Consider the following 259,792-nt stretch of genomic DNA (forward strand, 5'->3'; position numbering starts at 1 on the left):
GGCCCCTCATGGACTCCCTCTTCTCTGGCCTCTCGTCTGGGACAGCAGGGGTCGGGGTGGGCCTCCACCTACGTCAACACCTAGGCCCCAGCCACATCCACAGACTAGAACACCTGAAGAAGGAGAAACTGAAGACGGTGAGGGACTCCTGCCAGTGGGCCAATCATCATCCATCTCCTCCAGTCCAGAACACCAAGCTACCGCCCATACCAGCAAACGGTGAGTGAGCATAAAAAGAAAGAAGTAACCAGTGTTTTCATAATTATCCTTTTTGAGTATTCAGTACATTCAGAAAACTACTCAGACTATATTTCTCCTGTGTGAAATCCATGTCTTCAGGGTCCCTTCTGGAGAGAGGAAACATGGGTGGTGGGCCTGGATCGTTCCTCAGCCTCAGTGAGCTGTGTTCCAGTAAGGTGACTGTCCTGAACCAGCTGGACCATCTGATGGAGCGCAGGGACAGCACCACCAGCACCGTCTCCTCTGCCTACATCAGCCGGCGCTCCTCTGGCATCTCCCCCTGCCACTACAGCCGCCGCTCCAGCGACGCCTCCACGTTCAGTGGCCACCGCCACAACAACATCAGCTCCACCGGCTCCTACGACCCCATCTCTACAGACCTGTCCCGGAGGTCCAGCGACGCTAGCCAGTGTGGAGGTGGTGGAGGAGGGGGAGGGCTGCCCAGTCACCTCAGCCTCACCCCCGCCCAGCACTACCACCTCAAGGCTAAATATGCGGCGGCTACAGGTGGAGCCCCACCCACACCTCTACCCAACATGGAGAGGATGAGTCTCAAGACCTGCATGGCCCTCTACAGGGATGCTTCCCAGGGAGACTCGTCGTCTGGTTACTCCTCCTTCAACCCCATTGCCCCCAGTGGTGTTCCCAGGCGCTGCAGCGGCGATATGGGAGGCTATAACGGCCACAGCATGATGCCCCACGAAGCTCCGTCCAACATTCCCCGTCGGGCTAGCGACCCCGTCCCCCGACCGCCGTCCCTGGACCCGCTGTCCCATCAGCCTCAGGTGCAGCGCTACAACAGCATGGGTAACATGCAGAACCTCCACCCACACGCCTCCCAGCCCAACCAGGCCCTGTCTGCAGCCGAACGGCGCCACCAGCCGCGCTCCGACGGCAGTCTGCAGCGATACCCTTACTGCCCCCGGCCGCCCAGCATCTCTGAGAACGTGGCCATGGAGACCATGGCCGGCGACATGAGCGGTAGTCGCAACAACAGTGAGGAGGAGATGATGGTACTTCCTGATGACGTCGTTCACTACATCGCCTCTCAGGGCGGAGCTGGAGAGTCAGACTGTGCCAACGGGTACAACCGACAAGCACAATGTGGTTTCCATGGAAACACAATAAACCCTAACCCCCAGCAGCAACAGCAGTTTTACCACCAGCAAAGGATGGCTGTGATGGACACCAATATGAATATGAACCCCTCGTCTGCACCACAAACCATGCGCCTCTCCTGTGCCCTAAGCCCAGGCCATCCGCCGCAGTCTTTCCCCACCTTACCCAGTAAGACGAGCACCATGCCGGTGCAGTGGAACGAGGTCAGCTCAGGTACTGTGGAAGCTCTTCACAACCCAACCCAACAGCTGCCGTTCGGTCGAAGCAACCCAAACCTCGCCATGGTCCAACAGAAACAGAACTTTGTCTCGTTCCAGAATCAGAATCTTAACTCCAACCAACACATTGCACAGATTATCCACAACCTGGCTCACGCAGCCCAGCAGGGGAGATACATAGAGCAGCATAAGGATGACTTGAGGCTGAGCTGTGTCCAGCAACAGAGCCTACAGCAACAGCAGCCCGCTAATGCTAACCTCAATGAACCAGTGAGTCTCGGGTATGGGTTTAACCAGGGTCTTGGTCCTAGCGATGCTAACGCTAACCAGCGGTCCTCCTGTAGTAGTATGGTAGTTGGTGGCACTCTGGGTATGTTGAGCCAAAACGGTAAACAACAACAGACAGTGCACACTGTAGACACGCAGAACAGCCGGCTGGGGGCGCAGCCAGGGGGGAGTCAATCGTCTCAAGTCACATTTAAGGATAGCGGTGTGAATTCTTCACGGATGATCTCACAGAACTATAATATAGCGTCCCAGGTTCAGCATCCCATCCAAAATGGAGGTCAAATACTCCTCCAGCCAAGACCGCCCACAGAACCTAAGTCTCTAAGCAGACAGCATTCAGGGTCAATGACAATGCAGCGACAAAACTCAATTGGCAATCACTGCAGCAATGGCAACAACACAGACAGCAATGTTATGTTCTACACAGGACAGATACACGTGTTTGAGCCAAACGGAAACGTCAATATGCAGATGATGACATCATCAGTAGTGGACGTTCTTCAATGTCCCTCAGACAGCACTGAGACCGCCATGACCTCACCGGGAGTAAGCAACCAGGTCTCCAGTACGGTGGACTCGTCCAATGGGACAGGGGCAGAGGAGCCCCAGATTGACTTTGACACCATGCTGGATGACGGGGACCACTCCAGCCTGATGTCAGGCACCATCAGCCCCAGTATCCTCCAGAGTCTGTCCCAGACCTCCTCCAGACTCACCACCCCCCAGAACTCTGTCACCCTGCCCTCCCTGCCCCTCCCTGCAGGGGGCAGCAACATGGCCATCGGCGATATGAGCTCCCTGCTCACCGCGCTTGCAGAAGAGAACAAGTTCCTCAACATGATGTCATAAGGACGATCCCAAATACACTGAAGGCAGACACAGGTAAAACCAGGGTACCTACCTTGGTGTATTTGGCCCAGGACGTGTGTTAAAAGAAATTACCTATTGTAACCCAAGCTCTATGAACGATAGTATATCTACCACCAAGAGTTTAAACTGACTGTGTGAATGACAAGAGGGGAACCTACTAGTTAACATTGTTGCAGAGGTCCTCCTGACCATGTGATTGAACACTAAGCACCTCATTGGAGAACTTTGATGACCACTAGAGACTAAGGAATGTATGAGATTCTGAAGACTTCATGCTAAAACACCACTATGTTTGTGCTACTTATTGTATTATCCTGTACAGTATCATTATGGAGCTAATATGGCGATTTCATATCTATTGAGAAGCCATATTTTGCCTTAGATGAGTAAGTAAGTATAATGTAATCCACAGCACAATTCTGTTAATGTTGTACATGAGATAGTGTACAGTTCTGCAGTAAAACAAGTTTACCAAGTGCCTGGCTATGCCGCAGAATATGCAAGACAAGCATATGACACAGTTCACGTTGAAACGCAACCAGGTCCTTCTGTATGATATGGATTTGGGATTTTTCGATCTTAAAGACACACGTATATATAAATAGTGTAAATGACTTGATCTAAAATGATTTGATTCTTTCTTTCAGATCTTATTTGAAACTCATTTTTTAAAATTCTGTCAGTGAAATTGCTAAAAAAAATAAAAAATATGGGAGAAAAATGATTAAATAATTCAATAGAGTCAGAAGAAATCTTTTTCTAATCTATTTAGTCATGTCAGGTCTATTTCCATACAGTGTCTTCGATATGAGCCATTGTCTTATTTGTCTGTTTGGTTGAGTTGGACTATTGAGATGAACAGTGACGTCTCAGTGTCGGGGACAAGTTGTGACTGGAATTAAGCAACAATTTCAAAAGAATATGCAAATACTTGATATGATACATATTCTGAGGGTGATAACATTGCCATTAACGATTGGTGATGAATTAGGAAAAATCGAAAAGGGAAAAAGGATCCTCCTTTTCAGTGTCAAATTACTTTTTCTCCAGTGCAGCCCTTGATGATGACGAGGATACTAAGATATCATAGAGTATTAGGAATCAGCGTTTTTTTGTATACTTCCATGCAACTCTGTTGTGTTGGATATGTATATATATTTTGTACATTTTTCTGAAATACAATATTGTTTTTTTGTTTTTTTACAGAATTGCTGTCTGGTGAGTTATTTCAAACCATGGGTGTTTTTTCTCATGGAATATGACATGTTTGAAATTAGGTTGCGTTGTTTTAGGTCTCTAATATACAGTACCAGGCCGATTGAATTCAAATTGGCCTGTAAATTCATATTACACTTTACTAGAAAAGAAAAGTACAGAAATCCCCCCACAATATAAATGGTACGTTGTTCTATTTCCCACTCCTAGTCGACACAATATACAGTAGCCACTACATCAGAGAGTTGAACTGTTCTTGGTTAACCTCTCCTTTAATCTCCTTTAATCTTAGAAGTATATGAGTGTATATGAGAGAAAAACTTTCTTCTTTGAAGCCACACAAGTTTTCTCTCTCCTTGCTGACAACAAAGCAGTTGCCCTCCACACCGTATCCTATCATATCAGACATTTCTAAGACACCGGCTATCTTTCAAGGTGATTATGGAGGCTTTGAAATAGGTTCTTCTGACCCTGTCTTGCCCCTGCTTGTAATGTTGACATGGACACAATACTCGTTTCACTCCAGAAACAGATGAGAAAGGACACACTCGTAAAAGCGCAGAGTGCATACAGAGCGGTTTAAAAAGTTAGCCTGCGTGTAGTCCAACATTAGCATTGTCAGATTGGCCCAAAGGAAATGCCTGTTGAAACCACATAAAACACACACCAGTTGAGTGAGAGAGAAAGAGCGAGAGTGAGGTCCAGGGAGGGACAAAGCGTCAAGCAGAGTGTTAGCGCTGAGGAACAAATTATTTTATTCTGACAGCTAATTCAGCCGAGAATACGTTTGATCTGAGGTTTTTGAGAGCTTTTGCCACTGGAATTCCTTATTCTCTCAGAAATGAAAGCGAGAAAATAGCCTGAGGATATGAAATCGTATCAGTAAAGGGGTTAGTGAGACTTGAGTCATAAATTAGCAACACCTCAATGTATTGGTAGATCTAATAGGATGATAATAGGGAGATGTACTGACTTGTGCAGTATGTATAGACTACAAACACATCATCTATATTAGGCAGACATTGAGGGGGAAAAAACTTTGGTCCTTAGAAATCTGGAGATGTTTTAAAAGAACCCAGGTTTATTACAGGAGGCACCAGCCTTAACCTCAATCCTAGCAACCCTAACCCTAGCTTCATGTCCACATCCCGGTTCAACCCTAAGCCTCAACCTTAACCCCCCTAACCCTAACACTAGCTCCATGTCCACAAGTACCAGTTCGGTTTTCAGTCAACCAACCAACGGTGCAGTAAGTCCTCAGTCCTCAGTAAGTCCTCAGTCCTCTGTGATATTATTAGCCGAGGTCATTTTCAACCCTTTCTCATCACAGGGCCCTCAAAGGAAAGCATGTCCCTCTAAACCCTGCAGTAAAGCAGACACGTCTGTTGTGAATTAAAAGGGCTTTCGAAGTATGCATTTTACAGCATTTCCTGCATTCTTCAGTCTCCAAGGGGAGAGGAATGTGATTTACAGGGTCTCCTTGTGAGTGTTCAGGTATTCAGAACACACACACACGACTCTCCATACAGCTGCCCACAGACATCAGCCACAGACAGTCTGGCACACGGCACAGCGGGGCAGCTACATGCTGACTAACACTGCCACTGGTCTGGACTGGTCTCCACCGCTGCTAACCACGGGACCTGGAACAACTCAAATGATACACTGGCAGCATCCACAGGCTGATGAAAGACAACCGAGATACACCATCTCCATCCAGTCAAGCCTGTGGGACATGGGACTAGAGCTAGAGCAGTGTACTGAGCCACAGGCCCAGGAGAGGAACACAGTACTAATGATGCTTTAATATAGCGCTGCTGTCCTCTGGAACAGGCCCTTGACTGATTGGATGAGCAATGAGAGCAGGGCAAAGAGCTGCAAGCGCCATGCTGGAAAATCAATCAATTAACCAAGCAGGCAGATCCAGGCTGGCTCGTTTACAGGCAGCGGGCAGGCAGGCCCCCCTAATTACCACACAGGATTAAGTCCTTACATCGCTCAGCATGGGGTCTAAAACAACCATCTTTGGGTCATTGAATAGAACAACAATTGCATTTGATTATTCAACAAATGAAGCATTGCAAAAGATGATGTATGTAATGACTTGTCATTTTAACCTCAGTAAAATGGTGCTGTGAAAGTTTCCTAAACCAGCCCTGCCTGATAAAAATTCTGAACACCTAGTTTGTCTTCTGCAGCACCCCAGACCTTCGTCAGAGAAGGCTTTCATCCTGTGTCCCCTAGTCAGAACATCACCATCCACGGTGGTTCATCAGATCAGCCTCAACACACACACACACTTCCCCCTGCGGAGGGGCCTACACATGTCTGTTAGTGATCTGCCGGAGATCTGAGGGTCTCTTCGTTCTCACCAGGCCCCCGTGAGAGCTTCCAAGAGGGGCAGCCAGCCCCCCCCTCTCGCTCCACTCTGCTGGTGCTCGCTCTCATTTAACTTCCAGAGTGAAGAGCATTTGCTGCATGAGACACACCCGGGCCAACACACTTGAAGTGCCTCTCCTACATCTCCTGGATGTTGTTAATTAGATATAGCACAATACCAAAGCTCTCCTCTCCCAAAGTGGTGTCAGGGGCTTCTGTCAGAAAGAGAGAGAGAGAGAGCGAGAGAGAGAGAGAGCGAGCAACCACAAAGTTGTCAGCACAAGCACCCCCGATGAGGAGGAGAGGGGGAGGAGAGGGGGGAGATGATGGTTTTCCCTGCATATAGGATGTAGCAGTGCCTGGGCTGGTCCATATTAGGGAAATTATTGTGTTTGAAATGTGATTGTCCCATGCCTGCTCAGATGGAACAGCACATTTTATATATGGGCAGCCAGTCTACACGACGACAGTGTTGCTCACTGTTTGACCGGCCGCATGGGAACTCAAATTGATTCATAAATGAACGTTGTCTTTCAGTGGCAAAGAGGCCCGGCTTGATATTTTTTTAATAAAAATGAATGCCCTATCAGGGATTTTCATGCATGATCCATCAAGGATGACATCACAAGCAGGAACTAGGCTGCGGGGCTACTTGTAGGGAAGATTCGGCCTTGTTAGCATGTAATATGTAATAATATGTGTGATAATGGATGGCTGGGGCTTGAATGGTGTAATGTGGTGTTTGATAAGCAGCACAAGGGAGTGTAAGGGGGGGGGGGGGGTTAGAGGACATGCAGTCTCCTTCACCATCTCCTTTGTGACAAAGTAGATTTTCTTTGACTGACAGGGTGGATCCGGTGCTCATTGGACCAGCAACATTGCAATCATTCATTTAATCAGAATTCTCCATTGGTCAGAGACACCATTCAACCCAACAACTAGCATTGGCTTTGAGTGCCACCATGTCTCCTTGATATCCCTGGTCATTATATGATCTCAACGATGGTTAAACAACCACATTACAGGAATAGTCAAAACAGCACATGAATATATATTTTAGTGCTAAGTTTTATTGTCAAATGCACAGTTAACGTGAAATGCTTAACTTGTATGCTCTAGCTAACAGCGCAGGAATCAACATAAATGTTTAATTAATAAAAACAATATATATATATATATAATAAAGAAAACATGAGAACTAAGAAATTAAATAGGAAGCTATGGTGGTTCAATGTTAAGTGAGCATTGTCTTGGAGTCAAACACTAGATACAAGTGTTTTAGAGCAGGGTTCCCCAACTGGCCAAATGTTTTCTGAGCAATAACTGTAACGGGTGTCCTCCTCCTCTTCGGAAGAAGAGGAGGAGTAGGGATTGGACCAAAGCGCAGCGTGATAATTGGACATAATGAAGTTTATTAAAGAAAAGACGAAACCCTAAAACACTTCAACAAACTACAAAATAACAAACGAACGTAGACTGACCTAAAACATGAGAACTTACATATAACACGAAGAACGCACGAACAGGTACAGACTACAACAAACGAACAAACCGAAACAGTCCCGTATGGTGCAACATACACAGACACGGAAGACAATCACCCACAAACAAACAGTGTGAACAGCCTACCTTTATATGGTTCTCAATCAGAGGAAACGTCAAACACCTGTCCCTGATTGAGAACCATATAAGGCTAATTACACCTGACCTAAACATAGAAACACAAAACATAGAATGCCCACCCCAACTCACGCCCTGACCAACTAAACACATACAAAATTAACAGAAAACAGGTCAGGAACGTGACAATAACAAAAGTTTATATGTTTTATTGTTGGACATAAGACTGTAAAAACACCAGCAAATCCACTCCAAGTGATTTCAATTTTGGAAATATGTTCCAAAGTATTCCCAAGCATAATAGAGACATACAGTTGAAGTCAGAAGTTTACATACACCGTGGCCAAATACATTTAAACTCAGTTTTTCACAATTCCTGACATTTAATCCTAGTAAAAATTCCCTGTCTTAGGTCAGTTAGGATCACCACTTTATTTTAAGAATGTGAAATGTCAGAATAATAGTTGACAGAATGATTTATTTCAGCTTTTATTTCTTTCATCACATTCCCAGTGGGTCAGAAGTTTACATACACTCAATTAGTATTTGGTAGCATTGCCTTTAAATTGTGTAACTTGGGTCAAATGTTTTGGGTAGCCTTCCACAAGCTTCCCACAATAATTTGGGATAATTTTTGGGAATTCTGGCCCCCTGACCCTCCCCTCAAGAAAGAAATTGGCCCGTGGCTGAATCTAGTTGATTATCCATGTTTTAGAAGGTCCAAAGAGAGAGAAAGATCTCCTTGAATAGTATTCTCCTGCAGCACCGAGGTGAGCGGTGCAGCAACCTGGGAGTCAGAAACCCTTCTGAGGTGGTTTATAAGGAGAATGAATAATATATGAATAACTCATGGTGATGTCCTACTGACTTCCTGACTTCTGATCCGCTCATTACAATAGGACCACCACACAGCCAATAGGAGGAGAAGGGCTAGGAAGAGTAGGACGTCAAGGGCCATGTCTCTGTACCTGGTGAATATTAACAACGCTCCCTGCATAATCTACCTCTGCTGAAAGGTCAGAGTGGAGTGGGAAAGAAAGACACCCACTGGCTGAGTTAGTGAGGGAGAGGGAGTCACTCACTTCAAAAGCTGGTGTCTTACTCATGATAAAGTCTTATAAAATGGCCAAGTTAATGGATTTAAATAGCTGCAAACTTGTATTTTATACGTGTTTGAATGTGTGTATCTACCAATACTGTACGGCCGCGTGTGTGTGTTTGTGCGTGGGTGTGTGTGTGTGTGTGTGTGTGTGTGTGTGTGTGTGTGTGTGTGTGTGTGTGTGTGTGTGTGTGTGAGTTCGATCTTATGTGTACTGTGAGCACCAGTAATGTAAAGTACTTAAGTAAAAATACTTTACAGTACTACATAAGTAGTTTTTTTAGGTATCTGTACTTTATATTTAGGACTACTTTTACTCCACTATATTCCTTAAAAAATTATGTACTTTTTACTCCATACATTTTCCCTGACACCCAAAAGTACTCGTTACATTTTCAATGCTTAGCAGGACAAGAAAATGGTCCAATTCACTCACTTATCAAGAGAACATCCCTGGTCATCCCTACTGCCTCTGATCTGGAGGACTCACTAAACACATATTTTAGCAATTACATTTACTTTTGATACTTAAGTATACTTAAAACCAAATACTTTTAAATAGTATTTCTCTGGATGACTTTCACTTTTACTTGAGTCATTTTCTATGAAGATATCGTTACTTTTACTCAAGTATAACAATTGGGTACTTTTCCCCACCACTGGTGAGCACCTCTGTCACGCAGTCATGTTGTAAAGCTTTGTGGGGAATGTCAAATCAGATGGCGTGGTTTAAAGTTGAAAGATTTACTGAAAATTGATTCCAGATGCAGGTTCAACAACACCAAGTCCCAGTTGTGATGCTCTGAGCAGCTCAGCAGAACTCTGGTGGCAGACAGCCCCTATCCAAGCAGAGGAGCCTAAGCAGTAGACACCCTCATACAGAACGTCCACCTCCTCCTCAACACACAGAAACACCAGCCCTGCGTCCCAATAAAAGTACATTTCTCCTGCAGGGTGTACTTTTTAAACTCACTTCATGGATTTGAAAGAAAATGACTGGTAGAAGAAATAGGCTTTTAAAATGGTGGTGAGTAGTTCACGAATGCAAGAAAGGACAGGTTATTAGAGGGTAAAATTGTCTTTGCGTTAAGCAGAGGCCTGACAGTGTCCAGCTTGGTCCCACATCAACAGCCCAAAAACAGGCTCTTTCACCTGGGACCTACCTACTTACACAACAGTCTGTCAAGAAGGAGTGGAGGCTTTCTCTTCTCTCTGCTCTACAGCTTAAATGCAGTGGTTTTGGGGACCTATTCGTCATAAATCCCAGACAATAGGGGTGGGGAGAAAGTGTTAAAGTACGCAGGGGGCAAGTCAAGTGAAGTTGTTGTCCGTGTTAATCACGTGATGGAAATGAGAACATACAATGGAAAGGAAATATTTTAATTTTGAACATTTTTAAACCAAGAAATATTCATTGATTCTTATAAATCAAATGTGATGGAAAAGTGTATTGTCATATTCTAACAAAAGCAGTGTTGGGTTTAATTTTGACAAAGAAAAAACATCACAGCAAATTGTGAACAAAATATTGCAGCACAAACATCACAGCACAATTTTAAATAATGTATATCAGTACAATCCCGGATATGTATCCTAGTATTTCAAAAACAGTTGAGAAGGCTTATCCAATCGGTTGCGAGGCCATCAGTGTCATTAACTAATATAACATACATATTCATGATGTGTTGCTATGCAAAATAGCATCTGTCTTTCAATAGCCTACCATCTGTTTAAGGGACTTTGTAATATTTATTGTTTATGAGAGAAATACCACACAATAAGGTGTTTGGAAAACAATTGTGATGCTCATTACCTTGAAAGTTTATACACAAAAATAGGTATCAGTGGTATTTTGATGCGTAGTAATTTATTGATGTGGATGATGGAATGTCCAATTTAGTATTCGTTCAAAATCGAGAGGAGAGGATGAGGGGGCAGTGGGGTGAACCTGAAGCCAGGCTAGGTTTCTTTTAATGAGTGCTTCCTGAAGCCCCAGAGAGGGGAGACCTGGAAGTCCTGTGAACAGCAAGGTGGCATTCCTGACCCCCCTCTGCTGCTGTCACTACCCTGGCTTCCTGACTCTCATAGACCCCGCTATCTGCAGAGTTTTAACACGCTCCATCAATCCCATCCCTCCCTCGCTGTCTCAGCCTGGAACTTTCCTGAAATGCAACTAAGGGCCTGGATATTAGAGTCCAACAGCTGATCACTACTGAGCATCACTGCAGTGGGACTGGGCTAGAGACGCTAAAGGTGCTTTGACCGTGGCCCTACTCTCCCTCCCTCTCTCGCCCTGCACTACCCAGGATGTCAAGTGAGGCCTCATGCCGGAGATGTTTTCCCACCTAAAATGATGAACACCTTTCAAGAGCTAAAAGCGGAGGTTTTGCTGTTACTGTCAGGTTCAGCATTCAACTAAAAGGGTATCCAGTGTTTTACCACCCTCTCTGGGACAGACTGACAGTGGATGGTGATGTTTATAGGGCCAGGATGGTGGTAGTGTTGTATCACGAGCAGGGAAGGGCCAGGGCTAATGCCCTTGATGGTGTGATTGTCCCTGGACTGTGATGAGCAAGGACACAGTAGTAACAAGGCCCTGAGACGCTTAATATGGAACTATTTCAATGAGCAGAACTGATACAAAATCTATTTAATTTGAGATACTTCCAATCAAGATAGAGGATTTCACTTCTGTGTACTTGGGCACCTTTTGCATGTATTAGTTTGAATGTTTCTTACTTTGTCATGAACTAATCTATACTGAAAGGGATGAAACATCCCATAAGGCCTCAATGGAATAAGTTTCATAAAACCTACATCTGCCATACAATATAAGTCTGTGGTGAATTTTTTTTTCTACATCTAGTGCTGGCTTGAGAAGGTGAAATAACAAATGTTTGACTGGAAATGCAGTTGAGACACAGAATATCTTATCCATGAAGCTGTCAAGACAATCTCTCCCAGAACATACCCACTTACCCCATAGCGGCGCAAACCTCCCCAAAACTCTGACGTGTTCACTCAGAGAGCAAAGACCCAAACAGGAACCATCCCTCTTTGATCCGCATGGCACACAAGGTCAACAATGTAACGGTGGTTTGGTTCAAACATGAATAATATATTTCTACATCTTCACAAAGAAAAGCTGGTTTGAAGATTGCATTCCGTTGCGGTCTGAGAAGACAGGTTCTCCTGAAGGGAAGTTCATTTCAACCCAGAATTTCAAAACAAAAGTGTACTGTAGCTAAGGCCCAAAATAACAAAGGAGCCCGGTGTTGGCTACATAGGGTGAAAGTACATGTCCCTGTCTACGATGGGATTGTGTTCTTCCAGTGGCAAAGACGATACTGTTTAAAGTAGAGTTAAAACTATTGTAGCCATTGAAAATAGATACAGTTTATGTCTCCATGAAGAAAATCTTATCTTATTTGTGAAAAGGATTTAACAGTGACTAAGCTACTGATATCATGGATTTACAGACTGATGCAATAACTCCACAGTAACACATGCTAATGGTTTTCCTAGCGAGAAAATAATTCACGCCTGCCAAAATCTACCAAGTAAAAAGGCTCCAGAACATTATTATTTTCCTCTTTTTTTTGAAGAAAACCTGCAGTCATTCTCAGTTTATAAGTCACTGTGGCTATTAACACGCCTTTTCAATAAGCAGGAAAATGCAACATCATTTTCCCCAGCAATTAGACAGCCTGATGTAAAGTAACTTGGCTGAGGCATCAGGCATGTTGAATGGCTCCTTCTAGCCTTGCTGGAAGGACTTAACAGGGCTACAGCGGCTGAGCAGCGCATGCTTTGGCTGGGAAAGCAGGACTGGAGTTGGGCAAGAGTACATGGTGATGTAATGCTGCTACAGAGAGCGAGCTGGTCTCCTCTCCCCCTCTCCTCTTCGTTCCTCTCTTAACCCCTTTCCTTTCCTCTTCTCTCCTATCCTCTCACCACATCTTCTCTCTCGCCAAAGAAAACCCATTCCCTTTTTCTTCTGTCTGATTATCAGCACAGTAATAACCTCACATAAAGCCTCTGCAGACAGACTATATCTAAAATCGTGGATATGAAAAATAGTCCTTCTTTCGCTCTCTCCACCCCTCGCCCCTCGTCCGGACTGCCCGGCGTTAGAACCCAGTTATGCAAAGCAGCCAGAGCCCGATGCCTGTCACCGGCTAATCACCACAAGGATGATCGATGATGTTTATTTTGTGATGATGGAACGCAGCCCCCCGACTGATGATAATTGTAATAAAAAGGACAGATCAAGCCTCTAAAGTTAAATAATCAGGCCATAATTTGCATTAATGTCTGGTTGGGGTGTTGGGGGACTTGACAGCTATCTAGGGCCCCCGCGCCTCTCTGGTTTGTTAGGACGAGTCCACCTTCAAGAGCACCCGTTGTCCTTGGCCTCCAGAGAGTGATTGTCTTACATCCCATATGATGATGGTCACTATAATAAGGACTCATCACTAACCTTGAGAAAGATAGCCTGAACTTTGCTTCAATCCCACTGGGCACAGCCGTCAATTCAACGTATATTCCATGTTGGTTCAACGTTATTTCATTGAAATGACGTGGAAACAATGTTGATTCAACCATGTGCACAGTGGGACGTATTCAACGTAGTATTCTCAACAGCATAAAGCGTCCTGATATCTGTACTCCATTGGTTTGTTGATGTTAGTCCATTGACTCCATTCCAGCAATTATTATGAACCATCCACCTCAGAAGCCTCTGCTGCTGTACTCATTTTATACCGATTTAGTATGTACAGTTGAATTCGGAAGTTTACATACACTTAGGTTGGAGTCATTAAAACTCATTTTTCAACCACTCCACAAATGTCTTGTTAACAAACTATAGTTTTGGCAAGTCGGTTAGGACATCTACTTGAAGTAATTTTTCCAACAATTGTTAACAGACAGATTATTTCACTGTATCACAATTCTAGTGGGTCAGAAGTTCTTACACTAAGTTGACTGTGCCTTTAAACCGCTTGGAAAATTTCAGAAAATTATGTCATGGCTTTAGAAGCTTCTGATAGGCTAATTGACATCATTTGAGTCAATTGGAGGTGTACCTGTAGATGTATTTCAAGGCCTACCTTCAAACTCATTGCCTCTTTGCTTGACATCATGGGAAAATCAAAAGAAATCATCCAAGACCTCGGAAAAAAATTGTAGACCTCCACAAGTCGGGTTCATCCTTGGGAGCAATTTCCAAATGCCTGAAGGTACCACATTCATCTGTACAAACAATAGTACGCAAGTATAAACACCATGGGACCAGGCAGCTGTCATACCGCTCAGGAAGGAGACGCGTTCTGTCTCCAAAAGATGAACGTACTTTGGTGCGAAAAGTGCAAATCAATCCCAGAACAACGGCAAAGGACCTTGTGAAGATGCTGGAGGAAACAGGTACAAAAGTATCTATATCCACAGTAAAATGAGTCCTATACCGACTTAACCTAAAAGGCCGCTCAGCAAGGAAGAAGCCACTGCTCCAAAACCGCCATAAAAAAAGCCAGACTACGGTTTGCAACTGCACATGGGGACAAAGATCGTACTTTTTGGAGAAATGTCATCTGGTCTGATGAAACAAAAATAGAACTGTTTGGCCATAATGACCATCGTTATGTTTTGAGGAAAAAGGGGGAGGCTTGCAAGCCGAAGAACACCATCCCAACCGTGAAGCATGGGGGTGGCAGCATCATGTTGTGGGGGGGCTTTGCTGCAGGAGGGACTGGTGCACTTCACAAAATAGATGGCATCATGAGGCAGGAAAATTATGTGGGTATATTGAAGCAACATCTCAAGACATTAGTCAGGAAGTTAAAGCTTGGTCACAAATGGGTCTTCCAAATGGGTCTTCCAAATGGACACTGACCCCAAGCATACTTCCAAAGTTGTGGAAAAATGGCGTAAGGACCACAAAGTCAAGGTATTGGAGTGGTCATCACAAAGCCCTGACCTCAATACTATTGAAAATGTGTGGGCAGAACTGAAAAAGCGTGTGTGAGCAAGGAGTCCTACAAACTTGACTCAGTTACACCAGCTCTGTCAGGAGGAATGGGCCAAAATTCACCCAATTTATTGTGGGAAGCTTGTGGAAGGCTACCCAAAACGTTTGACCCAAGTTAAACAATTTAAAGGCAATGCTACCAAATACTAATTGAGTGTATATAAACTTCTGACCCACTAGGAATGTGATGAAAAAAATAAAAGCTGAAATAAATCATTTTCTCTACTATTATTCTGACATTTCACATTCTTAAAATAAAGTGGTTATCCTAACTGACCAAAGACAGGGAATTTTTACTCGGATTAAATGTCAGGAATTGTGAAAAACGGAGTTTAAATGTATTTGGCTAAGGTGTATGTAAACTTACGACTTCAACTGTATTTACAATATGCACAATTCTCTGTAAGCACATACTTTTCTACGGCTGTTTCTTTCGATAAATATATACAGCAGTATCATCATACCAAAGCTAGACACTGACAATTCATCTGACCCTCCATCTGTCCAATATCACCGACTAGAGTGACCTGAACCACAGACGTTCCACTGGAACAAGTCTTTAAACCCCTTGAGCAGAGCAATGTTCATTAGACGGCCAAGCAGCCAAGGACTTGGAAACATTTGCCTCAGTCAGTTCAGTTGTCCTGTTTTTACTAAGTGTTTGAACCGAGGGGTCTCCAAGGGAAACGGAGCCTCTGATGGAGAGCCAGCTGGACTAAAAAGAAGAAGCCAAAAAAAAGGAGTAGAAAAATAAGAGAAGAGGCTAATGGGGCTCCACTTTTAAGTGTGATGTACCAGAGGAATAGATGAATGTGGAGAATTCCCCACATGCACCAATTCACACTAAGGAGGAACACTGTTTTTTTCTCCTTTTCGGTCTTTTGGCTGAGGAACTTTCACAACTATATTTAAATAGGACTGAGGCTGAAGTTAAACAATATCTGAAATGAATACAGTGTTGACATCCATCAACTAACGAAGATACTGTATTGAGACAAAATAATATTGTTGTTTTTTGGGGGGGTGTATCGATGTGCTTCTTTTACGATATTCTCTTGAAGATAAGAATAGTATGTGTTGTACTCTATGTATAATACATGAGAATTTAGACTTTAACTAGCATCAAGTCATACACATCACCTTAGAGAGGTAAGAAATTCTACAAACTAAATGAAACAAAATGGCCCTTTCTGTCCTTTCTATTTTTACCACAAATGTCGATGTCAACGGGAGGAGTTGTGTTTGCATTCATTCAGAGGATTGTTGAAACAAAATGTGATTCTCCTTCCCCTCATATCACCTTCATGAATATTCAGTAGCCTCAGCACTGAGGGGAAAAACAAACAAAAAACAAACACAATTATCACAAGTGGCAATTTCAACCAGATGTCTGTAGGATTTGCCGGGCTGCGGCTATGGTAACTACAGTGTTTGATGGAGAACAAGCGTTCCAGAATCCTCCGTCCAGCCAATCGGAGAGACTCTGGGGGTTCTAATGACCCCTAGGTCAGAGGGGTCACCAGAGTAAAAAGCAGATCTGAGAAATGGCGGGCCCACTGCCAAGACAGGCCCATAAATCCCCTCTCTCAGAGGAAGCCATCTTGTATTATGCTGTTAAATCAAACCATAATCACAGCCTTGCATTGTGCTGCTGGCCCCGACCCATGGCGCAGAGAGGAGGCTATAATACGAAGGGAGATCAATTAGCCTGTGAGCTGAGGAGGAAAATAATGTGCTGCCTCTGAGAGAGAGAGAGCGAGAGAGCGAGAGAGCGAGAGAGCTTGTTCTGCTGCTTCGCAAAAATACATTTTTGGCAGCTTTACCAATTTCATTTGATAAAATAATATTTTCTACATGAAAAATACTAAACAAATTATTTTTATATGAATATATACATCCTAAATGATAACATATATCTACTTTGAAGTGCTTACTGTAAGTTGAGAGAACATTATACAGACAGAATAACAAAAACATATTATATAGCCTACATATGAAATGGTGTTGATCCATTGTAGAATGCATGTTCAACAGGTTGAAGTGTCTAGCTCAATTTAGCAGCCCTTAAGCTCCCTCTAGTGGACACACATGGAACAGTTTTAACTCAACCAATTTGACAGAACACCTTTAAGATCTTTACCATACTGTACATACAGTGTGTAGACTGATTATAGTTTAATTACAGTGTAATTTAATTACTTCTTTAAAAACATATACAGTACCAGTCAAAAGTTTGGACACACCGACTCATTCAAGAGTTTCTCTTTCTTTTTTTCTCTCTTTTTTTTTTTTTTTTTTTTTTTACAAGAGTGTGCAAAGATGTCATCAAGGCAAAGGGTGGCTACTTTGAAGAATCTCAACTATAAAATATATTTTGATTTGTTTAACACTTTTTTGGTTACTACATGATTCCATATGTGTCATTTCATAGTTTTGATATCTTCACTATTATTCTACAATGTAGAAAATTGTAAAAATAAAGAAAAACCCTTGAATGAGTAGGTGTGTCCAAACTTTTGACTGGTACTGTATATTTCAAATCAGACATCTTCAGAAGGGATACAAATCATAACAGGCGTTGAAGTAGACTGTTTGTAAGGTGTTCTATTTTTAATTTTTTATAATGTCAGATTGAATTATTTTCTGCGGAACATCCTTTTAACTAGAAGTGGCTCTCTGCTGGCTTGAAAGGACATGAAATGTGGTGTGTTCAGACTGCTTAAAACACTGAATATCACATCAATCCCTGAATCCTACTTTGTTCCAGTTTCTGTATAATAAAACAGAGAAATTCACCTCCTGGATCCCCAGATCAGCAGACATCTAGGTGTCAGTTTGACACTGGTGCTGCTCTGCTCTCTACAGCTGGGGGACTAAGCCAGGGGCCTGATGAGGGCCCTTCCATATTAAACAGGCAGATTAGACACCTTAAACGGAGGGCAGCCTGGAGAGGTGCTGTTACCGAGACCTCCGGGGTCCTGCTGCCTCTCATCAGGCAGGTACGGAAGTGGTCACACACACACACACACACAACATGGGCCACAAGAAGAAAACCTCTCCTCTCTCCCCCACTGCCTGCTCTGCCTCACTGTCTTCCTCTCCTCACTGACCTCTTAGTCTGCCAGCGTCTGCTGCCGCGGTAATGCTACCACCATTCCCATCATGCACAGGGGCATACGAGCTCCCATGAGTCCCCACACCGCTCCCTGCCATCTGCCGTGATTTATAGAAAATGGCCGATGATTTATGGCCTAGTCATCTCACAATGAAGTTGTTTTCTTTCATTATGGCGACCTCCCGACCCAGCCGCCACTCCCCTGCCTGCTTGGGGAAATGTGTGCTAATCATACACCATAAAGATCTTTAAACAGAAGGGGGTTGGCCGGGGCAGTGGAAATGGAGGGGGCTTTAGTGAAATACATTTTCAACAGCGTGTGAATACTAATAGAGCTGAGTTGAGCGGACCTTGGTGGTGGCGTGTCGGAGATGAGACACGGCCACCGCAGAGAGATACCTGCCTTAATGAGACTGTTTTAGGGTATTAAGGACGGTGGAGACTAGGTAGCTGCCTGACAGGCCACGCACTGCAGCTACTGCACTGTTTCTCCTCCAGCTTTGATCTCTAAATGAAAAGGACCTTTTTGGAGTCTTGGGTGATCCAGAAGAGTTCAAAGATTAATGCCTAGTTAAAGCTTGTAAACCTGGATGTCTCAGCGGTCACACATTTGCCCCAATGTTAATTTAATCATATGTTGCTGATTGTATTGTTTGTTACAGGGAATCCACTTCAAAGCTGGCCCGCCTACTAACACTTTCTTTTTGATCACTAATGAAGCAGGTGGTGATAGTGTTTTTCCACTCTTTATTGGTGAGCCTTCAGATGACTGGAGAACGCACACAAACCAAGGATGCTGCAGTGACAAATGAGAGTCTGCGGTCTTATTGCTGATTCACCACATCCTAAGCGTAATGGCCTGTGCCCTCTATCCTACCCCTGATTAGGGAAGGCTACAGTGCAGCTGTGAGCCCATAAGAGCAGCAGGACAACTAATAACTGTTCAATTCCACTTTCAGTTTGCCTCCTCTAAATGCCCCGTGTACACTAGCACGCGGTGCCGCGCGGTGAAACACCGCCTCCCATTCATTTTCAATGGAAGGAAAGCGGTGAGAAGCGGAGAGGGCGGGGGAACGTGGTAGCCTACTTTTGCTGCCAAAATTATTTCAAAACAATTTATTAAAGTAATACACAGAGGATGCTTTTCCTCTCAAGAAAATGCAAAGAGCGCCATCTGCTGCTATTCCCATGTCCTGCAGGATATTTTTTCTCCCACATTCTTGAGAAGATACTGTATATCTGCTCTCAATTTATACTTCAAATATACAACATATGTGATTACATGCTTCGGACAGGGACTGAAGTTGGTTTATTTCAAGTTTAAATTTCAACAAATTCTATCACGGGAGAAAGAAGTGAACAAAACATGAAATATGTACAGTTGTCATAATACACAGAAAATATAACAGACGGCATATAAATATAGGTACGGGAGGGATAAAACAATGACTGAAGCTAAACAAAAGAAGCATGCATTGTAAGTGGTTCACAAGGAATAGAACAGCCAAGCCAATATTACATCTGTGGAAAATACTGCCATTAAACTATTGGCTTTATTTACAGCAGCCTTGGGATGCATCCCAAATGGAACCTATTGCCCTATATAGGGCACTACTTTTGACCGGGTCCCATAAGGCTCTGGTCAAACGTAGGGCACTGGGTAGGGAATAGGGTGCCACTTGGGACATAACCTTGGTCTTCAACGCAACACATTTCCTGTATAATTCATGACATATAATACAGTATTTCAAAATGGGGGCAAAAAGAACAATTCAAAAGCAGTATTCAGAAGCTATTGGTATGGATTAATATTGCCAGGTGTACTGTAAAAAAACAAGGCACAAGCAAATACACGCTCAAGATACATGGCTTGAAGATAATAGGGTTTGGTTTTTGATACAGGCCAATGTGTGCACACAGCATACAGTTACAGTATAGTATACAATGTTTGGTCTGTTAAATCAGCCCTAGCTTGGTAGCTGTGATGGATATCAATAGTGTGTGTGTGTGTGTGTGTGTGTGTGTGTGTGTGTGTGTGTGTGTGTGTGTGTGTGTGTGTGTGTGTGTGTTATATAATACAAGCTGACCAGACATTCATAGATTAGAAGCAACGTTTCTTCAACATAAAGTCAGAGTTGGCAATGTTAGTTAATCATTGAGGTTGCTGGGTATAATATTGCAAGTTCCCTCGCATGCAAATGAGGTCTCTCTCTGACTCTCTTTTTATAACAAGTTTGTGAATCAATGATTAAAAGTACTGTACAAAACACTAATTTTGAGTTTCATTTTTGATTCAATTGCAACAGGCAGGTCTAACAAAAGAAATACTGTGTTTGTACTTGACAACATTTTGGACTTGGTCATAGCCAATGTTCCATCCAGTCCATAGCTGATAAAATTGCTAAGAGTTCTCACATTTGAGAAAAAAAGAATTATTGTGCACTGTTACAGTACATTTTAAGAGTCAATGTAGTGAAACTGTACTACAGAAACAGTAAGGCCCGATAGTGTTCTCAGTAACACGCCACACTTATCTTGACTTTTAATTAACAGGGTTGGGCTCAATTCACTTCAATCAAATCAGGAAGTAAACTGAAATTCCAATTTCATTTTTATCCCCATAGACAAGCATTGAGGAAAATTGGGAAATGGAATTTCTGAATGGGTTGAATTGAAATGGAATTGACCCAAACTCTGAATTGTAGTTCTAACCGAAACTGTACCTTTAACATTCATAATAAGGAGAGTAAAATACATTAGGTTTAACGCCATGATTATTATTTCTAAAGCAGCAGTAACATTTCATAGGAGCGCTAAAAAATGGCATCTATACATTTCAAACAAGGACGGTTAACTTACAATGGTCATTTACAGTGCTTTGACAAAAAAGTTCATCCAAGTAGTTGGATTTTTTGTTACTAATTCATTATTGCTGGATTCAATTAAAAAGGAAAAAAACTTCTTATCTCTTTATTTTGTTGCCTCTTATGTCTTTAAAATGGTAAAGTTTTTTGTTGAGCACTGGCACTTACAATGTCCTTAGATTATCGACTAATATGTCAGATTGTCAAGGTCTTCATACTATATGACAAATAGGTATTGCCCATATTTTATTTTTAGACAAAATAGTTCACATTTGAAAATTCTAGGACTCTTCATTGGGGTTTTACATTGCAAGAATACTTCAGATCCCAGTAGTTTTGACTCATTACAACGTGCCCGAATGTTAAAGCACAAAAAACAGCAGACTCAAACCTCTACCAACTCAACCAATAACTCCCCTTTCATAATAACATATGAAGGGTGATAATGTAATCCTTGCGAAAATTGAAAATATTCCTTCACCAGTTGTTGGGGCCCAAACCACACAGTCGAAACACAGGTGTTACACACATAGGCAGTTAACAGAGGCTTATTCAACACAGCTTTTCACTGCATGTACTAATCATTGGCCAGCCAAATGATCTTCTCCCACTAATGGAAATGAACATTTTTAGATTCTCACTAACTGAGAAATTCTACAAGGAATATTCTTTAAATACAGGCTTAAAAACATAGCGTCACCACCAAGAACAAATTCTTCAGACGCCAAATACTATGGAACAATTACTATCGAAATCGAAATTTTTAAACTGCCCCTTTACAAATAACCAAACACGTTTCCAAATAAGCCTATCTATCCATTGCGAGAAGGAACACTAGAGGCAATGAGGCGGTCGTGTACAGAGCGACACTCTGCTTCCATCAACATTAAAACCTTTCAGACGGTTTATAAAGGACTCAGGTTTCCTTCAAAGCTCTTTACATTCATTTGACTAGGTATGAAGTAGTGTTGCATTCAAATCTTAATAAAATGTGGAATTAAAGTATTTACAAGACGACAAAACAGAAGGAAATAAAATGTTGATTGCGACAGGCATAGGGTTTCCCAACAAGGAACAGCCTACAGCCTTTATTATAATACATTAAAACTACAAGGAGGTCTGGAAAGAAAGATTGAGGCACAACTGTTTCCCTATCTGGGTCGCGTTCATTAGGGCACGCCATGGAAAATATTTCAAAACGGTAAAAATATAATACAATTAGTGTTTCTGATTGGACCAGTAGTCCACGTAGTCCATTCCTGTTTCAGTCTGTTTTGCACCGTTTGGTGCCCTATGAACACAACCCTGTACTGTATGTACCTGCACACACACGGATGGAGCCGGAGGGCCATGTTCATTAGTATGAGGAGATGTCTGAGGAGCTGCTGCTGTTGCTGGTGGACGTCTGGGCTCTCTTTATGTACAGGTTCAGCAGCTTCATCTGGTGGGATAGTAAAGACGCTGAATGAAACCAACCCACCCTAACACGACGTTTCAAGATATTGAAAAACATTCTGCAACCTGTAGATCTTGAAAAAAACAGAAGGGAATTAAAGACATTGCCTGCATCCCAAATTGCGCCCTATTTCCTAGTGCACCACGTAGGGAATAGGGTGCCATTTGAGAGCGACCCAGACAGGGTGCTGAGATGAGACGGTAGTGTACCTTGCTTCCTGTGAGCTGGGCCAGGTAGGGCTTCAACTCTTCACCGATGACAGAGTAGACAGCCACCAGACAGAACACACTGGCCTTCCTCACACTGCTCTCTGTGTTGTCATACCCCTGTACACAGAGAGACATCAGAACAATATTAGACATACTCTGAGTACACCAAACATTAGGAACACCTTCCTAATATTGAGTTTCAGCCCCCCCCCCCTTTTGCCCTCAGAACAGCCTCAATTCATCGGGGCATGGACTCTACAAGGTGTCGAAAGCCTTCCACAGGGATGCTGGCCCATGTTGACTCCAATGCTTCCCACAGTCGTGTAAAGTTGGCTGGATGTCCTTTAGGATGTGGACAATTCTTGATACACACGGGAAACTGTTGAGTGTGAAAAACCCAGCAGCGTTGCAGTTCTTGACACAAACCGGTACGCCTGGCACCTACTACCATACCCCGTTCAAAGGCACTTAAATATTTTGACTTGCCCATTCACCCTCTGAATGGCACACATACACAATCCATGTCTCAAGGCTTAAAATTCCTTCCTTAACCTTTCTCCTCCTCTTCTTCTACACTGATTGAAGTGGATTTAACAAGTGACATCAATAAGGGATAATAGCTTTCACCTGGGTTCACCTGGTCAGTCTATATCATGGAAATAGCAGGCTTTCTTAATGTTTTGCATACTCAGTGTATAGACAGTGTGGCATAATCCCAAGGTCAGAGAGCAATTATCTTATGTAACTAAACCACAACCATCAACACTGTACTGGAAGTAGACACATTCCAAGTGTTTCTATTGGAAGTAGACACATTCCAAGTGTTTCTATTGGAAGTAGACACATTCCAAGTGATTCTATTGGAAGTAGACACATTCCAAGTGATTCTATTGGAAGTAGACACATTCCAAGTGTTTCTATTGGAAGTAGACACATTCCAAGTGTTTCTATTGGAAGTAGACACATTCCAAGTGTTTCTATTGGAAGTAGACACATTCCAAGTGTTTCTATTGGAAGTAGATACATTCCAAGTGTTTCTATTGGAAGTAGACACATTCCAAGTGTTTCTATTGGAAGTAGACACATTCCAAGTGATTCTATTGGAAGTAGACACATTCCAAGTGATTCTATTGGAAGTAGACACATTCCAAGTGATTCTATTGGAAGTAGACACATTCCAAGTGATTCTATTGGAAGTAGACACATTCCAAGTGTTTCTATTGGAAGTAGACACATTCCAAGTGTTTCTATTGGAAGTAGACACATTCCTAGTGTTTCTATTGGAAGTAGACACATTCCAAGTGTTTCTATTGGAAGTAGACACATTCCAAGTGATTCCACGTCAACCAGTCAGTAAGTACATCAATAAATCAACCAATGGAATAACCAATCAGTCAACTTGATCTATAAAGCCCTTTATACCTGCAGTAGTCCTGGTATGATGTCAGGCAGCAGCTGGTGGAGGGACTCCTTGGTGATGCGTTCTATCACCTTGGTCTGCATCTTGATGGAAGCCAGGTTGATGGGGTAGTCAGCCGTCTGCACGATGGGACACAGCACCTTGATACACTGTTCTGGGTGGATGGAGCCGGCCAGGGTGGAGGCTGACTCCTCTGCTGCCCGCACAACCTGGGTAGTGAGGGAAGGGTGGAGTGAGGAGGGTGAAATGGTTGATCATGGAATGGGTTCATTTTGATTTATTGACAGAGAAGGGTACATGTACAGTATCAGTCAAAAGTTTGGACACGGCTACTCATTCAAGGGTTTTTCTTTATTTTTACTATTTTCTACATTGTAGAATAATACTGAAGACATCAAAACTATGAAATAACACATATGGAATCATGTAGTAACCAAGAAAGTGTTAAACAAATAAAAATATGTTTTATGTTTGAGATTCTTCAAAGTAGCCGCCTTTTGCCTTGATGACAGCTTTGTGGACGGTTGGCATTCTCTCAACCAGCTTCATGAGGTAGTCACCTGGAATGCATTTCAATTAACAGGTGTACCTTGTTAAAAGTTATTTTGTAGAATTTCTTTCCTTCTTAATGCGTTTGAGCCAATCAGCTGTGTTGTGACAAGGTACGGGTGGTATACAGAAGATAGCCCTATTTGGTAAAAGACAAAATAGGGCAGTTGCAAAAACCATCAAAGCGCCTTGATGAAACTAGCTCTCATGAGGACCGCCACAGGAAAGGAAGACCCATAGTTACCTCTGCTGCAGAGGATAAATTCATTAGAGTTAACTGCACCTCAGATTGCAGCCCAAATAAATGCTTCACAGAGTTCAAGTAACAGACACATCTCAACATCAACTGTTCAGAGGAGACTGTGTGAATCAGGCCTTCATGGTTGAATTGCTGCAAATAAACCACTATTTAAGGACACCAATAAGAAGAAGAGACTTGCTTGGGTCAAGAAACACGAGCAATGGACATTAGACCGGTGGAAATATGTCCTTTGGTCTGAGTCCAAATTTGAGATTTTTGGTTCCAACCGCCATGTCTTTGTGAGACGCAGAGTAGGTGAACGAATGATCTCCGCATGTGTGGTTCCCACCGTCAAGCATGGAGGAGGTGTGATGGTGTAGGTGTGCTTTGCTGGTGACACTGTCTGTGATTTATTTAGAATTCAAGGCACACTTAACCAGCATGGCTACCACAGCATTCTGCAGCGATACGCCATCTGGTTTGCACTTATTCGGACAATCATTTGTTTTTCAATAGGACAATGACCCAAAACACACCTCCAGGCTGTGTAGGGCTATTTGACCAAGAAGGAGAGTGATGGAGTGCTGCATCAGATAACCTGGCATCCACAATCATCCGACCTTAACCCAATTGAGATGGTTTGGGATGAGTTGGACCGCAGAGTGAAGGAAAAGCAGTCAACGAATGCTCAGCATATGTGGGAACACCTTCAAGACTGTTGGAAAAGCATTCCTCGTGATGCTGGTTGAGAGAATGACAAGTGTGTGCAAAGCTGTCATCACGGCAAAGGGTGGCTACTTTGAAGAATCTCAAACATAAAAAATATTTTGATTTGTTTAACACTTTCTTGGTTACTACATGATTCCATATGTGTTATTTCATAAGTTTTGATGTCTTTACTATTATTCTACAATGTAGAAAATAGTAAAAATAAAGAAAAACCCTTAAATGAGTAGGTGTCCAAACTTTTGACTGGTACTGTACATCAACAGGCAAGACTACACTTCATCCCGACAGTCTTTCCATAATTATATTTTAAGTGCTGTTAACTCCATAAAAAACTAACACATCATCACAGAGTTGAAAGCTATTAATTCAAGAAGTGTAGCATGACCTCTAAAGCAGAGCCTCATAGACGGAGAGAGCCAGTGAGAGCTACCTCTTTATGGGAGTCTTTGTGTAGCTCCAGGGTCTTCATGATGGTGAGTTCTGCGTAGTTCTTGAAGCGGGCCGGCTGGTTGCGTAAGATCTCCTTCAGCACTCGTAGCGCCAGTGCCCGGATGGTGTGCTGCAGGTTGGGGGAAAAGGACACGACATGCTCAGAGACAGCAGAAGGAAGAACAGTGGATTCAAGCATCAGATTGTGGCATTGCTCCTAAAACAGAGTTAACTTTGTTGATTGTTTGTTGATCTCTCTCTCCATCCATTTATCCATTCATCCAGAGTCCTTACATCTTGGTCTGACAGAGTCTCCAGCAGCAGGAGCAGCATGGTTTTGAAGTGTTCCTCCCACACGGCCAGGCTGTCCTCCCGGGCTATCTTCAGCAGCTCCACCAGGGCTCCCCTCCTCTCCTCTGGCCTCTCACTGGGGCTAGACAGCTCCTTCAGCAGCTCAGCCACCTTTCAACGACCACAATATATAGTAGTCAGTGACCATAGAATTACATATAGATCACTAAATGGAATTTAATAAGACCTCCATATCCGTGACTTCAAAGTGTTATTACGTAGCTATAGTAAAACATAGAAATTGTTGTCAAATGAATTCAGTCAATCACCAATCCCAGCTGCTCCGCAGGGGAACTGTTCTTGGTGTGCAGCATCTTGTTTTCTCCACCACACTCTTGGCGGCCTGCGAGGAAGAGGGTTGGGGGGGGGGGGGGTCTCCCTTACAGTTAATATATAGCTTATTGGCTGACAACCGTATACCACGGGTATGACAAAACATGTATTTTTACAGCTCTAATTACATTGGTAACCAGTTTATAACAGAAATAAGGCACCTCAGGTGTTTATGTTATATACCACACCTGGGCCTTATTGCTTAAATGTATTATGTCAATCCAAAATGGCACCCTATTCCCTATATAGCTCACTACTTTTGACCAGAGCTATGAAAGGAATAGGGTGGTCAAAAGTAGTGCACTATATAGGGAATAGGGTGCCATTTCAGAAAAGTAGCAGAGGGAACAGGGTGCCATTTCAGACCCTTGAGACAGCCTCACCATCTCGAAGCTGCTCCACGTCGTCCTCGTACACCGTCTCTCTCAGGGCAGCCTTGTCGTAGGCGCTGATGGTGTCAGAGTAGTTGTAGGGGTTGTAGTCGCGGCCCCGGGGGCCGGAGAAGGAACGGGGGGAGGGGGTGTTGAGTAGGGAGGTCTTGTTGTCCAGGGCCGTGCGACCCCCGGGCCCCTCCACCACATCAACACCAGAGTGTGATGCTGTTCCAACACCCGGCTGAGGAGAAACAAAACTATTGATAAAACGTAACATAACAACCATACAGTTTTATAAAAAATAACTAAATGTATGTTCATGTCCATTCTAGAGAAAATGTAAATATTGACCAGAGAACAGTTGCCAAACAAGTCCACTTATTCAATCCCCCCTCTGGATTTAAAAGGAATGGGCTGTTGGAAGTCACTCCCTCTAGTCCATTCTAACAATCCAAATCTTTAAATCAATGAGGGGGGGTGAGTGGAGAATAGTAGGGAATTGCCCAAGCCCCTCACCGTGTCCTCTCTCTTGCCTCTGCCTGGCTCCATGAGGTCCTCCTGACTGCGGAAGCTGAAGTTCTGGATGGCCTCAGTGACGCCTCGCAGGGAGCTATAGATCTGATCGGTGTTCAGGTTCTCTGTGTCGTACTCCAACATGCTTCAGGTCACACCGCAAGGGGAGGGTTATTATTCAAGTACGACACTAACATACAACACCACCACAGGAAGAAGACGTCTGCTCAGTGGGCAAAAGCGAGGAAAAAAACTGGTTGAAACGACGCCATTTTATTTACCTAGTACGTAAAGATGTCATTTCAAGCAGTTTATCCCGCTTTTCGACCATCCTTTTCATATAAAAGATCAACCGTGCATAAGAGTACGTGTTGACAGAGTGGAACAGACTGGTGAGTCAAGGTGTTAATGTGGTGAATTGCTGCTGCGGAATGAAGGTAAAAAAAGGAAGTGAAAGGAAAAACAAACTAGACCGTGGGGTAGGGACAAATCAAGGGTGACACAGCTGTGACACTGTACCTGGGAGAGTAAGCACTTCGTAGGGTCTTGAGGGAGGGTGCAGCAGGGGTGGAGGAGAGAGGAGAAGGGAAGGGAGGAGGGTACTTTGACAGGCCATCAGCACTCCAACCCCATAGCCGGCTGTAACGTGCCCAGAGCACGGCAAGGGAGGGAATGAGAGAGGGAGGGAGGGAAAGAAAAGGGGGAATAGAGTCGCAAGGGAGAAAAAGAGAGACGTGAGGAAGGAACAGTGCGGAGAGGGGGGACTACTTGTTGTTCGTTGTTAGTTAAGTTAGTAGCGATGTAACTAACTTCTATGGTGTGTTGGGGACCAGGTATTAAAGGTCACACCTACCTGGGAGAGAGCCCCCCCCCATGGGAGCAGTTGGTGGGAGAGGTGAGGGGGCTGCTGCGACTGCTGGGGTGGCGAGGTGGGGGAGGAGTCCGTCCCATGGTGCTACTGGGAGAAGCCTGCGGATCACACAGAAATCGGAAACGGTACAGTACATTATAAACTGGGTGGTTCGAGCCCTGAATGGTGATTGCCTGACAGCTGTAGTACATCAGACCGTATACCACGGGTAAGACAAAACATGTCTTTTTACTGCTCTAATTACGTTGGTAACCAGTTTATAATAGCAATAAGGCACCTCAAGGGTTTGTGATATATGGCCAATATACCACGGCTAAGGGCTGTATCCAGGCACTCTAAGAACAGCCCTTAACCGTGGTATATTGGCCATATAACACACATGTCTTTATTGCTTAATTATATAACACTATCCCAGTATATTTAGATTACAATACAACTATTGTCCATGTTACAGCAAATAAAGTTTAGGTTGTTGGCTAACTCTGCCAGTGAGAAGATATTCAGCGTATTCGAGGACCTTCCTGAGCAAATTCACTATTCTAGTTGCGCTGTGGAAATTCACTACTCATCTTCTTGTGGCGAGTAGATATTTGGGATACAGCGACTTTAGCCCTGCTCAGTCTCATCCTCTCGAAGACGTTGACTAGACGTGAACGTCAGAGTCAGGTCTTACCTCTCTGGTGTTGCTGGAGTTCCGCAGGTGGCTATGCAGCAGTTTAGTGGCTCCGTCCTGGAAGGTCTTGGGCAGGGCCCCCAGCAGCATGGTGAACTCTGGGGTGTTCAGCTCAAACAAGGCGATCAGAACCACCTGAGCCGCCTGGGGATTAAAGGGTCACAGAGAGGTCAATGGTTAGAGGTCGTCAAAGAGGGCGTTCACTTTTTCCATTAACATCGACATATGATATCACGCAATAATGTGCATTTCAAGGTCATATCCGACGCTTAGAGAAGAGACGGGACATTCGACAAGCCCATTCTGCTCTTACGGAACCATGAGTCACATCAGCCAATGGATTTACAAATACACGAGCCATAAACATTGCACAGAAATGCGGTAGCACATATTTGTTTAGGTTCAGTTAGCATTCAGTTAGTCAGGCGAGTTAAAACCATTGTCCGTTCTTGTAAAACAATTAAAAACCCAGTATCAATGTTTCTCTCGTGTGAATTCCATGCATGTCGGTCAACCAAACCTGGTCACTGCAGATAAACAAGAACCATGAGGAACAAGTAACAGCAGCACAGGCTACTATCAAAACGCAATATTACCGCACATTCAGAGCCATTATGTTGCCCATTCCCACCCCGTCGCTTAAAGGTGCAATCTGCAGTTGCTAGATAAATGTTTTGACTTCTACGTGAATTATATATGCACCCATTGATTCTTGAACTTAGAAATGCCTCATGAGCTCAGCTCAACTGTCGCACCGCATCAGAATCCTAAACGTAAGCTTGTTTAACACCATCGTTTGTAAACAAAGTCAATGTAAACAAACCCGGTATAGCCTCAAAACAGAGTTAAGACTACCATTTTGATATCATGCATGGTCAGTCCTTGCATCCCTAGCTCTGTCTATGAATTTGAGAGTGGTTGCATTTCTCCAGCCCAATTGCTCAGTTTTTTAGCGAAACAGTGGTGGGGTCAACATCTTGTTATCATTTCAACTGCTGATTGCCACTTCAACATTCGCTCATTATGAAGAAACCTTTGAAAGTAGAAACAACTGTTATGGCTCATTCAGAGCCAATTCAGTCCCCAATCCCACCCCTGCACTGTCCTTTACATTCAGTTATAAAGCAGAAACATCTCTGAGTGCCAGCAAGGCGAAGTTGGGTTAGCGACAGAGAGCCCAGGCTTGAGGAAGTTATGTGAGGCAGACTGCAGACCGTGCAGCTGACTGATGGGTCGGGGGCTCTACTACCTGCTTGCACCTCTCCTCCACGTTCCCCTCTCCAGGTAGAGAGGCTATGGTGGTGCTGGGCCTGCCTGACAACTCCTCACCTGCCCAGCTATGGTGGAAGCTCTGGGGTTGGGGGTTGACCGACAGGTAGGTTGGGGAAATTATGTTTAAAAAACAAAAATAAAAACAACCAAAAATGGATGAAGCCAGCAAACAATAGTTATTTTAGAGCTTTGGCTGATCAGTTGAAAATTGGCCGGCTGGTTAAATCTGGGACATTTACAGAAATGCTGATTAATGTGCATTATCCCTGTGAAACACAAAGTCAATTAAAAGAAAGTGCCTGACGCTGTTGCTATGGAAACAAACCCAACTCTGCCCACCTTCCGGACGTCGGAGCTCTTTGGTTCCGTGGTCCAGGTGATGATGCGGGAGACGGCCAGGCGTGTCTCGCTGGAGTTGACAAAGTCTGCGGGGTCCATTTGACGGGCCAGGCCCTCAATGTACCTCAGGATGGCCACCTTGACCTTCAGGTTGGGGGTCTGGGTCTGGTCGACGATGAAACGCATCAGGATGTTAAACTGCTGGTCCAACGGGAACGAGTCCCTGGGAAAGAGAGAGGAAAACGAAGAGAAAAAGGCATGAGATGAGAGGGATTGATCCACTAGAACAAGGATCATCATCTAGATTCAGGCACAGGACGATTTTCTTTTGCTGAGTGGATTTTCGGGGGGCCGGTACATAATTACAAATCATTTGTAGACTGCAAATCGACCGCAAGAAGACCAAACAGATATAATATTTGACTAAAACATAATCATTTCAAACCTTGCTTACATTTGTATACCATCATGTGTCTCTCTATTATGCGTGGAAATACTTGGGAACAGATTTACAAAATTTAAAATCAGCTGGACCTGATTTCCTGGTGTTTAATTTGAACAATGAAAATGCAAAAAAATTATATATTTTTTTTTTATTCTTATTTTTTTGCTCAGAAAACATGGGGGGGGGGCGCCAGTGGGCCGCCAGTTGGGGAACCCTGCACTAGAAACTCCACAAACAGCCAAAAGCAACATCTAAGCGCTTTTCACACTACCAAGCCGAGCCAAACCAAGCTGTACTGAGCTGGCCTGGTTAAACTTCCACCATAGTTGGTGGAATTGTGCTGAAAAGCAAGAAGTGGGGAAAAAGACCTGTGTGAGAACGGGAACAGAGACGGAGCTTTAGTTCTGACCTGGTGACGTCCAGAGCCTTCTGGACCTTGGCCTGTACGGAACCCAGGAGGTCAGCTCCCATCTTCTTCAGCAGCTGGGTGAGCAGGACAAACAGCCAGTCCTGCACGTCCTCTCTGTGCAGGGTGATGAAGTCTACCAGGGTCTCCAGAAACATGCTGAACACCTGAGATCAGACACAGTGACCACCCAGTCAGTCACTCAATAATAGGCTATAGGTATTTACATCACTGTTAATGATTATTACAGTAGGACAACATACAGAACAACAATAATTCATCAATCAACTATCTGAATAGTCGGATTCGATTGCATTACTATTAAAAAGGTGATGGACAAAAACAAAAGCACTTACTCGCTGATGTTACAAGTCCACCGCAAAGACCACCATGCGACATAAAAACAGACAGTTAGTTAGTACAGTAACTACATTAGCTTCACGTCAGAACACAGGTTCTATCAGACATGGGGGGGTTCTATTGTGGGCTCACCTTGCTGTGTGGGTCAGCAAACATCCTTGTGAAGATCTCACACAATCTCTTCAGCTCCACACGACTGCGACACACGAGCGGGGGAAAAAGTAAGGCGATCAATCGTGCAACACCTTTGGGTTTCAGACTGATTTTTATCTAGAGGACAGTTGTCTCGGTGACGGCCTCAAATGCATCACATTACAAAAGTTCAAAAACAAAAAAATAGATGGTCTCTATCCCACCTGAGAATTCTCTGGCTAACGAGCAGGTTCTGTAGTCCCAGCAGCCCCTCCTTCCTCTCAGACCAGTTGGAACTGGCACAGTGGTTCAGCACCTCGGCCACGTCCTCCGTCTGTCTCATGTAGTGGGGCGGGCCGCCGTTCCGCGAGCCATACGAGAGCTCAGAGCAGGCGCTGCTGGCGTCGCTGTTAGCGTCGTCGTCTGAGTAGATCCCCGGGGACTCGTACCGCCGTCTGACTGGCCGCCGCTGGAGGGGTCAAGGGTCAAGAGGTCAAATAGTCGTGCGGGTACATATACAGCGTACTCACTAAGTCATGCCACCGAGTGAAGAGAAATCAATGACGCTTCCTGTTCAACAAGCTGCCATAAGACTACATTCGAGAGGCAAATAAGAGTCAACATAGACGTAAATCCAACAAAATGTCCCCCCAAGAGAAAAGGCCGTCAAAGCTATTATGATCAGCATACGCTATGGTTCAGATGGTAAAGAGGATAGAGAATCTAAGTCGCACGTGACGAGGTAAACATCGACCTTGTTGTTCCTGGCGTCTCCTAGTAACAGGGCGTCGGCTACAGCTGCCTCCACCTCGGTCCCAGTGTTGAGGATCCTCATGGCGTTGACAGAAGCTGAGATACGGGCCTGGTGGGCCAGACCTAGACGCTCTGGAGGAAACACGAGATATAATAATACTTTTAGAATAGTATTGTAGTATTATAGGAGCACAGTAATACAGTACTACAAAGGAAAAGCAGTCGACCTATAAACTAAATGGGGAGTAAAAGTCATACAAATGAAGCAAATTACATCAGCAGGTCATGAGAAGATAGTGTATAGCACAAAATAATAATATGATGAAATTAAGTTTTATTTTACAGCACAGTATAAGGACTAATAAAAACAAACGTGTACTAACAAAAAAAGAGTGAAACAAAATAACACAGATTGACTTGAAAAATAAGACGCATCCAAACTGAAATAAGGAGGATGCTCAGCTCTCCATCGCCCTCTGTGGGTGATTGAGGTGAACTGCACCATGGAACACTGACATGCCATTTGTCTGGTCTAATAGAGACATGCAGGACAGGTCACCTGAGTGGCCCACAGACTCAGCCGAGTGGAGAGCACTGGTGGAGCGGGAGACACGTCTGGACGCTAGAGGAGGAACACGGGAGGGAGTGGGGTGATACTTTATTTGGATAGTCCATCTACTAGCCCTAACCCCTACCCTAACCCCTACCCTAACCTTACACTTATCCTAACCCTAACGCTTATTCTAAATCTAACCGTAACCTTAGCAACCAGTTGCTTATCAATAGATAGTATGACCATCTATAGATCTACAGATGGAAAACCCAGACTATCCAAATAAAGTGTGACCAGGAAGTGAAGTTAGACACACCTTTAAAAAGAGTATCTTCTTCAACTCATACAGTACATGACTGTCAACCTGAGGAGGAGGCATTCTACCATGTGACAACGCTAACTGGCTTCATGCGAACATTAGCGCCAAGAATGTTGAGAGGCATCCCGGCATTGGACACAAAGGCTCTGATCGCAAGTCTATAAGCTGACAGCGGACACAAGTTTAGCGTCAACTCATCCCGTGCCATGTCATCAATGACTCTGGCATGATTAGTTTAAAAAAAATGGTTGTTGAGGAAAATGTTGTTGTCACTCAGGAGTGAAAGGGGAAATTTGAAAGACACAAGTAAAAGGCATGCAGAAGATGGAAGCAGAAGAGGTTCGTTTCGGTTGGTTTTCTTGTGGTTTGATGATGGCCTTTGTGTTCTACTCTAGATAGGGCTAGTCAGGGTTCAGGCCCCCGGCAACCAGGCATTGAGGGGCATGGTGGCTATGGTCTCTGGGCTGGGCACGTTACTATACTGTACTCACCCAGAGGAGAGAATCCCCGAGCGGGGCTGGTGTCTCGGCTGCTCTCCCTAGAGGTGTCCCTGCTGCAGCCCTGACTCATGCTGGGCCGGGGGATACGACTCCTCGCTAGCATAGTGGGGGGGGGGGGGGGGGGGCACACAGCGAGAGAGAGCAGCAGGAGGAAGAAAGAGCTTTATAACACACAGCCAGATAGAGAGTCCACAACACACTCAGAGAGAGAGAGCTCAGTGGAGTAAAGGACGAGTTGAGTTAGCCAGGACAGAGGAGAGGAGGAGACAAGGTTGCATTCAGTGACAGACAGGAGATTAGGTGGTTCAGAGAGCAGAGAGGTTGGAGAGGAGGAGTACAGCTGTAGAGGGCTGTTTTCTGTCTTCCGTGTGTCTGTGTGTGTTGTCCTTCCTGGTCCTTACCCAGGCCTGATCTGTCTGGACTGGTGTCTCGGCTGCAGCCATGGCTGCGGGGGACTTTAGGCCTCCTTTCTGCTGGCGTTGTCCCTCCAGTGGCCCTGGAGATCCTGCCGTATGTATGGCTCAGGAGACGACCAGGGGAGCCAGAACGACTGCCAGCTGCAACACGACATAGCATGGTGTATTTATAAAGGGAGAAGAATGTATACCCAGACAATGTCGAAAAGGTGGTAAAAATGTCAAACAATTGCTCCAAATCAGTGTTTCTTGATCCTGGGGACCCAAAGGCACACATATTTGTTTTTGCCCTGCACTACACACCTGATTAAAAGTTGGATGACTTGATTAGTGGAATCAGGTGTGTAGTGCAGGGCAAAAACAAATATGTGCACCTTTGGGTCCCCAGGATCAAGAAACACTGATCTAGAAACAGTGTGTATTTTTTTCATTCCGGCATGATGCACATATATCGGGGGAAGATACTCACGTTGAGACACTGACACCATTTTGGCTCGACTCCTCCCCCTACTGTCTATGACAGAGGGACTCGCACTCACGCCGCTCCCCGAACTCGTTCTCCTGGTACGCACACGGCCTGGAAGAGAGAGAGAGAGAGACAGTGATAGAGAGAGAGGTCGGGGGAGGGAGAAAACAGACTTAAACTTCACGTGGGCACGGATCCATTCAACCGCAGACACACCCAGCTCGGCGGCACCAGCCCTCATCACCTACAGTCAGAGACTTCATACACAGAAACAGAGACACACTCGCTAAGTCTATACTTGCAGGTTGCTACCAGCCATTACAACAGACACATGCACTCAAATCTCGATGAAGCTGGTTCGAGAAATCTCAAGTCACAAATGTCTCATCCTCTATCAAAATGTTTCATCTCAACATATTCCCTCACAACAACAGATACAAATATAGAAACATGATTCACAACAAGTATACTCCAGTAGTCTGTTCTAGGTAGGACAATGGATCATTCAGGGGAAAAGGAGAGTACAGCACAAAACGACTTCATGAAATTACAGTTAAACAGGCAATGATAAAGGTCAATAACCCGACAGACACTGAGGCTGCCTGTCTTTACAGTCACGTGAGTTGGACAGGTCTATTTGTGGACACAATCAATGTCTCGGTCTCCTCTCTCTGGCTACGAACCCCAGTCCCGATGACCCAGTTCGGCGTAGTTCTACCATGCAGACAGTCCATGCAGAGTTCCACAGATGAGCCCCGTAATTCAATGATGTAGCACACCACAAAGACGACCACTGTAAACATGGTGCAGTACATTACACAGACCAAAAAGGGGACAGAGAAATCTGGATGAAGTCCTCCAGCTCCCACACAAACACACAGTTAGCCATCTCATCTTACCCACTGGTCTAATGTTACCAGGTGTGTTGTCTAAGGGCAAAAAACAAGAGGAGGAAAGTCCAGGAGAAAGGTTAGCAGAAGTTAGCAGGATAATCCCCATATGGAAGACTGAGGGGGGGTTACAAGAATTTGGAAAGGCCTTAAGATGTATTTTAATCATCATATTTAAAAAGTCAAATAGAAATGAGGGTTAAATCTCCATGCTATGGTCCTATATCCCTCGTAGTCAGTAAAAGCGTCTGTGAGGTTATGAGGCTCATAGAAATAGTATTATAAACGGGATGGTTCAAGCCCTGAATGCTGATTGGCTGACAGCCGTGGTACATCAGACCGTATACCACGGGTATGACGAAACATTTATTTTCACTGTTCTAATTACATTGGTAACCAGTTTATAATAGCAATAAGGCACCTCAGGGGTTTGTGATATATGGCCAATATACCACGGCTAAGGGCTGTATCCAGGTTCACATAAGGACAGCCCTTAGCCGTGGTGTATTGGCCATATACCACACCCCCCTCGGACCTTACTGCTTAATTAGAACACACACAGAGACAGAACACATGTTTTTGGCTCACCTAGAGAGGCGTAGGAGCCGGGTGGCAGAGCCGAGGCAGCGCTGAAGGGGGCGGGCGAGCCGGGCACGGGAGTCATCCTGGACTTGGCACTAGTGGTGGCAGCAGCGTTCACGTCCACGTCGCTACGGGAACGCTGGAGAGAGCCCGGGGTGGAGGGACCTCTGGAGGGAGCCGCTTTCGCTTCGGGGAGAGGAGTGAAGGGAAGAGAGGGAGGGAGGAGAGGAAACAGAGAGGGAGAAGAGAGGAACAACGGTTATCAGCCAAACTCTCTACCCAAACGTATTTCATAAAGTCAGAGGGAAGAGAGGGCGAGAAAAGAGGGAAAGTTAACAGTTATTAACCAAACTCACGTTTCAAGTCGTAACGTCACGCGCACAAGTACAGTGAAATGCCTTTCTTGCAAACTCTAAACCCAACAATGCAGTGATCAACATCAATGTAGTACTACAAATATCACAAGGTAGAACCAAAACAAGAAGAACCCCAGAAAGTAAGACACTACATACAGGGTCAGTTCCAATAATATATTTACAATGTGCAGGGACACTGGATAGATTTCAAACAGTGGATGTCACGGACATTGTTGCTGTGCTTGAAAAATCATGCCCGACCATCTATATGAAAAATATGTCTTCTGGTGTCTGATTATATCCAGAGCTGTGGATCATTTAAACGATAGAAGAGATCCGAGATATTTTCTCCAGTGTGCGGTAGTAATGTCTGTGGTAGTAATGTCTGTGGTAGTAATGTCTGTGGTAGTAATGCAAGTCATGTAATGCCAGTGTCCTTACTCCTGGTCACGGTGTTTCCCATGGAGCTCTTCGCAGACTGAGGGCGGCTGTGGAGACAGAGAGAGATAGACAGTGATTCATCTGACTAACTAAGATCAATACTCCTTCAATACTACTACTTCTCATATCACAGACAGACCGAGAGGGAGAGAGAAACTGAGACAGAAAGAGAAACTCTCTACTAGAGAGAGAAAAAAACTGAAAGAAACAGACATAAGGAGACAGAGAGACAGAAAATGAGAGAGAAAGACAGAAAGGGGGCCAAGCAAGAGAGACGTGGCGAGAAAGAAGGAGACAGGAAGACAGAGGGGGAGAAGGATAGAAAGGGTGGAGCGTCTCACTTGAGGCTCTCCTGTGAGGAGGAGGAGGAGCGGTCTGAGGCAGGGAGGGACAGGATGCTGTCAGAACTCTTCATGTGGGACTGGAGAGCCTTCTGATAGGACGACTCTAGAGCCTGGAACAGCTGCTCCGCCTCCCGGCTGAAGTGGCCGTGGAACGTCCAGTAGCACCTGCACAACACAACAGAGAGGGCAAAGGCCCAGAAACAGTGAGACAGCCTGTCGTCAACGCGGCAACGTTTCAGGTTGGCAGACAAAATATCAAACCTGGCGGAAAAGTTGTTACCGTGACAACATGCGATGTTGGCGAACTCGCATTTTCAAACAGAAACATGGTTCACGCACGTCCGACATAGTGCGAGAGTGACTTACTTCCTGGCCACTGATCGGGCCTCGGAGTCTGCATCATGGACTCCTTTCTTGATGGTCTCTGTCAGAACAGCTACATTCCTGTGAGGGATCAAGAAGAGTAGGAACACAAAGCTTCATTCTCCCTGCATGCAGCATCCCAATACCCCCCTCTCCACCAAAACCACCGCAACATAAAAAGCTACGGTTACGTCCCAAATACCAACACTATTCCCTATATAGTGCACTACTTTTGTCCAGAGCCCTATGGCACCCTATTCCCTATATAGTGCACTGCTTTCGACCAGGGCCAACAGGGCTCTGTTGGGTGCCATTTGGGACGCAAGGCAAATCAATGAGAAGGGGACCCGAGAGCTCCCCTGACATCCCGGTCAGAGATTTGGTTTCACATCAATGATGAAGCACAGTGTGCTTTTATGGGATAGATATCCCTCCCTGGCATTGCCATGGAAACTGCTGAGATGAGGAGCCACTCACTGACAACAACGCTGTTTCATATTACCTGGACGGGCTCATCACAAACTCACTGGACAGTAGCTAGAAAAAAAGGTTTACAGTACAGTAGCTATCTACAACACGGCAATACAATATTGAGTTGTTGAGGAGGGGGGACAACTAAGTATGAGTCTATAGGCCTGTCTAGTAGCAGCCGTTAAAACGTACCTCTCTAGAGAGTTGGTCTGCCACTCCTGCAGCAAGAGGTCCAAAAACTCAAAACAGCGCCTGGAAATAGAACAAGAAGACTGTCAGGGAAAATAAACAGACGCTCAGCTGGAGTGCGATCAGGGATAAGACTTCCTGAGGCTATTTCTTTGTTTGTTTACCTTCTTACGGCCACAGATTTCGACAGACAGCTGCTGGTCACGATAGGAATGAGACGAGGGTAGTGTGTATGCTGGAAGACAGAGAGAGGACAGAAATATAGGCATCGTCATGTCACAGGTCCAGTTTACACTCCTTACGTTACTAGCTGTTCTAGTATAGAAGTGTGAGGAACACACAAGGCATCTTTGGAGAACAAATCGCAAGCAACCACCAACAAGGAACGCCCACATAGGAATGCAGTGGAATGTCATTCGCAGCCCTCGGGAAGGAAAAATGTGTGTTAGCGTTCCAAACAAAGAAAGGCTAGCCTCATGACCATTTTGTCTGACTGACACTCATCTGAACCACCCAGCTCAACTCAACTTCATTCAAAATGTGAATAACTTTATGGCTCACTCACCCTGATGATGAGTCGTATGACAGCGATGCCGGATGTGGCCATGACCTTGGCCGAGTTAGAGACCAGGGTTAGGAGAGTGGGCATGATGGACTCTGCACAGTGGTCAAACCTGTTCCCCAGGATGTAGGACAGGTGGCTGCAGGATAGAGGGACCATACGGACACAAGTTATTATGATATCAACACCATCTTATTTTATACTGATGGGGCTGTACAATAAAGAGGGGGGGGGGAATATTCCTAAAATTCTTTTAAGTTTCAGTTGTTTTTTTTTATTGCATAACGTAATTATAGTATGGCTTCGGTAACATTAAATAAAGCTTGTTTGATTTTGAATTGATACCGTGAGGAAGAGAATAGGACGAGAGGTCTCCTTACCCCAGAGTGATACAGGCCTCTCTGACCACCTGAGAGCGCAGGTCTTTAGCGGACATCTTGAAGGCTGCCTCCGTGAGACGCAGCTGCTGGGAGAAACCGTCAAAGTCCACCGCTCCCGCCAGGAGCAGAGAACGCATCTTCTTCAACTAGAGAAGAAGAAGACCGTCAATCAATGTCACACTTCCAATCAAATGATAGACGTGGCCGCTTAATAGAACAGCCACTTAATGGTCACTGGCTACAATCCAAAAATCCACACTTGGAATGCATGGCCAATACATTGCGTCAAGTTGTACGCTAGCGTGGATACTGGAATGTAGCCAGTGTGATGAAGTCATCTGGAGGTGAGGGCCGATTGGATGGTCGTCTCTTACCGCAGTGACTCTGTGCTCCCAGTCTCGTTTGTCGTCGGCCAGCACCTCTCTGATCTTGGTCATGGCGTCCTCCATTTCCCTGTTAGAGAAAAGCTGAGAGGAGGAGAAGAAGAAGAACCACTTAAGAGAAAGCACATTGCTAATGTGTTTAATATACTACTTGTAACATAGGGCCTGTTTCTCGTGCCCAAGCGAGAATAGCGCAGAATGATTTTGATATTGTGATGAAAGTGAACACATACTTCCATAGTGGACACTTCCTCGAAGGCACGGATGAAGTCCTCCTCATCCACAGCCCCTGCAGCAGCCGCACTAGGACCATCTCTCCCTGATATAAGCAGAGGGACACCAGGTCGAATTGTTAACTTTACCAGGAAGCTATTCTAGTAGGCAATTATTCACACAAATGTTAAACTTGGATTGGCTGCAGCCTTATGGAGTTCATGCAGGGTATATCACGCTCAATTCTCATTATCCCATGTTTCTATCAATCTGTATTCTGTTTCTCTCGGTGTTCTGGTTCCATTACATAATCCTCACCATCTGCACTGTCCCAAGGGTACAGATAGACACTAGACAGCTCCGCAGTGACTGGGTTATAGAGACACTATCTCTGTTATAGACACTAGACAACTCCACAGTGACTGGGTTATAGAGACACTATCTCTGTTATAGACACTAGACAACTCCACAGTGACTGGGTTACAGAGACACTATCTCTGTTATAGACACTAGACAGCTCCACAGTGACTGGGTTATAGAGACACTATCTCTGTTATAGACACTAGACAACTCCACAGTGACTGGGTTATAGAGACACTATCTCTGTTATAGACACTAGACAGCTCCACAGTGACTGGGTTATAGAGACACTATCTCTGTTATAGACACTAGACAACTCCACAGTGACTGGGTTATAGAGACACTATCTCTGTTATAGACACTAGACAGCTCCACAGTGACTGGGTTATAGAGACACTATCTCTGTTATAGACACTAGACAACTCCACAGTGACTGGGTTATAGACACTATCTCTGTTATAGATAGCAGACAGCTCCACAGTGACTGGGTTATAGAGACACTATCTCTGTTATAGATAGCAGACAGCTCCACAGTGACTGGGTTATAGAGACACTATCTCTGTTATAGACACTAGACAACTCCACAGTGACTGGGTTATAGAGACACCATCTCTGTTATAGACACTAGACAGCTCCACAGTGACTGGGTTATAGAGACACTATCTCTGTTATAGACACTAGACAGCTCCACAGTGACTGGGTTATAGAGACACTATCTCTGTTATAGACACTAGACAGCTCCACAGTGACTGGGTTATAGAGACACTATCTCTGTTATAGACACTAGACAGCTCCACAGTGACTGGGTTATAGAGACACTATCTCTGTTATAGACACTAGACAGCTCCACAGTGACTGGGTTACAGAGACACCATCTCTGTTATAGATAGCAGACAGCTCCACAGTGACTGGGTTATAGAGACACTATCTCTGTTATAGACACTAGACAACTCCACAGTGACTGGGTTATAGAGACACCATCTCTGTTATAGACAATAGACAACTCCACAGTGACTGGGTTACAGAGACACCATCTCTGTTATAGACACTAGACAGCTCCACAGTGACTGGGTTATAGAGACACTATCTCTGTTATAGACACTAGACAGCTCCACAGTGACTGGGTTATAGAGACACTATCTCTGTTATAGACACTAGACAGCTCCACAGTGACTGGGTTATAGAGACACTATCTCTGTTATAGACACTAGACAACTCCACAGTGACTGGGTTATAGAGACACCATCTCTGTTATAGATAGCAGACAGCTCCACAGTGACTGGGTTATAGAGACACTATCTCTGTTATAGACACTAGACAGCTCCACAGTGACTGGGTTATAGAGACACCATCTCTGTTATAGACACTAGACAGCTCCACAGTGACTGGGTTACAGAGACACCATCTCTGTTATAGATAGCAGACAGCTCCACAGTGACTGGGTTATAGAGACACCATCTCTGTTATAGACACTAGACAGCTCCACAGTGACTGGGTTATAGAGACACTATCTCTGTTATAGACACTAGACAGCTCCACAGTGACTGGGTTATAGAGACACTATCTCTGTTATAGATAGCAGACAGCTCCACAGTGACTGGGTTATAGAGACACTATCTCTGTTATAGACACTAGACAGCTCCACAGTGACTGGGTTATAGAGACACTATCTCTGTTATAGACACTAGACAACTCCACAGTGACTGGGTTATAGAGACACTATCTCTGTTATAGACACTAGACAACTCCACAGTGACTGGGTTACAGAGACACTATCTCTGTTATAGACACTAGACAACTCCACAGTGACTGGGTTATAGAGACACTATCTCTGTTGTAGACACTAGACAGCTCCACAGTGACTGGGTTATAGAGACACTATCTCTGTTATAGATAGCAGACAGCTCCACAGTGACTGGGTTATAGAGACACTATCTCTGTTATAGACACTAGACAGCTCCACAGTGACTGGGTTACAGAGACTCTATCTGTGTTAGACACTAGACAACTCCACAGTGACTGGGTTATAGAGACACTATCTCTGTTATAGACACTAGACAGCTCCACAGTGACTGGGTTATAGAGACACTATCTCTGTTATAGACACTAGACAACTCCACAGTGACTGGGTTATAGAGACACTATCTCTGTTATAGACACTAGACAACTCCACAGTGACTGGGTTACAGAGACACTATCTCTGTTATAGACAATAGACAACTCCACAGTGACTGGGTTATAGAGACACTATCTCTGTTATAGACACTAGACAACTCCACAGTGACTGGGTTACAGAGACACTATCTCTGTTATAGACACTAGACAACTCCACAGTGACTGGGTTACAGAGACACTATCTCTGTTATAGACACTAGACAACTCCACAGTGACTGGGTTACAGAGACACTATCTCTGTTATAGACACTAGACAGCTCCACAGTGACTGGGTTATAGAGACACTATCTCTGTTATAGATAGCAGACAGCTCCACAGTGAATTATCTTCCATACAAATCCTGGACAGAGGTCATTATTCAAGGCTCTACGCTGACCTTTTTTACAAAAAGTTGGAAGAAAATTGCGCACACAAACAAATTTAGGAGCACAATGAAAAGTACTTGAGATATTAAAGCTAGAATCATTCATTTTTCTAGGCGCACTGGGGCTCCTAAATGAAAATTCCATGTGCATACGTGAGTAAAATGGTTGCACCGCAGAGCCCTGTTATTACCCATTGCCAAATAAAGGCTTATCTAGATAATCCAGTCATCATGTCTAAAAAACATAAACAATGCACGCACACAGACAGACGCACGCACACAGACAGACGCACGCACACAGACACAAGGATTCTCGAGGAAGCAAATGAAAGGAATACTGTGGTAGAAGAAAGAACAAATGACATTTGACAATGTTAAAATACACATGGCTCGACGTAACATCACTTATACACTCTCTGCTGGTGCGAACAGGAAGGGACGTCTCACCTGTTGATTTGGTGCTGGAAGCAGAGCTGGGCCTACGGAACGACCCCATGCTCACTGCCTTCTTCCCTGACGAGGGGCCCTTAGAAGAGGAGGACCGCCCCCCGTCCACCGAATCATCATCATCATAGTTCTTATCTGGGAGGGAAGGCAAAACAGAGGATTCAAGTTATTTACAGTCTGGCACAATTTGAATGCTGACTGTACTAAACAAACTAAGAACGTTTTATATCAGCACCATGTGCTCAATCCCATCCTCTCCTACAACAACACAGCAGCCTGCATAACCTTGTGTCATTTACACAAACACACGTTGGGGGGAGGGGTCATCAGAGTTCATTCTGTAGGTAATTGTCTCGGTCTGATTCCGGTAACCGGTGGTTGCGCCCTCATGCTGTGGAAGTGAAGTGACTACCCCCCCAAACGGTAGTGTACTGAACACGTCAGTCCCGGTCAGTCGGCCCGGAGGGAGCAGAGTAGTCTGCCAGACCAGCGATCAATGAAACACAACCCCGTGCATTATTCAGAGGTCCACGCAACACAGGGGCAGCACACCAACACATCACATCGGTTATGTGCCATCTACCTCACATTGTTTCTCTCCCCCATTGCAATATTAAAACGAGGCACGCTGTCAATATCACAACAAGGTGAGCCTCGAATAAACCAGCCTCCTATAAAACCCAGCTCTGAGCACACCGCTGTCATCAATACCAGTTGTGATGAGGGTAGCTCATACAATCCAGACATTGTTACTGATAGCCTTCAGATTATCTGAGCTTTCAGTCTTTATAGTGCGTACTCTGTACCCAGCAGTCCTCTCCGGTCTGTCACTCCTCAGCTGAAAATGTCTTCATCTTAGTGGCAGGTGACTCCCTCCCACACTTTTGACCTGACCCACATTCCTCCACGGCGCTCATTAATATTAATACAATGGGTCTCTCCTCCACCCCCACCCCCCACCACGTGTCAAGAAGAAAGAGAAGCAGAGCTTACAGGCACAGATCTTCCTGCAGACGAGTTTCCTCAGCATGTCGACAGACAGTCCAGTCCAGACCCCCTCCTCATAGTCTCCCGTCTCCACAGGTCTCCCAGCTAGCTCCCTCGCTGCAGGCAGCTAGCAGTACCAGCTACACTCTCCCCTCGCTGGTGCGTGAGCACCCGTGGCTCAGGCTATGGCTGCCCTCCTGCTGCACAGTTCACACTCTCTCCCAGTAACACACAAGCGCTTGCTGTGCTGTGATGCTAGGTGCCCCTCCCTACTGAGCACAGTGAGCCCGTAGAGCAGGGACGACAGAGAAAGCAGATGGACAGCTCCACCTCCCACAGGGGGGAGAGGAGGCAAGGACACACCCTCTCTATCACCATGATATGACACCCAGTCTGGGAGTGGGAGGAGTCAGACAGAAAGTGATGAGCGGTGAATTCAATCTTAACAGGTCAGTGAGCCTAGCGCCATCACTGGTGAGTGATGAGAGACATGGGGGAATATCACACTCCATCTACAGGCGGTTATTCTCTGTCCTTCAAGATCATTTATCTTAACAGATGTGCAATTTGTCAGCACAGACAGCAGAGCAAAAATGGAAGGAAATTCACGGGTGCAGGATGAGCTGCATGCAAATGCAGGCTTCGAAGCCAGCAGAGAGGGTATAGTTTAGGTTCAGGATACAGTGTTTGCATTGTAAATAAAGACTGCGTTTTTTCTGGATAAAAAAAGGGGGGGGGAAAGGGCCTTAGTTGGTGGGTGTGGCCATGGGAGTGGCCATGGGAGTGGCCAATGGTGCAGTCACAGTCCAAAAACTTCAGAAGCTGTTTTACAGCAAATTTCCTGCAATTATTTTGTCATGGCTTATGCTATCAGAGTGACTCAAACGTTATAACAAAATCAATGGGGGCCCCATGCCATGACAAAAATACTCAATTTTTTACATTTTGGATTTTCCCTGACTCTCTAGCTTTTATTTACGTGATTGTTAGTTTTACTTCCTTTAAGTTTACACTGAAAACGTTCTTCAATCCGAAAAAAAAAAACACTTAGGCGCCCTGCCCAATACTTTTCTATGCAGAAAAACCCTGGCCTCTGTGTGAGCAAAGAGCAACTGGTCTGAATACAAAACATCCTGTGTCTTTAAAGAACATAGACAACAGTGTTTGGATAGACAATTTTAGACACAGAACCTATGGTTCCAGGTCAATATGCATGAGTGCATCCTAAAAGAATACAACAAAAATCAGCAATGAATCATAAGCACATGAGACCTACTTTATAATGCAGTAATGTCACGCAAACCAGACGTTCACTAATTCCTCCACTAGATGGCAGTGCCCCCTGATAAATGCACCAGTTGTTTGAGAAGAGAGCAACAACAGCTTCAACCTGAAAGTGATACTGTGGATTTCAACCTACAGTACCTCTGAGGAAAAGGCTCCATTATTCTCCACGGTACCGGAGGACACCGACTATCAACACACAGCTAGCTCTTCCTCTTCACCATCCGATACCTTGAACACAAACCAGCCATTCCTCTCACAGAGAGACTTTCTCACCGGGGAACGAGCTACTCAAGCACCGGACAACACAGGAGCAGCATAATTCAACAGCCCCATTCGTTTCAAACATGAATGCAATTTCTGCAAGGAAACACATACATTTCAGGAGTCATTTCTCACAATCAACTAGACAAATAGGAGTGAAACGAAGCCAGCGTCAAAACAATCCATCCGGTGTGGCCTGAATGAATGAATGTTAAATAGGCCTACATGTGCACATAACCAATCCCATGCATACATGGACTCTCTTCACTCTGGTTAGATCTCCATTGTTATGAAAGAAAAGCAACGTAAATTAACATTTAATTTGTTTGTTTTTTTAAATCATAAAGTTAGCGTGGAAGAGGTGAACAAATTGTTGCTGGCCAGTAATGTTAATAATGAGCAACCACCTGGTATTGACAATTTAGATGGAAAGCTACTGAGGATAGAATATGTTGCAGCTCCTATTTCTCATATCTTCAATATGAGCTTGGAGAATCCCCCCCCCCTTCAGACCTCAAAGGAACCATCCTTTTCTGGTTCTAACAGCAGACCAATTTCAGTGCAGCCTTTGATATTATTGACCATAATCTGTTAGCGGAAAAACATATGTGTTATGGCTTTAAACCCTCTGCTTTTGAGCAAGTATATGGCAATCTAATAGAAACAGAAAAACTGCAATTCTGTCTTGGCCCGTTACTGTTTTCTATTTTTACTAATGATTTACCACTAGTTAGTTTCAGAATGAGTGGCCAACAAATAAACTAGTTCTGAATATATCTAAGAGCATAGTATTTCAGTACAAATCATTCCTTAAGCTCTAGATCAGGCGTCTCCACACCTTTTCTAACATGAGAGCTACTTGTAAAAAATGAAACATGTCACGAGCTACACATTTTTTCTAGCTTTCAAATAGGAACATTCTTCTATTTTCCTCTCCCCTGCAACTCTTCGCCGTTCCATACTGTACAAGAGAAAGTTACGCACTGTTTTCTGTCAATATACCTGGTAAAATAATGGTTAATAAACAACTTAAGGGGGAGCTCATAAAATTATATTTTTTATTTGTATTCTCCCTGGTTTTAGATTTTGTTTTGTTTTTCACTCTCAAAAATCTAATTGTTCATAGAGAAACAACGGAATTAGATGTTCTGAGTCTGAATGTCATTGGTTAAATCACATCAGAAGACATTATTTTTTAGGTCTGGATAAAACCAGACCTAAAAGGGCATCTGGCCCTTTAATTGCACATCTAGCGAGTGACGAATGTGCCGGTCTATTGACAATTCTGCACTCCTGCTTCTCATTTCATGGAAAAGTTTGAAAAGAACAAATAATATGATACAAATGATATAATTCTGCCAGGTAAGCCTACTTTGTATATAACATTTAATTGAGATAGTTTTGGGGAAAGTATTTCTGTCAACACACAAGACGGTCATCACATCAACTGGCTACACACAAAGTGATAGACAAACATGTGCACCACAGACAGATGGGCAATATTGCTGGAAATGAATTGTAGCATCTCCCTCGCAAGCACATTTGATGTGTGGGTTCAAGTGAAAGCTAGGATGTGTCCTTGGTCTCAAGATAACAGTGCACGCTCAGAGAAAGCATTTGTAAGCAAAGCCTCAGTACAGTAAGAATGTACTGCTCCAAACGACATGATAGCCTGGTCAGCTTACTGACGTCAGTCAGTAGAGTTTTAAGAGAGCGTATTCTTATTGTGTGTGTGACTGGTGGAACTGGGTGTGAGTGTGGTGCGGGAATGAAAATGGACATGCAAAACAAGTTTATGAGAACAGGAGGAAACTCCATATCAAGGGGACTTTGTTAAATTGATGAATAAGTCCAAAGGCCACGCACTAAACCTTAGTCTACCGCCCGTAAAGGCTTAGCTAACACGGCAAATGGGTTTAGTTCATTTCGATGCACCTGACAAGGCGAATGAGGTAGATGAAGCCCGTCTGACGACTCTGTTCCAATGAATTGAACGGACTGGAGTGATGGATCTCTAAAAAGGTAGGTAAAGTACGTAGCTAAAGTGAAGGATTCCATTGAGACTTCAGCTGGAGAAAACTCCAACACGGTGGCTGAGGTGAAGGATTCAATTGAAGCCTTTAACGGGGAGGAATCTCCATCTGTAGCTCATTTAAGAGCTGAACGGCACAGTTGCTGAGGTGAAGAACTGTGGCCGAAGCCTTAGCTGGAGGAATTGTCGCATTTCCATTGTCGTTTTCGGAGCACTTGCATTCAGGAGAATCTATGAATCACATTATTATAACGAATAGTATTGACTTCAAAAGGGAGGACCAAGGACACGGGTGGCTCCTAATGTGAGATTCTCGTTGGTGTTTGCAGAACAACTGGTTCTGTGAGATTAGGATCAGAACCTGCAATTGTAACAGTAAGAAACAAACGGATGACTGCAGTGTAGCTGTTATAAGGAGTACATGTTGCATGGATTGCTAATTCATAACAATATGAAAGTGTGTAGTCTTACTATAAATGTATGTATGTACTTCATGTCTATTAATGCTATGGATTGTAAATGTATTTTAATTTATTTAGTTCTGTACATGTCTATTAATGTTATGTAATATGTTGTTTAATGTAGTTCTGTAGTTCAGCTGTAATTGTCTGTTAATGTTCTATACTATCAAATGTTTTATGTTTGTGTGGACCCCAGGAAGAGTAGCTGCAGGTTTGCCTGTAGCTAATTGTGGAGCCTAATAAAATACAAAAAAAGACTAAATACTATAAAAGCACTACCTAGCTGTAACTCTACCCAACCGACAGAAGGCACCTCTGCCAGTCATTCAGTGCCCCTAATTCACAATTTGTGCGTCACAAGTGCACTGGGCGGAGGGCTATTCACAGAGCACAGTGGGCACCTTAATTGACTGTCTACTGGCAACAAGGAAGTGATGAGGAAGTAGACAGGAAGTAAGTCAGTCCTCCTCTCTTTCTTCTGACCAAAACATGTGTCCAAGTTCTCCAAAGGGGAGGAATATGAGTTAAAACGAACCAAGCTAACATCATCTTAGTACAATGTCAAACACAGTAACATAAACAGCCCAAACTATTTCCTTTAGAAGAAATGAAAGAGACACATCCTGTATGAAATCTCCTGCACTTCTCACCAACATCGCTTCCTTTCATTTACCTATGGAGGCCACCTGTAAACACCATATTCATAGTCATAACATAGGCTAATAATCCCAATGCAAACACGACTACAGCTAATCTACCTATGCAGTAGCTATAAAAGGCCTTTGTAGAGAGAAAAGAGATCCATACCTTCTCCTGTGGTCATAGCAGAGCTGTTGATTCCACACACTAAACAGAGCTAAGTAACAGTGAGCAACAAGGACAAACACTGCCGTAGGTCTGCCTCTTCTCTATTGTGTCTACCTACCGTACTCCAGGCTACTCCTTCCCCTCCCCTCTAGCTAGGTCTTGTGACTGCACGGATGACAAAATGACACCACTCTCTTCTCCAAAATAAGAGCCTGCAGCAGAGTCCCTGGTGTTGCTACCTCTTCCTAGGCTAATCCTCTCTGTCTCTCCCTTTCCCTTCGCCAGCCCCATAGCCCAGATACAAATCCAGTATTAGGGCTATGCCGTACAAAAAATGAAAACGAGTGTTTCTCATTGGGCAAATTCAGATGTAATACCTCCCTGTTTCAATCGGGTTGGTACCAAATGAATAGGACATAGGATTCCTGGGCAGAGAGAGAGAGAGGTTCTTTCCACTTGCCTGGACAGTTGACATTCATGAGCTGTCAGCTGCACAGGAGAGGGAGCCCTTTGAAGTATCTGGTGTGTTAGAGGCAAGGCCAAGGCATTGCCTTTATGCCTGGTTAACCTTCGAGCCGCACAAGGGGGGAAAAACTGTGTTAACAGCAAAGGGTTTTCCCCTTTCTTTGGCCCACTAGGTGAATAGAAAACTCCAATGAGATGTCGGGCAATGACGTCATTGAGGCATTACCATAAAAGAACTAGCATGACACTTTGCTTTGGCCAATTTGCTCAGGTTTGATATGAAGTCGTTCAGCCTGCTAAATGAAAGCAGAGATTACAGCAGCTCCAGTCTAATCTCTACAGGGTGAACTCTTGTGATGAAAGTGAAGCCTCGCGACCACAGCAATTACACCCTTTATGTCCCAGACTTAACAGGCCTGAGGAGAGGAAAATGAGACGGCCGCAGCAACAAAGACACACAGCTCCGATATCAGTCGGTCCTGCTTCAATACTGCTGCGTCAGCGTAAGGCCCTACTCCGTGTGCAGAATACCAAGAACATGTCCAATAGAGAGCAGCTGAAAGGAGAATCTGACCCCCTGCCTGCAGCCCTGCATTGCTGCAGAGAGACTGCTCAATGCATACTAACTGTTCTCTTCTGAAAGAGCCTGCACACGGAACTGGTTCCTCTGTTGTTGGTTTTCTGTCCAGCTCTGAGTGGTCTGAGCCCAGGTTCTGTATCCACAAAGCGTCTCAGAGTAGGAGTGCTGATCTAGGATCAGGTCCCCGCCTGTACATACATCTCATCTTAATTTGACCAGTTTCACACAGCAGGAAAATAACACTACAGCAACAGGAAATATGAATTACTATGTGCATTATCATTAATAGACATGTTTGTAGGTGTTGATCAATTTTTCCCGTTAGGGCAAATTACAAACTTTAGAAGCCTTTCTAAACCTCAAATACACTATAAGTTGCATTTCATGCTGGGCAGGAACATTCTCTGCAACAACGGTGATCAAATGAAGATAGCAGCTGTGTATAATTTGATGCATTGTGATCTAAAAGCCAAAACTGATCCTAGATCAGCAATCATACTCAGATGCTTTATTGATATGGGATCCCCCATCAACTCCATAAGCATAGTCATAATCCCGGTGCACTGCTTGCACTACACCCGAACGTTTCAATATAACAAAGCTCAATGGAAAGGGATGAATGTTTCCATGTGTTGTTGGACAGAGAGAAAGTACAACAGTGGGAGCAAAGGAAGTACCATGCTTACCTGAGACAGGGGACAGGATCATGTTCCCTGTTCTTTGAACTTCATCAAATTTACTGAAAATGACATTCAACCTGGAAAGACAAAAGACGGTATATTGTTTTAAAGGCATCATCATACAATTATGACGGGGCGCAAGCCTAAAAGCAGACAGTCGGGCTCCCTGGAGATACCAGAGAACTGGGTCGTGGTGATTGCACTTCAACAGAAAGCCTTGGTATCGGATATACAACAGAGGATGAAGGTACCGTGACTGTGGCAGTCCTTTTTTCCCCAGGTCCATCCGCACCCTCTCCCCGACGTGTCTGTAGATTTCAACAAGACAGTTCATGGCCCCGTCTCGCACCTGTGTGTCAGGAAATGAAACAGGGCAGATTAACACGGCTTCACTCATCTGTCTGCCCACTAACCGCTCGACTCTGCGGACATAATCATTTGTCTGGATTGAACATAAAATTAGATGTAAAAAAGACAGAGATCCTCTCTTATTGACTGTAATAGTCAATTTAGTTGTGCATATGAAACTGACAATGACAAAAGATGGCTGGCACTATATCAGTACAGGAAGAGAGGTCCATGGACACAGCTTCCGGTTCCCGACAGGAAGTGGGAAATACTGTTGAAGTGCGTGATGACAGGAGACAGCGCAAAGGTCAACCACCAGAGAGTTCTAAAACACCAATAATACTGTTGTCAAAGTCAAATCCAGTTTAACACCACAATGTACACTGAACAAAAATATAAACGCAAAATGTAAAGTGTTGGTTCCATGTTTCATGAGCTGAAATAAAATATCCCAGAATTTTTCCATATGCACAAAAAGCATATTTCTCTCAAATTTGTTTACATCCCTGTTAATAAAAGGCCACTCTAAAATGTTCACTTTTGTAACACAACACAATGCCACAGGAGCGCGCAATTGACATGCTGACTGTGGGAATGTCCACCAAAGCTGTTGCCAGAGAATTAAATGTGAATTTCTCTACTATAAGCCGCCTCGAATATAATTTTAGAGAATTTGGCAGTATGTCCAACCGGCCTCACAAGCGCAGACCGCATGTTACCACACCAGCCCAGGACCTCCATATACGGGCTTCTTCACCTGCGGGATTGTCTGAGACCAGCCACCCGGACAGCTGATGAAACTGAGGAGTATTTGTCTGTATTAAAGCTGTTTTGTGGGGAAAAACTAATTCTGATTGGCTCCCAAGTGGGTGGGCCATGTCTGAACCTCTGCCCAGTCATGTGAAATCCATAGATTAAAGCCTAATGAACTTATATAAATTGACTGATTTCCTTATATGAACTGTAACTCAGTAAAATCATTAAAATTGTTGCGTTTATATTTTTGTTCAGTATAGTGTAATAGCCTAAAATAATGTAACTATACCTGGCTTGTAGGGTCTCCTAAAAGATTACATATGTGGGGGACAATTTTGCTGAGGGTCAAGCCTTGAGCTCCATATCTGTAAGGAGAAAAAAAAAGTTTTATTTTTTTATTTGAATTTTAAATTACACATTGTAAGACAAAACAGATGAAATAGTAAGTTTAAACCATTACTGGCTATTATGAACTTACACATTTAACGTGGCGATAAGGCAAATGCAGACACTCTCCCTGGTCCTGTTGTTCTTGTGTTTGAATCCTCCTAACATTCGGTCCCATACATACTGCAAATAAATACATTTATTGTAGTCCGTTTTTTTATTATTATAATGAAACGGTTTATTTTCTATACTAACACGTAGGTGAGTCTACAGTACGTGCTGACATTACCTGTGGGTTAGCAGCTTGGTCCATGATCTTTAGCAGAAGAGCTTGGTCCTGGTCTCTGACTTGGTCCTTTGAGTCGCCTAGTCGATCTATCAAACTCGGCAAAACTAACGGGAGGGTGGGAGAAGGCAAGGACAAAGATATTCATTATGTGACAACAACTCAAGGTGAAAAGGACTCAAGAAAACGATGAATCATAAAGATGTGTTGTAATGCATACAATTGCCAGGGATAGCTTACCAGTTCCAATCTGTGTCCTAAACCGTTCCTGTAGTCTTGTTACTAAAGCTGTCAGTATGTCCATTCCCAACAAAGCCACCTAAGAATGAAGATCAAAATAAAATAAAAATTCATACTTACATTTTTATCTTAATAACATAGGCCATTCAACAAAAGCATAAATGTTAGACATTTTGAGAGAGAAGAATGCATAAAATAAAAAAATCATCCTTTGAAATACAAGCTCCGTTGCAAAGGATTGTGGGTAATGTGATAAATCTTGATTTTGTTCCCTTTCTAAAATGTTAAAAGCAAAGGAAGCCCTCAAACACAAATAATACATATTGTAACAACCTACGGATGCTGCTGTAGGACTACAGTAGAAAATAAAATACTAACCATGTCAGAAACCACTTTGAGGTTTGATTAGGTCTTGGCTGGCACTAAACAAGGTAACTTCCCTTGTCTTGGGGTGGCATAGGACACTCAATGAACGTGTAGTGAGAGTATCCCTGCTAACGCCATAATCAACACCTTAGCATCACCTGAGCTTCTTGCTTGGGCTATGGTGCAATTTTTGGAACCCCAGGGTTTATATTTGTAGAAAGAGAACAAGTTCTCAACAGTTTCCTGCAGTTTCCTGCTGTCTCATGTCCCCTAGTAGATAATTTCACAATGCACATACAACTTATTGCTGGTTGTAAATACAAATTCATATAAAAAAATGTGTCTGTGTAAATAGATGTAACTGCTGAAGACTATTCAGAAGTGACAGAACACAAAAACACATCATTTTAGAACAGGTTGTCAAGCGCTGTCTAGAGCTGTGAGCCTGCTGCAGTGCCCCCTCCCTCTGAAAGTCCTGCAGTGTTTGACTAGGCCTGCCTTCCTTCTTCATCAACAGCTTTCAACCTACTCCCATCTGATGCTGAAACAAAAACACAGCACTTCCAGCGCTGATAGTAAAAACAAACTGGTCTTTACTAGTAGGGTAATGACAGAAGCTAGCAAAAAGAGAAAATCAACTAAATCCTGATCATTCTTCACGTAGGGGTTTAGCCTATTCATTGATTCCTAGCCATTCATATGTGGCATTCTCCTCCCCTCTACTTGTGGGGGCCAGCCCAGGTAGATAGACACCAGACAAACTGGGTCTTATCTGGGGTAGCCTAATGATAGTTTGTAAAATAAGCTCACCACTATCGCCGTGGGAGTCCATGTCCCCATTACTGTACTGCTCTCTCTGAGCAATCACTCTGATTGGAGGGGACACCGTTTCTAGAGCAGCACAGGGTGCAGCGTTCTGATTTGCTGCGAGAGGTAAGCTGTTTTCTATGCGTGTGAGTGCGTGTGTGTGTGTGTGGCAGCAGAGTTGTTGCCATGGCTTCTCCCTTCATCACACACAGAGTTCAGAGGTCAGCTCCAGCCTGAAAGCACAGACAAATCAAAGCAGCGAACCCCTCGCTTGAGCTCAGTCGACAGATTACTCAACATCAGAGCTCGACAAAAACAAGCTGTGATACTGTCGACAGTGTCCCGCTCCGCCACCTCAATGGAAGAGGCAGTTAGAGACTCTGACCACTGACAGTCCGGCTGGACATTTGTGGAGTTGGAATAGCTGTCATAAACAGTCTGGGGAATTGTATCAGCTAGGATAATAGCCTAAAGCTTGGGTAGGGGGCCGAATTGTCTGCTCTGCTGATAACATTAGTGTCCCATATTATACTATGGCCTTTCAGCAGTGCAGTGATTGTGTAGTTAGCTAGTGTTTGCAGGACAAGTGTCCCTAGGGTATTACTGTCTCTAGTGGATACAGATCAAACACAAAGGATTCAGGCCACCAAACAGATAACCATCCCCTTGGTGAAGAATGAATTCCTTACTGCTCAGCCTTCATCTTGTGTTTGTGCCTGTACTGAGGCTGAAGACCTAACAGTGAAAGAATGGGTGGGTGATGTAATGTTTTGGGGTGCTGGACATGTAGGCTAACTAGGCTTAGGCTACATCTGATGAATCACAATCACATCTTTTCTAGGACTGGCAAGGTGAGATCTACTCTGGTGGGATCTGGGGGTCGAGAAGACGTTCAAATTAACAGAGTACTAGGATACACAGGGATCAGACACCAAGTGGTTTAGAGTCCATCCACCTCATTCTGCACTGTTCTTTATGACAACCAGCTATTAAAAGCCCCATGGTAGTGAGCAGCCATCAACGGCCGTCAGGAGCTAACCCACTGGTCATTTACAAAATAGCCTCCAACACTCTACTCAGCAAACTGGATGCAGTCTATCACAGTGCCAGCCGTTTTGTCACCAAAGCCCCATATACCACCCACCACTGCGACCAGCATGCTCTCATCGGCTGGCCCTCGCTACATATTCGTCACCAGACCCACTGGCTCCAGGTCATCTCTAAGTCTTTGCTAGGTGAAGCCCCACCTTATCTCAGCTCACTGGTCACTATAACAACACCCACCCGTAGCACGCGCTCCAGCAGGTATATCTCACTGGTCATCCCCAAAGCCAACACCTACTTTGGCCGCCTTTCCTTCCAGTTCTCTGCTGCCAATGACTGGAACGAATTGCAAAAATCGCTGAAGTTGGAAACTTCTATTTCCCTCTAACTTTAAACATCAGCTATCTGAGCAGCTAACCGATCTCTGCAGCTGTAAATAGCCCATCCAATCTACCTACCTCATCCCCATATTGTTTTTTTATTATTTACTTTTCTGCTCTTTTGCACACCAGTATTTCTACTTGCACATAATCATCTGCACATCTATCACTCCAGTGTTAATTTGCTCAATTTCAATTACTTTGCTACTATGGCCTATTTATTGCCTTACCTCCTCACGCCATTTGCACACACTGTATATAGACTTATTTTTTTCTATTGTGTTATTGACTGTACGCTTGTTTATTCCATGTGTAACTCTGTTTTGTTGTTTGTGTCGCACTGCTTTGATTTATCTTGGCCAGGTCGCAGTTGTAAATGAGAACTTGTTCTCAACTGGTCAGCTCATCACTGCAGTACACATGAAGGCCTATAAAGCAATTCACCTAATATTGTGCACAACGAGCCTTTGTGTGAAGTTTGAAGCCACAGGACCTGTAGGTTATAATCTCCCCCCAGGTGACAGTCTCACACACCCTTGCAGAACTATGTCCCAGTGAATGACAGATTCTTTCCTATACTTGTGTTACACCAGTACCTTTCACCTTATGGTTATTGTGGCAAGGTTTTGGCTGCCTGTGACAGTGCCATCCTATGGTATCCCATACCTTGAAATTGCTGGAGTTGACCCAGTTGGTAGCGACACCATCCACCATTCTGTCCAGCATGGTCTGGTCCTGCTCCAGGTCCTGGGACTTGTCCTTGTCCAGGATGGAGTCTATGATGTCTTGGCCCACCTGTAGTCTCCGACCCAGGTCCTTCTGCATAACCTGCTCCATACAGTACTCCATATTCCACTCCATAGTGTCTCACCAAAGGTATAACACCACAATATCACGAGACAAGGAAAAATGTATAGGCCTAGTCTGCTCACAGAGAAGATCTCAACTGTAGTGTAGGCCTATATCCCAGAGATATTACACACTTTCCTATATCCCAGAAAGTGTGTAATGTTTATCCCAAAAAGTTGACCCTTTATTTCAAGGGTATGCTGTGGAGATGAAATCACGGGGAAGGCGAGAATGCAGAGATAACAGCAGTCCAGTCAGGAACTGTCCAGAGGTTTTAGGTCACTCGTGTTCCAGATCAAACTACAAATATGATCAGTCGTGGACAAGAGGACTGAGGATGAAGAAGAGGATTGCTGAAATGATTGTACTTCATTCTTCAGTAATTCTTCGCTTTCTTGTGGACCTAAAATCCCAAGGGGATACAGAATTATTATAACAAGTACTCCAAACAATAGGCCTCATTGTAACACAAACTAAGCAACACAGTGTAATTACAGTCAGTGTAACAATTAGTAGCTAGTTAATAACAATAGTATTTAGCTGGACTACTGAACTGAGAATTACACATTAACGTTACACAGCAATAAAGCCCCATGTTTATTGAAGCATCGATACACAATTTACTTAGTTAACTTTAGTTACCTAGCTAGTTAGCTAGCTACTGCACATGTTGTATAAGTTGCTAGCTAGTGTTATTGGTTTAGCCAAGCTAGCTGGCTAGCTTAGTAAATTAGATAGCTAGCTAGATAGCTTTTGTGCTAAACAAAACGGATAGCTAGCTAACTTGAAATATGACGAATTATTTGCTATAAAGACAAATAACTATCTAGCTAGTGAACACATTACTGTTAAATAGTTAGCTAGCTAACGTTAGATGAAATGCAGCTAACGTTATAAACCAACACTGAATCAAGGAAAGCAAACGTAGCTGACGTTAACTAGCTAGATGAAGCTAACTAGCGACTAGCTAGTTAGCACGCCAAGCTGGTTCACTGTCTCCTCCAGCTAGCCAGCTTCCGTTGTCTAACTGTCTCTAGCAGCTACCAGCAAACACTGAAATTATGCTAACAAATATCAGCGGTCAATTCATTTACACTAGAATTAGGCAATTCTCGTCACTAATTTATCAAGGGATTATTAACTAGCTAGTTAGCCAATTACCAATCATCTGCATCCAGCCGCTCGTCTCAGTTCAGATTCGTTCGGAAAAAATCAAGAGCCAGGACACTGGACTTCCAGCAGTACTACTAGTAAGTTAGCAGACGATGAACCCGCACGTACTGTATGCGTGGAGCCAAGTACAGTACTCACAACAAACGTTATGTAGCCTGCTAGCTAGCTCGATCCAATGTGTGATGACATCATCTAGCTAGCAACAGTTACTTGAAAAAATATTCTGCTAGCTACGTTAGCTATTTGGTTTACAGTAATAGTTTCCAATGAATGTCATACATTTGTAGCTTGTTTGGACGCCAACAGTGCCCTCTGCTGTCTATTACTGAAAGCTCACTCTCACTTTCAAATATTTTATTGCAAAACAGTAAACACTGACAATTAAAGAGTTTGTACAGTGTGTTGTTCGTGTTGTTTTGTATCTCAAATAGTTTGTCTTATTTTATAATAAAACATGTAATAATAAAACACTGTGTAAATAACCCTATTTCACTTTGTAGAACTAGCCTTTGAATTTTAAAACAGTGCAGGTGTCAAACGCAGGCTATTATGGGATGACCTTATCTTAGAACTTGGTCATCCTTTTTAAAATAATGTGATCATAACCTGTTTGTCAGTAGAACCTCAAAATAATATTATAGCAACCCTCAATTATTCCTTTTCCACATGGTTCCTTGTGTTTCAACATCACATATGACAGATATTACTAGCATGTGATGAGTATCATATGCCTCCTGCAATTTAATTATGTCTTAAACTTTGTATCTATGTTATAATACAATTACATAAATATCATCATCAGCATGTAATATCATTTTATTTAATGTCAGAACCGTGTACATTGCAAATAGTATATATTGTGCATCACTTAGACGTTATTTACAAACACCAACAAAAGTGCAAATGTCCGTTTTCTGTACCAGTTCCAAGTTACAGCAATGTTGAACAACAGCTCATATTAGAATAATACATATAAAACGACTACAGTAGTGTTCAATTGCTCGAGATAATGACAATCGATAGTTTCTCAATACAGTAGTAACAATGGATGGATGGATTTGAAAAAAAGATTAATAAATATGGAATTATCTTTCAGTATGAAAAGACAAAGAAGGAGAACCTAGTGTGGCTAAATCCACACAACCACTGTGGCTCTTGTCTGAAGTGATATGTATCAAATGAAACAAAAAAAAACGAAGTGAGGCAGGTTCAATATTTCCACAGTTATTTTCCACAATTACATTCCCTCAGCATATTAAAACAAAACCTATGAAACTGGTGAGGAACAGCATGGAGTGAGAACTATAAAGTAACACGAAAAACATTGGACTTGGTGGCTCTTTCTGATTCAGCTATTTTTCTTCCAAAGTGCATTCTTCATCGCAAAAAAAAAAAGTCTGGATAAATTAAATCAATTGACATTATATGCTGTCTTCTAGCAAATACATACAGTACCAGTGTTAAAACTATGTTATTACAGTTCAATATTCAGAAACATTTGAGAAGCCGCAAATGTCAAAGTAACATCAACATGTGAAATATACCCTGGGAACAATGGGTTCTAAGGGCCACCAACTTAACATTGGCTACTTCGACTGAAGTCAGTTACAGTAGGCGTTGAAGCGGCACTGAAAACAGAAATATGGCGTCAGCGGCACATCAAACTAAAACAACTCATCATCCCAGACATAAGGTGCTTCCCTCCTTGCCATGATTGGCACCTCTCTCCCTTCATCTCTCCCTCCTGGTCCTCACACCCCTATTCCTCCACCCCTCCCTCTTGGTCCTCCTTGCCTGGTCCTCACACCCTCTTCTTTTATCTTCCTTCCTTGTCCTTACACCCCTCTTTAATCATCCTTCCATTCTGGTCCACACACTCTTCATTTATCCATCTTAGTCCTGATCCCCCTCTTTCTTCACCCCTCTTTCTCCATCCCTACATTCTAAACACCGGGGGGCTGTATTTGAGGAGCGACTCTTCTTCATTACAGGTTACAGTAGCGTTTGACTATTTACAATCTGAGGGAGGGGAGGGGCAGAGAGGTCCTTGGGATAATAAAACTTCTTCTTCTTGGGCCACTAGTTAAACATGATGGATTCTGGGTCCTGGTTCATCATCTGGGCCATGTGACGGAGAACATCCTTCTTAGTGATGATGCCCAACAGACGCCTAGAGAGACGGGGGGGGGGGACAAAACAAAACACAAATCATTCCACCATCCAATAAACCTCGGAATGATTCAACATAATCTAGTCTTCATAAATCTAACACCAAAGTAAAATGAGCCTATTTTAGAATACTGGTCCGGTTTCCCGAAAGCATGTTAATGCTAAGTTTATTGTTAGAACCTTCATTAGGAGCATACTTAAATCTCCTGTTTCCCAAAACCGTCGTTACTATAGCTGCACTTGATTAAGAGTATTGTTAAAGAGCAAGCGTTAGAATTAGACGCTTCAATAGTTGTAGCCATAGGTGATAATATCTCATAGGAGCTGATCTGTCGTCACTATCGTGGAATAATTCTAAAGTTAAGGTAAAATTTGAAAGGGAGAACGCTGATCCGAGAGCGGTCTTTCTTTCGATCCTGTTATTATCGCCACATGCATCAACAGCGCATTTAGCGATCGGTCTGTCCGCGTGGTGTTTCGGGAAACGCACGTTACACCTTCGGCCGTCGTAGGAAAGAGCTGTTGTTGAAACAGTAGTTAGCCTAAATTCCATCGCTATCGAAAAACTGTGCCCTGGACTGTATTGGTTAATTGACTGACGACAGACTCACCCGCTTCTGGTGACCAGACACTGTCGGAGGCCCAGCTTTCTGAAGATGTCCACCACGGTCTCCATGGGGGTGTGGTCCGTGACGGTGAAGGGGCTGAGGTTGAGGATGCGCCGCAGCTTCAGGGGCTGGGGGTCGCAGGCCTCGGCCACCTGGGGGTTGTCCTCCGTGAAGTAGACCACGGAGCTGCTCACCACCCCGTCCTGCTTCTGACGGGCAGTCTCTGAGAGGGAGAAATATCAGCTGTGGCTCCTCAGACCCGACAGATAATAATCAACCGACACATTAAATACAGTATTGTTCAACACATGCTGATGGTTTTAATTTCACGGTGAAAACAACCTAATGGTACAGTCCCACTATTTTGTTAAACGGAACCAGGACTTTTAGCACGTCAGATATTGATGTCGTAGAGGGAGACCAGAGAGAGGTCATTTTGGAAGTGGGTTACTCATTTGAAATGAGTAACCCACATTTTGGAAGTGGGTTACTCATTTCATTTTGGAAGTGGGTTACTCATACTCACCTTTGCCAAAAAGCTTCTCAAATACAAGCCCCTCATATCACGCTTGTACAGCCTTGGATATGAGTGCAAGTCGGGTAGCACTGATATTTGGCAGCCTCGGCCATGTTACATAGGCTTACAGTACATGGCCTTCAGATTGCAGGCCCGCCTAAGACTTGAGCAAAGCAATTAGCAAGGTACTGTTCTCTTTCAGCTGTTATGGCATCCTAGCTGTATGAAGAAGGTGCTTTTTGTATCCTTCTATGCATCCAAGACCTTCAAAATATCTGAATCATTCTTGATTGTAATGTGATTTGTGGATTTGAATAAAGTATTTAAAATGTGTGTGTGTGTGTGTGTGTGTGTGTGTGTGTGTGTGTGTGTGTGTGTGTGTGTGTGTGTGTGTGTGTGTGTGTGTGTGTGTGTGTGTGAGAGCCAGGGTTAATGTCTTACTGATGGCCACAGTGAGTTCCCTGCGCTGGACGAAGCCGATGAGGCGCTCTGACTCTCGGGACACGACCACAGGGAAGCCGTTGTAGTCGGTGTCCTTGATGAGCGTCTCCACGTCCTCCACCGTGGTGCTGTCCTGGGTCAACACGGCCAGGGGGGGCTCACTGCGCCTGGGACGCATCACATCCGTGGCCAGGGTCCTGTGTACGGATCACATTGGGAATTCTTAGGGTCTGTTTCCCAGACAACAGATTAATCCAACTTCTGGAAGCAAAAGCATGGTCAATGGAGAATATTTTTAGTTCAGGATGCTTAATTTGTGTAAAACCAGCCCTTAGAGAAGGGGTGACTCCTGACTACTGCAGGGTTGAGACTTGACTAGGGGAGGGGTGAGGTTCCTCCCCTGAGGAGGAATGACAAAGTTCCTAATATGTATCCCATAATACCTGTGTGTGAACTCGTCCCTGACGTCCAGATAGGGGTAGCCGTTGAGTTGGATGTGGGACTCGTAGATACCCTCCTTCCCAAAGGCGTCCGCTACCCACTTACTGGTGACGGCTGCGGCCATGAGGGGGACGATGTACTCCAGACCACCGGTCAGCTCAAACATGATGACCACCAGGGACACGGTCATACGGGTCACGCCTCCTATAACGACAAAACAAAAGGGGTCAACCTGATGACTTGAGTGTTTATTTAATAGTGGGAAGTAATCCCTCCCTGTTTCAGTCTGTTTTCTTCCGTTTGGTGCCTAACGAACACTACCCTAATGACGACTCACCCAGACATGCGGCAGCGCCCACCATAGCGTAGAGACCTGGGGTAACACAGTCGGCTCCGGGACGACACCAGCTCTTAAAGATGATCCAGTCGTGGTGATGGTAGGCCATCTGCTCCACAGCGATGCCCACGATTCTCCCAGCGATGGCCCCCACAGCCATACTGGGGATAAACAGCCCAGACGGGATCTGAAGACAACACAGAGGACATAAAACAACATGGTTGAGAGGTGATCTGAAGACAACGCAGAGGACATAAAACAACATGGTTGAAAGGTGATCTGAACATAACACAGAGGACATAAAACAACATGGTTGAGAGGTGATCTGAACATAACACAGAGGACATAAAACAACATGGTTGAGAGGTGATCTGAACATAACACAGAGGACATAAAACAACATGGTTGAGAGGTGATCTGAACATAACACAGAGGACATAAAACAACATGGTTGAGAGGTGATCTGAACATAACACAGAGGACAAAACAACATGGCTGAGAGGTGATCTGAACACAACAATCACCCAAAGAGCACAGTTATCCTACTCAAAACTTGGTAACATTTTATTTTGAAGGGCACCTACATCAAAGGACCTAATATTTTCATATTTCATAACCCATACATAACGCATTCATAAGCAGTTCAGTAACACTTCATAACTGCTTACGTCAGCGATCATAACCCCATCTAGCCATGTCGTACAGCAAACTGACCTTCATGCCGAAGGTGAAGATCGTTATTACAATCTTAAAGATAAGAGCCAGGGCCAGCTGCCACAGAGCGCTGTAGACCCCGGGTCCAGCAGGGCGGTCTGGGATGTCGTCCACCGGACGGCTCATGTTGGGGTTATTAACGTAGTCACACAGCTGAGAGGACTCCAGGGCACCGCAGTCGTTGAACAGCTCGGAGATGAGCTCGCTGGTGCTGCGCCGCGTGTACGGGTTAGGGAACGCCAGGACCGCGGTAATACCCGTTATCACGATCACCTTAAGTCAATCAAATCAATCAGGTTTATTAATAAAGCCCTTGTTCACACCAGCAGTTCTCACAAAGTGCTTAACAGTAAACCAGCAAAGATCTGAAAAAGCAAGCAAGAAGCAGAACCTGGCATTATGTTTGAGTCATTTAGCAGTTGGCTCTTATCCAATCAGTGCATTCAACTAAGATGGGCCAAATCACAATCATTGCATTAAGACATTCTTCTGAATAGCTACTATCTGCTAAATCAGTTACCTCGAGGACGGGGTACTTCCCCAGCAGAGTGGTCTTCCTCCTCCTACACCAGGCGATGTTCCCCCGGATGAAGAGGGCTCCCCAGAGGCCCCCGAACACCCCCAGCAGGATGAAGGGGACCAGCTCAGCCATGTACCAGGGGGTGTGGTACTCCACGTAGAACAGGACCAGTCTGCTGTTGCCGAACGGGTTGATGGCGCGCAGGGTGAAGGCCGCCACCAACGCAGCGAAGAAGGAGCGCCACAGAGTCTTCAGAGGGAAGTAGTAACTCACCTGAGGAGGACAGAGATTACATAGCGACGGCACTTCTACCGAAATACTTTCGTGTTTCAAAGGTAATGGACGGGAAAAATAACGGCAACATATCTGGAAGTGAGATGACGTTTGATTGAATGGACACAGCAGGTGATTTATAACGGACTTAAGTATACAACACCTCCTCCAGGCTGAAGAGAACTCCTCCAATCGGAGCTCCAAAAGCCACTGACACCCCAGCAGCAGCAGCAGCCGATAACACCTGCACAACAGACAAGCCGAGTTACATACAGACTACACGAAATACTTGGATAAATTGTTTAATTTCCCCAACTTGTATTATTTCCGCAAAAATGGGAGTGTAATGGGCTATAACCGTACCTCTCTGCGCTTGCCCTCATTCTTGCTGTACTTGGAGAACAGGGAGCAGAAGAGGTTACCACAGCAGCAGGCCACGTGGACCAGGGGCCCCTCCTTCCCCAGGCTGAGCCCGGAGGACACAGCCAGGACCAGGGTCACCGTCTTGATCAGCAGGGTCCACTTCCCCAGGTACCCCCGGATGATGAACCCACTCAGGATGGTCTTGATCTACCCAAGACGACACACAGCAGCCCCTCATTGGTATAACCTTTGCAACTGCGCTGTTATCGGAAATGAACGCACACTCTTTTCAGCCAATGAAAACGCAGTATTTAAAATACTATCGTATGGTTATTTTCTATTGGTGAACGGTACCATTTCAAACACTCACCTCAGGAATACCTGACCCACAGGCGTAGGGGGCAAAGACCCTTACTAGAGACACAGCCAGGAAAGAGAATAACAGCGCCCACAACACATACAGGAAGTAATTCAACACATACGCCCCGGGACCCTGGAGAAACAAGAACAGGTGGAATGTATGGGTTTAAGGAACTGATACACAATCATCCCACTCTCTATTACAACAAACACCGAGTTAAACCTCAGAAACTGAGAGAGGTTACATTTCCCCAAGCCACACCCCTATATCTAGCCACGTGACAGCTGCCGTTCGTCGGGCTAAAACACAGGCTCAGCATTGTGGCTTTAAATCAAGAGGATATCTGGTTAGCGATCTGCTGACCTCAGAGTGACCGGTCATCAGCTCGGCCCACTTCTGCCACTGCGGACACTTGTCTCTGTCGTCGAAGGTGGTCTCGTTGGAGGTCCAGCAGCACTGCTCACGGCTATAGTACAAAGCAGACAGACACACCCCTTCTTTCAGATCGGTCATCCAGTCCACAGCCAGGTCGATCACTCCAGCCAGCGTACCTACACGGGAGGACACACAGCACGAGATCACAGATCACACTACGCAAGGGAACGGGCAAGCCTATCAAAAGGATTCAGACCAGACGTGGTATTTCACAACTCTGGCTGTGTGACTTGGGATTGGTTGTGAAGAGAGCCATGTGTCATGTCATGTGCGTGCAGCATGAATCCCGGCACCCAGGGGCAAATCCCACGCGCGCCATACTACAAGAGACTAGCGCAGCACCAAAGGTGTAAGACCTTTGCAGGATGCCTCTGCGGTTCCTACCTGTGAGCATTCCTATGAGCAGCATCACCACCCATCCTGACCAGGCATCCAGAAGACTCTTCATCAGCTCCCAGTAAGACTCCTTACTCTTGGTGGTGATCTAGAACAACCATCAATCAACCATCAGTGGCAGGTTCAGCGGATCATCAGGTTAACATAATCAGGTGGACATCATAGAGTTTTTCTATGATGATTATGAAGAAGAAGAGGATGAAGAAGAAGAATTATATCCTCTGGAGATGAAGAAGAAAATGCTTAGAGTGTAGAGCTGTGTGTGTGTGTGTGTGTGTGTGTGTGTGTGTGTGTGTGTGTGTGTGTGTGTGTGTGTGTGTGTGCGCGCGCTCGCTCCCCTCACCTTCCTATGGCGGTCTGTGTCGCGTGACTTCTCCCGGAGCCAGTCAATGGTGTGGAAGTCTTCGTAGGTGCCGACGTCTGGGAAGGGCTCGTCCAGGAAGTCCATCAGGTTCCCAGTACCATTCATCTCCTCTGAGGGAGTGGCCCCAGTACTGCTGGCCCCTGGACAGAAAGACAAAATACGATTGTCTAATGATGGTCTTCACACATGTCCAACGGCAATAAGCTTCTGCTTTATCCCAACGCCTCGAAAAGACACACACAGACAGAGGTTGAAGAGACCGCGAACCCAGCCAAGTCAGGTCTCCGATTCTCAACACTGTATGAAGCTCAATAATACCCCATGGGATGTATGAAATTGTCATTCTTGGTATTCGGGTGACCAGACAGACCTTGTGATACTGTGTCCAAGTTTTAGCTTCAGTTTGGACATTAGTCCTGGGCAGACAGTGGGCCTATTTTATGTTCTTACAAGCATTTTATTGCTAACTACATTAGCAGCTTACTTGGATACATGGTCGCTATAATTCTGTGATTTTTTTCCCCTCTGAAGGTAGCTACGTCATGCAGAGGTAGTGACAACAGTAACGTTACTGAGCAGTCAAGAATACAAGAGTAGGCTAGCTACTTGCGGGCCATGCATGAATACTGAATTACAAATCATTGATCAGTGATAGATCCCTTCATGTAGCTATTAGACATAGATAGCTATATTAAGTAGATATGGATGTAATGAGACCGATAATGTTAACGTTAATGCTAGTTAAGATTTGGCCAGATATGCTTCTCCCTTTATTAATTATGGCATTACTAGACATGCAATGAAATTTATGCTTACCGTCTCCGTCCATTGTTCACACGATCCCACTCCTTAAAATAAACACATCTATATCTCTTAGCTATATAATCACCAATATAGAACGCATTTTGATGCTGTGTTAGTTCGTCACCAGCCAAACATGTTTAGAAAATACAGAGAAGAGGACGTCATAGGTTTCTGCTTCCCACAATGCATTTGCTCAACCTGTCAACGCATGAAGGTGGAATTGTGAGTAGTGAAATGGCGATGCCTTGTGGCTGAAATAAATAACTTTTTTATCCGTTTATTCATCTGTGCGTAGGCTACTGTTCACTTAGAGAGACCACCAGACCGCTAAACTGCCTCTATAAAGAGTGTTACTTGTGTACTATTGTGTGTTGAAAATGTTTGTTCTTCTCTCCTTGTCATGGCCTGCATATTCAGCCTCCTACTTGGGTCACAAGCTCTGTATGTCAGAGATCTGATACAGGAAAAAGGAATGTATCACCGGATATTGTTCCAAATCAAAGAAATGCACCACTTTGAGTACCTCTGTATACTAAAACAATCACTTGATTTCTTTAAAATAGCACTTAATAGACGGGCTATTTAATGTATTTGATCAATTCAGAGTCTCCTAAATCTATAGATGACATGTCAATGCCCTAGCAGCAGCATAGCTTGTTTTGTCTTTTTAGTTGATATAGCAACCAAAGGATCGGATGTCTTCTCCCATTTCCATCAGCCTTATTTTAAAAGGTAGACACGGTCAGTAATTCCGTAAACTTAAATAGCATTTTCACCCTGTTTGTGTGTGTTCAGTGGCGTCATGCCCATAAAGGGCACATTAACCGCCTCCAACGTTGTTTAAGAAAAATTGTCAGTACGTCCAACCGGCCTCACAAGCGCAGACCACGTGTAACCACGCCAGCCCAGGACCTCCACATCCAGCTTCTTAACCTACGGTATCGTCTGAGACCAGCCACCCGGACAGCTGATGAAACTGATTAGTATTTCTGTCTGTAATAAAGCCCCTTTGTGGGGGAAAACTCATTCTGATCGGCTCGGCTTGGCTCCCCAGTGGGTGGGCCTGGCTTCCAAGCGGATGGGCCCTCCCAGGCCTATCCATGTCTACGCCCCTGCCCAGTCATGTGAAATCCATAGATTAGGGCCTAATGAGTTTATTTGAAGTGACAAATTCCCTTATATGAACTGTTACTTTGTAAAATCAATGAAATTGTTTAAACGCATTACATTTTTGTTCGGCATAATTTGGCAAAGCTATGTAGCCTATTGATTCCTTCTTGATGAATAAATCAAATATTTTTTACATAGAATTAGCCATTATGATTATGGTTCTAGATTGCAGGGGGGAATGTTCTTTCGGGTGTTTGAAAAATGCAAAATTCTTCCAGAGGAGAATCATTATGCCCCCCCATATCCCCCCATCCTCACATACTCACATGACACCCCTTTGTGTGTGTGTGTGTGTATGTTTTATGAAATAAATCAGCATTTTTATAACATCCTGTCTGCATTTTAAAAGCATCCTTCGTAGGCTACAACCTCCTGACTGTGTGTGTGGAAATGGGCATCACCATAGATCTGAATGATGCTGTTGTTCAATGCGTCTGACTCTCACTCAGTCACTCTCTCCTGACCACTGAGCAAAGCAGCGGCGGAAGCGAGCCTCCAAGGGGAGGGCAACATGTCAGCAAGCCGCTACTTTCCTCCTCTCCACTGCAGATGATGTGTGCATGTTTTGAGTGAGCTACTGATCGCTTGAAGAAGTTACTCCCTCCCAGCCCATGCTGGTAGTTGTAAACCCTAATTGGGCGTACGGTCTTTTGAACAAATTGAGCCTCGATAGGAACCTACTGGCCGTAGCTTCCTCTCGCTTCAACTGGCTGTAGTTCAGAAAGACAGGAGTAGAGAGAAGCAGTCGGGAGCCCTGGCTGCAGCTGACTGTGGCACAGAGAGACAGGGGGAGCAGGCAACTCGGGAGCCAGAGCTGAGCTGAGCCGGAGAGTGGCCTCAGAGTGGGCAGCACTATGGATCCGGGGGTGTGCGTTCTGGAACTCCTCGGGATCCTCTTCTCTATTGGTGCCTGGATCTGCTCGCTGGCCACCACCATCATGTCCACCTGGCTGACCCTGTCCACCGACCTGCTGCCCGCGGAGAGCTATGAGCTGGGCCTGTGGGAGACGTGTGTGGTGCAGGACCTTGGAATTCTGGAGTGCAGACCGTATGACAGTCTCCTCGGCCTGCCTCCGGACATTAAACTAGCCCGGATCCTCATGTGTGTAACAGTGGCCACAGGCCTCCTGGGTCTCCTGCTAGCCATTCCTGGAATCTACTGGATCAACAGCTGCAACCAGGGGCCTGAGGGGTTGAGGGTGAAGAGATTGATGAAGATGCTGGGGGGGATATTGTGCTTGGTCGCAGGGATACTGGGTCTCATACCTGTCTCTTACATCGCTCACCTGACGGTCATGCGGTTCTTCGATGAGGCCGTGCCGGCCATCGTGCCGCGCTGGGAGTTTGGGGATGCCCTGTTCTGTGGCTGGACGGCGGGGTTTCTACACCTGGTGGCTGGCTCTCTGCTGGTCACCTCCTGCGTGTGCCTACAAGAGGAGCCCTGCACCTTACAAATGCCTATACCGCTACCGAGAAGACATACATACGTGCACACTACCAATACCCCACATAGGAAGAGGTCCATGGAATATGTTTGATGAGCTATTGAGAAGTGAGAACAGTAATCTCAGTAGCCTCTGCCCTGTCTCTATCAATGGAGAATAAAACACTGCTTATCTAAAGCTTTTTCATGCTTATTTACATTAGCTATAGTTATTGAGTACACTTGCTGGGACAAATCTTTCTCCATATATTGAGACAGAATGCTGGTACTTATTTCAATCACTCGAACAGGGTTTTGTGCATGTCATGTTTGCAAAAATATCCCCTACTGTACATTTATCAAACAGAAATTCTTCATGGAACCAAAGAGACTACAGCTTTAAAAGCTGCCATTTTCTTCCTAATACGTTGCTGTGCCTACTGTTGGCACTGTGGAAGAGATAGTGTGCAATGGTGCCAGAGAATTTGATGACAAGCAGTATATCGTCTGTGAAAGGACTGTAAACTACAATTCTGACCAAGGTTGATTATTCTGTATGTCAATGGTTGCCTTGGATATCATATCTTATCCCAATACCAATAATTTTTTACAGCATCTATCATCCTTATTGTCCAATAACTAAATGAAACCAGTTTGAATAGAGCTGGTTTCTCACTAGCAAGTGCATAAAAAATATATCCCTTCTTGATATTCTACACAGTTACTCAATCAACAAATGCATTACAGGAATAATTAATCAAGTTGTAAATAGAACAAACAGAAAAAGTATAACATTATATTGTAGAAAGCAAATAATAATTAATGTGAGGAATGCACTAAGTATTTGGGAATGTGTGTTTCAAATGGTGAAATATCAGGACTTGCTTGCAACAACTTGACAAGACAATGACTTCATGGATATTTGAGGATCTGATTGTATTTGTTTCATTTCTGCTGAAATTTCCACTATACATTCTCTCTAGTTAGAGGCCAATATTACTGATTTACCACATACATTATATCAGATATATACCAATATACATTATACTGTATATTGCTCTGTAGTGGTTTTCTGACTCTGAATTGATCAGACATTATAGTGCCACAAGGCTACATATCCTACACCAGTTATATCCATACCGTGGAGAAATCTGAATATTAAAAAAAGTTTATATTATCAAATAAAGAAAAAAATGACAAAAACCTGCCCATGATTCATTCCTAAGCATCACAAAACACCTGCTTGTGTTACACAAGCTCAAACTGTTGCTAGACAACGATGAGGAAGTGAGTTTAAGTGAGGTGAGATGACAGACCAAGTCCAGTGGAAACGGAGCTTAAGTCTAATTCCTGCTGATTTGGGTCTTGGTTCCTGGGCTAAGCTGTAGTTAATGAACATCATAATAATGATACGTAATGTGAGGAATGTCAGATTTCCTGGACATCGCCCATTACACACAAGCTTGCTCAGGCAGGTCAGGTTCTTATACTTCTTATACTACATTTTTAAAATTCAATTTCTCCTTTATTTATTTAGCCAGCTGAGTCCCATTGAGATATGAATCTCTTTCTCAAGGGTTCCCTGCACGGCAAAGCGGAAGCAACAGCCGTAAAATACTTCCTGTCTATTTCAATGCTATAATTTCATTTCCAAATGAGACCATATTCCCTATGCAGTGTATTACTTTTGACCAGGACCCATGAGGCGCTGGTCAAAAGTAGTGCACTATTTAGGGAATAGGGTGCCATTTGGGACGCACACTTGCTCCCGAGTGTGCTCTGCTACAGTTCCTCCCAGGTCTTCACATTACGAGACCCCGCCTGGACTTTGAAATGCTCGGACTGCTCCCCACTGCCTCCTGTGTCCATGTTGTCATCTGAAAGATCCCATTGTTGTCCTCTCACAATGGAAGTCATTATAGCTTCCTATGCTAATCGCTTGATCTATCATAGGCAGTGGTTGGTCCTACATCAGAGAAACACATGGAGCCAACCACTATATGTTAAACAGCAAACAGCTCTGTTGTCACATGTCACTTTGAAACACAATGAAAGGGAACATTCGAAACCATTCTATCCTACTTCAATCTCACAGTCACAGAACACCACAACAGCTCTGTTGTACAGTGCTGATACAGTTATGTTCCTTTCTCAGCAGATTGTGAAATGCCTTGTGGGAGATGTCTATCGCTTGGTGGTTAATGATTAGGGTCAGGGTGGTTAGGGTCACTATTAACGGTTAGGGTTAGGGTCAGGGTGGTTAGGGTCACTATTAACGGTTAGGGTTTGGGTTACGGGTTAAGGACAGGTTAGGTTCTGGTTACGGGTTAAGGACAGGTTAGGTTCTGGTTACGGGTTAAGGACAGGTTAGGTTCTGGTTACGGGTTAAGGACAGGTTAGGTTCTGGTTACGGGTTAAGGACAGGTTAGGTTCTAGTTACGGGTTAAGGACAGGTTAGGTTCTGGTTACGGGTTAAGGACAGGTTAGGTTCTGGTTACGGGTTAAGGACAGGTTAGGTTCTGGTTACGGGTTAAGGACAGGTTAGGTTCTAGTTACGGGTTAAGGACAGGTTAGGTTCTGGTTACGGGTTAAGGACAGGTTAGGTTCTGGTTACGGGTTAAGGACAGGTTAGGTTCTGGTTACGGGTTAAGGACAGGTTAGGTTCTAGTTACGGGTTAAGGACAGGTTAGGTTCTAGTTACGGGTTAAGGACAGGTTAGGTTCTGGTTACGGGTTAAGGACAGGTTAGGTTCTGGTTACGGGTTAAGGACAGGTTAGGTTCTGGGTTTGGATCTATGAAGTTCAATGAGATGTATCGATCTATTCCTTCACTATCAACGGAACTGTACCAACTTTAGTGTTGTTACAGAGTCATTTACAAAAAATAGTACTGTATGTTCAGTCTTAGCAAACATCGTAATACCCCCCCCCTAAAACATTATGCTGAAGGCAATAAGGAGGAGGTAAGACAATGAAGTCAATGCTCTGAGGACAATAACTGAGAACTTTAATGCCAGGGCGAGTGATTACACAACGGTGGGGAATCCAGAACATGTTACACAACATCTACAGAACAATAAACCTGTCATCTCCTTTCAACCTTCTATCTTAATGCCTGAGATTTACGTCAGCCACACCACTATACCACGCAGCTATACTGTAGTAACGCTATGCTAAATACAGACTAGTCCAGGCCTCTCCAAGTTAACCCTGTTCCTGGACAGCTACTCTCCTGTAGGTTTTCACGCCAACCTTAATCTAACGCACCGGATTCTAATAATTAGCTGGTTGATTAGATGAATCAGGTTAGTTACAACTGTGGTTGGAGCAAAATCCTACAGGAACAGGGTTGGAGAGCCATGGACTAGAGACTAGACCCACAATCAGGTACTTTAATATCCTTATTCTGCCTATGATGAGGGTGTGTCCTGCCCACTATAAAGGCCTCTGCCTCCTTCAGCCAGACCACAACCAATCGGCTCAATGAGTTCCTCTGCAGACAAAGAAAAGTGTTGGACTCCTGACTGAAAAAGCTATTTTTTCCTTCCCAACACAGTGTGCTGTCCACTGGATCTGACTGTTCTGACTTTCAGCCAGAGTAACAATCCCCACTGTGATGGTCCTTACTCCTGCTTTGAGAGGTCTGGTCAAGGACTCACCTGCCCTGCCACTGCCAGTCTCAGCCTCTTTTCCTGCACTGTTCACATGTACAGGGCCCAAATGACTCAAATAGAGGCTTCACAATACACACCACTTCTTCTTGGCCTCTGGGGTCTTCATTTTTTGAACCATAGTTAAGGAGGACATTATTTTTTTTAACTTGTCAAAGCAAGTAAAACACCTGAATAAAAACCTTTAAAAACCTGAATAAAAACCTTTAAAATCCTCAAGAGAGCAATGAATGAACAAATTTGGAAAAAAATCTAATCCCTTCTTCCTTCCTCTTCCGTAGCACAATCAAATGGATTATGTGATTTTGTGGGGCTGCGACTGTCAAAACACCCACGACTGTTTCTGCCAGAGCCATATTTGACTTTAACACGATAACACCTTACTGCCGCTAACGGAAGCCTCGTTACCAGGAAACAAAGTGGTCTGTGTGTTCTAATAGGGGCAGACAGTGGATGTGTCCCTAATTACACCCTTTTCCCTTTATAGTGCACCACATTTGGTCTCTGGTCCAAAGTAGTGCACTATATAGGGAATAGGGTGCCACTTGGGACATTTTCAGTTAGTAACTACCCAGAGTTCACCAGTCAGTGGGGGAGCTCTACAGACTGCAAGGCACAGTCAGGGATAGAGGATAATTGAGGTCCTTGCCGTACTGTCTAAAACCAGACTGAGGAACAATCCTGTTGTTACTGCACATCAAAACAAATACAGTGTGTGATAAAATTGTATTGATTAAAACATTGTCTCTTTTAATCACATGATTTATCACAACTATTTCTGACTGAATTGTGTATGTGTATAACATTGTACCTGGATGTCAAGAGCCCTTAAAAGTTGAAGAATACATTTTCAATATGATCAAATAAACAGCAACAGTACAAATTTTGCATAATTTACAAAGAAACACATTCAATGGCATCAGCAATACAAGTATGAAATGTAAAACATATTTAATGTAATCCGTTTTCAAACTCCCTTTGGAGTGATTGCAAGGCAATGACTAAAGACAAGTGTGTTGCAAGTACAGCCTCAAAAGAGAGCATGTGTGTGTGTGTGTGTGTGTGTGTGTGTGTGTGTGTGTGTGTGTGTGTGCTCCCAATTACTGCTACTCTAATGTTACGAATCAATTTATGATCAATGTAATGACATATTTTAAAGGTGCAATCTGCAGTTCAAACAATAACAAAGTGACCATCCATCCATGATACCGAAAATATAGTTTTAACCACGATGACGCTATACAGTGTTTGTTTAAAATTACATTGTTTACAAACAATGGAGTAAAACAAGCTTACATTTGGGGTTCTGATGGGGAATGATAGTTAAACTAAGCTCATGATGCATTTATAAATGATATTCTTCAAGAATCAATGGGTGTACACTGAGTATACAAAACATTAAGAACACCTGCTCTTTCCACAACAGACTGACCCAGGTGAAGGCTATTGATGTCACTTGTTCTGAGGTTCTGAGGGGTTCTCATGCTAACCATATAGTTTCATCAAACGTCTATTCCTTTGTTATGTCACATCACTTCAATGCTTCAAATACAACATAGGATATGGTCAACTCACACAAAAATCACAAGTGCTCATCAAAGTGGAAGGCAAGATTGTCCCTGGCCTGAGAGTTACTCGGATTATCCCTACTGTGTCCCACAGACCCAGGGGACAATGTCCCAACACTTGACCCATCAAAGTGTCTTGCCTCTGGACAAGAAGGCTCCACTCTGGGTCCCATCTTGACAGGGAACCTGTAGAGGATGAAGATAACTCCACTGACGATCATCATAAACGACCCTATGATCCCGACCCCGATACCTGCCCCCGGGTTCTGGGTCACAGGTGCAGGGGGCATGTGGAAGTTCGAAGGGAACGCTATTGTTTGATTGGTCACCACTGAGTTCAGGTTCCACAGGAGAGGTATGAGAAAACACACAGCTGACAACAAGCAGAGAGTACCAGCCACCGCGAACGCACAGCGGATAGGCGTCTGCTTCTCCAGTCCGAAATAGACGCTCCTGAGGGCGTAGACGGCGGCGGCGTTCCCACAGAACCCCACGGCCAGCCCTAGCAGAGTGAGCACCTGGGCCGTGGCGACCTCCGGGGGCGTGAAGGAGTCAGACAGCGCCATACTCTGACAATACATGACCCTGAACCCAGAGGTCACGAGTGTATGGCTATAGAAACACACCCTCCAGATCCCGACCCAGGCCTCTCCTGAGGTGATGAAGGTTAAGTCGGACACGTGCCAGACCCTCCACTGGATGAGTCCAAGGGTCACCGCGGAAAGGACCCAACCCACGGCGCTCAACCACAGGCTGACGAACTGAGGGTGAGCCGTGTGAACCAGGTATGTCATATCACAACACACTGAGAGTCTCACCTTAAACGGACAGCCAAGATAATCCACCGACAGTCCTCTTAGTCTGCCTACCGACAAACAACATCTTCTGATCAGATGTACTGAAGCCCCATCATCTCAGACAGAGCTCATCTCAGAGAGGTGCCGTATTGAATGAATGATCTAGTAAATGATCCTCTTTTTCACCCTCAGACTCCGGACTCACACCTCATATTAAGGAGGCTTGGATACGTTGTCGCTTTCCCAGATCCGGTCCTGCTGTCTCTAGGATGGAAAACAAAGCACCTACTTCCCTCTGAGAGGTAAAAAAAGCATGGATGTGGTGAGAGCAGGCAGCTAACAACACACCTGTGAATGTGAAGAGCCTCAACACAATACATACTTGAGGAAAGACAAAAAGTGAGAGAACAATGACTGAGGCAACTGTTGCCATGACACAGTCTACAAACAGGGAAATTACAATGGGGATTAAATGCAGTGGATCGGGACACATTAATTAGATGTTGTCAATAGGCTATATGTCCCCATTTGAACTACCTCAAAGGCTGTAGTATGACCCAGGTTTATTGCATACCATAATGTAACACAATCAACATTTGTAAGAGTATGACGAATGTGGGATAATAACAGGGAATTTATGTCATAACTGAGGTAGGTGTTAAAATGAACAAATTAGACACATGCAGTAAGGGGAAGGGGAATACCTAGCCAGTTATACAACTGAACTCCTTCAACTGAAATGTGTCTTCCGCATTTAACCCAACCCCTCAGAGAGGTGCGGGGGGCTGCCTTAATCAAAATCCACGGCGCCCGGGGAACAGTGGGTTAACTGCCTTGCTCAAGGGCAGAAGAACAGATTTTTACCTTGTCAGATCGGGGGAATCGATCCAGCAACCTTTCAGTTACTGGCCCAACGGTCTAACCACTAGACTACCTAACCAATAATAGTATGTGAAAACATTGATTGAATATAATACAGTGGGTTAAACCATATAGTATACTTTCAGAAAACCTTGACTAATGTCATTAAACAACGTAATCTCCACGTCTACATTGAGCACCCAAGAAAATCTAGCAATTTGTTTGCCTTGTCTAAAAATTGCCCTTATAAATCAACTGTATGACGTAATTGCAGGACAAAGCATGCTAGATCGATAATAAAATACACAGGATGTGCTGATGAATCAAATACAAACTGACATCTGACAAACACATTACCTCTGTTCTGACAGGTTAGTAGTGATGAGAGCTACAGACCAGTAGTCAGTGTGCCGGCCATCAATCGTCCTGGATTCATTTTTATACCACTGTAAACAAGACCGACGCTTCGTCATCTTGTACTACATAAAGTCACAGTCATAACAGCTCTGTTAATGATTAACTCTTCAATTGCTATTCACCAGAAAGAGGAAAGGGAAGGCGGGGCTAATTAACCGATCCTACATCAGGCCACACTTAAAACCCGGCCATTTCTTAACCTAGTCATTGTTGTTATGGCCACTGGCAGGTTGGGTAATAAGCTCACAAATACCAAGACCATCAGTCATACTGTTTATTGTCTTCAAATTGATGTGAGAGTACAATGCATGTATGTATGGTTATACAAAGCATGGACATACAAATCCTTCAGTGTTCACAGTGGCAGACGCCCAGGCACAACGTCAGGTTGAGATAGGCCCCTAAACATGGGAATTATGGGACTATAAAGTGCTATTTCGGTCTTTGATTTGAAGATCAATTTATTGGTAAATTGCACCTTAAGCTTTTAACACAACTCCTCCAAAAGGAAACTGCCTTTGAAAATACACATACATGTTTTGGAGTGGTGCAGGGGTCTGCCACACTGGGCACCCAGGGAGCTGTTGTGGGGGAGGGGCTTAAGTGCCTTTCTCAAGGGAAAAATGGCATGCAATGGCATCTAGGATTTGATTCCAGCAACCCTCCGATGCCAACTCACTTCCCGACAGATTTTTCCTATCAGAAACTGGCAACCTTCTGGTTCCTGGCTCACCTCTATAACCAGGTTACCTGCTGCCCAGAACTGATTTCAAACGTTTAATTACCTTTTTATACTTTTGGAATTAAAAAGACCAGTAACCATTAATCCCAGCACATGAGTAAGAAATAAACATTGTCAAGGAATACCATACTATTGTATGGGAAGTGGGGTCTGAGAACAAGATTGGTTGAAAACATACACATCTGAGCTGTAGCTATTAGTGTTGTGTGTAATATGATGAAAGACAAGTACTGTTTGGGCAAATATGAAAATAACTTTAGACTTCTGAGCCAAACCAGCACTGTCCCATTGAGGAAAAACCCTGTTAATGATCTAATTATAAAACCTATACTTCACAATAAGAATATATATCATTTGTATTGTAATTAACTACAACGTAGGTTTATAGGTGAGTTTACCTGAAATGTCAAGTCATCTGTAAATATTTAAAAGGCTACAATAAATTACTAAATACATCTTTCAAACACGCATTATATAAAACAGAGACGCTTCGCCTCGTCTTGAGAATCATTTGAGAGCATAGGCCTTACCATGAGGCCTCACCAACATCCCTGAATCAAACACATTTAGCGAAGCAAATTCCTCTAAGGAGCTACTTTAAATCCAGAAACGGGGTATTTCTTTCAGCACAGAAAAACAGCTCCTGTCTGTACTGTGGAACTGAAATGTAACAGGCTTCAAGTCAGTCAGTCAACTACAACAAAGCACACAGAAAATCCTCCATCATATCCAAGTCCAACAGCACCTCTCTGAGGCTCTCTAGTGGCCAGTCTGTGTCAGTACACCACATCACCTCTGTGTGGCCATTGTCAGAAGGAATAGACTAAATGAGACCCCTGGGACATCCCAACTCTGATGTCACCCGATTGAAGTTGAAAGGATAGGGTAGGGGTTAAGGTTAGGGTAGGGGTTAAGGTATGGACGTCCCAAGGATCTCGGATTGCACTAACAATCATCAGAACAGCAGCCTCTGCTCCAACAATAAACTATCCAGCAGACATTTCAGCTGCTCCTCTCCCAGTTTGATCTTGTCGTCCAGCTTGCGCTGCTCGATGATGAGGGCTGACTTCATCTTGACAAAGTGCTGGTAGTCTGCCAGGCTCTCGTGGCGGAGGTGAGCAGCCATGATGCTGTAAACCAAGCGCTCCCGCCGGTCAAGGTTCTCCTTGAGCTCTTTGGCGTCTTCGTGTTGTCTGATCAACAGCTTCCTCTTCTCTGACAGGGTGCGCTGAGAGAGGGAGGGCAGACAGAGGGGGCAGATCAGTAGGAGGGATACTTAAAAAATGCAGGCAAGCAACTTCCTGATTAACGTACAGTACACACATCAGTTAATGTTGAACATGAATATTGTAAGTTGGTAAATGCAAACATCCCTTAACTCTGGTTTGTAATACCACTATAGCTTTGAGCTAATGCGGATGAGTGTTAACCAGCTAATCCTGCCTCACGAGTAGCGTGGGGAGTGAGCAATGTCTTGCCTTAACCTCCACCCTACCCCCTGCCCTAGCCCCTACCTTCTCTTCTGGTGTGGTGTCTTCCTCCAGACTGTTGAGAGCGTTCTCCACCCTGGCCAGTCGGCCAGACAGGGAGAGCAGCAAACTGACCACCTTGTCCAGATCTCCCACAAACATCCTGAACTTGTCCAGCTCGTTGGGCTTGCAAACCCTCTGCACCATGGCCTCCACCTCGTCCCCCAGAGAGTTGTTATCGTGAACGTCCTCCTGAAGGCTCCCCCTGGCCTCGCGCAGCACCTGCAGCTTCTTACTCAGGCTGTCAATCAGCTCTTGCTGTGGGGAGAAAGACAGGGACAGACAAGGAGATGACATTCAAGAGAGCCATTTCGCCATGACCTCCCGGGTGGCGCAGTGGTCTAGGGCACTGCATCGCAGTGCTAGCTGCGCCACCAGAGTCTCTGGGTTCGCGCCCAGGCTCTGTCGCAGCCGGCCGCAACCGGGAGGTCCGTGGGGCGACGCACAATTGGCATAGCGTCGTCCGGGTTAGGGAGGGTTTGGCCGGTAGGGATATCCTTGTCTCAGTATGTAAAAATGTAATAAAATGTATGCACTCTACTGTAAGTCGCTCTGGATAAGAGCGTCTGCTAAATGACTAAAATGTAAATGTAAATGTAAATTTCACATACTGGATAGTACTTGAAGCACTATCAGACCTGCCAAACCTGTCCAACTTAGAGTAGCAGAAAATTGGAGATTCAAAGTTGTGCGCATAACACAAGCCAAATTGGGGCCCCCCCATGCTAGTGCGTGGCTGTTTGGGAGTCTGATTGATTTGGAAATTGTACCAAATCAATCAAGTCTAAAAGGTTGAAATACCTTCTTGACAGCATTCCATTTACACATATGGTAAAAGTCACTAACAAGATGTAACTAGAAAGAACACACAACGGGCCTTCTTCTTGGAAATGACATGTACAGTGTAGAATGGAGATAATTATCTATAACGTTTTTCTTAGCACATGCCCCCCAAGTTTAGTCTCTACAGTAGAGGAACTCTGGTCACTTCTCAAACAGCTCACAAGTAGTGGCTTTTTAGACACGGTTCCTAGTCAACACTAAAAAGCAAAATCCTTTTGAATAAACAACAAAAGCAAATGATCACACAGACCGCAAACTGACTACAGGCTGCCGCAAAGGGAATCTGACCGCTGTTCTCTAGAAGAGTCTGGTGTTTCGGTGCCTAATACCAGACACTCATTCATTTTTCATCGCGCAGTCGTCTAAAGTCCCGACTCCATTTAATGCCAAGATGTTAATATTTATTTTTGATTATACTGTAATGAAACAAGGCAGGGAGCAGGTTTCGAACCCTCGACCTTCTAACCCGAAGTCCAGCGCGCTATCGACTGTGCCGCAAAAACATGCTCGTGCGACAGAGTCGATATCCGCGCTTATAAACCCAATCCTTTTGTAATGTAATTTGTGACGTGGATCATAATTACAGTCTATCAGGTTGCGTGATCCTCGTCACGTTACGTGTAAAACACAACTAATGGGACGCAGAATTAAATGTATATCAGACTCCAGTTACTGCGACCAGTTACTTTTCGTATTTGCATTTAATTTCTTTCACTAGCAAATGCGAGTGAACTGCTGGCACTTTAGAGCCCACTGAATGTCCATCTTATGTTCTCTAACGTTAGCTTGAAACAATCAGTGTTAACCTTCCCACAACACACGGAGTGGAAAAGGGATTTGTCAATGTGTTTACGTACAGCTGACAGTCAGGAAACTCAGCATCACAACAAACAGGAGGGGCAGACAGGGTAGCTACGTCCAATAATGATGTATTCATCTCCATGTCCTTTGACACAAACTCTGTACATGTCTGTGTTGCAGCTTGAGAATCTGGATGTTAGATTTACTCAGTGGATTTATTTTTATTCAAAATGTATAATCAGGCCCTCTTCATTTCTGCGTACTTTTAACTTGGCTCTCATACTCGTGTACATGGACAGATAATTGCATAGTTGGTAAGCAAAATGCGTGCATGTTGGCAGGTCTGCACTATTCCTTGATCCTGGTCCTGGAGAGCTGCAGAACGGCAGGTTTTCGTCTTGGCTCAGCAGTGAACCACATTCAACTAACCAAAGTGTTGAAGATCAGTTGAATCGGGTATTACGACGAAAGCTGCAGTCCTGTGACTCTCCAGGAGCTGGATTGATGATCAGTGATTGATATGGCATGAAACAGTCAGTAATAATTTGTTATATTGTCACATACACCAGACAGCTGCAGTGAAATGTGTTGTTTTAGAGCAGGGCTCTTCAATATTGTTCCTGGAGAGCTACTGTCCTGTAGGTTTTCACTCCAATCTTAATCTAGCGGACCTGATTCAATAATTAGCTGGTTGATTAGAATCAGGTTAGTTACAACTGGGGTTGGAGCAAAAAACCTACCAGAGGATAGCTCTCCAGGAACCGGGTTGGAGAAACCGGTTTTACAGGGTCAGTGTACTATGCTGTGTCTCTGTACCTTCTTGCTGGCCAGGTCGATGTCCAGTTCGTCCTCTGAGTCTTGCTCCAGCTCCTCCAGCTCGTCCTCCTGCATGTCCTTCATCTTGTTGAGCAGCTCAGCCTTGGGGGCAGATGTACTGTAGTAGGTGGAGCTGGTCACCAGGGACCCTGTGGCAGCAGACATGCCCCCCTCCTCTCTCCTGGAAGGGATGGAGACAGAAAGCAGAGGGTTAGTTAACCAATAAGGCCCAAGGACGTATGGTATATGGCCAATATACCACGCCTAAGGGCTGTTCTTAAGCACAACACGAAGCGGAGTCCCTGGATACAGCCCTTAGCCGTGGTATATTGGCCATATACTCCAGAGGTGCCTTATTGCTGTTATAAACCGGTTACCAACATAAATATAAAAGTAGTTTTGAGTCATTATTATCTGATACACACGTCTGGAATTCTGTTTTAGCCAATCAGCATCCAGGACCCAAACTACTGTGGCAGACCAGGGGGTTTGGTCAAGACGTTTACTCAGATCAGACACGGACAGAGAAGGATTAGCTCAGTTAAGGGTGTTTATTTAAATAATAAATCAAAAGAAAAGGATAGGTCTCCCCATGAGACCCTCTCCGGGATGCCGTCTTCTGGGCTCCGGGTCTGGCTGTATCCTGTCGGGCACAAAACTGAACTCCCTCGTTACCTCTGCAAGCGTCAGCAATAACATGGGAGTCCTTTCTTCCCCCCACCCTCCCTGTGTGCTGCCCTTCTGGCAGCTTCATGGGCCTCGCACAGCTGGTGAGCAATCCGCCCTTGATTACTCACCAGCTCCCAATCAGCCCCAATTAGTCCTGGCTGGAGAGCCCGTCGAGACCTGGCACGTCCAGCAGATGGAGCCATCGCCTCGTGATGTATACTCCATCTGTTACCAGGCCTCGACGAGTCTCCCCCTGGTGCCTGACCTGCTGTACGCCACACTACCCAGTTTATAACCCAGTTATTAGTACTGTATATTCCCTATGTAGTGCAATACTATTGAGAAGAAAGTAGGCAATAGGATGTCATGTGAAATGCAGGAGGTGACAGCTCAGTATCAATGGGCCAGAGCAACTCCTACCGTTCTAAAATCTCAGAGAGGTCGGTTCAAATTGTAGGTAAAATGGAAGGTTTATGCCCCTCCTCCATTGTATTCAGTTGTAGTCTGTGGTTTAATATAGTGCCAACAGGGGGCATCTGTGTAAAGTGTTTAGAATTGAAATAACGTGTTTTTGTCATGTATACATTTCCCTCTACTCATCCTCTCAATGGAAAGAAATATTAAAACACATGTGTTTTTTTAACTCATCTGAACAAACACCTCTGAAGTGGGAGAGGAAGTCAGTCTGATAAAAACGCAATTACAAAAAAATATGCAGCACCATGTGTGATTATCTAGATGATGTTCTGACTACCAGTAAATGCTCAGTTAATTTGTTCATAAATGTTATATTTCTGGACTGCCAGATCCCATTCCCAGTCAGCTCACCTGTCATCCATGCCCCTGGGCGGCAATCCCTGTTTGGGGGAGACTTTCCTCCTCTGGTGCCCCCCATCCAAGATCTGCTCCCCCTGGGGGAAGATCCCCCCCATCAGATCCATGGTGGTCTTCATCTTACTCTGGTCCAAGATGTCCACCAGGGACTTATCCTTGTCCATGATGTCTCTGGCCAGCTCCTCTCTCTTCACATCCTCCTCCGAGTTACTCTTCTGAGACCGCCCAGGGGACAGGGCCTCTTCTGGGGCTACAGTGAGGGTTGGGTTCCTGGGGGGACTCTGGGGCCCATGGCGTATGTAGGGGGTGTAGGCACGGAACAGGGAGTAGGGCTGCGGCTCAGGGGAGGGCAGGCTGGTCGGTAAGGGCAGGGGAAGGTCAGGCCCCTCTGAAACTCCAGGGGCCCCATTTCTCTCACTGTGCAGCAGGTACTGGCGGCTCTCCCTCTCTGTGGTGCTCTCAGCATGGACGATCTTCACAGGGACCTTCTTCCCTACACTGCTCATCTCCATCACAGTGTTTGTCCTGTTCTCTGGCCTGTAGAGACAATAGTAACTAGTCTTAACTTACAGTTATCCAATGTATTATGAGAAAAATGAGTGACAGATGTTGTCACTTAAAATGACACAAATGATTGTTATGAACACATTCTTTAACCTTGAGTCTACTTTACAGCTCAGTTTACTGAAACAGAAATAGGATTTTATGTCAGGAGCCAGGAGTGACTCACATCTACCATATACAAGCTTACAGTCCATGTTACTGACTGACAGTGGACAGGTTGAGTCAATGGTAATTACAGGGATGGAACAGCACCGTCGACTGAAAGTCATGCAGTCAGTTAATCATTTGGCCAAATAAGAGGACAGCCTTCTGTCGCCAGGCTTAATGTCCTGGCGACTGTAGCAAGAATACTGTGTGTGCCCCAATGCTGAGCAGCTGAAACCAAATCATTGGGAAATGGATGATAGGAAAACTCTAAACCATTGCATTCTGGTCTGTGGCACATCATACCATGTAATTCCAAACAATCTACCATAGCCTCCTCTATCAATGTGCTGCTACTACGACAAAGAGAGACTTCAAATCGAGCTGCCTCACGCTACAGAATCAAGAGATAGGCTCCTGCAGGGGCTGTTCTGGCTCGGACAAGGCTTACTTACGGTAAGTAAAGCAACACAGGTCAACAATCCTCAGTTACGTAAGGCTGTACAGTAGTTTGAGGGGAGCTGAGGAGACGGGCATAAGAATGCCAGTTAAGTTGCTTAATGCTTACCTGTTCTGGGCTTCATCCTGCATAGACACAGAGACAGGGGGCTGGTCCGTCAGCCTCTGTGGAGCAAACTGAGGAGAGGGAAAACTAGTCCCACCTGAGGAGGGAACCGTCAGACTGGCAGGCTGGTAGGAGAATAAAGGAGAGTGGGAAGAGGAGGAGGAGGGTGGCTCTAGTGTTGAATCAGCTGCTCCCTCCTCCGTGTCCAGTCCAGCGGTTCTCCCAGGGGATGGAGAGGGGAGCTGGGTGGAGCCCAAGGAGCAGGCTTGGTTTGGGGCAGGATCCAGCTCTGTGCCATGGGGGGAGCAGCTGCTGCTGGATGATGGATCTACTGGGTCAGCCTGATGGGTGCAAGGGACAAGCAGGAATTCCTGGGAAGACAGTCTGTAGGTGGAGGATGTGGTTGAGGGGGTTTCCAGGCCTAGGAGAGGCCAATGTGGCATGATGAGGCCTGTATTCTGGGGCTTGGGAGCGGGCGTTGGAGGTGGTTGCTCAGACACAGAGTTGAGGGTGTGGTTGGAGGTGTACGCGGTGAGGTTGTGGGCGGGGTCCGCAGAGTCACATTTGTATCTGTGGTCAGAGGGGTGAGGGAGAGGGAGGGGGGTGGCCACGTCTCTGCTGCTGTGTGGCTCTGTGTCGGTCAGTCTTGGAATAGACGGTTGTGGAGGCTGTGGGAAGTGGTCGAGCTGGGCTGGCTGCTCTCGGCTCTCGCTCGGCCCTCTGGCAAACAGAACAGAAGAGGCAAATATAAGACAACATACTCACACTAAGCACATATTCAACTGAAATGAGGAGCAGAGGCCTTTCTGAATTGATTTATTCACAAATTCAGCACTTACTGTCCAATAAAATAAAATAAATTAAAAGATCAACTAATCTCCGTAATAACACCCAGGGAGCAGCGAGTGGGTTTACAACCTGAGAACTGAGTTGACTGTGACAGCCTGAAACAGGTTTACACTTTTACCTGTAGCTTTACCTGGGCAGGGAAGTTCCCTCCCAAACCCTGATCACCTGATAACTACACCTGGGCTGAACTGGCATGCTCCCCACTCGCCCTAACTCAAACTGATATTGTTATTATACTGTAGCACACACTCATGTACATGTGAGTGTACGTTACTGCACCGTCAACAGATAACTATCGCCTTGAAATGTGTTCCAACAATAGGTGGATAGGTTATAACTGATCTGAGAACAGAAACTAGAGGGTCGAGAAGAGAATAATGTGGAATGCTCACCTGGTGGTGTAACTGCCTCCTTGCTGGTCCCGTCTGTGATCCAGATTTTCAACAGAGTCTCTCCATGGCACAGGGATCTTCTGAAAGAAAATTAAGAACACACTGAATTGCCATAATATAGCTGGCCCAATATAACCTTCTGCTAAAACAGCACTCTGGCCAGCTGATTTAATGTTGTAGACAATACAGCGTGGACTTTTATATCTTTAAACAAACTCATGCATGTCTGTGCTAACGTAAAAGGAAGTCACGCAGATCACTTTACTACCACTACACTAAGAATCATTCGATGTAAACGCTTCACCTGTGTGTAGAAGTCTTGTGAGGGAGACGATCTGGACCTCTCATGGACACAGACAGGCGTCTCCTCTGTTCCCTGGTCCAGGATGTTGTCAGCAGAGTGGTACCTCCCCTGGGTCTTTGTGTCTGAAGCCTTCCTCTGCATGTTCCAGGTGACCTGGTACTCAGTGAAGGTCCCCAGCCTCTGCTGCTCCAGTAGGGCCTGTCTGCCTGCGGGGCTGAGGGGGTCTGGGTGGTGGTCACTGGAGGTCTCACTGGCCAGGCCTGACCTCCAGCCCTCCTCAGTTTCTCCTGAGTGGGCTCTCCCTCTGGCCTTGCCCTCTCCGTGCTCCAAAGTGCTGGAGGTGGTGCTGGAGCTCTGCTGGCCTGACTTGTGGATGGTTGAGATGGGTCTGCAGAAGGCAGGTTTATCAGCCATTTCAAAGAACTCCCGCCGGTCTACAAACGACCGTGCTGTTCCAACAGGATGTTCTCCCTCACCCTCCACTCCCAGCTTGTTTATCTTGTCTGGCTCGGAGAACGAGTGGACCCTCTTGTTCAGAGGGAAACGCTTGCGGCCGCCAATGCGGGAAACTATGTGTGAGTTGGGTTTGGTTAACTGAGCCTCCGACCCTGACCCGGGAGGTTCTAGGTCTCTCCTCCTAAAGGACGTGGCCTGGAGGACCCTAGCCTGAGCCTCCTTGAGGTGGTCCTTGTAGGATGAGGAAAAGGAGCTGTCGGAGGAGGTGGACTTCCACCCCCCCGGGTCTGTCTCCTCCTCTGGCTCCTCCGTTTCGCTGGTGCAGGTCAGCGTGGCAGCGCTCCGGCTTTTCTGCAGCTGGGCCCTCTTTAGCTGGATCTCGTTGCGGAGGGTGGTGGCGTATCGGTCGCTGCGTCTCGCCAGTTTGCCCGTTGCCGTGTTGTCCATTAAAGCCTCCTGTATGGCGTGGCTGGCGTCTCCCCCGCCATTGGGTGGTGGTGCCGTAGCAGGGTGAATCTTCTCCACCAGGCTCCTACTCTCCTGAGCCAGACTATGGAGCATGGGTGTCTTTTGAGAAGAGATCTTATGGTTCTCCTGAGAGACCCAAGGGTCTTCTTCTCTCAGCGGTGCCGCCTTGTGGTCCTTGGGCGGACTGGGAGAGTAAGAGCTTCTAAGCTGGGCCTCTGTAGAAGGTCTCTGGCCCTCACTCCTCCTCTCCTCAGTGGTAGGTTTACCAGATGAGGATAAGGAATTAGAGGCTGTGTGCTCGTAAAGCAGAACGTTGGCCGGTTTGACATTTCCGTTCCGCTCCTTGCTGTTGGCGTAAGGCGGCTGAGGATGATACTTGACCTTGTTGGTCTTGTGGGAGGAACTTGTGGAACCCCTGTCGTTGGAGCCCTTAGCTAGCTCCATGTCAGCCATCCAGACCTCTGATTTGCTCTGTCTAACACGAGTCTCTGGCTGGCCTGGCTGCTTGGTTGTGATGCAGTAGTACCTGATGTGTCCTCCGCCGTCATAGTTCTGGTCGATGGTCGAGGTGGACAGGGACGTGGTGGAGGACCTCACGTGGTTCCTGCGGTTGGTAGGGAGCTCCTGGAGGCTGTGGTAGTAGCTACCGACGCTCTGCGGCTTCGGTGGATGTGGGGTGGATCTGGTCTGCAGGTAGAAAGTGCTTTCGTCGCTGTACTGCCGCTGGTGGTTGGGCAGGCAAGCGAAGGGAGACTGACTCTGTCTCACGTCCTGGCTAGACAGCGAGAACAGTTTGTTTGGGTTGCTGAGCTGGTTGTGGTTGTAGTCAGGTGCTCCTGCTGCTATGTTTAGGTGGAGGAAGTCTTTCTTGTGAGGTGGAGGGTTGTAATTGCACCTGGGGTCTGGCCCATTCCCATCGTGAGAGATATGGTTGCCCCGGCCTCTGTAGCTGCTGTTCTCTGGGGCCTCAGCCAGCTTGTCCACCCCTCGTTCCTGGGCCTTCATCTGGCCGTGTGGTGGAGCTCCAGTGCCCTCTGTGTAGGCAGGGTACACCTTGGTGGCAGCAAAGCTGTCACTGCGCAAGGGAGGAGGAGGAGGAGAGGGGGGGGCTGCTACCTTCCTCCTCTCTGGGACGTGCCACACAGGGCCTATGTGTGATCTGCCAGAGACTGAGCTGGAGTAGCGGGAGCCAGGCTGCTCCTCTGGGACTGTCCTGGGGCTCTCTGAGCCTCCGTCCCCCTGGGGCAGCTGGAGGTACCGGCTGTGGCGCTGCTCACCCTGCCTTCCGACCTCACTGGTCTGAGTCTGGACCCCCTTATAGAACACGCCGCCCTCAGTCACCGCAGTGTTGGTGAGGGCCAGAGCAGGCTCCGGGGGAGGGCTGGTAGAGGACAGGCAACTGAAGGCTGATTCGCTCTTCCCACCAGACCCTCCACCACCAGAGAGAGGCTCAGCACTGCGGTGGTACCTGCTGGGGGAGAGGCATCCTGGTGGGTAGGGGTGTGAGGGATGCTCTACTCTCTCCATACTCCCCACGGAGCTGAACTGGCTGGATAACTGGCGTAGATTCGAGTCGTGGTCCCCGCAGCTGGAAAGGTCTTTTGTGGATGCACTAGAAATCAATACAAGGAATTGTGTTAATAATCTGGTTAGCAGTAGCTAAATTAGATATCTATTAGGTATTATTAACCATTTATTATGCCTTTATTCAGTGTTTTCTTGTTCTTTGATAACTGAGCTAGTTTTATATTTTTGTATACAATGAGTGGAGATGAGAACCCCATAAGAATAATGGCTGCCCCTACCTCTGAGGAGATGGAGTAACCATCAACTCTCTGAATGTAGCACAGACACATTCTCTAGGAACTGCGACGACCCTAACGGGCAGTGTCTGAGTAACATTGACACTAGGAGAAGGAGGTCATAGATTCTTCCAGCAGCTCACCTGACTTCATGTTTGACCTGCCACACAGGTGGAGGTGGAGGCTCTATGTGACTCTCTGGGGGTTCGAGGTGGTCCTCTGTGAACTTGGAGGAGTGCCATGAATGGGGCCGGGAGACTGGTTCATTCCTCCTACAGAGAGAAGGTTAAGGAAAGCATGTTATTGAAATGCAACTAATTAAAAATAGAAGGTAAAAGAAAAAAAACTATTCATTCTCATTTCAGTCTCACCCCTTGAAGCGGTTCTTCCTGATATGCATGTTGGAGAGAGGTCACAAAAATATCTAATTCAGTAAAATAATATTTAAAATACATTACAAAAAAACAAATCTGAGGTTAATTTTTTTTTTTACATTCATTGTGTAGTAGATATGATCCAAAATAATGAAATATAGACCTAGACAGATACAATGTGAAGCATTCACTGAACAAATCTGACACATGCACAAGGACCACAGACAACTACATGCCACGTAATGTTGGAAGCAGGATGCAATGTTGTTGATGTCACCCAGAGTGGGATTGGGTTCAAACATTGAAAGTCACAAGGGATCACTGAAGAATCGGTTTGGGATAGCTAGTGTACTAGAGGTTGCTTTTCCACAATACCTCATAGAACTTCGTAATATCTTGGTGAGAAAGTTCCTGGCCACATGTTTGTCAGTTTCTGATTCTGATGGCATGGTGGTCTGTGAGACAATATCCACCATTTTCATTTTCCTGGGCATGCAGCAGAGGAACACATAAAATATTGTAAAAATTCCTGGTCACTATCATTTTAGTCATTTAGCAGACGCTCTCATCCAGAGCGACTTACAATAGTGAGCACATACATACCTACCAATTGAGCTACAAAGGACAGAAGATCCTCAGTATACTGTTAGTGACTGACCAACGACAACAGTGCACCCCCTTCTGGCCAATAAGAGATTTATGCTTGATATTCATTGTATGGTATGTAACACGGGTGACAGACCTTCATAATCAGTAGTTAATTAGGTCAACTCTAAGAGGTCCGATGAATCAGTCCTCAAATGCAAGAGGAAACCACCATTGCAGTAGTAATCTATGAGAAATATCTGTTATTTGGAAGAACAACACAGAGACAGAATAGAAATGACCTTTAACATGGTCTGTCTGGGGGTCATCCACCTGCCTTATGGCTGTACGGCAACAGACAGAGAGATCCCTTGAGTGTAAACAGCATGGTGTAGGCGGGGGCTTCGCCTTTTGAATCAGTTAGAAAAGATGAGATCAGTGGTTTCACACTATGTCCAAGCTGGCGTCTGTTCAATACAAACCTGGGTTCAAATATTATTTGAAATATTTCAAATACATTTAGTGTTTGCTTCAGCCTGCCTGGAGTGCTGGATGGCCCAGATAATGAATGTGAAATTAAATTAAATAGTATTTACCGGGCCTCCCGGGTGGCGCAGTGGTCTAGGGCACTGCATCGCAGTGCTAGCTGCGCCACCAGAGTCTCTGGGTTCGCGCCCAGGCTCTGTCGCAGCCGGCCGCGACCGGGAGGTCCGTGGGGCGACGCACAATTGGCATAGCGTCGTCCGGGTTAGGGAGGGTTTGGCCGGTAGGGATATCCTTGTCTCATCGCGCTCCAGCGACTCCTGTGGCGGGCCGGGCGCAGTGCGCGCTAACCAAGGGGGCCAGGTGCACGGTGTTTCCTCCGACACATTGGTGCGGCTGGCTTCCGGGTTGGAGGAGCGCTGTGTTAAGAAGCAGTGCGGCTTAGTTGGGTTGTGCTTCGGAGGACGCGTGGCTTTCGACCTTCGTCTCTCCCGAGCCCGTACGGGAGTTGTAGCGATGAGACAAGATAGTAATTACTAGCGATTGGATACCACGAAAATTGGGGAGAAAAGGGGATCAAATTTAAAAAAATATATATAGTATTTGAACCCAGGTATGGTCGAGCAGGGCATTTTCTTCCACCTGACAAACACCCAGTTGGCACGACCAGAATGTACTAGACAAGACAAGAGCGACACTTTGTGGACTACAGATACTGTATAAGCATAAGGCTAAGAGCCACCCACTCAAATCCTTAACCTCTCTGATCTACGATACAAGACTCCTACATTCCATCATGGGGCCAAAGGAATGTGAAGATGCATTTTGATTGGCAGTCAGCCCCACAGGAGCTCTGTCTGAAGTGGGACATCAACGTTGGCAATCTTCCAAAAGTTGAGGCACTTAGCTCATGGAGTCAAGCTAATTTATGGGAGGGAGGCTGAGGGCAACCTGAGAAGCTCTCCTCCTCAATAAGAAGAAGCACAAAGACAGAGAGCGTCACGTCACACAAACTAAGACAGACCATGTAGACACACACCCCCTTCCTTCCTCCTCCAGTCAGTCAGTGGTCCTGAGAGTGGTATGCTGCCCTAGCAGACCCCTAACAGCTCACAATAGAAATGCAAATTGATTTCTAGTCAGGAGTCCTTATTGTCAGGGTTACAGCTGAACTGCCACAGCTACCCAGAGGGGAGGAGGAGACGTTGGGGCTAGTTTAAGAAAATCCTCCTCCGGTTTCAGTGAAAACGACATTCGAAAACAAACAGTAGCGAAACTGACCCAATTGGGTGTGAATATCTAGGCTATGCGGGCAGCAAGCGTGAAAAGTGTAACCTAAACTGTAGGCTTAGATAAAAACAGAATAAATCAAAAAGGAAAGCTTTGTAAATACACATGGAGGGAATTAGCATTTCAAACTGAAAGAGATTTATTGAAACCAAATTTTAAGTTGCTCGGCGTGGAGTTGACACAGCATTAGGTAGGGAGACGGATGAGAGATGGAAGTCCAATGAGCTTAATAAGAAGAAATCAAAGAAAACTTACCAAAGAATTATCAATCTTGCTGTAGCATTTCAGATGCACTCTTTTGTTGTCAAGTTCTCTTTCAGCAAATAACAGCGTCTCAGAGAGCACTGATAAGCACTTACGCCAGCAGCATACCACCCTGCATACCACTGCTGGCTTGCTTCTGAAGCTAAGCAGGGTTGGTCCTGGTCAGTCCCTGGATGGGAGACCAGGTGCTGCTGGAAGTGGTGTTGGAGGGCCAGTAGGAGGCACTCTTTCCTCTGGTCTAAACAAAGATCCCAATGCCCCAGGGCAGTGATTGGGGACACTGCTCTGTGTAGGGTGCCGTCTTTCGGATGGGACGTTAAACGGGTGTCCTGACTCTCTGAGGTCATTAAAGATCCCATGGCACTTATCGTAAGAGTAGGGGTGTTAACCCCGGTGTCCTGGCTAAATTCCCAATCTGGCCCTCAACCATCACGGTCACCTAATAATCCCCAGTTTACAATTGGCTCATTCATCCCCCTCCTCTCCCCTGTAACTATTCCCCAGGTCGTTGCTGCAAATGAGAACGTGTTCTCAGTCAACTTACCTGGTAAAATAACGGTAAAATAAAAAATAAAAAAATAAAGCAGGCTGAAAATGACTGCTCCTCTCCTCAGAGCCTTTCTACGCAGTGCATTCCTTTGAGACACTTCAATGATCGACAAGGCACTTCTACAGACCCTGGTCAGATTTTACAGCTTCTTTGGCAAAGGAGCTATCTGTGCAAAGGAATTCTCCACATCCATAACTTCTGTTGCATCAGTCCAATCACAGAGCTCTCAAAACACAGAGATCGAGAGCTCTTCTACCCTGCTCTTCACACACACACACTGACCGACACTTCATCTTGGTGTGGCTACAACAAGTGTGTGTACTCCCAGTGTTGTAGTCAATGGGATATTTCCTAGGGGATTGTGGGGATTTACCTCGGGAGGGGAGGGGCCAGGGCTATTGTCATGCCCAGTGTCCTCGCTGTAGATCAGTCCATGGGGCTTTCTCATTGGCTCATGGCCCATTAACCACTGGAGTGGAGTTTAAAAAGTAAGATTGCTTGCATGGTCAGTCAGCACACACACTCGATTTTAGTCACTCACGGAATCCTGGCATGAGACAATCAACAGCGTTTCACCTAATTGCAGTTAGCTTGGACATGTAGATTAGTTTTAAACAGTTCCAATTCCAGAGGAATCTGTAAAGCTGATTTGACGACAGCATTACAAAAACAGGTCATTGGCAACCAACCAATGCGCACCACACAGTTGGTGTTGGGATGTACGCTATATCGTAGTGACGAGACAGAGATCTCCACTTAATTAACGGAGTCATAGGTCAGCTGACAATGGAGAGAGGAACACAGAAAAACAACTGATCCTAGCCCCTCTTGTTAGTGAACACTGCAATGACCTTGATGGCAGAAAGACAAGGCCAAGATAACTACTTGACTTCTCTATCCGAATGATATCAGTCATGGTGGAAAACACAGCAACTTGATACAGACGTCCAGTGGAGATGATTTCGTCCTGCAGTCGAAGAACAAGCGTCATCGACAGGTACTCCACCATTACATTCCAGAATGGCGAGGGGGGTTGGCGGTGGATGTATGTAAACCAAACACTGCAAGTCCCTAGACACAATCGATCCCCGTTTAAAATAACAGTAAACATTTCTAAGAGAAGAGCTATTTTTCGACTGGTTCAGATAACGAGGGAAGAACCATTGACTATAATAAGGACGTAGAACTGTTGAATCACCACCTTGCTGGACAGAAGAACCAAACCCAAACAGATTCAGGCAGTGTGCCCTGCTATGCCCAGGTCCACTGAGCCCCGCTGCCTGGTGCCTGCTTTTTAAAAATGGGGGCTGAATGAAACAAGCAACACAATAGAAAGTGCCTGCGTAATCACAGCTGGGCTTATCGGCTGGTTACAGAGAGGAGACCTCAGCATCAGGCTCCACACCCACGTTACATGCCGTTCTGTTCCTACAGGGTTCAGATACCAGCCTGTAAAATAGTGGGTATAGCATGTGGCATAGGGACGACGGTCAGTCCACTTTACCATCATTCTACAAAAGACATCTGGAACAATAAACTGATGGCCTAATAAGTCCTAACCCAGATCTGATAAAGTCACCCCCAAAAATGTCAAGTGTCTGTCTCAGAGTAAATGCTTACTCTAGAGTAGAACAGTTTGTCTTGGTGTGGGAGTGGAGGTAGAGGGGAGAGGAGGCCCTCGCTGTCATGTTAACGGTTCAGTGTTAATCCAGGGCTTTGCCTGAGGATGGGAGACTTCCTGCCTGACAAGAGTAAACACTATAGGATCTTCCTCTCCCTCCTCACATGTTTAGGTTGACTATACAATACCCCCTGAAGGATCATTTAACCACACAGCCCAATTCAATTAAAAGTTGAGGAAAAGTTGAAAAGACGTGCCTTGTTTTATTTTGGCTGTCAGCAACCCCGTTTTCAAATCTGATCATGGAAGAAGACAAAACTAGTGTGACATAGCTAGAATAAAACAATACAGACAATTGTCACTGTGCAGCAAGATACACCACCAAAAATGACTATTTTTGAAACACTAAGAGTCCTAAAAGATACGCTTTACAGCAGATAAAGGTTCAGTGCTCTCCTTGTCCTGTGAGTCTCACTTCTAGATAACTCTTTACCACTAAAGTGAATAACAGAGAAAAGCATACCTGAAATGATGTCTTCAGTCAATTCCTACCCTCAATCCAGGCATATCAAGGGAGATACAATTGAAACCACCCCCAGAGCCTGGCTGTCCTCATTTGACTACACTGGCTTCCCAAAGCAGAGCTAATGAAAACAATGAGCTCTAGTGAGACAACCTATCCCAACTAGCAATGTCAACTCACCTAGGCAACATGGAACATTCCACTTTCCAAACCAAGCGGGGGGAGGCTAAATCTACAACACATTAAAAGAGTTAATACAGTAAAAGACGATCTATCCAGATACTCCACAAACTATGGAGTCTACACCAGGAATAAAACATCTACTTTTACACTGGTTCGTATAGGATTTGCATAAGATTCAACCGTTTTTTTTTTTTTTACAGTGTTTACTACTTTGCCCTCTCTCTAAGCTGAGCGAATCCATGCCTGTGGCTTTACAAGTTGTAATAGGATTCAGGCATTAAGATGCTGGAGCCAGTCAGCAGGGACCTCGTATGATGTTATGAGGCACGAGTTACACTAAATTACTGTAAACATATTTAATTGGATTCAGATTCTATATATTTTTTTTAATCAGTTTTATGCAAGTATATGCCTCAAGTGTGGCCTACTATACTACAACACACTTGAACAGAAAATAACATGTTTATAAGAACACAAAAACCAGAGAGAAATTCGACAAAATATATTTTTTAAACATTCCGATTTTCATAGAGCACTGGGAGTTACGTGAATTCACTAGGCTTATATTACATATAAAAAAGCAACTTTGTCCACTAGATGACATGTTGTTGTGCCTCTTCTACTGATCCCATCCTTTCTGCAGTTGTTTGTTCTGGTTAGCAGCAGGGCGTGTGGAAGACCAGAGTCCGGAGAGATGAAATCACATTAACAGAAGAATACAACACAGAGGTGTGAATGTCTGATTGAGGAAATTCAATACTGGATGCCTAAATAAAAATCAGGGTTGATCCATCATTGGCCCCCATTCAATTCACTGTGTGTGAGAGAGAGTTAAAGTCTCAAATCCACAGGGGGTTCACAAAGAATTCACCTAAGAATACTCTGCATGCCTTCTAGACCAGCATATGGTCATTAGCTAGTTACTGGTGGTGCCAAAACGCAGCGGGTTGGCAGTTTGGCCATGGTCTATTCACACAGACAGTGGTCTTTTCACACACAGGGGCCCTGCCTGTTGAGTGGTGACAGTCTCCTACCACCACCAGCTGTCTCGGTCTATCTATGTCAGGGACAGCCAACGACACAGCCACAACCAGGCAGCTAGACCAGCCAGCCAGGACCCTTGAATTCAGACAAAGCCCCTGGGACAGAGTGCTGGTTGGCCCTGGCTCCCCAAACAATGGCCCTAACTGGTCCTCTTTGTGTGATTGACAGGGTGCACTCACATGGGAAATGGTTCCCCTTTTGTTCCGTGGTCCCGTCTCTAATGGTGTCATAGGCTAGCTAGTGTATCACACACACGTTTGTGGCCGACTGATAAACTAGATGACCGCCTCAAATGATGCTATGGTGCTTGAGATGTGCGCAAGTAACATCATTGATTTACATAAACGGAGGTTTGCTTTCAATTGCCAAGTTCTCAGAAAACCTTGGCATTGAAAGGGTAACATTCCTGAGTAATGAATGAGTCATAATGAGGAAGGGTTTGACCTGTAGTGGGGCAGTCGGAGCTGAAAGTCAGAATGATCAAGGGTCTGTCAATGGGATTTAAAAGTGTAAGAAGCATACGGGAAACAGAACCGATGGGTGTCTCTGGACAGAGTGATGTCTGGTGATGACAGAGAGCCGAGGTAAAGTGGGCTAAAGGTCCCCCATGTTTCGAAACTTGGCATACATCTCGCTCTCTCTGCCCCTACCCTCGCCCACTACTCCCCAGATACTCCTCTGTGCCATTTAAGAGTCATTATCTAACCTAAAATAACAGCCGTGACACAGAGAGAGAAGTCTGGACAATGGGTCCATTGTCTTCCTCAGCCAATGAGAAGGGAGGCCCAGTCAGTCTCTGCAGGACATGCAGCCCCCCTGCCTAAGTCATGACATGGGCAGTATATTTCTGCTGTATACAACCTAGTTGCATTCCAAATGGCACCCTATTCCCTATACAGTGCACTACTTTTGACCAGAGCCCTATAGGCCCTCGTGAAATGTATTGCGCTACAGAATAGGTTGCCAGACCCAGCCAGACAGCCAGACAGCATGATAAAAACCACAACACTGAGGCCGTAAAAGTCTGGTGTTTCTAGTGTAAATATACACTATAAGGCACTAGATATTAGTGTTGCACGGTGTACCAAAAGTTCTGTACTTTTTCAATATTAAAACATGAAAAACGGTTTGGTACTAGAATTTGTTATTTTCGGTACTTCTGTCAAATATCAGCGCAGCCAAACCAAACGAGAGTGTGCTCGCATACACCCTTAAGACTAGACAAAAAGCAGCAATAGTACTGTTTCTCCATTTTGAGACGGCGTAGCCAGTAATACACTTCATCAAAATATTCAGTTAATCTAACTCAAGAAATCTGTCATTCATTTGATGGGGGGTCCAAAGAGAGCTTAGTCGTGCAATTTTACATCTAAGTATTTTTCTGTGAAAACATTTGCATGAAAACGAGTCATCTCTCTTTGTTGTTATTCAAAGACATTATTGAAGAATCCCTACAGTTGACCAATCGCCGACGAAGGAGCGTAGACTTCAGCTCCGAACTTCGGCTTGCCTCCAGAAATGTTGTGTGCCCGAACAGCCTTTAAAAAATATATATATATATTTTTTAACTTGCCGAAGTCCAAAACATCATCATAATATATGCACGAACTCTACCGAACGGTTTCGGTTGTGAAGCATGCGACGCCTTTATAGCGCGAGTGTCTGCTCCATGGCCTGCACTGGGATTCTGGGCTGTTAGCTTATGTTAGCTGTTAGCTTATGTTAGCTCCCCACTCATGATGCATAGAAGTTAACACACTTGAATGATGTGACACGGCATGTAGAAATGGTTAATTACTGATTCACAAAACAATCTCCATACAGGCTACAACACTTTACAATGCAAGAAGAAGCCAGTAGCTTCCAGCTTTGTAGGCTAACTTCCCTTTCTAGCTTACAACTTAAGCTAATGTCAATTCACTACTCTCTGGTACTTTGTTTGAGGAACCATAATGCTAAATATGCTGATTTCAAAGCAGATTGCCACCAAAACTTGATTAATTCACTTAAATCAACGTCTCCCAAAGACCTATTCTGTCTCAGTTTATTGACTGTGTGTGTGAGAGAGAAAATAGGGCTCTGGTGGCCGCCCCACTCTTGCCTAATGAATGACGTCATTACTGGTTAGAGAGACTTTTAAAGAGCACTAATAAAATAAGTTACTTCTATGCAAATGTTGTTGATCAGTAGAATAAATAGAAGAGAAACTGTAGCCCGATGAAATCAGCCATAACAAGCTCAATCTTGATTTACCCAGTTTATCAAGAGATTTACCATTCAAATAAGTTGTTATGTAGTCAGACAAAGTCAAATTGATTGTATTAATTAATGCATACATGGCCGTCTCTGAAAAAATGACATACATCATTTTTTATGTGGTATTGTTTTAGAATTGTTTTGGTATCGAGTATCATGATAGTATCGAGTAGGGTTGTGCCGAGTAGTCGGACAAAATTTGTATCGTAACAGATATGGGAAATTTTCCTGATACAATTATGATCCCAGTATTTTTTGTTATTATCCGTGATATATATATACACTGCTCAAAAAAATAAAGGGAACACTAAAATAACACATCCTAGATCTGAATGAATGAAATATTCTTATTAATTACTTTTTTCTTTACTTTTCTTTGCTGACAACAAAATCACAAAAGTGACCAAAACATCACCCAGGAAGCATAGGAACTGAGAAGTGGTCTGTGGTCAACACCTGCAGAACCACTCCTTTATTGGGGGTGTCTTGCTAATTGCCTATAATTTCCACCTGTTGTCTATTCCATTTGCACAACAGCATGTGAAATTTATTGTCAATCAGTGTTGCTTCCTAAGTGGACAGTTTGATTTCACAGAAGTGTGATTGACTTGGAGTTACATTGTGTTGTTTAAGTGTTCCCTTTATTTTTTTGAGCAGTGTATATATATATATATATATATATATATATATATATTTGGGTGGCAGCACGCATCTATCAATCAAGTGCAAGGTGCTATGGGGTCTAAATAACTCAACTGGATAGTTTGCTTGTCTGTGAAAATAAGGACGGGCTGTACGTTAATCCTGTTGCTCTGATTGGATAGAGTGAATCTGTATTTCTCCATCCACTCGCTTCACTTCATAATTTCATCTGATCACTTCTCCTCGCATGTTCCGGTCTGATCATTGAGATTGCTGCTGCCTCCTGTTTGCCTGCTATTATGATAAATCAGATAGTCGAGGACGTTTGCTAGCCAGCAAGCTATCAATGTGCATAATATCTAACAAGCGGCCGAGGGTAGAGAAAAATTATGAACCGCCGATGCGCATTCTCTGACTGAGTGACAGCAAACTTTTCTGCCTGTTGCAAGTTGAGGAAACAGACACACTTGATTGGTCTATAAACGTGCAGGGAGATAAGTAGATGTCAAAATACCTAGGCATATTAAAACACTTCCGTTTTTGCCGATCGGACTCTTAACTGTCAATTTACAGATACGATTAGGAATATGAGTACGGCCATGTTGGCAAACCACTAGTATCAAGTATTGTGATACTAAACCTGGTATGGAAAACAACACTACTAGATGTACACTCTCACAGGCCTAGACAGCTCCACCCATCCTTCCACAGCTTTAAACCGTGTATCTGCTTTTCCTTCTTCACATGTCTTAACAGCGTTTGGAGCTCAGACAATACATTTTACACTTAAGTCATTTAGCAGATGTTCTTATCCAGAGCGACTTACAGTAGTGAGTGCATACATTTTCATATTTTGTTTGTACTTGTCCCCCATGATAATCGAACCCACAACCCTGGCGTTGCAAGTGCCACGCTCTACCAACTGAGCCACACGGGACCATAATGAGATTACGCACAACACATCCCACCCCATGCTCTGAGCCTCCCATTCGCTATTGAGCAGTCTAGTCGTAAATGAACAAAGGAGATATTTGCTGGCATTGACACTTTCACACCTACCAGAGAATGTATGAGAATGTGTTTTATGAACATGCCACGAAGTTCAGAGCATTCCTTCCCCTATAGGGCGGTCTTCAATGTTCTCTACACTGGCTTTCTCTCACTGTTGTGTGAAGAGGTTCGTTTGCTCACATAATTTAAAGGCATGTACTGCATCCCTTCGCTGTTGGGTAGATATCATAGATATCTGTAAAAAAATGAACCTCCACACTTCTTTACTAAGCATAGTAGATATCACGGATGAAAGAGTGTTAAAAAAAAAAAAGTGAAGTTCGTACCTAGTCCTAGTGCAGACATAACAAGCTGTGGCCCTGCCCTTCGTGGTTTAGTAATGATCAGTTAGCATTCCACTCTTCCAGTTCAAACTAAGGTATACTGTACTTTATGACCAAGCAATATTCTATAAATGACATGCGTCTAGTATAATGACAGTCCTGTCTATGCATGTCAGTGGTTAGAGTTGCACCAATATACAGTCCCTGAGGCCATAAACATTGTCTTCACAAATACAGTACCAGCCAAAAGTTGGTTTGGGTTTAGTGGGACTATCGTTTGTTTTTCAACAGGACAATGACCCAAAACACACCTCCAGGCTGAGTACGGGCTATTTGACTAATTAGGATAATGATGGAGTGCTGCATCAGATGACCTGGCCTCCACAATCACCCGATCTCAACCCAATTGAGATGGTTTGGGATGAGTTGGACCACAGAGTGAAGGAAAAGCAGCCAACAAGGAACTCCCTCAAGACTGTTGGAAAAACATTCCAGGTGAAGCTGGTTGAGAGAATGCCAAGAGTGTGCCAAGCTGTCATCAAGGCAAAGGGTGGCTAAGAATCTAAAATATATTGATTTGTTTAACATTTTTTGGTTACTACGTGATTCCATATGTGTTATTTCATAGTTGTGATGTCTACAATGTAGAAAATAGTAAAAATAAAGGAAAACCCTGAAATGAGTAGGTGTGTCTAAACTTTTGACTGGTACTGTACATAAAATATTCCCACCTGTTAACAAACCCCAACAAAGGGCAATGTGTGACTGTAGCACCAATTACAGCTGCAGCCTCATTGCTTTACGTTTCATCCCAGCAGGTCAAAGTGTGTGAACTGATACACCTCCAGCTGGTTCTGAAATTCCCTTTCTGAATGCACCGACTACATTACACAGGACTCCTCGTTTCCCAAGATAGTGTCTTTGTGGGTTAAGGTTAGCTTGTTTGACACTTTGCAGACACTTGAGTCCAGAGTGAAAGTCATTTGTACAAAAAAACAAACATTCTTCCTGATATGCCCAACTCTTGTGTGCTGCATTTGGTATTGTGTGTCAGTTTCGGATAAAACAATATATTAATGTACATCCGTAAGTTTAATGTATACCATTTTAAACACATGGGCACTTCTCAGCACAATGGGAGAGATGGTACGCAGCAATCACTCTATGATAGTACCCATTGAGACATCCTGTATTCAATGTCTGTCATATTCAATTCAATAGAAATGTATTGTGCCTGGGTGTAAGGGTAATTTAGTTGCAGCTCATAGCCCACCTTCTGACGACCAGGGCGAGGGTCTTGTGGGAGCTTTTGACCAGACAGATGGCCTCCTGCCTGGATCCACTGATGGGAACTGTGTTGATGTTGACGATTTCATCTCCCACCTGCAGGCTGACGGTCGCCGCCTTGCTGCCCTCCTCCACCTGAATCACACAACAGGAATGTTTAATTAAAGGTGTTTATAAGTAGTTTATTCATCATTAATAAAACAGCTGTAACATACTGGGGCAAATTGAGATTTCTGAAGTGAAGAGTATAAGAAAACAAATACACACAGATAGTGTTGGCAGGGGGAAAGGGGCCCAGTCAAGGGATGCTGTCTGATAGTTATGTGGATAGAAGAACATGTTACAGACTTAATGTCTCATTAGTGAAGTATATTTTAATAACAGTTCACTTTCCATAGTTCATCAGTTTAGAAGAATATCACATTCCATCCACAGACTGTGTTGACAGGACCCTCTCTTCAACTCTGCCATGCTGGCATTGAGTCAACTTCATTAAAAATGGTTCTATCATATCCACCCTTCCAAATCCCCTCTCTCCAGCCCAGTCTCAACATTCAGAGGGGGACTAGCCCACTACTGACAAGCGAATGGAGCAAGTCACAAAGTTATATGAGATGTATGCTTTGTAAATTATATCAATCTAAAATTAACAGGATGGATTGTTATTTCGTGTAGCTTCTGAAAGTGACGAAGAGCTGGAGAACACAAGCAATAGGGCGTAAACCCAATCCCTGTAAGAGTTGGTGGTCAGTGACCATGGATCAGTGCTGAGTACATTGGGTCCATCCTGCACTGGAAGAATTATACTGTGGCAACCTGAGAGCTCTGATTTAAAAAATGGAACCATAAGCAACTTGAGAACGGTTGGAGCAGACTTGTTGCACATTCCATCCCTTATTCTCTACACATACAGGAGTACAGGAGAGGGGAATGGAAACAGAATGGAGAATGGAGAATAGAAATGGAAATGGATGGAAACAAACTGTTTCCTCATTCTGTTGGAGCAGCATTGACTGAGCCAATCCTGGTCAGCCACTGCCAGCACAGCCAGCCACACATTATCTTCACTTCTGCATTCCTGAATGGTTCCTGGTACTGCTGTGATGAGCATGGAAGGCAGCCCCCCCCCAAACACACATAGAACAAAACTTGTGGTGACTAGTAGAGATGTGCTCAAGACATTGGCCAGGGCAGAAGTTTAAAGGTGAAAACATGCAACATACCAAAGGCATAAAGGCATAGGGACAGCCCCAACTATTTCTGGACTGAGAAAACATGTGAGTGTTGGATGAAACACACACAGTTAACCAATCAGGAAACTACAGTGATGTTCCAGTGTTTAATCTCCACACAGCCTTATTTTCATAACAGGGGAAACAGGAAAGGTGAAACCCATCCATGACAGTGGAGAAATAATTACATTTAAATTGTTTTTATTTGCATGATTGATCTATGGTACATGTTATTGTTGTTAATTTGCACATCTGTTGTTAACTAGTGTGGCTAAAGTTAAGTCAATAAGGGTTCTCTGTATTTATCTTTCTTCATCCTAATCATAGATAGATAGATAGATAGATAGATAGATAGATAGATAGATAGATAGATAGATACCTTGGTTATGAGCAGTGGTTCTCGGTGCTCCAGACCTCCTCTCAGAGTGAACCCCCAAGGCGCCCCACCAAACAGCAGGACATCCACAAATCTATATTCAACATCATCCTGAATCCCGTCCCCGACACCCGTGAATCTGTCCGCGTCTAGGAAGGCTTTGACTTCTCTGGCTGACATCCTGAACTCGCTTCTGTAGTCGACGACGTCCATAGTGTTGAAGAGGGATGGGAACTCTTGACAATCAGAAGTTCCCGATTAGCCCCCCGTTTTATTTCACAATAGAATGATCAACAAACTAGTCACTATAATTTGCTGTCATATGTGAACACCTGCCATACTCCATACACGATAATGCGTTTAGCTGATAAATAACGACTACCCTCAGCTTGTACAGTTGTAGTTTATCCTGGTAAGACGGCGAATCGATATCAATTGTCCTCTTTCTTTCGTTATGTTTTCCATCACCGACATCTTTACCCCGTCACTCATAGTAACCAACGGTGACGGAAAAACATAGGTCTACCCTCCTCTCCAAGTGTGCCTATTCAACAGGCATAATTTGATACCTCACGCATCGTTTTCAACCAGCTGGCTTCTCTTAAGCAGACAACAATCCAAAGTTTTGACACGTCTGAAAAAGACATGGTTAATGTTTTAGAAAGCAAAAAAAATACTAAATCAAATAGTTTAGGCAAGCCTACTTGAGGGGAACAGGAAAAGAATACGAAGTCAAGTGAAAACCCAGTGTTGAAGGTCTGCACTGGACAGGCACCTGCGATGAGACACCTGCATAGACAGAAATAGTAATGGCGTCTTTTTGTAGGCACTATAATCCGCCATGGTTCGTTCGACAAAGCCTATGGAGAAAATTAATGACGTGTTTGGATAAACGCCGAAAAAAAAGTGTGGTAAACACGGGGTTAGGCCATTTTATACGTTTTATTCTATAAAATAATCTTAATCAGCTAACGTCACTTTGTGAGTTATGACGAATTTATGTAAAACAAAAAAAACACAAAGGCTTCATAATTCGCTAAAGTAATGTTAACTGAATGCTATTATATCATAGAAAAAAACGTATAAACTCTCCTGTGTTAACCGCAGACCTTATTTTTGACGTTTATTCCAAAACTGTAATATTTCGTCATACATTTTTCCCATAGGAATGGCTAAACGAAGCAGGGTTTTAAGACCACAAGCTGGCGAGCAGAGGCGCGCGCTCGATCGCCTCGCACTTGACTAACATTATTAATGATTATGATCTCTTGAGTTTCTCTCATGTGCAACATTTAATTAACCATTTTTATTCCATATGATAAATGCCTCTCTGCCACTAAATATATTTTTGAGATTATACTGCCCCCCAGCGGGGAGAAAAAAAACGTCCAGGAACGTTTCTAAAACCGCGTAGGTTCTTGAATGCAGCCTATACGGCTGCAATCACTCATGTGACCCGTTCGGGATGTTTTGTATTTAGCAACGTCATTGTAATCAGACGCCACACGAAGACGTTCCTGCAGAAGGCGATTGTCGCTTGGTCTAACATTTAGATTAAAAAAATGGTGAAAGTAACATTTAATTCGTCCTTTGGACAAAGGGATTTGAAGAAGGCATGCAATGCCGAAGCGCTTATTCCGGAGGAGAGGGTGAGTTGATCTGAGCTAAACCAATGTAGTTAATATTTGTTGCGAAGGCTGTTCGATGCAACTAACGTGGATGACGCAACTTTGTAACAGTTTAAACAATGTAGAAACATAACAAACAAAGTAACGTCGATTAGAAACATGTATAGACTCTTGATAATTCAACCCGTGACCCGAGCGACGTCGGAAAATGTCTGTTAAGCAAATTATTTTCGGTAGGCTTAGTGGTGTTCGCAGTTGCTGGCCTGGGCAGAACCGTGCTAGCGTTCTGTTTCGGTGTTAATTTAGTAGAGGCCTGTAACTGAAATGCGTGAAGATCACTCAGGTCGTCTTTCCTATTTATTCGAATATTTTTTTCCTGTTTGTGTTGGTGTGTGTTTTTGGTTCTGAAGAGTAAAAAGTAAATGCGTTTATATAGACGCCATACACAAAGTATTGATCAAATTAAGTGTATTAGTGTCGAAGGTCGGTGTGAGGTCTTTCCTCCTGATAAAGCAATGAGGGAACTTTTGATAACAAAATGCGTGCTGTGTACAGACATTTTGTTTTTGTTAACCTATCAACTGTCAGTTAGTAGATGCTGTATCCGTAATAAGAAGCCTGTGAGTCAAGACTCATCCTAAGAGCCCGGATTCATGTCTATAAATCTACGGTTGGCGCAGGGTAGTAATAACATGTTATAGGGCCCGGCCTACCAATAAGCGCGCAGTTACACACTAAATAAAAATTCAGTTTAAGTGCCCATAAAGTTAGTGCATTAGAAAGGTATTCAGACCCCTTCACTTTTTCCACATTTTGATACATTACAGCCTTATTCAAAAATCAATTCAATAAAAAAATGTACTCCTCAATCTACACACAATACCCCATAATGACAAAGTGGGAAAAGGTTTTTAGAAATTTTAGCAAGTTCATAAAAAATGAGGCCTCATGAGTGGTGCAGCGTACTAAGGCACTGTATAGAAGTGCTTAAGGCGTCACTACAGACCCGGGTTCGATCCCAGCCTGTGTCATAACCAGCCGTGACCGGGAGTTCCATAGGACGGCGCACAATTGGCCCAGCATCGTCTGGGTTAGGGGAGGGTTTGGCCAGGGGGGCTTTACTTGGCTCATCGTGCTCTAGCGACTCCTTGTGGCGGCCCGGGCGCCTGCAGGCTGACCTCGGTTGTCAGGTGAGCGGTGTTAAAGCCAACACTTTGGTACAGCTGCCTTATGGGTTAAGAGGGCAGGTGTTAAGAAGTGCGGTTTGGTGGGTCATGTTTCGGGGACACATGCCTCAACATTTCCGAGGCGGTTGGGGAGTTGAGAGAAGACAAAATCACAATTGGATATCACGAAATTGGGGAGAAAAGGGGGGTAAAAAAACAGAAATACGTTATTTACATAAGTATTCAGACCCTTTGCTATGAGACATGAAATTGAGCTCGGGTTCATCCTGCTTCCATTGATCATCCTTGAGATGTTTCTACAACTTGATTGGAGTCCACTTGTGGTAAATTCAATTGATTGGACATGATTTGGAAAGGCACATACCTGTCTGTATAAGGTCCCACAGTTGCCAGTGCATGTTGGAGCAAAAAGCAAGCCATGAGGTCGAAGGAATTGTCTCTAGAGCTCCGAGACAGGATTGTGTCGAGGAACAGATCTGGGGATGGGTACCAAAAAATGTCTGCAGCATTGAAGGTCCCCACAGTACCCCCCCCCCCCCATTGTTTGGGACCACCAATACTGTTCCTAGAGCTGGCTACCCAGCCAAACTGAGCAATCGGGAGAGAAGGGCCTTGGTCAGGGGGGTGACCAAGAACCCAATGGTCAGTCTGACAGAGCTCCAGAGTTCCTCTGTGGAGATTGGAGAGCCTTCCAGAAGGACAACCATCTCTACAGCACTCCACCAATCAGGCCTTTTATGGGTGAGTGGCCAGACTGAAGCCACTCCTCAGTAAAAGCACATGACAGCCCGCTTGGAGTTGGCCAAAAGGCACCTAAAGGACTCCGACCCAGAGAAACAAGATTCTCTGGTCTGATGAAACCAAGATTGAACTCTTTGGCCTGAATGCCAAGCGTCACATCTGTAGGAATCCAGGCACCGCTCATGACCTGGCCCATACCATCCCTACGGTGAAGCATGGTGGTAGTGGCAGCACCATGCTGTGGGGATGTTTTTCAGCAGCACAGACTGGAGATCCTTGATGAAAACCTTCTCCCCGGTCTGAGATCCTGAGCACTCTGGAGCAGGTTAACCTTCCAACAGGACAACAACCCTAAGCACACAGCCAAGACAACGCAGGAGTGGCTTCAGGACAAGCCTCTGAATGTCCTTGAGTGGCCCAGCCAGAGCCTGGACTTGAACCAGATTGAGCATCTCTAGAGAGACCTAAAAATAGCTGTGCTGCAACGTTCCCCATCCAACCTGACAGAGCTTGAGAGGATCTGCAGAGAAGAATCAGAGAATTTCCCAAATACATGTGTGCCAAGCTTGTAGCGCCATACCCAAGAAGACTCAAGGCTGTAATCACTGCTTTGTCATTATGGGATATTGTGTGTAGATTGAGGGGGAAAACAACTATTTAATCCATTTTAGAATAAGGCTGTAACCTAACAAAATAGGAACTGGTCTGAATACTTTCCAAATGTACTGTATCTGGGTGGATACATAGTTCCATTGGAAATAGAGTGCATGTGAGATTACAAGTCTATAGAGAATTCATTCACTATAGAGAATTCATTCACTATAGAGAATCTGAGTGAGTTAAGGAATGCAGCAGCCAGGGACAGACCTGGGGAGAAAATGCCACTGCATAGAAAGACCTGGAAATCATGTCTGTTTCACAAGTAGGAGAGCAGTTTGGACAGTCAGACAGGTGATTTAAATGCTAATGTCCTGATAAGGCATCAGAGGCTAGTGAAGGTCTGTGACATGACCAGACGGCATTGTCCACAGAGACCAGCCATGAGCCACCTCCTTATTCCTGACCTTTAGCCATGTTAATAAGCTAACCTGAAATGATTAGTGAGACAAGCTTGGCCATCATTCAATAGCCCCTGTATTTCATGAAATTTTGAATTCATGAAAATATGCACCTTGGTTTACCTCAAGCACGTCTCTCGTTGGGACTATCGACCGTGGACTAATGGGGTGGGGTGGGGGGGGGGGGGGGGGGGGGGGACGACGACAATGTTCTTCCACTAAAGTATGAGCATGAGGATCTCTCAGATCAGATGAGGAAAACGAAGAAAAAAACTGATCTCCAGAGAGCTGTTGACATCCACTCTTTTGTTTCAGTACAAACCCCACCTCTGCATAAACAAACATCAGCGAGTTCAGGAAAAGGGCCTGCCACCAAATTACAACATGTGTCTCTAGACTCCATAATATTAAAGTGAGGGAGCAAAACAACAGATGATGATGATGATGGAGAGGGCGAAAAGATAAGGCAGTAAATGAATAATGGTTAGAAATAATGTCTTGAGGTAGACGAAGGCATGATGGAAAGGTGAAAGGTCACAGAGAAGAGAGGGGGGGTTGGGGAGGGAGGAATGGCTGTGTGTTTGAATTGTACGTTACATAAGCATCTCTATCACTACTACCATACTCCAACTGATGTCAACAGAACACACCACAGCTGTATTGTGACTAAGCAGCACTCTATTTGAATCACACTGTTTGGCTATGTGTTGAAGTGATTATAAATCCTCTTTATTGTTCAAATAAAGAGGTCCGTTTCCTTAATGTTAGCCATGATTCATCTGGGCTGATATACTGTTAATTGAGACAGGTTGATGAACCAATATTATGTAATGAAACAAACAGGCAGACATGCTGGAGACCAGCTGTATTTAGGCCTTACTCTGTATGTTAGAGGACCACAATGGGGGGGGTCTTCAGGCTTTTTTGTGTGTATGTATGTACCGCTGCAATTGTTAATATAGGCCTATGCACTGTATCTGTTGCCTGGTGTAATGTATTTTAAATGATCAAATGTGCATGTAACGTTTTGGCTCTGTTTGTCTTCTCTCTCAGGACCTGGAGGATGGCATGCGGGTGCGTCGGCAGTCCAAGGTGTGGTGCTGGTGCATGTGCCTGGGCCTGGCTCTCATGCTGTCTGGTGTGGTGGTGGGAGGGGCCTACCTCTACAAGTCCTACATACTGCAGGTGAGATGGACTGTTGGTTAGACCCCTGTAATGCCATAGGTTCAACTATATACTGAACAAAAATATAAACGCAAGAATTTCAACAATTTTACTGAGTTACAGTTCATATAAGGAATTGGTCAATTGAAATAAATTCATTAGGCCCTAATCTGTGGATTTCAGGGGCGCAGCCATGGGTGGGCCAGTCAATCAATTTGTTATTACAGACAGAAATACTCCTCGGTTTCATCAACTGTCTGGGTGGCTGGTCTCAGATGGTCCCGCGGATGAAGAAGCCAAATGTGGAGGTCCTGGGCTGATGTGGTTTCATGTGGTCTGCGGTTGTCATGCCAGTTAGACGTACTGCCAAATTCTCTAAAATGACATTGGAGGTGGCTTGTGGTAGAGAAATGAACATTCAATTCTTTGGCAATAGCTGTGGTGGACATTCTTGCAGTCAACATGCCAATTGCACACTCACTCAACTTGAGACATCGGTGGCATTGTGTTGTGTGACAAAACTGTACATTTTAGAGTGGCCTTTTATTGTCCCCAACACTGTGTAATGATAATGCTGTTTAATCAGCTTCTGGATATGCCACACCTGTCAGGTGGATGGAATATTTTGGCAAAGGAGAAACGCTAACAGGGATGTAAACAAATTTGTGCACAATTTGAGAGAAATAAGCTTTTTGTGTGTGTAGAACATTTCTGGGATCGTTTATTTCAGCTCGTTAAACATGGCACCATTACTTTACATGTTGTGTTTTATATTTTTGTTCAGTATAGTTAAAGCTTCCTTTCCTTGGTTAGAGGACACATTTGCACACACTGTAGGCTGGTTTCCCAGACACAGATTAATCCTAGTCTTGGACTAAGAAGCACTTTGAATGAACCCCTAATCGGGGAGATATTTCTGGGAAACAACCCAGAGTGTGCTAGCTAACTATCTACAGTGTTGGTAAGGTAGAGAGAGTCAGGGTGAGAAGTCCTCACTGTCGTTGTCTCATCCTGTCTTCTTCAGGAGGACCCAGTGTATTTCTGCGGGGTGGACTACCGTGAGCGGGACTACATGGTTCCGGACGAGGACGAGGCGGCCCTGCCCTCTGCTCTGAGACACATCCAGGAGAGCATCCGTGTGCTAGAGGAGGTGGAGCTAATCAACGTGCCCGTGCCAGAGTTCTCAGACAGCGACCCGGCCGACATCGTCCATGACTTCAAAAGCGTGAGAGGAGAACACTGCTACACACACACACACACACACACCAGGTTTCCATCCAACCTTTTTATGCGAGTAAAGTGCATGTTGGATAAAAAGTCACGACAGGCCTAAACAGAACATTTGTCGGTAAACTTTCCAAATGCCGACAACACTAAATACGCTAGACATGGTGGGCTCTTTTTGTGTTATGTGAGAATTATGCAAGAAATGTCGGAAATATTGATAACCGCCATATCGAAGCAAACTTGGAGTCACGCGATGACCTGCACCTCCCACTGTGACTTGTTGGGGAAGCATGCAGTTTATTAGGCTACAGATAAAATAAGTTTTGAACTTCAGAGTGGTGAACTTGCACGGTAATGAGCATGGTGCTCCTATCCAATAAATATCCAGGGTCTTATTCTGGTGACATGATGAATGCTTGGCTGTCGTTTGACAAATCAAAATAATCTTTCTCTTTTGGCCATAATCTTATCATGTAGGCTATACTCCCATTATGTATCTGTTAGCTAGAGCGCATGTGGCAATACCGGAGTGGGCACACTCGCTATTTAACGGTCTTTTTTTGGTGTTGTGAGAACCATCAGAGTTGAAAATCCAATGGAAGCCCATTTAACTTATGTTTTTATTTGGTACATTGGAATTGAACTGCAACATTTATTTTTATGTGCACTAAGTCATCAAGCATGGCCTTTTATCCGCAATAAGTCAATTTGATGAAATGCATCTCTGATGGGAAAATGTACACGTGGATTTTGGAATATTCACAAGAAAATCTGTACATTTTTTGGGGGTGGCAGGTAGCCTAGTGGTTAGAGCGTTGGGCCATTAACCGAAAGGTTGCTGGATCAAATCCCTGAACTGACAAGGTAAAAATCTGTCATTCTGCCCCTGAACAAGGCGGTTAACCCACTATTCTTAGGCCGTCATTGAAAATAAGAATTTGTTCTTAACTGACTATCCTAGTTAAATAAATAATTGGATGGAAACTTGATTTGTCAAACTGATTTGTTGTTTAGATGGTCTGAGGTCTGAATGTAAAGTACCTCTGGGTGTTTTTGTAGTGATCTAATTCCTTTCCTCCTCAGAGGCTGACAGCCTACCTGGACCTGAGCCTGAACAAGTGCTACGTCATCCCCCTCAACACCTCTATCGTCATGCCTCCCAAGGACTTGCTGGAGCTGCTCATCAACATCAAGGTACCTGTAACACACACACACATACGACTGGAGCTGTTTATGTATTTCAATAATAAAACCAATCGCATGTTGGAGGAAATAATGTTAATTAAGTGTGTGATTTGCACCCCCCCCCCCCCTAGGCTGGTACCTACCTTCCCCAGTCCTACCTGGTCCACGAGCAGATGATGGTGACTGAGCGTCTGGAGAACGTTGACCAGCTGGGATACTTCATCTACAGCCTCTGCAAGGGCAGAGACACCTACAAGCTGGAACGCAGAGAGACCATACTGGGTTAGTGCTGCTCACACACACACACCATACTGGGTTAGTGCTGCTCACGCACACACACACACCATACTGGGTTAGTGCTGCTCACGCACACACACACACACCATACTGGGTTAGTGCTGCTCACGCACACACACACCATACTGGGTTAGTGCTGCTCACGCACACACACACCATACTGGGTTAGTGCTGCTCACGCACACACACACCATACTGGGTTAGTACTGCTCACACACACACACCATACTGGGTTAGTACTGCTCACACACACACACCATACTGGGTTAGTACTGCTCACACACACACACCATACTGGGTTAGTACTGCTCACACACACACACCATACTGGGTTAGTACTGCTCACACACACACACCATACTGGGTTAGTACTGCTCACACACACACACACCATACTGGGTCAGTACTGCTCACACACACACACCATACTGGGTCAGTACTGCTCACACACACACACCATACTGGGTCAGTACTGCTCACACACACACACCATACTGGGTCAGTACTGCTCACACACACACACCATACTGGGTCAGTACTGCACACCATACTGGGTCAGTACTGCACACCATACTGGGTCAGTACTGCACACCATACTGGGTCAGTACTGCACACCATACTGGGTCAGTACTGCACACCATACTGGGTCAGTACTGCACACCATACTGGGTCAGTACTGCTCACACACTTTAAGATGAATAGTCTATTATGTATTAACCATTTTGTGAAATTCCTTGGTGGACCTGAGAACACACAGCATTATACTCTGGCCAATGAACAGGTGCTATAGCAGATGTTTGTATAGGCCTACATGCCCATTTTTGATACGTCCTCCTTCATCTGTACCTTGCAGGCAGGGAGAAGCGTGAAGCCCTGAACTGCAGGACGATCCGTCACTTTGAGAACAAGTTTGTGGTCGAGACAGTCATCTGTGAGCCTTAGAAGGGAGAGGGGACTGGCTACTTCAGACAACCCATGTATAGTTTCACTGTCTACAGGGAGATTTTTAACCCTTCTCGCTCTCTCCCGTATCACCCCTCATAGATCCTTTACTCTTCTGTACTGCTGGTAGTTTTGAGGAAGAGTTGTCAAGATGATTCCAAGTCAATACTGTTGTATAAGGTGTAAAACTAATGAATTTTCCACTTTGTGTAAAGTAAGTACCATTTCATTTGGGGTCAACTCTTCAAAGAATAAGATGTGTTCAGCTTTTCTATATTTTGTGGGAATTGTTTTCTATCTTTACTCTGGGGTTTATTAATGTTAAAGAAACAAAGTGTTTAAACAGACACTTAAGTCAGTTAATTACACTGTTAAGGTAGATTGATGAAATATAAACTCAATGAGAATATGCTTACTTTAGCATAGAAAATGAATGATTTTTGTATCAGCTGTCACCATTACAGTGCGATGAAACAAGAGGAATCTCACACCACAGGTCCGTCTGAAAACGGACCATGTGGTAACTAACTTGTGTATATAGTCTGTAAAAAGGAAGATTACCACAATAAATCTTAATCGTTTTATTGTTTTTGTTCTCATTGTTTTACAAATATGATATTTCTAAAGTTAAACCTTTTTACTGTGCAATACAATGGCATTATGGACTGTTTTACTTAACTTGACATCCAGAGAGATCTTGGGCTGAGGGAATAGAACACTTGTTCTTACACTAATATTCTCCATTTACACATTAAATGAATGGCTCCTCCTGGAGTAGTCGAATCCCAAAACCCATAACTTTATTGATCTTCAGACAGGATAAAAGTTGACATGGTTTTAGCTTACACGTTAGTCTTTGGATGAGGCTGGTTTAGTAGTACCTGGGGTTGCATTTTGCGTTGCACAGCGTTGTGGAACATTGCAGATAGAAATGTCCTGAATAGAGCTGACATGAATCCTTGTACTACATGTCAGAGGCATGTTTATTCTGCATAACATATCTGAATATTCAATAAAGTTGTGCTCTGCTGACCATGCCCCTAGGGTCCAGTTCTGGGGCTGCTTTGTGAAGGGCCAACTGGGTTTCAGACACCACTACAGTATTAAGAAAAATGGCATGCAAGACTCAAGAACAGACCCACTTAATACAAAATAAAGGAGTTGACTGACAGACAAGCAGAGCCCTCAGACACGGCCAAGCACATTGGAAATAATACTTGTACCTCTAGACTATATAAACACTCAATGCATCAGTTTCAGCATCATGGAGTCATTGAAAGGTTTTGGTGCCGGTTTGTTGGATAATTTCTACAACGGCTGGCTTTAATATTAGTCCTCATCTGAGGCAGTAATACAGCTTATTTTTATTTCAGTAACAATTCACTCTTTCTACAAATGTGCTTTCAATCCCAAACAACTCAAAGATCTACATTTTCAAACCCATCCCACTGGCTTTTTTTATTGCAAATGGAAGTGACACCTACACACGCACACTTCAATATGGCACAAGCTTCCTTTATCACCTCCTATAAATGCGTCATGAAACCCCACCTGTCACTGATGGTAATATGGGTGAATATTTAAAACCAAACCAATAACCACACCATATCTAAAATATTAAGACAGGAATAGTATAGCAGAAAAGGAGACTAGTGAATCTTTTTTTCTCCAAAAGCATGCCGTATGCTACGCTTTGGTGAAGACCCACTACAATAAGAACGAATAAGCATCAAATATTGAAATCATTGATGCAAATGAGTGGCCAGAGTATTTATGTACCTAAAAGAGGCTCCCAGACAGTCCCTCTACCAAGTCAATCTATTCTCTGTCTTGATTACAAGGTAAGGCAGAGACTTTAGACTCACTCATTTTGCAATTTGAGTTCTCTTTCTACTTTGGGCCAGATGGCTGTGTTTCTCAAACTTGTTTTGTGCCATGGAAGCCAACGTCTTCAATTAAAACTAAAACTGACCAAAAGGTTGAGAAACACTGCTCTACCCATCTATCCTGATACTAGACCTGGCCTGTGTAGTGAGGCAAGTGAAGTAGTGACTGAGCATGCTCTAAGCTGCCCTAGCTAGCCTTGGGCCAGAACCAATTCATTAACTACTCAATCCAAACTGAAAAGTTTCAAAATGGGTGTTCAGGTGAGCTGAAAACAAATCAGTTTCAGTTTTTTCTTACCCGCCACTGTAATATGTAGACATACAGTATGTGCTTGTCTTGTCAGCGACTGTCATGTTACCAAACGTGACATTATATAAAGTTCAAGCGCAACAGTCCATCTCCTAATCCCACTAACCAATAGGAGCTCCTTCTGGTTTTAAATAAAATAAAATATGAGTCTAGAAAAGCTCGGAGTGTCAGGAGAGAAACTATTGGAAAAAGCATTCTCATCTAGCGTCTTCTCTTGGGTTGAGAGTAGAGAACTTCATCAGGATTATCTGACATCTATTTCTATCCTTAATCAGCAGCCCTTGCCACTATCCCTCCCTATATAATACATGGTCCAAATAAATAAAACTTTAAAATAAGGGCAAAAGGAAATGAGAAAAATATATATTTTTTAAATCACAATAATCCTTGTGGCCTTCCTTATAATAATAGTAAAGACAAAATGAAGCCCTAATAGTACATACAAAAACCCTCCACCATACAGTCTCATATCATTCAAAAACACAGGGAATATCTACAAGTGGCCGTTGTACAATGTACTTCATCTGGTAGACCGGTTGAGGATAGTTGTATACTCTTCATGAACGCTTGTCTCTTCCTCGTTGACTTCCTCAACGTGATCATGCTCTGCCTAACAAAGTCTTTGACCTTCCTATAACCTCTTCCTCAGTCGACATAGTGCATGATGGACTCGACGTAGTTCCCGGGGAAGAGGCCGGTGGTGCCACTCATTGTTCCTTCGTACCAGCCGTCATCGTTCTTCTTGATGACGTAGATGATGGCGCCCTCGTTGAAGGACAGCTCGTCCTCCTTGTCCGCCGCGTAGTCGTAGATCGCCACCACTGTCCACCAATCAGAGAGGAGGATGTTAGAGGAGCGAAGAGGACAGGAGATGGGTAGAGCACAAGGGAGGGCGAATGAAAGAGAACAGGAGAAGTGGACAGGGCATGTTTAGATCAGGGTGGAAGAGAGAAACATTCGCTACCTTTCTCCATGTAGGTGCGTGGGGCCCACGGGGGGTCCTCCTCTGCGTAGGGATCACTGTACTCCACCACAGCTGACTCTTCCTCCTCCTCATCATCCTCATAGTCCTCTGGAGGTGGAGGGGGCGGGGTGGGTTCCTCAAACACAGCTTCTTCTACAGGGGGCGGGGGAGGGGGCACGTCTGAGACTGGGGGGGGGGGGGGGGGGGACAACACACAGTCAAGAACCTTGTCTACATTCCACTGGTTGGTTAGTTACATGTGGATTGACACTGGCATTCCCATGCATGTGGCGGAGGGCTGGAGTGGTTGTTTTGGTATCCATGCTGAAAGTGTATGAAGACAAACTGAGAATTCTGGGGGAAAAGGAGAACACATTTCCAATGCGCACAGGTGGGAAGTTTATTTCAGACAGGTAAATCGAAGTCGATGGATAGTTCAGCTTTGAAGTAAAGACAAAAATAGACTCACGCCATGAGTAACATAAACACATGCACGACGGAGCCGCTGCGAAGACCAGGCAACAAGGCGGAGGAGCTAAAAGCCACTTACTGGTCTCCTGTACCCGAGCCACAAAGCCCATCAGAGGGAGCTGGGGAGTGATCTGCATGGAGGGGGGAGGGGGGGCAACAAGAGGACCTGCTATACACACACACACACACACACCACAGGAAAAGCAGAGAGAGAGCGAGAGGATAAAGAGGGAAGAAAAAGAGGAGCAGATTGTAATTAGGCAAGAAAGGAGAGGAAGGAAAGCAGAAAGAGAGATGTGGTGGAATTAGAATTTAGAACATGATAGAAGCCAGTTAGATCAGTAGGCAGACTAGGCATTAAAATGGCTAAATCAAGAGCAGGTATCATTTCACACACAAAAAAGACAGCGAGCTGCCGAGACCTAGGCGCTTTGTGCCTACTCATAGGTTCGCCTGTCTGCCGAAATCAAATGGGAGTTTATATGTATGAATTCAATACTCAAGTGAGGTTCTGGGAACTCACAAAATGACAGTTTTCTTTCACAAGAACTGAACATTTTTGTCAGCTTGTATTTAAAATGTTTTTTTTTTTACCAAAACGCTAAGCCAAGTAACAGAAATAATTTGGGCCGGTATACATTTTGTTTCTACAAATGAGTTACAGGATGGACCAGAAGCCCAAACGCTTCAGGATCCAAACCAGACAGTAGTATATGAAAGAAGGCTTTAAAGAGGCAGACTCAATCTAAATGAGAAAGATCTCTAAACACAAAATCCCATTTGCGTTCTGGTAGGAGTGATGTGTTGCTGCTCCAGGCTGTTACCTGGGACCTGGTTGAAGTGGGGTCCTCCGTTGGGCTGGGGCTGGTTTAGGGCCAGGGGCATGTTGGAGTTGGGCTGGCCCGTCAATGACGCGGGCCGGCGGTACGGCAGAGACCCCCCCACCGCAGGAGGGTTCTGTGGTTGCACCGGTCGGTTCATGCTGAAGAACTGGGGGGCACCTGGGGTACAGACAGCAAGGGGAACCAGAGAGATTTTGGTATGGTGTAGCTATGTCACTGAACTTATCACTTCTGTTTCCCATCACATGATGCACTTCATTCAAGGGATCGATGTAAGCACTTTGCCGTTTTTGGTATTCAGATGTCTTATCATCATGGCATATTTCAAGTCAAAGACCCTTTTCAACATCACTTACTGTAAAAACACAAGGACAATTTAACTCATGCACAAGGTGTGATGATGGCATGCAGGTGGTGACTGGGGGCGATGGGAGAGTTGCCCTAAGGGAATGAGAAAGACGCCCAGAGGAAAAAGGAAAAGACAGAGTGACAGATCAAACAGTGAGAGGGAGGGTGATGGAGAAACTCTGATGATGCATGGGTGGGGAACGACCAGCCCACGTGACAATATCCCCGCTGGTACACAGACAGATACAGGTCCTGGGATGATGGGAGAGATGGACGTGATGCAGGGGTGAGGGTGGTGGTGGGGGGGCACTCACCTTGTGCGGGAGTGCTGAAAGCAGCAGGGCCGGTGCTAGTGACGGAAGTGGGGAGCTGGGGCGGGGGAGGGGGCACGGGTGGACCCTCAGGTGGGGGGGGTGGGGGAGGGGTTAGGAGCTAGAGAGAGTACAGGGAGGCCATCAGGTGGGACGGGAGTAGTAGTGGGAGGTGGCTTAGCAGGGTTGGGAAGGGCAGGGGCAGTACCTGCACCATCAGCAGGTGGGAAAGTGAGGAAAGCAGTGGAAAAAAAGAGGAAAGGAAAGGAGAAGTAAAGACAGGAGAGGGAGATAAAGACAGCTGCTCAGACACTATCAAGGGGGAAGGAAGGAGAGTTTAAAGCAGTCTGACAGACATTATTGCTCTTTAGAGAGCTAGTAGGTGGAGCTTAGACAGTGGACAGGGCATGTGGCCAGACCTTACCTGGGAATGCTGTGGGGGGCGGGGCAGGCGTTGGCACGGCGATAGGCAAGCCCACGGAGCCGCTGCCGCTATTCTCTCTGCTGCTGCTGCGGCTGCTGCTGCTGGGGTGGCTGCCTCCACTGCTGCCACTGCTAATGATGTCACACAGCCCATCACAAAACCCAATCAACACCCGCTGGCATTAAGTCATTTACTGTCTAGATTAGAGGTTATATACTTTGTAGGGCCAGTTCCCCAGATACAGATTAAGCCTACTACTGGAATAAAAAGTACTGTGATTTTTTTGTCCAGCGCTAGGTTTAATCTGTGGAGCAGGAAACAGGCCCTTAGAGCCCTATTGGTATCAGAGGACCTGCAAGCACAACCTACCAAACCAGGGTCTCTCCTGGCCCAAAATCCTGCCCCACACCTACCTAGCACTGAACAGATTTAAATGAACAGCTCTGCTTTGAGATGACATGTACAGCAATAAAGAAATTAATAAAACGTCACAAATTACAACATGACATTTAGCGGTGGTTGACTAGTGAGACATGACGTGACAAAGACGCGACAAAGCTGGAGGCATCTGAAGAAAATCAAGGCGAGAAGAAAAGAGGAAGGAGACTGGAGACAGGGAATGAGTGAGAAACTGGATGGATGGAAGAAAGGACCAACGCATAGATAGGTTGAGCAGAAAGGACTGTCTGTTTAATTTAAGCCAAGGTCAACCATTGCTACTATTAGTTTTAACGTCAGTTTCAAACGTAATAATGTGCTCAGAAGGAAATAGAGAAGGGACTGACGGAGAAAAGGGATCAGCTGTATTCCAATGGCCAAGCTTCAATTCTCTGGTGGCAGATACTCTGTCATCCTAAAGATCTTGTTCTCACTGCCTGGTAGGAGCCTCAGTGACACCCAGAGCTGCTCGTGCTTCTCTGAATTTCCTCTGCTGTTACGCAGGTGATAAAAATACATTACTTGGAAACAAGAAACATATTTGAATACATGCCTATCTAAGCTGTACGTTCGTTCTGTGTGCTTGGTGTAGTGCCTATTCAAAGTGTTTCAGACCAGTTTTTCTAGTGATATTATATTAAGTCCTGTGGGTAGGGCTGGGGAAAAAAGTAGTTTAGTAGCATGTAGCTACAGTGTCTGTAATCTATTGCAGCAGATCTTTACTACAGGGCAGTTGAATCTAAGCGGTTCTGTTCAGTGAGTCCAGGGCCGCTCGAAGTGTGTTCTAGACGTGTTTTTAACTAGCGGTGTGCTGGGAGCATGCGGGGCGGGGTACCTGTACGTGCGGTTCCTCTGATTAACAGACGCAGTGCGTGCAGGGCTCTGCTGTGGGGGCGCCATGTTGCCATGGCGCGTCGGGCTCGAGACGTAGTCGTTAGGGACAACGGGAGGACGCACCGGCTCGAGTGTCCTATAGGGGGAGTGGCGCCTGCGAGGGGAGGGTTATGAGAGGAGTTTAACATCCACAAGTGAGGGGTGGAGGAGGACAAGAAAAGGAGGACAAACATGGGAACCAAAATAAATAAAAAAGAGAACCAGTGCAAACTCAAAATGGGGTGTAGGTGGGAAAAGGCATTAAATGCATCAGTCGTATCCACAGCTGCTGCTGCTTCAGTTCTTACACAGCCCAACATCAACCGAGGACAGTGATGTCTATTGATGTGCTTCAGTTGAATAAAAAGCCTCAAAAGTATGGATGAGCAGCCAAGTATACTCTCCCCCTGTGATTGTGTAAGGGATGGAACTTTGAGCGCTGTTGCCATGGAGAGCATGAACAGCCTGAATTAGAGTTGAGGGGGGAGGAGTCACATGACATCACACATATGGGGGTGGGGGGGGACAAAAGCAACCAAAACACCACAGACAGAGATGCCTCCTCTACACCAGAGACTGGACTCGGGCAGTGTGTCATGGACGACCGACATGCGTCTCGTTTCAGGGGGGACATGTTTGAAGGTCACACACACACAGCGCTTAAACATTAGAAGAGACATAAAAACAACGTTATAAACCATTACATACATTACTGTTATGGACAGGTCTGTAGAGGGGGATACAAACTGGACAGGGACACATAACAGGACAGTGCAACAATAACAGTAGCCCATAACGTCAATAAACAGATTTGAAGATATCCATTCACTGGAACGACCACACACCTGAAGAAATTAGGTATGCACATTCATTATATCATCAAACAGCATATCATGTGCCACAGGCTAGCTTTGACCTTTTCACAAAGAGGTCTGCTACGGACCCTTAAATGTCACTGAAGGTCGCTGCTGGGTGTTGAGGGGGTAGCCTGGTCCCTAGCCCACCATACGGGGCTTAGGAGGAGCAGAGGGACACTAAAGCAATCTGTAGCACAAAGGGACACCTGGTGCCTGCATGATCAGATCTTGTCCATTGACAAACATGTTTTAGATGTCTGATCGTGGTTGGCTGAGACTGAAAGCATGTTTTTCTCAAGGACATGAGCAGCATGGACAGGAGTTGTGGCACCTGCCACGTTTACATACCCAATGGTTCCCTTCCCTGACATGGGTGGGCTGGGCGGCTTCTGTGTGGGTGGGTTGGTGCGAGGGAGACCTGCGGCTCCGGCCTTCATGTTCTGAGCACTGGCCTGTAGGACACGGTGAGAGAGGATACAAAAACAACAACAGGGAAGTACTAGTCAACAGAGCAACACAACATAACCTGGGATCAGACAAAACACACTCTGGTCTTACACGCATAACAACGTTGTTTTTAGGGTTTACATTTCGTTAGAAATCCTTACCTTAAACCTTAGCAACCACTAGGTTCATTTTAAAAAGTCAAATAAGTGATGCAAAGAGAGAGAAAGAGAAAGGAGGATTAGTGACTAATAGTGAGAAAATGCACAGAAACACATTTAGCAATGTTATAGGCCTACAGTCCACAGATGTTGTTAGGGAAGCAGCGAACAAGTCACACACAGTCAAAGTGACTCACACCGTTACCACCACGCCCTCGTGCTTTTCCCAAGGGCCTACTACTGTCTTTGTACCAAACAGGGGGGAGTTCCCCAAAACGGTTGTCGCACTAAGATCAGTGTTTGTCCATGATCTTAGTGCTACAAAATTTTTATGAAAACTCACTCCAGTACAAAAATGTAAATGTACTACTATCATCAGGAATCCAGTCGGTAAACGTCAATGCCCCACTGCTCCCTACCTTGACTCCGTGGCCCATGTCATCCAGCAGGCTGTAGTCAATTGGCTTGCGGATGTAGCGCACCGGCCTCTCTGGATTGGCTGGAGCAATGATCTTATGTGTGCGAGAGGTGTTCTTATTGGTGGTCAGGATGCCAATCTCCCGCCTGGCCACTTTCTCTTTGTGGATGTCCACTGTCTGGGGCCGCACAAGGGGCAGAAATACAAGAAATAGACTTGAACAAAACAGCTTTTTGAACTAGGCCTATAAAGTAATTTTTAGGCTATATGGATGCGTGTTTGTGTGTGTGAGTGAGTGAGTGTATTTCGCAACGCGTGCATCCAATGTGTGTGTAGACAGAGTGTTCCACATCCCGGCAGCCGTACCTGTGAGATGTGGTTGATGGAGGACTCCATGCGGCGGAGCTGGGAGGCTTGAATGTCAAGCATCTGCAGGACATTGTTGGCCAAGGTGTTGATCAGGTAGGCTACGCTGGCCAGAGACTGGGTGGTGTAGTTCTTAGTCTCCTCCAACGCTCTGTGCTTATCTGGTGACTGAGGAGGGAGAGTGCGAGAGAGAGAGAGGATGAACAGATAGACATCAGTAACAGAGACTCGAGAGTAGAGGCAATAACAAAACAACAAAGCCAGGCAGCATAAAAAGGAGAGCATCGATATCATATAAATAGGATCTTGCAGGGGCTGAAGGATGACAAGGCAAGCCCATATGTTTTCAGAGGGAAACAGAGTTTCCTGGAGATTAACCTTTCCTTGCTTTTCTGACCACGACTTCCCTTGTTGACAGTATGTACTGAACGACATTACTTTTCTCAAAGGACAACCCTCTACCCTCCCCTTCTGCCCTGAATTCCATGGACGGTGTGTTAAAGACCGACTGGATGCAGGGATTCTGGCATGCGTATCTCTGCTGCTCATTAAGAAAAAACTAGTTTTCAGTCTTGGGGGTGTGGTTCGATGTGGCAGTTACTGATGTTTGTCCCCAATGAAACACCATAGGAACAAAGCCAGTATTACTTCTTCAAAATAGTCAATGATTCTAAGAACTCAAGAAATAGGTAATTAATTTATATTTTTGCTGAGGTTTTACATCTAGTTAAGGTGTTTGGTGCAGTATTTCTCAAGTAAAAAAATAAATAAAAAAAGTGCAACCTTTGCACAGAAGTCACATCCTTTGCACTGACGGGGAGGTCTGTCTCACTGTCTGCGGTAGGATTGGATAGACCGCAATCACAGCAGCTGTGTATCCCGTGTCAGAGGGCAAGTGAGCATTGTCGAAATCAAAACCCAACCCTCAAGTCATGACAAACTCACTTACAAAACTCCTTTTGGACAAAACTGACTTCATGAACAAAATGATCCTATTTCCACTTTGTAGTCAATGTTGACACTAGAATGAATGTGTCTGACTAATATCGATGCCACATAGGCTGTTTTCTATCAGAGAATATGTTTATTGCCTTCAGATGCACTTTAACAGTGAAAACTAGGCAGCCTCAGTCACGAATTCCACAAATACACGCGCATGCCTTACGGGGAGTCAAGAGCACCACTAAGGAATTACATCCATTTTCAAGCATGAAGACAAACAGGTTGTCAGTAATCAAAGAAAGGTGCAGCTGTAGTAAACTGGGATGACAAGAGCGCACAACCTCTCACACTTGTAGCAGTCTCAAGATCAACACAGCATTCTTCAGATCATTTATTCATAGCCAACCTGCAATTAACTCTTACGAAAATAGGTTTAACTCATACAACACAAACTTCAGCAAAAAAATATTGACAAATAGGCCTACATCAGGTAGACCAGAGCACTTCAATCGAACCTCTTCCTAACTGCATGGCTTCACACAGTTCCAACTCCAAGTTGGCTGACTACACAAAGGTAGTAGGCCTGATTACCAACAACGACGAGACGGCCTACAGAGAGGCAGGCAGGCATTCGGACGGCGTGGTGCCAGGTAAACAACCTCTCCCTCAACGTCAGCAAAACAAAGGAGCCGATTGTGGACTTCAGGAGGAACCAGGCTGTCCTCATCAATGGAGACGGTCAAAAACTTCAATTTCCTCTGCGTACACATCTCAGAGGAACTGAAATGGTCAAACTACACGGACACCGTGGTGAAAAAGGTACGACAGCGACTCTTCTACCTCAGGAAGCTGAAGAAATCCAGCCTGTCCCAGATGACCCTCAGTGTTCCACAGGAGCACCATCGACATCCTACTGTCGGCCCCCCCACAACGGACATTTACCCTGCCCCCACCCCCCAATGGACATTTATCATTACTACAGTTGTAAATATGTATAATCATATTTGTATTGTTATTATTGCTTCATTCTCCTCTCTTTTTGACCTGCACAGTTAGTGCTCGGAGCTTAAGAATTTCACTGTACCCTGTAATTACTTCTGTGACCCTGTGCATGTGACTAATCTAAAACAGAAGAACAGTGATCCATTCTGTGACTAACTATATAGGCTAGGCCTATTGGGGAACCAGCAGACTTTCATTGAACAATCTCAGATTAGCCTAATTAAATATCTTGAGTCCTGGATGGTGCAGCGGTCAAAAGCACTGCACCGGAGTTCTGAGGCGTGTCACAACCGGCTGTGACTGGGAGCCACATAAGAGGGCGCACAATTGGCCCAGCGTTTTCCGGGGTAGCGGAGGTTTTGGCCGGTGGGGCTTTCCTTGGCTAATCGCGCTCTAGCGACTCCAGTTGAACGGTGTTTCCTCTTGACACATTTGTGTGTCTGACAACAGGGTTAAGCGAGCAGTGTGATAAGTAGGCAGCCGGAGGACGCATGACTTGACCTTCGCCTTTCCCAAGTCCATTGAGGAGTTGCAGAGATGAGCCAAGGGACCTAATTCAGGGAGAAATTTGGTTTAAAAAAATATGCTTGTGGCCAAACCACCTCGGGTCTGGTTAGTACTGGGGCGGGAGACCGCCTGGGAATACCAGGTGCCGTAAGCTCCCGAAAATATTTGTTTTAATAAATACCAGTATCGAGTCCGTGCTTGAGTCGTGTGTGTGAGAATGACAGTCATGATCACAGCTGGGCAGAAGCAAGATCACAGGTCAAGACATCTTTAGTCATGTTAATTATTAACTAAACCCAATAATGTCATTGCGCATTCAGTGCCAGGACATTTGAACACTGGTCACTTTAATAATATTTACATACCGTTTTACCCACTTCATATGTATATACTGTATTCTACTCAAGGTTCATCCTATGTAACTACTGCTGTACACACCTTTCCTATTCATATACTGTCCATACACACCATTACACATATGATTTATATACATATACACCGGACTCTGACATTGCTCATTCTGATATTTCTTAATTAAAATTTGGGGGATTTGTGTGTACCATTTTGTGTTGTTAGGTAAACTGCACTGTTGGAGCTAGAAACATAAGCATTTCGCTGTCCTGCGATAACATCTGCAAAATACACAGTGGCCAGTTTATTAGGTAAACCACCTCGTTCACGAAAATGGTTTGCCGCTACAGAGAGTGAGTCACGTGGCCATGGCTTGCTATATAATGCAGGCACAGACAATCGAGGCATTCAGTTACTGTTCGGTTGAACTTTAGAATGGGTAAAACAAGTGACCTAAGCAACTGAGCGTCGAATAATTGTCGGTGCCAGGCACGCCTTTTGAAGCATCTCAGAAACGTCTGGCCTCCTGGGCTTTTCGCGTACGACAGTGTCTAGGGTTTACCGAGAAGGGTACGACAAACAAACAACATACAGTCAGCGGCAGTCCTGTGGGCGATAACAGCTGGTTGATGAGAGGTTGAGAGGCAACAATCGTGCAAGCTAACAGGCGGTCCACAATCAGGCAAATAACGGCGCAGTACAACAGTGGTGTGCAGAAAGGCATCTCGGAGTGAACAACTCGTTGGTCCTTGTCACGGACGGACTATTGCAGCAGACGACTAAACTGGGTTCCACTCCTATCAGCTAAAAACAAGAAGAAGAGGCTCCAGTGGGCACACGATCACCAACACTGGATAATTGAGGAGTGGAAAACCCTTGATACCAACTGAGCAACATGTACATTCCCCCGAAGAACTCCAGCTGTTCTGGAGGCAAAGGGGGGTCCAATCCAGTACTAGATGAGTACCTAATAAACTGGCAACTGAGTGTATGTGTACGCGACCAATAAGATTAGATTTGACAGAATTAAAAGTTAACGAAGAAGGATAGGTTACAACAACCAAGAGCCAACTTGCTACTTAATATTCCGAATGGAGTTATTTGTAACTGTAGGATGAGAAAGTGCATGCACTGCAACCTCTTTTAGCCTAGATAGCTTCTCCCGGTTTGATGCAGTCCTAGACAGGTACTACATAATCATATTTGATGATAAATAACCTAGCTATGGCAGCTATTAGTATACTATAGGGCGAGTCGGCTTGGATGGTTTCTGTCTCATCTCTCCCTCCCTCCTCCCCATGTCACTTGCTCAAAGTATGGCCCCTCCCCCGCCTGCTATAGCAGCACCCCTCTCCCACCTCTTGGCTTTATCAGCTCCATCACTCGGATCGGCCTGGATTCGACCGGGTCTATATGGAATGGGTCTAGTTGTCCTCGGGTCCGTTCAGAACGGGTCTCTATATTTAAAAATGAATTCATGCATATCGGGTCAGGGTGGGAAAGCCCAGATCCATTTCGGAACCCGTCCAACTTTTTGGACCCGTGAAGACCTCTAGTTCCAGGGCAGTGGCACAATTAACAAACGTTTCACACTCGGTGTCAGAACCTCACTTTATATTAGGAAAAACGTACTTCATGGCATGACTAACGTTATGAACAATTTAGCTTGTTCTGTCACTGCCAGATCCACCAGTAGTCTATGAAACACAGATTTATTTTCCCACTCTACAGTCAGTAGTACAATAAGTTCGGCATTGATGATACAGGGTGTCCTATCCAATCTGCAGTGACTTGCTTTGGCACACATAAGGCTGTAACATTAACATTAGCTAATTAACGCTAAATATTTGCAGAAGAAGAACGCTTACAAGTGCCACACATGGTATATATATTTTCTTCACGACCAATGTTAACAGCTAGCTAATGTTGACATGAGTTGGGAATTTCAAACCCGTGCCACTGGAGAATTTGACAGAAATGGCAGCTAGCAGTGCAGCTAACTAGAAACCGTGGCTAGTTGGAATTAGCTAGCTCGTTTGCTATAGTCATAATTCGTTTACTTGTGGCTTATTTGGTTTTCTTCTGGTATCAGAACGTGTCCCATCATTTGAAATCCAATGAATGCCTTACTTATTTACCTTAGCTGAATACCTTGTACCCCATCACGACACTGTCAATCATGAAACCAGCTGTGCCCAGATAATTCGTGCTAGCTCAGCTAGTTAGCACAACTAGTTAGCTAGCTAACTAGCAAGCATTATTTGGTTGGATGTAAATAGTTAACGAAGTCAAGTTAGTAAAAATACTAACAACTACATAAACGTTTGAGAAATGACGACACATGTATGATGGTTGGAGAACGGCAACCAATGTTTTCAAATTAGGAAAACCATAGCTAGCTAGCTACGTTCCGCATGAAGTAGCTAACTAAGGTTAGCTAGTTATCTATAGCCTAGCTTGGTCGCGCTAACAGGAGCACCCTTGCAGTTGAGTCGCTGCACCTCATCGGCAAAGCTCGTAGCCATCACCTCGCCTACCGTTAAAGATGATACTCGTAGAATATATAATTGATAATGTTATAAAATTATCATTACCTGAACATAGTTGCTTTCGCAATACTCGGCAACTCTTTCCAAATTGGTAAAACTATCTAATAAAGCACTACGTCCAGCTGGAATCTCCTCTTCCAAAAGCATTTGTAACTCCGCCATTTTCACATCTTTAGCAATCAATGCATGCCAGATCCCAGCCTCTCCAACGCTCATGCAGAGGTGGCGTTGGGCATCCCAAGTATGACGGAGTGTATGACAATCTGTGACAAATTTAAGTGGATATGATACCTAGATCTTTGCTCTTTCAATTCCTTGTCAATTTACATTGTGACTGGTGTAAATTATGAGAAAACCTCAAGATTCTGTTTTGAAAGGAAACAATACCACCTGGAAAAAGGCTGTTAATAATATTATTTTTATTTTAAACAATTAAACAACCAATGCTAATGTAGCGATACAGGGGAAACAGGCCTGGGGATTGAACCAGAGACCCTGCAGATACAGAGTGAGCACTTGTTGATAATAATGGCAAAGATGTCTTGAAGGTGGCAAGATATGCTCACAACAGTGGGGCTGCAACAAATGTGCAAAATATTATATTCCTATCCTAACACAAGAGTAGTGTAAACTTTATTTGAAAAATAAACTGTCAAAAATGCCATATATCTGGGGGAGTGGGGACCACGTGTTTTGGAAGGCAGTTCAGCTGGAATGTTGGTTTAAGGCAAGGTTTAAGACAATACATCAATGATCATGTAACTTGAAAAGATAGGTACTGATCCTCATATCGAAATAGGCGGAACAAAAAGCTACTTCAGGTGGTAGCTCAAATGACGAGTCGCCATTGGCAATGACTTGAGCTAATCAAAACCATGTTCAAGAGCTGACTGACAAATAGCCCTACAAAGCGCGCCATCATGTTTAAAGTTATTTTAACAGTTCCACTCGGTCTAGAATCTAGGCTAACTGACAAGCACCTTCCCAAATAACACAGTTCCTCTTCCACAGATGGAGTTTGAGACAAATGTCCACTGTTAGTTTAGCTTCTTCTGCTCACAGTGATCCATGTGTCATCTTTAGGCGTTGACACCAGCTCAGATCTGGCCTCTACCACCTGTCCCTTCACCTGATGCAGCTTCAGTTGGCGCACTACAGTGCTGAGGACGACAGTGGCCACTGTGTATGCAAACCTGAAAGGTGGCAAAATGGTGGTATAAAAAGTTAGTTACAAGCCCACATCCTTCTTTGCCTGGTAGTGACACTCCCTCTCCATTTCCTTTCATTTGATACTGTAGAAGAAATATGGTAAAACTGTATAAGAAGTTGCTCCTGTGTAATTACAACTAGAAAATGCCCTAGCCCCTTGGTTAATCTCAAGTGCACGCCACTATCCTTTCCCATCCCCGTTACCTCAGCTCAGGACAGGCCTGACTCCCTGAGAATCCAAGCAGAGAGAAGCTTTTCCTGGCTGAATCTTCTGTGAATCGATCTGGGTCAAACCTGGATGGACAAAGTGCAAGAAATCAAAATCGGTACCAAAAAAATCCAGCAAAAATTGCCTCTTTAGTTGGCAAAAATGCATATGAACAGACTTGTAGGGACGGCTCCAGGTGTCTGCATCCTGTAGGACTACCCCAAGGGCATAGATCACCAGTGTCTAAAAGAAACATAGGAATAAAGTGTTTTCATTATTCACTTTAAACTTCAAAATTCTGTTCATTTTACATCCACAAGCACTTGCTGACTGTGACAGTGAGATGTGGATAATAAAGGGACTAAGTAGGGAAGAGGAGAATAAGATACCTCTTTAGGAATAATGTGCTGATCGACTTTCCCTTCATTTTCCTGGAGCTGGGCTGCGATGGGCGTCAGTTTGGCTGTCCGCACAGTCTCGTTCAAAACCTGCTGGAAGTACCTATAGTATAGAAGATGCATTTGATAGGCATGATAAAATGTATCTATAAATACACCTTGAAGACATGCCACCACGAGGATACCATGAGGATACCTGCCCCTTCTGGTGTGATCGACCAGGGTTTGAACCCGGGTGTCATGTGGACCACAAGGCTGTTAGCCCCTGTTAGCTTAGGCATCAGCTCAGGAAGCTCACACCAGTCTTCAGGTCTCATATAAGGTACTCATCATGCAAGAGTGGATCTGAAACACCTCTATTACACTGCATCACATCGTTGATGTTATTTGGCTGTCAGACAGAGTCAGAGGTCACCTGAGCTGTGGGATCTTATCCAGAGAGACAGGCTCAGAGCCCAGAACATCCTCCAGCTCCTGATGCAGCTTCTCCTGAACTTCCTCTGACGTGGACAGGAAGTGTACTGCCCAGATGCACACTGGGAAAATATTACAACCACAAAGAGAAACATCAACAGTTTGTGAGAAAGATTTTCTGACAGAATACTAACCAAATGTATGATTTTATTTGTTCAGAAAATAATGACGATTGGATACACCATAAAAGCTGCAAGTTCTAACGTAGATAGGCATAATCTATTTATTACTAGTACTCACAATTAGCTGTGATGACACAACCTGCCAGTGTGAATACCATGCTGTCCTCCATCACCTACAAAAGAGAATCAATGAAAACAAGAATTCATTCAAACAAAAGTAGGAAGAAAGTTTTATTTTCCTCTACACGTGAGTAACAGCAACAGGAGGCTCTATGCTCTGCCCCTATGAGTCCATTCTCCTTATAATCAAGGAATCTGTGCATCACCTGTCTGTCTGTGAGGTTGGACTGGAGAAGAGCGTCCACAAACGCTGTCTGGCTCCTTTGTCCTTTCCTGTCTTTAGCCACAGACATCAGCACTGTTTCCATTTCTGCCAGCGCTGTAAAAAAACATAATCAAATCAAATGTATTTATATAGCCATTCGTACATCAGCTGATATCTTAGTGCTGTACAGAAACCCAGCCTAAAACCCCAAACAGCAAGCAATGCAGGTGTAGAAGCACAGTGGCTAGGAAAAAATAATGTACTTAGCACGAGGACAGAGAATTTATACATATAGGGAGATACTCTAACAATCTCTTTTTTATTTCAGATACATTCAGTAAGGAAGTGGAAGTTCTCTTAATGCTGAGATGTACATGTAACACATATGATCCATAGCAGTGAACTAGTTCTCACTCACCTCTCTCATAGTGTTCCTTTCTGATGGAGCTCTTCTCCATGGAACCGTCCAAATAGCCTTTTCCGATCTCTGACCAGATCTGACAAGTAAAGGGAATTATCAGTGAAAGTCTGCAAACAACACAGGTCGTAATGGGCATCTTTTCACAAGAAACGGTGACTTTAAATGTGACTGCTCACTCACTGCCTCATGGTTCTTTCGGAAGCCGATGACTTCAGCATCATTCCGGAAGCGGTCACCCAGAGCGAGTTGAGTGACAGCCTTCATGGCCAATCCTAGCAGATGGGCACAGAGGGGTGTGTGCTGGTCCTTAGGGAAAGACTTCCACTTCCCCACTAACTCCTCCACCAGCTAGAACAGGACAAAAGGGAAGGGAGGGAGACAGAGAGTGTGTGTCAATGGGAAAGGGGGATACCTAGTCAGTTGTCCAACTGAACGCATTCAACTGAAAGGTGTCTTCCGCATTTAACCCAACCCCTCTGAATCAGAGAGGTGCGGGGGGCTGCCTTAATCGACATCCACGTCTTCGGCACCCGGGCAGAACGACAGATTTTTACCTTGTCAGCCCGGGGATTCAATCCAGCAACCTTCCAGTTACTGGCCCAGGATTCTAACCACTAGGCTACCAAACTATAACATCCCAGGGAAGTGAGCACAAAAAAGCTTTTGAGTAAACAAATACTAAATGGATACACAAAAACATAAGAAAGTATTGCAGAATACTACAGCCAAATATACAAAACTTCCAAATGAGCATTGTATAAGAGGCAAACCTTCAGCAGCAGGGGAAAGTTTTCCTTCAGGGTGTTGTTGACGGCACTCTCATACAACTTCTTCCTCATTACAGCCTCTGTGGCCCCTCCACCCATTCCTGACTGGTACCCTAGCAACGACTTCAGAATTGTCTCAAATGAGTCCGCTACAAGTAAGGGTAGAAGATGTCACAGTGGAAAACATGTTACTGTTTCTTAATTTCAAAACAACACTGTACATGTAAAACAGAAATCACCTGAATCTGTTACAACGTCTATCGATACCTGCATTCCACTTAGAATGGTGCAATCTTTTAAGCATGCATTTTAAGTGGTATGTTAGTAGGGACAGAGCACATGTTACCCTTTCCTCCCAATAGTTTCCCTCCCTCCCCAATACTCACTAGTCCTGTTGGGGTTGATGTGCTGCCGTAGCTGGTCCACTGAACCCAAGCTGACCACAGGGCGTCCTCCAAACCAGAAGGATGCCACAGGACCAAACTGTCCATGTAGGCTAGCCAGAAACTCATGCAGACTGCCTTGGTTCACTATGTCTTGTAGATTTCCATCCCTAGATTAAGAGAATGAGACAAATAAACCAATATGAACCTAGTGTATGTGTGCTGATCTAGGATCAGTTTTGCCTTTTATATGAAGATGAATAGACAAGGGGATCTGATTCTGGATCAGTAGTCCTACAGAGACGCTTTATAAATACAGGCTCAGGTCAAGTGTGGTGACCTTACCTGAGTGCTAAAGAGAGACAGTACTTAGAAAGTTGTAAAACACATCTGGTCATAGGCTACTCACTTCTCTTCTGTAGGGTTGAGACCTGGTATACCAGAAGCACTTCTTGATGACTTGATTTAAAAAAATAATCACGCATGTTACATTCAGTTTCAAGAGAGACATATCATAAATGAAACATGACAAGAAATGGTGTGGGGTTTACATATTCTAAGTCCATGGCAGTAACCTCTAAAAACTTGAGCTTTGAACAAAATATTTGTCCACTCCTTTGCCATATGTTCTACAATTCACTTAAACTGCTGAAACATTTAAGTACTAAAAGTAGATGCATTATATGTTCAGTGATTTGTTAACTGTCATGTCACTGTAAAACTGTGCACAAAGTTAGCAGCTTACACGTAGCTAGTAATGACATTGGTGGATATACGATGTTGCAAATATTGGCTAATATAAGCACAGGCATTGACTTACTGGATACAAATAGAGGACTGCGCCGATCAGAATTATGACAAAAGTCACTGCAAATATCGCAAAGTCCAGCATGTTTGCTGGTGTTACTCAAAAAAACGTTTAGATAGATAGCTAAAGGAATACTATACATACGGTATAGCGACCACGTCTACGGCAGCATCACCACTCCGTGTTCTACTGCAAAGCCTGCACAATCAGTGATGCCAGAGCAATGCATCTCAGAGGGCATGGATAAATCAGACCGCACAGAAGCAGATAAAATCTAACTACAAAACGTTACTAGCTACTTGATCTGGCATAGCACAATTGGTCAAATTAATTCCGTAGAAAGATGAATTTTCACCTATCCAGATAACTTAGTGATTGGTCCTAGCCAGGCCTACTTAGACCTAGGCAAGGGAGGAAGCAATGATCCATTTCCCAAAAATAGGAACAGCACACTTATATTCTGGGCAATATCAAAAGTGTCGGTAGATCATAAGTACGAGAGCAGATAGAGAAGAGCAGATACAGTTTTAGTATCTTACTTTGATCACCCTGTTGCAAGAAAACACTTGTAGTGTATTTTAGGTTTAAAAAGTCTTCTGAAGTTTGTAATTTTTCCACTTTAAAATTTCTGACTTGATTTTCCCTTACAATAAAAAATAAAATAAATAGACCCCTACAAAAATGCCCATTAATTATAATCCACATCAGTGGCGATTTTAGCATGTAAATCTCGGTGGGGCAAAAAATATATATGTGGGATGCATGCCAGCAAAGCCGCTACACAACACAACACTAAACAGCACATTGATTGCACTATACAACTGCCGAGCCTAGTCTGGCAGCGAAACAGTTCTTTCAGCCTCCTTTATTGCCTTTAAAAAAAAACATAGCTGATATAGCTGACTTGCTTAAACAAATGTGGGTTCTACTGACAATTGAGATGTACAAACTATGGCATAAGAGGCAATCCGTAATTTCGATGAAGACATTAATGAGCAAGCTAGGACTGACGTAGTCATTATAACTATTTGTTCGGCACTTTTGGAAATGTACAGTGACAGATTCAAAACATGGGCCACACCAAGTCAGAACCTGCAGGATAAATAAAGGGGGCATATAAGCAGACAGTGAAAGCTCTTACAATATTTGATGATTACATTTCTCAAAAACAGGTTATAGGCTACATGTGCACCACCAAATCAGAACAGTAGGTGAAATTAAGGTGAAAATAGACCAAATTAATAGGGTGGGCTACTTAACAGCTTACTACACAACATGCACTTAGTATTACTTTCTTAGCTACAGTATACATATCTCCCTGGCATATAATACATTTTTGGACTCGCCTTGTAAATCCGGAATTGTAAATCCGGCCTCTTTGTTGTTCTTTGATGACAAAATTTGCCCACGAAGGACCGCAGCACCACCTTCCTGTTCAAGTGAGCACATCACAAGGTGAGTCCAAAAATGTCTTATATGCTGCTGCATAAATTATGTAATATGCCAGGGAGATCATTAATGTCTCAATCGAAATTACGGATTTCATTTTATTCGTTTGTTGTCCCCTTATGCCATAGTTTGTACATCTCAAATGTCAGTAAAAAACACATTTGTTTAAGCAAGTCAGCCATATGAGCAGTTTTTTTTAAAGGCAGTGAATGAGGCTGAATGAACTGTTTCGCTGCCAGACAAGGCTCCACTGATAGCCAGGTGTAGCGGGTGTTGGGACTGCTGTTGGGACAGTTTTATGTAGGCCCTAACAGTTTGTGGGCACCGTTTGTCACCGTTAAAGTGTAATTAATGTATTGTTTAGTGTTGCGTAGTGACTGCTGGCATGCATCCCACTTTTGTATTTATTTTTGCCTCACCTTGATTCACATGCTAAACTCGCCACTGTACGACATATCTCATACGTACAGCACATCTCAAAAACGAATGGTTTTGATCGCCTGGAACTTTTGGAAAATAATCTTCTTTCCACCATGCTGTTCTGTTAATAAAACGATTACTAACTTTACCCTCATTTAATAATGAAGAACTGCTATTGGGTAAACAATCTACTTGTGAATAAAGTTGAATCCCCCGTCCTACAAGGAATGTCAAGACGATTATGACAATATTTATTTTCAAATGTCACGGTTATTGTCCATCATTGTCGGGTACACGACTATACGATTTTTGTGCCAGCCTTAGTTCCAGTGCAACAAATTTAACAGGATTTGATTTAACAGTGTGGTAATGGTCTGGTTTAATTGTGTGGTATACAGAGCCTTCAGAATGTATTCACACTCCTTGACTTTTTCCTAAATAAATTGTGTTACAGCCTGAATTTAAAATCGATTAATTTTAGAGGTTTTTGTGTCCCTGGCCTACACACAATAGCCTATAATGTCAACGTGGAATTATGTTTTTTGAAAATGTATACTAATTAATAAAAATTGAAAAGCTGTAATGTCTTGAGTCAATAAGTATTCAACCCCTTTGTTATGGCAAGCCAAAATAGGAGTCAAAAAATCAGCTTAAGTCACATAAGTTGCATGGACTCTGTGTGCAATAAGTGTTTAACATGATTTTTGAATGACTACCTCATCTCTGTATCCCACACACAATTATCTGTAAGGTCCCTCAATCAAGCAGTGAACTTCAAACACAGATTCAATCACAATGACATGGGAGGTTTTCCAATGCCTCGCAAAGAAGGGCACCTATTGGTAGATGATAGGTATAAATACAAAGCAGATATTGAATATCCCTTTGCACATGGTGAAGTTATTAATTATACTTTGGCTGGTGTATCAATACACCCAGTCACTATAAAGATGCTGACGTCCTTACTAACTCAGTTGCCAGAGAGGAAGGAAACCTCTCAGGGATTTTACCATGAGGCCAATAGTGACTTTAAAACAGTTTGAATTTAATGGCTGTGATAGAAAACTGAGAATGGATCAACACTGTAGTTACTCCACAATACTAACCTAATTGACAGTGAAAAGAAGGAAACCTGTACAGAATACAAGTATTCCAAACATGCATCCAGTTTGCAACAAGGCACTAAAGTAATACTGCAAAAAATGTGGCAAAGCAATTAACTTTTTGTCCTGAATACGAAGTGTTGTGTTTGGGGCAAATCCAACAACACATTACTGAGTACCACTCCATATTTTCAAGCATAGTGGTGGTTGCATCATGTTATGGGTATGCATGTAATCATTAAAGACTGGGGAGTTTTTCCAGATAAAAAAGAAATAAATCAGCGGAATGGACACGGCAAAATTTGAGAAAAACCTGATTTCAATCTGCTTTCCACCACACTGGGAGATTAATTCACCTTTCAGCAGGACAATAACCTAAAACACAAGGCCTAATCTACACTGGAGTTGCTTACCAAGAAGACCGTGAATGTTCCTAGGTGGCTGAGTTACAGTTGAATACTTTCTGAAGGCACTCTATTTAATGGTGTGGTATATAACAAGACACAGCCATACACTACAAATGGTATGTTTGGTTTAATGTCCCCAAAATGAAATTTAGAAGCATCTCAGTGGGATAACATTTTTATTATTTCCAATGGTAATCAATACATTTGACAAAAAAAGCACACATTCGGGTCATACAAAAATAAACTGCTTATTGCCACAAACAACGTGTACATTTTGTGTTGGCTGATAAAATACGGTACAAAAAAAGATGTGCCAGCAAAATTAAAAAAAAATATTCCTCAAGTAGACATTTCTGATTTCTCCTCTGGTCTCAAGGACTCGATCTCCATAGCCATTAGGAATCCTGGTTAGGAGATAGAGAGATTAGAAGCCCATGTTCTTTCTAAAGGCAACTGACATACAAAGCTTTTATACACATGAAAAATGAAAACACATCTCTGAAGGGACTAACATGTGTGTCATTCGGTAAGGTTGCTTAGTGTGTGTACAATCCAGTCAAATTGCTGTGGTCTGTCTGAGGTGCTTTGTTCCTTCTAGTAATTATATATCTATGGTGCATACAATTTCAGTATGGTGTATACAAAACATATTAAACAATATATATAGATAAGTATTGAGACCGTGGTAACATATAGGACTGAGCATGTCAACAATGTCTGTCGCAATTAATGTACGCCTGAGTAGGTGTTGTTGTTTTTCGTAGTCTTTTTTCTTTCGCCTCTGTTTATTGTGACTGTTGAGCAGTAAGTCTCTGTCAATGTCATGTGGAACTACGTCTGTGGAAATGTTAAGTTGCTGTTTGTTTAATTAAATCTACAAAAACAAAATAAAAAAAACTTCAGCCTCACCTTCGGTGTAGTCCATCTCAGGCCTGGCAGAGATGAAGATCCAGGCCATTCCCACCAGCACAGCCACCACCAGGTTTACTATGATCCACGGGTTCAGGATCTGTTGCTCTGACCCAGGAGGCCTGGAGAGGGGAGGGGGTTGTAAAAGTCACAATGCTTTTTTGTTTGTTTGGCTGGAGTCAGAGGAACAGAAGAAAAGGGGGTTCTCTTCTCTCCAACTCCCAACAGTGATACTGCTGAGTAGGATAATCAATATACAAGAACTAACTTAGAACTGCATGTTAATATCAAGATAATAAGAACAGTTAGTTGGCACACCATAAGGTCTCGTTAGCACTGGGGTACAGGTTGATGCGGTCACTGGTCATCTGTTGGCTGAGAGAGAGGACCAGAGCTGAGAAGTACACTAAAGGAGGAGAGGGAAAGTTACTTCAGTGAAATGACCGTTTGCCAGGGCCAAAGAGACAAAGTGCTTGCTGGGCTGGCCGCATCATATACAGGTTGGCTCTGTCTGTCCTGAATGAATAGAGTAACATGCTGTAAAGATGTTTTCACTCACAGAAAGAGGCTAGAGCAACTGGGTCCAGGGTGACAAACTCTCTCATAGCCATGGCACCTTTGGCCAGATTCACCCTGAAATGGAAAGAGAATGAGTCTCCACACACACACACACACACACACACACACACACACACACACTAGGGTTTGTTGTAAAATGTGCAAGCCTGTAGCTAGAGAAAGGAGATGTGTGTGTCTGTGTATGTGTTTGTGAGGGGGTCCATTGATGGAACAGAACGACAGTGTGTTGTATACATACACACACACACAAACACCTCCTAGCTCTAGCCACAGGCTTCCATATTTTCACAACAAAGGGCACATTTATTTTGGGCCTGACCCAAAATAACAACAATGTGCCACACAGACACCCACCTCCTTACCTGTCAAAGGCTGACACAGTGCTTATAGCCAGTAGCAGGTAGAAGAGAGACTGTGCAGGGTAGGCCAGGCTGTGGTACTGCTGCAGTAGGTTAGGCAGAGTAGTGAGATGTTTTCCTGCCAGGGCATAGATCACTATGATGTTCCACACTGCATAGCCTGCTAGGAAGCCGTGGCAGAACAGCCCAATCCCCCTGTATATTAGAGAGATAGAGAGATGTGATATTGAGGGAACATTCACACACACACAGGTAGACTCACACACGCACAAACACACAGTCTTTCAAACAGACACCTGCACACACACACACACACACACACACACACACACACACACACACACACACACACACACACACACACACACACACACACACACACACACACACACACACACACACACACACACACACACACACACACACACACACACACACACACACACACCTGAAGCCACCATGTACCCTAACAGACACATCCTTGGTGGTCCACATCTGCTGGATGTCCATTAAGTTGTCCACCTGATCGCTGGGCTTCGGCCTGTCTGACCGATCGGCCGCTTGAAACCTCTCTGAAAGTTAAACAACACATAATTTTCCAACATAGAAGACAGGACACACAAGGATGTCCAAAGAATTCATATAAGGCCAATTTTTCAAGACACACGCAAGACTAGTCCTCGACCAAGTAAGGCTTCCAATAGAGGTTTTCCATTGCAATTGTTTGATAGTCCAGGACTAGGTTAATTCATCTGTGTCCTGGAAACGAACCTATACTCTTAAACTCTACCATGTACAGCTAACATAAAATAACAGAAGGAAGGGGGACACTCACTGCTCCTCTCTACAAACACCTTCCCCACAGGCTGGCTCTGTCCCAGGGGAGCAGAGAACAGGGAATGCTGGGGGATGGGTGGCTGAGCGTCTGTGATAATGTCATCGTCCTCTACATCAAGCTCGTTGACGTACTGCGTCTCTGACACTTTCGACTTCCTAGGGAGTCGAAACACCATAGATCAATCCAATTTGATTTGTCACATACATGTGATTAGCAGATGTTATTGCGGGTGTAGCGAAATGCTTGTGCTTCTAGCTCCGACAGTGCAGTGATATCTAACAAGTAATATCTAATAAATTACACAACATACACACAAATCTAAGTAGAAATGAATGAAGACTATATACATATGGACGAGTGATGTAACAGCGGAACAGACTAAGATACCGTAGAATAGTATAGAAAACAGTATATACGTATGAGATGAGTAATGCAAGATATGTAAACATTATTAAGTGAACGAGATACCGTAGAATAGTATAGGAAACGGTATATACGTATGAGATGAGTAATGCAAGATATGTAAACATTATTAAGTGAATGAGATACCGTAGAATAGTATAGAAAACAGTATACACACACGAGATGAGTAATGCCAAATGTGTAAACATTAAATGACTAAGATACCGTAGAATAGATAGGCAATATTATAGTGTCTCTTACTTCTTCCTCTTGGGTTTTTTGGTCACTTCTTCCTCTGCCTCTGCTGTGTTCTGGACCAGTCCATCCCCATTCACCAGGTCAGCCTGGTCATCCTCCAGGTCTGAGACACAAACAAGCGAATGAACAACGCTCCACATGTAACTTAATACATTTCACAAATACAGTAAGTACAACTATGACATATAGCCTATAAATGGTTATGGTAAAACAGAACGTAATGTATTGAATATAAGTGGAATATATTCTTAACCATGCAGAAGTGATAGAATAAATAATACACAAACAAGATAATGTTTGAGTTACAAATGTAGGAAGAGTAGGTATATGGTTCCCCCGAGGCATGTTGTTTACCTATAGTCAGTCCTGCTGTTTACCTATAGTCATGCCTGTTGTTTATACCTATAGTCAGATATGTTGTTTCTACCTATAGTCAGATATGTTGTTTCTACCTATAGTCAGATATGTTGTTTCTACCTATAGTCAGATATGTTGTTTCTACCTATAGTCAGATATGTTGTTTCTACCTATAGTCAGATATGTTGTTTCTACCTATAGTCAGATATGTTGTTTCTACCTATAGTCAGATATGTTGTTTCTACCTATAGTCAGATATGTTGTTTCTACCTATAGTCAGATATGTTGTTTCTACCTATAGTCAGATATGTTGTTTCTACCTATAGTCAGATATGTTGTTTCTACCTATAGTCAGATATGTTGTTTCTACCTATAGTCAGATATGTTGTTTATACCTATAGTCAGGCATGCTGTTTACCTATAGTCAGGCATGCTGTTTACCTATAGTCAGGCATGCTGTTTACCTATAGTCAGGCATGCTGTTTACCTATAGTCAGATATGTTGTTTACCTATAGTCAGATATGTTGTTTACATATAGTCAGGCATGTTGTTTAGCTATAGTCAGGCATGCTGTTTACCTACGGTCGCTGCCTTTTTCTTCTTCTTCCTTCTCTGTGGTGCAGCTTCCTGCGACTCGGTGTTCAAGGCCTGGATGACCTCAGATGACCTGCGACTGCTCAGACCCCCCATCTGGGCCATCTCCATCCCTGGGTCTGCTGCACATACAAACAACACAACTCTCTTATTATATACTTGAGGTGTACTTACTATGTGGCTCAAGTCATTACTAGTACTTCAACAGTTTATACATTATTATTTGACAGTGGAATGCAAGCTTTATAATTAATTGATAGCTTGAAACTTAAAGGCAAGTTGCCTTCAAAATTTGGAACAACGCTGTTCACCAGCAGTTCAACAGAAGGAGCTCCCGAGAACTATTCCTTGGAACTATTCCTTTTCCACCCACCCTCTGGGCTTTCTACACCATCCACCTGACTCTTCAACTTCTTCCTCTTGCTTTTAGGGATCGGCATCTCGTCTACATAGGAGACAAAACAGGTTAAGAAAACTATATCCAAGCCAGCAGCACCAACCTAAATTCAATAGTTAAATTATCTATTACAACATCCTTCTGAAGGCAACTCACCACCTGTATCTTGACTTCATGCAGTTGTTCAAATGCCATACATAAAAAAGGGAAAGAGAGAGCGTGAGAGAGAGAGATGTGATACTGTTTCAACTCATTTATCCCAGCAGAACAACAGCATAAGGAGGCGAGACTCACCTTGACATGGGGGGCAGGGCACGCTGTCCACGCTAAAGAGGACAAGGAAGAAGAGAATGAGGCTTGGACAACATCTTACATAACACTCCTTAAAGATTAGTTAATATACTTCATTATTTCAAAAAATATGTTTTACCTTTATTTAACTAGGCAAGTCAGTTAAGAACAAATTCTTATTTACAATGACTGCCTACACCCCCGGCCGAACCCTCCCCTAACCCGGACGACGCTGGGCCAATTGTGCGCCGCCCTATGGGACTCCCGATCACGGCCGGTTGTGACACAGCCTGGGAACGAACCAAGGTCTGTAGTGACGCCTCTAGCACTGCCTTAGACCGCTGCACTCTTGGAAGGCCCTCAATCCATACATGCCAAGAGATAGGAACAGAGGGGAACCAAGGAACAACGGAACCGAGCAAGTGGTTGTACAAAGCTCTCTACAAAACTTGCTTTCAAAGTAGATAACACTCCCAGTCTCAAACAGTACATTTCTCCAATTTATCTTATAAAATCCTCCAAAACTCAACAACCTGTACTCAGAAAAGAGAGTCCTTTTCATACAGTTAGAAGATCCAATAATACCATGGCCCGGTTTCCCAAAACTAGGCCCAGGACTGTGTATGAGAGAGAACTTACCGTGAGTTGTTTTCTCACCATTACATCCAAGAATCAGGAAGGGCTCTGAGGATATTCCTGTGCCACAGCCTTGGTGACACTGCCTAATCCTGGGCTAAATCTGCAGTAGGCATCTGCCAAGGTACTGGAATACCAACCAATCAATGCATAGATCAGATCAGACTATTCAGACCTGAGGGATTTGACCCCTTGAGGTATGACGTGAAGAAGACCCTCAACAAAAATAGCCTACACTAAACTACACCTTTATTGATGTAATAATTTGGTGTAAGAACAATGTTGATGATTATTAGGGCCATGTTTTATTTCCCTCCCATATGGGCCGCCGTTTTGAAGTGACATTAGCTACATCCACCTCTTCATGGTGTTGTTGACCTTTGCTCCTAATGCTGTATGGTTCTGCAGCAAGGTCCCTGCTTTGTTGTTGTTGGGCCCTCTGCAGGTTGCTGAGTGCAGAAACCAGAGAGACCTATGGAAACTGGCTGTCTGAGAGCAGTCTTTTGACTGGGCATGTGCTCATAGGCTACCAATGTGCTGCATACTAGCTAGTTACAAGTCGAAATACACTTAAGATGTATGATATGGATGGTCGTGTAAGTGTAGTATGCGCGGCTAATGGTAGGTACCTGTGGAAGAGGCGGGAGGTCCCTCCGTCGCGTGTTCTGTGCCTAAATAAATATTTTTGATTAAAAAACAAACTGGGCAACTGGAATATGAAAGAAAATCACTCGTTATAACGAATTTATAGGTAAATAGTTATAGCTAACTAAGATATAACGTTAGCAAATGATAACTAGGTAACGTTAGTCGGCTAAATTAGCTAGCACATTTAAACTAGAGCATCCTTGTGTTCCGACATTTACAATATTAAACTAGCTAGCTAAATTAGCTAGCTACATACCTGGAATCCTCCTGTGTTCATTTCTGCGCGATACCCTTTTAAAACACAACCCAGATAAGAACTAGCTAGTTAGCTACCTAGCTATTAAAACGTTTTGGGCTTGTAACGTCTGCATGTTGGTTGCCACGCTGTTTACCCGACCTTGCCATGACAGTGATTTTTAGCTGAGAACACAAAAAGGAACTTCCTGTTTTCAAAATAAAAGCCTTCTCTCTTCTGCACTTGTTGACACAGAAAGCCACACAAACACATATTCAAAAAGTCGTGTTCACACACAAAATTGTATTTTAAAAATGAGTAACAGTATACATCATATCTTTTATCATTCCAAATCCCATTATGTTACTGAGGCATCCTTCAGTATTATAAACTATAAAAATAGAGTCTCACACTCCGTATATAAACTCCCAGTAATATCTTGTGTAAATCACCAACCTTTCGGCATCACTGTGCCTTCTTCAGGGTGAATTTACTTTTTATAGTTTATTCGCCGTTACTCTGGGTGTGTGCCAGCTCAATTTTTTTTATAATATTTTTTACCCTTCAGTATTATGAAAACATTGTGTTCAAATGGTGAGCACAAAACTCCACCTACTTGCTCACCTTCATACTGAAACATAGTACCAATCTTGAGCACTTGAATTTACATTCTTTGGCATTAATATTATTTTTATTAAATAAAATAAAAACATTAAGAAAATACAGAAATTCAGCATGGACAATGATTTGCTCTAATTGTAAACGAAAGATGAGGTTAACCTACAAACTCTCATAGCATGCCTGTGTAGCACATCAATACATGATCTCCAACTACGCACACAATTTTAGAGAAAAACAGACACATGATTTTTGGTTTAATCCAGCTCCATCATAGCCTTGAATATGCTAATTATTCAACAACAGATTCAAGCAGACACAAGGACAGTATCTGTATGAGTCTCTCAAACTCACCACTAAACAAAACAAAACAATAAATCCAATCCAAAACAAATTCCACTTGAGAGCAGAGGGTATCTTCAGAAGTAGCAGCCAAAGGTTACAGCCACTCCTCATCCATGTTGTTCTCCATTCCCTCTTTTACGATGCCCTGCCCTCCATCTGTTTGTTATCCTTTTATGTCCTCTCCTCCCCATCTCCTCTCCTCATCAAAACTCCTCTGTGGGTCGTATCCAGTTGGCAGGAACCCACTGTGGCTCATCCTGAGCCCTCCTCACAGCCCTCAGTAGCTGAACACAGGAGTGTTGCAGCCCGTCGTTCACCATCACAGAGTCAAAGAACTGGCAGTAGTGAGACTCCATCTTTCTGGCTGCCTCCTCCATCTCCTGGAAGTCTTCCTCCTGTTGGGAACAGAATAACATGACAGTTGGTTACTATCCTAACTATAGCATGATGGTCAGTATTTCAACCAATTGATCACCATAGGGATGGCGTATTATTACCAGGTCTCTTTGGAAAAAGAGGTAGAGAGGTTCAAATCGTGAGAGACTTCCTGGTCAATTAAAAAAATGATAATAAAACCATAAGAGTGCTTACTTTGAAAGGTCTGTTGTCATAGTAATTGGTGGTGATCTGAGCGTCCTTTCTGGTCTCCTTCATGCGTTCTGCGGTGGGCGGCTTCACATAGATGATGTAGGCCTTAAGCTCATGTGTCCTCACTGACTGGATGGCCTGGAAGGGGACAGTCATCATACATGGGTCAATTGAGAACTAATTCTCATTTACAATGAAGACCTGGCCAAGATGCAACTGAAGTCAACCACAGAGGGGCGGCAGGTAGCCTAGTGGTTAGAGCGTTGGACTTGTAACTGAAAGGTTGCAAGATCGAATCCCTGAGCTGACAAGGTAAAAATCTGTTGTTCTGCCCCTGAACAAGGAAGTTAACCCACTGTTCATAGGCCGTCATTGAAAATACAATTTGTTTTTATCTAAATTGCCTAGTTAAATAAAGGTAAAATATATATATTTTTTTTTAAAGAGCTAACTCCACAATAGGGCCAAGTCAATGATGAAGCCCCACTGATAAGAACCCCAGCAGGACTCACATGAGGCTCGATGTCGATGACACAGATCCTTCCACTGTTCAAAACATCCTTCACAGCATCAAGACTAGTGCCGTAGAAATGACCTTGGTACTCCCCGTATTCCAGAAACCTGTTTTTTTTTTTAAACGCAACACAAAACCCTGGCTTATAATCAGGTGGTCCACATCAATGTTATTAACTTACTTAATCCTCTTTGTCCCCATTAGGACATAAGGCCACGAGTCACATTCATGTTGTGACAGTTGATTTAACAAGATGTGTTCGTGAGAGGAAAGTGAGCAGCCGTTATTCAATGAGTACCTACCTGTTGTTGTAAACCATGTTCTCAAACAGTTCCCTGTTAATGAAGTGATACTCTTTACCAGACTCCTCATAGCTCCTAGCGGCTCGTGTCGTGTCTGGAGGAAGAAGGGAAAATATGTCAGATGACATCATCGGAAGACAAGCTGTCATATAAGACATTGATCGTATCCATGTCAACAATGGAAGAAAGTCAAGTAGGCTGACACCACTTAGGTGTTGTACTCACGAGGCACTGCCCCTTGAAAGGTCACTGGGTTGATTTCGATTAACCGTCTGCGAAGTTCGTTCACTCCAACGCCAGAGGGACCTGAGAGAGAAGAACACACTTGTGAGGTCTCCGTCATGTCATCACACATATTCTGTGTCAATACAAGCAGAGGCACACTGTACATGTACAAAAACAGTAACACAACATGTGTCATACTGTCTCTGCATTATTGGCCACGAAACCATATACACAATAGTACATATTCATGACAGTCAATACATATCTGAATCTTTTGCCAATCTATTTGTGTTGCTGGTTAGTGCCGGACCGGTGTCTTACCCACGAGGGCGACCAGGCGGTGTTTGTCCTGCGGGTTGCGCTGGTATCGTACCACCTCTTCGTATGGGTTGTTGAGGGTACTGTAGCCGCTGCCGGGGCAGCGTGTGTAGGACTGCTGACTGGAGCCTGTGCTTAGGGACTGCCGCCGACACAGACGCAGGCTACGTCTGAACCCAGTTAGATAGATCCCCTCGATGTGAGTGCTGAACTCACCCTCCTCTAGGAGCGGGGGGAACAGGGAGGGGGAGAGCCTGATAATGGGATGAATGTGTATGTCACTGGACAGGGTGTTGGAGTTGATTCTAATTGAGATCAAAGGAGAGCTCAGTAGAGCAGATCATGCTCACCTTCTCTTAGCTCCTCTCACATTCCAAATTGGAATTCAGAAATGATTGCGATAAAGAAAACAGGGTTATAGTTGAGTGATACTGTATTTTGTATAGGCTGCATGATCAACTAACTCTAACAAAGACTTACCTACCAGATTCAAAATCTTCCTCGTCTGTTAGAAAATAGAAAAAAAACATTCAAATTAATCCACCAAAGTCATTTTGCAGTAAACAAATGAGTGAAACAATATGATTCATTGTAGAGGAAATTAGGGAAATCTTACCAGCTTCAACACACTTTTCATCAATCAGGTCTTCCTCTGAAAGAGCAAAGTAGGACAGGTAGTGGTGTAAAATACTTAAAAGTACTACTTAAATCATTTTTAGGGGTATCTGTACTTTACTATGAATCTTTTTGACAATTTTTACTTCACTACATTCCCAAAGAAAAGTATGTACTTTTTACTCCATACATTTTCCCTGACACCCAAAAGTACTAGTTACATTTTGAATGCTTAGTATGACAGTAAAATGGTCAAATTCACTCACTTATCAAGAGAACATCCCTGGTCATCCCTACTGCCTCTGATCTGGCAGACTCACTAAACACATGCGTCGTTTGTAAATTATGTGTGAGTTGGAGCATTCCCCTGGCTATCCGTAAATAAATAAAAAACTAGAAAATGTGGCCATCTGCTTTGCTTAATATAAGGAATTTGAAATGATTTCTACTTGTACTTTTATTTTTGATACTTAAGTACATTTTAGCAATTACATTTACTTTTCATACTTAAGTATATTTAAAACCAAATACTTTTACTCAAGAAGTATTTTACTGGATGACTTTCACTTTTACTTCAGTCATTTTCTATTAAGGTATCTTTACTTTTACTCAAGTATGACAATTGGGTACTTTTTCCACCACTGATGACAGGTCAGTGCAAAGTTAATAATGAAATACACTATATATATATATATATATACACAAAAGTATGTGGACACCTTCAAATTAGTGGATTCGGCTATTTCAACCACACCGGTTGCTGACAGGTGTAAAAAAAAATCGAGCACACAGCCATGCAATCTCCATACACAAACATAAGCAGTAGAATGGCCTTACTGAAGAGCTCTGTTTCTTTCAACTTGGCACCGTCATAGGATGCCACCTTTCCAACAAGTCAGTTCGTCAAATTTCTGCCCTGCTAGCCCAGGTCAACTGTAAGTGCTGTTATTGTGAAGTGGAAACGTCTAGGAGCAACAACGGCTCAGCCACGAAGCGGTAGGCCACACAAGCTCACAGAACGAGATGCCCTAGTGCTGAAGCTCGTACAAATTGTCTGTCCTCTGTTGCAACACTCACTACCAAGTTCCAAACTTCCTCTGGAAGAAATGTCAGCACAATAATTGTTCGTCGGGAGTTTCATGAAATTAGTTTCCAAGGTTGAGCAGCCGCACACAAGCCTAAGATCACCATGCGCCAAGTGTCGGCTGTAAAGCTCGCCGCCATTGGACTCTGGAGCAGTGGAAACGCGTTCTCTGACAGACAAATCTGGGTTTGACGGATGCCAGGAGAACGCTACCTGCTCCAATGTATAGTGCCAACTGTAAAGTTTGGTGGAGGAGGAATAATGGTCTGGGGCTGTTTTTCATGGTACGGGCTAGGCACCTTAGTTCCAGTGAAGGGGAATCTTAACGCTACAGCATACAATGACATTCTAGATGGTTCTGTGCTTCCAACTTTGTGGCAACAGTTTGGAGAAGGCCCTTTCATGTTTCAGCATTACAGTGCCCCCATGCAGAAAGCCAGGTCCATATAGAAATGGTTGTTCAAGATCGGTGTGGAAGAACTTGACTGGCTTGCAGAGAGCGCCCTGACCTCAACCCCATCGAACACCTTTGGGATGAATTGGAACGCAGACTGCGAGCCAGGCCTAATCACCCAACATCAATGCCCGACCTCACTAATGCTCTTGTGGCTGAATGTTCCAACATCTAGTGGAAAGCCTTCCCAGAAGAGTGGAGGCTGTTATAGCAGCAAAAGGAAAACCAACTCCATATTTAATGCCCATGATTTTTACAAGCAGGAGTCCACATACTTTTGGTCATGTAGTGTAACAATAACTGCCTCTCATTGAAAACTGGCACCATAAAAAAGGATCATAGTTCTTACCTTCATTCACAGTGCTCACTTCAGGTAAGCAAGAGGAATAAGAGAATTGTCATTTGTTACTGTTATGGATATACAGTAATACTTGTTACCAGCTGCTTATAATTTGGTGTAAAAGAGCTGAAAAGCCAGACATAAAGGTGAGACTGTACTCTACTCACAGGGTTTGATGCAGGTGTGAGTCTGGTAGGGCTGAGACCACCAGAACTCTTTCTGTTTCCTCCTGAGCAGGTTGGTGGAGGGGATAAGGCCAGCACAGGCCGAGGTGCTGGGTAGTTTCTTGGCCTGCCACCAGAGGGTATCTGACTGGTCCACGATCTCCAGCAGGTCTCCCTTCCTGAAGTCCATACCTGCCTCGGCGCAGGGGATGGCCGTGTCCTGCTGGGGACTGTAGTCTGCCATGGCACGTACATACAGCTGGGACACCAGGAGACACAATAGAAGAGACAACAAGAGACAAGGACAATGCAATGAAAAAGATCTTTACTACAACACTGAAGACAGGAACTGAACCATAGGTTTTCTTGGTAATAGTAACCTCCTATTGTCAAGAGAAAGACTTTGGTTTTGGTGCCATTATGGTTCAATCAGCTTACATGACTTGTCTGCTACTGTTTCCAGGGAAGGGTAGCTCGGTAAACATGCCATTACTCACTATCGTCTGGTTGTTGACTGGTCTATCTGTGATGGGAACCACTTTGAACATGAGGGTGCCTTGAGACCGGGCCTGTGGGTCCAAAGACAGATAAACACCCATGTACATCACTGGTGGATGAAGACGTACTACAGACAACATCTGTGTTGACTGTGTGAAATGTGTGGATGTTTGGGCAGCCAAGCAGTGTTCTGCTGGTAGACTCACCAGTCTCTCAATGACCTGCTCAGGCTCCAGGCCATCTACAGAGTAACCATTCACCTCTGTGATCCTGTCCCCTGCATGCAGCAGACCTAGAGAGAGAGGGGGGAGGGGGCACACATGAGAAAGAAGAAACAGATTAAAGAGAGAGAGAGAGAGAGAGAGAGAGAGAGAGGTGGTCTCACCGCTGCGGTCTGCCAGTCCTCCATGGATCACCCGTGCCACAAAGATCTCCCCTGTTATCCCATTTCGCTTTATCGTGGCTCCCTAAGAGAGACAGAGAGGGGACATGAATCCAGGGTTAAAACATTGTCCTGTAGCTCTCACGCATAGTGCGCTCCAAAAGTATTGGGACTTTGAAGAATGTTTAGTTGCTTTGGCTTTTAAATGATGCAATGATTATGAGGTTAAAGTGCAGACTCTCAGCTTTAATTTGCAGATGCACAAATATTATACCCCCCCCCCCCCCCCCAGAAAACCTCCACTGTTATTGCACGTTTTGGGAGTATGATATTTGTGTGTCTAACTTTCTCACTCATCATTATTCACGATTCATTCAGGATTATCCGTAATCATGGTAGCATCCACATTAACGTAGAAGTGTTTAAAAACATTATATTCTTATTTACAATAAAAGTGACTCCAAAATGACACAATACATTATTTATCATTCTTCTATTGGGCACAAAATAATCTGAAACACAAACAAAACAAAGAGGAAATGCATCCAACACATGTGTAGACTCGCAAGCTTGATGTAGCCATTGTGTGCTATGAATATGGGACCAAATACTTAACTTTTTACTACTTTAATACACAAGTAGATCCATCATTGGGGTGGAACAGCAACAATGACACATTTGGCCTATTACAGGTTATGGAGGGTGTCATGTGATATGAGATGAAAACATCATGACTCAAAAAGGAATAATGGACATGCTTTATTTACAATTACAAAATGAAATCATGTGAAAATAACAGATGACATTCGGGAAACATATAGTTGCACGAAACACAGATGGACGGCTTGAGGATGGAAACGCAACAATGGGCATAGCCAACACATCACAATTGCGGGATGAATGGTGGGCGACATGATGGTGACGAAGATAATAGAAGAAAGGATAAATGCCTTTTGAAGCCGAGATCTCTGAGGGAATCTTGAGGAGAGGACCATTCCCTGAAGTAGAGGAATAGAAGGTCTCCTGAAGACATGAGAGCAACACTGTCTTCCTGGCTGGTTCACTTCCTCTTCTTCTTCTTCTTCCCCTGGCTGGAGCAGCAGCCAGTCTTGTTGTGGTTGGGGCCAAGCGGGGCAGGTGGTGGAGGTGTTGAGAGGCTGTTGTAGAGGTGGGGTTGCTGGAGCTGGGGTTCCACATGCTTCTTTTGAGATGTGAGGGAAGCACCAACATGCTTTTTGGAAGACATGGGCGGAATCCTGGTCTTCAACCCTGCCTTGGGTGACCCATTGCAGGCTGGGGAGATCTTCCCCTGGGATGTGGATATGCCGTCCATAGACCCAGTGAAGGAGCTGGAGGAGGAGGAAGAGGAGGAGGAAGAGGAGGACAGGGAGCATACTCTGGACTGGTGTGAAAGGGATGTCTGAGTCTTCAAGCTGCTGGCTGTGTATTCTTGTTCGCTGGCTGATATGTTGACTGTTGGGATACTGCTGCTGGTTCCTCTATGTGGTTCCGGTGTATCTGCTACCGCCCTGCTGGCAGCGGTGAGTGTCTGCAGTCTGCTCACCACCTGGGTCAGCAGCGTCAGGGCCTGGGCATTCTCCTGGACACTCTCAGACATGCGCTCTGTGGCGGCGGCCATCTTCTGCCCCAGCAGCCGGACGTCATTGGTGCTGCGCTCCATAGAGCTAGCAGCCTGCTGCACCGTGGACCTCAACTCATCCAGGCTCTCCTGCTTAGCCAGCTCCACAGGGGGTTCGCGAGGCATCTCATCTACCCGCCGATGCTGCATGGGGCTGGGGGGAGCCGTGCGGATCCGGGGGCTGACGCTGTAGCTCCGGAACCGCGGAGGAGTTCCGGGGGGATGGTGGTATGCAGCCATGCAGGGAGGGGTGAGAGTCCAGGGCTGGAGGGGTGGAGCATGGTGTGGGAGAGGGGATAGGGTGTTGGCTGACTCTCTGTCTTCGTCGCTGTCTAGTTCCTCGATCACATTATCTCCAGAAGCAGGGAGGAGAGAGAGGTTGGAAAAAGGTAATCTATTAGCCTGAATAAGAGTAGAAGTTCCATTGTGTTGTACTATAAAGTACTGAACTGATATGTATTGCAGTGTACAGCACTGTACTACTCATGGCAGTAGATACAGTATTTAATTTCAGTATTGAATTTAATTTTTGAAGTTCTTACCAATCAGGACAGAGTTACAGACCGAGGGGGCAGAGCGATTAAGACCTTCTTCTTTCCAGAGTGCATCAGTCTGGCACATTCTGCAGTTACTCATTGGCTTAAAACGTGGCGGAGGGCGGGGCTTGCCCAGGGGTGGTGGACCCGCAGAAGATAGCAACTCTGCTGGTGGGTAGCTGACTCTCCTTGTGCTGGGCATGACTGGTCGCTCCCCGGGCACTACGGCCCCCAGAGCCCCCACACCATGCCAGGGGCCCTCCACCGCCCTGGCCCCACCGTGGATCAGCCTTCGGCAGGTCATCTTCCTCAGGGTGTCCCAGCGACTGCGGATCCCTCCTCCTGAGCTCCTCTTTCAGGGGGAGAGACAGGGCTAGACAAGATTACCTCTGTCTGAGACCACAGATACCTCTATAGCCCTGAAATAGGGATCTGGGTACACAGGGTACTGCTAAAACTGTCTGCCACCAGGATTGGATTTAGAATTGTTCCAAACGGGTTCCAAAAGAGGTCGCAATGTCAGATGTGGATGGGTAGGAGCTTCCGAGTATATACAGCTTAATAACTATGGGAACATTTTTGGGTTCAAACTGAGTGACTGGAAATGGTATAGTTGGTGTCCAAAACTGACCCATCGTGACACTAATCATAAGCCATCCTGGAATGTTGAAGTATTAAAACCATCTCTACTACGATTACTCTGATTGAAATCATCTGTCACACAATTTAACAATCAAACTAATAACATGTTACGAAAGCATCATCTGCCCTTTCTTACAGCTTCTGTCAGGTCCTCAGGAGTTGCTGCTTTGTATTCGGTGTGCATAAAATACAACATTTCTGTAACCTTGCATGGAGGAAAAAGTATGAAAGTACTAAAAGTGTGTTTTTGGTATCCACGCTAGAAAATAGCAAGGTGTAAAAGATTGCACCCTTGATGATACTTCTAATCTAGTATTTTTGTTTGTTGCTTTAAGCCTTCCTCCTTAAAAACAAACAGTTGTATCCAATCCATGACTCACCAGCTGCTGCTTGTTCTTCACCAGACAGACAATCCTCATGGCCTCCTCATCGTCAGGGAGGTTGTCAGGGATAGGAGGCAGCACAGGCTCATAATCCTTCTGTGCCACCATATCATGGGCTGATATCAGAGCCTAGGACAGAGCACAACTATTAAGTCAATTCATTAATTTAGGCGGGCTCAACACACATAAATAACTCACACAACCCAGAAGAACGTAGTTACTGCAACAACAGATACAAAGGTTAGGATCATAGGAGCCCTTTTTGCCTCAGGATCTCTCACCTGGAGGTGTGGTCCCCTGAGGAGACTGTAAAGCTCCCTGGCCTCAGCAGAAGTGTTCGGAACTGTTCTCATGTCAGTCAGAATCTAGAAGAGAAGCAGAAAGGCGGGTTGAGTGGACACAGGACAGGACTGACACCACTGACACTTCTGACAAGCCAATGATTGAAGAGGGCAAAGCAGTAGAGGGAAAGGTCCTACCTGTTGGATGAGCTGTGTTGTGTATGGTAGGAAAGGAGCAGGAGGCTCTCTCTGGTGCTGCCGCAGACACTCATACACCTGGGTGGTGCAGAGACAGAGAAAAGGTTAAACCTACACCTAGAACAAGACAAGAGTATGGACAAACACAAATCAAAGACACCCTCCACTCACTGGGTGGAGCAGAGACCGAGAGAAAGTAGAGATAAAGTGAAACACTGCCTTTCTAAACCCCAGTTGAGAGTATATCACAGACTAGACTCCCAGACTAACTTTGAGCAGAGACTTGAGCCAGGGGGCGTTGAGGAGGCTGTATAGGAGCTCTGCCCCGTTGATTTCCTTATTGATGGAATGTTTCACCTCCTCTACCACGTCAGACAGGATCTGCCTTAGGCCTGGAGGACAACACCAACATAATCATAAAGATGAACAGCCATATGATTATCACAACATACAGGAGAGAAGTGCATTGCCATCAGCTAGAGGTTGAGAGAGAAGCTGTTTCCTATTACTGACCATGGTCACCCAGTCTAGGGGACGACATCACCACCTCGGCTTCCACAGCCTGCCTCATGGTGATCACCCAGCACTGACTGCTGGAAATTCACCCCAACCCAGACCTTGGAAAGAGAGAAATTAAATAAAAAGATATTCTTGCTTAGTAGTTAATCTAAAAGCTGAATGATAACATCTAATCTTCTTACACATTTTAGATAACAGTAACATAACATTAATCCAGATTAATAAGACTCTGACCTCTATATACATAGTCATCAGTTCTGCTATGATGGATGTCAACTGGGTGTCAAATAACTTCCCAGGTAAAAATGTGTAAGTCGCTCTGGATAAGAGCGTCTGCTAAATGACTTAAATGTAAATGTAAATGTAAAAACAGCCTCCACTGTCACACGTTAAAAGCCCTAAGGGTCATTTAATGCCCTGTGTGTGAAATAAGCTCAGGGTTCAAAAGGCAATGGCCCACTTAAGCACAGTCTCTTCTAATTCCGTATTCTACGTGCCACCATGTCCCTGTGTCGGTCAACGTCACCCATTCAACAGAAAGACAAAACAATACTGGTGATGTAGTGTTACATCTTAAACAGAAGTATGGGGATTTTTTCATCATGTTAATTAGATTGACGGATGGGTGCGTCAATTGACTTTAATATGTAGTAATACTTGGATTAAAAACAGAGGATCCCTTGGTGGGAAAACAATTTTTGAAATCCTGAAAACTAGAAGAGCCCAATCCCACCTCCTCAACAGTCAGAGTGAGAGTCTACTGTATCTGGGCTCGGAGCCAACTGTAAAAGAGTTTACACATTCCTGCGTGCTCACTACTTACCTCTGTGGTCTCTTTTCTTCCAGTCCCTTTGACCCGCTTCCTCAACCCTTAATACTTAGCTCCAGAGGAGGATTTGTCATCTGTGTAATACAGTTTACCAATTTTTGCCGCAGAGTGAGAGTCCCCAGGGGATTCGCTGGTAACAGGTCTGTGCTTTTACTATGTAGCGAACTGCAAAGAAGAGAAGAGTGTAATCCTCTCTCTATCCCAGTTAATCCTGGGCAAGTGAGCTGTTGTCTCTCTCTCGCCGGAAGTGACAGAAGCGTGTCCAACCTGCTGCTGGCCTGTCCAAGGCTATGCTACAGCTCTGCTCCCAAAGCTTCTTAACTCTTTCTGCTTTTAAAACCCGCCAGACCGTGGCCCGAATAAAGCTTTTGTCCTAAATGGCACCCTATTCCCGATACAGTGCACTACTTTTGACCAGAGCCCTATGGGCCCTGGAGGGCTCTGGTCAAAAGTTGTGCCCTATATAGGGAATAGAGTGCATTTTGGGACGCACCCATGGCCACACAGCTACTCTGTGTTGAATAGAGGGAAAAGAGGGGATAGCCCACAGTGTGTAATTAAACACATCACTGTACTCAGCTCCCAACAGCTGGAGGAGATAGGGACAGAACATGATGATGATTAAGTCATTATATAGTGTAGTACCCTACTACACATTCTGCTTCTCTAACCATACAAATGAAAATGTAAGTCTGTCGCACACTCGTCTCCTTGCTGTGGACTTATTTGACCAATGTTTCATCAAACACAATCAGAAACTGGGGGTCGATGGTGATTTATGAAGTAATGTCAGGGAAAAAATATGATTTTTATGTTGAGGACAATACAGAATATATTTTAGAGATCAACTTTAACCTAAGATTATCTTGAGGCGCTGTAAAAAGCTTTGGCTTTAAAATTCTTATTTTTGTATTGTCATTAATTTTCCCTCTGTGTAGCTTTTTAGGTATAGAAATAGGACAAAGCTTAGAGGATTATCAGCAGCACCAGAGATATTTACGAAACAGTAACCTTTGACCTCTAACGTGACTTAAAACCAAAGCATTATTATTACGTTTATTTGTCAGGGATCATGTACAACATTCTCTTGCACCAGATTTAGCTAGATAGCAAATTGTCATATATATATATATAGCAATATATATATAGACAGTACCAGTCAAAGGTTTGGACACACCTACTCATTCCAGGGTTTTTCTTCATGTTTACTATTTTCTACATTGTGGCTATACTCGGCCATGTCTCAGGATAGTAAGTTGGTGGTCTGAAGATATCCCTCTAGTGGTGTGGGGGCTGTGCTTTGGCAAAGTGGGTAGGGTTATATCCTGCCTGGTTGGACCTGTCCGGGGGTACCGTCGGACGGGGCCAGTTTCTACCGACCCCTCCTGTCTCAGCCTCCAGTATTTATGCTGCAATAGTTTGTGTCAGGGGGCTATATCTAGAGTATTTCTCCTGTCTTATCCGGTGTCCTGTGTGAATTTAAGTATGCTCCCTCTAACTCTCTCTCTCTTTCTCTCTTCTCTCGGAGGCCCGGAACCCTAGGACCATGCCTCAGGACTACCTGGCCTGATGACTCCTTGCTGTACCCAGTCCACCTGGTCGTGCTGCTGCTCCAGATTCAACTGTTCTGCCTGCGGCTATGGAACCCTGAGCTGTTCACCGGACGTGCTACCTTGTCCCGGACCTGCTGTTTTCGACTCACTCTCTCTACCACACCTACTGTCTCTAACTCTGAATGATCGGCTATGAAAAGCCAACTGACATTTACTCCTGAGGTGCTGACCTGGTGCACCCTCTACAACCACTGTGATTATTATTATTTGACCCTGCTGGTCATCTATGAATGTTTGAACATCTTGGCCATGTAATGTTATAATCTCCACCCGGCACAGCCAGAAGAGGACTGGGTGCCCCTCAGAGCCTGGATCCTCTCTAGGTTTCTTCCGAGGTTCCTGCCTTTTTAGGGAGTTTTTCCTAGCCACCGTGCTTCTACATCTGCATTGCTTGCTGTTTGGGGTTTTAGGCTGGGTTTCTGTATAGCACTTTGTGACATTGGCTGTGGTAAAAAGGGCTTTATAAATAAATTTGATTGATTTAAAAAGAAGAGGATCACATCAGCTTTCTATAGGCTAGGCCTACTAAATGTATTTAATTTCCTAATATTAAGCACATTGCTTCACTTTACAACAGCAGAATAGCATTCCTGGCTGGCATGAAAATGAACGGGAAAAGCGTCCTCCATTTGCTATTTTGCATAGATGACATGTATTTTGTTCACGTTTCACACATATATTATTTAGTATACGTAAAGACAACATTAAATTAAGAATAGTCTGATGTGTGACAGTATGAGCCTATCACTTGTGAATGATATATTATCACTTGTGAAGGATTTCCAGTGTGTGCAGTGAGGCAAGAAACAGCACATGCCTTTTTTTGCAACTTTTTAAAATCATAGTCACACATAGGGTTGCCAACTTTCTCACTACCAAATAAGGGCCAAAAGGTGGCGTGCCAATGCACGGTGCCACGGCGGTGTGGGTATGGTGTTGTGTGAATGAATATACAGTGTATATTCAGATTCTTATTCAATTGGAAAGGCAAAACATTTTAATATTACATTTAGCCTATAGCTTTACTAAAACTGTATCATTATGTAATCTTATGTGAATAAACCTCAATATAAATTAAAGAAATCACAATTTGGACATTTACAGCAGAAAAAAACAAACATTTCAAATGCATGCAAAAGAGGAAAAGAGGGGCATGAGTCACTCACCTAGTCTACTTTTTCCATGGATATTTTTTGCTGCTCTTGACTGATTCAAGCAGTCCTTTGTCCTTTTGCAAAGCCAGAGAGAAGTCCTTACATGACAAGTCACAGTTCACAGATATTTGAGGTTCATTTTTGATCAGCTCTGTCACAGAGCCTCTGTGCTGCATCTGTTTCTTAAGTGTGACCATTTGGTCATGAGAGAGAAAAATCTTCTCTACAAAGGCATTTGAGCGTGTCACACTGAGAACAAATGAGACAATCCTGAACCTGTTGATCAAGTTGGCTTTCCCTAGGTTTTGGAATAATGCCACCCACTTCTCACTGCTGGAGTTTGTGGTATCCTGTCTAGAGGTCGACCGATTAATCGGAATGGCCGATTAATTAGGGCCGATTTCAAGTTTTCATAACAATCGGTAATCGGCATTTTTGGACACCGATTATGGCCGATTACATTGCACTCCACGAGGAGACTACGTGGCTGGCTGACTACCTGTTATGCGAGTGCAGCAAGGAGCCATGGTAAACTGCTAGCTAGCATTAAACTTATCTTATAAAAAACAATCACTCTTAATATAATCACTAGTTAACTACACATGGTTGGTGATATTACTAGTTTATCTAGCTTGTCCTGCGTTGCATATAATCGATGTGGTGCCTGTTAATTTATCATTGAATCACAGCCTACTTCGCCAAACGGGTGATTTAACAAGCGCAATCGCGAAAAAAGCATGGTTGTCCTTCTGAAAAAACCAATGTGTACCTAACCATAAACATCAATGCCTTTCTTAAAATCAATACACAAGTATATATTTTTAAACCTGCATATTTAGTTAATATTGCCTGCTAACATGAATTTCTTTTAAATAGGGAAATTGTGTCACTTCTCTTGCATTCTGTGCAAGCAGAGTCTATGCAGCAGTTTGTGCCGCCTGGCTAGTTGCGAACTGTGTGAAGACCATTTCTTCCTAACAAAGACCGTAATTAATTTGCCAGAATTGTACATAATTATGACATAACATTGAAGGTTGTGCAATGTAACAGCAATATTTAGACTTGGGGATGCCACCCGTTAGATAAAATATGGAACGGTTCTGTATATCACTGAAAGAATAAACGTTTTGTTTTCGAAATTATATTTTCCGGATTTGACCATATATATATGACCTAAAGCTCGTATTTCTGTGTGTTATTATATTATAATTAAGTCTATGATTTGATAGAGCAGCAGACTCGTAAGCATTCATTCAAACAGCACTTTCCTGCATTTGCCAGCAGCTCTTCGCTGTGCTTCAAGCATTGTGCTGTTTATGACTTCAAGCCTATCAACTCCCGAGATTAGGCTGGCAATACTAAAGTACCTATTAAAACATCCAATAGTCAAAGGTATATGAAATACAAATGGTATAGAGAGAAATAGTCCTATAATAACTACAACCTAAAACTTCTTACCTGGGAATATTGAAGACTCATGTTAAAAGGAACCACCAGCTTTCATATGTTCTGAGGAAGGAACTTAAACGTTAGCTTTTTTACACAGCACATATTGCACTTTTACTTTCTTCTCCAACACCTTGTTTTTGCATTATTTAAACCAAATTGAACATGTTTCATTATTTATTTGAGACTAAATTGATTTTATTGATGTATTATATTAAGTGTGGAAGGACCACCAGAGGGCAGGCTGGGCTCACGGATGGTAGCCCAACAAGGCATGGGAGACAAGTGAACCAGAGGCAATTAAGCACAGCTGACACTACTAATGAGATATTCTCCTTCCCCTATAAGAGAGAGTATGGAACCAGCAAGAAGGGGGACTATCTCTGGAAGATGGCCACCGAGACAGAGGAGCTATCTAGGAAGAACCATTAAGACGGTGACAATGTCGTGACTTTTGGTGGTAGTGTAAAGACAATCGTATTGTGTTCCTGTTTTGCTCTGGAGAAGAAGATATATGTTTTTTCCTTTGGAGAGTTTCATTGATTCTGTTGGAGTGTTTGTGTTGACCAAATGCCCTCAATATAGAACTTTGTTCAATCAAGAAAACCTACTCCTGACTCGTTTGTTCCACCTTCCCGCTTTAGAGTGACGCCCAATTACTTGGTCCGCTCACATTGGTGGAGAATGTGGGCATTAGGTGGACGAGTGACACAAGGATAAGTGAGTAATTCAAGATTCTTCCAGTAGACCAGGAGGAACCATTCAAGTACGATGGATAACGCCCTACTACAACAATTGATCACGGCACAGCATACAACTATAGAACTCCTGCAACAACAGCTGAGCCGGCGAGAAGAACCTAGAGTTAAGCCAAGAGCGGCTGCTCACGCCATCTTACCTCGTCTCTCCAAGGAGGATGATATTGAGGCCTTCCTCATGACCTTCGAAAGGACGGCCACCTTGGAAGAGTGGCCGCCCACAGAATGGGCGAGCGCATTAGCCCCTCTTTTGACCGGGGTGGCTCAGGAAGCCTATTTTGACCTGGATGCCCGCGAAGCTGCAGACTATGGGCGACTAAAAACCGAGATCCTATCCCGGTACCAGCTGACTGCCAGAGATAGGGCCGTAAAGTTCCATCAATGGACCTACACAGCTGACAAACCCGTCCGTTCCCAGATTTTTGCATTAATACGACTGACGAAACAGTGGCTAGAACCTGAAAAGGGAGTAGGACAGGTGATAGAGACTCTTGTAGTGGACAAGATATTGAGGGAATTACCCAGTGACTTAAAAAGGGTTGTGGGGCAAGCCAACCCGTTGTCAGCCGACGACATAGCACAGGCGGTGGAAACATATCGGTCTACAGGGGAGTTGTTAAAAAGTGACAAGGAGGAACGGAAGGATTCTTCCAATCCCGTACCACGACTCACCCCGGCGCGTCCGCCACCGAAACGTCCAAACCCCCTCCGGAGGTGGGAGAAGTCATCCCCCACACAGCAGGGTCGGTGTTATAAATGTCAGTCTCCCAACCATTATGCCCCACAATGTCCTAGCAAGGACGAGCCCATGGTCACAGAGTCATCACTGCCCACCCCCACACATCTCGGTTTGAGGGGGCAGGATCAACACTGTTGGTTAGCAGAAATAGCTCCAGCCCCAGAGATTCCAGTTCGAGTCGAAGGACAAGATGTGGTAGCCATTCTCGACTCGGGAAGTATGGTTACGTTAGTAGAGGAGCGGCTGGTGACCGCCGCAACACTGCTACCAGACAAAGTAGCCGTATCCTGTATCCATGGAGACACCCACTATTACCCCACTGTGAATCTGCCGATTCTCACTCCAAAAGGAAGGTGTACAGTCAGGGCAGGGAAAGTGCCCCAGCTGAAGGTACCATTATTGATCGGGAGAGACTGTCCACTATATAAGGAGCTTCGGCAGATGACGTTATGCGTGGAAAGAAGGGGGACAGGAAAGAAGAGAAAATCCAAGCCCGAGGTAGTAGTCCTACAAGGAGACGTAGCTACGTCCTCGTCCTCTGCAGCAGAGGAAGAAATAGCAACCCAACGTTTACGACAGATATTCCAGGAATCCACCGATGAAGACACCTGTGAAGGGTTATACACTACACAGGAAGGAAGGAGCAACCAGACGCTAAGGGATATATTTGAAGCTCCATCCGAGGAGGGAACCTGGAAGGGGTTCTCATCGGTCACCCCTGAGGGGAATGGGGAACATCCTCCACATCCCTCTACCGAGGTTGATCTGCCCCAGGAATTAAAGGGACAGTTCGGCACCTCGCAGCATAGAGACCCAGACCTAAGGGAGGCCATGAGGAAGGTGAAGGTGATCGACGGGAGGAACGTCGACGGATCAGGTGAGCCCCCTCTTCCTTACTATGCAATCAGGATGGGTCTCTTATACTGGGTCGTACGACGAAGGGGGGAAAACCAGGAATTACTAATGGTGCCTAGACCATACAGGGATACAGTTCTACAGTTAGCCCATTCCCACGTCCTAGGAGGACACCTGGCACGAGACAAGACTATTGACAGAATCATGCAGAGATTCTATTGGCCCCGGGTCACCCGGGATGTGGCCAGGTATTGTAGGACGTGTGATCAATGTCAACGTACAGCTCCACGGCCACACCTGCGTAACCCTTTGATTCCTCTCCCCATCATAGAGACTCCCTTTGAACCCATAGCTATGGACCTCGTAGGACCCCTCCCAAAATCCGCCAGAGGACACGAGTACATCCTAGTGGTCATAGATTACGCTACCAAGTTCCCGGAGGCCATACCCCTGCGTAACATGTCGTCAAAGGGAATTGCCAAGGAATTATTCATGATGTTCTCTCGGGTGGGCCTCCCCAAGACGATCTTAACTGATCAGGGAACCCCATTCATGTCGCGGTTGATGAAGGACTTGTGTCGGTTGTATCAGGTTCAACAGATACGTACAAGCATATTCCACCCTCAAACAGACGGGTTGTGTGAACGCTTGAACAAAACGATTAAAAGCATGTTGAGAAGAGTGGTGTCCCGAGACGGGAAAAACTGGGACATGCTTCTCCCACACTTAATGTTTGCCCTGCGAGAAGTACTCCAAGCATCCACTGGATTCTCTCCGTTTGAATTGCTCTATGGCAGACCCTGTCGAGGGATCCTCGACTTAGCCAAGGAGACCTGGGAGACCCAACCATGCCCCTTTCGATCCACAATAGAACATATTACCCTGATGAGAGACCGCCTGTCAGCAGTGTGGCCCATAGTCAAGGAGCATATGGAGAAGGCACAAAGGACCCAAGGCCGGGCCTATGATAAGTCTGCGACCCCCCGTGAGTTCACCGTGGGAGAGAAAGTGATGGTGCTCGTGCCCACGGCCGAACATCGCTTGCTGGCACAGTGGAGGGGACCCTACGAGGTAATGAAAAGGGTCTCACCGGTCAATTACCTCATCAAGCAACCTGATAGAAGGAAGAAGGTCCAACTCTATCACATAAACCTGTTAAAGCCGTACCATGGAAGAGAGGAGGAGGTGGCTTTGATGGCCCTGGAGGGAAAAGGAAAAGAGGAGGCTCTACCACCGGTGCGCCGTGGTCAAACTCTCCTGCCGGAGCAGTCAAGACAGCTAGACAAGCTGATTATGAACTTCGGTCGAATATTCTCTCCATTCCCAGGACAAACAGATGTCCTGTTCCACCATATCCACACTGAACCCGGCAAGAAGGTGCATATCCGCCCTTACAGGATTCCTGAGGCTCGCCGAGTCATCGCTAAGAACGAGGTAAGGGAGATGTTGAGGATGGGTGTGATCGAGCCATCGACGAGTGAGTGGTCTAGTCCCATAGTCCTGGTCCCCAAATCCGATGGTAGTATGAGACTCTGCAACGATTTTAGGGCCGTGAATGCCATCTCTACATTCGATGCGTATCCCATGCCCCGCGTGGATGAACTCTTGGAGCGCTTAGGAAAGGCCAAGTTCATCACCACCCTGGATTTGACGAAGGGATATTGGCAAGTGCCGGTGGCTCCGGAGGATCGCCCAAAGACTGCCTTCGCCACACCAGAGGGGCTTTTCCAGTATGTGAGGATGCCCTTCGGACTGCATGGTGCCGCTGCAACTTTCCAACGCCTCATGGATGCCATTCTACGGCCCCATCAAGAGTATGCAGCGGCGTACATAGACGATGTGGTTATCCACAGCGAGGACTGGGATAGTCACCTCCTGCGATTACGGGCGGTGCTCGTGAGTTTGGAAGCCACAGGGTTGACGGCCAATCCAAATAAATGCTGCCTGGGTCTGTCCGAAGCGGAATACCTGGGGTACACCGTGGGGAATGGGAAAATACGCCCACAGGCAGAGAAGACCAGGGCAATTCGGGACTGGCCGCGACCCCGGACCAAGCGGGACGTTCGGGCCTTCTTAGGGATAACGGGATATTATCGCCGTTTTATCCCGGGATATGCAACCATTGCCAATCCCCTCACAAACCTCATCAAGAAAAACTTGCCAAACCAGGTAGAGTGGAAAGACGAGACGGAAGAGGCCTTCCAATCGCTAAAAGATGGCCTGTGTTCTGATCCCGTCCTACAGGCTCCGGACTTCTCACAAGAGTTCATTGTGCAGGTCGACGCCTCGGATACAGGGCTCGGGGCCGTACTAGCTCAGGGTAAAGGCGAAGCAGAGAAGCCGATTCTCTTCATAAGTAGGAAGCTCAGCGATCGGGAACAGAGGTATGCTACCGTAGAGAAAGAGGCCTTAGCCATTAAGTGGGCCCTCGATTATCTCCGGTACTACCTACTGGGTCGGAGGTTTGCTTTAGTTACGGACCATGCGCCCCTCACGTGGATGGCTGGTAAGAGAAACAATAACAACCGAATAGCCAGATGGTTTTTGTCTTTACAACCGTTCTCTTTCCATGTCATCCACAGGGCCGGATCGAGGAACGGGAATGCAGACGCGCTGTCCCGACGCGACCAAGACGGTGCGTCTGGCGCCCGACCCTCCGGTTCGGTCCTGAGGGGGAAGGTATGTGGAAGGACCACCAGAGGGCAGGCTGGGCTCACGGATGGTAGCCCAACAAGGCATGGGAGACAAGTGAACCAGAGGCAATTAAGCACAGCTGACACTACTAATGAGATATTCTCCTTCCCCTATAAGAGAGAGTATGGAACCAGCAAGAAGGGGGACTATCTCTGGAAGATGGCCACCGAGACAGAGGAGCTATCTAGGAAGAACCATTAAGACGGTGACAATGTCGTGACTTTTGGTGGTAGTGTAAAGACAATCGTATTGTGTTCCTGTTTTGCTCTGGAGAAGAAGATATATGTTTTTTCCTTTGGAGAGTTTCATTGATTCTGTTGGAGTGTTTGTGTTGACCAAATGCCCTCAATATAGAACTTTGTTCAATCAAGAAAACCTACTCCTGACTCGTTTGTTCCACCTTCCCGCTTTAGAGTGACGCCCAATTACTTGGTCCGCTCACATAAGTTAAAATAAGTGTTCATTCAGTATTGTTGTAATTGTCATTATTATTATTGCTATGTTGGTGCCTCATGCACCAACATAGCAACTCCCTAATTTCTCTCTCCTCCAATCTCCCCATTAATTCCTTCACTGTCTCTGCTTCGCTCCCCTTGCTCACCTACAATTCCACCCCGAATGGCTCTGGTTCCATCCTCGGCTCCTTACGGTAAGCCCGGGGAGTTGGCTCAGGTCTCCTACCTGCCTTAGCTACACTCCCCGTGTGCCCCCTCCCAAGAAATTTTTGGGGCTGCCTCTCGGGCTTCCATCCGCGCTTTCGTGCTGCTTCCTCATACCACCGCCTCTCGGCTTTAGCTGCCTCCAGCTCTTCACGAGGGCGGCGATATTCTCCAGCTTGTACCCAGGGTCCCTTACTGTCCAGAATTTCCTCCCAGGTCCAGGAATCCTGCGATCGCTGCTACTGCTGCTGCTGCCCGTTACCACGCTGCTTGGTCCGGTTGTGGTGGGTGATTCTGTCACGATCTTCCTTGGGAGAAAGAGAGGAGGACCAAAACGCAGAGTGATGTGAATCCATTCTTCAATTTATTAAACGAAGAACACTTAAACAAATTATACAAACTAAACAAAACAGAGACCTGGCAGTGTGGTGCCAGGACAACAACCTCTACTTCAATGTGAGCAAGACAAAGGAGCTAATCGTGGACTACAGGAAAAGGAGTGCCGAACAGGCCTCCATTAACATTGACGGGCTGTAGTGGAGCGGGTTGAGAGTTTCAAGTTCCTTGGTGTCCACATCACCAACAAACTATAATGGTCCAAACACACCAAGTGGTCGTGAAGAGTGCACGACAACCCCTTTTCCCCCTTAAGAGACTGAAAACATTTGGCTTGGGTCCCCAGACCCTCAAAAAGTTGTGCCATCGAGAACATCCTGATATGGCAACTGCTCGGAAAACTTGACTGTAAGGCACTACAGAGGGTAGTGAGTACGGCCCAGTACATCACTGGGGCCAATAATCCCCCCCCCCCCGCCTCCTTTGTTTTTACACTGCTGCTATTCACTGTTTATTATTTATGCATAGTCACTTTACCTCTACCTACATATACAAATGACCAGTTGAGAGAAACTCTTCCTACAGTCAGAACAGGAGTACAGCTTCTCTCCTGTGTGTACACGCTGGTGTGTTTTAAAGTTGCCCAGTTGAGAGAAACTCTTCCTACAGTCAGAACAGGAGTACAGCTTCTCTCCTGTGTGTACACGCTGGTGTGTTTTAAAGTTGCCCAGTTGAGAGAAACTCTTCCTACAGTCAGAACAGGAGTACAGCTTCTCTCCTGTGTGTACACGCTGGTGTGTTTTAAAGTTGCCCAGTTGAGAGAAACTCTTCCTACAGTCAGAACAGGAGTACAGCTTCTCTCCTGTGTGTACACGCTGGTGTGTTTTAAAGTTGCCCAGTTGAGAGAAACTCGCCCTACAGTCAGCAGGAGAATGGCTTCTCTTCAGTGTGCACTCTCCGATTAACTGTTAGAGCCCTCGATGTTGTGAAGTCAATGCAGGAATACAGATTTGTTCCTGTGTGAACAACATCAGATGAACAAGTCAGTTGGTGTGATATACGACTTCGTACGTCTGCATTCAGAAAGTATTCAGACCCCATGACTTTTTCCACATTTTATTCTAAAATTGTTTTCCCCCTCATCTATCTACACACAATACCCCATAATGAAAAACAAAAACAGGCTTTTAGAATTTTTTTGCAAATGTATAAAAAAAAACTGAAATAGCACATTTACATAAGTATTCAGACCCTTTACTCAGTACTTTGTTGAAGCACCTTTGGCAGCGATTACAGCCTCAAGTCTTCTCGGCTATGACGCTACAAGCTTGGCCAACCTGTATTTGGGGAGTTTCTCCCATTCTTCTCTGCAGATCCTCTCAAGCTCTGTCAGGTTGGATGGGGAGCATTGCTGCACAGCTATTTTCAGGTCTCTCTAGAGATGTTCAATCGGGTTCAAGTCCGGGCTCTGGCTGGGCCACTCAAGGACATTCAGAGGCTTGTCCTGAAGCTACTTCTGCATTGTCTTGGCTGTGTGCTTAGGGTTGCTGTCCTGTTGGAAGGTGAACTTTTGCCCCAGTCTTAGGTCCTGAGCACTCTGGAGCAGGTTTTCTTCAAGGATCTCTCTGTACTTTGCTCTGTTCATCTCTCTCTCGATCTTGACTAGTCTCCCAGTCCCTGCCGCTGAAAAACATCACCACAGCATGATGCTGCTACCACCATTCTTCACCGTAGAGATGGTGCCAGGTTTCCTCCAGGCGTGACGCTTGGCATTCAGGCCAAATAGTTCAATCTTGGTTTCATCAGACCAGAGAATCTTGTTTCTCATGGTCTGAGAGTCCTGTAGGTGCCTTTTGGCAAACTCCAAGCGGGCTGTCATATGCCTTTTACTGAGGAGTGGCTTCCATCTGGCCACTCTACCATAAAGGCCTGATTGTTGGAGTGCTGCAGAGATGGTTGTCCTTCTGGAAGTTTGAGAGTGACCATCACCTCCCTGACCAAGGCCCTTCTCCCCCGATAGGTCAGTTTGGCCGGGAAGCCAGCTCTAGGAAGAGTCTTGGTGGTTCCAAACTTCTTCCATTTAAGAATGACTGCCACTGTGTTCTTGGGGACCTTCAATGTTGCAGACATTTTTTGGTACCCTTCCCCAGAACTGTGCCTCAACACAATCCTGTATCGGAGCTCTACAGACAATTTCTTTGATCTTATGGCTTGGTTTTTGCTCTGACATGCACTGTCAACTGTGGGACCTTATATAGACAGGTGTGTGCCTTTCCAAATCATGTCCAATAAATTTAATTCACCACAGGTGGACTCCAATGAAGTTGTAGAAACATTTCAAGGGTGATCAAAGGATGATTCTCAAAGCTGCTCCTGAGAACATTTATGACCTTGTACCTAGCCGGTGGGGTACCCCCACCCAGGTAGCGCAGTGCTGGGAACACTGGCTGCAGCAAAGCATGGGGAGAGGGTCACACTTGAACAATCAGAGAGGGGGCATATTATTGTGAACCTGGTGGCACAAAATAATCAAAGGTCTGATTGCACAGAGATGCTTGGTAAAATGGTCACAAAGGGCGACCAGTGTGTGTGTGTTTCAGAGGAAGGGGGTGTATCTGATCTCCATCACCTAGGACTTGACATTGGTTAATCAAATGTCCCCATTTTTGCCGATGTTTCTCAATCTTGCATGCTTTCTCAAACAGCTGTAACTGTATATGCATTCATACATCAGGTCCTTTCTTGAGTTGGGCTCTGGGATGTAGCAACCATTGAGCATCTGAGTTTGTGGTTGATTGTGGGCTAAATGGGTTCAGTGTGTAAGAGTGTGTGTGTGTGTGTGTGTGTGTGTGTGTGTGTGTGTGTGTGTGTGTGTGTGTGTGTATCCCACATCTGTTGCTAGGGGGTAAGGATGTTAAGGACAATATAAGATGAATCACTAAAATAATAATTGCTTGACAAAAATGTAACGCAATGGCAATCCTGGTTATTGGTAACAATCCTTTGCATGAACTGTCAACATTATTACTCACATTCATTGTTAATGATGGAAATGAAGACATGCAAGATTTTTGAATATATGTCGTTTTTGAATAGCTATATATAAAACATATTGAGGTGGAAATGCTTTTAGTGGTGGATCTGCTTCTGTTCAGTGGGTGGCACTGTGTGCTATTTTCAAAGGATGGGTCCTGGCCTCTGGGGGGGCCTATGGATCCGGGGGGACAGGGGTGACCTGCCGGTCACTGGGATAACAGCCCAACTTGGGATGGGGAGGGGCTTTAGCGGGTGAAATATGCCACACCCCATCCCTTTGTACTGTATGTATGGACACATTTTGAACGATGGCTGCCTTAAGTGCCTGACTCTCAATAGTCCTGGGAAGATATTAAGCTCTAACAATGGGGCGTGGAAAGGGTCTGTTGAAATCATTACTGTAGTGGTGTGAGAAAGGTAATTTAATTAGAAAACATACGTAGTCTACGTCTTTTATACTGCAAAACATATCTTTGTACGCATTGTACAAAATACTGGGGACGAGCAAATTGGCTTGTCTCAATGGTGATGTGTAGCGGTGTAGTGATATGTTTTGAGTAGATAAATATAAATATTGTTTTGAATGCCATGAATTAAACAAAAACATTATATTTTCCATTTTGCAAATGAGTCAATAGATGAATAAAGCTATGGTTTTAACAGGTCTCAAAGCTGCTTATTCTGGAAAAACCATGTTAGTGCATACATCATATTTAGCTTTGTGATAGTCAATTGAACTTCCTGTCTCTTTCAGCTTCAGAATTTTCTTTTTTATGTTACTTAAAACGTCGTTTTTTGTGTTTAATTTTTTTATGAGAGAAGAAGAGTTGCACACATTTATTTGATCATTGGCATCTTCTTGTATTTTTTAGCTTCAAACAAACACTAAATGATTCACTTAAAACATTTAAAAAATGTTTTAAGTGAACAATCAACCATCAGACTTAATTGTTTTGTAGTGATGGGCATCCGACATGCAAAATCTATACTCTTTCTTCATTTAATCCAATTCACTGGTCGCACTTCCATAAGATGAGAATTAAATGATGGAGTGACTTGTGGTGGTTAATTTCTTAACTTTCAAATGAGGAAAGACAAACATATCACGCAAGTCAGAGTTATACTGAAACAAAATCTTTATTCACTTATTAATAAGGGAGCAGGTCAATACAACACACACATATAAAGTGAATCGATTGAGTGCTCTACAATAATGATGGCTGGTCGATGAATCACCCTCAGATGATTCGTTGAGAGCCCCGAAACAAAAGTACAAAAGTATTTTATAGCCAAGATACACCCTCTTCAGTCTACATGACAAACAACAGATGTGTGGAATGGGTCACAAGGTTAAGATTAGACAGTATCTGACAGTATCTGCTGTAAAAACAGTTATATTTGTATGGAGACTAAGGTCTAGCCCTGGGGTCATCTCTCCCTGGTGCCTTATAGAACAGAAACAATAACTTACGCTCTGGATTGCGGTATCACCCAAAGACATTGTAAATCTTCCAGAGGCCCATCCTCAGTAGAACACACACAAATGAGCATTCTAACAACCCCTTATTCTATTGCATGAAATAACTATTTGATGCAATAACAGTATAACATCACTTTGTAATTTCTGTCCTGACAGACTTAAATCTTAGCATGTCTGAGAGAACGGATGATGCTTCTCTCCTGTGTGCATCCGTTGGTGTGTTTTTAAGTTGCTCTGTTGAGAGAAACTCTTCCCACAGTCAGAGCAATGATATGGCTTCTCTCCTGTGTGTGTTCTCTGATGAAGTCTTACCTCAGATGATGTTGTGAAGCATTTTCCACAGTCAGAGCAGAAGTAAGGCTTTACTCCTGTGTGCACTCTCTGATGAACTGGCAGAGCCCCTGAGGTTTTTAAACTTTTCCCAAAGTCAGTGCAGGAGTATGGCTTCTCTCCTGTGTGGATACGCTGGTGTGTTAAAAAGGCGCTCAGTTGAGAGGAACTCTTCCCACTGTCAGTGCAGGAGTATGGCCTCTCTCCAGTGTGCACTCTCTGATGAGCTGTCAGAGAATATGATGCTGTGAAGCTCTTCCCACAGTCAGTGCAGGAATGTAGATTCTCTCCTGTGTGTATTTTTTGGTGTATTTTTAGCTTTGATAGTAATCGGAAAGTCTCCTCACAATGTGGGCAGTGGTGAGACCTCTTATCTCTGTTATCTCCTGCTGTTGCTCTCTGGATGTAGAGAATGTTTCAACACCGTCTCCTGTGTGAACAACATCAGATGAACAAGTCAGTTGGTGTGATATACATATGACATGATATAAGTAGGTTGGACAATAGAACAGTGGAATAAAACGAGTACTAAAGTAAGGCAAAATAAGCCAAAAAAATACTATAAGCCCATACCATACCAGGATTTTGGTCAATTCCATTTCAACTCCAGTCAACTTTTCTTTCTTTTTTAACCAAATTCCAAATGTTCCTAATTGAAAAGCATTGAAGAGCATTTGAATTGGAATGTCAGTTTACTTCCTGAATTGACTGGAATTTAAAATGGATTTGACACCCCAAACGTGGTACGCACACAGACTCATTTCATAGAACTTCAAAACACTGGCAGTTTGTCTACTTCATGTCTTTCGTAAACTCTCTGAGCACTCCAGACAGCCCGGTGGATAAAACACGCTGGCAATACTGGTGTCAAACCATGCAAGTCTTAGTAGCATGAAGTAACATAGAACTTGTCATTGTAACGGTTCATCATAAAACAACTATAGAGGAACTTCTCATGCACAGTGGGAAGTTGTAATGAACAATACAAGCTTTGCTGTGCAGTCTGGAGTTCATCAACGATATGTCATGTCAGAATTACAGATCTCAACCTAGCAATAGACTGGGTCATAACTTATGGAGGTCTAACTTACGAAGATAATGTACAGATAGATAGAACCTGCTCTTACCATGATAAACAGATTTCCCCATCTCCTCCTCCTCTTCTTCATCTTTAATGTTGACATCCAGCTCCAGTGTGTCACTGCGTTCTTCCAGCTTCACTGCTGCCATCGCTGGATCCTACGGTGCAAACTGCACCTCAACTGTCACAATCAGGACACAGTGACTGCAGGTTTGGACTCCTTGTGGAAGTAACTCAGCAGGCTGGGTTTGTCCTCACTGTCAATCTGGCAACTCTGGATAAGGATCCCAGTCCTAAATAGAATCTGTGATCAATCTCCTGGTCCTCCTCTCTGCAGGCCACACCACATCCCTTTGTACTGTATGTATGAACACATTTTGAGCGTTGGCTGCCTTAAATGCTGCGGTGCTTACAAACACAATAGAAAAGGTTGTGGTAGACATGAGCCATCACAGGTGAGTTCACAGCTCTTTCACTCTGAACATGCATATCAATGAATCAACCTCAAATTGACCATCCATACCAGTTCTACCAGACTATTAACATAATCAACAGGGCATTTCAACAGCCCGACCCTCAATAGTCCTGGGAAGATATTAAGCTCTAACAATGGGGCGTGGAAAGGGTCTGTTGAAATCATTACTGTAGTGGTGTGAGAAAGGTAACACCAGATTGCTGTCTGGTTCCATTCCCTAATAGTAAGTTGGTAATTCTTGAATTCCAGTGGTAATGCTGTCCCTGGACTTTGACACCATATAAAACACTTTAAAATGACAAATAATACATATGTTGTTTTGTTTAACTGTCATTTAATAAGAAAACATATGTAGTCTACGTCTTTTATACTGCAGAAAATATATTTGTATGCATTGTAGAAAATTCTAGGGATGAGCAAATTGGCTTGTCTCAATGTTGATGTGTAGATGAGTAGATTAATATAAATATTGTTTTGAATTCCATGAATTAAACAAAAACATAATATTTTCCGTATTGCATATGATTCAATAGATTAATAAAGCTGTGGTTTTAACAGGTCTCAAAGTCGCTTATTCTGGGAAAAACATGTTAGTGCATTGATCATATTTAGCTTTGTGATAGTCAATTGAATTTCCTGTCTCTTTCAGCTTTAGAAAAACACTAAATATGTCACTTCAAACATAGTTTTTTTGTGTTTAACTATATATGAGAGAAGAAGAGCTCTACCAGAACAAATTAATGCACACATTTATTTGATCATTGGCAACTCTTGTCTTTTTTCGCTTCAGACAACAAAAGAGAAAAATAGTAACCAGCACAAATTATTGCACACATTTTATTTTTCATTGACAGATTAATTATGTTGGCTTCGATGCAGTTTTCCAAACACATTCATTATCAGTTACTCAAATAATATATCTAGTTAAAATACAATTGAATAAATACATGTAGTCATTTCATAGCCAATGTATCATTAAAGAAAAAGTCAGTTTAGTATAAAAAAATTATCCACACAAACTAATGGTGAAAACTGATCATCACACCATCTATATCTGATACATGTTGTATCTATTAGCTCATTACCACAGAAAACTGCAGAGTGAAACAGTACCTCCCAGTCAACCATCAGACTTAATTGTTTTTAGTAATGGACACTGACAAGTAAAATCTATCTAATTTTATTTTATCTGATATCGGTTTGAATGAATAACATTGAAACTGTGTGGACTTCACTTCCACAGCTTTGTACAGACAACTGCATGCTGTTGTCGTGTCTTTGCTATCATTAAATTGAAGACTTATAGTTTTTATCAAAGATTCCTGTAATTAGGGATTACGCGATCACTTGAGTAATAACGTAACTAATTAACTATGAATTCGAGGGCACCAGGGAAAGTAGTCAGATTACAAAGTTATAATTTCCCAATATAACCTTTCAGATATTTTCATATCTGATCAATAGTCTTCTGATTAATGATTTATTTATTTTTACCTCACGTTAGTCTCATTCCAAACGTCGTAAATTGTTGATTATCTGCACGAACCCAGTCTTCACTATGAGTCATCCATACATCAATTGTCTTAAATCATTTATTTATTACTAACTAATTAATTCACAGAAATGCATAAACAAACAAACAAACTTAAAATTGGTTAAATGAAATGGGAGAAATATGCCCTAGTGGCTGAACCGGCATGGCGGCTTGTTAGACAAAAGGGAAAATGGGGGGTCGATTCAGAAGTCACTACAGAGTATACTCTTTATAACAATTGACACGCTAATCCTTACACATGAACGCTCACTCATTCGGGAACAATTGCAATCAATATATATATAGTTACGCTCGGTGTGTGTCGTCTTGATCGTTGGAGAGAAGTTAGTTTCTGTTGGAGATTCGTCGGTCTCTGTCTTGGCTATTGTGGATAGTTCAGAGTGACATTCGTTATAGAATGATTGTTTCGGCGGTTGTCTTTCTTCGCGTTCAATGATACCGAATTCCTAGCTGCAGACTAGTAGTCAATATCAAAGACTTGTTCTTATTCGTCTAAGAGTTTAACCACGTGGTATGGTTAAAGATTCAGCAATGGTACTTAACCTTCGTTCTCCTAATCTGGAGAAAACATGGTCTAATGGTAATTTCTCAGAGTTGGCTTTTATTCAGATAGCAGGAAGGGGCTGTCCTTGGATGTCTGACCCAACTGGCTCAGGGTTGGGTCCTCGGGTTTAGTTCAAATCAAAAAGGGATTTGTATTTTTCTTCATTAAACAGTCCAAAATCATATTATACACAATTATACAAACAGTATCATACTCACTCATTCATTTTATACAACAAACAGATGTAAACCTCATATCTGAGGTTATTATATAAACAGCGGTATGGTAATGTAGTCCCACAGTCTCTCATGAGTTTCCCACATGGGGACAAACGGGCATGTTAATAGCTGGACTCTCCACCGATCTTTTATACTTTTGCAGGAATATGAAATATGTTCGTACCTCAAGTTCTGTGAGGTGGAAGAGAATTCCTTTGTCCTGAAAGTTTACCCTCTCTCTTAATACTGTTTGGCCATGAGGAGATTCTCAGGAATTTATGACGTCTCTCTGTGATCACAGCATGGGTTGAAGGAGAAAAGGGAGAGGCAGGGAGAGGGGGATGGGGTTTGCAATACCCAAGCAGGCAACGTCATGACACTGTTATCCATTGGGCCAAGTGTGAATGTTCTGGGGGCCTAAAATACCCAACCAGTGTACAATGGGAACAGTTGATGGCCCATCAGCAGGCTGTTAAGTAAGCTTTATCAAACGATATCTACATCATATCGAGTCTTGGATTATGGTGCCAGACAAATAATACTTTTGTCAAGTATACTCCCTCTCCGCTCTCTAGGTCATCAGGCTGCTGATTATCCCGCATACGTGTCACCATCGTCAAGCGGCACCAGCACCTCATGACACTCACCTGGACTCCATCACCTTCTTGATTATCTTCCCTATATCTGTCACTCCCTTTGGTTTTTCCCTCAGGTGTTATTGACTCTGTTATCATGTCGGTGGGTTGTTTGAGTTTTGTGTTTATTTATTAAAACACTCCCTGTACTTGCTTCCCGACTCTCGACGCACTCGTTACAACTTGGTTGTTTTATTTAAACGATGATTTAAAAAATTCTCCATGTAATTGGAACTGCAAGCCAGACCAAATTAAACGGGCCTATTGATATTGTCACGCCCTGGCCTTAGTTATCTTTGTTTTCTTTATTATTTTGGTTAGGTCAGGGTGTGACATGGGGGATTTATGTGTTTTGGCTTGTCTAGGGGTTTTGTATGTTTATGGGGTGTTTTCTAGTCTAGGTGTTTGTATGTCTATGGTTGCCTAGATTGGTTCTCAATTAGAGGCAGCTGTTTATCATTGTCTCTGATTGGAAACCATATTTAGGCAGCCATATTCTTTAGGGATTTCGTGGGTTATTGTCTATGTGTAGTGTTTTGTGTTCAGCACTATTTTCTATATAGCGTCACGTTCGTTTTGTTGTTTTGTAAAGTTTGGTTAAGTGTTCTTCGTTATAATAAATAGAAGATGTATTCATATCATGCTGCGCCTTGGTCCTCCTCTCTTCCACATTACGACGAACGTGACAGAATAACCCACCACAACCGGACCAAGCAGCGTGAAAGGAAGGAACAGCGCTTTGTGGAGCAATGGACTTGGGAGGAAATATTAGACGGCAAGGGACCATGGGAACAGCCGGGTGAATATCGCCGCCCCAAGACAGAGCTGGAAGCAGCGAAAGCCGAGAGGCGGCATTATGAGGAGCTAGCTCGGCAGCGCGGCTGGAAGCCTGAGAGGCAGCCCCAAAAATTCGCACACGGGGAGTGTGGCGAGTTCAGGTAGGAGACCTGCGCCAACTTCCCGTGCTTACTGTGAGGAGCCGAAGATGGAACCAGAGCCAGTGGAATTGGAGGTGAGCAAGGGGAGTGAAGCAGAGACTGCGAAGGAATTAATGGGGAAATTGGAGGGGAGTGAAATGAGGGAGTTGCTGTGTTGGTGCATGAGGCACGACATCCGCCCGACGGAGCGTGTCCGAGATTTGATGTTACCTGAGTCAGCTCTCCACACTCGTCCTGAGGTGCGTGCTAACCGTCTAGTAATGACAGTGCCAGTCCCACGCACCAGGCCTCCTGTGCGCTTCCCTAGTCCTGCACCTCCTGTGGCAGCCCCACGTACTAGCTCTCCTGTGGCAGCCCCACGCACCAGCTCTCCTGTGGCAGCGCCACGAACCAGGCCTCCAGTTCCAGCACCCCGCACTCGCCTTGAGGTGCGTGTCCCCAGCCCAGTACCACCAGTGCCAACACCACGTACCAGGCTTCCTGTGCGTCTCCAGAGCCCTGTACGCCCTGTTTCTCCTCCCCGCACTCGCCCTGAGGTGCGTGTCCTCAGCCCGGTACCACCAGTGCCGGTACCACACACCAGGCATCCAGTGTGTCTCCAGGGTCCAGTACTCCCTGTCCCTGCTCCTCGCACTCGCCTTGAGGTGCGTGTCCCCAGCCCGGTACCACCAGTTTCGGCACCACGCACCAGGCTTATAGTGCGCCTCGGCAGTCCAGTATGCCCTGTTCCTTCTCCCCGCACTCGCCTTGATGTGCCTGTCCCCAGCCCGGTACCACCAGTTCCGGCACCACGCACCAGGCCTACTGTGCGCCTCCAGGGTCCAGTATGCCCTGTTCCTGCTCCCGTCTGTACAGCGCCGCCTGAGCTGCCCGTCTGTCCAGCGCCGCCTGTTGCTGCCCGTCTGTCCAGCGCCGCCTGAGCTGCCCGTCTGTCCAGCGCCGCCTGAGCTGCCCGTCTGTCCAGCGCCGCCTGAGCTGCCCGTCTGTCCAGCGCCGCATGAGCTGTTCATCTGTCCAGTGCCGTCTGAGCTGCCCGTCTGTCCTGCGCCATCTGTGCTGCCCGTCTGTCCAGCGCCGCCTGAGCCGCCCGTCTGTCCAGCGCCGCCTGAGCCGCCCGTCTGTCCTGAGCCGTCAGAGCCGCCCGTCTGTCCTGAGCCGTCAGAGCCGCCCGGCTGTCCTGAGCCGCTAGAGCCGTCCGTCAGTCAGGAGCCGCTAGAGCCGTCCGTCAGTCAGGAGCCGCCAGAGCCGCCAGCCAGTTAGGAGCCGCCAGAGCCGCCCGCCAGTCAGGAGCCGCCAGAGCCGCCCGCCGGTCAGGAGCCGCCAGAGCCGCCCGCCGGTCAGGAGCCACCAGAGCCGCCCGCCGGTCAGGAGCCGCCAGAGCCGCCCGCCGGTCAGGAGCCGCCAGAGCCGCCCGTCGGTCAGGAGCCGCCAGAGCCGCCCGCCAGTCAGGAGCCGCTAAAGCCGCCCGTCAGTCAGGAGCCGCCAGAGCCGCCCGCCAGTCAGGAGCTGCCAGAGCCCCCCGTCAGTCAGGAGCCGCCAGAGCCCCCCGCCAGTCAGGAGCTGCCAGAGCCCCCCGTCAGTCAGGAGCCGCCAGAGCCCCCCGTCAGTCAGGAGCTGCCAGAGCCCCCCGTCAGTCAGGAGCTGCCAGAGCCGCCCACCAGTCCGGAGCTGCCCGTCAGTCCGGAGCTGCCCCTCAGTCCTGAGCTACCCCTCAGTCCTGAGCTACCCCTCAGTCCTGAGCTACCCCTCAGTCCGGAGCTGCCCGTCAGTCCGGAGCTGCCCGTCAGTCCGGAGCTGCCCGTCAGTCCGGAGCTGCCCGTCAGTCCGGAGTTGCCCGTCAGCCCGTCAGTCCGGAGCTGCCCGTCAGTCCGGAGCTGCCTGTCAGTCCGGAGCTACCCCTCAGTCCTGAGCTGCCCCTCAGTCCTGAGCTGCCCCTCAGTCCTGAGATGCCCTTCAGTCCTGAGATGCCCTTCAGTCCGGAGCTGCCCCTCAGTCCAGAGGCGCCCCTCCGTCCAGTGGCGCTCTCTACAATGGTCTTCAGTCCGGGACCCGCTGCGAGGGTCCCCGCTCCAGAGGCGCCACCAAAGCGGGTAATGACTATGGTGGAGTGGGGTCCACGTCCCACACCCGAGCTGCCGCCGTAAGAAGGCCCACCTGGACCCTCCCCTTCTGTGTCAGGTTTTGCGGCCGGAATCCGCACCTTTGGGGGGGGGGGGGGGGGGTACTGTCACGCCCTGGCCTTAGTTATCTTTGTTTTCTTTATTATTTTGGTTAGGTCAGGGTGTGACATGGGGGATTTATGTGTTTTGGCTTGTCTAGGGGTTTTGTATGTTTATGGGGTGTTTTCTAGTCTAGGTGTTTGTATGTCTATGGTTGCCTAGATTGGTTCTCAATTAGAGGAAGCTGTTTATCATTGTCTCTGATTGGGAACCATATTTAGGCTGCCATATTCTTTAGGGATTTCGTGGGTTATTGTCTATGTGTAGTGTTTTGTGTTCAGCACTATTTTCTATATAGCGTCATGTTCGTTTTGTTGTTTTGTAAAGTTTGGTTAAGTGTTCTTCGTTATAATAAATAGAAGATGTATTCATATCACGCTGCACCTTGGTCCTCCTCTCTTCCACATTACGACGAACGTGACAGATATAATGATTATGAATGAAATATTAAGGGCAGAAATGATTAAATATTAAAGCATTAGACCTCTCACTAAAGGCTTCAGTCATACAAAAGTTATACTTAAATCGGAACTGGTCCTCTAGCAAATTAATAGGAATTTCTCACCCCATGTTCAAGAAAGGCCTTTTCCCTTTATTCAGATTACAACCTCTCACTTTCAGTTATTTGAAAAGGAAATTATCTCCCAAATATGGCTATTTTTAAAACAAGACATAGAAAAGTTGGTTGCAATTTCAATTTAATCCAACAGAAAATACATAACAAATAATGTGATTAACTCAAACATACTAATAGATTAAACATAAAAAAGGTATAATCTTTGTAAATTATGTCATAAATAGGACTCCTGGAGTTATATCACACATGGAAATGTCTGCTCTACCCTAAATTACAACAAACAAATTGAAGCATTACCACTGTAACGGAATTCGTCCTCCTCATCTGACGAGAAGTAAGAAAGGTCGGACCAATGCGCAGCGTGGTAAGTGTCCATTATATTTAATAATACTGAACACGACAACAATACAAAAATAACAAAGTGAATAGATAAGAAAACCGAAACAGTTCCGTGTGGAACACACAAACACGGAAGACAACCACCCACAAAACACAACAGAAAACAGGCTTCCTAAATATGGTTCCCAGTCAGAGACAATGACTAACACCTGCCTCTGATTGAGAACCATATCAGGCCAAACGAAAAACCCAACATAGAAACACAAAACATAGATAACCCACCCAACTCAGGCCCTGACCATACTAAAACAAAGAAAATACAAAAGAACTAAGGTCAGAACGTGACAACCACAACAATGGAAGAGGTAAATGGAAGGGAGAAAAACTAGGGAATTTGTCTGTAGGCCCTGCATAATAAGACCATAATTAGTTCAATAAAATTGTGATAAATAAAAAAGTATACTGGTTTCATTTTAGGACCAAAAAATGACATGTGTGCCTTATAGATTGCAAAATAGTTGGGAAGAGATTTTGGACGTACTGATTCCATGGCACATGGTTTATGAATTGATACGCAAGACGACGTCGGAATCAAAACTTCAATTTTTTTAATTTAAATTATTATACAAAATTCTTGCAACCATTAGACGTTGTAAAGTAGGGGGCAGCATTCGGAATTTTGGATGAAAAGCATGCCCAAATTAAACTGCCTGCTTCTCGGGCCCAGAAGATATGATATGCATATAACTGGTAGATTTGGATAGAAAACATTCTAAAGTTTCCAAAACTGTTAAAATAGTGTCTGTGAGTATAACAGAACTGATTTGGCAGGCGAAAACCTGAGAAAAATCCAATCGGGAAGTAGTTTTCTTTTTGGTTTTGTAGTTTTCTATTCAATGCCATTACAGTATCCATTGACTTAGGACTCAAATTGCAGTTCCTATGCCTTCCACTAGATGTCAACAAGTTTCAGGCTTGTATTCTGAACAATGAGGAAGTAAGAGCAGTCTGAATGAGTGGACCCTAAAGTGTCACAGAGCGTTTTCATGCGCGCGACCGAGAGAGTGCCTTTAGACTAAAAACAACCTGAGGATTGAATATAAACATCGTTTGACATGTTTCTATGAACTTTACGGATACAATTTGGATTTTTTGTCTGCCTGTTTTGACTGCGTTTGAGCCTGTGGATTACTGAAGAAAACGCACGAACAAAACGGAGGTTTTTGGATATAAAGAGACTTTATCGAACAAAAGCAACATTTATTGAGTAAATGAATGTCTGCTGAGTGCAACCAAATGAAGATCATCAAAGGTAAGGGATTAATTCTATCTCTATTTCTGACTTGTGTAACTCTTCTACTTGGCTGGTTACTGTTTGTAATGATTTGTCTGCTGGGCTATGTTCTCAAATAATCGTAAGGTATGCTTTCGCCGTAAAGCATTTTTAAAATCTGAAACCGTGGTTGGATTCACAAGAAGTTAATCTTTAAGTTTCACTGGCTGTTGAAGAGGTGGGACGCTAACGTCTCACGTACCCAAGAGAGGTTAAGTAAAAAATACTTTAAAGTACTACTTATTTCGTTTTTTGGGGTATCTGTACTTTACTATTTATATTTTTGACAACTTTTACTTTTACTCCACTACATTCCTAAAGAAAATAAAGTACTTTTTACTCCTTCCATTTTCCCTGACACCCAAAAGTACACGTTACATTTTGAATGCTAAGCAGCACAGAAAAATGGTCTAATTCAGTCACTTACCAAGAGAACACCCCTGGTAATTCCTACTGCCTCTGATCTGGTGGACTCACTAAACACAAATGCTTCGTTTGTAAATTATATCTGAGTGTTGAACTGTGCACCTGGCTATCCGTAACAAAAATGTAAAGTAGGAAAATTGGCAACTTTTTCCACCACTGCCAATAGAATGTTATGTATATGGGGGATACAACCTTCTAGCTCTGCAGATTTTGCGGTGAAGAGACAATCATTAGATCATCTGTTTTGGTACTGTCCATATGTACCTTGCTTGTGGTCACAGGTCCAGGAATGGCTGAAGAATTGCAACATTTACCTAGAGCTCACTCCGCAGATAGCACTACTGGGTGATCTGAAAAGTCAATCGATCAATAATATAATGCTATTAGCAAAACGGTTTATTTTTTATTTACAATCTGTAGAAATTGAGAATAGAAAGGTTCAGAACATTTGTTAATCATCACAGCACAGTTGAAAAATATATGGCAAACAGAAATCCACTGTGGATGGTGTTAAGAGATAGATCGGAGGGGTTGAACAGAGATGAAGGTTGGGAATAATAACAAGATAACTAATGTTAAACATACTGTGTCTGTAAAACATATATAGGTTCAGAGCTGTTGTGAAATAAATAGATGGGAGAGGTTGAGCTTAGAGGAAGGACAGGAGTAAAACAAACAAAATATAGCAATTTTAAAATAGACAGTGTCTGTAAAATGTATATAATATGTCTAAGATGGAAGTAGAAGCCTAAGCATTGTTGTTCACTAGTTTACTCCAATTAGGGGAGGACTGGTAGGTTTAGAAAGTATTACAGGAACATATATTTAAACGTTTGGACACACCTACTCATTTAAAGGTTTTTCTTTAGTTTTACTATTTTCTACATTGTAGAATAATAGTGAAAACATCAAAACTATGAAATAACACATATGGAATCAAGTAGTAACCAAAAAAGTAAACTAAAATAGTTTATATTTGAGATTCTTCAAAGTAGCCACCCTTTGCCTTGATGGCAGCTTTGCACTCTTGGCATTCTCTCAACCATCTTCACCTGGAATGCTTTTCCAACAGTCTTGAAGAGTTCCCACATATGCTGAGCACTTGTTGGCTGATTTTCCTTCACTCTGCGGTCCAACTCATCCCAAACCATCTCAATTGGGTTGAGGTTGGGTGATTGAGGAGGCCAGGTCATCTGATGCAGCACTCCATCACCCTCCTTCTTGGTCAAATAGCCCTTACACAGCCTGGAGGTATGTCGGGTCATTGTGCTGTTGAAAAGCGAATGATAGTACCACTAAGCGCACACCAGATGGGATGGCGTATCGCTGCAGAATGCTGTGCTAGCCATGCTGGTTAAGTGTGCCTATAATTCAAAATAAATCACTGACAGTGTCACCAGCATCTCCTTAACATGAACTTATTTACCAATGTTTCATCAAACACCATCAGAAACTGTTTGTTTATGGTGATTTATTCAGTAATTTATTCTTGTTGCTGAACTTTAAGCTAAGATTATCTTGCTGCAATGTAAAACGTTTTGGCTTTAAAAAAGTTATTTTTGTATTGTCATTAATTCACCCTCTGCCTCTGTAGTTGTTTAGAAATGGGACAAAGCTTAGAGGATTATCAGCAGCACTACAAGTATTTACAAAACAGTCACCTTTGACCTCTAATCTGACTGCTAAAACCAAAGTACAGTTGAAGTCGGAAGTTTACATACACCTTAGCCAAATGCATTTAAACAAAAAATTTCACAATTCCTGACATTTAATCTTAGTAAAAATTCTTGTCTTAGGTCAGTCAGGATCACCACTTTATTTTAAGAATGTGAAATGTCAGAATAATAGTAGAGAAAATGATTTATTTCAGCTTTTATTTCTTTCATCACATTTCCAGTGGGTCAGAAGTTTACATACACTCAATTAGTATTTGGTAGCATTGCTTTTAAATTGTTTAACTTGGGTCAAAGGTTTTGGGTAGCCTTCAACAAGCTTCCCACAATAAGTTGGCTGATTTTGTCCCATTCCTCCTGACATAGCTGGTGTAACCGAGTCAGGTTTGTAGGCCTCCTTGCTCGCACACGTTTTTTTCAGTTCCGCCCACAAATTTTCTATAGGATTGAGGTCAGGGCTTTGTGATGGCCACTCCAATACCTTGACTTTGTTGTCCTTAAGCCATTTTGCCACCACTTTGGAAGTATGCTTGGGGTCATTGTCCATTTGGAAGACCCATTTGCGACCAACCTTTAACTTCCTGTCTAATGTCTTGGAATGTTGCTTCAATATATCCACATAGATGGCTTCATGAGGAAGGTAAACTATTTGGTGAAGTGCAGCAGTCCCTCCTGCAGCAAAGCACCCCCACAACATGATGCAACCGTGCTTCACGGTTGGGATGGTGTTCAACGGCTTGCAAGACTCCCCTTTTTCCTCCAAACATAACGATGGTCATTATGGCCAAATAGTTATATTTTTGTTTCATCAGACCAGAGGACATTTCTCCAAAAAGTACAATCTTTGTCCCCATGTGCAGTTGCAAACCATAGTCTGGCTTTTTTATGGCGGTTTTGGAGCAGTGGCCTTTTCCTTTCTGAGCGGCCTTTCAGGTTATGTCGATATAGGACTCGTTTTACTGTGGATATAGATACTTTTGTACCTGTTTCCTCCAGCATCTTCAAACGGTCCTTTGCTGTTGTTCTGGGATTGATTTGCACTTTTCGCACCAAAGTACGTTCATCTCCAGGAGACAGAACACGTCTCCTTCCTGAGCGGTATGACAGCTGCCTGGTCCCATGGTGTTTATACTTGTGTACTATTGTTTGTACAGATGAACGTGGTACCTTCAGGTGTTTGGAAAATGTTCCCAAGGATGAACCAGACTTGTGGAGGTCTACAATGTTTTTTTCTGAAGTCTTGGCTGATTTATTTTGATTTTCCCATGATGTCAAGCAGAGGCACTGAGTTTGAAGGTAGGCCTTGAAATACATCCACAGGTACACCTCCAATTGACTCAAATTATGTAAATTAGCCTATCAGAAGCTTCTAAAGCCATGACATCATTTTCTGGAATTTTCCAAGCTGTTTAAAAGCAGTCACCTTAGCGTATCTAAACTTCTAACCCACTGGAATTGTGATATAATTCATTGTAAGTGGGAGAAAAAAAAATAATCGGTCTAAACAATTGCTGGAAAAATTACTTGTGTCATGCACAAATTAGATGTCCTAAACGACTTGCCAAAACTATAGTTTGTTTACAAGAAATTTGTGGAGTGGTTGAAAAACGAGTTTTAATGACTCCAACCGAGGTGTATGTAAACCTCTGACTTCAACTGTATCTAACCCATTAAACCAAAGTAACAGGAACATACGGTTTGCAATTTAAGACAAACTAGTAGAGGCAAATTTTATTTAAAGGGAACTTTGTCAGTTGGCTTTATTGCCCTTTGTTTACATTAAGATATGTACATTAGACAAAATGCTGACATCATTCCCCTAAAAAGGACAAACGTGACAACATACAGAGAACTCTATCCAAAGGAACACACCTTAACCTGGAAGTATACTTCCGAGTGGGGCAGCGGTCTAAGGCACTGCATCTCAGTGCTAGAGGTGTCTCTACAGACAACCTGGTTCGAATCCAGGCTGTATCACAAACAGCCGTGCTTGGGAGTCCAATAGGGCAGCATCGTCTGGGTTCGGCTGTCATTGTAAATAAGAATTTGTTCTTAACTGACTCGCCTAGTTTAATAAAGTTTAAATAAAAAATAAAAACAAGCTTCCTTCATAGATCAAACTGTAAGTTATGCAGTCTATGGGTAAAACACTGTAGAGATATCATATCATGCAGCACCTCATGTGTTTCAGGTGTAAACAGATATACAGTTAAATAATCACAGTCCTTTCCAAAGGAATTATGGGGGGGGAAAATGGAGGTAAACCTTGGCATGACCATACAAATTACAAACAAGCTGAATAAAGAATTACCCAAATACCAGGTTACAATCAAATTCTGCTAAAAATATAGATTCTTATGTCCTGCATGTCCCATCAAACAATCAGTTAACAGTTGTAACAAATTCTATTCTCCACATTAATAATTCTGCCCAGAATAAAGATATAGATTTTTTTAAAGAACATTGTTGCAACAGGAAGATTTTCTTTTGGTAGACTTCAATGTCACTGTATAACCACTGTCTAACCATCATATTGCCATTACAACATGATCAGACCACAACGAGTTGAACAGAGAGAGTTTCTTCTGTGTAGTGATTGCCTTGCAGGTACAAATACTGCATCATACTGTCATAAGTCTGTCTGCATGACAGGAGCGCACCAAACACATGCATAAACAATATTGCTTCCTAGTAAAAGTCTTCATCTGATTTGAAGAACCACAAACATGAATATTACATTAGCTATATTGCAGGAAAAGTTTTATAACAGAAACTAAGCCGTCTTCTATGGGTTACCCATCAAGTGTCAACATTTCATGCAGGTGGCTGAGGTTTTAGCTCTGGTGTAGAATAACAAAGTGACCTGAAAGAACCACCTTGTAGCATTATAAATACTGTGCAAACAGAGAGGTTATAAATACAAATAATACAGTATGAATTGAAATGTTTTAAAGGCTAGCAGGTGAAGTGCACATCAGCTGGCTGTCATTTAACTGCATTACATGAGAAACAGAGCGCCACCCAACTTCACATCATCAATCACCTGAATAGAGCTGTATATTCAAGGTTTTTCAGAACAATGAATACAACAATAACACCGGAAGTGTATGGAGTGTACATTTTACATTTCAACTACAAAACAACTTCAACTGGTGTTGGTCTGAGTGAGCGTAGGTTGGCGCTCGGTGTACACAGACGTCGCTGCATCTGTGAGGTTCAACTCTTTCCTTGTTTTAAGTGACATCAATGTGATGTACTGTGTTGGTCCATTAAATAACATGTGCTTTGAGGGCTGAGGTCCGATAGAAGCAACAGGTGGCCATCCGATGCGTACTTGTTGCCACCTCATACATACAAGATGGCGTCTTGTTATTAGACAGGCTCCACGTTAAGGGTGAGTCTCACTTGGATTTTAAGTTTATCTTCATAGACTTCCATTTCACTACCAGCGCTGGGTGACAAAAGAGGCAGTAATCTCTGCCACTAATATAGGGTGAATAGTAAATAGCCAGTCATATTCACAACAGATAAGGCTGAAACTCCACTGGCTCTGCCCACATCACAGTAAGCCCCTATTCCAGACGGCTCAAGGAGCAGGTTCCTTCATTCAGGGGCGAAGGTATTACAAAGCCTATGGACAGATAAAACTGTTTTGGCAGTTTGGCCAGTTTACAACACCTTGGATTTACAGAGGTCAACCTGATGAATCAAGTAGGTGTATGAGCCTGATGACACGGTCACCATTAGGCAGTGGTTAGAGCGGGGAGCTTTGTAGTGTGTGTGTTTTCGTATGTGTGTGTAAGCGCATGAGTCAGTGTATGTGTGTATGTAAGGGGGAGGGGGTCCTGCTACGGGGGAGCAGATGGACAGTCAGCAGCCTGTCTGTCAATCATCATGACCCTCCTGTGACGACCCTAACACAGCATCACTCAAAACCTCTCCAATCCCTTCCCTCTAAATCGGCTGTCTGTCTGACTGCCACTTTACACAGAACTGCTGCAGTATACAGTAGAGATTCTCTGTGGTTCTTATGTGGTCTTCTCATGCTGGATCTGATAGTAACATGCCTGACAGACAGAGGAAAATAAAATGAATATATTATACAGATAGTTACAGCTTCATTTATTCCCTATGAAGCGCTGTGTTTAAGCGTGCATAGATCGCATGAATATGTAATGAGTATCTGAATAAGTTATGAGTGTGAGTGCCTGTATTTGGATTCTATCTGCCATAGAATGTATGTTACGAGTGTACCTTGAGAGTGGTGAACATGATGCCGTGTTCTCCGTGCTGTACACAGGGGTCCATCAAGTCTTCTATCAGACTCACTTCTGACCCCAGGTTCCTGATCCTGAAGAGAAACACAGCCTTGGTTAACACACGACACACATATACAGTACCAGCCAAAGTTTGGACACAACTATTCATTTCTACATTTGTAGAATAATAGTGAAGACATCAAAACTATAAAATAACACATATGGAATCATGTCGTAACCAAAAAAAGTGTTTAACAAATCAAAACAGTTTATATGGCGATTCTTCAAAGTAGCCACCCTTTGCCTTGATGACAGCTTTGCACTCTCTTGGCATTCTCTCAACCAGCTTCACCTGGAATGCTTTTCCAACAGTCTTGAAGGAGTTCCCACATAAGCTGAGCACTTGTTGGCTGCTTTTTCTTCACTCTGTGGTCCAACTCATTCCAAACCATCTCAATTGGGTTGAGGTCGGGTGATTATGGAGGCCGGGTCATCTGATGCAGCACTCCACCACTCTCCTTGGTCAAATAGCCCCTACACAGCCTGGAGGTGTGTTTTGGGTCATTGTCCTGCTGAAAAACAAATGATAGTCCCACTAAGCGCAAACCAGCTGGGATGGTGTATCGCTGCAGAATGCTGTGGTAGCCATGCTGGTTAAGTGTGCCTTGAATTCTAAATGATTGTCCCCACCAACCCCACACCATCACACCTCCTCCCCCATGCTTCACGGTGGGAACCACACATGTAGAGATCATCAGTTCACCTACTCTGCATCTCACAAAGACACGGCGGTTGGAACCAAAAATCTCAACTTTGGACTCAGACCAAAGGACAGATTTCCACTGGTCTAATGTTCATTGCTTGTGTTTCTTGGCCCAAGCAAGTTTCTTCTTATTATTGATGTCCTTTAGTAGTGGTTTCTTTTCAGCAATTCGACCATGAAGGCCTGATTCATGCAGTCTCCTCTGAACAGTTGATGTTGAGATGTGTCTTTTACTTGAATTCTGTGAAGCATTTATTTGGGCTGCAATTTCTGAGGCTGGTAACTCTAATGAACTTATCCTCTGCAGCAGAGGTAACTCTGGCTCTTCCTTTCCTGTGGCGGTTTCATCATAGCGCTTGATGGTTTTTGTGACTGCACTTGAAGAAACTTCAAGTTCTTGACATTTTCGGGATTGACTGACCTTCATATCTTAAAGTAATGATGGACTGTCGTTTCTCTTTGCTTATTTGAGCTGTTCTTGCCATAATATGGAATTGGTCTTTTACCAAATAGGGCTATCTTCTGTATACCACCCCTACCTTGTCACAACACAACTGATTGGCTCAAATGCATTAAGGAGGAAAGAAATTCCACAAATTGACTTTTAACAAGGCATACCTGTTAATTGAAATGTATTCCAGGTGACTACCTCATGAAGCTGGTTGAGAGAATGCCAAGAGTGTGCAAAGCTGTCATCAAGGCAAAGGGTGGCTACTTAGAAGAATCTCAAATAGATTTGATGTCTTCACTATTATTCTACGATGTAGAAAATAGTAAAAATAAAGAAAAACCCTGGAATGAGTAGGTGTCCAAACTTTTGACCGGTACTGTAAATAGATGTAGTTCTGATTCTAAAATTGGCATCTGTGCATCTCTGAGGAACATAGAGACGTATGTGTGTGTGTGTGTGTGTGTTCTCTCATCGACTCACCGGGCACGCAGCACCACGTAGAGGAACACAGGAAACAGGTCGTCCATGGACCACAGGAAGTTATCCTCCAGAGATGACAGCACTTCCTTTGTGATCTCCTCAAATGTCAGCTGGATCACCTGCAGCTTGTCGGATGGGGTGAACGTTGTGCTGAAAACAAACTGTCTTAATACACATCAACCACGTATAACTACAATATCGTAACTCAAAGAGTAACTCATTCAATCATGACGATATAGTACTGCTCTGGATAAAGCGTACCTGATCTGCTGTAAGGTCTCCGTTGCTGAGGCAAAACAGGCGTCTTTTGTGCTGGACACAACCTAGAAAAGAGGAGAGAGACTGTCAGTAAGGACAATCTAACATGTACTTGATAATAATGTTGTAATTCACCCACAGGAGGGCAGTGTGATTCAGAATGTACTTAGTGTCATACCTCTGTCTTCTCCCCCAGCACTGGAACCGAAACCGGCCAAAACTTACTGAAAGCAAAAAGAGATTCATTTTTACATGTTATAACTACAGTTTTTCCAGGTCAGGACCGTCAGGCTACATGATCGGGAAAAAACTTGTACGAGGCTAAATGAAAAAGGCCCAGACTATCCTCACATTCTGTTTCGCAACACGGATTCAACAGAATGTAAGACGGCGAGATCAGAAGGGTTGTACGAGGCTACTAGTCATTCCCAACCTCATTGGTCAGTCCGAGAGAGACTCACTGTTGCACTCCGAGGAAGGCGAGCAGGGCCATGTCTGACTGTTTGTTGAGGCGGAGGACACACTCCCAGTACACGTCGTCCTCCCTCTCCTTCTCCAGGGCGTACAGGGTGAAGAGAGGGGGGTAGAGACGAGGCAGCAACACCGGCAGGAGTAGAGCTGAGCTACTCACTACACGCCTGGGGAAACCACACACACACATCATTCAACACACATTCAAGGGCTTAACATATTTCTCTTCTGGAAGAAAACAGTATTTAAAACAACAGTGACGTGCTCTTTTACATAAGATATGCTATGGTCGTACCCAGGTTTGGGAGATTCTAGCTGGGTGTCTGCGCAGTTGGAATCCTTCTTGTCCTGGGGGTCAGAGGATGGTTCAGGAATCGCTCCACCTTCCTCAGGCAGATCTGGGAACAGGAACCTGAGAGACAAACAAACATTACACATACAGTACATGGCTTAAAACAGGCTAGCCTTGGGTCAAACTGAATGGAAAAACAGTATCTGACTGTTTTAGGCCACACACACACCTGACGAGCTGGAAGATGCGTGCCAGGTAGGACATGATCTCATTGACAGCCTGCAGTAGGAGGCGGCGGTTGGCCCCCACCCCCACGTAGGTCATCCTGTAGACAGCCACCAGGGTCTCCATCAGCCTGCCCAGGGGGTGCAGGGGCGTGTCACACGCCTGGGGGGGCACAAAATGGAGGACAGTGAAGGTTAAAAGTGAGAGTTTCAGGATATTCCTATTCTGTGGTGTTTTCTCAATGAGAATAAATCATGTTAGAACTAAAGAGTAAATCAGTATGAACAGGGGCACCTCAGGACGACAGCTCAGACATTTCTTCATGATTATTATGATAATAATCATCATCATTAAACCATACTAAAGGATATTGCTTGTCAAACAGTGGGTGCTGGTATTTTTGCTTGTCAGACACGTTGGTGCGTGGGTCCATTTGCTGAGGGGGATTAAGAGGGTTAGGAAGTCACCCGGGGTCGTTGGCTCACCTTGATGAGGGAATGGCGGATATGGTCATACTTCTCCATGGTAACAGGGCCAACATGCTGCTGAGGGATGAACTCCAGACTCCCCAGAGTTCTGTTATGAGTCCGACTCAGGTTCATCTCCGGGCTGGAACACACACATCAATACCACTTAGACAACTGTACTCTCTGTGTGTGTGTGAGAGAGAGAAATTCGTGAGTGTGTGTGAGGTGTAAGTACTGTGTGTGTGGTCTCTGTTCTCTCTACCTGTCTCTGTGCTGTCTCCTGCTGGTGGTCAAGGCTACAGCGATGTTCTCCCAGGCCCTCTGGTTCTCTCCCTGGCCAGGGGCCTCACAGCCCAGCCTCATCCAACACTCCTCAAACACTGCCCTCCACTTCTCCTCCGGACGCACCGCCAGACGCCCCAGCTTACTGGAGACACACATAAAAGGAAATAGACTATTTCTATGTTCACATACACGTTCACTTGACTGGATTCATTTAAAAAAAAAAAATTCAAGGCTTAGATGCAAAAACAGAGCAGGATCACCTCCTGTGGACAGATTGCCTTGCAATTTATTTATCATTTAAATATATATTTGTTTTTTTTAAACACTCAAGATCAAGACTAAAATCTTTGAATATGCTTATCCTCCACCATACTAAAACCAATAGCATTGAATGGTACAGAGACTTACACAGCGCGGCCCTTATCCCCGTCTGAGTCGTAGAGGTTGGGTTTGAAGAAGGATCCGGTGACCTTCAGGCCGGAGCCCCACTCCCCGGTGAAGGAGCCCTCAAAGAAGTCCCCATTAGCCATGGTCAGCACACCCTGAGAGATGGGGAGAGCAATGTCCTGTATTATACATGTGTCTGCACAAACGTATGTGGCTAAGCGAAAATATGTGTGAGTGCAAGCTGTGTGTGTGTGTGTGAGACAGATTGCTCAGGCTTGTGTGTGTCTCTCTTCTTTCACTGACCTTTCCGTTGAGAGTCCAGTCCTCCGAGAACTCTCCTTCATATGTGGTGTTGTCCTCAGACAGCAGGACCCCTGTGCCCTGAGACAGCGAAAAAAAAAAAAAACAGCAAATGGAGAGGTGATTATCTTCCTTTTCTCCAATATCTTGGCGCTAATGTGCTAACGTTCAGCTAGCGTCAGGAGGAAGAACCCCACTGCCCAGGAATCACCTGCATCTTGTTGTTGTTGAAGGCTCCCTCGTAGTACAGGCCAAACTGGGTTACTATGACGCCCGTGCCCTGCCGCTGGTCATCCTGCCACATGCCCATGTACTTCTCTCCTCTGACGGAACACACCGGTACAACACAGATCACCACGTAACACCATCAGCACTTTTGATACACTAATACACTTTTCACACTATCAATCCAACCCCAACCGCACTGAGCTAGCTGGATGCGTAACCAGGCCAGCTCAGTACAGTTTAGCGCGGCAGAATGAAAAGGGTGGGCTGGAGCGGTCCACTACCTGGTGATGTCATCAAAGACGCCGTAGCCCGTCTTCTTGTCGTGCACCCATTGGCCGATGAAGACGCTGGGGGAGGAGGAATTTAGCGAGCCGCTGCGCAGCATCCCGTGACCGTGACGCATGTTGTCCTGGAACGAGCCCTCGTACAACTCACCTGTAGCATACCTGCATAGACGACAGTCGCATTGTTAGGATACACAGCAGAAACATAGACATGCCCGCAAACTCCTGGTCACGCTTACAAAAGGGTGACTTTGTTAAATAACGCTGAACTCCTCACACAGCCAAACAGACTCACTTGTATGTTCCGATGCCGTGCATCTTCCCTTCTTTCCAGTGGCCTTGATAGTGGTCGTTCAGGTTCAACGTCTTGCTGGGCATAACGTAATCTCCAAAACTACGACCCATAAACAAATAGCAGAACAATGAGAAATGCCTTTATTTCTGACTACGGTGATTGATACATTGATAAGTTTATTGATTGATTAACACCGACTGACCCATCCTCCAGTCCGTTCTTGAACGTCCCCGTGTAAATTCTCCCATCAAGCCACTTCATCATTCCCCTGGAAACAACAATTTTCAATTCATTGTGACTGTATGGAAGTGGAACCAGAGGCACCAGGTTCTGCATCCCTCCTTCCCCAGCCAGACCCACCTCCCATTGGGCTTGCCGGCCAGCCAGCGGCCCTCGTAGGTGGCCTCCTTCAGACGGCTGTCCTTGTAGAAGGTGTAGGAGGCAGTCCGGGAGATGGGAGGCTCCGCCCTCTGCCCCGCCCCACTCATGGCCTGGTCCACCGCCTGGTTGATGGAGCGAAGCCACTTGGCCTGGAGAACACACAGCAGTTAATAGTCATATTGAAGTGCATTTCATTGAACTGAATGGGTTGTTACACCGTCTGTCACCACGCGCTCCACAAACTGAACCCAACTAGGCAGATTAACAAGAACCTACAAAGACACAAACACTACATACTTGTAACCTGAGCAGGTGAGTAGTGAGGCCTGGCTATTGGCTAGTGGCCTACCTTCTCCATGGAAGAACAGGCCAGCAGGGTGAAGGTCTCCTCAGGTGAGATCAACTTCAGTCCATACCTGGATGGAACAAAGCACAGCTCAGCGGAGGCAGCGTTTTCCAAACTCGGTCCTGGGGACCTCAAGGGGTGCACGTTTTGTTTTTTGCCTTAACACTACACAGCTGATTCAAATGATCAAAGCTTGATGATTAGTTGATTATTTGAATCAGCTGTGTAGTGCTAGGGCAAAAACAAAACGTGCATCCGGGGGGGGCCCCAGGACCAAGTTTGGGAAACGCTGAGCTAAGGGCTCAATAACACACCAGCTAAACACTCTAATTGGGCAGATAGGGTGATAGACTCACAGGCCAGTGTTCTCCTCCGGGATGGGCTCGACCCACAGTGTGGCCAATGGGAAGACGTGGTGGGTGGAGAACTGGAGGAGAGGGAGGGAAGAGAGAGAGAGAGAGACATCAGTATACCGATACACTCAGCTACAGTACACTGGTTCAGTCAGGAAGTAGTCAGGGCACTGGAGCTAAACACAGTCACATGACCTAATAGATGCCAACTTGCATGGCACACAGAGGCGAGGGCGACAGGGCACGAGGCAGGCCGACAGACACAGCACACAGGGTGCAACCGACGGAGGCTAAAAACGCTCACTACGTCATCAAACACAGCTAGGTGGGTGCACACTAAGAGACAGCGGCACATCACAGGAAACTGTTTGAGAGAAGTGAACCGGAGACGGCCGATCCTCACGTGTTGCGTCACATGGTTTCAGAGTAATGATAACTAAGGCTCCAAATAGCAAAAAAAAAAAATGGGTCAAAAAGGCATCTTAGTTAGATAACCAAGACGCACACGTCGGGAAGACCCAATAACGTCAGACTTAACTTTTTAGATTGACGTCTGTAAGCAGAGTCAACGTGTTGCTATGACTACGACAATGTCATAAAAGTAGGCAATTTACTACCGGGAGCCTTAGTTATTAAAGGTATCAGTTCAGCTTTCCACACAGTATCCTGAGGCTAGCATCAGAGGGCAGGGGGCACTGGGCTCGGCTGAGGAGAAGCTGCTCACTGTAGAGTGGTGTACAGAACCCGCTGTGGGGCTCCTAATGTTCAGGAGCAGTTGCATTAGTTAAAGGGAGAAGGCAGAGAAGGTAAATAACTACCATTCTTTACTGTGAGCTTCAAGAAATCAAATCAGTGAGGCTTATTCCAGCCAGGTGTTAGTGACTACACCATATGTACATGAAGAAGATCAGAAAAACGGTGTGTTTTGGTGTGGGTGTTATTTCAAGCTGTGAAGCCGGTGTTTGTGGTTTACGGCAGGCAGCAGGTGCCTAAAGAGATGATGCAGGAAGCCTACGTCCTAAGCCAAGCCCTGGCCACACGGGAGCGCTGCATTGACTAGGGGGCAGTACACTGGCTGCTGATGCATACTTACAAGGCTTTTATAGGGAACCACACCCTGATAGGACAAAGACAAACACACAACTTGATAGGAGTCAGTCAACACACCAGATATATTCATATCAAATGCTCTGAGGGTGTTCAAAACAAATGGGGGAAAAAACTGTGAAAGAAAGAAAAAGAGACATTGGCACCTTTGTAAGAGCCAGCTGTAAGAAGCTGTGTTTACCTGAGCGTGGACGAGTGCATCGTTGAAGAGGATGAACCAGTTGACAGAGAACCTTCCAGAGTTCTGTAGCGTCAGGGCCTTGTTACTGCTCTCACAGATCAGCCTCCGGTGGGGCTTACGCAGGGAATCCTGGAACAGGATGGCCAGGTGATATGGGATAAGAGGTAAACTGGAGATTTTGGGCTGAATAAAAGATCTTCTACCCGTTTCACACTATGGAGCCAAACCGAACCAAGCTGTACTCTGCCGGCCTGATTATACATCCACCATAGCTGCCGGAACCATGCTTGAAAGGACAACGTGAAAATAAAATATCTGAGCGAGCACAGTATGGTTGGCATTGGCTCAATAGTGTGAATCTGGCACTGATTACTGTGGTCAAACCAACTGACCAGGCCACTGACCGTCATCTTGCCAGGGAAGCTCTTCCAAAAGTGGTACGTGTACTCTGCCTCCTTCCTCCTCCTCTTCAAATGAAGAGCCAGGGCCTCAAACTTAGAGCAGCCGTCCTGCAGCTTCTGGTAGTCCACTGAGCTCTGCAGGGATGGAGAGACACACACACACAAACGTGAGAGTTTGTATGAAGGTGTGTGAGCGTGTGTGTGTGTGTACGGCCCGGTCCTAGTTCCTCCACGTACCACCTCAAAGCAGGTTCCCAGTTTGAGCAGCAGCCTGCCATACTCGTGAAGGTGTCTCATGGGCAGGTACAAGAGAGTCACCAACAGGTCACTCAGAGGAATGTTCTCCTCGCTGGACTCTGCCAGCCGCTGCAACAGCTCTGGACACTTCCCAAAGAAATCTCTGAGCAGAGGAACAGAAGATGGTGGAGGAGAAGGCGGGGGAAGATGGAGCGCAGGGGAAGATGGAGGGCAGGGAGGGAGGAGAGGGTGGGGGAAGTTGGAGGGAGGGAGGGAGGGAGGGAGGGAGGGAGGGAGGGAGGGAGGGAGGGAGGGAGGGAGGGAGGGAGGAGAGGGTGGGGAAGGGAGGAGAGGGTGGGGGAGGAGAGATGGAAAAGGAAATAAGAGATTTCCAGTTTTAATTCACTGTTCACCTTTCCAGTTAAAAGCATGAGAAGGGTCATTCAGTCACTCTTGGTTGAAGCCTTGATGAAGAAACACATTGGTTTATAATTAAGCAATAAGGCCAGAAGGGATGTGGTATATTGGCCACATACCACAGCTAAGGGTTGTTCTTATGTGAACCTGGATACAGCCCTTAGCCGGGGTATATTGGCCACATACCACAAACCCCTGAGGTGCCTTTTTGCTATTATAAACTGGCTACCAGCGTAATTAGAACAGTATAATTTTTGATTGTTGTCATACCCGTGGTATATGTGGTATTTTTGTCAGCCAATCAGCATTCGGGGCTCGAACCACCCGTTTTCAAAATTAAAAAGAACCCATAAAAATGTTTTAGAATTAATCCTTTGACTTTTCCCTTTCCAAGTAAACCTGCATGAGCTTCCTCAGTACCACTGTGTGCAGAACGACTAGGCATCAAACAGCTGTCCCTTGACACAGGCTTAGGTCAATGTTAAGAATAATGAGCACACAGGCCTAGGTAAATGGTAAAGATAATGAACATATAATGAGCACCGCAAATGGTAAGGATAATAAGCTAGGGCTGCTAGATGTCCTACTGTGTGTGTGTGTGTACACACTCACAGCGAGGGCTTGGCCAGAGCCTGGACGCCCCCCATCACCAGGAAGTTACCCACAGAGCAGCAGTACCTGGCAGGCAGAGATGAAGAGGGGGAAGGAACGGAGAGAGAGGAGAGGTCATTATACACGCAGAACTACATGTACACAACCTATTAAAAACCAAATAACAAAGAGGGAATTTCTCACATCAGCTAGTACAGAGGTGCTTTTTGTAAAGAAGTAAAAGTCAGACAGTGGGAGGGTCAGACATTGTGTGTGTGCACAACTGCACATACTCATTGTACGTGTCCAGGAAGATGCTGGCGTGCTCCAGCATAACCAAGCTTTTCACCTCCCGACGGCGGCGCAGGTTGGCGGTGAGGGAGGCGGAGTGCTGGCCAGTGAGGTGACACAGGCGGCTATAACACCTCGCCAGGCTCTGTAGCAGCACTGTGGACGCCGGGCCTAGGGCTGTACTCAACGACTCTGAGGGTTAGAAGGAGAACACACACCTGTTAACAAAACACTGTGTGAAAGGAAAAACACACACATCCAAGAGATAATCAACCTAATATTTACTCTGAAACGTACTAACTTACTCTATTCCAGCACATGGTTAACCAAAAGTTACAGGTCTGTACTAATAACATATAACAAATTTGTAAGCTTTATGCCAGATCTTTTTGAATGCCACCCAATCACTTTCCTTTGACATTGGTTACCATTATAATAAAACTCGCCCTTCTCTCTCTCCCTCTCTAACCTCTGACCCATGGCCTCTGTCCAGCGGAGCTGTAGCGGCAGCAGTAGTTCTCACCCAGGTCCAACAGAGGGCGCAGTATGTGGTTCTTCACAGAACTCAGCTTGCAGTAGAACTTCCTCTCGGCAGCAGCCAGCTCGTGGAGGCTGGCGCTGAAACCCATGACGTTGCGGTCGGCTAGCGCCACGCAGCTCTGGCCCCCCGCAAGCACGCCGCTCACGTAGCCCAACTAAAACATGGATGGACAAAACCCAGACACACGCACCACCATCGGGCCAAATGTCAGTTGAAATCACGAAGCAGATGCTGAATATACTAAAAACGGAACACAGCAGGGGTTCAGTACAGTGTGTGTGTGTGACCCACTACTCACGTTCATGCAGAAGGGGAGCAGCACTGGTTGCTGGGTGTAGCTGTACCCCTCTGTCTGGTCCTGGGGTGCGTCCTGCGCCCCCTCTATGACCTGCTGTCCGCTATAGTAAAGGATGGGCTGGTAACAGTCCCCATCGGCCAGGAGGAGGGTGTGCTGCACCCCCGCACCCACGTCCCATACACGAATCCCCTCAGACAGCTACAGGGCCACAACAGGGACAAACAGAGCAGATCAGATCACTGTACATTTGTGTTGTGCTAGGCTTCTACAACTCGGTGGCCTTGTGGTTAGAGTGTCCACCTTGAGAATGGAAGGTTGGGAGTTCGATCCCCGGCCGAGTCATACCAAAGACTGTAAAAATGGGACCCAATGCGTCTCCGCTTGGCAATCAGCATCAAGGAGATAGATTGGAGGAAGGGCCCTGCGATAGACTAGCGTCCTGTCCAGGGGGTGTACTTGTACATCAAGATGCCCCATGCTACAGAAACAGGAGAAATGCAGCTATGAACAGTTCTGGCTCGCACACGCCAATGCTGCTCACGCTTATACCAACAGTCCTGCACAAACTCAATAGTCATAAAATGTCCTAGGATTTGTGATCACTATAAGCAGCCGAGGGTACTTTTCCATTGAGACTTAGCCCCACACCAGGGTGTCTCCGTTGTTGTATGTTAATGTAGTCTTGTTTCTCCATCAGGAGACTTGTGGCGAGCAGAATCAACAACCTCATTCAAGACCGTCGCTTCGTGAGAAGGTGTTCAAGTTCACAGCTAGCCATTGTTATTTAAATGAAATCTGAAAAGTACCCAGGGACATGCCTTGGCTCCAAGTCAGAGCATGCGCCATGGCCCAGTGAGACACGGGAGCTGGCGCGCGTAGATGGAAACAGAAAAGTCTCAGCCTTTCGGGTAAAACACTGGGATAAATCCTCAGTGGAAAAGTGCCGTTCTTGTTCTACCATGGAGAGTCCTTTAATTGCTGCTGCAGAGTTTATTCATGTGGGTATATAAACTCAGCAAAAAAAAAGAAACGTCCTCGCACTGTCAACTGCGTTTATTTTCAGCAAACTTAACATGTGTAAATATTTGTATGAACATAACAAGATTCAACAACAGACATAAACTGAACAAGTTCCACAGAAATGGAATAATGTGTCCCTGAACAATGGGGGGGGTCAAATTCAAAAGTAACAGTCAGTATCTGGTGTGGCCACCAGCTGCATTAAGTACTGCAGTGCATCTCCTCCTCATGGACTGCACCAGATTTGCCAGTTCTTGCTGTGAGGTGTTACCCCACTCTTCCACCAAGGCATCTGCAAGTTCCCAGACATTTCTGGGGGGAATGGCCCTAGCCCTCACCCTCCGATCCAACAGGTCCCAGACGTGCTCAATGGGATTGAGATCCGGGCTCTTCGCTGGCCATGGCATAACAATGACATTCCTGTCTGCAGGAAATCACACACAGAACGAGCAGTATGGCTGGTGGCATTGTCATGCTGGAGGGTCATGTCAGAATGAGCCTGCAGGAAGGGTACCACATGAGGGAGGAGGATGTCTTCCCTGTAACGGACAGCGCAGCGTTGAGATTGCCTGCAATGACAACAAGCTCAGTCCGATGATGCTGTAACACACCGCCCCAGACCATGACGGACCCTCCACCTCCAGATCGATCCCGCTCCAGAGTACAGGCCTAGGGGTAACGCTCATTACTTCAACGATCAACGCGAATCTGACCATCACACCTGGTGAGACAAAACCGCGACTCGTCAGTGAAGAGCACTTTTTGCCAGTCCTGTCTGGTCCAGCGACGGTGGGTTTGTGCCCATAGGTGACGTTATTGCCGGTGATGTCTGGTGAGGACCTGCCTTACAACAGGCCTTCAAGCCCTCAGTCCAGCCTCTCTCAGCCTATTGCGGACAGTCTGAGCACTGATGGAGGGATTGTGCGTTCCTGGTGTAACTCGGGCAGTTGTTGTTGCCATCCTGTACCTGTCCCGCAGATGTGATGTTTGGATGTACCGATCCTGTGCAGGTGTTGTTACACGTGGTCTGCCACTGCGAGGAAGATAAGTTGTCCGTCCCGTCTCCCTGTAGCTCTGTCTTAGGCGACAGTACGGACATTGCAATTTATTGCCCTGGACACATCGGCAGTCCTCATGCCTCCTTGCAGCATGCCTAAGGCACGTTAACGCAGATGAGCAGGGACCCTGGGCATCTTTCTTTTGGTGTTTTTCAGACTCAGTAGAAAGGCCTCTTTAGTGTCCTAAGTTTTCATAACTGTGACCTTAATTGCCTACCGTCTGTAAGCTGTTAGTGTCTTAACGACCATTCCACAGTTGCATGTTCATTCATTGTTTATGGTTCATTGAACAAGCATGGAAAACAGTGCTTAAACCCTTTACAATGAAGATCTGCGAAGTTATTTGGATTTTTACGAATTATCTTTGAAAGACAGGGTCCTGAAAAAGAGACGTTTCTTTTTTTTTGCTGAGTTTAGGTTAGCAGTGTTTCTCCTAAGATCGTTTTCAGCAGTGGAGGCAAAGGCAGCACGGGAGGGGGTGCCAAAGAACACCATTCACATGCATTGCCCAGCGGCGGGGCGTCGCTGCTAAATGAATAAAGGAGGAACACTGGGTAAGTGTGTGGTAAAGATGACTGCAGGGGCACCATTTTCCTCAATTAAAGAAACACACTCTTACCTTGGCAAGGCGAGGGATAGTAGTAGGACAGTCCATGTGTCCTAGCTGGCCAGAGCTGTTACTACCCCAGGAGAAGACCTTGAACACACACAAACAAATGTTCACACAGTTGTGAGGAATCCCTCAGACTCAGATTCCCATGAGGAGTGATAATGTAGTTCCTGACCTGGGACTGTGCAGTCAGGGCCAGGGAGTGATGTGCCCCAGCAGCCACAAGCACCACCTCCTTACTGCTCAGACACTTGATGCACAGTGGCTGCAGCCTGCAGGTCAGAAACACCTCTCAGTCTACAACCAGGGCCAAAGCATTTCAGAGTAGGAGTGCCAATCTAGGAGCAGGTCCTCCCTGTCCATGTAATCTTATTTATCTCAAAGGCCAAACAGATCCTAGATCAGATTCAGCGCTCATACTCTGATGCTTTACTGGTCTACACAACTGTCAATCATCATGGTTTTCATCCCCAGCCCTCAGTGATTGGTGTTGAGTGGACACTGACCTGGGGAGGTTGTCCCCGTGGCCTAGCTGGCCCTCCTCACCCCGCCCCCAGCTCCACACCTCGGTCTGCAGGGAGGGGAGCAGCTCCCCCGCCTCTGGGAGCCCTCCCACAGGGGTGAGGGGCACCGCTCGCACCCTGGGCCGGCTGGCCCTCCGCAGCAACCTGGGGGACACTGCAGACGGAGACAGACCGATATGTTTCTTAACGATACATTTTCTGTGCTTCATCTCAAGCCATGTTCAGTTACGGCGGTCAACTGCAGCTAACATTACGGATGAAGTCCTCTCTGTTCCACAGGTGAGTGTAAACAACTGTAAAGAAGTGCTCAGGATGACTGGTTTAGTCACGGAGTGATCTTCATCTACTCTGGAAAAACAAAACACTTCTAAGCCCCTGCAATAACCCAGAAACACAGGCCTCACAGCATCCTCCAGATGATGAGTCATTGTGCCCAGCCGGAGCCAGGTCCTGTACCACAGTAATCATATGGGAGGGAGTGTTAATGAGGACAGACAGACCAGGGCATCACTGATGAGGCGTGGGTTGGTTGTTTCCACTGTGACATCCTGTTCCCCACGGAGAGCCATCTGTCCCCCACAAAGAGCCATCTGTCAGCCCAGAGGAGAGCCACCAAGAGAGGGGAGCGGTGAGTTGTCTGTCCCCTCCCTGGCTGCAGCAGGAAGCTAATAATTATTTTTAAAATTGTATTTGTCCCGTTTCACAGGACATATACAAGCGTATATTATACGCATGTGTCAAATGTGTTTTTTGCATATCCCAAATCCCCTTAAGACACCCTCGGATAGCTAGGGACAAATCCTACCGTTCAGCTGTCGCCCTACCAAAGTGACAATAGAAGATTCCTCCGATACTGCAGGCACTACCACTCTGACTGGGTTTCTCAAGAGATGATCACGGCCATCTTGCCCTCTCCATTTCCCCCCCTTCTCCCTCACCCTCTCTCCCTCACACACAGATACATCTTCTTCCCACTCTCACTTCCTCAGTTCTCTCCTTCCCTCACTATCTCACGGACTCTCGCTCCTTTCTTCTCCGTCTTATTCTCTCACCCTCTCCTCACTCCTCCCATCCCTCTCTTTCCTTACTGCAACCCTTCTGGTTAAGTACTCACATTAATATGGCCTCATATTCCTCTATGGCTGAGAGCTTTAATCACAGAACAAAAACCACCGTTCACTGACTGTAGCCCACATAACGTTACACACATAAGAGCCATGAAACACCACACTGATACAAATGGTGAGCCTTCACAGCATTCCCAAACATACTGTATAGTACTGTAGTTCAGATGGACGTTCAATATGTTCGCAGGCTGGATGAGTGGACACACACACACACACACGCATACTTACACATCAGAGTATAGGAGGAAGATAAGGAGGATAAGAGGCGATGAGCAGAGGTGGAGGATAAGAGACGAACAGCGTATCTACCCTGAGAGACGAGTCCAGGCAGAGAGAGACGTCGACTCAGGCCCTCGGCTTCCTCCTCACGGATATCCCCCGTGCTGCAGCTCTTCTTCCCCTGCATGGACTCCTCCAGACGCACCCGCTCCTCCGCGGGTCCCCCTGGAAACCCCCCTGGCACCCCACCGGGTACTCCTGCTACACCCCCAACCCCAGGGTAGTAGTAGTTAATCCTCTTCTTCAGGGACAGAGCCTCGCAGGTGGAGACCACTCTCCCGACCACGGCGGAGGCACAGGATGAGACCAGGCTGTTGAGGGCAGAGCTGGTGGTCACTGGCATGACCCCGGGGATGAGATCAGAGGTCAGGAGGTCAAGGCTATCAGCTGGGGGCTGAAACAAACACAGGGTGCATTAGGCAACACACAAAAGAAAACTGACAGAAACAGGAAGACTTCCTGGACCTATAAGAAAAGCACATTTTAGTTTTCCTTAGCAAAAATTTTTGCACCTTTGCGTGCCTTAACGAACACGACCCAGGAAACACACCGTGACACTACTAACCTGAAAACTTGCTCCTGCTATGGTCATCTTGACAGTCTCCTCAGCCAAAGAGGTGTCAGACAGTTTCTTGAGATATTCTTTCACTGCCTGATCAGGGTAGGGGGAGTTCCGAGACCCCGCACCCCCCACACCTCCAACAGTTCGATCAGAGTCTGTCCCAGCAGCAGAGATGTCAGAGTCTGTAGTGGTTAAGACTTCCCCATTCTGTGCCACTGTCCTCCCCCTCTCATAGTCTGTATGTTCTGTTATGGAGGGATGGGGACCAGGCGCTGAGGCCGAGGTATGAGAGGAGAGGGGCTCTGAAGGGGAGCTCTGGAGCCTGAGCGAAGGGGACCTTCCAGGCCCCAGCCTGGCCTCTCCGTCAGCCAGCAACTCCACCCCTAGGGGGCAGTAATGACTATCTGAGATAATGACGTGGTCCTCCTTGTCCGTCATGGTGTAGAGCAGCTGGTTGCACTGGCCACACTTGTCTGGCAGTGGCCGCCGGGCCTCCTGAGGTGGTAGCCAACGCACCAAGGCAAGGCTGTGGAAGGCCCCACAGGCCACCTGAAGGACGTGTCTGCCCGCCAGGTGCTCCACCTTCTGGGGCTTCCACACGGGAAAGATGGTGGTGACCAGGCCCAGCTGGCAGCCGCTGCCCCAGGCCCACACCTCGTGCTGGGCAGAGAGAGCAAGGGAGTGCTGCTCCCCGCAGGCCAGCTCCAGGACCCGGATGGTATGAGGGGGGCTAGTGTCGGGGTCCAGGACAGCCACTGGAGTAGGGTTGGGGACTACAGTGAGGCTGGACAGGCCACACTGGCCGAAGGAGTTCTCCCCCCACATGTGAACCCCGCCGTCCTCGGTAACCGCCCCGCTGTGGAAGCTGCCCGCTGCCACCGCGACCACGCGCTGGCCGCTGAGAGCGCTCTCTAGGACCGGCTTCAGAGGGCCCACCTCCGAGACCTGGCTCTGTTTCCATGGGAACTCACCAAAGCTGTACACCTGCCCGCCTAAATACATCACATCACAACATTCAAGTCATTAGACAAGAGGATTTATTAGAAATGATTAGCAGTAGTATGTGTACATCAGTATACAAACCCAAAACAAAATAAATGATTTTAATTGTAGATCAAGCAGGCTAATAATAAATGTCAGTGTTGCCATTATATCAAACGCAGTCCATTGACTCTCACCCTCCACCAGTAGAACCCCATGGCGTGTCCCCAGGGCAGCCTGCAGCACAGGCCTGGACAGGAGCACTCTCTCTGGGGTGACACTATAGGAGTAGCCCTTCCAGGTGTGGAGCGAACCTCGCTCCCCTGAACTGTCCTCCTCACCAGAGCTGGAGAATACATACAGAAGTAGACAGTCAGACAGACACATTGACAAGTCATGTCTCAAGGATTCTGAACAACCACACAGATAGAGGAGACATTGTTTTTGAACTACCAAGACAAAACATGCCCTGGAACAGAAGATACAGTAGCTAGCTAGAGAAACAACAAGAGCTTTGTGAGGGCATAGACTTACATGAAGAATATTATGAGTTGTCATATGATGATCACATAACATTTATTGACAACACCTTACCTAGGGGCTACATACCTTTTCCTCTGGGACTCCATCACTGAGATTTGTCCATGGCAATGCTGATGCATAGACTGGTGAAACTCAACTTGAAAAACTCCAAATCCGTTTCTAAATTCAGCCCTGTATTGAATACGGTAAACAACATAACTTACAAAAATGACTAGCTAATGGTAACCCTGCCTCACTGAATTGCATACAGCCCCTACTGGTTGCTAGGTGGCTTCAAAATAACGAGCACGAGTGACAGTACGCGAGAGTTTGTGTTGTTGTTGACACACACACACACACACGTTCTTTTCATCATGGTTTACATGGCTAGCTGTCAATCATGTGGGAGTGACGTAAACTAGCTAACACTGACCCCCCCCCCATTGATTTTGAGTAGCCAGCTAACTAACGTTAGCTAAATACTGTTAACTATTTATTTGATAAAATCCTATTTTCAGTCCATTAACTAATTAGTTAATTAATTTGTTTGCTTGAAATGACGCAACTAGCTAGAAGGATTCATTCATACCATAATTACTAGGTGCCTACCAAAGCCTTTGACAGTCTCAGTACTTTGTTATAGTCTATGTGTAACGACCGTTAGCTAGCAACTCGGGGCTGACATGTATCCTTCCACTTGCTCCTTGTACTGTAGCTACTAACCATATATTATGTACAATCTCAGATGCAATTGTCTTTCACTTACCGGTCCCCCGACCATGTCCATTTCGTCATAAACCTGTGAAATGTACTGCGACTGAGTTATGCGAGGGATTAGCTGACTAGCTAATCGCTATCCTTTTTTCGCTTTGTCGTTGTGACCACTAGTTGAACGGAAGCCGAGAGTCCTCAAAGCGTGTGTATTTTCTTGCCTGTTTTACATTTCTTATTTTTATAACATCGATTCGGTCAAGTAGCTTAGCTTTGTTAGCTCTCTATTTTGAAATTCACCAGATATGGAATTCTGCTGTTTTACACTGTGATTTTCTATTTGATGAACGTGTGTCAATGCTCAATGTCAAGGTGAAAAACGGGTGCAGGTAGGTGATAAATCATTGTTGGGAAAGTTGACAATTTGTACATTTTGGAAAAATATAGCTGCAAGCAGCAATGATCGGGGTCCACATGATGAGAAAGGACAATATCAGTTGGATAAAAAAGCAAGCACTCTATCATGTAGGGACTATCTTTCTTTATGTGCAGTCAGTAAAAACATTGAGAAGTATTTTTAGCTTTAGAATATGTGCTAACTTGCATCTATAGGTACAGTGCAGCCATATTTGAATGCAAAAACCATTAAAGACTGATGTAATGAGTCTAAATACAAAATCTGGAGTGACTCTGACATACAGTGGGAAGAAAAAGTATGTGAACCCTTTAGAATTACCTGGAATTCTGCATAAATTGGTCATAAAATTTGATCTGATCTTCATCTAAGTCACGACAATAGACAAACACAGTCTGCTTAAACTAGTAACATACAAACAATTATACATTTTAATATCTTTATTGAACACACGGTGTAAAAATTCACAGTGAAGGTTCGAAAAAGTATGTGAACCCATGAATTTAATAACAGGTTGACCTTCCTTTGGCAGCAATAACCTCAACCAAACGTTTCTGTAGTTGCGGATTGGACCTGCACAACAGTCAGGAAGAATTTTGGACCATTCCTCATTACAAAACTGTTTTGGTTCCACAATATTCTTGGGATGTCGGGTGTGAACCGCTCTCTTGAGGTCATGCCACAGCATCTCAATCGGGTTGAGGTCAGGACTGACTGGGCCACTCCAGAAGGCACATTTTATTCTGTTCAAGCCATTCTGTTGTTGATTTACTTCTGTCTTTTGAGTTGTTGTCCTGTTGCATCACTTAACTTCTGTTGAGCTTCAATTGGCGGACAGATAGCCTTACATTCTCCTGCAAAATGTCTTGATAAACTTGGGAAATCATTTTTCCGTCAATGATAGCAAGCTGTCCAGGCCCTGAGGCAGCAAAGCAGCCCCAAACCATGATGCTCCCTCCACCATAGTTTACAGTTGGGATGAGGTTTTGATGTTGGTGTGCTGTGCCTTTTTTCTCCACACAGTGTTGTGTGTCCACAGAATATTTTGCCAGTAGCACTGCGAAACATCCAGGTTGTCTTTTGTGAACTTCAGACATGCAGCCATGTTTTTTTTGGACAGCAGTAGCTTCTTCCATGGTGTCCTCCCATGAACACCTTTCTTGTTTAGTGTTTTACGTATTGTAGACTCGTCAACAGAGATGTTAGCATCTTCCAGAGATTTCTGTAAGTCTTTAGCTGACACTCTAGGATTCTTCTTAACCTCATTAAGCATTCTGCACTGTGCTCTTGCAGTCATCTTTGCAGGACGGCCACTCCTAGGGAGAGTAGCAACAGTGCTGAAATTTCTCCATTTATAGACAATTTGTCTTACTGTGGACTGACTTTTAGAGATACTTTTGTAACCCTTTCCAGCTTTATGCAAGGCAACAATTCTTTATCTTAGGTCTTCTGAGATCTCTTTTGTTCGAGGCATGGTTCACATCAGGCAATGCTTCTTGTGAATAGCAAACTCAAATTTTATGAGTGTTTTTTACGTGGCAGGGAAGCTCTAACCAAAATCTCCAATCTCATCTCATTGATTGGACTCCAGATTAGTTGACTCCTGACTCCAATTAGCTTTTGGAGAAGTCATTAGCCTAGGGGTTCCCATACTTTTTCCAACCTACACTGTGAATGTTTAAATGATGTATTCAATATAGACAACAAAAATACAATAATTTGTGTGCTATTAGTTTAAGCACACTGAGTTTGTCTATTGTTGTGACTAAGATGAATATCAGATCAAATTTTATGTCAAATTTATTCATAAATCCAGGTAATTCCAAAGGGTTCACATACTTTTTCTTACCACTGTATGTGGTTCATGAGGAGAAGATGATTGCAGATCATCAGCATTAGCGTTACATATGCAAAGAATGTTGTTAATAGTTTCCTTGTTTTTTTCAGATATCAAAACCAAATTCAGTATGGTTCGTCTTAGGGACATCCATGATAGTGATGACACATTTCAAGTCGGTAGGCCACTGTGGAGTAGATTTACAGTGGTTTAAATGGACACGTAAAATCAGATTTTGGATTTGTCAAAAACTCATTTGATTTGTCATTTGGTCCTATGGTTCATGAGAATACATTTTTCACAGGTTTAAAAATATATACACTACCGTTCAAAAGTTTGGGGTCACTTAGTAATTTCCTATTTATCTGCAATAAATAGCACACGCAAAACATAAGCCACAACGTCAACAGTGAAGAGGCGACTCCGGGATGCTGGCCTTCTAGGCAGAGTTGCAAAGAAAAAGCCATATCTCAGACTGGCCAATAAAAATTAAAAATTAAGAAGGGCAAAAGAACACAGACACTGGACAGAGGAACTCTGCCTAGAAGGCCAGCATCCCGGAGTCGCCTCTTCACTGTTGACATTGAGACTGGTGTTTTGCGGGTACTATTTAATGAAGCTGCCAGTTGAGGACTTGTGAGGCATCTGTTTCTCAAACTAGACACTCTAATGTACTTGTCCTCTTGCTCAGTTGTGCACCGGGGCCTCCCACTCCTCTTTCTATTCTGGTTAGAGCCAGTTTGCGCTGTTCTGTGAAGGGAGTAGTACACAGCGTTGTATGAGATCTTCAGTTTCTTGGCAATTTCTCGCATGGAATAGCCTTCATTTCTCAGAACAAGAATAGACTGACAAGTTTCAGAAGAAAGTTCTTTGTTTCTGGCCATTTTGAGCCTGTAATCGAACCCACAAATTCTGATGCTCCAGATACCCAACTAGTCTAATGAAGGCCAGTTTTATTGCTTCTTCAATCAGAAAAACAATATTCAGCTGCGCTAACATAATTGCAAAAGGGTTTTCTAATGATCAATTAGCCTTTTAAAATTATAAACTTGGATTAGCTAACACAACGTGCCATTGAAACACAGGAGTGATGGTTGCTGATGATGGGCCTCTGTACGCCTATGTAGATATTCCATAAATAATCTGCCGTTTCCAGCTACAATAGTCATTTACAACATTAACAATGTTTACGCTGTATTTCTGATCAATTTTATGTTATTTTAATGGACAACATTTTTTGCTTTTCTTTCAAAAACAAGGAAATTTCTAAGTGATCCCAAACCTTTGAACGGTAGTGTATATTTTTGGCATATTTTAGCATAGATGCTAATATGCATCTACTGTTATAGTGTGAATGCGTCAATGTTCTTTTCTCATACTCTTTTGGGACTGAATCTGACTCTTAGTTCACGAGAAGATTTTTTATGATTATTCTAAGCATTATCATTACAAAATCCAAACTTAACATGGTTCATCGTGGTAATGTCTGCGATGACCCTACAACGTTTCGAGTTGATAAGCCATTGTGAAGTGGATTAACAAAGGATTTATTTTGTAATTGGACATGGTCAAATCTGATTTCCTGATTGATCAATACCTCAGCCATCTCTTAACCAACCAAGCGTTTCTCAAACTAAGTTAAGTGATGCACCATGGGCCTATATACCAAACTTGGTGTTCTGTGGACTTATGGGTCATGAGAATACGTTTTTCAGGTTTTCCAAAATGTCCAAGATGGAGGAAAATCTATCCTGATGGACCTTATGGGTCCTTGACGCAAATTTGTTCAGCATGAGGAAAGACACCTACATTTCAAGTCTCTAGGTCAAACAGGTCGGCGAATATTTAAGTGGGTTTAAGTGAGACTACTGGCCAATTGGTGCCTTTCCTTTTGACCAAGTTACTCACGGCCTCTAGTTTCTGTGTGCCAAATTAGATGTGTTTTTTTAACCAATCTATGCTTGAGTTATTGTAATGAAGGTGATCAAAAGCGTGGCTCACTTCTGCCCCCAGGAGCCCACAGTACACGCACACATTAGTGACTCCCTGAACACAATGCTCAAGCTCCAACCTTTCAAAACACACCAGCAGCCCCGGCTCTCTCCTCCACTGAGAGCTCATTGGGCAGTGTCTCCTATCTGACGCCGCTGATTGGCTATTGAATGTTGTCTCCCAGGCAGCAGAGAAACTGGCAGCAGGAGGAGACAGGGAGAAAGGAGGGAGAGAGAGGGAGGATACGCTCATATCATGAGAGGGAGAGAGCAAAACAGAGAGAGCAATAGAGGAGGCAAGAGCACCTTCAGGCAGAAGGAGGAAGGAGGGAGAAGGAAAAATAGGAAAATCCTGTCTGTGCTGCTAAAGCTGTTTACATCCTAGGTTTCTGAAGACAAGGAGGGGCTGTGACTGAGGTGAGAGTGCTGCTGTAGCTGGGTCCAGTTCTAAGGATGCCCGGGGTGTAAGTGAGGTTCTATAGCAGTTCCACAGCACCACCAGGCAGGAACCAACACTGGGATGCAGAACCTACGACATGCAGCCACGGAGGCTTTCCATCGCCTGGGTGAGTATCAGTCGAACCTACCCTCCCTAGAAACAGTACCACACTGACTCCAGTCGGGTTAGGGGATCGAACAGTGCTTGCTCAAGCTTCCTCATACCCACAAACAGTATTTACGGAGTTCTCGTTGGTATTAACCTGCTATGCTTATTGTGTTCCATCTTTGTACTATGCCAGATTCCAAGATACACATGCATGGGGAAGGTACTGTATGTTACCTAGGGAACACAATACCTAACTTGTTGGCATGACAACTATCCTTACACACTCTTCAGGTAATGACAGGCAGCAGCTCGTTAACAGGGTCGGGTGTTGTAGCGTGGTATGTTGCCGTGTTCCAGGGATGAGGGCACCCCTAGGGACTGGGACTGTTCCAAGTGTCAGTAGCTTGGCACGGACTGGCAAGTTATACTGCCGATCTGCAGATGCAGCTAGGAAGCCCACGGCTTATTGAATAAAGCATAAAAATGCTGATGAGCAGAGGGGCTGTGTTGCTCCCTAAGTAGGAGAGAAGACATGTGAGGGGTGATGAGAGGAGAAGAGAGGAGGAGAGGCAGCCCCAGCGGGAGCAGAGGGGTGTTTTGCTCGCTAAGTGGGAGAGGAAAGGGGTGAGGAGAGAGGTGAAGGATGAGGTAAGAAGATGTGTTTTTCTCGCTGAGTGGAAGAGAAGACGGGCGAGGAGTGAGATGGTAACCCACATCTCCCCCAGGGTGGGTGCAGGTTGTCAGGGGGAGGGAAGGTAGACAGCTAAGGCATCAAGGTGCAGGTGGTTCCAGTTCCTAGGGGGGAGGTTGGTTGTCAGGGGGGATGGGTACTGGGTAGTTATAGTGCTGTTATACACTCAGGGTAGATATAGTGCTGTTATACACTCAGGGTAGTTATAGTGCTGTTATACACTCAGGGTAGATATAGTGCTGTTATACACTCAGGGTAGATATAGTGCTGTTATACACTCTGGGTCGTTATAGTGCTGTTATACACTCAGGGTAGATATAGTGCTGTTATACACTCAGGGTAGTTATAGTGCTGTTATACACTCAGGGTAGATATAGTGCTGTTATACACTCAGGGTAGATATAGTGCTGTTATACACTCAGGGTAGATATAGTGCTGTTATACACTATGGGTAGATATAGTGCTGTTATACACTCAGGGTAGTTATAGTGCTGTTATACACTCAGGGTAGTTATAGTGCTGTTATACACTCAGGGTAGTTATAGTGCTGTTATACACTCAGGGTAGTTATAGTGCTGTTATACACTCAGGGTAGTTATAGTGCTGTTATACACTATGGGTAGATATAGTGCTGTTATACACTCAGGGTAGATATAGTGCTGTTATACACTCAGGGTAGTTATAGTGCTGTTATACACTCAGGGTAGATATAGTGCTGTTATACAGTCAGGGTAGTTATAGTGTTGTTATACACTCAGGGTAGATATAGTGCTGTTATACAGTCAGGGTAGATATAGTGCTGTTATACACTCAGGGTAGATATAGTGCTGTTATACACTCAGGGTAGATATAGTGCTGTTATACACTCAGAGTAGTTATAGTGCTGTTATACACTCTGGGTCGTTATAGTGCTGTTATACACTCAGGGTAGATATAGTGCTGTTATACACTCAGGGTAGATATAGTGCTGTTATACACTCAGGGTAGTTATAGTGCTGTTATACACTCAGGGTAGATATAGTGCTGTTATACACTCAGGGTAGTTATAGTGCTGTTATACACTCAGGGTAGATATAGTGCTGTTATACACTCAGGGTAGTTATAGTGCTGTTATACACTCAGGGTAGTTATAGTGCTGTTATACACTCAGGGTAGATATAGTGCTGTTATACACTCAGGGTAGATATAGTGCTGTTATACACTCAGGGTAGATATAGTGCTGTTATACACTCAGGGTAGTTATAGTGCTGTTATACACTCAGGGTAGTTATAATGCTGTTATACACTCAGGGTAGATATAGTTCTGTTATACACTCAGGGTAGATATAGTGCTGTTATACACTCAGGGTAGTTATAGTGCTGTTATACACTCAGGGTAGTTATAGTGCTGTTATACACTCAGGGTAGTTATAGTGCTGTTATACACTCAGGGTAGTTATAGTGCTGTTATACACTCAGGGTAGTTATAGTGCTGTTATACACTATGGGTAGATATAGTGCTGTTATACACTATGGGTAGATATAGTGCTGTTATACACTATGGGTAGTTATAGTGCTGTTATACACTCAGGGTAGATATAGTGCTGTTATACACTCAGGGTAGATATAGTGCTGTTATACACTCAGGGTAGATATAGTGCTGTTATACACTATGGGTAGATATAGTGCTGTTATACACTCAGGGTAGATATAGTGCTGTTATACAGTCAGGTTAGATATAGTGCTGTTATACACTCAGGGTAGATATAGTGCTGTTATACAGTCAGGGTAGTTATAGTGCTGTTATACACTCAGGGTAGTTATAGTGCTGTTATACACTCAGGGTAGTTATAGTGCTGTTATACACTATGGGTAGATATAGTGCTGTTATACACTCAGGGTAGATATAGTGCTGTTATACACTCAGGGTAGTTATAGTGCTGTTATACACTCAGGGTAGATATAGTGCTGTTATACACTATGGGTAGATATAGTGCTGTTATACACTCAGGGTAGATATAGTGCTGTTATACACTATGGGTAGATATAGTGCTGTTATACACTCAGGGTAGATATAGTGCTGTTATACACTCAGGGTAGATATAGTGATGTTATACACTCTGGGTCGTTATAGTGATGTTATACACTCAGGGTAGATATAGTGCTGTTATACACTATGGGTAGATATAGTGCTGTTATACACTCAGGGTAGATATAGTGTTATAGAGCTGGGGAAGCAGGATGCAGGTGGTTCTGTAGACGGAGATGAATAATTCATCATCTCACAGCAGCAGTGTAAACAAAATAAAGTAAGTGCTCTGTAGTCCTCTAAAAAACTCAGGGCAAATCTGTTAGGGTCACTGCCAATTCAAATGCAATGGCACGTCCTCCAACCAGTTTTTCCGCCACATTGGTTGTGTGTGGTTTGAATCGCAACTATGCTAAGTGATTTTGTTATTGTACACAGAAAGGACAGCCGATGTTCCTCTCTCTTGCCCTGTCAGTTTGAACAAGGAAATTGTTGTTTTCTCTAATCTGAAGAGACTCGGATGTGCTTTACACATTTCTGTCAGAGAGAGAGATCTGGTATCAGGAGGATGTACTGCTCAGCTGCTTGGCCTGGGAGCATATCTCACAGGATGTCCAAATGAGCGCCTATCTCTATGCTATTCAGAGAGGCTGATAGTATGTTTGTACACTAGGCTGCTAGTACACTGCTTCTACACGTGACCGCAAGTTTACTCATGTCTTGAATCATTACTTACTTGTACCATTTTCCATGTATCCCACACAACACAGTATGATAGTACGCCAGAGGTAAGATTATAGAAGGAAAGTGCCAAGGCCAAAGCTCCAGTGTAGGCTAACCTATAAGACTGGCTACGAGGAGGACACGCCACCGGGCATTCCAATTCCAATAGAGCTCAGAGGAAATAGTATAAGAGCATCAATGACACGTCGACTCCCCCCAAAAATGCCTCAACCTCAATTCGTTGAGGAGTGGGTTCTTGAAGAATCCAATCTGTGTTTGTGTGCTTTTTCCGCTTCGCTCTCTCTCTCTGACACATCTCATCCCCTCCTCAAACCCCCACTCCCCCCTGGGTGAGTTGGACAATAGACAACGTCGCACTTTTTGTGAACCACTCAAGCTGTACCTGTATGGTGTCCATCTTTGTGATGTCTATCTGTATGTGTCTGGTAGACCTGGCTGGACGGCTACAGCGGCTCGGTCCGGTGCACATATGCCTGCCTGGCCCTGAGGCCCCCCAGGCTGCTCCCAGTGGGTAGTGGATTAACCAGCTGCCTGGAGGCTGCCTGCCTGCCTGCCTGTGACAACTGTCCACCTCCAATAGTTACGTCCCACTCTAATCTGCTCTGTTCTGCCTCAGGAATACTGATGAGGGCTATCTGTATGTACGGGTCTGTATGAGGGCGAGATGGAGGGATAGGAATGGAGGGAGGAGGGTAGGTGGTGAATGGTGGGCTCGGCTCGGAGTGTGATGGAGCATGAGTGACTGTCTCTCTGTGCCTCCATCTCTCCTCCATAAATAACCCTGACTGCAGTGACGTGCTGTACCAAGGCAGAGCTAGTAGCAATAATATAATATCCTAACCTAGAAGTGGTGAGAGGGTAAAACATACCACTCCACACACAGCCTCTCCATGGGTCCCTAACATAGAAATAGTCCTATGCCATAGAAATAGAATCCCTAGAACAGTCATAGAACCTCAGCCCATGACATCATTGACTTGAATGGGGATACCCCTTTTTCTCCCCAATTTCATGATGTCCAATTGGTTGTTACAGTCTTGTCCCATTGCTGCAACTACAGACTCGGGTGAGGCGAAGGTCGAGACCCATGCGTCTTCTGAAACGCGACCCTACCAAGCCACACTGCTTCTTGACACACTGCTCGCTTAACCCAGAAGCCAGCCACACCAATGTGTCGGAGGAAACACCGAACTGGTGACCGCAATCAGCTTGCAGGCACCCAGCCTGCCACAAGGAGTCGCTAGAGCACGATGGGACAAGGACATCTCGGCCGGCCAAACCCGCCCGTTACCCGGACGACGCTGGGCCAATTGTGTGCCGCCTCATGGGTCTCCCGGTCACGGCCGGCTGTGACACAGTGTGGCATCGAAGCAGGATCTGTAGTGACACCTCAAGCACTATGATGCAGTACCTTATACCGCTGCACCACTCGGGAGGCCTCCGTTCTAGGAATTCTATTTCTATGGTGCCTACATTACCTCACCTCAGTCCAATGCCCTTCAGTCAGAGTCATACCAGAACATCCCTACCCCAGGATGTCTCCTACTATACTGCTCAGATCATGACCTCCATTTCCTGGTTTGCATTCCTAGTTTCTACCCGATCTAATTATAACTTGACTTTGTCCATGGCTGCACATGCTGAGCCAAGAGGAGTTTTAGTTAGTTGGAAAAGGCAATGTGCCAGCTGTACTGTATTCTTCCAAGACGAACATATTTAGACTGGAACATATTTGTATGGGTTTAATTATCCAATGTGTCCATTTATAGATATGGCTTTTATATGAACAACAACATACATTTATTGTCACGGCTGTCTTCCTCCTCCTCGTCTGAGGAGGAAAAGTTTGAAGGATCGGAGGACCAATATGCAGCGTGGTATGTGTTCATCTTGATATTTAATAGAAAGAGAACACTTTGCGAAACTAATACAAAAACAATAAACGACGACCGTGAAGCTAAATAACAAATAGTGCTGACACTAAACACTACACATAGACAATCACCCACAACCCACAATACAAAACAGGCTAGCTAAATATGGTTCCCAATCAGAGACAACGCAAAACCCCTGTCTCTGATTGAGAACCATATCAGGCCAAACACATAGAAATAGACAAACCAGACATACAACATAGAATGCCCACTCAGATCACACCCTGACCAAACAAAACATAAAACATACAAAGCAAACTATGGTCAGGGCGTGACATTTATACCCTCAATAATTTCCCATATCAAATTGATATTATCAATTATTGACAAACAATTATAGTTTTATATTACTGTATTCTATTCTGTTTAAATACTATATGTGTTGCTATACAGAGAATAAGGCTTTCTGTAAAGCCTATTGTTATTGAAGTCAAGCAGCCCTAAAGGTAATGTCTTGTCTGGATGGGTAGAGCGATGTCTTCCCATTTGGAAGATAAGGAGCAGTCATGTTCCTGCAAACTTTGACTGTCGCTTATGAGAAAGAGCTACCGACCCAGACTCCTCTCCAAGTTCTCTCTCTCTCTCGGTCATTGTATCTCTTTCTTGCTGTCTCTCTCCCCGTCTATCTGTGTCTCTCTCCAAGTCTCTCTGTCTCTCTCTGTCACTCCGTGTCTCTCTCCAAGTCTCTCTGTGTCTCTGTCTCTCTGTGTCTCTCTCCAAGTCTCTCTTTGTCTCTGTGTCTCTGTGTCTCTGTCTATCTGTCTCTCTCTTCCCAACTTATATCATCATCATCACTCACATGTCACGCACACATTTTCATCTCTTTCTCCTGTCACTCGTCCTCTCCCTCCTGATCCTCTCCTTCCTTCCCTGCTCCACTCCTCTCTAATTTGACATTTCTGCTCCACTTTTCACATTCCATTAGAATCTCCCAGCTACAGAATTGTACCACAGTGGACTTAATGTTAAATTCTATCTTCAGCTGAATTCAGGATTATAAAGCAACGATAACAGCAGTAGACATTGTAGCATCCTTGTAACACAGGATCTTAAAGTTTATGGTTTGGTCCAAATTGTTTGGTCCAAATGTTGTTTCCAAGTGTTCTATCCATGTGTTCCAACCATGTGTTCTATCCAAGTTTTCTAACCAAGTGTTCTATCCATGTGTTCCAACCATGTGTTCTATCCAAGTTTTCTAACCAAGTGTTCCAACCATGTGTTCTATCCAAGTTTTCTAACCAACTGTTCCAACCATGTGTTCCAACCATGTGTTCTAACCAAGTGTTCTAACCAAGTGTTCTATCCAAGTGTTCTATCAAAATGTTCTATCCAAGTTTTCTAACCAAGTGTTCCAACCAAGTGTTCCAACCAAGTGTTCTATCCAGTGTTCTATCCATGTGTTCTATCCAAGTGTTGTAACCAAGTGTTGTAACCAAGTGTTCTAACCAAGTGTTCTAACCAAGTGTTCTAACCAAGTGTTCTAACCAAGTGTTCTATCCAAGTGTCTTATCCAAGTGTCTTATCCAAGTGTTGTAACCAAGTGTTGTAACCAAGTATTCTATCCAAGTGTTGTAACCAAGTGTTCTATCCAAGTGTCCTATCCAAGTGTTGTAACCAAGTGTTGTAACCAAGTGTTGTAACCAGGTGTTCTATCCAAGTGTTCTATCCAAGTGTTATATCCATGTGTTCTATCCTAGTGTTCTATCCTAGTGTTCTAACCATGTGTTCTATCCATGTGTTCCATCCAAGAGTTCTGTCCTAGTGTTCTAACCAGTGTTCTATCCAAGAGTTCATGCCTTCTGTCTTTTGTTCCTGGCAGGTCTGAAGCAAAGACAGCTGGGATATGAGGAGGTAAGATACCCTGTGTTATTGTCTCTGACTGAAACACTTACGAAAGACTATTTTTAAGGGTCAGATTCGACTATGTATCACAAGAGTTTGAGACAGTTAGACGTACTTTGTTGTTCCCTCTCTCTGTTTCTCTCTGGCGCCCTCCGTCCCTCCTGGGGAGAGAGAAGATGAAAAGAATAGTCAACACTGCCCCCTGCTGAGAAGAGTGGGAGAAGGAGAGGGAGCAAGAGAGAGAGAGAGAGAGAGAGAGAGGGAGGAGAGAGAGATGCTGTAGACACACACACACACACACACACTCCACCCCCACCACTCAGCGTTTCTCCCGCTGTCATGTTGAAGTTGGAGAGGATTTCATTTCAAGGGCCATTAAGTCCTGTCTCCTCCCCATAGCGGAAAGAGCACCGTGAGATTCTACATTATACGTCTCTGAAAAGAAAGTGAGACAAAAATAGCCTTGCCTCCCCTCTGAGCTCTACATTCAACTCTGTCCTGTCCTCTACTACTAAAACTGTAATTATACTCTTTATGGAGCTAATTCCCATTTGCTGCTGCCCTACATGGACCACTCAGCACTCCCAAAAAGCATCATTATGTGGTGGTACTAACTGCCCTGTGTCCTCCAAAACCTGCACAGAAATGTTATGCACTGTATGCAGTTAAGAAAATGTTTGAGGGGAAATAACCTGTTTTAGGAAAATGGGGAAAGTGAACCACAGACAGTACAATCTGTTAGTGGTTCAGATTGGCAGGTTATGGCGACTCTGCGGGAGACTGTTTTCACCCGCTGGTCTCTCCTCTCACGCGCAATCCTCCTCAGTCCTCACACCTCACCCTCATACAGGCTGGAATGGATCTGGAGCTAGCTTGTGTTAGGCCTCAAACTGTGTTTTCGCCACTTCAAGACGGAGGGGCGGAGGAGCAATGAGCGATGGCGGTTGAGAGATAATTGAGGAATTCTATCAATCACTCGCTGTATTATATTCGGAATGCCCCATGCACATATTTGGGATTCCATTGAATGAAATCCAAAAGAGGAAGACAGGGGAGAAGCCTCCGGTGGTGTGTAGAGGAAATGAGACAGAACCCCTTCCCCCTCCACCAACCCTTAAATGGAACAGAAATAGAATGTTCATTTCGTATAAAAAACTCAAATTAGATTTCCCTCTATGAGTTCCTCTCTTTACACACACAAACACACGCGCACACCGTGACACACTCGTCGTCTCTTCTTCAGCTTGTGCTGACTTGAATGGACACTGTTGTTCAAATTAGGTCGAGTTCCATGGTGTTTCTCTGCTACTGGGATAGGGAGGGGGTCATGGGACTGTGCTATTGGAGCCAGACTCATGCTAGTCATATGAGCTTCAGCGCCAACCCACCGCACCGAAAACAGGAAAGAAAGAGACAGAGAGAGGGGGGAGAGAGAAAGTTTCTAGGAAGTGAGAGAGGAAGGAGAGGAAGATGGAGGATTTGAGATGGAGGGTCAGGGCCATGGCTGCTGTGTGTGTCCGGAGTTGCTGCTGGTGCTGTGTTGAGGTCGAAGAAGATGGAGAAAGAGGGAAGGAGAAGGAGGAGGGGAGGGAGGAGGAGGAAATGGAGGAGCCCCCATCTCCCAAGAGCAGGAGTGTCGTGTCCTTACCATCTGCTGAGGTAGCAGTGAGCGTGTGTGTGTGTGTGTGTCTGATTCTGCAGGCTTGGTTAGGGTGATGGCTGGTGCCACTGTGTTATTACTGTCAGTGTCGTTGGACACTAACACTGAGTGTCATGATGTCATCGTTGTCGTGTCTTTAGTGATATCTCTCTGTCTGTCAGTGTGCCCTGTGCACACATCAAATAGGATCGGTGAAACGCTCCCGACGGGGAGTTCTCTCTCGGAAAACGCCGCTACCTCCGCATTGACAGTAACCTTTTCTCTCGGGGTAGCCAGGGATTCTTTCAGCTAGCTTGTGAGTTTTTGTTTTTATGTCAAAGTTGTAAACAAAGCTGGTGGGTAATGTATTCTAGCTGACTAGCTACAAGATGGCCAGTTACAATAATAGATGTGTCATCACAACAGCGGGCCGCTTGTCTCTCTAGGCCCTGGAGGGATGCGAGCTCTTTCTCTTCGCCCACGCCTGTCCACAACATTCAGAGAATCCACAACACACATTCTGCTGTGTCTAACAAATGTATTTTGGGAAAAGGTGCCGTCGACAGGAACAGAGGAAAGCAATTCCATTGAATAGCGTAGACCCTGACGGTGGTGGATGACGTTCCCATGGGACATCACAGGCCTCTGTATCAGCACAGCTCACGTTGAAACGTCCTGTACTCTACTGTGACTTTCACACTGAGTACACCAAACATTAGTGTTTGGTGTACTCCCCGTTATCCCTCAGAACAGCCTCAATTTGTCTGGACATGGACTCTACAAGGTGTCAGAAGCGATCCACAGGGATGCTGGCCCATGTTGACTCTAAGGCTTCCCACAGTTGTGTCAAGTTGGCTGGATATCCTTTCGGGGGTGGACCATTTTTGATACACACGGGAACTTGCAGTTCTCGACACTGCGCCTGGCACCTACTACCATATCCCCGGTCAAAGGCAGTTCAATATTTTGTCTTGCCGATTCACCCTCTGAATGGCACACATACACAATCCTTGTCTCAAGGATTATAAATCCTTCTTTAACCTGTCTCCTCCCCTTCATCTACACTGACATCAATAAGGGATCAAAGCTTTCACCTGGATTCACCTGGTCAGTATATGTCATGGAAAGAGCAGGTGTTCTTAATGTTTTGTATGCTCAGTGTTCACTGTATCTTTCATCGTGTTAGCTACAGTTGGTGGGGAGGCTGAGAAACTTTTCAACCCATAACAGTCTCCTCTTGTGTCTGTCTTTCTGTGTCTCTCTCTCTCTCTCTCTCTCTCTCTCTCTCTCTCTCTCTCTCTCTCTCTCTCTCTCTCTCGTCTGCCATGTGTTAACTTGCATCCACCACTCTCTCTCTCCTGTCTGTCTCTCTCTTCTCTCTTCTTAAACCTGGCCAGTTGGATGAGGCAGACCCGTCCTACTCCAAGCCCCAGCCTCACTGGTTCCACACGCTGCAGGTCCGCAGGCTGACGGTCCAGAGAGGACGCAGCAACAGTGACCCTATGGGGGGAAAGAGTTTTGATCAGGACTTCCAATGGGTGAGCACTGGGAAGGTTAGCCTGGTCCCAGATCTGTTATCAAATCACATTTTATTGGTCACATACACATGGGTAGCAGATGTTATTGCGGGTGTAGCAAAATGCTTGTGCTTCTAGTTCCGACAGTGCAGCAATATCAACAAGTAATCTAACAATTCCCCAACAACTACCTAATACACACAAATCTAAGTAAAGGGATGAAATAATAATATGTATATATAAATATATGGATGAGCGATGGCCGAGCGGCATAGGCAAGATGCAATAGATGGTATAAAATACAGTTTATACATATGAGATGAGTAATGCAAGATATGTAAACATCATTATTAAAGTGGCCAATGATTTCAAATCTGTATTTTGGCAGCAGCCTCTGTGTTAGTAATGTCTGTTTAACAGTCTGATGGCCTTGAGATAGAAGCTATTTTTCAGTCTCTCGGTCCCCGCTTTGACACACCTGTATGATTACTATGGTGTGTGACAATGACTTTAGGATTTGGCAAGATAGTACAAACAGATCTGGAATGTACCTGCAGTTACCTCACTCTGTCAGTATGAAGATGTACTGTAAATATTTGAGGTCGGCACCTTACCCCACCTAACACATTTGTGTCCGTCCTCACAGAAAACAGGCCTACAGTTTGGCACAGCTAACTCCTACCTGAACCTGGAGAAGATAGGGGAGGGGACATACGCTACAGTCTACAAGGGAATCAGCCGGTCAGTATCAATCAATCAATCAATCAATCAATCAGTTGTCCTCAAGTGCTTATGCAGTAACCCGACCTTGACCCCAAAGAGCAAGCGGAGTCAGTTTTGGTGCTATAAGCCAGACATTACCACAACTCAACACTGATGAACAGCTCAATAATTACATCACCCACCCTGATTACATCCAATAGGTCAGTGTAGTCGTTCGTATATGACCCATCTTTTACATTATCCCTACAAACTAAACCGCTATGTCAGCTGGTATTGATTTGATTGACCCTATTTGTCCCCTGTGCTGTTCTTTTGACAAAGGACAAGGTTTTTTTGTGAAGATCTATTGGACGGTTCTACGCTAACGAGCACAGAGCATATAAAGCCTTTCACAGTGGTTTCACTTCATACGGTCAAACAGCACACAGCCGAGGCTGCCAGAGGTTACGTCACAGATAGAACAGATATTTCACCGGATGTATAGATGTGAAGCATCCGCTTGGCGTTTCCACTCACTACCAAATATGGTAGTGAGAGGAGGCCCAGTGGCCGGCAGTGGGAGAAGATGGAACGAGATGGATTTTGGCCGACATTCTGCAAATGTTCTCATCGATTAAACATTTGATCTCAATACAGTTTATGGTTCCCAAAAGTATAATCTGTTACGAATAGAGTGGACTAAGTTTTGTAGACTTTACCCTTTGCCGAAGTTATAAAAAACTGCATTGTTTAGAAGGAGAATTGAGTTATTTAGTTATTGCACACGCCCACTTCACAGAGTAGGCGTTCCCTAACGGAAATATGCAAATGTATGCTAGAACGTGACAATATGATCTCGCTAGCTTGTGCTTGGCTCTGCCCACCTCCTTGCTCCGCCCACTATGACTAATTTGTTCCCATTTAAAACGACAGGCTGTGGTCTGTCTTGCTTTAGTTATATAAATCTTTGGTGACGTTATGCTAGTGTTCAGGACAGAGAGCTTTATTAACACATAAAGTCAGACTCCAGAAGACCAGGCAGAGAGCTTTATTAACACATAAAGTCAGACTCCAGAAGACCTGGCAGAGAGCTTTATTAACACATAAAGTCAGACTCCAGAAGACCAGGCAGAGAGCTTTATTAACTCATAAAGTCAGTCTCCAGAAGACCAGGCAGAGAGCTTTATTAACTCATAAAATCAGTCTCCAGAAGACCAGGCAGAGAGCTTTATTAACTCATAAAGTCAGACTCCAGAAGACCAGGCAGAGAGCTTTATTAACTCATAAAGTCAGTCTCCAGAAGACCAGGCAGAGAGCTTTATTAACACATAAAGTCAGTCTCCAGAAGACCAGGCAGAGAGCTGCCAAAAGCCACAGCTGCACTAAGATAAAGAGTTTTTCAGTCGGGTAGGAGATGTGATTTGATTGGTTGGCAGCAATGCAGAAATGGAAGGTGAGGTTCGTTTGAGTTTTTCATTGACATTTACTGAGGTCATGAATTGTATCTCTCCGTTATAAATTATAATAGATGACTGTATTTGCCTGTATTACTATATTTGCCTGTATCTTCTCACCATAACTGAGCTGCGGGGAGTTCACTCTCTCTGTTACTCTCCTCTACTCTGCCCTCAGGATAAATGGGCACCTGGTGGCCTTGAAGGTGATCCGTATGAAGACTGAAGAAGGCGTACCATTCACTGCCATCCGAGAGGGTGAGAGCTTTTCCAGGAGGCACATACTGTACATGCAAAACAGGATTGATACTTCTATGTCTCAGAGAACCCCCGGGAGATGAGCTGAAGTGAAGTCATGTTAGCTTTAGCATGTTTAGGAGAATTGCACGTGCTTATCATATTCCATTTCCACTGTGAACAAAGTGAATTGGTATTAGCTCTGTGTCTGTCTGTCCAGCTTCCCTCCTAAAAGGCCTGAAACACGCCAACATTGTCCTGCTCCATGACATCATCCACACCAAAGAGGCACTCACATTTGTCTTTGAGTATGTACAAACAGACTTGGCTGAGTATATGAAGCAGCACCCAGGGGGCCTGCATTCCTACAATGCCAGGGTAAGTTCAATATTTCGATAAACAGAACCTCAACAAATACCATACCTTTTCCCTCTCACCCTAAAATCTGTCCTCTGCTCTTTCAATTGTTTGAATTGTTCACCATTGACCATACTCTTCCTGCATGTCTGTCTGTGTGTCTGTCTGTCTGTGTGCCCATCAGATCTTCATGTTCCAGCTGCTGCGGGGTCTGTCCTACATCCACGGTCGGAGGATCCTGCACCGGGACCTCAAACCCCAGAACCTGCTCATCAGCTACCTGGGGGAGCTCAAACTGGCTGACTTCGGTAAACCCAAACCCTAGCTTCATGTCCACATTCCGGTTCAACCCTAATCCTAGTCTGAATCAGAACCCTAATCCTAGCTTCATGTCCAGATCCCAGTTCAACCCTAACCCACAACCCTAACCCTAGCCAACCCCTCCACACCCTCTGAAGTTCCTGCTAGTCCATTGTCCAACTCTGAAGAAGCCTATGGTGGCTTAAAAGTCAGGTACAGTCCCTAACCTAACCCACACATGTAACGTTAGCTCCACATGGTAGAACTCTGTTAATAACTCTCTCTTTCTAATGTGTTATTTGGTCACGTATACAGGTGGTGTTATGTCTATGTTATATGTGGTATTGTATTCATGTTATAACTATATGGATCCGTCTGTATTCACTAGGGCTGGCCCGGTCCAAGTCCATCCCGTGCCAGACCTATTCGTCTGAGGTGGTGACTCTGTGGTACCGGCCTCCTGATGTTCTCCTGGGTTCCACTGATTACTCCACTGCTCTGGACATCTGGTGAGTGGACTGGACATAGTTGGACATATCTGGACAGGGTCTGAACATCCTCCATAACCAACCACCCTGCAGGCAAGATTGCAATAACGTCATTTCAGTCAGCTTTTTCCCACTGGGCAGCCAGATCTGAACCCACCAGCACTGAACCAGAATAGCACCAGAATACCACTGGACCACACTGTTCTAGAGATGACATAACTACTTAGACCACTGTGTCATGGTGTTATCTAGACAACTGGGAGCTCGGGGAAAAACCGTGGTCAAATCATGACGTCGGTGATCTTCAGGTCGGAAAGTCAGAGCTCTAGAAAGATGCTCGAGTTTCCGACTTGGAGTTCCGGGTTGGATGACCGTTCAAAAAGATTTTCCCTAGTCGGAGCTGGGTTTTTTTCCCGAGTTCCCAGTTGTCTTGAACGCACTGAAGTCGGAGATTTCCTAGTTCCCAGTTCCCAGCTGTTTTGAACGCGGCATCAGTGGTGGTGTTAGAGTAGCTGTCATTAGTGTTGCCATTAGTACTCTCCTACAGAGTGAGTTACCTCAGGTTGGCTCAGAGAATGTTGCGTGTTCAGAAGAGTTTAACCTCTTGGCCTTCGTCTAACGATGTTTTGGTGCCATACTGAAAAACAAACGTTTAGAGTTGCTCTCCTAAGCAAAATATTATTTCCCCCCGGAGTTAAAGGAATTTTGTACTAATGAATAGCATAAGCGTTGGTATAAACCGTCCTGTGCATTAATGTTAATGATATCTGGGCAGGTTTCTATTTGACCTTTCCAAATAGAAGAGATTGGGACCACATGTTGTTTAAGGACTTTGAATACAAAGAGAAATGTAGCAACAGGGTAGTAATTTAACAGCAATGATCAAATGTGTTGGCCATAACCTAGGTATTTGCATTCATGTTTTAATATTTTACCAAGGATACGTTTTTGAATTCATCCCCTTTTTCTACGCTATGTTTTGCCCTCTATGAATAGACTGCTTAGGATACAAAACCTACCCTTAGTTTTTACCAAATTAGTTCACTTATTGTGCCGATTATGAGGTACTGAAGAATGATGTCCCGTCCTTCTCTCTCTTTTCACTGATTATTAAATGACTCTCTCAATCCTGTGTTGTCTTCCAGGGGAGCTGGTTGCATCTTCATTGAGATGCTCCAGGGGTCGCCAGCCTTTCCAGGGGTGGCAGACGTCTTTGAGCAGCTGCAGAAAATATGGGCTGTGAGTTGGATCTCCTTTCACTCTTTTCAATGGCATCACCCTCTCTACACTCTTGGGGAAAAAGGTGCTATCTAGAACCTTAACGGGTTCTTCGGTTGTCCACATAGGAGAACCCTTTGAAGAACACTTTTTGGTTCCAGGAAGAACCTTTCTACGGCGGGTTCTTCATGGAACCCAAAAGGGTTCTACCTGGAATCCAAAAGAGTTCTACCTGGAACCAAAAAGGGGTTTTCCTATGGGGACAGACGAAGAACCCCTTTGGAAGCCTTTTTTACAAGAGTGTAGATCCATAAAAACTAGTAGAGATGACGGTTGATGGCTCACTCTGGACCCTTTCTGTCTGTCTGCAGGTCGTAGGGGTCCCGACTGAGGAGACGTGGCCAGGAGTGAACGAGCTGCCCAACTTCAGACCAGGTCAGAACTTCTTCATTCCTTTCATCCTCCTCCTCCCTCATGACCATTACAATAATCCAATCTATGTGCTGCTGAGAAAATACAGTCATTCCCATTGGATCAGAGAAAGGTCAGGGAGGGATTAGTTTGGGTAATCTACATTCTAATCTACACACTTAATAAAGCTCGACATAAACCACAGCAGACTAGACTCGTGGTTTGCTGTGTGGCTCATCCCTAACCACTAGGGGGCAGCAGAAGTCAATGAGATACATTTTTATTGTGGTTGTATGGGACTGTGGGTCTATTTGTCTATGGTACTACTTTTGCTTTCCAGACTCGTGGCATTTAAGACGGCTGTGGGAAGAGAGTACTTTAGCTCTTTCTAAAGCACTGTGGTTCAAGAGAGTTGAGATGCATGACGTGTGGCCGACAAACACACCTGCGAGAGGAGTCAGTGTGAAGGCTATGTGTGGGAGTTAACTCTTTGGTCTGAGAGAGAATGATGACAGGAACGAGGAAGACCTTCAAATGGACCTCCAGACTGTGTGGTTTTGGACAGAGCTCTACTCCTCTGACTCGCCTATGCTGATCTCTCACTTTCACCTTGTAAACCATGCTCAACGACACCATACCCAGCTGTGTGTGCTTGTCAGTCTTTTATACTCTTCCATCCAACCCTGAGATTGAAACGTCATGCTGAGTTGAACCTGAGTCAGCCTGTCTTCCCACTCTTCCAGTAATGGGCTACAAAGGGAGTTCGAGGGTGACATATTTCACAGCTGTGTGTGTGTGTGTGTGTGTGTGTGTGTGTGTGTGTGTGTGTGTGTGTGTGTGTGTGTGTGTGTGTGTGTGTGTGTGTGTGTGTGTGTGTGCGTGTGTTGCGCTGCAGCTGCAGAAAATATACTATACTATACTACACAAGTATAGTAAGCAAACAAACATTTGACCAACTGGGGACATTTTGTTAGTCCCCACAAGTTAAAATGCTATTCCTAGGGGGTTTAGGGTTAAGGTTAGAATTAGTGTTAGAGTTAGGAGCTAGGACTAAGGTTAGATTTTGGCATTAGGGTTAGGGGTTAGGGAAAATAGCATTTTGAAGGACTGAATTTTGTGTCCCCACAAGGTTAGTTATACAAGTGTGTGTGTGTGCGCGTGCGCGCGCGCGTGCGTGCGTGTGTTGCGCTGCAGCTGCAGAAAATATGGGTTACTCTCTGGCTCTGCTAATTCCTCCCCTACAAGACCCATAGGAATTCAAAACCTCCGACTGTTAAAGTCTTAAAGTTCCTCAGCAAACATTAATAAATAAACATAAGATTCATAAATGTTGAATAAATGCATAGATGAATCTCCAAACTACACAGTGGGTCCTGTCTGCGCTGCCCCATGCAGTTCAATAAGGGCTCTGACATTGGTTGGGGGTGATAAGATGGGCTAGTAGAAAGGTCTGGCAGTATAAAAGAGAACGTTCTGTATAAAATATGTGTAACGCAAACAGAGCGGTGAGGTTGGGAGATGAGAAGACAGACAAGACAGGCAGATGCTTGTACACACTGGAGTATGTGAGCAGAGTGGAGCTGGAGCGGAGCGAGGAGCAGAGCGTGCCCAATTTGACTGGAGTGTGGAGCGAGATTCTCAAAGGCTGGAGCGTCGGTCTTTTCGCCCGCTCCAATTTCGCTCCGGTAGCGCTCACTTTACGAGCTCGGGGAACGCCCGCCCCTGCATGCGTTTGTAGTCTACTTGTGTGCCGCTATTGCCCCATACTATGGCTACTGTCACGGAGTTCCCTCAATATTTTCATAAAGAAACTGATAAAACACACAGGTGCTAAATCAAGGTGACTTACAACGAGCAAGAGAGGAAGTGCGAGGATTTAGAATCATTGTGGAATCTGAAAAGACACGTATCCCAAAAGCATGCTATATGCACATGCTAAAAGAAAGGAAATAGGTGGGTAGATAACTAAGTGTGTCATTGTAGCAAAGTATTTATAAACTGAAACGTTTTGTTCGTTTTCGTTCTATTATCTATACAATAGGCCATAATTGATTTTGGCCCAATAGGCCTGGCATATTCCCACGTTCAAGGAGCTTTCCGTTTTCATTTTGTAATTTTGCCTTAAAAAACCTTTAAGCCTACCAATAGAAAAAAAAAACACAACTCAGCATCTCTGCCCAACCTGGCAAGAATGGCCAAAAGGGTGTTTAGCATCCCCAATTGTTCCGCAATTGTGGAGAGGATTTCCCCCCGCTGCTGACCGGCTCTCCAGGCACCATCGCCTGAAACCACAGACTGGCCAAACTCATGTTTCTAAAAAGGTTTTCATTTTTTGTTTAATTTGTATTTCATTCTAAGTCACAGCCTATATGCACAATTTATAGACTATAATGATTTAATACAACAAAATGTTGTTTAAATGCTGAGCACTTTATGTCCCTACCAGCCTATTGTGTCGCACTCACAGATGCTTCACAATGTATTTCTTTGTAGGCTATAGCCTTGAAATCATTGAAATAACATAGCCAAAATAATTCATTTTTGTTCCCTCTTAGGCTTCCTGTCTGGCTTCTGACCTATTTAGAATGTTTATATGCTGTTTAATATGACATTCTTACATTCACCTTTTCATGTTTATTCAAATACTTGGTTTGGTTTTAATACTTAAAAACCAATTGGTTGGTCCAGGTCGTCACAAAAATAGATGGGTGTTGGTTAAAATGTGATTTTAATGAATGGAGCTAATTTGGTGTGGCATTTTTTTTCTCCCTGTGAGCCCGGAGCGGTTTTTAGCTGAGCAGTATGAAAGCCCATGGAGCGTTAGAGCAGTGTGCAAGCACCAACTCCACACACACACACACACACACACACACACACACACACACACACACACACACACACACACACACACACACACACACACACAGGCAAGAGGGTGAGCCAGACAGCTTTCTCTGCCTTGTCTGTGTGGGGGGGCGGCAATCTGGGCATGAAGGATGGCTGGACTTAGAACCTCTGTGTCTGACAGCTATAGACTCAAACATATTGTACCAATCTGCTGTGTTTGGGGTAGAGAACGAGCTGACATAGGGGGAAAACAGCAGTGTGGGGGCGGGGGGAAGGTGTGTGTGTGTGGGAGCGAGTGCAGGCGTGCGTGCGTGTGCACATGCACGTTACTGTGGTGTTTTAGGACACCCATGTTGGATGTCCTTGTGTGGGCATGACCCTAGGTATCTCCTCCTCTCCCCCCTCTCCCCCTCTCTCCCTCCTGGCTAGCTCCCTACCTGGCCCCCTGACTGCTGCTGGCACTGCTGGGCCTCTCCAGATGTGGGAGCTGAATGGACCAATAGATAAAGGCCTGGGCAGCTTTCAGCAGGGCAGAGCGGGTGGCCAGCACAGAACAGGGAGAGGCCAAGAAGGGAAGAGGGAAAATATTCCTTCGGTGACCTGACTGGCCAGGGGAAAGTGATAGCTAGCCCGTACTATAGAGAATGCCTGTCTAAAAATGTGTGTTTGTTTATGCTCCGTTGCGCCCTGCAGGAGAGACTGAGAGCATACATTTCTGTTTCAAAAAATGTGTTTTTATTTTCGAACAGTTTAATCTCCACGGTTGACTATTAATTCATCATGGAGCATCGGGGCTGTCCAAAGCACCGGCTATCCAACCGTTAAAACTCTACGCCAGGGCCCAGAAACCACAAATTGCGATCAGTAGTGCCAAAGCATGTTTCACTTAGTCTGGCCGCCAGGATACCATAGCTGTAGCATTAATCATCAAAGAGAACAGGGCCTACTTTACCGTAAGTTTACACAGATATTTGTTTTTTAGTGTCCTGTGGGCTGACTGTTCCATCTTGCATGCCTTTGCAGCCATAGTTGCAGGCCAAACATTTCCTAACTAACCTGCTTGTGCTGTTCTCTTCCTACAGAATGGTTTCAACCATGTGAGCCCCAGCAATTCAGGAATGTTTGGAAAAGGTGCGGTGAAATCAGTTTGCTCAGTGTTCTGTCAGAACTATGTGAATGTGTTTTAATATGTCTTGCAGATTAGTTACATTATACAAACATGCACAAGTTATCTCAGCAACCTGCAAATGTGAACATTCGCTCCAGTATATAAGTTACTGTAAAGGTAGAGTTTGGATACATGTGTACATAGTGTAGGGTATGGAACTACTCCGTTTTGGACGGCTGTGTGTGTTTGCCCATTCCATTGCCTCCGGCTGGGGAGGGGGAGGTGAGGGTGGTCCAGAGGTGGGCAGTTAGCCCTGTGGTAACAGGAGATTCTTTGTCTGGCCAGGCGCGTCTCCCCCCTCCTCCCGCCTACCTCCCCCTTTCTCCCCCTTCCTCCCAACATGATGACATCTGACCCAACACAGCTCTGCTCCTGTACCAGCCCACAGGGGGGCCAGACACACACACACACACACACACACACACACACACACACACACACAGTCGGGTTATGGGAGAGAGAGGATGTCTGGGGTAGTCTCTGACTCGCTGTCATAACAAATATGAGACCCACTCAACAGTCTATAACACATTAATGCAGTCTAGTCTGAAAAAAATCACACTGCAATAGGGAAACACATTACTAGGAATATGGATCTAATGGATTTAAATGAGAGACAGTGAATAAGGGAGAGACAGAGAGAGAGAGAACGGGAGATAAGAAAGAGAGAATCCTCATGGTCATCAACAAAGTCAGTCCTGCTGCACAGCACGAGAGAGAGGGGGGGGAGAGAGAGAGAGAGAGAGAGACGGGTGTTTGAGCGAGACTCAGGGGAGTTATGGTGTGATTTTTAATGCAGGTCTTTTCAAGATGGATGAATGGGAGTCCATCTCTCCCCCTCCGCCCATCTCCTCCCCCGCCCATCCCCTCTCCCCCGCCCATCTCCTCCCCCCTCTCCCCCACCCATCTCCCCCTCTCTCTCTTGTTCTAGCCATGGATTTAATTAACTAGACCCCCTGTTGGGACCAAACACTCTTTTCTCCAAATACATGGACACTGTCAGAAAAACACACACAGAAATAGCAGATAATTACATTGTGAAATAAAAGTTGCTTCGGTAGGACAGCGAGGAGGCACACAAAGCGCGGGGGGAGGGGGGGGGGGGGGGGGGGGGGGGGGGGGGGGGTACAGAGCTATGCACGCCAGTAGGGAAAATTGACTTGAATTAATGCAAATGCCTGAGAAGTGTAGCTGGGTTGTTGTTTTATGACTAATAGCTATGGATGTAAAATAATTTACATAAAGTATGTGTATCTATTGGGGGTTGTCCGTCAGTGTGTGTGTGTGTGTGTATCTCTTATAGTCCCCTCTGCTCCCCCCTCAGACTGTCCCAGTTGCCCTATAAGACAGAGGACCTGGCCCAGCAGATTCTGATGACCATCCCACGAGACCGCATCTCGGCCCAGGATGCACTGCAGCACCCCTATTTCAACACGCTACCGCCCCCCATCATGCAGCTACGAGACAGTGAGTGTATGTGTGGGTGTGTGTCACTACACCTCAGTAAAACCCATAACATATCAATCTATCTATGCAATAAGAATGTGTGTTTTGTCACCGCAACAACAGTCACGTGATGCGTAATGTGGTGTGTGTGTGTTTGTCTGTCTGTGTGTGTGTGTGTGTGTGTGTGTACACATGTGGGAGATTAAGCATGTGCTTGTACGTGTGCGTGCGTATTCATGTGCATATATTTCCCTCCTCTGATTCCCCCCATCAATATTCTCTGTTTCTCCCTCCCAGTGAGAGAGATTGGCACTCCGTTGCACTAAACTCCAGTGCAGTTTGTCACTTAAACAGTCTACCCATCCGACGCATGATTAAAGACACGAGCTTCCTACTGTGAGCACAGATGGTTCCTTTGAAAAGATCAGACTGTCTCCACAGCTCTCGGGTGGCTAAATATATATATATCAGGAAAATGCATGTATAAGTAAGCAAAGTTGCATTTGAAGTCTCTCTCCACCTGTCTGTCTATCGCGCTGACAGTCTGCCTGGTTTGGTTTAAACATAGATGTGTTTTTCAAGGCCATAGAAATAATATTCAGTGAACAGAAGAAGAGTACAGGGAGTACTAGGATAGATATTAGTGAAATGGAGGAATGTATTAGATAGGAACAAAGCCCAATAGGATACAGTGTCTGATATGGTCGAGCAGTAGGCTTCCCGCTGAATGTGTCCTACACACACATGCTGGCAGATGCACGCCCAGGAGCACACACACACACACACACACACACACACACACACACACACACACACACACACACACACACACACACACACACACACACACACACACACACACAGTCTTGCGCAGCTAACCTTGTGAGGACATGCAATTCAGTCCCATTCAAAATCCTATTTTCCTTAACCCCTAACCCGTACTCTAACTCAAAAACCTAACCTTAACCCTAAACCTAACCCTTACGCCTAACCCTAAACCTAGCTCCTAATGCTAAACCTAACCCTTACTCCTAACCCTAGCTCCTAACCCTAACCCTAGCCCTAACTCTAGCTCCTATCCCTAACCCTAGCTACTAACCCTAACCCTAGCTCCTAACCCTAACCCTAGCTCCTAACGCTAAACCTAACCCTTACTCCTAACCCTAACCCTAGCTCCTGCCAACGTCTTGACACTCCTAACCCTAACCCTAGCTCCTAACCCTAACCCTAGCTCCTAACGCTAAACCTAACCCTTACTCCTAACCCTAACCCTAGCTCCTGCCAACGTCTTGACACTCCTAACCCTAGCTCCTATCCCTAACCCTAGCTCCTAACCCTAACCCTATCTCCTAACGCTAAACCTAACCCTTACTCCTAACCCTAACCCTAGCTCCTAACCCTAACCCTAGCTCCTAACGCTAAACCTAACCCTTACTCCTAACCCTAACCCTTACTCCTAACCCTAACCCTAGCTCCTGCCAACGTCTTGACACTCCTAACCCTAATTCTAATAATAATTTTAACCTTAACCCCAAACCCCCTAGAAATAGCATTTGACCTTGTGGGGGACCAGCAAAATGTCCCCAGTATACTATCCCCACAAGTATAGTTAAACACGTCCACACACACACACACACACACACACACACACACACACACACACACACACACACACACACACACACACACACACACACACACACACACAGACACAAAGACACACACTCTGCTCTTTCGATAATGAGCCATCATTACTGCTACTACTCTGCATAGCATCCCAGACAGAGAGAAGAGGCAGTAGGGGAGAGACATCAATGAACAGAGCGGAGAAGGAGAATACGGAGCGAGAGCGGCAACTGAGAGAAAGAGAGCGACTAAGAAGTGAAAGAGCGTGGGGAGAGAATGTTCTCTCCAGGATGAACAAACTTATTTTAATGATGCCATGTCTCGGCAGGGCAGAAGTGAGAAGGCCTAGAAGCAGACTAGTAGTAATGAGTAGCCCTTTTACCTTCACACAATGTGTCACAATATAACTGGAGCAGTGGCGAGCAGCAGCAAGTGTTGAGAAGAGAAGTCATTGTAGTTGTTAGGGGTGGGGCTCTAGCTGGACTGTGACCACACCCAACTTTGATCGCGTCCCAGCTAGTAGCCAGTAAGTCTGGAAGGGGGGCGTGGTGGTGTTTGGGTTCTAAGCTGCCATGATCGGTATCTGTCAGACCAACTGCCCTATGAGGCTTCTCCAGGAGTCAGTGTGGGAGATGTTTATCTTTTTGTTGCGGTTGGTGAAGTGGCCGAGTAACTTTTTCACCTGACTTTATAACGATGTGAAGCCGAAAAAGTTGCCTCTCTCTCTCTCTCTCTCTCTCTCTCTCTCTCTCTCTCTCTCTCTCTCTCTCTCTCTCTCTCTCTCTCTCTCTCTCCCTCCCTCCCTCTATATCTGCCTCCCTCTCTCTCTCCCTCCCTCTATATCTGCCTCCCTCTCTCTCTCCCTCCCTCTATATCTACCTCCCTCTCTCTCTCCCTCCCTCTATATCTGCCTCCCTCTCTCTCTCCCTCCCTCTATATCTGCCTCCCTCTCTCTCTCCCTCCCTCTATATCTGCCTCCCTCTCTCCCTCCCTCCCTCTATATCTGCCTCCCTCTCTCCCTCCCTCCCTCTATATCTGCCTCCCTCCCTCCCTCCCTCCCTCTGTATCTGTCTCTCTCTCTATCCCCTCTACCTCCTCCGCTCTCTCAGCTGTATCAGTCTTCAAGGTCCCCGGAGTGAGGCTGGAGACCGAGGTGAAGGATATCTTCAGTCCCAGTCGAAGGATCAGACCGTCCCAGATGGTGCCCTTGGCTAAGTGCTGGTGATAATGGACCTCTACCCCCCCTGGGCTTGGCCCCTACCCCCAGGTGCCCCAGCCCTGCCTGCAGGCTAGACCACCATCTGATCAAGATGGAGAGGCATGAGGCTTCACACACACAACACTTACCTACACCACCAGCGTCCTCCATCAACCTCTGCTCTTGACTCCCACCCAGCATTCCTCAGTCAGAGTTCCCATGTTGTAAGAAGACAGGAGAGAAGAGGGAGGGGTTGAATGTTACCTGGTATATCACATATTAGATGACGTCAGAAGTACTGTATGTACTGTATATACTCTATATCTGAGACCCGATGTCTGTTGTTGGTGGCAACGGAAAGCTACGCAACGTCTAAGAGAACTGTCAGGAAGCTCAGAACTCCTTAACATCTTCCTCCCGCTAAACCACCTCCTCCTGCTTCCTCCTCTTGCTTCCTCCTCCTGCTTCCTCCTCCTCCTCCTCCTCGGCTGGTTTACCTCTTCCTCCTCTTCCTCCTCATCCCTCTCCTTCTCAGAGCGTCTCCTTGGACTCACTATGCTCTCTCTGCATCCTCCTAAATGTACACTGAGATTCAATGATGACGATGGGTTAGTTTTGCAGATGAGTTTTTTATTTCGTACTGCCAAAACATGCATATATTATATACCTCTTATGTTAAATCAGGTCCTTGTGGACCATGATTGTTTTTTTGCACAGCATGCAGGTGGGTATCCCTGCAACAGAATGACTGTGACGGTTGTGTGTACACTGTAATTAATGTTGCATTGTACCATGGAGCTTCCTCATTAACACCCCATATAGCGTATTTTTCATTCGGCAATCTTGTGATGTCCACTCTTCAATTGTACTATACTTGGGTGCAGCTTGCTTTTTAAATGTGCGTGTGTGTGTTTTCGTGAGAATGAGTGAAGGAGTGTGTGAGTCAATAAATGTTGCAGTAATGGAATTGTGTGTTATTTTCTGATATATACATATAGAACTGCCTGCAGGTCTACATATCATATTTCATTTGTTGTCTTCTCTTACAAGCTACACTACATAAACAAAAGTATGTGGACACCCCTTCAAATTAGTGGATTCGGCTATTTCAGCCACACCTGTTGCTGACAGGTGTATAAAATCGAGCACACCGCCATGCAATCTCCATAGACAAACATTGGCAGTAGAATGGCCTTACAGAAGAGCTCAGTGACTTTCAATGTGGAACCGTCATAGGATGCCACCCTTCCAACAAGTCAGTTTGTTAAATTTCTGCCCTGCTAGAGCTGCTCCGGTCAACTGTAAGTGCTATTATTGTGAAGTGGAATCGTCTAGGAGCAACAACAACTTTGTGGTTGGCCACACGAGCTCACAGAATGGGACCACCGTCTGTCCTCGGTTGCAACACTCACTACCAACCAGCTCAAGAACTGTTCGTTGGGAGCTTCATGAAATGGTTTCCATGGCAGAGCAGCCACACACAAGCCTAAGATCACCATGCGCAATGCCAAGTGTCGGCTGGAGTGGTGTAAAATTCGCCGCCATTGGACCCTGGATCAGTGGAAATGCGTTCTCTGGAGTGATGAATCACGCTTCACCATTTGGCAGTCCGACGGACAAATCTGGGTTTGCATAGTGCCAACTAAAGTTTGGTGGAGGAGTAATAATGGTCTGGGGCTGTTTTCCATGGTTCGGGCTAAGCTTCTTAGTTCCAGTGAAGGGAAATCCTCACGCTACATACAGCATACAATGACATTCTAGGCAATTTTGTGCTTCCAACTTTGTGGCAACAGTTTGGGGAAGGCACTTTCCTGTTTCAGCATGACAATGCCCCCGTGCACAAAGCGAGGTCCATACAGAAATGGTGTGTCGAGATCGGTCTGGAAGAACTTGACTGGCCTGCACAGAGCCCAGACCTCAACCTCATCGAACACATTTGGGATTAATTGGAACGCCGACTGCGTGCCAGGCCTAATCGCCCAACATCAGTTCCCGACCTCACTAATGCTCTTGTGGCTGAATGGAAGCAAGTCCCTGCAACAATGTTCCAACATCTAGTGGAAAGCCTTCCCAGAAGAGTGGAGGCTGTTATGGCAGCAAAGGGGGAACCAACTCCATATTAATGCCCATGATTTTGGAATGAGATGTCAGACAAGCTTTTTGGTCATGTAGTGTATATTGTTGTAAATGGATTTCGTCCTTCCTGTCATCCTCCCCCTTTCTCTCATGAACTTATACAGACTTTTGTAGCATGGCAACATGTTGTTTTGTGAAGTGATCAGCTCCTCCAGTCGTACAGACTCCATCCATTATCATCACACTGACCATCTCTCCTCTAAGACTGCAAGTCTGGACCTCCTGAAGACTGGCTGCTGCAGGGCCTCAGCTGGTATGTAATCTACCACTACCCCATGTTTTAACTCTAGTATACTGTAAAACAAACTGAAGACACAGGACTGGGCTGGTATAAGATGGAATGTGTGTGTGAGATATAGATAGCGAGAGGGCAGAGAGAAAGGTGTGTGTGCGTGCATGGAGGGGTGTGCTAAAAGGTGCATAACCTTGTAAAATAAGACATGTCCAGGTGATGAACAACTCTGACTTCCTCTTCTGTCATAATGTCATTTCACATTATTACACAACACTATCCCCACTGGCTGGCTCTCATGTACAGTATTAGGTTTCGTACTTAATGAATAGACACCAGGTCACCGCAGAGGGAGAAACGGAGAGCAAGGGGAGAGGAAAAGAGTAGAAATATGGGGCAATGTTATGTTTACTTCCAGAGTCTCTGTGAGAAGCAAGAGTTCCAGTCTCACATATCCTGCGTTAACTCCCTAGTCTGAGGGTTAAGGAGTAGGGTAAAGTTGCCCTTAGGGCCTAGATGCTGATCTTGGGTCAGTTTTGCATTTTCACCACTAATGGTTATGGTTAGGATTGGGGGAGGGGGAGCTAATCCTACATCTGTACTTAGGGGAACTTCACCCCCCCGAGCGAGGGTTTACCCTGAATGAAGTTGTTCCCAACAGGCATCTGAGAGCACTGTATCTGTTGTCCACTAGGGGACACTACACGCTGTGCATGTCGTCCCCCTGAGACCGCACTGGTACACAGGTGGGTGTTATGCTGACAGTTTTATTGAGAAGTTCACACACACACACACACACACACACACACACACACACACACACACACACACACACACTCACTCACACAGATGGAGAAGATTTATTGTGTTTATTTGAGCAGAAACTTATCCAAATGGAAGTGTTGCTTTGCCAGTTCACCGGGAGGTGTGACAAGCACAGGGGACTAAGGTGCCAAACCACCACTTGGGCACATGACACCTAGCTAGCTTGTCATCTCTCTGTGCCATGGAGCCTATAGTATTTCTGAGCCAGCTCTCGATCAGTTTACAGCCGATAAAGACAAAATGTTCCTAAAACTTAAACAAAGACAGAGAATCAAACAGCCAACCGTGACCGTGCGGTAAGACTCCTATTCAAACAAGCTGTTCTCCAGAATGGGGGATGTATGTGTTACTATGTAACATAAACCTAGTCTAACAAACTAATGTTGATCTAATGTGATTTACTATGCTTATTGAGCCGCCACTAACTGACATGTCCCTAACTGATGATTGGCAGCTGCTTCCTACATTCAACAGCCGCTAATCCATCTCACACCCTTAGCCTCCTTTGAAGGCCAGACAATATAATGGGATGATCCATGCCCAAACACCATCTTCCCCCCTGACAAACATCCTATGAGTATTCCTAGGTGTCCAGCCCTTCAACTTCCCTACTCAAACACCTTCACATTTGGCCCGTTTGAGTCGCCCGCTGGCTGAGGTGTCACTAGGCATTGGGGACCTCCACACTCACACAGCACTAGACCGGATCCAACCAGTCAGGCTAAAGCAATACCAACCCGGAGAACCATAGAGGAAGGGCCTGGGATGGTGAACTTGAACCCTGGCTGCCTCACTCAGTAACAGTTGCTTGCTTAGCACATGTGACTTCCAGGCGTGTGTGTGAACGGTCCTGTGGGCAGCGGTGAGAGGGACCATATGCTCTGGGTCTGGGAGCGGAGGTCTGGTCCCAAAGCGTGGTCAACCGGCTCAACCCCTCACAGCGTGGTCAAGCCCTCACAGCATCCACACTGACCCCCTCTCCACAGGGACAGACTCCCCCCAGCACCACGTCCTGTTCCTCCACTCCGCCTTGCCAGCTATCAACCACTGGGGATTAGATAAATGGTCTCTCCCTGGCTTATGCCCTGCCTCCCACTCAATCGCTGTCTTGTCTATTTTCTCATATTGCTTCGTCTTTACACCCACCTCTCTTCCATTATATTAACTCTTTCTCAATCCAATTGAAATGATGATTGCTATGACAATATTTGGATTAATTATTGTCTTTGTGTATTTATCATGCATCAGTTGTAACTGAGTAGTTTAGCTTGTATTACACAAGCTGGTCGTCTATTTTTTTCCCCAGAAGGAGACATGCCTATCTTCCATCCCTGCCAGATGTCCATAAAATCACACAGAGTGTTACACAACTGGAGGTAGAGTGGTGGGAAGGGATTGGGGTGGGGGGGAAGAGAGCAGAAATGTTTTTAGGAATTCCAGGAGGCGTAAAAATGTGAGATCAGATCTGCAGAGAGACAGAGAGCGCAGTATGAGGGAGGTAGAGAAGCAGAGTGCGGTATGAGATATCCAGGGAGGACAGGAAAGACAGGAAAGGAAGGCGCTGGAGAAGACAAGCGTTTTTACAGACACAGACAAAGGAGATGTAGCGTTTCCTTACCAACGCTGTCAGAGAATGGAAGGAAACTCAAGGCAGGAGTCGCTCTTCCATTTTGCACTCTGTATCGCTGATGAAAAAAGACCATGGTTGCGTCTGAAATTGCACCCTGTTCCCTATGTAGTGCACACATTTTGACCAGAGCCCATAGCGTCAAAAGAAGTGGACAATAGGGTGCCTTTTAGAAAGCACACTAAAGTCTTACAATGATAACGTCAGGTATGCTCATTGCAATATAATAAACCCATTACAAAGCTTACCTTATTGTAAAGTGTTGCCTAACTGAGTTCTGTGTGATAATAATTAGGATCCTTTACAATAATTAATCCTATCATCTTTAAATGGGAGACATTTGTGTGTGTGGGGGGGGGGGGGGGGGGGGCTGGTCCAACTCAAGGTGTCCTAAAAAAAATCCATCCCCAGCCCCAACATTAAAAATATTTTCACATGACCCTCCCCTTGTACTGTAAGATAAACTGAACAACCCCCCCCCCCCCCCCCCCCCCCCCCCCCCCCCCCCCCCCCCCCCCCCCCCCCCCCCATAGAATTAACTCCAAATAATGTTTACAAAAATAACACTAATTGTAGCGACTCTGTGTTTATAAATGTGGATGTCGACTTTGCCACTTCAGCATGCTTTGTGGCACAGTCAATGCCACGCAGGGCTACGAGCCAGAAGATTGAGTGTTCGCCGACCACCACAGACGAGCGCAATCTCTCTACCTGTTTCATTACATTACGATCAGAGCAATGATCAGCTAGGGGGAAATCCGATTTTCAACATTTTGATGCCATATTTTATAAATATATAAAATATATCAAACTAATTTTCAACCAATATGTTTCTGTGCCAATACACCACGAGACCAATGAACAAAACATAACAACTTCGGGCACTTCAATATCATGGTTTGTGTTATCAACACCACAATGAAAAGACTATGTCAATCTCGACAAACAGAAAATACATCCCTCCGTACGTTGTAGACTTGCCCAGAATCAAAGGCTTGGCTTGACAATCTCCAAATGTCATTAAACTTTTTGGTGTTTTGTAACAGATGTCTCTTTCCATTCATCAATTGGCCGCTGCACAGTTTGTATTGATTGATTGATTTGATTTCTCAGTTAAAAAAATACATATGTACACAAAGATTTTTAAAAGTGACCAGAATTGCACAATAAAGTCGGGGACTTATTTCCATTGTGGTCCCTATTTTTTTTAACATCAATACACATACATTACAGAGATAGAGACAAAAACATTCTCAACCTCCAGATGAGTATGAAAGGGGAGTTTAAGTACATTTCTTACAAGCTTGTTTGGCTGGAAGCTTATTCTTTAGATGTTTGGGGCTGCTGGTAAACCATGACGTGCAGGCAAAAATCAAAGTGACACTGGCCTAGCGCACTTGCCAGAGTCTTTAAGGGGTCTATAGCTAGGTTTCCATCCAACTGGCGACAGATTTTCATGTGAATATTCAAAAATCTAAATAATAATATGCCATTTCAGAGTTTCCTTTAGATAAAGTTGGCGCTGGACAACACGACAGGGAAGATTTTAATTTAGTGGACATTTGAGAAATTTTACGGGTATCCATATGCATTCAGATCCGACCTGGCGCAGCCTGCTCCACTAATAAACGAGGGATATTGGCCAAATGAGCCACATTTACGTGTCTTTAAAAGATAAGCATTATATTGTTAGATTATAGGAGTAAGTCTGGTAGGCCTGAAACAGTCTTCCTCACCTCAGGTTCAAATGTTGAGTCAGTTGGGGCGCCGGGGCGCACTGCCTTCATATCATAGACCTGCAGCAGCTAAAGCTTAATAATAGCCACACCATACCAAACCTTCACAAACGTTTCTAAACTTTATTAGGGTAATATCAAAAGTAAGTCAAATCATTGTTTATAAGGAAAGTACGAGCAGAAGAACGAATGTAAAACAGGGAAAAATCGCACTATCCTTCCCTGTGCCCAGTAAAAAAAAGACCCAACCCTTCCCAAAGCAAAAATAAAAAGTTTGACAACCCTCCCTTTTTAAACTTTTTTTTAACCTTTATTTAACTAGGCAAACCAGATAATTCAGAACAAATCAGAAAAAAATCTTATTTACAATGACGGCCTATCCCGGCCAAACCCGACTGGTGCTGGGCCAATTGTCCGCAGCCCTATGGGACTCCCAATCACGGCCGGTTGTGATACAGCCTGGAATCGATCCAGAGTGTCTGTAGTGACACCTCTAGCACTGAGACGCAGTGCCTTAGACCGCTGCACCACTCTTGAGCCCCCTTTTGGACCAACCCTCCCCCTGAGTAAATGTCGATCTGTCCCTAAGGAGGATCCAATGACAGCAGGTGTCAAATTGAGCCATTGAAAGCACAATGCATACCTCATTATTTTAATCCTATTCAAAACATTATCTCAGAGGAAACAGGCTATTATACGAACAGGAGGCCTCAGTGTTTTGTGATGCACACCTGCAGGGACTGGAGCTCTGGGGCTCTACATTACATTAGCATGTAAACAGTGCTCTCTTTGGCATAGAGATCCCATGGCCTGATAAGGGCTTAATTCAATTGTCTAGGGAAATGTCTATTGTTTTCTCTCTATCCATTTAAGAGATAGCGAGGGGGCAGGGAATGGTGCCAGGCACAACACCAAGTACCTGATTCAAATTTGAGCCAGGGTAAGATATTATTTTGTAAAATCTTTAAAATTATTCCCTGTTTATTGCACATTTACTGGGCTTTCTGGAGACGGATAGAGGAGAGGTGGCATGGGGGGATGGTGTCACTCATTCACTCTCTCGTTCTCTCTCACAGAGCTAGAATGAAAGGCCGGGTGGCTGTGGATGTTTGGCTGTGTTTGTCATTCACACTCAACGTCTACCTCTGTCACAGCAGATGGGAGCCGAAGGGGGAGGAGTACTTTGAGAAGGGGGACCAAAGGAATCTCATTCCCCACCAGTGTGTGTGTGTGTGTGTGTGTGTGTGTGTGTGTGTGTGTGTGTGACCACCCCCACGCACCACCACCCTTCCCCGCAGCTTCTCACCCCCCCTCCACCATTAGCATAACACCTCCAGAGAAGAACAAAACTCTAGCCTAGGCCTGGTGTTGGTCCTCCCCCCATGCGAGAACACACAGACACACACACACACACACACATAAACACACACACACAACACACTAGCCACGAGGAGCCCCCACAGCAACAGATGTCAGTATCATCTGACTGAGAGACAGTAAATAAACACAACTAGATAAACAGGACTCTGTGGAGACGCCAGAGAAAGAGACAGAGAGAGATAGAGACGAAAGAGAGCGAGACCACACAGACATGTTATAAATAAGAAGATGGCTACTCATTTTCCAACGCGGAGTTGAATGAGTTTTTGGAGACTGATTTTGATTAAACTGGTAGAAAACCTGCTGGCCTTGTCAGTCCAAGTGGAGCAGCAGCCTTCTCTTTAGAATGCCAGGGATATTAGCTGATCATTTAGAGAGATTCACGGTTTCCCTGTCTCCTCTTTGGGACTGGTTATGATTGTTCTCAGCAGACAGAAAGTGAGTAAGTCCCAAATTGCTCTCTATATCCTTTTTAGTGCACTACTTTGCCATTTGGGACATTGCTAGTGCTATCCTTAGCCTATGGGGCTGAAAGCAACTGAGGCAGGGCAATATGGTCCATCCATATAGTGTCAGACCTCAGGCCACGGAAGGCTACTGTGCCAGCTGGGTTTTATATCAGCACAGGTGTCTGAGCCAGGAGTGAGAACATTGCTATCAATGTTGCTTTCTCTTTCTTTCGTTCTCTCAATTCAATTCAAGGGCTTTATTGGCATGGGTAACATATGTTTACATTCACAAAGCAAGTGAAATAAATAATAAACAGAAGTGAAATAAACCCCAAAATTACGTTAAACATTACACTCACAAAAGTTCCAAAGGATTAGAGACATTTCAAATGTCATATTATGGCTATGTACAGTGTTATAACAACGTGCAAATAGATGAAGTACAAAAGGGATAATAAATAAACATACATATGGGTTGTATTTACAATGGTATTTGTTCTTCATTGGTTGCCCTTTTCTTGTGGCAACAAATCTTGCTGCACATTGTGGCATTTGACTCAATAGATATGGGAGTTTATCAAAAAGGGATTTGTTTAACAATTCCCCAACAACTACCTAAAACACACAAATCTAAATGGATGGAATAAGAATATGTATATATAAATATATGGATGAGCGATGGCTGAGCAGCATAGGCAAGGTGCAATATATGGTATAAGATACAGTATATACATATGAGATGAGTAATGTTTGATATGTAAACATTATTAAAGTTGCATTGTTTAAAGTGACTAGTGATCCATTTATTAAAGTGGCCAATGATTTGAGTCTCTATGTAGGCAGCAGCCTCTCTGAGTTAGTGATTGCTGTTTAGCCCTTGTGGGGCCTTGTGGAGCTTGGAGGGTACTATGGTGTTGAATGCTGAACTGTAGTCGATGAACAGCATTCTTACATAGGTATTCCTCTTGTCCAGATGGGATAGGGCAGTGTGCAGTGTGATGGCGATTGCATCGTCTGTGGACCTGTTGGGCGGTACGCAAACTGAAGTGGGTCTAGGGTGGCAGGTAAGGTGGAGGTGATATGATCCTTGACTAGTCTCTCAAAGCACTTCATGATGACAGAAGTGAGTGCTACGGGGCGATAGTCATTTAGTTCAGTTATCATTGCCTTCTTTGGTACAGGAACAATGGTGGCCCTCTTGAAGCATGTGGGAACAGCAGACTGGGATAGGGAGTGATTGAATATGTCCGTAAACACACCAGCCAGCTGGTCTGCGCATGCTCTGAGGACGCGGCTAGGGATGCCGTCTGGGCCAGCAGCCTTATTAGGATTAACACGTTTAAATGTCTTACTCACACTGGCCACGGAGAAGGAGAGGGGGGAGCACAGTCCTTGGTAGTGGGCCGCGTCGGTGACACTGTATTATCCTCAAAGCGGGCGAAGAAGGTGTTTAGTTTGTCTGGAAGCAAGACGTCAGTGTCCGTGACGTGGCTGGTTTTCTTTTTGTAGTTCGTAATTGCCTGTAGACCCTGCCACCTATGTCTTGTGTCTGAGCCGTTGAATTCCGACTCCACTTTGTCCATGTACCGGCATTTCGCTTGTTTGATTGCCTTGCTGAGGGAATAACTACACTGTTTATATTCGGCCATATTCCCAGTCCTCTTTCCATAGTTAAATGCGGTGGTTTGCGCTTTCAGTTTTGCGCGAATGCCGCCATCCATCCATGGTTTTTGGTTAGGGTATGTTTTGATAGTCACAGTGGGTACAACATCTCCAATGCACTTCCTTATAAACTCACTCACAGTCAGCATATAGATTGATGTTATTCTCTGAGGCTGCCTGGAACATTTCCCAGTCCGCGATGATTCCGATTGGTCAGACCAGCATTGAATGGTTCTAGTCATGGGTACATCCTGTTTGAGTTTCTGCCTATAGGGCAGTAGAAGCAAGATGGAGTCATGGTCGGATTTGCTGAAGGGAGGGCCTTGTATGCATCGCGGAAGTTAGAGTAGCAATGGTACAGTGTATTGCCCGCACTGGTGCTGCAATCAATATGTTGATAGAATTTAGGTAGCCTTGTTCTCAAGGCTACCTCCCAAACCTTCTCGCTTCCTTTTATGTGCTTGTAATTTAACGGCTCTTTTCTGGATTTTGATAATTAGCAGGTGTCGGCCTAATTCTGCTCTGCAAGCATTATTTGGTGTTTTACGTTGTACAGTGAGGATATTTTTGCAGAATTCTGCTGCAGAGTCTCAATTTGGTGGTTGTCCCATTTTGTGAATTATTGGTTTGTGAGCGGACCCCAGACCTCACAACCATAAAGGGCAATGGGTTCCACAACTGATTCAAATATTTTTAGCCAGATCCTAATTGGTATGTCAAATTTATGTTCCTTTTGATGGCATAGAAGGCCATACTTGCCTTTTCTCTCAGCTCGTTCACAGCTTAGTGGAAGTTACCTGTGGCGCTGATGTTTAGGCCGAGGTATGTATAGTTTTTTGTGTGCTCTAGGGCAACTGTGTCTAGATGTCATTTGTATTTGTGGTCCTGGCAGCTGGACCTTTTTTGGAACACCATTATTTTGGTCTTACTGAGATTACTGTCAGGGCTCAGGTCTGGCAGAATCTGTGCAGAAGATCTAGGTGCTGCTGTAGGCCCTCCTTGGTCAGGGACAGAAGCACCAGATCATCAACAAACAGTGGACATTTGACTTCAGATTATAGTATGGTGAGGCCGGGTGCTGCAGATTGTTCAATTCGTTGATATGTATGTTGAAGAGGGTGGGGCTTAAGCTGCATCCCTGTCTCACCCCACTGCCCTGTGGAAAGAAATGTGTTTGTTTTTTGCCAATTTTAACCGCACACTTTTTGTTTGTGTACATGGATTTTATAATGTTGTTTGTTTTTCCCCCAACACCACTTTCCATCCCTTTGTATAGCAGACCCCATGCCAAATTGAGTCAAAAGCTTTTTTGAAATCAACAAAGCATGAGAAGACTTTGCCTTTGTTTTGGTTTGTTTGTCCAATTAGGGTGTGCAGGGTGAATATGTAGTCTGTCGTAAGGTAATTTGGTAAAAAGGCAATTTGAAAGTTGCTCTGTACATTGTTTTCACTGAGGAAATATATGAGTCTGCTGTTAATGATAATGCTGAGGATTTTACCATGGTTGCTGTAGACGCATATCCCACGGTATTGTACATTCAAGTAAATACAGTTGAAGTCAGAAGTTTACATACACTTAGGTTGGAGTCATTAAAAGTCATTTTTCAACCACTCCACAAATTTCTTGTTAACAAACTATAGTTTTGGCAAGTCAGTTAGGACATCTACTTTGTGCATGACACAAGTAATTTTTCCAACAATTGTTTACAGACAGATTCGAGATTCCAGATTCCACAATTCCGGTGGAATTACATACACTAAGTAGACTGTGCCTTTAAACAGCTTGGAAAATTCCAGAAAATGTCATGGCTTTAGAAGCTTCTGGTAGGCTAATTGACATCATTTGAGTCAATTGGAGGTGTACCTGTGGATGATTTTCAAGGTCTACCATCAAGCTCAGTACCTCTTTGATTGACATCATGGGAAAATCAAAAGAAATCAGCCAAGACTTCAGAAAACAATTGTAGACCTCCACAGGTCTGGTTCATCCTTGGGAGCATTTTCCAAATGCCTGAAGATACCACGTTCATCTGTACAAACAATAGTACGCAAGTATAAACACCATGGGACCACGCAGCCGTCACACCACTCAGGAAGGAGACGCGTTCTGTCTCCTAGAGATGAACGTACTTTGGTGCGAAAAGTGCAAATCAATCCCAGAACAACAGCAAAGGAACTTGTGAAGATGCTGGAGGCAACAGGTACAAAGGTATCTATATCCACAGTAAAATGAGTCCTATATCGACATAACCTGAAAGGCCGCTCAGCAAGGAAGAAGCCACTGCTCCAAAACCAACATAAAAAAAGCCAGACTGCACATACGGACATAGATCATACTTTTTCGAGATGTCCTCTGGTCTGATGAAACAAAAATAGAACTGTTTGGCCATAATGACCATCATTATGGTTGGAGGAAAAAGGGGGATGCTTGCAAGCCGAAGAACACCATCCCAACCGTGAAGCCCGGGTGTGGCTGCATCATGTTGTGGGGGTGCTTTGCTGCAGGAGGGACTGGTGCACTTCACAAAATATATGGCATCATGAGGAAGGAAAATGTGGATATATTGATGTGGATATATTGAAGCAACATCCCAAGACATCAGTCAAGAAGTTAAAGCTTGGTCGCAAATGGGTCTGACCACAAGCATACTTCCAAAGTTGTGACAAAATGGCTTAAGGACAACAAAGTCAAGGTTTTGGAGTGGTCATCACAAAGCCCTGACCTCAATCCTATAGAAAATTTGTGGCAGAACTGAAAAAGCATGTGCGAGCAAGGAGGTCTACAAACCTGACTCAGTTACATCAGCTTTGTCAGGAGGAATGGGCCAAAATTCACCCAACTTATTGTGTGAAGCTTGTGGAAGGCTACCTGAAACGTTTGACCCAAGTTAAACAATTTAAAGGCAATGCTACCAAATACTAATTGAGTGTATGCAAACTTCTGACCCACTGGGAATGTGATGAAAGAAATAAAAGCTGAAATAAGTCATTCTCTCTACTATTATTCTGACATGTCACATTCTTAAAATAAAGTTGTGATCCTAATTGACCTAAAACAGGGAATTTTTACTAGGATTAAATGTCAGGAATTGTGAAAAACTGAGTTTAAATGTATTTGGCTAAGGTGTATGTAAACTTCCAACTTCAACTGTATATGTGTATGCTCTGGGCGTGATGTCCCATCCCGAGTGGCGCAGCGGTCTAAGGCACTGCATCTCAGTGCTAGAGGCGTCACTACAGACCCAGGTTTGATTCCATTCTGTATCACAACCGGCCGTGATTGGGAGTCCCATAGGACGGCACACAGTTGGCCGGGTTAGGGTTTGGCCGGGGTAGGCCGTCATTGTAAATAATAATTGGTTCTTAACTGACTTTCCGTAGTTAAGTAAAGGTTAAATTCAAAAAGATAACTGAACACACACTAGGCTGATGCTGACACAGTCGAGGTATTTATGACCCCAGGGCTGTAAACGCCATGGCATCCCGTTCCAGCAGACTACTCTTCTCTTCTCTTCTCTCTCAGTGGAGCAGGAAGAACCTCCCATTGTCCTGGGGATCCACAATAGCTCCCTGGGAGAGAGGGCTAGAGGGAGGGATGGAAGGAGGGGGGAGGGAGACAGGGATGGAGGAAGGGAGAGAGGGATGTAGAGAGGAAGGATTGTAGAGAGGAAGGGGGAAGCCACACACTCTCTCTCTCTCTCTCTCTCTCTCTCTCTCTCTCTCTCTCTCTCTCTCTCTCTCTCTCTCTCTCTCTCTCTCTCACACATCTCTCTCTCTCTCTCACACATCTCTCTCTCTCTCACACACATCTCTCTCTCTCTCTCACACATCTCTCTCTCTCTCACACACATCTCTCTCTCTCTCACACACATCTCTCTCTATCTCCCGCTCTCCCTCTCCTGTGACCGGCAGTTGAACCTACTGTTTCTATACCCAGCACGTGTTGCCATAACACAGGAGCAAAGCCTTGATCTGCCTGTCAAGCTGACTAAATAAGAAGGTCTGGAGTCAAAGCTTTGCCGTTTAAAGGGTTTAATTCCATTAGGCCTTTCTTGTGTGAACTGTTGAATTCCAGGGTTTGTTGAGTGTTAATTTAGAGCTCTATTCAATTCGAAATTCAGCGTTCCAGCTTGATTGAAATTTGAAGGCAACGTTCCCGTGTTAGCGGAGACTGCATTCACGGTAAACGCTGCAGATGTCGGCTCAATAGGAAATGACCCTTACATTTCTAGTGTATTTCTCACGCCTCAGCAATACAGATTGAATAGAGCCCTTACTGCTCCAGAGATCAAGCTGTTCAAAGCCTTTCACAGCCACAGTGAGGTGCCTCGAGTGAGTCTCTGAAACCACTCTACTCAAACACGCTGACATGGAGCACACCGTTTAGAATGCAACCTCTGGTAAGAACAAGGGAGGTTATGTGTGTCTGCCTGACTGCCTGTCAGAAAAAAAGAGAGAGCGAGATCAACCAAAGATGCCATGCACAGATGATATCTTTATTGAAGCCTGCCTGGCAGTATCTCTGTGTGTCTTCTGCCCTAATCTCTAATCCCATCTCTAATCCCATCTCTGTCTTCTCTGAGTCTTGCTGGGGTATCCCAACCCCTGCAGCTCAGAGGCCCAACACCCTGCAATCGGCCCTGTCTCATCCTCCAGACATCTTTCTCCACCTCCACCATGAAGGTAGTGATGGAGGGTATGGTAATCTCATTAGTAAAGGAATGAGCCAGTCATATTTCTTCTCTCAAGGGAATCACATCCCTGTGTGACTTTCACACCAAATAAATGTCACTGCAGTATGTTTTATATAAGCATATTCTGTGTCTGTGTGCCTACTAGTGACTTGGGAACAGTTGTTAGCCACATCCTATGCCAATAGGATGGCATTGTTAGCTGCTGTCATGTGCTCTTCTCTCTCTATTTCTAACCCCAACTAAAGACGAGTACTCATCGCCACAGATGTGTGCACTCATCATCACCGTGACAGTGCAGTGCAGAGATTTACAGCAGTGTTTAAGTTAGTTGACTCCGACCGGACACGTCCTCTACACCCACTGAGCTTTATCATGCTACTAATGACCATGTGGTCAAGTTGCTTGTATAGAAACAATTGGCCGTTTGAACTTCCTCCACACCCCCACACCCCTCTCTCCTCCCCCCAGCCAGAGGTCTATGTTTAGGTTGTCCTACCCCTTTGAGCCCCAAGCCTCTACCCCTCTGTGCCTGTGGGAGGGAGAGGGGAGAGGGGAGCGGGGGAAGAGGGGAGTGGGGAAGAGGGGAAGAGGGGGCAGCTAGTAATGAACCCAGGGCTATTCCTGGGAGGACAGCTCATGTGTTTTGCCTAATGGCGCGTTGCGTCTCCTTAGACTGTGATTGGCTGCACTCAGGGCTCCCTGGCACATTCCTCTGTCCATCCACCAGACAGACAGACAGGGAGAGGTTTAGGAGGGTCCTGAAACTGCCCCATAGCAATATGGGTTACAGTTAAACATAGAGCGATACACAGATTATTTTGCAATGGCTTCTGAAACGTTAAAATGGATTCTCATTTCCTCCCTCCCTCTCTAAAACTCTAACCACTTATCTAATTCCTGCCCCTTCCTCTCCCTCTCCTCCTCTGGCATCTCTCTCTCTCTCTTGGTGTGCTGAGTGTGTTGCTCTGCTCTCTGCCTTCTCACACAGGGGCGTCTCAGTGCCATGATTAGACTCACACTGCAAGTGATCAGGCGTCAGGAAGCCTCTTCGTGTTCCCTCTCTACTTAGAGCTTAACCCACTCACTCACACAGGAGAAGACTGTGCCTCCAGGAGTCGTAGAAACATACATGGCAGCCACACACTGATAAGCCGTCTAGGCACACATTTGTTTCAGATAGGAATTATTTGAATGTGTTACCTCCCAAGGACTAACTCCCTCCCAGTAGAAAATACATACCGGTACACCAAGGCACCAAATTGAAAAAGAATAGGGATGGAAGAAGTAAAAACCAAGGCCTGAATTCAGTTGGAACATGAACCCTGTTCAACTGAGGAAGTGACAAAGATTTATTAAGAAGGGAGGACACATCTCCGATTTCAGAAGACGGAGGAGAACAGAGAAGAAAGAGAGAAGAAAGAGAAAAGGTCTGCTCTGCTCTCCCCCCAAAATGGCCACTGCACTATTCAGTCAAAGCCTCTACCCATGACCCTTTGACCCCCAATGACCTCTGCGGGTCAGCAAATGATGCAAAAATCTAGAAGTGTTTTGTCGTGTATGAACTGTGGCCAGGGCCTCGGGGCAAACATCAACAAAGAAAACAGAGGGGGGAACGAGAGAGGAGGCGGAGAGAGAGAGCGAGTGAGAGAGGACGGGGGTTGGCTACAAAATTTGCCCGAATCTAAACTTCAGTAGGAGAGGGTGTTGACTGATAAATATTGATGAATTTGGGAACACTTGTGGTGTTGTGCAAGACTGAGATTTGTTTGTGTAAGATGAGTCAGTAGGATAAGTGGAAGACTGAACAGAGGAAAAATACAATTAAAATCTCCATCATTTACATGAAACACTTTCCGGTGTCCTTATTACTATTACTAATTCATTACATACATTTCATTCAAGAGATATTAGCAATACTAGTTGTATTAGCAACTCTTGAAATCAAGTAAAGATTGTCTGTCATTTGAGGTTGTGTGTAAACAGTACACGTGAATGCATACACAGTTTGACCAGTTGGCAACTTTCTCCATAGAACCGTAGTTTATATAACACAATCTCAGGGTCCTATAGCTCTAGATGCCTTTCAGACCACTTTTCAGTCTGCGTCTCTCCCTCAAGTTAGTCCGCCCACTCAAACTCCTCTTTTTTGTATCCCCTGCCTATTCTACACTTTCTCTTTGTCCTGCTCTACCCTTTTCCCTTACACCAGCCCTACTTCTTTCTCCCTCTTTCTCTCTTCTCTCTCTCTTCTTTTTTTTCTTCTCCTCTCTTCTTTTCTCTCCTCCTCCCTGTGACTGACCTGTGGGAGGAGCTCTATTGTCCGAGGTATCCCAGGGTGCACTGGGCCCCCCTTCAGGCAGCTTGTCATGTTAATGTGTGTGAATGGGATGGTAATGGGATGTTAATATCATGTGCTCTTTAACATACCATCAACAGTGCAGGAATCCCCAGTACCCTTCCTGCCCTTTTTACACTATCTTTTATTTTATTTCAAAGACTTCATGGAATAAAAGGTGCTCTCTGAGAAAGTCTAGAGAGGGTGTTGGGTGGATGTTTGTAGCTGGGGGTGTTGTCACTCTTGTCACCCACGAGGCACTCTGTTTAATTCCTCAATATGTAAAGGTTAATGGAGCCAATGTGTGGATTGAAAGCAGAACTTTCTCCATATTTGTTGATCTTATAAAATCAGAGATCAATGATGAAAAAAGCCAGAAGAAAAAAGTCCCCTCTGTGATTGTATAAGTCATTATGAGATTGACTGATCTGTGATCGTGTCGCAGGGTCTTGTCTTTGATAATATTATCTTTGGTAATTGAACTCCTGTGATGTCATGTCAGTGTCACAATCTACTGGCTGTATTTCAGCTAGTTGCATCAGCTTCTCAGATAGGGCCAAGTGCCTCACACATTGTCTGTGACAGCAGTTGATTCTGTAAACACTACATTCCATATCCACTACACCATGGTCTGTATTACAACAGTCCAGTCAGATGACATCAGAGGGCCACAATCAGATACACCCTTTCCACCCTAATGACAACTGGATGTATAATTACCAGCAAGCAAGTAACTCCTTATTAGGGTGATTATCGGAATACGACCATGTCACTGCTACAGCCTTGTAGCAATGGTGGGGTTGAATAAAGTGGGTAAATGTATCAGAAAATAGAGATCTAGATTCTAGGGGATCATCCAAATCACACGTGACACTGATCATTCAGAAGCCATGTTTAAGCCAGTTACAATATGGTTCATATCAGTGGATAAACCCATTTTTTAAAGACAAAGCTCTGACTTTAAGTGGTTGTTTGAAGTGGTGGTTATCAGATTTGAGACTTAGTGCTGTTTCCTCCGAAGAGCAACTCTCCCATATCTAACCTCTCCTCCCGAAACAGTCCCCTGGGAACCTTCACAGAGCGGGCATCAAGGGGACGAGGGAAAGGGCTAAAGAGGAGATAAAGGTTGACTCGTTCTTTCACTTCATCCATCTGTCTGAGGCGGTCAACTGTATCAAGTGACAAAGCAAGACCTGTGGAACAGCAGGAAAACACATTATCAGCTCAGCCACACCGACACAGCTGGACGATAGAGCTGCTGTGCTGGGAAACCAGTCCATGGGTATATATCCACTTCTGCCATAGGTAAATCCTTCTCTGGTTATAGGAGACCTCTGGATCACTGCATTGCACTAGCAAATCCAAAGAGACGCTTGTTGACTTTTCCAGGATCTCTACCAAAAGCTAAGGTAGCTAAGTGGTCACTGAGTTTCTGATTTCACATAGGATGCTGTATCAGTCCTGAGTTACACAAGTCTTCTGGATGTGTATTTAATATCCTGACATTTCTGAAAGCTATAATCTATCTGGGATCTTTATGTTGGTTTATCTCTGGGATCTTTATGTTGGCTCATCTCTGGCTATCATTATGGGAATATTAGCTATGAAAGACCTTTGTGGCTCAGGGGCCCTTCGCTCTCACATCTGGCAAATGAATCAGAGAGACAATGGATAGCATACATCCCAGTCTGATATGTGATCCAGCAAAGGGAGTCTACAACTCCCATTAAATGACTATTATAAACCGGGTAGTTTCGGTCCTGGGTTCTGAAACAGCATTCCAGCCATGTGTATATCAGACAATATACCACGGGTATGACACAACTTGTTTGCTGTTATATTCGATATATAATAGCAATAAGGCACCTAGTGGGTTTGTGATATATGGCCAACAAACCACTGCTAAGTGCTGTATCGAGGCACTCCGCTTTGCGTCATGCAAATAAACCACCCTTATGTGTGGTATATTTAAGCAATAAGGCATGAGGGGGTGTTGTATATGGCCAATATACCACGGTTAACGGCTGTTCTTAAGCATGACGCAACAAGGAGTGCCTGGATACAGCCCTTAGCCGTGGTAAGTTAGTAATATATGACAGACCCCTGAGGTGCCTTATTGCTATTATAAACTGGTTACCAAGGTAATTAGAGAAGTAAAAATAAATGTTGTGTCATATGTGTGGTATATGGTCTGATATACCCCGGCTGTCAGCCAATCAGCATTCAGGGCTCAAACCCCCCAGTTTATAATTAAGTGATAATGCCCGAGAAACCGGTGTTTGGAATATATATTGGCATGGTGTTGTTATATTGGCAAACTGTGACAATATATCCTCTAAACACCGGCTTCGAGGGCATTATCACTTTTATATTTAACGGGTTGCCAACATATTCAAATAATGATTTACATATTTTAATTAAAACAATGTTATTATTAATTTATTCATACTATTTCATCCTTCCACAAGATATAGTCTGGGCACAAATCTAGGGTTGCTACCCTAGCCGGCTGGTCGTTCGTTCTATCAGTTTGGTTGACAGAGACGCGACCCAGTCGTTAAGTCTTTTTGTTCTGTATATATGGACGCGAACCAGTTGTTGGTTCTAAATGTTCCATTGCCATATTGGCTGGCAATGTTCTTATCCCTTCCTTGCTAGCTAGCCAACTACGGCTAATTTACAGTCACGTCAAACAGTGCATCCAGAATAACAGCGTAGTAGCTGCATTTGCGTTTGTTTAAGCTGTTTTCTAGTGACATTTATTTGGGTACATCCATAACAATGATCTAATGATGCACAATTTCGCCTGGTATAGAAAATGTGCTCTCTCGTCAGGACACTTGTTCAGAGAAGCTAGCCAACAACACAGCAAACACAATCGCTTCAAACTTGTAATGGATACTCAGGGAGAAAAAAAGTGTAGATTCCAGCGCAGAGCGCGGCAGTTGTTTATTAAGCCTTCACAGAAGGCAGGAATCGTGGTCGCAGGCAGGCAATGGTCAAACATAGGTAGGCAGTCAAAAACAAACAATACCTCACAACCATACAAACAGAAAGAACTGAACTAAAAAGGGAGCTGATGAGACCAGGTGAGAAACGAACGCAGATGAAATCAATGAACAAAAATGAAAGACAGGGCTACGTTCCAGAACACAAAGAAACAGGGCTACGTTCAAGAACACAAAGAAAAAGAACACAAGGTTGACTAAGAAAAGAAAAGCAGAACCTTACAAAACTGAAGCTGTAAAGACTGCAAACTAGCTGCATTTCGTTTAGTTTGACCTGTTTTCTATTGATAGTTATTTGTATATATCCATAAAAATGATGCTGATTCATGATTTCGACTGGCTGTCTGTCTGTCTCATCCTGATTCGCGACACGTTCATTACTATACGACAGCTGGAGACCGAATTTGAATATTGAAACAATGTTGAAAATGTCAGAGAGACAGAAAGCAAGGTTTATATAAATCTCCAATGTTGAAAATGAAATGTTAGCCTAAAAGAAAAGAGATAATGTGTAGATGCTTTTTATAGTGCAGATTAAGTTTATAAATTGCCTGGCTGGGCTGATGACACAGTGGATTGCGCAGTAAAATGAAACAGAGTAAATAGGTATTTTAATGCACAGATTTAACCGTGGTAACTTGCGGAATAGACACAGGCTGGAATGCGGTTTTAACCAATCAGCATTCAAGATTGTACCCACCCGTTGTATAATGGCCATTGTAAACTGGGTGGTTCGAGCCCTGAATGCTGATTGGCTGACAGCCGTGGTATATCAGACTGTATATAATTACGTTGGTAACCAGTTTATAATAGCAATAAGGCACCTCAGGGGGTTGTGGTATATGACCAATATACCACGGCTGAGGGCTGTGTCCAGCCAGTCCACGTTGCGTCGTGCCTAACAGCCCTTAGCCGTGGTATATTGGCCATATACCATACCACCTCTGGCCTTATTGCTTAAATATAGCATCTATACAGATCCTATGTAATCTGTGAGGTTATGGTATCTCTGAGGTGGGCAATAGCATAGGCCCGATGCCCTCCAGTGTGTGTGTATGTGTATCAGAGGGAGGAGAAGGGGAGATGGATACACTGAGAGAGAACGAGGGCGAAAGAGAGAGAAAGTGAGGGAGAGGGAGAGGTAGAGAAAGGGATAGGGAGATAGAGAGATAGAGAAAGATCTGTTGGAGAGGAGAGGCCTGGTTTTTCTCAACACTACTTTCTCTGGAATTCGGATGATGGGAGGATAATTGAGTGGGGAGATGAAAAGATGGAAGGAAGGGAGAGAGAGAGAGTGAAAGAGTGAATGAGAAGGAGAGATATGCTTACTGGCAGGAGGATCGCAGGTTACAGGGGTCCAGTTTGTTGGAGTAAGAGAAGCACTAATTTGTTAAGTTGAAATAGTATCTGTCACTATGGCTGACTAGTAACAGGCTGATCCTACATGGCCATGGATTTGTGAATAAAACAAAAATGTAAATGGTGAATGTTATCAATGTGTGTGTGCATACGTATAAATACATGTGTGTGTGTGTGCCCGTAGGTGTGTGTGTGTGTTCATTTGTGCCTGTCAGTGTGTGTGTGTTAGGGAGGGAAGGGAGCTGGATAAATGAAACATGAGCCATGGGTGGGTGCTGGTGCTGCCTCGGAATATACATGTTTTTTCATTCGCTTTTATCTTCCACACTGAGAGTGGCGAGTAAGTAATCGCAAGACTCCTCTCTGGAGACTGACCCCCCTTCGCCCCCTCCCTCCACCTCCTCTTCCCCCCCCCGCCCATCACCCATTCAGTCATTTAATCCCTGTTCTCTATCCTTGTCACTCCATCGCCCTTATAACATGTTTTAGCGCTCTCTTGCGGTTTCTTCTACTAGTATGTTTCACATGTACGTACACATACTGCACACGTGTGCATGGACACACACACACACCACCTTGTTGCTAAACCCGTGGGGTGCGCTGAATTGATGTTCACAGGCGTTATCCCACAGACATACTGTACAGTACATCACAGTATGAGCTGGACAACACACATTTAACACAGACACACAATCTATCATCCCAGGTTAATGTAAGCTTAAATCCTCAGCTGTCTCAAGCGACCCTATGTTTATAAAATCCTCCATCCAGACCTGAGGCACAGCTAGTTTTAACAGAGCCAAGCTCAAGAACCTTAGTGGGGGTTTCTCTCTTCATTTTGTTGTGATGAGTCCAAGATGGCTGCCTAACATACCACTTAGTTTACACAAGGATTGTAAGACATCCAGTCATACCCACCCTCTCCCCGCACTCTGCACCTCACACCCACTTACATTTCCAGGGGGAAATATCACTCATTCTTTCAGCGTTTTAAAATTTTATTTCATAAATGGGGATAGTGCATGGAGCATTGTGTGAATGTGGTGTGTGTGTGTAAATGGGGTTTGTGCATGGAGCATTGTGTGAATGTGGTGTGTGTGTGTAAATGGGGTTCGTGCATGGAGCATTGTGTGAATGTGGTGTGTGTGTGTAAATGGGGTTCATGCATGGAGCAGCCATGCTTCATATCTGTAAGTAATAAATCATTCTGTCATCACCACTTTTTCCCGGGCCCCTGGTTGTTCCCGAGTGGGTCCCAAATGCCACCCAATTCCTTATTTAGTCTACTACATTTGAGCAGGACCCATAGTGCTCTGGTCAAAAGTAGTGCACAATATAGGGAATAGGGTGCTATTTGGGATGCAACCCGGTGTTTTGGGAAGGAGATGTACACCCTTGCCCCTGTACTGCAGGGGCCCTGTACACTGTAGAGGGATTTGAGCCAGCTACACTGAACCCACCACTCTCTTCTACATTCTCAACTCAATCAATTCATCACTACCAATACTCTACTAACCAGTCCGATGAAGCATGTAGGTAGGTGTTTATGGTTTTGTCACTGTATATGTTTGAATGTATGTGTGTATGCTTGTATTGTATGCTGACATGTGTAAACTAGAGAAAGAGAGAGAGAGAAATTGAGAGAGAAACAGAAGGAGAGAGGGAGGGAAAGCTAGAGATAATAATTGAGGGAGAGATTGAGAGAGAGAGAGAGAGAGGTCGACAGATCCACACCAGCCTGCTGCCTTCATGCACTTGATGCTGTAGAGCCTTCCACAATGTTTTGCCTAAAAAGGTCCTTTGCAGTGTGGTGTGTTTGGGTTAGTGGCATGGTATGTTTACGTTCCCCGCACATCTCCAGCGGTGAAACAACGGCAGGGTTGTGAGATATCCAGGGTCAGACGTGTCCTGCCGACAGCTGGCCTCTTGAGTTAAGAAAACAACTGGAGAGAAAGAGAAAGAGCGAGAGGATAAAGAGAACTAGAGAGAGAGAGGGTGGGATAGAGAGAGAGAGAGGGTGAGATAGAGAGAGAGGGAGAGGGAGAGGGAGAGGGAGAGAGCCTGGAGAGAGAGAGAGAGGGTGAGAGAGAGAGAGAGAGAGCGAGGGAGAGAGAGAGAGGGTGAGATAGAGAGAGAGAGAGGGAGAGGGAAAACCCCAATACAGCAACACAATTAAACAGAAACAAATTATGAGAAAGCTCAAATATAATAATTTGACACACTGAAAATAATTAACAAAATTAATTAATTAACAAAAAAACGGAGCAAATTTGAACGCTATCTGTCCCCAAACAGAGAATACACAGTGGCAGAATACCTGACCACTATGACTGACCCAAAATCCTTGACTATGTACAGAGCATAGCTTTGCTATTAAGGGAGGCTGCCAATGGCAGACCTGGCTAACGAGAGAAGACAGGCTATGTGCACACTGCCCACAAAATTATGTGGAAACTGAGCTGCACTTCCTAACCTCCTGACAAATGTATGACCACATTAAAGACACATATTTCCCACAGATCACACAGACCCACAAATAATTTGAAAACAAATCAGACATTGATAAACTCCCATATCTGTTAGGCGAAATACCGCAGTGTGCCATCACAGCAGCAAGATTTGTGGCCCCGTTGCCATGAGAAAAGGATAACCAGTGGAGCACGAACAACAATGTAAATACCACCAATATTTTGTCTGTTTATTTTTCTTCCCCTACTATTCATAACACAACACAATGTCTTTATCTTTTTGAAACCTCCCCAATCCAATAAAACCCTGATGAATTTAATTGAGAGAGAGAGAGGAGTGCTATAAGTGAATCACAATATAAAGACTGATGGCATGACACCCCATGAAAAAATGTCCCATCCCATGTGGGATTTTTCAGCTGCATACAAAGCAGTATTTGTGGACGTGTCATGAGTTAGATAAATAAAGCAGGAGGAGGAGGCAACATTTGTTCAAAACATTCCAGATGTCCATTCAAGAGCCCTGACCAGGTTATCAGTAGAGTGAGGGAAAAGTGTGACCCCTTGAACCTTCCATGAACTTACATACCCCAGATTCCCCCTGGCCACAGGTTGGATCTGAGAAGAGCCCTGCCACCGGTGAAAGAAGAGAGGGAAGAGTGGGAAGAGAGGGAGGATAGGGTGTTGTCTTAATTCACTAATTAAAGCCAGAGTTGAGTCCCTAACCCCCATCCTCCCACAAGGAGAAGCAGAGATACTCTCCCCCCACAGCGGACCCTCGGTAGCATTTGCATAGGGAAGTCTAATAGAGGAATATAATATTTAGGCCAGAGCGTCAATGATTGTGCTATGACACAGGCGGGAAGTGAATTATCAGTCAAAGAGCAATGGAATTTGTGAGCAAATCAAGGTCAAATGTTCTCTAGTACGCCTCAGTGTGATAACAATCTAACATACTGTGCCATGGAGACCATCAAATTGAATAGGAAGGGACTGTTTCACAGATCTCTTTCAGTGGGTCAGAGTCAGACACATAGCTGTCTTATGTATGAGACATTAGGGAGTCATCCTCCCCCTGAACAACTGCCAACTCCAAGCTCCAAGCTGCTCCTTCAGTTGAACCCTTGGTGACCCAACTCTGTGCAGTACTCTGTATGCAGTTCAGATACATCTATCAGGACCACTGGACACTAGTCAATGTCTTATACCGTACATAGCTGCCCCACTGAAGCTTTGATCTCAGGAGGTATGCTATGCTTAACCTATTTGAACAATTACTGCCAATTTTGACTTCAGCGCCACTCAAGGGCTGAGAGAAAACTGAGAGAAGCAAAGTGAAGAAAATGTAACTGTTAGAGAGAAAGAGAAAGAGAGGCAAAAAGAAAGAGTCAGAGAGATGAGAGAGAAAGGGGGGGGGAGAGAGAGAGCGAGAGAGAGAGAGAGCGAGGGGGAGAGAGAGAGAGAGCGAGAGAGAGAGAGAGAGCGAGGGGGAGAGAGAGAGAGAGAGAGAGAGAGAGAGAGAGAGAGAGAGAGGGGGAGAGATAGAGAGAGAAAGCCCCAGGACAGCGACACAATTAGACCCAAATTATGAGAAAGCAAAAAGATAACTATTTGACACACTGAAAAGAATCAACCAAAAAAACAGAGCAAAATGGAATGACTTCAAATGGCCATTCCCTGTTTGACCCTCTAGGCTCTGTATGATTGATGTTGGGAGCTCAGCGTGGAGTATACTCACCTCTCTCCGTCTCCAAATTTACACGGAGAACGCGAGCGCGCTGCTGCTATACTCTAACTATGATCTATTTTTTAAAACACACTCTAGAGGTAGGCCGGGAAAGGTTTTTAATTCATGGAATACTGTAAATTAATCAATAACCGAACAGCATCAGTCATTGATGATGAGCTCTAAGACATGATTAATTGATTGATGGGTTAGATTTGCGCAGATATCTTGCTGTGATGGAACCCTGCATGGTTTGAAGTGCAGATAGTGTTGCATACTTCCTTAACGAAGTCTCATCTCTGTGAAACTTCAGTTAGTGTCATCAGTTCTTCAGTTCAGCTAAACTTAATCTCTCCATTTCATCAGATCTCTTTTTCAGTTGACTTTTTTCATAACTAGACTACCGGTCAAAAGTTTTAGAACACCTACACATTCAAGGATTTTCATTTATATTTACTATTTTCTACACTGTAGAATAATAGTGAAGATGTCAAAACTATGAAATAACACATATGGAATCATGTATTAACCAAAAAAATGTTAAACAAATCCAAATATATTTTATACTTGAGATTCTTCAAATAGCCACCCTTTGCCTCGATGACAGCTTTGCACACTCTTGGCATTCTCTCAACCAGCTTCACCTGGAATGCTTTTCCAACAGTCTTGAAGGAGTTCCCACATATGCTGAGCACTTGTTGGCTGCTTTTCCTTCACTCTACGGTCCGACTCATTCCAAACTATCTAATTTTGGTTGAGGTCGGGGGATTGTGGAGGCCAGGTCCTCTGATGCAGTACTCCATCACTCTCCTTCTTGGTAAAATATTCATTGCACAGCCTAGAGGTGTGTTGGCTCATTGTCCTGTTGAAAAACAAATGATAGTCCCACTAAGCGCAAACCAGATGGGATGGCGTATCGCTGTGGTTACCATGCTGGGTAAGTGTGCCTTGAATTCTAAATAAATCACAGACAGTGTCACCAGTGAGCACCCCCACACCATAACACCTCCTCCTCCTCCATGCTTTACAGTGGGAAATACACATGCAGAGATCATCTGTTCACCAACACGCATCTCACGAAGACAGGGTGGTTGGAACCAAAAATCTCCAATTTGGACTCCAGACAAAAGGACAAATTTCCACCGGTCTAAAGTCCATTGCTTGCGTTTCTTGGCCCAAGCAAGTCTCTTCTTATTATTGGTGTCCTTTAGTAGTGGTTTCTTTGCATTAATTCGACCATGAAGGCCTGATTCACGCAGTCTCCTCTGAACAGTTGATGTTGAGATGTGTCTGTTACTTGAACTCTGTGAAGCATTTATTTGGGCTGCAATTTCTGAGGCTGGTAACTAATGAACTTATCCCCTGCAGCAGAGGTAACTCTGGGTCTTCAATTGCTGTGGCGGTCCTCATGAGAGCCAGTTTCATCATAGCGCTTGATGGCTTTTGCGACTGCATTTGAAGAAACGTTCAAAGTTCTTGAAATGTTCCATTTTGACTGAACTTCATGTCTTAAAGTAATGGACTGTTATTTCTCTTTGCTTATTTGAGCTGTTCTTGCCATAATACGGACTTGGTCTTTTACCAAATAGGGCTGTATACCATCCCTACCTTGCCACAACACAACTGATTGGCTCAAACGCATTAAATTCGATTTTAAGAAGGCACACCTGTTAATTGAAATGCATTCCAGGTGACTACCTCATGAAGCTGGTTGAGAGAATGCCAAGAGTGTGCAAAGCTGTTGTCAAGGAAAAGTGTGGCTATTTGAAGAATCTCAAATATAAAATATATTTTGATTTGTTTAACACTTTTTTTGGTTACTACATGATTCCCTATGTGTTATTTCATAGTTTTGATGTCTTCACTATTATTCTACAATGTAGAAAATAGTAAAAAATAAAGAAAAACCCTTGAATGTGTAGGTGTTCTAAACGTTTGACCAGTAGTGTACGTATTGTTGTGGTTGAATGAGCCGGTTGGAATTAAAATATACTGCTTGAACAGTGCACAAGAGAAACTATTGGCAAGCTCTGGCATACTCTACATTGTTCAATAGATGGAGAATAAGAGCACCTCTTCCTAGCTGCCCACTGCACTGAGGCTAGGAAACACTGTCACCACCGATAAATCTTCGATAATCGAGAATTTCAATAAGCATTTTTCTACGTCTGGCCATGCTTTCCACCTGGCTACCCCTACCCCGGTCAACAGCTCTGCACCCCCCACAGCAATTTGCCCAAGCCTCCCCCATTTCTCCTTCACCCAAATCCAGATAGCTGATGTTCTGAAAGAGCTGAAAAATCTGGACCCCTAGCTGGGCTAGACAATCTGGAACCTCTCTTTCTAAAAAGTATCTGCCGCAATTGTTGCAACCCCTATTACTAGCCTGTTCAACCTCTCTTTCGTATCGTCTGAGATCCCTAAAGATTGGAAAGCTGCTGCGGTCATCCTCCTCTTCAAAGGGGGAGACACTCTAGACCCAAACTGTTACAGACCTATATCTATCCTACCCTGCGTTTCTAAAGTCTTTGAAAGCCAAGTTAACAAACTGATCACAGACAATTTCGAATCCCACCGTACCTTCTCCGCTATGCAATCTGGTTTCCGAACGGGTCATGGGTGCACCTCAGCCACGCTCAAGGTCCTAAACGATGTCATAACTGCCATCGATAAAAGACAATACTGTGCCACTGTCTTCGTCGACCTGGCCAAGGCTTTCGACTCTGTCAATCACTGCATTCTAATCGGCAGACTCAACAGCCTTCGTTTCTCAAATGACTGCCTCGCCTGGTTTACCAACTACTTCTCAGATAGAGTTCCGTGTGTCAAATTGGAGGGCCTGTTGTCCGGACCTCTGGCAGTCTATATGGGGGTGCCACAGGGTTCAATTCAAGGGCTGACTCTTTTCTCTGTATACATCAATGATGTCGCTCTTGCTGCTGGTGATTCTCTAGTCCACCTCTACGCAGACGACACCATTCTGTATACTTCTGTCCCTTCTTTGGACACTGTGTTAACAAACCTCCAGACAAGCTTCAATGCAATACAACACTCCTTCCGTGGCCTCCAACTGCTCTTAAATGCAAGTAAAACTAAATGCATGCTCTTCAACCGATCGCTGCCCGCACCCGCCTACCTGACTAGCATCACTACTCTCAACGGTTCTGACTTATAATATGTGGACAACTACAAATACCTAGGTGTCTGGCTAGACTGTAAACTCTCCTTCCAGACTCATATTAAGCATCTCTAATCCAAAATTAAATCTAGAATCTGCTTCCTATTTCGCAACAAAGCATCCTTCACTCATGCTGCCAAATATACCCTCGTAAAACTGACTATCCTACCAATCCTCGACTTTGGCGATGTTATTTACAAAATATCCTCCAACACTCTACTCAGCAAATTGGATGCAGTCTATCACAGTGCCATCCATTTTGTCACCAAAGCCTCATATACTACCCACCACTGCGACCTGTATGCTCTCGTTGGTTGGCCCTTGCTACATATTCGTCGCCAGACTGTTACGAATCCCGCCGAGGATGGTGCCTCTTCCCGTTCGGGCGGCGCTCGGCGGTCGTCGTCTCCGGTCTACTAGCTGCCACCGATCCCCTTTTCTGTTTTCTTTTGAGTTTGTCTAATTGGTATCACCTGTTTTGTGTTTAGGGTAGTGGGTTATTTAAACCTAGTTGGCCCGCCGACTTTTGTGCGGGCTTGTTTTTCTGT

General features: G+C 44.8%; 13 protein-coding genes and 1 non-coding gene across 22 annotated transcripts in view; 5 read left to right on the forward strand and 9 right to left on the reverse strand.

Annotated features, from left to right (window-relative positions):
• LOC120033190 (zinc finger protein GLI2-like) overlaps positions 1-2,714 on the forward strand; it is a 38,108-nt gene extending 35,394 nt beyond the window's left edge. Inside the window, exons 13-14 of the mRNA XM_038979471.1 lie at positions 1-219; positions 340-2,714. The exon at positions 1-219 is cut by the window's left edge and continues 151 nt beyond it. Coding sequence (XP_038835399.1) covers positions 1-219; positions 340-2,714 — 2,594 coding nt within the window. The remainder of the gene's footprint in view (positions 220-339) is intronic.
• Positions 2,715-19,477: 16,763 nt separating this feature from the next.
• Positions 19,478-58,112, reverse strand: LOC120033108 (CLIP-associating protein 1-B-like). Of its 3 annotated transcripts, XM_038979370.1 has the most exons (38): positions 57,869-58,107; positions 56,525-57,110; positions 53,262-53,340; positions 53,025-53,128; positions 52,827-52,918; positions 52,638-52,713; positions 51,496-51,593; positions 51,251-51,321; positions 43,685-43,819; positions 40,359-40,444; positions 40,117-40,209; positions 39,743-39,888; positions 39,366-39,501; positions 38,965-39,035; positions 38,804-38,863; positions 38,144-38,221; positions 37,775-37,942; positions 37,434-37,480; positions 36,643-36,822; positions 35,168-35,275; positions 34,684-34,839; positions 32,912-33,042; positions 32,382-32,626; positions 32,158-32,221; positions 32,022-32,024; positions 31,669-31,832; positions 30,815-31,037; positions 29,204-29,347; positions 28,513-28,628; positions 28,179-28,298; positions 27,663-27,804; positions 27,156-27,387; positions 26,709-26,782; positions 26,383-26,550; positions 26,090-26,218; positions 24,143-24,349; positions 22,721-22,837; positions 19,478-22,496 (listed from the first exon to the last, which is right to left on the reverse strand). In XM_038979370.1, exons 2-38 carry the CDS (start codon positions 56,717-56,719, stop codon positions 22,413-22,415), a joined length of 4,542 nt encoding a protein of 1,513 aa, XP_038835298.1. In that variant the 5' UTR covers positions 56,720-57,110; positions 57,869-58,107; the 3' UTR covers positions 19,478-22,412. The 3 variants fall into 3 exon arrangements, with proteins under 3 accessions (XP_038835298.1, XP_038835296.1, XP_038835297.1); XM_038979368.1 differs by lacking the exon at positions 28,179-28,298; XM_038979369.1 differs by lacking the exons at positions 19,478-22,496; positions 22,721-22,837; positions 24,143-24,349; ... (1 more) ...; positions 26,709-26,782; positions 28,179-28,298 and having other exon boundaries at positions 26,435-26,550; positions 57,869-58,112.
• Positions 53,696-53,825, forward strand: LOC120033784. Its single transcript, XR_005473994.1, has one exon. It is a non-coding gene; the product is annotated as a U4atac minor spliceosomal RNA (small nuclear RNA).
• A 566-nt stretch (positions 58,113-58,678) lies between the features above and the next one.
• On the reverse strand, positions 58,679-66,791 carry LOC120033434 (H(+)/Cl(-) exchange transporter 4-like). Its single transcript, XM_038979793.1, has 14 exons — positions 66,636-66,791; positions 65,799-65,959; positions 65,444-65,543; positions 64,988-65,175; positions 64,634-64,756; positions 64,264-64,470; positions 64,064-64,144; positions 63,628-63,900; positions 63,108-63,380; positions 62,394-62,580; positions 62,059-62,260; positions 61,616-61,812; positions 60,661-60,880; positions 58,679-60,050 (listed from the first exon to the last, which is right to left on the reverse strand). Exons 1-14 carry the CDS (start codon positions 66,646-66,648, stop codon positions 59,960-59,962), a joined length of 2,316 nt encoding a protein of 771 aa, XP_038835721.1. The 5' UTR covers positions 66,649-66,791; the 3' UTR covers positions 58,679-59,959.
• A 1,856-nt stretch (positions 66,792-68,647) lies between these two features.
• LOC120033191 (putative claudin-24) lies at positions 68,648-69,331 on the forward strand. Its single transcript, XM_038979472.1, has one exon. It carries the CDS (start codon positions 68,648-68,650, stop codon positions 69,329-69,331), a length of 684 nt encoding a protein of 227 aa, XP_038835400.1.
• A 5,137-nt stretch (positions 69,332-74,468) lies between these two features.
• On the reverse strand, positions 74,469-75,248 carry LOC120033192 (claudin-34-like). Its single transcript, XM_038979474.1, has one exon. It carries the CDS (start codon positions 75,246-75,248, stop codon positions 74,469-74,471), a length of 780 nt encoding a protein of 259 aa, XP_038835402.1.
• Positions 75,249-76,789: 1,541 nt separating this feature from the next.
• On the reverse strand, positions 76,790-103,161 carry LOC120033510 (protein Shroom2-like). Of its 2 annotated transcripts, none has more exons than XM_038979881.1 (10): positions 102,355-103,161; positions 100,730-100,878; positions 88,451-88,579; positions 85,582-88,117; positions 85,278-85,354; positions 84,040-84,756; positions 82,758-83,300; positions 81,261-81,441; positions 78,786-79,058; positions 76,790-78,499 (listed from the first exon to the last, which is right to left on the reverse strand). In XM_038979881.1, the coding sequence occupies exons 1-10, from the start codon at positions 102,562-102,564 to the stop codon at positions 78,227-78,229; spliced, it is 5,088 nt and encodes a 1,695-aa protein (XP_038835809.1). In that variant the 5' UTR covers positions 102,565-103,161; the 3' UTR covers positions 76,790-78,226. The 2 variants fall into 2 exon arrangements, with proteins under 2 accessions (XP_038835809.1, XP_038835808.1); XM_038979880.1 differs by having other exon boundaries at positions 85,278-85,357.
• Positions 103,162-103,820: 659 nt separating this feature from the next.
• LOC120033631 (integral membrane protein 2B-like) lies at positions 103,821-112,430 on the forward strand. The gene is made up of 6 exons (XM_038980066.1): positions 103,821-104,000; positions 108,019-108,150; positions 109,154-109,354; positions 110,440-110,550; positions 110,673-110,823; positions 111,692-112,430. Exons 1-6 carry the CDS (start codon positions 103,914-103,916, stop codon positions 111,778-111,780), a joined length of 771 nt encoding a protein of 256 aa, XP_038835994.1. The 5' UTR covers positions 103,821-103,913; the 3' UTR covers positions 111,781-112,430.
• Positions 112,431-112,558: 128 nt separating this feature from the next.
• LOC120033630 (abl interactor 2-like) lies at positions 112,559-126,432 on the reverse strand. 3 transcript variants are annotated; one of them, XM_038980064.1, is made up of 10 exons: positions 126,290-126,432; positions 120,894-121,061; positions 120,529-120,705; positions 119,853-119,956; positions 118,610-118,762; positions 117,337-117,467; positions 116,236-116,412; positions 115,491-115,577; positions 114,941-115,126; positions 112,559-114,797 (listed from the first exon to the last, which is right to left on the reverse strand). In XM_038980064.1, exons 1-10 carry the CDS (start codon positions 126,404-126,406, stop codon positions 114,622-114,624), a joined length of 1,476 nt encoding a protein of 491 aa, XP_038835992.1. In that variant the 5' UTR covers positions 126,407-126,432; the 3' UTR covers positions 112,559-114,621. The 3 variants fall into 3 exon arrangements, with proteins under 3 accessions (XP_038835992.1, XP_038835991.1, XP_038835993.1); XM_038980063.1 differs by having other exon boundaries at positions 115,491-115,580; XM_038980065.1 differs by lacking the exon at positions 115,491-115,577.
• Positions 126,433-126,658: 226 nt separating this feature from the next.
• On the reverse strand, positions 126,659-131,534 carry LOC120033430 (cytochrome P450 20A1-like). The gene is made up of 13 exons (XM_038979788.1): positions 131,372-131,534; positions 130,961-131,010; positions 130,555-130,721; positions 130,172-130,317; positions 129,582-129,749; positions 129,399-129,477; positions 128,982-129,094; positions 128,774-128,828; positions 128,475-128,595; positions 128,051-128,162; positions 127,840-127,904; positions 127,658-127,747; positions 126,659-127,437 (listed from the first exon to the last, which is right to left on the reverse strand). Exons 1-13 carry the CDS (start codon positions 131,441-131,443, stop codon positions 127,287-127,289), a joined length of 1,389 nt encoding a protein of 462 aa, XP_038835716.1. The 5' UTR covers positions 131,444-131,534; the 3' UTR covers positions 126,659-127,286.
• Positions 131,535-134,897: 3,363 nt separating this feature from the next.
• LOC120033400 (transmembrane protein 237B-like) lies at positions 134,898-141,426 on the reverse strand. Of its 2 annotated transcripts, none has more exons than XM_038979743.1 (14): positions 141,264-141,426; positions 140,989-141,030; positions 139,727-139,758; positions 139,589-139,602; positions 139,409-139,480; positions 139,020-139,154; positions 138,087-138,186; positions 137,421-137,578; positions 137,034-137,157; positions 136,589-136,780; positions 136,207-136,280; positions 135,966-136,053; positions 135,648-135,769; positions 134,898-135,142 (listed from the first exon to the last, which is right to left on the reverse strand). In XM_038979743.1, exons 1-14 carry the CDS (start codon positions 141,282-141,284, stop codon positions 135,078-135,080), a joined length of 1,239 nt encoding a protein of 412 aa, XP_038835671.1. In that variant the 5' UTR covers positions 141,285-141,426; the 3' UTR covers positions 134,898-135,077. The 2 variants fall into 2 exon arrangements, with proteins under 2 accessions (XP_038835671.1, XP_038835670.1); XM_038979742.1 differs by having other exon boundaries at positions 139,020-139,157.
• A 982-nt stretch (positions 141,427-142,408) lies between these two features.
• On the reverse strand, positions 142,409-151,939 carry LOC120033193 (MAGUK p55 subfamily member 4-like). The gene is given in 18 exon segments (XM_038979475.1): positions 142,409-142,600; positions 142,797-142,931; positions 143,306-143,414; positions 143,610-143,703; positions 143,835-143,915; positions 144,156-144,374; positions 144,503-144,517; positions 144,637-144,657; positions 144,769-144,816; positions 146,792-147,068; positions 147,307-147,378; positions 147,514-147,599; positions 147,693-147,774; positions 150,887-151,018; positions 151,171-151,254; positions 151,369-151,446; positions 151,639-151,760; positions 151,882-151,939. Coding segments are annotated over 18 exon segments (1,905 nt in total).
• A 29,889-nt stretch (positions 151,940-181,828) lies between these two features.
• LOC120033143 (alsin-like) lies at positions 181,829-202,007 on the reverse strand. Its single transcript, XM_038979425.1, has 35 exons — positions 201,868-202,007; positions 201,189-201,293; positions 200,777-200,925; positions 199,602-200,590; positions 199,067-199,430; positions 197,613-197,784; positions 197,282-197,378; positions 197,116-197,193; positions 194,419-194,616; positions 194,049-194,274; positions 193,582-193,771; positions 193,310-193,375; positions 192,281-192,443; positions 192,047-192,178; positions 191,643-191,771; positions 191,448-191,471; positions 190,358-190,428; positions 190,005-190,071; positions 189,635-189,804; positions 189,477-189,542; positions 189,275-189,373; positions 188,977-189,141; positions 188,679-188,790; positions 188,471-188,548; positions 188,189-188,322; positions 187,758-187,922; positions 187,514-187,637; positions 187,033-187,190; positions 186,807-186,923; positions 186,502-186,678; positions 186,219-186,264; positions 186,044-186,105; positions 185,783-185,932; positions 184,084-184,180; positions 181,829-183,896 (listed from the first exon to the last, which is right to left on the reverse strand). The coding sequence occupies exons 1-35, from the start codon at positions 201,894-201,896 to the stop codon at positions 183,858-183,860; spliced, it is 5,208 nt and encodes a 1,735-aa protein (XP_038835353.1). The 5' UTR covers positions 201,897-202,007; the 3' UTR covers positions 181,829-183,857.
• A 9-nt stretch (positions 202,008-202,016) lies between these two features.
• On the forward strand, positions 202,017-231,390 carry LOC120033144 (cyclin-dependent kinase 15). 3 transcript variants are annotated; one of them, XM_038979426.1, is made up of 14 exons: positions 202,017-202,201; positions 206,441-206,621; positions 213,799-213,830; positions 216,858-216,998; positions 217,624-217,718; positions 219,312-219,391; positions 219,591-219,748; positions 219,912-220,035; positions 220,416-220,536; positions 221,661-221,754; positions 222,105-222,168; positions 226,074-226,122; positions 227,484-227,632; positions 230,341-231,390. In XM_038979426.1, exons 2-14 carry the CDS (start codon positions 206,576-206,578, stop codon positions 230,454-230,456), a joined length of 1,269 nt encoding a protein of 422 aa, XP_038835354.1. In that variant the 5' UTR covers positions 202,017-202,201; positions 206,441-206,575; the 3' UTR covers positions 230,457-231,390. The 3 variants fall into 3 exon arrangements, 2 of the variants coding, with proteins under 2 accessions (XP_038835354.1, XP_038835355.1); XM_038979427.1 differs by lacking the exon at positions 202,017-202,201 and having other exon boundaries at positions 205,448-206,621; positions 227,484-227,626; XR_005473934.1 differs by lacking the exons at positions 202,017-202,201; positions 226,074-226,122 and having other exon boundaries at positions 205,445-206,621; positions 227,484-227,626; positions 230,341-230,453.
• The last annotated feature ends 28,402 nt before the right edge of the window (positions 231,391-259,792 follow it).

This window comes from Salvelinus namaycush, chromosome 40 (assembly GCF_016432855.1).
Source record: "Salvelinus namaycush isolate Seneca chromosome 40, SaNama_1.0, whole genome shotgun sequence".
NCBI lineage: Eukaryota > Metazoa > Chordata > Actinopteri > Salmoniformes > Salmonidae > Salvelinus > Salvelinus namaycush.

Bases quoted from the DNA above. Each gene is read 5' to 3' on its own strand.
- LOC120033108 (XM_038979370.1), bottom strand. From the start codon at position 56,719: ATGGAGTGGAATATGGAGTACTGTATGGAGCAGGTTATGCAGAAGGAC. The intron at 32,627-32,911 runs GTCGATGTTTAC...TGACCCCTCCAG, and splicing joins GAGACGCCAGGAACAACAAG to CGGCGGCCAGTCAGACGGCG. The intron at 27,805-28,178 runs GTACAGTGTCAC...TGTGACCTGAAG, and splicing joins CGAAGTGCTTACTCTCCCAG to CATGTTGGAGTACGACACAG.
- LOC120033510 (XM_038979880.1), bottom strand. From the start codon at position 102,564: ATGGACGTCGTCGACTACAGAAGCGAGTTCAGGATGTCAGCCAGAGAA. The intron at 100,879-102,354 runs GTATCTATCTAT...TGTGTGATTCAG, and splicing joins AACCACTGCTCATAACCAAG to GTGGAGGAGGGCAGCAAGGC. The intron at 85,358-85,581 runs GTGAAGCGTTTA...ATTTTCTTTCAG, and splicing joins CACAAGACTTCTACACACAG to AAGATCCCTGTGCCATGGAG.
- LOC120033630 (XM_038980063.1), bottom strand. From the start codon at position 126,406: ATGGCGGAGTTACAAATGCTTTTGGAAGAGGAGATTCCAGCTGGACGT. The intron at 115,581-116,235 runs GTAACAGCCTGG...GTGTGTGTATAG, and splicing joins CCACTTCAACCAGGTCCCAG to CAGGTCCTCTTGTTGCCCCC. The intron at 115,127-115,490 runs GTAAGTGGCTTT...CCCCCCCCCCAG, and splicing joins GGCTCGGGTACAGGAGACCA to TCTCAGACGTGCCCCCTCCC.
- LOC120033143 (XM_038979425.1), bottom strand. From the start codon at position 201,896: ATGACGAAATGGACATGGTCGGGGGACCG. The intron at 190,072-190,357 runs GTGAGTCTATCA...TGTTCCATCCAG, and splicing joins CCGGAGGAGAACACTGGCCT to GTATGGACTGAAGTTGATCT. The intron at 184,181-185,782 runs GTGAGTCGATGA...GTTTCTCTTCAG, and splicing joins TACGTGGTGCTGCGTGCCCG to GATCAGGAACCTGGGGTCAG.
- LOC120033144 (XM_038979426.1), top strand. From the start codon at position 206,576: ATGCAGAACCTACGACATGCAGCCACGGAGGCTTTCCATCGCCTGG. The intron at 216,999-217,623 runs GTGAGCACTGGG...CCGTCCTCACAG, and splicing joins TTGATCAGGACTTCCAATGG to AAAACAGGCCTACAGTTTGG. The intron at 219,392-219,590 runs GTGAGAGCTTTT...CTGTCTGTCCAG, and splicing joins ATTCACTGCCATCCGAGAGG to CTTCCCTCCTAAAAGGCCTG.
- LOC120033430 (XM_038979788.1), bottom strand. From the start codon at position 131,443: ATGCTGGACTTTGCGATATTTGCAGTGACTTTTGTCATAATTCTGATC. The intron at 130,318-130,554 runs GTGAGTATTGGG...CCTTACTTGTAG, and splicing joins CATCAACCCCAACAGGACTA to CGGACTCATTTGAGACAATT. The intron at 129,095-129,398 runs GTGAGTGAGAAC...GTTTTTTTACAG, and splicing joins AAAGGAACACTATGAGAGAG to CGCTGGCAGAAATGGAAACA.
- LOC120033434 (XM_038979793.1), bottom strand. The intron at 63,381-63,627 runs GTAACTGATTTA...GATTGACTTAAG, and splicing joins GGAAGTACCCCGTCCTCGAG to GTGATCGTGATAACGGGTAT. The intron at 61,813-62,058 runs GTATTATGGGAT...ATCCGTACACAG, and splicing joins AGGGACGAGTTCACACACAG to GACCCTGGCCACGGATGTGA.
- LOC120033192 (XM_038979474.1), bottom strand. From the start codon at position 75,248: ATGACATACCTGGTTCACACGGCTCACCCTCAGTTCGTCAGCCTGTGG.
- LOC120033191 (XM_038979472.1), top strand. From the start codon at position 68,648: ATGGATCCGGGGGTGTGCGTTCTGGAACTCCTCGGGATCCTCTTCTCT.
- LOC120033631 (XM_038980066.1), top strand. From the start codon at position 103,914: ATGGTGAAAGTAACATTTAATTCGTCCTTTGGACAAAGGGATTTGAAG. The intron at 104,001-108,018 runs GTGAGTTGATCT...CTTCTCTCTCAG, and splicing joins CGCTTATTCCGGAGGAGAGG to GACCTGGAGGATGGCATGCG. The intron at 110,824-111,691 runs GTTAGTGCTGCT...TGTACCTTGCAG, and splicing joins ACGCAGAGAGACCATACTGG to GCAGGGAGAAGCGTGAAGCC.
- LOC120033400 (XM_038979742.1), bottom strand. From the start codon at position 141,284: ATGAACACAGGAGGATTCCAG. The intron at 138,187-139,019 runs GTAAACAGCATG...TTTGTGTCTCAG, and splicing joins GAAAAAGGCAGCGACCGTAG to ACCTGGAGGATGACCAGGCT. The intron at 136,781-137,033 runs GTGTGTGTGTGT...TCTAATATACAG, and splicing joins AGGGTACATGGTGGCTTCAG to GGGGATTGGGCTGTTCTGCC.